The sequence below is a fragment of the Lepisma saccharinum genome, chromosome 4, assembly GCF_977018435.1.
Source record: "Lepisma saccharinum chromosome 4, izLepSacc3.1, whole genome shotgun sequence".
Classification (NCBI taxonomy): domain Eukaryota; kingdom Metazoa; phylum Arthropoda; class Insecta; order Zygentoma; family Lepismatidae; genus Lepisma; species Lepisma saccharinum.
The window spans coordinates 100,337,468-100,625,825 of NC_139232.1; the positions used below are offsets into that span (position 1 = coordinate 100,337,468).

The 288,358-nt window shown below is 37.6% G+C and overlaps 6 protein-coding genes across 10 annotated transcripts; 4 read left to right on the top strand and 2 right to left on the bottom strand.

The window, feature by feature from the left end:
* Nucleotides 1-261: 261 nt before the first annotated feature.
* Nucleotides 262-40,989, top strand: LOC145986668 (periodic tryptophan protein 1 homolog). Its single transcript, XM_083120953.1, has 12 exons — nucleotides 262-419; nucleotides 7,079-7,201; nucleotides 8,031-8,089; nucleotides 13,065-13,216; nucleotides 14,891-15,088; nucleotides 16,296-16,403; nucleotides 17,959-18,133; nucleotides 20,593-20,751; nucleotides 22,028-22,136; nucleotides 36,484-36,577; nucleotides 39,595-39,834; nucleotides 40,673-40,989. Exons 2-12 carry the CDS (start codon nucleotides 7,103-7,105, stop codon nucleotides 40,927-40,929), a joined length of 1,650 nt encoding a protein of 549 aa, XP_082977079.1. The 5' UTR covers nucleotides 262-419; nucleotides 7,079-7,102; the 3' UTR covers nucleotides 40,930-40,989.
* Nucleotides 40,990-46,848: 5,859 nt separating this feature from the next.
* Nucleotides 46,849-66,197, bottom strand: Alg11 (ALG11 alpha-1,2-mannosyltransferase). Its single transcript, XM_083120954.1, has 7 exons — nucleotides 66,044-66,197; nucleotides 61,642-61,732; nucleotides 58,923-59,053; nucleotides 56,194-56,426; nucleotides 53,720-54,418; nucleotides 50,995-51,190; nucleotides 46,849-49,083 (listed from the first exon to the last, which is right to left on the bottom strand). The coding sequence occupies exons 1-7, from the start codon at nucleotides 66,049-66,051 to the stop codon at nucleotides 49,002-49,004; spliced, it is 1,440 nt and encodes a 479-aa protein (XP_082977080.1). The 5' UTR covers nucleotides 66,052-66,197; the 3' UTR covers nucleotides 46,849-49,001.
* Nucleotides 66,198-66,556: 359 nt separating this feature from the next.
* On the top strand, nucleotides 66,557-125,245 carry LOC145987283 (copper-transporting ATPase 1-like). Of its 5 annotated transcripts, none has more exons than XM_083121798.1 (20): nucleotides 66,557-66,638; nucleotides 77,867-78,182; nucleotides 78,768-78,917; nucleotides 82,509-82,672; nucleotides 84,619-85,029; nucleotides 88,570-88,803; nucleotides 89,003-89,143; nucleotides 93,067-93,175; nucleotides 97,309-97,562; nucleotides 99,764-99,961; nucleotides 101,923-102,082; nucleotides 103,374-103,560; nucleotides 105,308-105,428; nucleotides 105,645-105,765; nucleotides 111,417-111,559; nucleotides 112,467-112,670; nucleotides 113,782-113,931; nucleotides 114,524-114,594; nucleotides 119,331-119,501; nucleotides 124,944-125,245. In XM_083121798.1, exons 2-20 carry the CDS (start codon nucleotides 77,903-77,905, stop codon nucleotides 124,963-124,965), a joined length of 3,291 nt encoding a protein of 1,096 aa, XP_082977924.1. In that variant the 5' UTR covers nucleotides 66,557-66,638; nucleotides 77,867-77,902; the 3' UTR covers nucleotides 124,966-125,245. The 5 variants fall into 5 exon arrangements, with proteins under 5 accessions (XP_082977924.1, XP_082977923.1, XP_082977926.1 ...); XM_083121797.1 differs by having other exon boundaries at nucleotides 66,625-66,807; XM_083121799.1 differs by lacking the exon at nucleotides 66,557-66,638 and adding an exon at nucleotides 66,644-66,764.
* Nucleotides 125,246-143,560: 18,315 nt separating this feature from the next.
* sff (BRSK family serine/threonine-protein kinase sugar-free frosting) lies at nucleotides 143,561-201,693 on the top strand. Its single transcript, XM_083120955.1, has 13 exons — nucleotides 143,561-143,887; nucleotides 172,232-172,326; nucleotides 172,919-173,004; nucleotides 178,258-178,398; nucleotides 178,861-179,011; nucleotides 179,988-180,203; nucleotides 181,578-181,777; nucleotides 185,280-185,498; nucleotides 189,202-189,482; nucleotides 189,924-190,090; nucleotides 192,456-192,642; nucleotides 198,498-198,670; nucleotides 199,145-201,693. The coding sequence occupies exons 1-13, from the start codon at nucleotides 143,800-143,802 to the stop codon at nucleotides 199,331-199,333; spliced, it is 2,193 nt and encodes a 730-aa protein (XP_082977081.1). The 5' UTR covers nucleotides 143,561-143,799; the 3' UTR covers nucleotides 199,334-201,693.
* A 12,213-nt stretch (nucleotides 201,694-213,906) lies between these two features.
* Nucleotides 213,907-241,594, top strand: rept (RuvB-like helicase 2 rept). The gene is made up of 11 exons (XM_083121802.1): nucleotides 213,907-213,994; nucleotides 217,586-217,699; nucleotides 219,548-219,668; nucleotides 221,592-221,742; nucleotides 224,480-224,642; nucleotides 225,007-225,235; nucleotides 228,913-229,025; nucleotides 234,778-234,998; nucleotides 235,366-235,504; nucleotides 239,363-239,468; nucleotides 241,247-241,594. The coding sequence occupies exons 1-11, from the start codon at nucleotides 213,989-213,991 to the stop codon at nucleotides 241,276-241,278; spliced, it is 1,395 nt and encodes a 464-aa protein (XP_082977928.1). The 5' UTR covers nucleotides 213,907-213,988; the 3' UTR covers nucleotides 241,279-241,594.
* Nucleotides 241,595-248,364: 6,770 nt separating this feature from the next.
* On the bottom strand, nucleotides 248,365-280,323 carry LOC145987285 (uncharacterized). The gene is made up of 3 exons (XM_083121803.1): nucleotides 280,094-280,323; nucleotides 251,168-251,284; nucleotides 248,365-248,963 (listed from the first exon to the last, which is right to left on the bottom strand). Exons 1-3 carry the CDS (start codon nucleotides 280,194-280,196, stop codon nucleotides 248,884-248,886), a joined length of 300 nt encoding a protein of 99 aa, XP_082977929.1. The 5' UTR covers nucleotides 280,197-280,323; the 3' UTR covers nucleotides 248,365-248,883.
* Between the last annotated feature and the right edge of the window lie 8,035 nt (nucleotides 280,324-288,358).

Consider the following 288,358-nt stretch of genomic DNA (forward strand, 5'->3'; position numbering starts at 1 on the left):
AACATTTGTATTACGTGGCAGCAGCAAATTTGATGCTTATTCTTACTGCTGACACGTGCGTGGCAGCAGACTCGGCCTTGTTTAAAACGATTTAAAACATGTTTTTTTAAACTCATGTTTAAAAGAAAAAAAACATGTTTTAAACAAAAAAAACAACATAAATTTTGCCAACCCTGCTGTGCGGTAACACGCGTCGCACACCCCTAACGGCGGCCCTGATATGACCCAATCCGATCCAAGCTCGAATCGAGACGAAATGACGAATATCTGAAAAGAACGAGGAAAACCTATGTCACGGATACTGGTCTATGCACGTGTTGCCAGTTTTTCATTTTTCTTCTTGTATTTACGTGTGTTACACTCTGTGGAGATGTGCAAATCGGAAGAGATGATCAGTAAATAGTAACGTTTTATAACAGGTTTGTACTGCCTCAAATAGATTTTGAGCTTCATCAAGAAATTCAAGAAGATATTTGTGGTCTTTTCTGTCCAGTTCAGGCCAGTCTAATCCAATCTGTCTGTCTCTTTCTCGCTTTTGCAAGTGCAATTCCTTACTTTTAGCATTTTGAGAGGATTTTTATGAGGTTTTATGTTACATCTACCCGTTAGCAATGAGATATTAGCTTTTATGATTTTTACATTCGCTTGTCAAATGTCTCCCGTGCCAATACACAGAGACATCGCACCTGAATGTAAACACATGCTTTTATATACTTAACACAAAATAATGAGGTATTTCGACACGAGACTAAATAAATTAACCCCGTTTTGGTAAAATTTCAGTAACCACCAAACGTCTCTAATTCCCTTATTTTTCACATTGATACTTACGTATTCTGCATTCCTAAGGATTCCTGAAGGTTTTTCCATGCAAATAATCTCAAATTTAGACATATCGAGTATTTTTTTTATGTTCGCTTTCGCTTTCGTTACACGCAATATGGTGGAGAAATATTGACTAGCGTTGTCGATGATCAGTGGTTATGCAGTGTTGCAATCTCCTTCATCGAAAAATACCTAGTTTCGTGTTACTCATTTTGTATTTTTTCCAGGTTCGAAAACCCCACGTACCATGCACAGATAGCCCCACGAATCATTCACGGATAGCCCCATGAACCATTCATAGATAGCCCCATGAACCATTTCCGGTAAGGTTAGGTTAGGTAGGGTCACGTATAGGTTACAATAGTTAATAATTTGTTTCGAAAAAAATATGCATAGCCCCACGAACCATTGACACACAGCCCCACAAACCATTTGCGGAAACGTACCTTCTTCAGCTACAAAAACACGTGTTTGGAAACACTGACCGGGATTACGTCATCACACACAGTCTACATCCACCTGGAAGTAAATGGATGCAAGAGCTTTCGTGCATCGGTCGCACATTTATATCGAAAAACAGATGATTTACTGGCAACATTCAATGAACCATGCGAGAAAACACTTCCCCGAACTTCCACAATTATAAATAAACTGCATTCGGTAAGTAATTTCTCCTGTAAAATTGAAGAAATATGTTTTGCGGATACAAAAATTTTACCGAAACAACATACGGAAATGAGTTTCTGTAGCATTTAGAAGTTCGTGGAGGTATTTTCTTCCATCGTGCAATCTATTTCACCGGGAAATCATATATTTTTGAACAGAAATATCTCTCCGACGCACAATTGTCGTTCCTTTCATTTCCTTGCACTATGTGAACCAAATGTTGCGAATGTTTGATGACGTAACTCCCTCTCTGTGTTTTCAACCACACCGTTTTTAGCAAGAAGATTACAATTTTAACTATGTTTGCCTAACGTAACCTAACCTAACCTAACCTTGCCGTCCATGTTTTGTGGGGCTATCCGTGTATGGTTTGTGGCGCTATTCATGAATTGGGGCTAAGCATGCATGGTTCGTGGGGATTTTTCGGTTTCTGGGCTATCCGTGCATGGTTCGTGGGGATTTTTCGGTTGACAAGGTTAGAAACACTGCATACCCAATGATGATGTACCACACTAGTTGAGCTGTCTCGCCATATTGTGTCTTATGCAAACTAAAAAAGGAAGAGAAATAATTACTCGTAATGTGAAAAATTCAAATTATTTTCGTGAATAAAGCAAAATACCACCTTGAAGAATCTTTCGCAACGCAGAATAGGAAAGTACGAATGTTAAAAGTGACGAAAAGAACGAGTGAGAGGCGTTGGGACTGTGTCGAAGTTTTACCCATTTAAAAATGCGAGAACCATAAATAATCGACACACAGTATTTAGTTTGGGGCCCAAGTTTCGATTGTTTTATTCCGATTTTATTGGGGTACACAACATTTTGTTCACTGTTTGATTTCTATTTATGTATGTTAACTCATACTTCGGAAGTTTAGCTATTTCTTACTGCATGTTTGAGAATTATTTTTCACTTCCGTATACTTCTATATGATTCTTCTCTTGGAAGCACCCATTCGTTTACTGTTGTCTTGGTTATGGACTGCTGCTGTCTTCTAGATTACGTGCATCCAGTGGAAGGCTCTCGTATCAGGTTTAGGGCTCTTATTACCCATGGCGTAACAACTGGTAAGGGCCAATGCCTACCTACTGACTGCTGGCCACAGTCCCACAGGAGGTGGCAGATAGATCATCAAACCAATTTGAGGGTGACATGCGGTGAGCATGACTAACCCCAGTCATTGTTATAGGTTTTCGATGACCAGCTTACATTACTCTTATCATTACAGTAATTTCCCTATATAGTTTCAACATCTTATATTGTTGGTGCTGGTGTGAAGCATGAAACCCCTTTGAGCCTCCTGTGGGCAGTAGTCTGTGGAATGCCTTGTCGATGGGAAGAGGGGATATTCGTGTAAGGTACCTTTTACATCTTTTCGGTGGTGAAGAAGACTTTTCGGAACTGCAAACAGTGCTAATTACTTTCAGATAGTTTCAAATTTACTATCACAATCATTTCCACTGTTCTGCAATACTTTGTTTCTTCTATGAATGAAAAATTCCTTGTCAATGGAAAGCGTAGATGCTTGCGTAAGGTAGATTTTACATCTTTTTAGTTGATACATTACACTGTTCCGAACTCGAACAATAGTAATTACTTTCACCAAGGTTCAAATTTACTGTAACGATCATTTCTACAATTCTGCAATACTCGTTCTTCCTCCTATGAAACTTTGAGATAATCATTAGATATTCGGAACCATTACCACCGCTTGTCCAGTTTCTTTCTTATTCTGGAGCAGTTTCACTATTTCTTTTTACAAAAATATTGTTAAAAAATAACAAATTCTGGCCTAACGCCCCAAGTTCTGATTGTTTAAATCCAATGGGATTGTGGTACACACATTTTGTGGTGAAATTTTAGTATCCGCGAAACGTATTTCTTCAATTTTCAGGAGAAAGTACTTACTGAACTGACTTTCCGTACACTTTTGAAAGGTCGTGGAAATGTTTTTTCCCATTGCTTAATTTATTTCGCCGGTAAATCATGTATTTTTGAAGATTAATGTCTCTCCAATGCAAGAAAGCTGTTGCCTTTATGTCGTTTCACTGTGTGAACCAAATGTTGCGTGCATTCGATGATGTAACCCCCGGTCAGTGTTTCCAACCACACCGTTGTTTTCCAAGAACATGACAATTTTAACTATGTTTGCCTAACCTAACCTAAACTTGCCATGCATGGTTCGTGGTGCTATCTGTGAATGGTTCATGGTGCTATCCGTGCATGGTTCATGGGGTTTTCGAACCCGGAGAAAAATACAAAATCGGTAACACGAAAGTAGGTATTTTTCAGTGAAGATGGTTGGAAACACTGCACACCCACTGATCATAGACAATGCTAGTCAAGTTTTGCCCGCCATATTGTGAGTAACTCAACCAAAAAAACGAATGAACAATAATTACTCGATATGTGAAAAAAAATGAAATGCCACCTTCAAGAATCCTTAGCAATGCAGAATACGTAAGTAGCAATGTGAAAAAGAAGAAAATAAAGGAATTTCAGATGTTTCACGGATACTAAAATTTTAATAATTTTTTAACACTAACTTATGTCTGTTAACACATACTTCAAAGGCTTAGTGAATATGAATGATTGTGAGTAGCCATTCCTTTACTGTTTTTTTGGATACGGACTTTTGCTACCATCTATTTCAAAGGGGTATTATGCTCCTAAATTTGATAACGGTTCCGAATGTTTAACAATGATTTTTCACAAGTTTTATATTAGTATTAGGAAGTACTTTTAGAATACTGGGTACTAATTTACTATCCTTCGGACACATTTATTTATTTGTAGAGAAGAAACTACTTACCGTAATAAGTTCCTGTAGCATTGTCGAACATCGGGAAGGTGTTTTGTGTGATTTGGGAATGTTTCAGAGCTGAAATTCATGTTCTTCGTTGAAAATTAATTCTCCGACGGAGATAGCGTTTGGCGCGTACATCTTCCGACACCATCGCGTTCGTACACCTTCGTACACCATCACCTTCGTACACCGTCGTGACTATCATGACGCGTCGTGATTGTGTTTTGTTGTTGTGCAGTGTTTCGAACTCCCTGCGTTTGCGACGAGAGTTAGAACTGTGGATCGAGGGTTTGGAGAATGACGTGTGGTGGGTGTGTTGTAAAGTTTGTGGCGGGTGTGGACAAACCATTGGCGCGTGGATAGGTTAGTAGGGCCACGCAAAGGTTTCAATAGTTAAAAAGATAGCTCCACGAACCATTGGCGCGTGGATAGGTTAGTAGGCCACGCAAAGGTTTCAATAGTGAAAAAGAAAGCCCCACGAACCATTGGCGCTAGCCCCACGAACCATTGGCGCTAGCCCCACGAACCATTGGCGCGTGGATAGGTTAGTAGGCCACGCAATGGTTTCAATAGTGAAAAAGAAAACCCCACGAACCATTGGCGCTAGCCTCACGAACCATTGGCGCTAGCCCCACAAACCATTGGCGCTAGCCCCACGAACCATTGGCGCGTGGTTAGGTTAGTAGGCCACGCAATGGTTTCAATAGTGAAAAAGAAAACCCCACGAACCATTGGCGCTAGCCCCACGAACCATTGGCGCTAGCCCCACAAACCATTGGCGCTAGCCCCACGAACCATTGGCGCTAGCCCCACGAACCATTGGCGCGTGGTTAGGTTAGTAGGCCACGCAATGGTTTCAATAGTGAAAAAGAAAACCCCACGAACCATTGGCGCTAGCCCCACGAACCATTGGCGCTAGCCCCACGAACCATTGGCGCTAGCCCCACGAACCATTGGCGCTAGCCCCACGAACCATTGGCGCGTGGTTAGGTTAGTAGGCCACGCAATGGTTTCAATAGTGAAAAAGAAAACCCCACGAACCATTGGCGCTAGCCCCACGAACCATTGGCGCTAGCCCCACGAACCATTGGTGCGTGGATAGGTTAGTTGAGTTAGGTTGGGATACATAGTTAAAATTTGGTGTCAGAACGCGAAAAATAAAGTTAAAGAGAAATAGATCTGATTAAGTTTGTCGACGGGCATTTCTTGGGGTCCGAAGGTTGAAACACTGCATAACAATTGAAAATCGAGAAAAAACACGGCCGATGCGTCATTCCTACGCGTTATTATTTACGAAGGTGTGCGCGCCATGTTGTGTGTGAGGCAAACGGAAAGGTAGGAGGAAGAAGTAGTCGTTAGGTGAAAAATTGCTCTTAGTTTCATCAAACCAACGTCAATACACGTTCAGGAATGTTCCGCGAAGCAGATACGTAAGTTTGAATGTCAAAAATTTGGCAAAAGAGAAGCCGGACGCGCAATTATGTAGGAAGGTGTACTCGCGATATTGTGTCTCAGGCAAGGGAAAACACCTACCAGAAAGACGTTCTGGTAATGTGAAAAATTGCAATTAATTTCATCAAAACAACGTTAATACACCTTCAGGAATGTTCCGCGAAGCAGATACGTAAGTATCAATGTCAAAAATTGACGAAACCGAAAAAATAGAGGTGTCCGAAGGATAGTAAATTTTTACCAGTGCTATTTGTCTGAGAAATTATGATCTGAATATCTTACATGCATGTCTGCACTTTGCAGCAAGCAGAATAGGTGTTGTTTTTAGTGCCATGTTGACGTGAAATTGGCATAATATTGTTATCAGGGAATCCTTTATTTTCGATTTCATATGACCATGAGATGGATGATGCTGCCGGATCTAAATGGTAAAAAATAAGAATAAATTGTCATCAACTTAGAGTTAACGGTAATAGCAGTGCCCCACCCCTTTGAGAACTAACATTACTCTAGTCTAGGATGCACTTCATAAATCTAGCTCCTTGAAAGTCAGTTTTAACTCCATTTAGCTCTTTTTTTGTGCAACAGGTTTGGCAACACTGCCAGGAGGCAAGGAGTAATGCATTGGGCATATGGGAGTATTATTTGATTTGTTATTTTGGGAATATCAAACTTCCGATAGAATGGATGATGTCAACGGGAAGAGGGCAGTTTGAAGATGTGATTTGCCAAGCAGAAAAGTCGAAACTCCCATTTGATTAGCCGTAACTTGATGTCAAAGTTGATTCCCCATAAGGATTCCGAAAATTCTTATTCTTCATCTTTTTCAAATATCGTGTCCAGCTTAATAATCAACATAAAAAACACTTCCACTTTCAACATGGAGAGAAATTCATACTCTCGATACACCCATGTTTTTTTTTGTTTTTTTTTGTAGTAGAAGTGCCCATTCGGGCGATATTGAAATAAATGCACGATTGGTGCTTAACTGTACGTCCTCCCTTTAACAAAGGTCTGGCCTAAATGAATAGGTACAGTCATGCCAAATTCATATACCAAGTCAGCATCATACATGCACATATTTAGCATTTATTATTTCATGTTCAATACAAACTTTGCATGAATCGCTGGCACTTATAGAGAGATGTATGCATTTTTTATGCATATGAGAGGGAAACATCTTTTAAATCATACTACTTTTAATTCTTAGTTGTAGTGACCTTCATGTAGAGTGAACTGTAAAACAAGCTATTTTTTAAAAAAATAAAATACTTACACAGAGTTTGTGTTTGTTTTATGATATGCGCTTACTTTTTTATATTTGCAGACTCCTTTCTTGGTGCTGTACAACATGGCGACGGATTATGCTTATGAACAAACATCTCCTGTTAGTTTCATCACATGTGTGAAATGGGTTAAGAAGGGTGTTTCAAAAGCTGTACCAGAAGTGGTGAGTATTAGAGAGAGAGTAAAGCCAGCTTTAGACGAAAGCATTTCCTTTAGCATTTTTGCTAGCATAAATACTATGTAAAAGTGTCCAAAAATCTTATAGCAGATGGTATTTTACATGCAAGCATTTCATGTAACTGTTCAGCTAGCTTTTGCGATTACAATGCATAACATATACACCATATATGGTGAGTGCGCGGCGTTTACAATTGAAAAAACTAAAATATTATTCCATACGTGCACAGTAAACGTTGTAAAGTATATATTTAATCAGTGCCATGCTTCTCTACCTAAAACCATTTAATACGAAGCGTAATTCTCTCAGTTGAATAATTATCGTGTTCCAAAAATGTGTTTACATCTCACGTGGCCGCCATTACAACTGCGCTTGTGATCTAGAGGTCGCTTCTGATTGGTTATGCTACGGAAATAGGACGGATCCTATCCTTGAGAAATGCCACAAGATTTCTCGCTTTAAACGGTAGCATTTTGTCCATGGCATAAATGTTAAGGAAAATGCTTTCGTCTACAGTGGGTGTTAAGGATGTTCAGACTACATCCTATATTGTACGTTGTTGTACATGCTACCTTGCAGTATCAATGTAAAATATTTGTAGCAATTGTCATGTTCTTAATTGTCTACTTTTTCTGAAAATTTTCAGAAATGTTTTCCAATCTTATAAATAATTCTTCAGAGACATGTTATTCAGGTCATCACTTATTGTTTGTTGTAGATTCAATTTTTCATGTGGATATACTATTTCTAGGCATTACACATGTTGAAAGGTGAAATTTAAGTGTTTTACTCAGTCTTGAAAATTGCATTTCAGGTGAAATTGTCAGCGGAGGAATTAGACGAGGTTATTCAGCAAAATAGAGAGGAACTGAAGTAAGTATTGTATTTAGATTTTTGTTTGCCTCTACTTATCCACCACTTGACTACATGGTTGAAAAAAACAAAAACAACATTGTATGCACTCACTTGGTAAAAATCTACAACAATGAAATCCACTTTGTTTTCATAAGGTGGTTCACTTGACTTTGAACATCAATCAGGCATTCTTGCTTTGTGATACTTCCCTATTTATCTGCAAGGGAAAAAGAACTGTTCTGTAAATAAATGGATGTCTGTAGTATTAGGTTACCAGAGAACCCAGTTGACTCGTTTGACTGCAGTCTGACACTACTTCTCTCAAACGTGGAAAAAAAATGCCTCCCTCATTGCATGTTGGTAAATTTGTCACCTTGTAATGAAGGAGTCCCATGTTCAATACCTGGTGGAGCCGCACAGTGTTTCAGATTCCACTTTAAACTGTAGGTCCAATCCCCATTAGCCTATCTGTGGACTTAAAAACAAATTCAAAACACAAACAGAAGTGTGAAAAGGGCATTTCCATTTTGTTTCAAACCTTATATCATGAATTAGGGCAAAAGTACCAGCGAGGAAACAGATGGACATAGTTTAACAAAATTCATTCTTAGATCTGTCAGGTTTTGGAATGCAATTACAGCAGTCTTGATAAAGCAAAATTTTCCCATCTTATACATTTTCCATCATTATAAGGTCTTTAACCAAATTATCAATGTTTAATGAGGTTCTACTGTATTTCTTGTAAATATTCTGGTCTCTGCCTTTTGTTCGAACAAATAATTTCTGTAGTTACTACTTCTTGCATTGAAACTCCCACTGCTTCAGCTCAAGTATTTGCATATAATTCTACAAACGTAAGTCATCGAAGTTAATGGTTTGAATCCTGTGTGTGGATGAATGTTTCATTGTTTCTTCCTTTATCTATGTATCATGCATAAGACAACTGTAGCCTCCCCGATGGTGCAGTGGCAGCGTTGTTGCCTTGTAATCAAGGGGTCCCGGGTTCTATACCTGGTGGAGGCACAAAGTGGTTCGGATCCCACTATAAATGTAGGTCCAGTCCCGATTAGCCTTACTGTGCACAAAGTGGACTTAAAACACTAATTCAAACCAAATAAGACAACTATACGTAGTCATAACTAAGAATCTAACAGTGCTCCTAACATTCCATAGCTTAAAGCTAATTAAAATTTGAGTGATTATAAGATCTATTGTTGTGCAAAGCTCCTGATAAAAAAGATTTATTTATTTATTATTACCTTCAACAGAGGTATATCCTCCAATTACAGAAGGCGTACATATTAATATTAATAATAATAAATAATAATTACAAAATTACAATACAACTTCAATTACGATGGATACATATGCAATCTATTCACAAATTGTATTCATTACAGAAGTATAAACATACAGAACAGTTTATAAGTAAAATAAAATAATAATAATAATAGCCTAATCATATAATCTTGAGTATATTACGTAAATTACTATGTATTAACATGTTATTATGTATTAACTATTACATATTCGTACTTTCAAAAACTGTCTTTAATGTATTCTTGTAAGTCAAGAATGGCATTGAAAAATCTATGGAATGATTATAAATCATAATTTCATTATACACGTCACAAATTCTATTAATCGGGCAGCTCTTAAATTTTTGTGTTTTTGGAATTTTTGGGATGAACATATTTCTACAACGTAAATTGGTCTTCCTTATATTAAACTGAAGTTGTCCAAGAAATAAACTATTATCTAATATGCCGTTTACCGTTTTGTACAGGAACAATTGATCTAACAATTTTCGCCTATTGCTAAGGGTTTCGAAATTAAATTCCAGAAGGAGGTCTCTGTAGGGCGTTGTCATTTGTGGTGGTCTATTATATTTTTTAAAATATAAATATCTTAGAAACTTTTTTTGAATTCTTTCGAGATTATTTTCATAAGATTTATAAAGAGGGGACCAAATAATAGACGCATACTCAAGTTTACTTCTCACTATACTTTTATATACGGTTTTAATACAGTCAATATCTCTAAAATTCTTCGTACTTCTTATAACAAAACCTAGCGTTTTGTACGCGTTTTTAATCACAAGTGAGATATGTTGTTTAAAAGTCAGGTTGGAATCTAAATGGACACCGAGGTGATAACATTAGAGCAAAGACAATACTCTTGCAGATTCCACCCATGCCAAAGTTTGAAAATTGTAACAATTAAAAATTGTTCAAAATATTGGTTAATATTAGTATGCAACTGTTCCACTCCACTCAATTTATATTGAGCCTTCCCTTAACATTTTCAAGAATTATATCAGAATTATAAAATATGTGTTACACAAAATAAAATATTTCTCTTTGATGCCTCATTTTGATACTAGGAGCCTTGAAAAGTGGGAGTTTTATCCTGACTGTACATGCAACTTCACAGCACAAGCTCATAATTGTCACTAATGGATAGGCTTTTTCTGTTACTACAAACAAAAATGTCTTACTTCCAAAGAAATAGGTAGATATTGGTATGTCGAGCATGTCCTGAAGTGAAGAAATGTTGGTTTATATAAATTTTTCAGTACCATACCGAAGTCTCGAATGAGACAAGAGTCTTTGACATGGAGGTTTCGGACTCGTTACCACAACTTCAGAAGAATCAGGTCTCTGTCTTGTCTGTGAATTCACACCTCCTAACATGTGTTTTTTCAAGTTTTTATGTATTATATGCATTTTTGGTGTGTTTGATGCATATTTATGTAGATTTTACATGTCCAATAGAAACTTTTTTTTTTGTTACATGTAAATGCCCAACTGTAGTGATTTGGTATAGTTCCATTTAAATATTATATTTCCAAATTTATAACTATTCTCAACTACTTTAAATTGTTTCTTTCCAACTTTCAGCATTGGTAAGAGTATTGGCATTGAAATCAGTATCAGGCCAAAATGGTTATTGCTCAGCCTCACTAAATAAACACAGTGAAAAAAGTTTTGCATCAGGATGGAAAATGACAAAAGATATATGAATATGTGGAATGAAAAGGGAACAAAAAACGTACAATTTTCTCAGAAATGTGTTTAAAACGAAAATGGCACAATTCATGATGGAGGCGGAAAAACAAAGAACTGTCACAAGAGGACTGTTCGTCATAGCAGATCCACCAGAAACATTGTCTACCACCGGGTGTGTCCTCCCCTGGCTGCAAGAAGGTCTTGAACACGCTGTGGCATACTGAGGATGAGACGATCAAGGTGATCTTGTGGTAAGCAATCCCATTCGTCCTGTGACGCAAGAAGAACTTCACGAAGATTGGTGGGAGCCACAGGACAGTTTGCAATGGCATTTTTTAGCATTGACCATTCATGTTCGATGCAATTCATGTTGGGACTTTGCGCTGGCCAGAGCATGCGACGGGTATTCGCCGCCTGCAGATAATCGTGCACCATCTGTATGCAGTGTGGACAGGCATTGTCATCCACCAAGACAAACTCGTCACCAATTTCCTGAAATGGTTCCAAACTCGTCTGGAGAATGTGCGTGACATAACGAACAGCTGTTTGTGTCCCTCTAATTGGAATTAGGGGCGTTCGACATCCGAGCATGATCCCTGCCCACACCATGATTCCTACTCCTTGGTATGGATGGACCCCCTAGACACCACGAAGCTGCTCCTGCAATACAGGGCCTTGCCACACCAGTCCTCTTCGTGAATCTGGCATTAGACAGAGCATACATTCATCGGTGAAGAGCACATTAGCCCAATGATCGGGTCCCCAATTTCGATGTGCACAGGCCAAAAGCACACGGTCGCGCCGATGTCGTTGCAATAGGTACAGGTGCCGGAGAGGTCTTCTGGAATGTAAACCACTTTCTCGGGAGTCTGTTACGGACAATTTGGTTAGACACACACACACCAGAGGCTGCCTGGAGGGCAAGAGTGATGTTCCTTGCCGTCATGGTATTCTGTCGCCGAGCTGAGAATCGAACATAGCGGTCTTGTGCTGGTGTTGTGACCCGTGGACGACCTGTCCGTTGACGATCTGCTACTGTTCCTGTGTCTGTATACTGCATCCAGGTCCTTCGCACCACTCCAACAGCCCTAGCTACAGCCCATTGTGTCATGCCAGTCTGCAGTAGCCTAATGATCCTGGCCTGATCAAACTATACTATCGTATGCCTAGGCATGCCTTGCACACAGCTGCACTTGCTCGCCTACGCTAACTGGACACAAGGAACACCTAACTAACCTTCGCCGACTACCGTGGTGCTACGCTTGAACACACGCATGTGCTTGCCGACTCTGGTAATTGTCTTTGGTGATTGGTATTGCACGTCGACCATGTTATTTCGGACAATGAGCTCTGCTTCATCGTTTCTTGTCCGCTTCAGCATGTTCCGGATGCTATTTTCATCACTTCTCGGGTGATGCAAAACTTTTTTGACTGTGTTTAGTTCTCTTTTCAGAACAAAAACCATTTTAGTCACCTGATGAAATGCGCTAATTATAAGTGCACTAACCATTCAGGTTATTCATGGAACATTTGTAATTTTACACCAGATCATCAGATGTCAGTAAATTTTATATTGGTCCATCTCCATGGAGGCTAAATAAATAATACTTTATTTCTTTAGTGAAGTTAGTGCAATGCATATGCTTGAATTATAATCCATACATTCAATTTTTGGATGTTTAAGTTACCCTAAATATACTGTTTCACTATAACGTATGGAAAATATTTGTAGATTCATTTATGTTGTTATTGAGTTTAATTCTGTTTGCTACAGAATTAATACATGTGAAATTGAATTTTGTGTTTAACAGTTTCACATTTTGCACTTGGTTTTGCATTATTTGATGACAAAGATAATACTATTTTTAATCTTAACATTTCATTTTTATCAAAAAAAATATAATATGGACATCCCTAGGTAATTATCCTGCAAAAAGGGAGTTTCATGTTTTCAATTCCAAAATAATTTAATATATTTTTATTAGAGATCTTGAAGATGAAGAAGAAGAAAGCACTGATGAGAGGATGCAAGATGATGGACAAGAATGCAATAAAGAAGTTGATGAGAACGAAGATGATAATATGCAAGATGATGACGTCATGAAAGAATATAAGTTCAGCAAGTATGACGATGATGGTTCGTATTTTTTGCATGTGCGTTCTTTTTTAGCTTAAGGAAATAAATAAAAATCCAAAATTATTTTTGATGGCACTACAGTTTTTCCTCTACTCTTATGCCCTTTTTATATCTAAAAAGACAGATCTGACACATTTTGGCACACCCAGGGGATACAATATGAAGAAATTCCAGAAAAGGTGCAGGCTCTGCCAGGATTGAAATTTGTGTCTGTGTAAATACCATGTCATTGCTCTACCAACTGCAACACCAAGACTGCCCTCATTTCATCTAATTTTTTGCTTTGGCTTTTTTACCTGTGTATTACCGTATTTACTCATGTATAATGCACACTTTTTTCCAAAATTTTTGCCTCCAAAGAGTGTGGTGCGTATTATACACACAATATTTTTTTAATGTTTACGAAACCCTATCATGTTATGTATCATTGTAAAGCTTGAATTCTGCAGTTTCTGAATATGGCAATAGTATTCCATTCAAGATGGCAACAGTTATTTGCAATGCGGTTGAAATAAGCTCATTACAAAATGAAGGAATGGTCTGATTTTTATGGTACTTTGTATAAAAAAAAAGATAAGGAAAAGAAAATAATTAAAATGTATTTATTACTGGCCAAACAATATGACATATATGGAGTGTGTAAATGCCTTAATGGAAGAAATCTTGTGCTCCTAACTGCTAGTTTGAGGGTCTTGAATGTGCCTCCTATAAATGTTTTGTTAGTCATAGAAAAAGTATATATTTTGAACTTTTCTTAGAAAAAGTAAAGAGGAAATGAGCAAAACCACTTATAAAAGTTTAAAGGCCATGTGCCACAATTTTTCACTTTGTAATGTAATGTTCTCCTCTTGGTGCACAGAGCAATAGATGATTCATTGAATAGAAATGATGTTATTCACTGTTGATCGGCATAGCAACAGCTTTACGACCTACAACTAAGAAAGCCATTTCTTGAACTTGGATTGTATTGCGCATTATATATGAGATATAATTGTTTGTCACTTTTCCCCATCAAAAACCAGGGTGCGTATTATACACACACGCACATTACACACATGAAAATACGGTAATTATGGCATCCATTGATAGGGATAAAAGGTGATCTGTTATCATATCGTCACTACACGTGCTCTTTCCAGTATTCTGTAGTTTGTAGTACTGTGAGATTTTGTTTATCTTAGACCTTCACCTTTCGACCAATTCTAGTTCTTCAGATTTCAATAATCGACTTCAAAGTCAAGTCAGTGTTTGTTACTTTATGCACACACAGGCTAATTGAGACTGGACCTACATTTTAAAGTTGAATCCGAACCACTATAAGCCTTTGTTGCGGATCACCACTACACCATCAGTGAGACCATCAATATTTGGCATAGATAACTCCTCTAACAAAGAGGGTATATGATTTGTTGTTGCTGGGATTTGAACGAGTGTCATTTAAGTCCAGCATAAAGTGGACTTCATAGAAATTTTGATAAACACTTTCTTGAAACACTATTAGGTTTCATGATGCAAACAAGAAGTTGCAAAACATTGCCTGTTTTAAAAACAGTCGATGCGCTCATAGATAAAAAGTGAATAATAAAAACAGTCAATGCATTCATAAATAAATAATGAATAATGATGTAGAGCCTTTATGTTTGTTCTGATTAGTTTGCAATTTGCTATTGACAGGAGAGGGAGGAGCGCTGATGGGTATTGCGGGCTTAACAGTGTTCTCGGACAACAATGAGGATCCTTACATAACAATCAAAGATGGTGAGGATGAGGAGGAGAATGAAGAAGAAAGGGAGAACTTTACAATTAAACCAAGTGATAACCTAGTACTTGCTGCCCGTGTTGAGGAAGAAACAAATGTGTTGGAAGTTTATGGTAAGTTGGCTTCTTGTTGTGAAAATATTTTTACAGATTGAAATGTGATAACACGCACACGATAAGGAAAGCACAGGCAGTCCGCATGAGAATATTGCGATAAGATGGCATCTTTTCTTTTTTAAAAAAAAGTTTTAACTTGCACGAGGGTCTTTTAGTGGAAGATTTTATAGTGATTATTTTAATAACAGTGAGTATGGGGCCAGCTAATGTTTTAGCATTTTCCAAAAATTTTACCTTTACCATATGATACCTAATCCTTTCCATGACGAGAGTAAGAATTGACGTGGCTAAGGCAATATTCAGAGAGCCGAAATATATGACCTGAAGAAGGGAACAGTGGTTCCTGAAACGTTGTTGGTGTACAAAATAAATACTCACTTTATGTAAGTAATAAATAATTTTGTATTTTTAATTTTTAGAAATACCAAAGAATATTATCAATACAATTACCGACAATTTTACCAGTCCGATATAGGTATAAATGTATTGTAATTTTTTGCAATATTCTGCCACATTGTAACAATGTTTATGGATATAAACTTATTAATCTACAATCACCAGTTTCTGTTGAAGTGAATGTCTAAATACACAGCTTTTTTTTTTTTTGCATTGCAGTCACTTGCTAACATATATTTATTAAGAAGGTAAATGGATCATACAGGTTCTTCAAGGAACATTTGGAGTTTTATTTTGGGTCGGTAGAATATCGCTTATTGATATTGGCAAATTTTATATTGATGCTTTAGCAGTTAAAATTTCATGTATGTCCATCCTTATTATAAACTAAACCTGCTGATGTGTACTGCCTTGTGGCAGAGTGGTTACCACAGCACACTACGATGCCAGAGGTGCTGGGTTTGAAACCTGGCCAGGGCATGGGCGTTCTTTGCAAGTGCCCTTTCAGTTTGATAATATCATACCACACATCCTTATTTACAGAAATATTGTATTGGTAACACTACTAGTATTACCAGTCAGTATCACACCAAGGTCCCATAGGTATGTTTTTAGTTATTTGTTACATTGAAAATTGTACCAAATAGTTATAAGTAGTAGTAGTTGTAATAAAAATAATAATTCTAAAATAATAGTAATACTGAAAATGATTGGTTTCTGCAAAATTTTAGTAATATTTGTGTCTCATGAAAGATTTTTTTTTTTTTTTTTTTTTGCTATTATGCTTTGAAAGTTTCTTGTTTTTCAGTGTTTAATAAGGATGAAGGGTCACTGTATGTTCATCATGATATTTTGCTTCCCGCGTCTCCACTTTGCCTTGAATGGCTGAACTTCGATCCTACCGAAGAAACACCAGGTTTGTTAATAATATATAATAATTTATATCTTCAGATTAAGGAGAATATTGTGCTTCGGAAATATTTCTATATTGTGTCTGTGAAATATATGATGAAAAAGAGAGTGAGTGATTTTGAAAAAAAAGTTTTGGATTGCTGAACATTGTATTTTCTTTATTTTCTTACAACATTGCTATGAAATTCTTCCTTTGCAATTAGTGTAATGGGAATATTACATGTATAACACATTGCTGTTGTATTCATTAGTAATACAGTTTTACATATTTCATAGAATCTGTGTAATTTTTGGGACTGCTTTCGTGACTGAATGCATTAAGTGCTTTTTTTCTTTTTGCCAGTATCACTGCATCAGTTTTATTTAATCATCATTCCTTCTCATTCTGATTAGCCTCCAGTCAAAAACATGATGACGCAATTGATTTACTTCATGCCCTTAAGGATCAAATACCATTTTGTTTGAATGTATAATGCAGGAAAAGATAAAACCCAGGAACGTAAAATCAAGCTTCTATGCCATTTTTGTGGACTTTACAAGACACACTGCACGGACTTTGAAAAGGTATCCTGCAGTTTTTGATGATTAAATTTCAACTGATACTTTCTGATACCGATACATCAACCTCAGTATTTGCTTAACCCTACTTTTAAGTAGAGGGATGCATATTTCGTTTTTGACGAAAACACGAAATGTGAAATAAAACATTGTAATGTTAATTTTTCATGTTTCTGAAATACCCGGTGGAGGCACAAGTGGTTCGGTTCCCACTTTAAACTGTAGGTCCAGTCCCGATTAGCCTTACTGTGCATAAAGTGGACTTAAAACACCAAATCAATCAATCAATCATGTTTCTGAAAGGTGTGAGGTGCATTTTCCTAACCTGTTTTGTCACGGAATGAACTGCAAAATGCGAAATAGACTCTTGAACACGAAATTTACCATTTATATACCAACGCGAAACTTTCTGAAGTCTGAAGTATCCTGAGAGATATGCAATTCACGAAAAATTGATTAATTCTGCTGCAAAAATTTGAAAAAACAAAAATGGACCCCTTTATACAGGAAAAAAACTTAATATTCTGGTAATGATTTAATGTGCTATTAGAAGGGATATGTTTATTTTGTGTATAGTGCAGTTTTTAAATCAAATTTGAGATTACATTCACATTTTTAAAACCAAAATGTCATTTATACGCTGATTTTTCTCCGCTATAACAGCGAAATTCATTTTATTTACCACTTTTGAACCTGAAATTGACTGTTTTTGTACCAAAATTTTGCTTTTTTATTTACTAAAACTATGTGCCTCTACTTTTAAGCCTTGTAATACTTGCAGAAATCTTGCAGCACCTTTTATCAGTTGGCTAACAAACATTACAATGATTGCACAAAATGTGTTTTAGGCCCACTTTATGCTGAGATAGACAAACTATACTGTTTGGTCCAAACCAGCAAAAGGTGAAAGGTGTCTTCCCTCAGAATAAGAAACTCCATTGTATTTTATTGTTCAGTGTAATCCCTTTTCTTTATTGGCAACTGTTCATTTCGTTCAACAGGAAACTTTGTAGCTGTTGGAAGTATGTCTCCAGTTATTGAAGTGTGGGACCTTGATATTGTAGACTCTGTGGTACCAGCTTTCAAACTTGGAAAAAAGGCCAGAAGGAAAAAGAACATTCCAGGTGTTGGTCATACAGATGCAGTATTGGCATTATCATGGAACACACATGCTGAGTAAGTTACAACTTCTAAGGTATTTCTGTATTATTTATGTCAGTCACTGCAGAAATGTCTACAAAAGAACACTTTTTATTAAAAAGACAAGATTGAACTAAACTTGATAAAGTTACTGGTTTTTTCATGGTGCAGTGTTGTAAACGCAGTGGGAATATTGTTTGCAAAATGTTTCAAGTTTATCTTAATGAAGGCAGTGAAATTAACCAGTTTGCTAACCATAATAGACACTTTTTTGATACTTGAAAACAGTGTTAAACATAGTACGGTGGAACCTCGATTCTATGTTTTTCAAGGGACCAACCTGTAAAAAACTTCAAATGCAAGAAAATGTAAAATCAGGGAAAATTTTATAATGTTTTCCTGTGTTGGGACCATCAAGATTGAATGTGTAATGCAGGAAAATGTAATATTGTGGAACTCAAAATTGGGATTCCCCTGTAGTCAGTTTCTCTTCAGTTAGAACCAAATATCATTATTTTTATGTTGTACTTTACCTTTTTTGGGGGAAGGGTTTAACTGTGTCTAAATTCAAACTCGAGTATTAGCACAGTAGCAAACTATGGTTCTATATTGAAAAGGAAATTTCAATTTACTTATGCTGATAAATAGTTTTATACTTAAACAATTATAAATATTTTGATAATTATTATGATAATAAAAACTAGAAATAACAAAAATTACAACAGAATCAAATTATACATTTATAAACAAGAACATTTATAACATATAAGTGTTATTTATAAGAAGAAAATATTTATATTATTATCTCTTTTCGAGATAAAGTAAGTCCTCGTTTTTATAATTTACCATGCATACATTCCACCACCGAGCATACTCAACATGCCAATTTCCTCATCCAGGCCTTCTACAATCCTCATCTTCAGTTTTCAAAACTCAGCATCTGGCTAAATCACATCCAAATGTTGAACGTGTGTTTGTCACTTTTTATAACTTTCCTCAAAGCATTCATTTGAGGTATTGTAGCATTTATAAGCTTGCTTGTTGAGGAAGATGAAAGCAGATACATATTCACTGCTTCAAATTCAACATGACATATTTTATACATGGGAGTGCCATTTCACAACTTTCCAATCTTTTTTAAAGATTATATCATAATCAAAGTTCACTAAAGATTCATAAAAGGCTTCTATATAGCTTAAGCATCCAAGTTATTATCAAATTGCCAAGTTTCATGTTTTAAAAGCGACAATAATTGTACAAATATGTATCAATGTCATATTGCTATATCTGTACTTATCTTTGTTCCATCATGAGATCTTTCTAAAGTCACAGACAACTAGTATCAGAGTAACTAGTTAAAGCCCGATTTTTTAGTATGTGTTATCTTCAATTGTTTTTGTTTTATATTTTTGTCAATAAGTGCTTAACAGCTTGAATGTTAGTGTAGTAAATGTACATATTTGTTCTGTTACAGCTATTTTACAATGTATATCACAATATACTTATCTAATATTTACAATTACCATTTTTTGAATGTTGATACAAAATACCAAGAATGACATCATATTCTACATTGAACAATTATAAAGAGATGACCTTTGTATATAAACCTTGATGCCAATGCAAATGTACACAATTTCAATAAATTTAATTATAAATTTTGAGTGTAACTTATCTTGCTTGTCTGAAAGAACACATATGATAGAAGATACTTGTTTTTCATTTTGTCAGTCAAAAATAACTGTTATGAATATGAATTCAAAATATTGCACAATGTGATAATTTTGTCATGATATGCAAATTGGCTTTTTTAAACATCATATTTAATAAAATTAGTTTAAATAGTAATTTCGGACATTTAATTGCATTATATGAATAAATTTTGAGCAATCATATGACTAAATTATTATAATTATTGCACATATGTGGAACTCTGAACTTAGCCTAACCATTTTCAAATGTTGTTATGACAATGTATTAATTTTATTGTCATAAGGGATATATTGGTTATTTTTTTTACTATTTTTGTAGCGTTTATATTTTATTTTGACCTCACTAATGGCATAGAGGTAACAATGAATATGTAATGTAATGTAATGAAGGGCTCCCTGGTTCAATTTCTGGTGGAGGTACATAAGTGGTTCGGATTCCACTTTAAACTATAGGTCCAGTCCCAATTACGCTATCGGGCCTCCCCGATGGCGTAGTGGTAGGGTTGCCTTGTAAGCAAGGGATCCCAGGTTCGATACCTGGTGGAGGTACATAAGTGGTTCGGATCCCACTGTAAACTGTAGGTCCAGTCCCAATTAGCCTTACTGTGCATAAAGTGGACTTAAAAACAAACTTTGGCTTTATTCATTTTACCTAGGCATGAGCAAGTACCACTTGGAAACGAGGCCAATGCTCTTACCTACCAATACAGATCCTTGAAAATTGTAACTATTAAAATGTGTGTTTTTATAGTTGTATGGCATTAATGCAAGTTTTTCTTACAGCCATGTGCTAGCAAGTGGTTCTGCGGACAAAACTGTTCGTTTGTGGGATATGACATCAGGCAGTGTTGCAAATACATACGAAGTGTTTGAAGATAGAATCAATAGCTTGGATTGGCATCCATCTGAGACACAAACTTTACTTGCAGGATCAGCTGATCGGTAGGTACTTGGAATAATATTGTTACTGTAGTGAAAAATATGTATTTGATGTACACATTAAGATTAAACTGAACTGATATCAATAACTTACTAATTCTCTTCGAAGCTTGAACATTATAACAATTAAGAACTGTTCAGAATATACTATATCACATTACACTATCCATGTTATACACAATAAGAATATTAATATAGCTCTCATTTAATTACGAAATCCATTTTTTATTGATGCAAATTAATTGAATTCAAGGATAATTAAGATTACATGAAAATGTCAAAGTTGCATTTTGTGGACCATGTGAGATACCCTCACCTTGGAAAGTATTAGTTCAAATTTAATAACTAATCAGGTCCGATGTGTCATTTTTTATGTCTAATAGAGGTATTTTGATTAAATTTGAGGCAACACTGGTTACACTTTTATTTCAGTCACACTAATGCTTTTTGTACATAGCATCTGAATTAGAATTTTCCCAAGTGACTTGTTTTCTGTTGGCAAAAAAAGTGTAACCCCATTGAACTTCATTGCCAATTGCTTAAAGTTGTATGATGACAAAACCAGGCCATCTGAAAATGGTGTGTTCAGCAAATGTCGCATGTGTATCGGTACATATCACAAAGGCCCTCCAGAAAAAAAAAATGAAAAGTATGGGAATACTCTCCTTACATCCACATTTCTATGAAACTTGGCCGTGTGAAGTGATGATATCACTCGAATGGAGAAGTGCAAATTGCAATTCGAGAATGGTTCTCTCATGTTGGAATGGAATTTTTTCAGGAAGATGTACAAAACTTGTACCATCCTATGATATAGATTTAATTGCTGATTACATAGAATAGTATAGTAGTTCTATACAAGGTTAGCTCCAAATGTTCATATGTTCCATGTGATGTTTTTTTTCCATGCTGCTGCAATGACTTATTTGACTGAGACTTGTAACTAAATTTCATTCATAAACTTTATTTTTTATTGCCACAGGAGCAGAAGTTTCCTATTTGTCACAATCCCGGCTAGTGAACCGCTCATGTTCAAGGAACATTTACAATTTTATATGAGATTGGTAGAATGTCAGTTATTGGTAAACTTTATATTAACACTATATCAGTATCAACAAAATGTTCATATTATCCATCCCAAATATATTTATTATAAATCATGTTGGCACAAAGGTATCAGGCATGCGTTAAATAAATCTTTTATATTAGTCTTGTTTCTAACATTGGCTCTCATTTTGTTAAGGCTTACATTGAAATTTTGTTTTCATTATTGTTACAGTTATGCTCGAGTACTTGATTGCAGAACTGAAGTTGATGTTCTTTCCTGTAAATTACGATGGGAAGTTGAGAAAGTGCTATGGAATATTTATGACCCTGACTACTATCTTGTAAGTGTGTTTATTTATTATACCTTCCATTTTATTTAACCCAAAAGTGGAAGAGAAAATTAGGTGCTGATATTTCATATATTCCACTTGCATTTATTTGCCAATGTTGAATTTCCTCTCTGTGCTCGATTTCCATTTGTGTTGAGTATAACACATCACTTTCAAATTAACTCTTATCCGGGCAAGCAATGTCTGTTGGACACTGCATTGTTTTAAATGGATCTTGCCCTTCTAATGCGAGATTTTTATGTTTCATCACTGTGGAAACAATCGAATAACGTAATATTTAACCTAATCATCATTGTTATGTCCATAATTCTTGTATTCATCATCATCATAATTACATGTAATTTTTGCAGAATAGTATATGAAACATATTAGGCTGGAAGGAAGTGTGAGGAAATTGTTTTATTTGCTCATATATTTTTTCTATTTTAGCGTTAATAATATTTTTATGTGATGTCTTATTAAATACTTTATTTTTTAACATTTGTTAATACATATTCAAGTAGACTTCTTTACATATCAATTGCACACTGTGTCTGACAGACACTGCTTGCCCGTTTACGTAAATGAAATGGAAAATATTTTTTTACGCCTGACATTCTTTATCAAATAAAGACAAATATTGTGAGAAAAAAAGAGAGAAACAAACAGTCAAAAAATATCATGTTCGCAGGAAATATCGGTTGGAGTATGTGACAAAAAATATAAGCAACAGTGTCTGATAGATACTGGTTGCCCGGTTAAGGGTTAAGTGTCAAGGTGTGGCTGGTCCACATTTCACTCAACAGTCAAACGAAGTAATGATGAAGAGAAGAATGCTAACAACCACTTCATCTTTCTGGGACCTCCCTGATTCGTAGTGGTTCGGATCCAACTTTAAACTGTAGGTCCAGTCCTGATTAGCCTTTCTGTGCATTAAGTGGGCTCAAAATCAATTCAACAACACCACTTCTTCATCCTGCCATGGTAGGTGTTAGCTTTGGAATTTGCAAATTTACCATATTTCTCAACACTTTTTTCCTCTGTGAGAAATTCTAACCTATACATCCTATATACAGGGAGGTTATTTCAGTCGTTCACCGCCAGCGTGGCGGCCGTTCAGCGGACTCTTCATGCAACAGGTCCCGGCAAATTGCATTACAGGAAGTCCGTAACAGAAACCGCTTGTTTTCTAATGTTTCCACTTTTCACAATTACAGTTACAATTACAATTGAAATAAGCACGTACCTTGTCGCAAGGATGCTGGAAAAGGTGTCCTCGCAATTACAAATATTTCTGGCACATTATTTCTGACATCTAATCTTAGATTAGTCATCGCTACTTATCCTCAGTTGTCGCGACAGCGCCGGCAGCTTATCGGAGGTTGGGTGAGTTTTCAGCCGCGAGAGGGCGCTTCATACTGCACGTGTCGGCAGTGATGCCAACCGTAGGGACATGTCCCTACGCATAGGGACTTTTCACTAAATTTCGCCCGCGTAGGAACGTAGGGACAGATTTTGCCAAATGAGGGAAAACGTAGGTACTTTTTTCAATCTTGGTAAATTACATTTTATGAATTTGTTTATCTGGATACTTTAGCGAGGAGGAGAAAAAAGAACTAACTAACAGATCTCCATCAGAATTTTGGAACATGTTATCGGTTACCAAAAACTTTCAAGGCAAGTTCCTTTTTGAAAACATTTCCACTCTCGCGAAAATAGTGCTAACATTGCCGCATTCTAACGCGGAAACGGAAAGAATATTTTCAATGTTAAGTGATACAAAAACAAAAAAGGGAAATAAAATGGGACCAAAATTGTTAAAGAATGCAGGAAATACAGCATCACCAACCAACATCTATCTCTTCACAGCAGCAGCATGTATGACTTCAAATAACATAATCAACAGTAAACGACTCAACATTATTCATTAGGGGTGTGCTGGATTCTTTACTTTAAAAAGTCGTTAATTCTAGACGTTTTCTGCCTTGTAAGTTTCTGGAACTTATCGAAAGTTGTAAGTTTTTATTCTAGAAATGCAAAAACAATCACTTAAAGTGAAAATGACTTGTAAAGTTCGAGATTTCCAGTGCTTCCGGAAATTTCGAACATTTCCCGTCCCGAAAATTTTCCGACTTGGTCGGGAAATTGCAAATTTTTCAGTCCCGAATGTCGGGATTTAAAAAAATTACCGTCCCGACCCAAAAAATTCTGTCCCGCACAACCCTATTATTCATTAAGGCAAGAATTTACAATACCGGACCCTTCTGTAATTTCTATGCTACGTCTTATACTCACGAAATAATTATTCGTGATGATTTATCTCAAATTAACATGTTGGGGTGAGGGGGAAAAATGTTCATTAACGTGTAGAAGTTGTAAAATAAGCTTTTCAATACTTGCAATGATTCTCCGTATACAAGTATGGTAGCCATATTTGTTGATATGAACAAATTACAATTAGTTACGCTGTCTACATCGTTGCCACACTGTTGATTTCATACTTGGAGAGCATGGATCGTGTAAGAATGGCGGAAGAGAACAGTAAAAAAGTTGTTAATGTTGTACAGATTGTTAGGTGGAGTGTGCAGGAGGATGGCTGTGGGCTAATTAATAAACTTATGGATTTCAGTATATTGCCCAAAGAACGTGCTTACATGTGACAGCGACAATCACGATGTAGAAGAACTGATTTGATTACAGGTAAATTTGGCAACAGTACATCAATCATAAAATTGCAGGATACGAAAATAGCGTCTTCGATGATGAACGTTTCCCTTTAAAGTGCTACGAAAATAATATTTTTTATCGGTTCGTAATCACAATTACCGCAAAACCATTCAGGAATAGCCCCACTGACCATTCTTGGTAAGTTTAGGTTAAGTTAGGTTAGGCAAACATAGTTAAAATTTTAGTTTTTCTTGTATGTACGCATTGCTTGCATTATAGAATTATTTTCCTGTAGTTTACGGTTATTACAAGCATAAGAAAACAGTTTTTCTTTGTGACGTTTCAGGAGAACACACGCTCCTTTCATCAGACATTTATTTTCATTTTGATTAAAGATACAGTTATAACAATGGTTAGTAATTTTTTAAACAAAAAGAATCTGTTATATAATGGATGTTGTCAATGTTACATTGTTGTAATATAGCAACTTAACTGTGAAAAAAGCAGTCTGTTTTATTTTTATTTCAGATTTAAAAAAAAAAAAAAAAAAATTATGAATCTAAAATATCATCAGGTAATTCAAATTCATCATTGTTTTCACAAAGTCTCTTGATGTTTTCTGTTACATTAAATTTTAAAGATGGTGGCTTACTCCATTTGTGAAAAAGAAAACTCCATACTGGATCTATGTTACCATTTTCATTATTTAATTTATTCCAGTGTTCTTCTGCAATGAACGAAGCTTCCCAGACATTCAACTCTGTGTTTCCCGTTAATCTTTTTAAAACCCTTCTCTTTTTAATCAAATGCCTCTCTTCGATGATATGACTTGACAAACCTGTTCTTGGGTTTAGATTTATAATGTCCAAATCGTGTTCGTGCCATCTTATTGCCATTTTCCTTGCTGTTTGTCCCACATAATCTTTTGAACATGAACAACTTATATTATATATTCCTGTGGTTTCCACATCTGGTAGAGAGTTTCTCATTTTGAATTCATTAAATGTACATTCCAAACTTCTTGGTGATTTAAAAACAATTTTGAAATTAAAACTTCTAAAAATTTTTGCAATTTTATGTGAGAATCCCTTGTGGAATGGAATGCACACAAATTTCTTTTCAACAGATTTTTCATCTTTGTCTGTATTTCTCTTTTCCTTTAGTTTTCTTGCAACTTGTTTCTTGATTTGGTTTATTCTGTTAGTGTGAAAACCATTTTCTTTTGCTATATTAAAGAGCCTTTCTTCTTCATTTTTGATATCCTCATTATTAGAACATAGTCTTTGTGCTCTCAGGAAAAAATTAAAAAATATGTTATCCATTGTTATACGCGAATGTTCTGATTTGGCATGGATGTATTTTTCCCCCGCTAATTTTTTCCTATGGACTGATGTTTGAATTGTTGAGTTAGTTGTCTTAATTTGCAGATCAAGGAAAGAAATTACATTGTTATTCATGGATTCACAAGTGAATTTTATGCGACGATGTGATTCATTTAACAATTTAAATACGTCCATGATGGTGTTCTCATTTTTAGCGATAATTAGCACATCATCCACATATCTGATGTAGAGTTTGATATCCGCACCTATGGCATTAACAATTGGAGATTCTATGTAATGAAGGAAAATGCTGGAGATGATTCCGGATACTGGGTTTCCCATTGATAGACCATTACTTTGCTGATATATTTTGCCATCAAATATAAAGTAATTGTAATTTGCACATACAGTAAACCATCGAACCATTTCCCATGATTCTACTGGGTTAACCTTCATCTCAATAAGCCATCTGTGTAATGCATCTGTGGCACCTTCTATTGGGACACTAGGATATAAATTTTCAACATCAAAACTTGAAATACGATACTCATTATTCCAAACAATATTTTTTAGTTTCTGTTTCACTTCAAATGCATTTTTAACACTGAATGGTGTTTGTTGTTTAATTATAGCAAGTCTTTCAACTAAATATTTGGATAGTTTGTATGCAGGATGTGTGAAAGTTGCAATGATGGGTCGTATTGGAGTTCCCGGTTTGTGAGTTTTTGGTAGTCCAAAGGCAATCGGCAGGGTTGAATTTTTGACAATGAGTTTTTTCTTCATTTCTCTTGGTATCGTGATACTGGTTTCAATTACTTTCTTTACCTCATTTATTATTTTAGTTATAGGGTTTCGAGAGGTTTCTGTGAAATTGTTTACTTTGAAACATTCTTCCATTTTTTCTTTATAGTCCTTAATTCGGATAAGGACAGGTTTATTTTCCTTGTCCGATTTTATTAAGAAAATGTCGTTTTCTTTCAACCAGATCTTGAAACCATGAACTTTTTTCCCCAACCTTATATGCTCTTTCTCCCGTTCCGTGTATTTTGGACCTCTGTTATTTCTTCTGTTGTATTCAAAACTTAACCGTTCATCAAGAGCATCATGTGTGAGACTTCGTAATTTTCTCTTTTTCCTCCTCATCATCTAAGAAATTCAGTGCTTTCTCTATTGAAATCACAAAATCTTCCTTGTGTATATAAGCACTACCAACTGAAAATTTCATTCCGAATTGAAAAATTTCTATATACTCATCAGGTACCTCAATATCCGTAAGATTTATAAATAATCTGTTGTCAATGTTCTTAGTTTCTATTTTACCAGTGACATTAACTGCTTCCCTTCTTTCATTGTTGTTGTATAGAACTTGTTCTTCTTGAATTAGCTGGTAGAATTTCCTATTAAGTCTCCTTTCTGAAAGCTTGATGTAGTGTTCTACAACTTGTTGTGTAGCTCTGTTTACTTTATCCCATATGAGTGGATGCAAGGAATTTGATAACGTTATGTGGAGATCATATGTCTTACGAGAAAGGCTGTCCAATTCTGAGTACGAGTCCCTGATTAGTCGTCCTATCATTAACATTTGTAGCTTTCCTTTAAATTCACTGGTGTAGGTATTACGAGTTCGAACTTTCCACTTCAAAAAATTTGGCACTATATTGTTTAACTTGCATCTTCTCAAAAATCTGATTCTCTGAAGTGTTGTTTGAATCTTGATTTTATATTGCTGGAATGTACGTACCTCTCTCCCCGTAATAGATGAATAATAAATTTTTAGAAGTTTTAATTTCAAAATTGTTTTTAAATCACCAAGAAGTTTGGAATGTACATTTAATGAATTCAAAATGAGAAACTCTCTACCAGATGTGGAAACCACAGGAATATATAATATAAGTTGTTCATGTTCAAAAGATTATGTGGGACAAACAGCAAGGAAAATGGCAATAAGATGGCACGAACACGATTTGGACATTATAAATCTAAACCCAAGAACAGGTTTGTCAAGTCATATCATCGAAGAGAGGCATTTGATTAAAAAGAGAAGGGTTTTAAAAAGATTAACGGGAAACACAGAGTTGAATGTCTGGGAAGCTTCGTTCATTGCAGAAGAACACTGGAATAAATTAAATAATGAAAATGGTAACATAGATCCAGTATGGAGTTATTTTCCTGTAGTTTACGGTTATTACAAGCATAAGAAAACAGTTTTTCTTTGTGACGTTTCAGGAGAACACACGCTCCTTTCATCAGACATTTATTTTCATTTTGATTAAAGATACAGTTATAACAATGGTTAGTAATTTTTTAAACAAAAAGAATCTGTTATATAATGGATGTTGTCAATGTTACATTGTTGTAATATAGCAACTTAACTGTGAAAAAAGCAGTCTGTTTTATTTTTATTTCAGATTTTTTAAAAAAATTATGAATCCTAAATATCATCAGGTAATTCAAATTCATCATTGATTTCACAAAGTCTCTTGATGTTTTCTGTTACATTAAATTTTAAAGATGGTGGCTTACTCCATTTGTGAAAAAGAAAACTCCATACTGGATCTATGTTACCATTTTCATTATTTAATTTATTCCAGTGTTCTTCTGCAATGAACGAAGCTTCCCAGACATTCAACTCTGTGTTTCCCGTTAATCTTTTTAAAACCCTTCTCTTTTTAATCAAATGCTTCTCTTCGATGATATGACTTGACAAACCTGTTCTTGGGTTTAGATTTATAATGTCCAAATCGTGTTCATGCCATCTTATTGCCATTTTCCTTGCTGTTTGTCCCACATAATCTTTTGAACATGAACAACTTATATTATATATTCCTGTGGTTTCCACATCTGGTAGAGTTTTTCTCATTTTGAATTCATTAAATGTACATTCCAAACATCTTGGTGATCTAAAAACAATTTTGAAATTAAAACTTCTAAAAATTTTTGCAATTTTATGTGAGAATCCCTTGTGGAATGGAATGCACACAAATTTCTTTTCAACAGATTTTTCATCTTTGTCTGTATTTCTCTTTTCCTTTAGTTTTCTATATTACTATATTATATTATATTACAACAATGTAACATTGACAACATCCATTATATAACAGATTATTTTTGTTTAAAAAATTACTAACCATTGTTATAACTGTATCTTTAATCAAAATGAAAATAAATGTCTGATGAAAGGAGCGTGTGTTCTCCTGAAACGTCACAAAGAAAAACTGTTTTCTTATGCTTGTAATAACCGTAAACTACAGGAAAATAATTCTATAATGCAAGCAATGCGTACATACAAGAAAAACCAGTATGGAGTTTTCTTTTTCACAAATGGAGTAAGCCACCATCTTTAAAATTTAATGTAACAGAAAACATCAAGAGACTTTGTGAAAACAATGATGAATTTGAATTACCTGATGATATTTTAGATTCATAATTTTTTTTTTTTTTTTTTTAAATCTGAAATAAAAATAAAACAGACTGCTTTTTTCACAGTTAAGTTGCTATATTACAACAATGTAACATTGACAACATCCATTATATAACAGATTCTTTTTGTTTAAAAAATTACTAACCATTGTTATAACTGTATCTTTAATCAAAATGAAAATAAATGTCTGATGAAAGGAGCGTGTGTTCTCCTGAAACGTCACAAAGAAAAACTGTTTTCTTATGCTTGTAATAACCGTAAACTACAGGAAAATAATTCTATAATGCAAGCAATGCGTACATACAAGAAAAACTATTATTCATCTATTACGGGGAGAGAGGTACGTACATTCCAGCAATATAAAATCAAGATTCAAACAACACTTCAGAGAATCAGATTTTTGAGAAGATGCAAGTTAAACAATATAGTGCCAAAATTTTTTGAAGTGGAAAGTTCGAACTCGTAATACCTACACCAGTGAATTTAAAGGAAAGCTACAAATGTTAATGATAGGACGACTAATCAGGGACTCGTACTCAGAATTGGACAGCCTTTCTCGTAAGACATATGATCTCCACATAACATTATCAAATTCCTTGCATCCACTCATATGAGATAAAGTAAACAGAGCTACACAACAAGTTGTAGAACACTACATCAAGCTTTCAGAAAGGAGACTTAATAGGAAATTCTACCAGCTAATTCAAGAAGAACAAGTTCTATACAACAACAATGAAAGAAGGGAAGCAGTTAATGTCACTGGTAAAATAGAAACTAAGAACATTGACAACAGATTATTTATAAATCTTACGGATATTGAGGTACCTGATGAGTATATAGAAATTTTTCAATTCGGAATGAAATTTTCAGTTGGTAGTGCTTATATACACAAGGAAGATTTTGTGATTTCAATAGAGAAAGCACTGAATTTCTTAGATGATGAGGAGGAAAAGAGAAAATTACGAAGTCTCACACATGATGCTCTTGATGAACGGTTAAGTTTTGAATACAACAGAAGAAATAACAGAGGTCCAAAATACACGGAACGGGAGAAAGAGCATATAAGGTTGGGGAAAAAAGTTCATGGTTTCAAGATCTGGTTGAAAGAAAACGACATTTTCTTAATAAAATCGGACAAGGAAAATAAACCTGTCCTTATCCGAATTAAGGACTATAAAGAAAAAATGGAAGAATGTTTCAAAGTAAACAATTTCACAGAAACCTCTCGAAACCCTATAACTAAAATAATAAATGAGGTAAAGAAAGTAATTGAAACCAGTATCACGATACCAAGAGAAATGAAGAAAAAACTCATTGTCAAAAATTCAACCCTGCCGATTGCCTTTGGACTACCAAAAACTCACAAACCGGGAACTCCAATACGACCCATCATTGCAACTTTCACACATCCTGCATACAAACTATCCAAATATTTAGTTGAAAGACTTGCTATAATTAAACAACAAACACCATTCAGTGTTAAAAATGCATTTGAAGTGAAACAGAAACTAAAAAATATTGTTTGGAATAATGAGTATCGTATTTCAAGTTTTGATGTTGAAAATTTATATCCTAGTGTCCCAATAGAAGGTGCCACAGATGCATTACACAGATGGCTTATTGAGATGAAGGTTAACCCAGTAGAATCATGGGAAATGGTTCGATGGTTTACTGTATGTGCAAATTACAATTACTTTATATTTGATGGCAAAATATATCAGCAAAGTAATGGTCTATCAATGGGAAACCCAGTATCCGGAATCATCTCCAGCATTTTCCTTCATTACATAGAATCTCCAATTGTTAATGCCATAGGTGCGGATATCAAACTCTACATCAGATATGTGGATGATGTGCTAATTATCGCTAAAAATGAGAACACCATCATGGACGTATTTAAATTGTTAAATGAATCACATCGTCGCATAAAATTCACTTGTGAATCCATGAATAACAATGTAATTTCTTTCCTTGATCTGCAAATTAAGACAACTAACTCAACAATTCAAACATCAGTCCATAGGAAAAAATTAGCGGGGGAAAAATACATCCATGCCAAATCAGAACATTCGCGTATAACAATGGATAACATATTTTTTAATTTTTTCCTGAGAGCACAAAGACTATGTTCTAATAATGAGGATATCAAAAATGAAGAAGAAAGGCTCTTTAATATAGCAAAAGAAAATGGTTTTCACACTAACAGAATAAACCAAATCAAGAAACAAGTTGCAAGAAAACTAAAGGAAAAGAGAAATACAGACAAAGATGAAAAATCTGTTGAAAAGAAATTTGTGTGCATTCCATTCCACAAGGGATTCTCACATAAAATTGCAAAAATTTTTAGAAGTTTTAATTTCAAAATTGTTTTTAAATCACCAAGAAGTTTGGAATGTACATTTAATGAATTCAAAATGAGAAACTCTCTACCAGATGTGGAAACCACAGGAATATATAATATAAGTTGTTCATGTTCAAAAGATTATGTGGGACAAACAGCAAGGAAAATGGCAATAAGATGGCACGAACACGATTTGGACATTATAAATCTAAACCCAAGAACAGGTTTGTCAAGTCATATCATCGAAGAGAGGCATTTGATTAAAAAGAGAAGGGTTTTAAAAAGATTAACGGGAAACACAGAGTTGAATGTCTGGGAAGCTTCGTTCATTGCAGAAGAACACTGGAATAAATTAAATAATGAAAATGGTAACATAGATCCAGTATGGAGTTTTCTTTTTCACAAATGGAGTAAGCCACCATCTTTAAAATTTAATGTAACAGAAAACATCAAGAGACTTGGTGAAAACAATGATGAATTTGAATTACCTGATGATATTTTAGATTCATAATTTTTTTTTTTTTTTTTTTTAAATCTGAAATAAAAATAAAACAGACTGCTTTTTTCACAGTTAAGTTGCTATATTACAACAATGTAACATTGACAACATCCATTATATAACAGATTCTTTTTGTTTAAAAAATTACTAACCATTGTTATAACTGTATCTTTAATCAAAATGAAAATAAATGTCTGATGAAAGGAGCGTGTGTTCTCCTGAAACGTCACAAAGAAAAACTGTTTTCTTATGCTTGTAATAACCGTAAACTACAGGAAAATAATAGTTAAAATTTGGGCTCGAAAAAAAACATGCACGGGTAGCCCAACAAACCATTGACGGATAGCCCTACGAACCATTCAGGTACGGTTAGGTTAGGTTAGGATAGGCAAACATAGTTAAAATTTGGGGTCGTAGTAATATCAGGAATGTATATTTCGTTTTTTAAGTATTGGAAACACAAAATCTTCCGGTAAATAATAAGCAATCGTGCCGATCGCGGACCACTCAATGTCACTTATTTTGCAATTTCTACACGTGACCCCCCAAATCTTAACTTGAAATTCGTGATTAGGAGGCCTCAATTAGTGAGTATGCAAAATATTACAAAAATCGGGGAGGGGTCATGTATTGTAAATTCGCTCCTTCATTAATTGTGGAAGCACCGAGCAGAAAGATTTGGTAAGTAAATGTGTATATTTTATCTTCTGTTTTGCATGCTAATGAGGTGTTGTTTTTTTAGTTACTTTACTTGGCGTAGGGACATTTGGTCAGTTGTAGGGACATTTTGACTACGTCTGTAGGGACATTGCTGAAAAATGGTTAGCAACACTGTCGGCTACCAGACGTCAGTGTTCGTTCATGTTCAATTCTGTTTGCGTTCAACAGTACGCGTGTTGCTTATACTGTGTTATTGTAATGTGCTACTCATGGCCAGTGCTTTATTGTGTGTTAATTGTTATTCATTCATTACTTATGTCGTTAAACAAATATAGTCTTGAACAGAGAGTTTTTATGTACGATAATTACGTGAAAACGAATTCTTGCAGAAAAGTGGTCAGGCAATTACGAGACACAGGATCTCTTGAACCTAAGAAACGTGTTGTATTGCTGTTGAAGTAGGTCATTTTCAACATCTCTTATAACACAGGAGGTTAGTGATCATCATTATTATTACTTTTAAATATCATTTTACGCTTTCGGTTTGCTTTATGCGCCGGGATGCTGTCTTCCTTTCTGTCAACTGAGGTTAAGTAGCGATGTCTAATCTAAGATTAGATGTCAGAAATAAGGTGCCAGAAATATTTGTATGTGGGAGGACACCTTTTCCAGCATCCTTGCGACAAGGTACGTGCTTATTTCAATTGTAATTGTAACTGTAATTGTGAAAAGTGGAAACATTACAAAACAAGCGGTTTCTGTTACGGACTTCCTGAACGCAATTTGCCGGGACCTGTTGCATGAAGAGTCCGCCGACCGGCCGCCACGCTGGCGGTGAACGACTGAAATAACCTCCCTGTATATACAGGATATGGCATATCTTTGCAAGCAGAAACACGTTTTTTTTTCTGCAAAGTATCTACAAACGAAGGTAGGAAACCTGCAGCAGGTTCAAGGTTTATTCATTGGACATTAAATTACACAATATTATTGGGTGCAATTATACCAAAAGTTGAATTCATATTTGCATGGAAGCATATTTGGAACAAGACATGTTCAAGATCTAGCAAAAATAAATAGATATTCTCTGGCACTAATAGATAATTCTATATTTAAAAGCAAACTCTCAAAAACAAAAAGGGAGCAAGATTTAAAAAAAAAAAAAAACTGGATCGAGTACCATTTGTAACAAGTTTATATGAGCATTAACATAACATAACCCGTGACTCTACAGTCCTGGAAGGGCCTTGCCCTATCTCCAGACTTCCAGTCTCCCACAATCCTACCTAGAGATGTGGAGATCTTCAACTGGTAATGGGGTGACTTGGGGTCAGCATATTGAACCCTCAGGAGATAGGAGATATCCGTGACCGGATTACGGTACTCACTCTTAGCTCCCCAATTTCCTCACGATTGTGGGTTGCCACTGGTTCTATACACAGGTCCAAAACCCAGAGACTAAACCTATGTGGACTCGAACCCATGCCATCCTGCAGTCAAGAGTCCAAAGCACAGCACCTAAGGGAGAATTCACACTGAAGAAACACGCGGCAAGCAACACAGGTTTTTTGTGGTCAGTTTGCATGATGGTACTGATATAATTGCATTAATCAGTTTATTAGTCACCCAAAAATAACGTAACAAGAGACATTGTTACATGTAAACTTCATTGTAAAATTTGTGCAAGTTATTGAAACTTGGGAGAGGCATGTTGTGCACGAGAAAACTTAGAAATAATATGCACTGACCTAAACTGTATACGCTAGACTTTTCAGCCTGAATAAAGCGAATACCTAAACACTAGAGAAATGGTTCTCAACCTTCGTGAAACCATGTCACGGTATTTTTTTTTTAAGTCAATGCCCTTAGCCAAAGAATTTTCCTCGTAAATCTCTTTACAGTATTGAAGATTTTATGCATTAATTAACATGTAAACCTATGAAATTAAATATTGATAAATAAATTCTAGCATAATCATAAGAGTAATAATAGTTTGATTACGTGTGTAGGATTGTTGACAAATATAAAAATATGGAAGACAAATTGGTAATGTCGTCTCCTTGTAATTAAGTGATCCCAGGTTCGATTACCGGGGAGTCACCAGGCAGATCCAGTTCTGATTAGTCTATTTGTGCATAAAATGGACTTAAAAAACGAAAATTCACAACTCAAATATGATATTGGGATTATGATAGTTGTCAACCAGTTTCAGCAGAACATTTCGGTGATCAGTATAGTTGATACGAGGGCACGGTATCGGGTTGCAGCCCGGCGGTTGAAAAACAATGCACTAGAGTACTTTACCATGTTGACTAATATATTTTGGACTAAAGTGCCTCCATAAGCTGACTTTTTCAAATAAAAGCAGTCAGGTAAATGGCCAAAACACTGCCTCTTTTCATGATGTTGAAGGCAAATTATAGCCGATAGATAACCATCAAAAAACGTATTAAGCGAAATGAACGTTGTGTTTAAATCCTAAAACATTGTTAAAACATTGTACATATCAATACTTTATTATATCAACAAATTAGAGGGTCAAACTCAATGCCGGTTGGGCTCTCTTCAGGAGTCTAAATAGAGCTCGTTGTAATGAAGCGTTCGCTGCTCATGCGTGAACAACAAACAGAAGCTACACTATGTACTGTATTGAGAAAACGGCACAGTGCGAGAAGCACATAAGCGACACGCGACATGTGCATCTTGCCGTGTCTCTTCGGTTCAAAAGGTTGCATTGATTACGGAGTGTTGGCTTCCAAGCGACACGTGTTTCGTGTCACGTGTTTCTTCGGTGTGAATTCTCCCTTAGACTGCATGGCCACGTAGCACCACATATGAACATTAGTGCTACAATAAAACAAAGACAAAAATTGATAGTGTTACGTCGAACTTAAAATAAGTCCTATAATAAGGACTTTAGCAAAAAAAAAAAAAAAAAAAGTGCACAGGGTACTAGAGCAGATACAGTATTTATTAGGGTTGAACCGATACAGATTTCCACCGATACCGATACTTGAAATTTGCAATAATTAAAATTTCTTCACAATATTGATCAATATTGGTGTGTAAATATTCTTCTCCAATTATGTGCATCAATTTGCCAAGAAATTTGCTTTAGCATATTCAAGAATTACATCAGAATACTACAATAGATGTTACGTAATCAGAAAATACAATTTGTTATGCAAAATTGGTCCAAAATGAAAATGAAGTTTGAATTTTCCATAATTCCCAGGATAATTATTAGACTCCGCAAAACTGTTGCACTGCATTTTTGTGGACTCTGTGAAAGACCAATATGACAGAAAAGTATCGGCTGGTATCAGTAGATGAATTCGAACCGATACTGATACATCGGTATCGGCTCAGCCCTAGTATTTATATTTTGGTAAAAGTTATGTGCTCCAGTTATTGTTTTTTATTTAATTTTCATTGTCATTTATTTGAAGGTAGGCACACAGCATGGAATGGTGTATTATGTTGACCGCCGCCGAACAGATGAGCCATTGTGGAAACTAAAAGTTGGAGACAAAGAAATAACAGGTACTTGTTTCTTTGTTAATCTAGACATTTAGTGTTTCGCTAATTTTTGTTAGGATATTCTTTCATTTTGAGTAGAGTTGAGCCTATACCACATCCAACAGATTTAGAATATTTATAAATTTTTAATATATAAATTTTCCATTTGAACTATTTACATCGTAGAGTTTTGCTTTAAAATAATTGCACATGAGGTAATAATGTAATCACAAAATCCAGTTCTTCCAACAATGCAGTTGAGAAAATTACTAAAAGTGATGCATTTTGCATAATTTCCAGGATATTTAGACTGCAAAAGGGTTGTGTGGCATTTTTGTAAACACTCTGAGGAAAAGTGTCAGCTGGTATTGGTGAATAATAGGGACATGCATATTTCATTTTTGATGGAAACACGAAATGTGAAATAACACGCTATTAATGTTCATTTTTAATGTTTTTAAAAAGTGTGAGGTTCCTTTTCCTACCATCTTTTGTCGTGAAATAAAATCTTAAACATGAAATTCAGAATTTATTTACAGCACTTTCTGAAGTCTGATTTATTCTGTTATGCAAGTTCCAGAAATATGATTAATTCTGCTGTAATTATTTGAGAAGAAAAAAATTGACTCCTTTACACAGGAATAAACTTAATACTCTGATTACTACATAAATGTACTACAGGGTGGCTACTCACTGGGAATTCCTTGAATTCCGTGAATTATTGTCTTCGGGAATTATCCATGGATTCTGCGTGGATTTGTCTCCGTAGATGTGAAAAATTGCAACTTTTATTAAATCAAATAAAGTTTTTCTCAGTTTAGCTTTTATTTTTATCGACGAAGAAAAAGAAAGCTCCCTGGAAAATAAAACTGAATTCTTTCAGTCTGTTTATTTTGCACTTCACAGAACAATCTATCTGCCAGACGGAAGATTATTGAAAGATTAGATATCTTGAAATTGATTAGTTAAATTCAAGTTTGAAATTCTCATACAGTTAACAATTTTTCGTAGATTAGTATATCCCGTAAAAACATTTGTGACTTGAGCTTGTAGATGATATATTTCGAGTCTGAGTAAGTGAAATGGCAAAAAACTGAATAAAAAGTGGAGAAGGCACGTTGTAGACCTCTTTGTAAAGTGATAAGAAGTTGTCGGTTGTTTGAAATAAAGAAACGAAAATTAGTGAAGTAATAATGTTATTTACCATTCTCATGATTTCAGGTTGTCAGAATTAACTGTTACAAAAACTACAAATCCTGTTCAAATTGCCTTCCCCGGTTAAGTATACAAGCACGCAGCCTGCAGCATACTTCAGACACAGTCACATGCATTGACACACTGTCTCGTATGTCTTGGGCGGCTGCCACAATTCTCTCTCTCAACTCTTCTTGGGAGTCCACTGGTGCACTGTAGACTAACTTTTCATTTGATCCCAAATGTAAAAGTCGGCATGGCATCCTTTATTTCTCTCAACAGACAACTTCTTTTCACTTCACACTTTACAAAGAGGTCTACAATGAGTCTTCTCTGCTTTTTATTCAGATTTTACCCCAACTCGTGTGCCAGTTGACAACATTTGTATCTTTTTGGAGAGCTTAGGAAACTAGGAAGTTTTTTTCCGTAATTTTTACGCTAAGTGTATGCAACGTCCTTTAGTTGGACACTGTTCGTTACAAAGTTAGTCCGCTGCCCCTTTTGTCGGGAACATGAGACACTCTTAAAATTGGAAAAACCTTCGCCGCTTCATTTCTCGTGAAATTCTAGCCTGATTTGATATATCACATCACCCCCTTTCCTTTGAAATTTTTGCATTGAATTCAATATGCCGGACCTGCACTTGACACGCACAGTTACGGATTTCCCTGTGCTTAACCTATTTCTTTCATGACCAGGATAACTCCTTTACATTTTGTTGGGGGTGTTAAGGGACATTTGACTTGACATAGTTCATGTAATGAGGCTTTTATCAGTCACATAGTTACACATATTATTTTGTACCTTCTGATCCCATTGCAGTCCCAGAATGATTTTTTGATATGTTTTAGAGTATGGCATGAGGGACCAAATATATTTTTTTCATGATTTTTGGTGATGACGTGTTTTGAGATATTCAAGGTCAAAGGTCGAGGTCACGTGACAAAATTATATTTTTATCCAAAGGTAGGCTCGTTATATATCACTGGAAAGCTTGTTCAATTCCCTGTACAATAAGCTTTATTTGAGCTTCCTAGGCGAAATAGGGGTGGAGTTACAGCACATTTAGTATAGCTAAGCGGGCTCAAAAAGGGCAATTTATGCAAACTTTGACCTTGAATAATGTAACAATTACAAGACGCACCAGACACAAAATTTTCATAGTTGCTAAGTTCCATGCATAGTTTCAACTCGCCAAATTTTATGAAAATCGGAGATGGTCAGGTTGGAAATTACACATATCTGTGTTGATTTGGCATGGAATGACTCCCAGGTAAAATCACCACTGAACTTGCAGCTTTGGATGTGAATAAGGTTGTAGGCGCAGCAGATTGTTGCCTTAGGACATTTACTGCTGATGTCTGAATCAAGGTGTAAGAGGTGATGAAAGGACAGTTTTTGTATTTTGGCGGTCATACCTAGGGTTTTTGAAAAATGACCATTAGTTTGTCTGGGAAGATGTCCCTGGTGTCAGATTTCAGTGTGGAGAATGGAGAGGATAAGAAGTTTTCTTTTGTGATGGAGGATGTTTTTGGAGATTGTTTGGTGACTGTATGTGATGTGAATAACTCCTATTAGCACTCGTCAATATTGGTCAATACAGGAAAAGTCAGTGTATCTCTAAAATTATAGATTCTGATCAGAGAAATAGTCTGCAGTTCACTGTCATTTTGTTCTTGAATATATTAAGGTATAATTAAAATCCTCCAGTCTTGTAATGTAATTGTCTAAACATGCAGTAAAATCTGTTGCAGTGACTGGTTACACATATTAATGAACAATTATATCCATCCATGTACGTTGAAATACAAGTGCTGTTCTATATAGAAATGCCATCATTTTTTCAGGTCTGTCCCTTAGCTCACAGTACAAAGGTTTGCTGGTAACCAGTTCCATGGATCGTCAGTCTAAAATATGGGATTTATCAGAGTCACCTTCAAAACCACAGTTGATTAGGTCAATGGAGCATGGCGTAGGAAATATTCTGTGCATGGACCCATGTCCTGACTACCCACTGCTTCTCTGCATGGGAGGTGATCACGTTTGCAACAATTTCAAAGTATGGAACTTGGAGAAATGCAAACAGGGTAAGTGTACTATTCTGAAAAAAATGTTGTTACTGATTTACACATAACTTTTTTGCATGTTTATAAACTTCCAATTGAGAAAAGTGAAGCATGTCTCGTAATCTCGTCAGACACCCAAAAGTCAACCTCACTTACCTTTCAAACTGCTTCTAGCAGACTGCGTCGAGGCTCTGACGCTTTGAGTTTTGTTTTCCTAAGTTTGTCCTTGTGTGTACCGAGTGCCCTCAGCTTTTAATAGGCAAGGATGTTTTAGTTCTCTGACAGTGTGGTTTGTTCTTTAAGTAATGAAAGCATGAAGAATTTTAAAACTTCAGTTAAAAAGTTTTTATCATACCTATTTTACTTACGTGAAATTTTAAACCGCATCCATCATGAATACCTATTTTATTTTCTTGTTAGGGGCATGTGCTCAATTTTGGTTTAGTCAAGGGGCTTATCTCCACTTTGTGAGATAGGCAAAAATAGCCTGTGTGCTGAAATGCCCATAATATAAACATCAACCAAATGAAACATGGTTATTCAGATTCTGCGTGAAAAGCAGTGCAGTATTGGTTGTTTAAATAGGTATGTTGGCAATTTATCAATAAAACATTTATAATTAGACGTGAGCAAGTTATCGACTTTTTCCCCGAAACTTACTTGCAGAGGCTCTTATTAATTTCGGTGACCTCTACCATCAATTTGGGAACTTGTTGCTTCACTGCTGGGCCATCCTTGATTTTTAAAAAAATGTTAAAAATTTACATAACAAGAACTTACTATAACTAGACTAGAACTAAACTGAAAGACTAGTTAATTGTATTTAGTCATATTTTCATGAATTTTATTCTTATTCCAGTTAGAGCTAGGTATGGATTGTCTCGTTCTACAAAACAGGAGGCAGAGTCATCTGATGATGGGGAAGAGGTGCTGTCGTCTGATGTCAAGCAAGAGGCGCTGTTGTCTGCCGAGGGAGAGTGTACTATGGAGACCGAGACTAAAAGCCCAATGCTTGCTTTACAGTCATTATCCCTACAAAACAATGCAGGTCCTGTGGCAGTCTCAGGAAATCAACACCGAAAGAAGAAGCACCACAAGAAAAAGAAAGAGAGCTAATAGGTGATTGGTCACGTGTAATGCTTGAAACTTCTTTTATTAAATGATTTTGTTCACTAATGGCAATTTTTTTTTGAGAAGTAAATTTGGATCCATGGCATCACATTTTTGGTTCTAGTTCACATGGAGCATGGCTGATTTACCAAGATTTGTGTGAATCAGTTTGTCTGCAACCCATAGTACTCTCATTATTCTTTTTAGAGCCTCCTTCTGGTGTTTTTTTTGTCTGATGGAGGCATTAGGGTTAGGACACGTCCATCGGTACTTTTATGACCTGCTGATATAGACATATTGGTGTATCAATAACATTACCAATAGTTTTACCAAATCATCTATTAGCCTATACTTCAGTGCATAATTCTGCTGTTTTTTTTATTTATATAATCATATGCTGTAGTTTTACAAAGCAAGTACCCAAACGCCTATCCAGTTGTTGTTTTTTAAAAAAAGTCATTGCAGTCGCTTGGTTATGTACAGTCACCAGCAATAAAAATGGGCACCTACATCCTGATATACTCACTTCCCTGCAAGGTGTTGTGTGTGTTCCCTAACTCTACGGCGATAAGTGCATTTTAATAGCAAATTTCAGTGGCAATTTCTATCACCATCGCAAAGTTAGGCAACGCACACACAGCACCTTGCAGGAAAGCGAGTATTTCAGGATCGAGGTGTTAATTTTTATTGCCGGTGACTGTACATTAGGGGTTAATGAATTTGATTGATCAAATAATCAAGTAATATCCACAATTTTATATCAAATCTGTAGAGTATTGGGTATGTATAAATGTTACCTCAATGCTTTATCGCTATTTCATGTTGGTGGATCCTGTATATAAGAGAAAGAAATACCTGTTCCAATGACTGACTGCTTATGGGGAGTAATCATTCAACCCCTTACCCCAATACCTCAGTAGGTAAAAGAAAGGAGAGTGCCATCTTGACTCATCTCCAACCCTTCATTCGCCTCACACTGGTGCCCCACCACTCGCAGTTTTTGACAAGCATGGTGAATAACCACGTTTTTCCCTACCTACTATATCTTTGTCCTGGACCTGGCACCTTTGCAGAACAAACGCCCACTTCCATTTATGGTGTCTCCTTCTGATTTGCTGTGTACTTCTTCTGGCCCTCCTTCCTTTCACTCGCTATACAAGGGTCACTATTTATATTTTGAGCCTAACAATGAAAAAACAGGAATTTGGTAGTGAAAACTGCTTTATTGTTTTTCGAAGTATTCTCCTTTATGGTCATTACACTTTTGCATTCGTTCGAACCATTTGTCAAAGCAGTTTTTCCAATCTTCTTGAGACACCTCCATAATATGGTTTTTGAACACATCAACGGTGTCTTCCGCCGACGAAAATTGTTGTCCACGCAATTTATTCTTGACATTCGGGAACAAGAAGTAGTCATTGGGTGCCAAATCAGGACTGTACGGTGGATGACCCATCAATTCGATTTTTTGACTGTTCATAAAGTCTGTTGTTAGATGAGATGTGTGACAGCTGGCATTGTCTTGATGAAAAATGATCCGACGGCGTTTGTTTGTTTTCCGTATTTGACCGAAGACCTCTGGCAAACAAATTGTTGTGTACCATTCAGAGTTGACCGTTCTACGTTCCTCTAAAGGCACAGTTGTCACATGACCAGTTTTCCCGAAAAAACAGGCGACCATTTGTTTCGATGCGCTTCGAGCGCGAACAACTTTTGTTGGATTGGGTTCATCTTGAAACACCCATACAGTCGACTGGTGTTTACGTTCCGGCTCATATGCATATATCCATGATTCGTCACCTGTTACAATCTTATATACGTCTTTTGAAGCACCACGATTGTATTTATTGAGCATTTGTTTGCACCAATTGACGCGAGCGTCTTTTTGAGTTTTTGTCAAATTGTGGGGGATCCAACGAGAACATACCTTTCTCACAGCTAAATGATCATGTAATATTTTATATATGCTGGTGGAACTAATGCCTATGGTTGCCTCAATCTCACAGTATGTCACATGACGATCTTGCATTATTAGGGTTTTCACAGCATCAATGTTTTCTTGAACAACTGATTTTGGACGACCTTCGCGAATCTCGTCGGTGAGCGAATGGCGGCCACGATTAAATTCGTTATACCAGCGTTTCACAGTGGCAAAGGATGGGGCTTCATCGCCAAATGTGGAAGTAAGTTGATCGATGCACTCTTGTCTTGATAATCCACGTCGAAAATCGTAAAAAATCATCGCACGAAAAGGTTCACGAGTTAATTCCATTTTATTATTGTCACGCAATCCCCAAGGCAACATAAACAACACAAATGAAGCTATTGACAAAACATTTGAAGTACGTTATGGTCAATAATGCCAGACGATTCCGTGCAAACGTCAAATCGCGCCTAACTTCAATCAGTGTTGCCAAGGCTCAAAATATAAATAGTGACCCTCGTATGTAATACTGTGGAACCTTCATTTTATGTTTTCCAGGTTAACAAGCTTAAAATGCAGGAAAAAGTAAAATCGAGAAAATTGTAGAACATTTTGCTATGTTGGGACCATGAATACTGAATGTATAATGCAGAAAAATGTAAAATCCAGGAACGTACAATTGGGGCTTCACTATTAGCCAAAATTGGCAGAAAAAAAGGCAAAATAAAGCAAATCAACATATATAGTTTTGAGAAATCAGTATCTCATGTTAGGAAATAACAGAACTCCTTCTAGCAGAGTTGTGATGAATACAGGAAAACCTCGTTAATACGAAGTTCAAAGGACCAAAAAATGTCAACTTCGTATTAAACGACTTTGAGTTATCCAAACTTTTCAAGATGGCACCTGTTTTCAGGTGTAAATAAAGTAGAGTATAAATTAGCCCCACAAAGGATGTTTTATACCTGGTGCCAGCTCAGAAAATGAGCTTTATATGTACTATATAATAATATTGTACGTTTTAAAGAAAGTGTAAAAAATGTTACACAAAATGAGAACACTGAGCTTAACGTGGACACAAAGATTCAAAGGAGACTGTTAACACCATTTATCCTGCCTAGTTATACAACCGGTTATGCACGGGATGCATGTTGTGGCAAAAAGCCTTATAAAAAACGGTATTTTCTTTTAATTGTGCAAAGTTGTTGCTCTTCCACAAAATTCTTACAATTTTAGTTCATAAGAAACCCGTTTGCACGGAGACCTACGGAAAGGAAAACAATCTAGTTTATTGCAAGAAGTGAAACTCAGAGACCTTGAAAGTAGTCACACTGGCGTGAGCAAGAGACGGGAGATAATCGGACAGAATGAATATTGGATTTTACGTGCGTTCACTAGAACATTGTCCGTTACAGGATTAACTGGTAAGAGAAGATTCTCTTGGGAGAGAACACAACCTTCCACTGGCAAAAAAAATAAAATTGGGGCTGTAAATTTCGTTCTGGTTCGGCTGTCTAAAACACATCGTAAAAAAGTCACATATTCTTTGCTTCAGTTAACTTCATATTAACCCCCCCCCTCCCCATTTGCAGGGATCAGTTCAAACTCTTCCTCAACTTGCATTGTAATACACTCTGAAAAAGTACACACACAACTTGTGATCTGTTTGCACCGAATGTGTATCCTAGGACACATTAAACAGTGCCGCACTCCATAATCACTCTGGTTTGGATCCCACTTTAAACTGTATATTTAGTCCCGCTTAGCTCATCAGCATAAAATGAACTAAAAACAAGCTTTACGAAACTTGCGTGTTTTCAGAATAATCGAGAATTTATTGTAGGTTTCAGGAGTATTCTGGAGGTCAAACACTCGCTCCGCCAAAACTTTTCCTCTCATATTCCTACATTGAGCATTGCCCTTTTTTTTTTTTTTTTAACAGCAGCACACTAATGGTTCTGAAGAAAAGCGGAGATTATATGGCTTTCAAAACAATTGACCCTTCACACTGGATGAGTCATTGCAGTGCAATTATCTGCAAGCGAGAACTTTCCAGACGCTAGACTAAACACTGGCGCCAGCTGCAGCGTAAACACAATGAGACCGGCTAGAAGTTAGAGCAGAAGGTGGCAGAAGGGAAATCATGGGCATTTTAAAGATAAGGCAGTTGTCGAAGACCAACTTTTATCAGCAGTGTGAAAAAAAAATGATCCTTGCATTACCTTTTACCATGCAACAGACAATAATAATATTTCCTATCCAGACAGCTGCATTCAAACAAGAAAGAGGGACCTGAATTCTGCAATCATCACATTACCATGCACATCAGTGGCAGATAATGAGCTGTTGTAGGAGAAGGAAGGGGGTCACTTTTCTTTTATTTATCATGCGGTTTTTGTTCGTTTTGAAGAAGGTATTCAGAACTGTTTGCTTTTTTTAGATGCTAAAGGAAAGGAGCCCATGTACCAATTAGCAATGCAAACCTCCCCCCCCCCCCCCCCCCCCGTTTGCTGATAGAAAAAGGGAAGAAGTCACTCGACAACAAAACACTGTTTTGGCAAATTTTATGACCTGCACAGTTGGGAAACGTATGAAGCGGGGAAACTGGAGTTGCAACATATGTAAGATCGACATCAACTTTTGCAGGAAACCTAGATGACAACGCATAGTGGTTACCGGAAGTTGTCGGCTACCAGGCCAAAAGTTGCTCGCTCACGGGAAATTGCTGTATGTCGAGCTCAGAGCTAGACAGATGGGTGAGACTTCCAGGCACCACGCCACGCATCTTGTATTTTGGAACATTCGTGCGATCTTATCTCGCATTTCTCATCTAGCACTGGTGAATATTTCCAAGGTGGTGCATTCAGCGGGGAAAGAGCTTGACCTCCCATGCACATTGACAAAGAATGTAAATGTCCAGCGTGCATTTCGGGCTGCTTCCCTCGAGTTGTCAGCAACTCTTAGGACAAGGAAACATGTCAAGGTCAAGTTAAAATAAAGTCCAAGCTCTCTCCACATTCGATCTTCTCTTGTCGACTTACGCAGGTGTCTACTTCGAATTAAGCGAAACCAGTTTTGCGGAAGGGTCTTGTAAACAACTTTCTATTAAAAATTATCCCTACTGAAATACATTATAAATCCTATCTTATCGGCTGGGGAATGGGAAGAACTTCGGATTAAAGGGTACTTCGTATTAACCAATATTGTATTAACGAGGTTTTCCTGTAGTAGTTTCATAGTGTAATCACAAAGCATATTACTCCCAAGCATTTTCTCTTGGAAGTTTTCTTTCCACTCAATGGTGTATTCCGGTCCTGTAACTTCAAGGTGCCATTGCAGCCCTCCCTATCCTTTTACAAGTGATACTAAACCAGCCATGTCTCAGTATATGGGAGACTGGTGGTTGCATATCATTGCAAATGTTATTGAGCAAGAAGCAGCAAGAGTAGGCTGAAGGGAGAGTACAGCAATTACCAACTACACCCACGGAAAACAAGCTTACTGCAATATTGTGTGGGGGAGTTATCAAGAACTTTTGGCCATGCACTTCAGTGTTAAAGAAGGAAATCTGTAGGTCAGTTTCTTACCCTGGATTTGAACTTGATGCTCAGAAAGCTAGGCTAAGGGGGCTGAAGCCTAGCATGCCATTCAAAGCTTTTTTTTAAAAAAAAAAAAAAATTTGAATATGTGAAGAAAAATGTACACTTGGCATAGGTAAGGGGAGAAAGAAAACATTAGTTGTTACTTAGCCTTGCTCCTGTTGAAGATTTTCAAGTGCATGAAATGGCCCATCCTTTGGGGAGGGGTGTTACATGACATTATTTGTAAGCTTATATTCTGGTAACACACTGCTGTTTCCCAAAGTACTAATAATAGTATGTTTTTAAATATGTTCTTAAGATACTAAAGAAACTGAAATATTCTTTAATATGTTATTGGTATGGTATGGTTATTTCTAAAGAATGTCAGCCTGAAGCCAGACACAAAACTACCAATTTGAAATGATTGACAATTCTCTTTATTGGAACACCCAGTGCCTTGCATATATACAGTAGTTGGTTTATGAGCTCAGCACACAACAACTGAAAAAAATATGTACATTATTCTGAACAAAATCAAGTTATCACATTACCAAAAATATTTACTTTTACAAAACTGTGATTTATTTTATTACATAAAATATTACATTCTGGTAACCACAAAAATTCAAATTATTGTGATTAGTAGTAATTAATGCACGTAGGCATTGAAAATGTTTACATGAATGAAAATATAGATGTATAAATCAAATTATACAGAACATTTTTTGCTTAGAACTATCGATACTTTTACCTACTGTAATATTGCAGATACTTCCCGAAACACCCTGTCTGTGTGTGTGTGTATATATATATATATATTAGGGATTGGCCGATACTGATAAATTACCGATACCCGATATTCTACCGATCCGATATAAAATTAGAAATGGTCCTTGAAGAACCTGAAAGGTTCATTGCCCTCCTTAATATAAGTGTTTCAAGGCGACTGCAGTGCAAAAGAAGTTGCATATTTAGACATTTACTTTTTTTTAGAAAATAGGGCATGGCGATTATCTATAAAAATTACAACAAAATGGCAAAATTTTGCACTAAATTATCAGATATTTATCAATATATCGGATCAGTAATTTTACCGATACACCGATATGCCTATATCGGACGATACCAATAGAGTACCGATTAATCGGTCCCATCCCTAATATATATATACACAACACACAAGATGTTCCAAGACGAATACACGTGCACAACATATTCATTTTCAAGAAATGCAGCCTGTCAAATTACAAACATACAAAGCACTTGCATACTTTTTGGAAGACGAGAAACATACAACATAATACTTCACATTGATACATTAGCACAATGTGTTAAGCAGTATAACAAACTTGTCATCTAATCATATTTATTACACAAAGGTTCAAACAAATGCTAGTACTTTTACAAGATGATGTGATAAAAGTTTTTCCTCAAAACTATCTTGTTAGCATGTATCACTAATCGGTTAAATGTTGCCAATAAAACACATTCACTTCAGTCCGTTGTATCTATGTGCAAGGTGTGGACAAAGATAGCTGCCTGAATACTATTTTGCCATATATTCATCATCACTAACTTCACAGGAGAGTTGATTAAATTTTGATTTTTGTGGATTTGGAATACACCAAGATTTGCATCAACATTTTATTATTGTTGATAATTCACGTCACCTGACAACCAGAAATGTTGCTTCAGAATGTGATGCATTAGCATATACATAACATAAAGTCTCCAATGCTTCAACAAAAATTGGAGATGCGAGATGTTTCCGATATTGGGTTGGTGATGAAAAAATATTTGTTTTTCTGGAAATAAATCCCTGGTGTCAAATCACTGTGGAGGAGGGTTTGTGTCCTGATTTTTGTTAGGGGTTGTGGGATGAATGGGAAGCAGTCTGGTTGGAGGTTGCCAATTCACTTTGTAGAGATGATTTGGCTGGTGGAATAGGTCCAGGTGAATTTGAGGGTGCTGATATGGGCAAATAAGAAATTGATAGTGAGAATTCAACTTTTTAAATTTGTTTTTATAAACAAATGTTTTCACTTTGTAGAAAGACCTCGTATATTTCTGATTATTGCATCTTCTAAACTTCATCTTTCATAAATATGGAGAAACTAGTGCTCACTTTATTGTTCCAATGAGGATGGTGGCCACTGAAATTAGTAGAACAAATAAGCAAAAACAGTTTCGCGGATAAAGTGAGTACTAGTTTCTCCGTATTTATATACTACCGCGTCCCTCTTTTCCCAATTATGAATTTATCTTTCATTTCGGTGACTGCATTGTTTTTAAATACCATATCCATTAGAATATTCATTACTGTATCATATCTTTGTTGGACACTAAGGAAAGGAGCACTTGTGTTACAAAAAGTGGCACAATGTACTTGCTATAAAAATAAAATCATAATGATGTTATGTATTGACAAATGCTATTATCAGTAACTAAGTACTCCTGGAATACACTTTAAAAAAAAAGAAACACCAGTATAAAAATTCTCCTTTCAGGGTAACTTAGAATATACCTGTACATTGCCTGAAACAAAAGTCTTATCGCGAATTCTTGAAGCACTGTCAACTTTTGCTGAAAAATGGATCCACTGCTCGTAAGAAACTTTTCTCAAATTCATGACTAGAAAATCTCTCCACAGACGACCTGCATGATATGAAATCATTATTCAAACATACAACTTATGATGTGTAATACACATATATACAGTATGTGACACAAGATGCTATATCATGCCTTATGCTGGAAACATTTTGTTCACCATTTAATACCTTATTTAAGAGCACATTCTTTCTTGCTACAAACTAACATTCACAAATTTCTCATTTGTATAAGAAACCAGTGACTAACAAAATTAAGTTACTCTGAATTTGTAACCTCTATATTTTCATATTTAAACATATGGTGGTATTTACAATTTAATGAAAATTTAATTTTAGATACTGAAAAAAATAACAGCCTACTTGCAGTTAGTTTTTGAGTGAAGAAACTGCAACTTGCATAGTTACTTGTTCCAAAGATTGGTTGGATCAGATCCAAGATTGCTGATAATCATAAGTAAAATTTATTTCTAGCACAAAGCCTAATAATATCTTGTGCCACATGTACTTATTTTACTTATGTTTCAGTACACCGGTGCACGCAGACCGGAATTTTTTTAGAAGTCTTAATTATTTAGAATAACTGAAGTTTGAAGTTAAGAACAGGAAAAAGGAAATATTCAAGGAAAATGTTTCAACAACACTAAGTGCAAATTTATTCAATATAAAGTATATCATACCTAATTTATAAACAGTGTGTATATTAAATGACAAAAATTCATACATAGATTTCACAGGGTTTACATTAACTGTAAAGTGCTTCCCTATGCTTAGCACCACGCCATGAAGGCGTATAGGGGGTGTGGGGGTGATGTGATCAGCATCATGCCCCTGACCACCTTTACCCCCCAGGGTTTCTCCCAGTTACCCATGTCATTCGACGCTGGGTGGGTGCCGGAGGCGCTTCCTTTACAAAAGTTCCTGGATTTGAACCGGTCAGGGATCGAACCCAGGACATTTAGCATGGTAGTCAGATGTTACCGACTGAGCCACCGCGTCCACTAACATTAACTGTAAGCAGGTAAAAATAGTCTGCAATTAGTCAGGTTACACTTGTCTGATGGACAATAATGTGTCAACTACCACATCCTCCCGTTTCATGCATTTGTGCCATGTTTCCATGCACCATGGGTAGCTTTTACAGTACAATTTAAAGATAATTGTTGATTGAGTTTATATTGAAGATAATTATCAGTGGCCGAGCATGTCAAGTAGTGACTTGATCTTGCCACTGAAGTCCTAAGGTTCAAGTTCCAGCTAAGGCATGGGTGTTTAATGAGTCTCGTTTCATGTAATCATCACCCCCACCCCACCCCTCCTTGTTATTGTTAGCTAAAAATGGCAACAAAAAAAACCCCACAAAATACAGATAGACATTAATGTGTGGTTAAGACAGTTTGTTTGTGGCACAGTATTTCAAGATTATATGATAAAAGAAAATGAACATCAGGCAGCCTTAATAACAAGACTTGTTCTTTTTCTTAATACTGACTGGCATTACAGGTGATGGTGCTTATAAAAGCAATCATTTGTATATCATGCAGCAGCTTACCTCAGATTTAAACTAGATGAGTAAGGAAATTGCTAAGCAGCATCATAACTGAATGATTCAGCAATGTACACTTTCATCACAGGATTGCTGCTGCATCATTAGCACCTATGGCCCAAGTCATAGGAAGGAACATAATCTGTCTTTCAGAGAGCTTTGAAACTGAAGTGACAAGCAACAAAAAGCATTTGCTGTGAATTTGTGAGCAACAGACTGAAGCACGATGCATGCTGTTGAAAAAATGGACCAGTACAAATTACATGCATGCAACAAGTGGCATGTGCAGCTTGTAATATGAAAGGTTGCATTTACTTCTGAAAGTTAATTTCCAAGTGACATGTATTGCTTTTGGCTTGTTTTTCACTTTGGTCTCAAAGCTCCCTTAGAACAATAACTTAGAACACCTACCTTGCAGCTTCCCTAATAATCTGTCTCCATTCCGGTGGCATCTTCAGTATGAGTGCAATGGTTTCGGCATATTCCACCTCATTTGAAGCCAAGAAGCCATTCCTGCTACCATCACATTCTACTATTATGTCTAATGCAGGACCCCCAGAACGATGAGCAACCATTATTAATCCTGCTGCCATGCACTCCACTACACCTGTAACAATCAATGATCAAACAAGGAATATAATTGCGGCCTCTCTCGTAAGAGGCAAATATAAAATGTGGGACTACACAATCGAGGTTCCAAGGTTTTTCTATGACAAAATTAACCCTAGACCTAGATGTAGAGCCTAGTGTGTACTTGTGGAAGGATGTGCAGAAAATGATAGGAGAAAAAGATAATTATGCCATGAATTGAATATCTTGAAAGGTGTTTTGAACAATACTGATTTAGGGTTTTTTATTTAGGGAAGTAACAAGAGTGTAATATTATGCTGGATATTGTTAAGCATGTTCATTTACTCTTGCGACTATCAGAGATAAGTTTTTCAACTACACCATAAAATTTACTACTTTAATATTTAGATAAATACAGTATGGAGTTTATTCAAGTGGTAAACTTTATGAAATAATTGACGACCTTCTGATGGCGACAAAGATAAGATGGATATGCCCATAACAAAGTTTTAAATAATGAATTGTGAATACACTTGGTAGTTATATGACAACAAATACACCCACAGGGGGTCAAAATTACTAATTTAACTGACCAAGTATTGACTAGTAATTTACCAATTTAATTACAGATTAATGATTAGGGGTTTCATTAAAAAAATCTATTATCTGGACTCCATAGATCAGCAGCCAGCCTTCACACATTTTCATTTAACAAAAAAGCTGATGTTTTTATAAAGATTAAAATGTATTTTCATTATTGTGCAAAAAATATTTTCCCCTCTTCTATTGCAATCTCCATTTCTTCTTCCTTGAGTTGTTACCCACAGTTCACTTCCATAATGTTATATACAAGGGTCGTTCAAGGTTGACCGGGATTTTCGTACGTAAAAAATCGATGAATAGCCGGATCATGATGAAACGTGCGGGTGACGTAATGTATTCCTTTGCGAGTAACTAGCACCCAGCATGACGTATTTCGCGCATGCGCAGCAGTTGCAGTGAACATGGCGGCAAGCAGTGTGTCTGTGGCTGTGGAGCAGCGGTGTGTAATCAAATTTCTCGTGAAGGAGAAAGTGAAACCAGCTGAGATTTTCAGATTGCAAGCACATTATGGTGCACAAATGATGTCGCGGACAAGAGTGTACGAATGGTGTGAGCAGTTTCGCGAAGGATGGGAGCTGGTGACAAATGAAGCGCATGGACACATTCGCCTGACTGCAGTCACACCAGTGAATATCGCACGTGTTGAGCAAATGATTCTTGAGAACCGGCGAGTAACAGTGCGGGATATTGCTGCCGAGGTGAATATCAGTGTCGGGAGTGTTGAGACAATCATTCACGACCACTTACGCTTCCGCAAAATCTGTGCAAGGTGGGTTCCCCGCCAGCTGACATTCGATCAGAAGTGGACACACAGGACGGTCTGTGAACAGCTTCTGAATCGGTTTCGAGCAGAAGGTGATGAATTGTTGCAACCCATCATCACGTGTGATGAAACATGGTTGCACAAATCGACCCCAGAGACCAAAAGACGCAGCATGGAGTGGCGGCATAAAGGTTCACCGCCCCCCAAGAAAAGCAAAACGCAGCCGTCCGCTGGAAAGATCATGGCAAGTGTCTTCTGGGGCATGAAGGGCGTTATCCATGTGGATTTTCTGGACAAAGGGAGCACACTTAATGCCCAGTATTACTCCACATTGTTGAGTGGTGCTGTACGAAAGTCCATTCGCAAGAAAAGACCTGGGATGTTGTCTGGAAATGTCATTGTTCTCCATGACAATGCCCGCCCTCACACGGCCAATGTGACAACAACAACTCTGGCCGACATGCGCTGGGAAGTTCTGCCCCATCCCCCCTACAGTCCGGATTTAGCCCCCAGTGATTATCATTTGTTTGCACCCCTTAAAGACCATATGGGAGGGAAGAAATTCATGACAGACGAAGAAGCACTGCGGAGCGATGTCCTCCAGTGGCTACGACAACAACCAAGTTCTTTCTACGCCAAAGGAATTCGGGAGCTGCCAGAATGATGGCAACGGTGCCTCGGTGCGCACGGAGAATACTTTGAAAAACACATAGTTTGGTGTTTCTTCTGCTACCTATTTCCTCTGCAGAAATAAAAGTCCCGGTCAACCTTGAACGACCCTTGTACTATGTGCAAACACAAATTGCAGTCATAGATGATGTGCCAAGAAAAAAGGCAAAAGATCAGGACAAATATGGAGAAAATAATATTTTTTTATTTGGTAGCCTTCACCATATGTTTGGTTTCTCAGAGAATGGATCTTGTGCCACAAAAACTAACTTCACTGTAACCATTTTTCAAGATATATTCTTAACAAACACAAAGCTTTTAAATACGTATTTCATTATATCCATAAGAGAATTGACTCTTCATTGTACATTATTAGAAAGAAGTGGACATTACAGCCAATTCACCTTTGTTCGAAATTGGATGTTCCCACACAATTTAAATGCATATAACACAAAATAATTTTAACAAATAATAGAATGTTTAAGTAACATGGTGTGAATAAATATAAGAGTATTTTCGAAGTGAACTCACCTATTCCAAAATGTTCATTCCACATGGAATGGAGACCTATTGTTGCATCTTGAAATTCCTTCTTTAACTCTTCATATGGGATATTTAACTTAAACTCAACATTATTTTCTAGTGATAAATGCTTGCATAAATCCTGCATGTCTTTCACTCTCACCCTGTCCTCCTCGTTACGGCAAGAACCGATTAATATTAATTTCACATTTTCCCACTCATCTTCCGACACCAACTGTCTCAGCTGGTACATGGAACGCAGCATAAGGGGATGATCTTTCTCCGGCCGGAACTGCGCTACAGAAACTATTTTCTTTACTTTCTTCTCTGAATCATCTTTCAGAGTGAGTTTCTTTAAATCTTCCACGTCACATGGAGGATATATTCGGTGAGTCTTCAGGGGACACTTCCACAATAAATTAATATGATCTTCCGTCCAACTAGAATTCACCATCGCAATATCTGCACAGCGGCCCATTGAGCTGTATAAACTGGCAAACATTTTGTAGTACAATAATTTCAAACCACTGAATAGAGGGTTCCTTGCAACAAATGAAGCATTGTTGTATCCTGTAATGCGTTTAGACACACGCCATAGCATGTCTGTACTGATGGTTGGATAGTGAACATAGCATCCCACCTTGCATTCCCCAAGATATTTAAACAGAGGTAAGGTAAATGCATAACCCATTGTGTCGATGTACACATCTGCAAGAAACAAAAATAGTGAACATTATCTAATTTATTGTGCATGAAACACTTTATATCATCTGCTGAGAATGTAATGTTCTCAGTTCAATTTGTCACTTGTTAGGGGTGGCCTTAAGTGTGATACAGAATAATTACGGCTGCTAAAGTTTGGAGTTAAAGCAAAAATACACGCAAAATTGGTGTAGATGTAAGACAATAGTGTAGATGAAAGACTTGCATCCTAAACAGGACACAGAAAAAAATCTCCATTTGGAGGTACAAGATTTGCATTCTCAGTGGATGATGTGTATATTTCAACAATTTAATATTACAATTAATTTGGGATGGGACAAATTGTTACAAATATTGGTCGAGTCCACTTTATGCACAGATAGGCTAATCAGGCCTGGAGCTACAGTTTCAAGTGAGATTCGAACTATAACGTGCCTCCATCAGGTGTTAAACCTGTGACCCCTTGATGACAAGGACATTACCACTACAACATTGGGAAGGCTTCGATATTGGCCAATTATGACATTAAAATTTGTCTAAAATTTACTGATTGATAGTTCTATATATATAAAACTTAAATTTATTAACAAGCTGAATATATCTCCCATATTGTTAGTTATTTTATATTGTGTCTCAACCTCACAGATTTTGCATTAAAATATGACCCTACATGCATATCCTTCATCTCATCTGATTGTGATGTTTCATGTGAGTTTGCCTAACGATTTTTATTATGGTTTTGGGCTTTCAAATATAGACACATTCACTATTAGTCAGTTTTTGTGTAAATAAATAAATTGTGAAACTAAAAGAGTAAGCATTACAGATAAAATTTACATTACGTGTCATAGTATCAACACGATGCAGTGTGGTCTCTGAAGGATTTGGGATCAAGTCCAGATGGGTTAACATACGTGATCATTCATCCACATTGTTACAATTAACAAAAAATGGCATACAAGTGATATTATAGTTCAAAAAAATGAGTGTAATAAAAAGATAATTCTCTCATGGTGAAATCTACCCTTTGGGGAATTCTCAAAGTATTCTAAGAACATTCTTTTGAAAACTCTTAAGGGATCTTTCAGACCAAAGAAACAAGCTACTAGTGACAAACACTATTGAGAAAATGGCCAAGTCCAAGTGGTACCCAACCGACAAGCAGCATGCGCAGCTTGTCTTGACACTCTAATACAAAAGGTTGCATTTATATCTGAAGCTTCATTTCCAAGTGACAAGTGTCGCTTTTGTCACTTCGGTTTGAAAGCTCCCTCACTGATTCACTCCTTGATTCACCTCCAGATATTTTATTTGAACATTCAGTTACTGCAGACCCGACATGACCTGGCCGAAATGAAATTGTTCTACAAAATCATCAATGTAAAATTAAGATCCGAATTTCTACTTGCATAATTCAATGTCAGAGTGCCCTCTCAATTGACCGGAAACACTCAATAGTTCCACAACCCTACCACTAGGCTTTTCTTATACAGCGTTCTCTGTACAGGCTGTTCAAGTTCTATAATAAACTGTCCGCAAATATTGAAGTTTTCTCCCCGGAAAGTACTTTCCAATCGTTTCTTACAATTCATCTGTAGATCTTTTGGTTTTTATATCATTTGTTATATCTTGTCATGTTTATGTTTAACTTCCTTGTTTTGTTTTTACCTACAATCATCCTGACTTATTTTTGTTTATCTATTACAGTTTTAGTGTAAAATGGCTATTATAAATGCTGTATGTGAAACTTTGAATAAATAAATAAATAAATACTCAGTTACCTGGTACAAACTGCTGCAATGCCTCCAGGCCTAAATACATTGATCCAAGGCTTTGCCCAAGTAATGTAAAATATGGATACATCTTGTCTTCAACCCACTTTCTTTTATGAAGATAGACAAACTGAATGGGCTCCTTCAAGATTATATTAAACCTCTGCTTAGCTCGGTTCAGAATTTCATCTGGAGAAGCATCAATGTCTCCTGTATAAACCACAAAATTAGCACCAGGGTATCTGTAAGATAAGATTAAAATATGTACTTACTAGGTTTCATACTTCATTAGTAACATTATACAATAATAATTCACAAGTTAATTTATGTTGTACATAACATAGTTAACTCCTTCATTTAATAAAGGAGGATGACAACATCCTAGACATTTCTTTTGGAAATGGATATGGGGAGAAACCTGGAATCTTTGAGATTTTGGTTGGTTGGTTGTAAGAACTGCCCACGAGGCCAAAACACGCCTGCTTAAATAAAGACCAATCTATTCTATTCTATTGTTTTATCAGGTCTTGTAAACACTATCATCTTGATCGCTACCATCTGCATAATTTCTTCTCACTTCTGCACCCAGTGGCATGCCAAAGGGCTGGTTGGTGGGGGTTATAACCCCCCCCCCCCCAGTCCTGCATTCCTAAAAAAAAGAATGTCAAAGGCAGGAAAAGATATCAAAATAAGGGCTGACTACTTAAAGTATGCGTAACCCCCCTTTCAAAAATCCTGGGCATGCCACTGTCTGCACCACCTTATTCCCTACTTCCCTTGAAGGGGGGTAATTGTAGACCTCCACTGGGGAAAAATGAAATGTGGTGAAAATTATAACCAATTACTAGCATAATTTGGCCTAAAAGTTATTCATGATTCAAATTACTACTGTGGTGCTAGTGTCTCAATTTGCATCCACATGCTGAAACAAGCATTCCCACCCAACTAATCTTTCACCAGATAGATCGAATCATGAATATGGTACTCTGTGTCTGTGTGTGTGTAGGACAATGGGGGTTGTTCGCCTCAAGTCCCCACATACAAGAGCCTGGTTCTTTATTCCTAAGTCCTATGTTTTTAGAAGACTAAGGTTATTCATTAGAATTATCCTTTACCACATCACATATATATAACTTTATAGATGAGATAAAGGTAAGATAAAGTGTAAAATATGCATTCACATTTCTTTCAGTGTACACACAGAGCTGATTTCACTTGAACCAATAGGGATACTCGTCCACATTCCTGCCCACATTTTAGAAGTATAATATTGTGGAGATAAAGAATCCCATTACAACTGGATCAATTGTTTTCCATCGGCAAGAATTTACAATACCGGACCTTTCTGTAATTTCTATGCTACTGCTTATACTCATGAAATAATTAGTCGTGATGATTTATCTGAGGTTAACATGTTGGGGTGAGGTGTAGAAATTGTTCATTAACGTGTAAAGTTGTAAAATAAGCTTTTCTATTCTCGCAATGATTCTCCATATACAAGTATGGGAACCATATTGTTGATATGAACAATTGATGTTCACAATTAGTTACGCTGTCTACAGCGTTGCCACACTGTTGGTTTCATACTTGGAGAGCATGGATCGTGTAAGAATGGCGGAAGAGAATGTGGACTGATTTGATTACAGGTAAGTTTGCCAACAATGCATCAATCGTAAAATTGCAGGATACCAAAATGGCATCTTCAATGAAGAACGTTTGCTGTTAAAGTGCTACGAAAATAAGATTTTTTATCGGTTCGTTATCACAATTAGCACAAAACAATTCACGAATAGCCCCACTGACCATCCTCGGTAAGGTTAGGTTAGGCAAACATAGTTAAAATTTGGGGTCGTAAAACCATACACGAATAGCCCCACAAACCATTCACGGTAAGGTTAGGTTAGGTTAGGCAACGATAGTTAAAATTTGGGGTCGTAGTAATGTCAGGAATATATATTTTGTTCCTTAAGTATTCGAAATGCAAAATCTTGCGATAAATAACTTCAAATTCGTGATTAGGAGGCCTCAATTAGTGAGTATGCGAAATATTACAAAAATCGGGGAGGGGTCTGGTATTGTAAATTCGCTCCATCATTGAATCCACATAAAAAGTAGATTCACACATGCATTAACCACACTATTTAAACCTTTCGAGAAATCCATTATTGCTACACAATTCAGCCTGCAATTAAAATAACCAAAACTTTCTGAAGCAGACGTTGCTAATCACAGTCAATAACATATTTATGAATTCTAGTTTTTGGACTTTTAACCACTGTTATTTTTTAAAAGAGATTTACCTACATTTCGAAGGCTGAATCTGCCTCCGTCTTCAGGGTAGCGTGTAGTCTGTTAGATCATATAAATGGTTGCCTTGGAGGATTATTCTTGGTGGCCTAGGCTCCACCGCATCTGTCAGTCACAAGGACCTCTATATACATAACATTACCAGGTAGGATTATCAGTGGCCCAGGCTCCACTTAGTCAGATGACCGCGTCAAGGTTACGATCAAGGTTTTGTGTGGAACTGTTAGGTTTCCACCTTGATCCCCGGGGACTAGACCACCCTGGATAGCATAATAACAGTGGTTAAAAGTCCAAAAACTAGAATGAATAAATCACCACTGATTAGCTACAAAGAAGAATATTTATGAATGTTACTATCAAACATATTGAAAATAGATTAAACTAATGCATTTCACAAAATTTACTATGTTATTTAACAAAACTATCATTACCTTGCTTGCATTGCTCTTATCGCACACCACAAGACCCTTTCTCCTCCCCCACCAGCATTGCAGTAAGGATGGAAGAGGCCAACAGTCAAGGTGTCTTTCTGCTTCGTCAAACTCTTCTTCTTCTTCAAGTTCTGAAACAATCCATAGATTTCACATTACACTCTTGCCAGTTCACAGAGCAGGCATGGCCAACCAACAGCACACTGATACTTTGAGACACATATATGTATTTTATAATATATAAAATAATTAATTGATACTAAAATTAAATTACAGGTAAGGCATTCAATTTCGACTTCCCAGTTCCTCTTCTAGACGACCACGGCTACTTGGCAAAACTTGACTTCCCTCCATTTTTTGAGGAACACTATTCTCACTGCTGCTTATTTCTGTTTGCCCTTGAAACACAGCTTTCAAATATAAAATTATATTTATCTTCTTCCAAACTATACACAGTGGATTCTCTTTAATTTGAAAAGAAGTTTATTCCCCTTGAAACCATCTATAATGACATGATGTTTTTGTTAAATTGAACTTTTTTCATGTCCCCCTTGGAGTTCGACTGTATATGTAAATTTCTGGCAATCATGGGGAAGGGTTACATTAAGGTTCAACTGGACCTTAGGCAGCTGTCAGCATGAATATTTTCAACTTTTCCTCTCCATTTGAAAAACCGCTTTGATATTCCAAAATATGATATGTAATCGCGAAACTATTGATAATATCTAGATAACAGTGAAAGAAAACTGCACTAAAATTCACGTCAATGCTCTAGAAGGAATTCTAAGCGTTTGTAATTTATCATATTTTGGAATATCAAAGCGGTTTTTCAAATGGAGAGGAAAAGTTGAAAATATTCACCCTGACGGCAGCCTAAGGTCCAGTCGAGCCTTAAAATGGAGTGGCACATGTTGTACTGCAAAGTCGTCACCCCTGCTCGGTGACTCAGCACTAAGGCTACATGCTCCCATCTATACGTACGGGGAAAAGCCCCTAATAAAATAAACAAGACTTCTTAATTTAAACTCACTATGGAGACACACTCCTTGACAACACTAAAAGCAACCTCATCTAAGGATGTAATGGGCATTATGAACCATATTCCAGAAGTCATTCCTCACCCAATACTTCTGAAGAAGTTTTAATTGGTTGATTCAGTTTTAAGTCCACTTTACACACAGATAAGCTTATTGGGACTGGACGTAAGTTTAAAGTGGGATCCGAACCACTACGTGCCTCCACCGGGGATCAAACCCAGGATCTCTTGATTACGAGGGTCACTATTTATATTTTGAGCCTTGGCAACACTGATTGAAGTTAGGCACGATTTGACGTTTGCACGGAATCGTCTGGCATTATTGACCATAACGTACTTCAAATGTTTTGTCAATAGCTTGATTTGTGTTGTATATGTTGCCTTGGAGATTGCGCGACAACAATAAAATGGAATTAACTCGTGAACATTTTCTTGCGATGATTTTTTACGATTTTCGACGTGGATTATCAAGACAAGAGTGCATCGATCAACTTACTTCCACATTTGGCGATGAAGCCCCATCCTTTGCCACTGTGAAACGCTGGTATAACGAATTTAATCGTGGCCGCCATTCGCTCACCGACGAGATTCGTGAAGGTCGTCCAAAATCAGTTGTTGTTCAAGAAAACATTGATGCTGTGCAAAACCTAATACTGCAAGATCGTCATGTGACATACTGCGAGATTGAGGCAACCATAGGCATTAGTTCCACCAGCATACATAAAATATTACATGATCATTTAGCTGTGAGAAAGGTATGTTCTCGTTGGATCCCACGCAATTTGACAAAAACTCAAAAAGACGCTCGCGTCAATTGGTGCAAACAAATGCTCAATAAATACAATCGTGGTGCTTCAAAAGACGTATATAAGATTGTAACAGGTGACGAATCATGGATATATGCATATGAGCCGGAACGTAAACAGCAGTCGACTGTATGGGTGTTTCAAGATGAACCCAATCCAAGAAAAGTTGTTCGCGCTCGAAGCACATCGAAACAAATGGTCGCCTGTTTTTTCGGGAAAACTGGTCATGTGGCAACTGTGCCTTTAGAGGAACGTAGAACGGCCAACTCTGAATGGTACACAACAATTTGTTTGCCAGAGGTCTTCGGTCAAATACGGAAAACAAACAAATGCCGTCGGATCATTCTTCATCAAGACAATGCCAGCTGTCACACATCTCGTCTAACAACCGACTTTATGAACAGTGAAAAAATCGAATTGATGGGTCATCCACCGTACAGTCCTGATTTGGCACCCAATGACTTCTTGTTCCCGAATGTCAAGAATAAATTGCGTGTACAACGATTTTTGTCGGCGGAAGATGCCGTTGATGCGTTCAAAAACCATATTATGGAGGTGTCTCAAGAAGATTGGAAAAACTGCTTTGACAAATGGTTCCAACAAATGCAAAAGTGTATTGACCATAAAGGAGAATACTTCGAAAACTTTTTCAATGCCAAATTCCTGTTTTTTCATTGTTAGGCTCAAAATATAAATAGTGACCCTCGTACAAGGTGACATTGGGATGTCACATCAAATGTTTTAGAATGATCAGGTACACACAATTTTATCTCATATGATCGTACCTCTAGTGTTACCATTTCTTCCATGCTCCATGAAGCACAACCTATTTATATTACTATTAGGAAAATTCAAAGTACTTGAGTAAATAGCTCACCTTCTTAAAATTAACAACTATGATAAAAAGAACAAGGGCCCCTACTATCACTGATGCAAAGCAGGCTACTGTCAGTATTTTGATTAGAGATCTGAAATACAAAATCAAACAAGGTATCATAAAATTTAATAGAATTGGCAAAAGTGAAATGCTCATTAAAACAAAACAATGTGCGGCTCCTATTTATTTACAATTCACAATTCACAAGTTACAACACAGGTTCCATTCAGTGTTTGAAATTGGATTTAACAAAGACAGGAAGAAACACTATACAGAAGACACAGGATATATATGCGCACACACACAGAGAGATTTATCCATATACCCAAAAATTCCTCAATACACCCCTAAAATGTTCCACAAAGACCCAATTTATGGCAATTTTAGCTACAAATTTACTCTTACACCTCCCCGTTGGAAAATTTTGTATGTAATAACATTTTGAGTCAATCATTATAAAATGGTTCCATATTTTGCTGTACTAAAAATATGATATCTATATATGGTATTAAAACTGAAACCTATAAAATATTTATGTGGAAGTTTCAGATCCTAGTCAATGCACTTGACATAAATACTATGTGTCTTGTTTCTACTTCTGCCAGGAACAGTTCCATATAGTTTAGTTTAGTTTATTTGCATTAAAGAACTACCGGTGTGTACAAATAACAGTACATGGTAATATAGGACATGTCGGTATTAATTTACTATAGTTCAAACACATTTAATCAATTTTACAGAAGAAACTACTTACTGTAATAAGTTCCTGTAGCATTGTCTAACATCGGGAAGGTGTTTTGTGTGATGTGGGAATGTTTCATAGCGGAAATTCATGTTCTTTGTTGAAAATTCATGCTCCGACAAAGAATAGCCTTTGGCGCGTACACCTTCGTACATTATCACGTGCAGTGATTGTGTTTTGTTCATGTTCATTGGATATCCAGTGTTTCGAACTGTCTGTGTTTGCAACGAAAGTTAGAAACATGACGTGTCTTTGATGCGTGGTGAAATTCGTACCGGGTGTGGAAGATACAGTGGATTTTTTAATTTAATTGAACACGGGATCGTGAAGAAAGGAAAGGAATGTCGAAAATGTGGCAGTGAATGTAAGCTACTCGTTAGAAGGAATGGGCTGTGGGTATATGCTAGAGATCTGCACGGGCCTAAATTGTAAGGCCCGAGGAAAAGAAACCCGAACCCGACCCGAGTCCGATAATAAGTAAACATGAGCCCAGCCCGAGCCCGAAAACATAATTAAAATTACTTTCCAATTCAGCATTTGAAAAAAAAATGGGCACTGTTGTACTTCGTTAACTAGCTGTTATAAAAAAATGTATTCTCATTCTCGAAGTAAACCATAATTTCAATAATTAAAAATTATTTTTCGATGACAATATTCGCTAACAAAATAGCCACGAGGCCCGGGCCCGACCCGAGCCCGAGAAGTTCTGGTTATTTATGGTCCGAGTCCGGCCCGCGGGCTGGGCCGGGCCTAGGCCCGAGCCCGTGCAGACCTCTAGTATATGCCTAATATGACGTGTCGTGGATGCATGGTGAAATTCAGGTAAGTTTTCCGTATCCTGGAAACTGATTTCTTCAAATTTAAAAGTTTGGGGGCAGTTGACACCGGCCAATTTCTAACACGCCTTTAACAGGGACTCTATAGAGAAAGCCGGGTAGTTGGAGCGGAGCGGAGGCGGGGCTGCGGTAGCGGTTGGGGGAGGTAGGTCAATTACCCCGGGGGCAGAGCCCGGAATCGGTGGGAAATTTGGACTCAAAAATTTGAAACTAAAATAATTTTTTACTTTAAATTTCCCACCGATTCTGGGACGGATAGCCCCAAAAATCATTCACGGATAGCGCAACAAAACATTACAATTTCCTTCGTAAAAAAATGTGAAAAAGTTTTTTTTTTCAAAAATTACATGAGATGAGCTTTGTTCACGGGTATTTCTTGAGTTCCGTAGGTTGAAACACTGCATAACGAATGAAAATCGAAAAAAGGCAAGCATGACGTGCGATTATGTAGGAAGGTGTACAATATAGTGTCTGAGGCAAGCGAAAATACTACGAGAAAGAAGTACTCGTAATGTGAAAAATTGCAATTACTTTGACCAAAAAAATGTCAATACATCTTAAGGAATGTTCCGCGAAGCAGATAGGTAAGTACGAATGTCAAAAATTGACGAAATGAAGAAATTATAGGTGTTTGAACAATAGTAAATTTTTACCGGACATGTCAATACTTACATTACAATACTACATTAATAGATTTTACACATACAAATACAAAATACAAAGCCAAAAATTGGGTCTTACTCTGGTATTTTATCAAAATCACAAAAAAATATAACATGAGAACTATTCCCGATAAGGTCAGGTTACGTTTGGTTAGGAAAGCATAGTGAAAAAAAAAAGGGATGGAAACACTGACAGGGGCATACGTCATCAAACGTACGCAGCATGCAGTTCACGTACAGAAAGCAATGGCAATTGTGCATCGGTGAGATATTTCTCTTGAACAATACATGATTTCCCGGTCAAATATATTCCACGATGGAAGAAAATGGTAACAGTATGGTATAGTGAAAACACATTTCTTCAAATTTACAGGAGAAACTACTTTCGGAACTCAGTTTCTGTAGACTTTTGGAAGCTCGTGGAAGTGTTTTCTCCCTTCGTTCAACTTATTCGGCCGGTAAATCATGTATTTTTCGACATTAATGTATCTCCGATGCACAATAGCTCTTGCCACCATTACCCCCGACTACGTGAATCGAAAGTTCCGTATGTTCGATTATGTAACCCCCTGTTAGTGTAGCAACCATGCGGAAGTTTTACAAGATGACGTGTGAGCAGATTTTTTTTTTTTTTTTAATTTAATTTTCTATGTTTGCCTAACCTAACCTTCTGTGAATGGTTTGTGGATCAATTTTTGCTTAAAAACCATCTGTGAATAGTTTGTGCGGCATTTTTTGGTTAATAAGTTTGGAAACACTGCATATCAGCTGACGATAGACAACGTGGTAAGAATTTACAATACAGAGAAAGTCTTTTCGGTATACTAACTAATTTTGGCCTCCTAATCACGAATCTGTTGTAAAAAACCGGGGGTCATGTCTGGAAATTGTACATTTTGATGAAAAATAGTTCGTTAGCACCAAAAACCATCCACGGGTAGCTCCACAAACCATTGACGTTAGCCCCAAAAACCATCCACGGGTAGCCCCACGAACCATCCATGAGTAGCCACACAAACCATTGACGTTAGCCCCAAAAACCATCCACGGGTAGCCCCACGAACCATTCACACGAGGTTAGGTTAGGCCTCTTAGGTTAGGTTCCATTAGCACTCATTTCACCCCTAAATTCATCGAAAAAAATAGGGATCGTACTAGAATTAAAAAGTAAAAAAAAAGTAAAGTGCTCCCCTGTGCATAGCACCACGCCATGAAGGCGTATAGGGGGTGTGGGGGTAACGCCCCACACTTTCTTGATCCGGTCGTGAGTGGGGGTGATGTGATCAGCATCATGCTCCTGACCGCCTTTACCCCCAAAGGTTTCTTCCAGGTACCCATGTTATTCGACGCTGGGTGGGCGCCGGGCCCGCTTCCATCATTAGAAAAGTTCCCGGATTTGAACCGGCCGGGGATCGAACCTGGGACCTCTAGTATGGTAGTCAGACGCGTTACCGACTGAGCCACCGCAGCCACTAGAATTGAACATCATAAATCATTTTCTTGTAAAATAACAGCGTGGTTGGACGCAATGACAGGAGATTACATTTTTGTTTGTAAAACTATGCACATACACCTATATATATAAAAAAATCAATCGGCTTTTTTTCACATTTTCAGACGTGACCCCCGGTTTTTTTCAACAGATTCGGTAATAGGAGGTCAAAATTAGTTATTATACCGAAAATTAACAAAATTGGAGACTTTCTCTATATTGTAAATTCGCTCTTAATGTGAAAAATTACGCTTTTTTCCGTGAAAAAAGCAAAATCTCACGTTCAAAAATGTTCCGCTATGTATAACAGGTAAGTACAAATGTAAATAATTAGGAAATAAACGAGTGAAATGTGTTTTCACTATACCACACTGGTACCAAGAAAATACCTCGACGAACGTTGGAAAGCTTGGAGAAACTTATTTCCGTAAGTAGTTTCTTCTGTAAAAATGAAGAAATGTGTCTCCGATATAACGAACTGTTAACATAAAACTGTGTAGATACTTGGGATAGAAATCGACCCTACTCAAACAGAAAAAAATAATAATAAGGATTGCATGAATATTGCAAAAAGTTTCATCACGTTCTGTTCACTTACTACTCATATTTATTTTTATATTACTCCCTATTACATCGTTAAAGTTCATACTACAAATTAGATAATACTTACAGTATCATCTTAATGTAACATGCACACCTTCCACTTAATTCATAAAATCAAATTGAATAAACAACTTTCAGCCATCGGTAAATTGGTAATGCAAATGCAGACGTATGCAATTCTTGTTCGCAACACGGGACACTTTGCTTAATCGGTGATACTGATACAAGAAGAGTCCAGACGACATGACACAGTACCCATCTCTAGGGGCACAGTAGTGGAAAGAAAGGCGAATATATTATTTTCCTTTCACGGAAAAATAAAGTACAACTAAATATGACTACGAAAAATGATACGAATATTTGTGTTATATTTCACATTTTTTGAACGATTGTTGTCAAGGATAAATGAACCATACCTAATATGTACTTTTTGTTGAATGCATATTTGTCCACGTGTAGTAGCTACAATTTTATTCTTGTAAAATGTCTGGAACTTGATGAAAAAGGTCGTCGAAATGTAGAAAAACACTTTTTTCTTATAAACATTATGACTTGAACTTTTTAATGCAAATACATAAAGTAATACCCTGAAATTGGAACGAACAAATAAGCATCGGCGGTTTCATAGCGCGCATTGCAAATGGTATTCTATGGCATAATATGTGGGTATAAATGTCATTCTGTACTTTAGTTTTTTTTCATTTAGATTCTTGGTTTGAATTGGATCTAAAATATTTATTTAGCAGAGTAACTCCAGGAATGTAAAACGAGTATCCGTGAATATTTTGGTAATGTCACATACTTAGTAGAGTTAAATGGGTATTTCAATTGGTAAGCATTGCACCAAATTACAATTCAGTGTATTTGTAGCGTGCAGTTATTCCTGTTAGGCATTTGTAGTAAAAGGTGAAAATCGAATAACTTTTCAGAAATACTATATTTCTAGCTTCTGGAAGGTTCTGCTTGTATAATATACGACCACCGCAGTACCCATTTATTATTTTTTTTTTAAAAAAATACAAATTCGGGTCCAGTGTATGAGTGTCCACGAATTTTTTAGAAATAATTAAAGCTTCTAAGGCAATATAGGAAGTTTTTAGAGTGCACATATTATGTTTGCGTTCGTTCAAGAACAAGTTTCGTAATGTGATGGTTCCCCATAAACTTTACAGTATTTACTGTAACTAACTCATTATAGTTATTCATAAGATTACTTAAGTAAAGGATTTCACATCACTTATATCAGAAATCACCATGTTACAGAACGTATTCAACCGAACGCAAATGCACGTTTCCAAACTCTTAAAAAAGTTTTGATGTTGCCTTAATTTGTTAATTTAAGGGTAAAAATCTGATAGTTCCCGGACACCTATAACTTCTTCGTTTTGTCAATTTTTGACATTTGTACTTACCTATCAGCTTCGCAGAACATTCTTTAAGGTGTATTCACGTTTTTCGTCCTGGAACCAATGGGAAATTTAAACTAAAAAATTATTTTCGTTTGAAATTTTTGAGTCCAAATTTCCCACTGATTCTGGGCCCCGCCCCTGGGGTAATTGACCTACCGCCCCCAACTGCTAACACGGCCCCGCCTCCGCTCTGCTCCGGCTCCCCAGCTTTATCTATAGAGTCCCTGTTAAAAGCATGTTAGAAATTGGCTGGAGTCACCTGCCCCCAAATGAGCTCCAAACTTTTAAATTTGAAGAAATCTGTTACATCACACAAAACACCTTCCAGATGTTACACAATACTACAGGAACTTATTACCGTAAGTAGTTTCTTCTGTAAAAATGAAGAAATCTGTCCGGGGAATATCAGATTAGTACCGTTTGTACTTATAGGTATAGATGTTAGGATATTTTCCAAAACATAATGTTACATTTTGGGATGTTTATGAAATTTTTACATTATTTCAGTCGCTCTTACTGATTCATAAGTTAAATCACTCATAGCACATTGAAACTTAAGTTAATGGAAAAATATATATATTATTTTTAAACAGAATCATTTAAGCTACCAGCCTTTTTTTTTTTTTACCAAGTAACCTAAAGTTACCTAAAAGTAGCATTTAGGTTAGGAAAAATATTCCCCACATGAAGATAAATAATGAGATCTAAAGTATAACCATATCACACACACACACACACACATACAGTAAAGTGACCTAACTTGGGACATTTTACCATGGGACAAAATTTTTACTGTCTTGTGAAGACTTGCTAACTCGGAGAGACTGTCTTTATGTGCATATCATTAGTAGTGTGGTAGGATTGTATTTTCATACAGTATGTACCAGCACACCACTAGACAAAAAAAAGAAAAGTCTTGCTCAAATGATGTTCACAAGAATGGTACATTGCTATCTTCATTCACCTTCCTCCACACCCTGTGGACACCATCTGACCCAAAAAGGTTTATTTTTGTCTCATCGAAGCTGATGACGTTTGTTGTCCCAGAACTCCTGGTCTTTATGCACATGGTTTTTTTGGCATTCTTCCATGATATCCCTAACTGTTCAATGCACGACAAACGGTTGAATTGCTCTGTCTCTCCTGTTGCATTTTCTACCCGTGATCTCAATTTCGGAATCACTTAATTTTGGATATGCCTTATTTTGTCTCACCAAGAAACACTCCTTTCTTTTGGTTAGCATTTTCTCCCTACTTCTTCTTGCCCGATTCTTTGTTGAACCCTCATATTTGAATTTATTTACTATTTACTGCACAGTAGGAGATAAGACGAAGATCCGAAGAGGTGAATGGTTTGATGAGGAATGTAGAACAGCAATAAATGAAAGAAATGAGGCACGATTTTGATTTGATTTAGTTTATTTTTCTTCGCGTTTTGTGCCTCTTGGCTAATTTGCGAAGATGGGGATGAGTGATGAAATGATGAAATTGATGAATGGACATTCACAAACAACCAAGCCCGACCGGGATTCGAACCCGGGACCCTTGGCGTCGCAGCGCGATGTGCTAACAACTCGGCCACAGGGTCGGGCGAAATGAGGCACGAAAGAGAATGCTTAATAGAAAAACCAGGTATAACACAGAACAATACAGACTAAAAGGAAAGGAAGCAGACAGAGTGTGCAGGAGAAAGAAACGGTACTTTGAGAAAGAGTGGATTAAGGAACTTGAAGAATATAATAGTAATCAGCAAGTAAGGAAAGTGTATATGAGGGTGAAGGATATCAGGAAAGCAGTGCCGGATCTACAAATCTTGCCCCCCCCCCCCCCTGCAAAGTATTACCTACCTATATATATAAAAAAGTTTTGCATATTGCAAGTTTTCATATTCTGCATCACTGACGCCATAAATCTCCATACCTTTGAAGCGCACACACCAACCAAAGGCCAATTCAACACACAAAAGAGCACGTACATGTCTGTGGCCGGGTTTTGAAGCATGTTTCATGTTTTAACCTCGTGATTCACCCACCGATTGTCTCGCAGTTCATGAGAAGCACTGGACGTCTTAAAGAAGGTTGTCATGGTGCGAGTACATTTTAGAAATGCCACGAAACACACTTTCGGCAGTGGATAGAATCAGAATAGTGACTCTACTACAGGAAGGTATGAAGCAAGTGGACATAGCACATTGGGTAGGCTGTAATCAAAGTGATTTTTCTAGAAGAAATTCCAGGAGACCCATTCAATAGCAGATAGGCCCACAGAAGGAAGACCATGCAAAACAACGGCTGCACAAGACAGGCATATCCATATTTCTGCTTGCAGACGTCCTACGTCCACAGCAACCCAACTCCAGAAGGAGCTCCATGCGGCCTCAGGGATCATGGTGTCCACCCAAACGGTGCAAAACCAACTGCACAATATAGGGATTCATGCCCGTTGACCTTTGAAGGTTCCCAGACTCGCTGCACGACATAGGGCACTACGCGTAAGATGGGCTAGACAATATGAAAACTGGACCTGGGAACAGTGGTCACAAACACTGTTTACAGATGAAGTACGGGTTAGTCTGCACCACTATGACAATACTATATGTGTCTGGAGGGCAAATGGGCAGCATTTTAATGAATCGTTCTTGGTGGAATGCTTCCAGCAACAGGGTGGTTCGGCACTGTTCTGGGCAGGAATCATGATGCCATTAGTTAACATACAGGGTACTATGCTATTCTGTGATACTATGGATGCACAGACATACGAGGACAGTGTTCTTCGACTCGTCGTTAGGGCATATGCACAGGATGTTGGTGCAGGATTCACATTGGAGGATGATAATGCCCATCCTCACCGTGCCCGTTCAGTGGACCTTTTCCTTCGAAGGCATGCAATCCGTCGGATGGACTGGCCAGCAGTCTCCCCCGATATGAATTGCACCGAACATGCCTGGCACCTTCTGAAACGTGCCTTTGCAAACTGCACTCACCCACCACAAACCCTATGTAATCTGATACACGGTGCCATTCAGGAAGGGGACAATCTTCCACAACATCCATTGGTTAACCTGGTTTTCAGCATGTCCCGTCGTGTTCGAGAATGTTTACGTGTTCGTGGAGGCCACACACGTTACTGACTGGATGGTGAGGGGTTTCTGATAGGTTTACTCACCTTGGCAATTGGTGATCTTTTTGTTGCATCTTACTTTGGTTAGGAAAACAACTTTGTTTCTTTGGTTATATCTTTCAGAATTTTATTTAACTATGCTTTGTGTTTTGTACTTTCATTGCCCTAGTCGGAGGTATCGACATGTGTGCCTTCTGTGATGCAGAAAATAAAAATTTTGTTATATGCAAAACTTTTTTTGACCAGTATATATATTACACATATATAATATCCGTGTGTGTAATTCTTGATCTCATGTTGACAAACTCGCATACGAGGGCCTACAGGGTGATTCAAAAGTCCGTTAACACCCCCTATAAAAAGTAAAGGAGTTAGGCGGGGTACAGTTGATAGAAACAGGTTAGACTTAGGGGGAACTACGTTGGTGTGTCCATATTGAATTCAACTCAATTTTTTGTAAAATGGGAAGGGGGTGATGTGCATAGGTGCTGATTTGTTAAGAGATCTGGGGGGGGGGGTGGGGTAAAGCTAAGTAAAGCATAAATACTGATTTCTTTCTGTTTGGGATAAGAGGGGCAATTTTTTCCCCTTAAGGTGGAACCTAATACACTTGAATTAACCTTTGAAAAATAGTAATTGCAATAACTGTATTTGACAACAAAACATATATATCAGGGAATATCAAACTTTATTAGCTGGACAAAAAATTCACTGCACTACTGTGATTATACAACACAATACTTTACAAGTAACTTTTGACTGAGAATTTTTATCATATTCTGTTTATAATACTTATTCTTACAATCCTTTATAGGAGTTTAATATCTTCACACATATTTACATACAAAAGAAAGGCCCAAGATAAAATTTTCATCTGGGCGAGCAATTTTTGACATTTCCGAAGGGAAACAGAGGAGCCTATTTTACAATGGACTGGCTCATTCAAGAGCATGAAGACTGCAGTATTCCCATGTTTCTTCCTCTATTCTCGCACATATTCATTCATAATATGCCATGCATTTTCCTTAATTCGTTGTCAGTTTGAAAAAGGAAATACTGAAATAGTAAACGCACAAGCACAAGAAATACACTCAAACTGAGTGATAGTCCCACATTATTGATTCTGCCCTTTCAGAGCAGAATCCTGCGTAATTTCCCACCTGTTGTGTGTGAAGTTTCTGTGTGCAAAAGTTATGTAATATGTTGGAAGATATGCATTGGGCCCCATATGAGGGGGTCAAATGAGAACTGGATGGGCCCAGGCCCCTCTGCCCCTCCCTCCCACTTTTGATGGTGATGTGATATACATATATGACACTATTTTCTCATGAAATTGTAGCCTGATTTGATCTAAGGTCGGAATTTTTCCGGCTTTGTCCCCGCAGAAAGCTGACCCAGGGTCCACCCAGCATCAAATCAAATGGTACCAGTTGGGAGGGCGGGGGTGTAAGTGGGGGAGGAGTGTGGTGCTGATCACATCACCTCCAAGATGTCCGGCATCGAAAAAAATATGTGACGCCCTGCCTCCACATATCCTAAATGTGCCTTCATGGTATGCACAGGGAACTTTAACTTTACCTGTGATATTGTATTCGTTCTGTACCTCTGAGTAACTACATTTATTTTTTATATGCGCATATACGAACCCTCTACTATGTCAATGGCTGAGGCCCCCCCTAAAGGCTTACTTGTCTCCAGGCCCCCCTGCACTGCAGGGTTTTGCGGGTTGTAGATCCGGCACTGAAGGAAAGGCTTCCAACCAAAGACAGCTTTCTGTAAAGTCCAAGTAGGAAACCTAATAGGCGGTAAAAATGAGATCTTAGAGAGATGGGCAGAATACTTCAGTAAACTACTTAATGTGGAAGATGGGTCCCAAGATCTAGAATTGAGTGATGGAGAGGAGTACCCAGAGGAGGACTATGATGATGAAACCGGAGCATCTCCAACACTAGAAGAAGTGAGAACAGCTATTAAGTCTCTTAAGAATAACAAAGTCCCAGGGATTGATAATATCACTGCTGAAATGGTTAAGAACGGAGGAAACCAACTAATAAAGTATATACACAAATTCTTATCTGATATATGGGAACATGAACAGATGCCCGATCAATGGAGTATGGCAATAATCTGCCCTATACATAAAAAGAATGATAAAACTTGCTGTGAGAACTAGAGGTATAGCCCTACTGAGCCTAATATACAAAGTGCTTGGATAGATCCTAGCAGGAAGATTGTCACCACTCACTGAAGGAATAATAGGGGATTATCAGTGTGATTTTAGACCAAACAGATCCACTACGGATCAAATCTTCATGACTAGGCAGATAATGGAGAAATGTTATGAATGTTATTTATAGACTTTAAGCAGGCATATGACAGTATCATACGAGGAAAATTGTATGAGGCAATGATGGAGCTAGGGATCCCAAGCAAGCTAATAAGATTAACCAGAATGACGCTAAGGGGTACTAAATGCAAGGTGAAGATTGAAGGAGAGCTCACAAGGGAATTTGCAGTGAACCAAGGTTTGAGACAAGGAGATGTACTATCTACGATATTATTCAATATAGCTTTAGAAAAGATCATGAGAAGAGTGGGTCAAGGGAGTAACCCAGGAAGGACTTTCTTCAACAGAGTGAGCCAAAATCTAGCATATGCTGATGACATTGATATGATGGCACGAAGATTGTAAGAACTGAAGGAAGGATTGGAAGGGATTGGAGAACACCGCTAGTGAGATGGGGCTCCAAATAAATCAAACAAAGAGTAAATACATGTTCTCAGCGCGAAATATGGAATTCAGGGAAGGCCATCATATACAATTTAATGGAGGCACTTATGAAAAATGCAAAAGTTTTAAATATCTTGGAACATTAGTTACCTGGATAATAATATTAAGGAGGAAATAAAAGCAAGAATCGCAGCTGGTAATCGAAGTTATTTCTCACTGTTAAGAGTTTTCAAATCTTGCAGCCTGAGTAGAAATTTGAAAATCAGTGGTAAAGCCAGTGGTGACATATGGAGCAGAACATGGATCTTGATCATGGCCGAAGGTGGGGGTGATGTGATCAGCACCATGCCCCTGGCCACCTTTACCCCCCAGAGTTTCCTCCAGGTACCCACTTTATACGATGCTGGGTGGGCACCAGAGCCGCTTCCACATCTGGAAAAAATCCTGGTTCTCCCCCACCGGGGATCGAACCCTGGTCTCTCGCATGGTAGTCAGATGCCCTAACGCCTGAGCTACCGTGGCTCTAGGTGTACTTTTATTGTTCCACCAGTAACAAATAGGATGCTTGCTAACAAGAAGAGCATGGTGAAAGAGAACTGAAGGTTTGGAAATACATAAGGGGATTCCAGTCCATATGACACCTCTCCGTATTCATCAATAGGTAAAATGTAAAAAAAACATATTTACAAAGGTCGTTAAAGGTTGACCAGGATTTTCGTATGTAAAAAATCGATGAATAGCCGGATCATGATGAAACGTGCGGGTGACGTAACGTATTCCTTCGCGAGTAACTAGCGCCCAGCATGACGTATTTCGCGCATGCGCAGCAGTTGCAGCGAACATGGCGGCAAGCAGTGTGTCTGTGGCTGTGGAGCAGCGGTGTGTAATCAAATTTCTCGTGAAGGAGAAAGTGAAACCAGCTGAGATTTTCAGACGATTGCAAACACAGTATGGTGAACAAACGATGTCACGGACAAGAGTGTACGAATGGTGTGAGCAGTTTTGCGAAGGACGGGAGCTGGTGACAAATGAAGCGCATGGACACATTCGCCCGACTGCAGTCACACCAGTGAATATCGCACGTGTTGAGCAAATGATTCTTGAGAACCGGCGAGTAACAGTGCGGGATATTGCTGCCGAGGTAAATATCAGTGTCGGGAGTGTTGAGACAATCATTCACGACCACTTACACTTCCGCAAAATCTGTGCAAGGTGGGTTCCCCGCCAGCTGACATTAGATCAGAAGTGGACACGCAGGACGGTCTGTGAACAGCTTCTGAATCGGTTTCGAGCAGAAGGTGATGAATTGTTGCAATCCATCATCACGTGTGATGAAACATGGTTGCACAATTCAACCCCAGAGACCAAAAGATGCAGCATGGAGTGGCGGCATAAAGGTTCCCCACCCCCCAAGAAAAGCAAAACGCAGCCGTCTGCTGGAAAGATCATGGCAAGTGTCTTCTGGGACATGAAGGGCGTTATCCATGTGGATTTTCTGGACAAAGAAAGCATGATTAATGCCCAGTATTACTCCACATTGTTGAGTGGTGCTGTACGAATGTCCATTCGCAAGAAAAGACCTGGGATGTTGTCTGGAAATGTCATTCTTCTCCATGACAATGCCCACCCTCACACGGCCAATGTGACAACAACAACCCTGGCCGACATGCGCTGGGAAGTTCTGCCCCATCCCCCCTACAGTCCGGATTTAGCCCCCAGTGATTATCATTTGTTTGCACCCCTTAAAGACCATCTGGGAGGGAAGAAATTCACGACAGACGAAGCACTGCGGAGCGATGTTCTCCAGTGGCTACGACAACAACCAAGTTCTTTCTACGCCAAAGAAATTCGGGAGCTGCCAGAACGATGGCAACGGTGCCTCGGCGCGCACGGAGAATACTTTGAAAAACTGACATAGTTTGGTGTTTCTTCTGCTACCTATTTCCTCTGCAGAAATAAAAGTCCCAGTCAACCTTGAACGACCCTTGTACAAATGGTCCCATTTCTCATTCACAGCATTTCAGTCTCATTTCATAGTCTTTTTTCAGGCTTTCCAAGAAATATGAAACATTAGTTAAAATAATAAAACAGGATGATGGAAGGATGGAGACAACTGTACTTGAAATTTCTTTAAATGTCTCTAGAAGCCCTAGAAATATCATGTCAAAGCAAAATGTTTATTGGAAGAATTGCCTTTTCTTGAATTATTTTGTGTATTATTTTATTAACCTTTTCTAACGTCCTAAGTTAAAAACAGAATGATTTACATGGAATAGCATTTCTAATACGTGAATAGTAGTTGTGTTTTCACCATTGTTTCATGTTAGTACCACTGTGTCCTTACTTGGGACATGAACAAATTTCCAGGGAATGAAAGGATATAATTGTATATACTTGGAGGTTTTGTTCTATGGTCTCAAGTTAGGTCACATGACTGTATGCATGTATTTTTCTGTGTATCTGCATTACATGTGTATGTATCTGAAAGGAAATAGGCGAGGAAGCATGCCATTTGAGAATTACATATTTCACAAGTAATGTTATTTAAATCACATCACTTTGCAGTCCTTATTATAGGGGAGTGATAATTAAAAATAAGACTCGTGCAGGTCTGTTGCAGCCAACCTTCCTGATGGAATTGTTATCACAGCATGCTGCAACACTAAGGGTCCCAGGTTCGAATCCCAGCCTGGGCATGTGTATTCTTTGTGAATGTTACTTCATCAATATCATCACTCATCCAAGAGTGGCAGGGGAGTGACACTAAATAATAATAATGAAATCAACGTACGTTGCAAGGAATACCATAATTTCAAATTTAGTTTCTATTTGGGGAGACATCACTGGTTTAGAAATAATACCACTTGCTCCTCTGTAGAAATAATTGAAGGGCGTGGGTGTAAAACATGTAAGTGACAGTTCAGTCATTTCTGAGTTCATTAACCCTTATGCACACGCGCTGGGGTGTAATCCACCCCAGACAGTCTCTCTTCTTTACTACGTTTAAAAGTGTTTTGTTTCTGTTGGTGGCCTTCCAGGTACCTTTCCGTTGTTTGCCCCTCTAGTCATTGACTCAAGGTCAATCAGTTTGCGCGCAGCTGTCGCTCAGTGAACATCGTCAAACTTTTCCAGGGGTGCTTTACACCCCACGCGTGTGCTTACGTTACACATTTCCAAAATGCTGCTTTTTTAGTTTCTGTTATTTGTTTTATCTAATTGTTACGTTTTTTTATGAACTGTAGTCTAGATGGTGTTTTAAGTTGCATATTTAAAAAAACTCCAAGAATGGATAATTTGGGTAGCAAACAAGCGAGGATTCTGTCCATGTTGGATGAGTGTGGAAGTGATAATGAATCAATTGTCGGTGAAGATAGTGATGCAGAACAAGACAGTTTTCACGAAAGTGAACATGATACAGAAACTGAACAAGACTGTGACAGTGGTAAAAGTGAAGAAAGTGACAGTGACAGCAAACTACCATTGGCTCACAGACTTAACGCTTATATAGGGAAAGATTAAACTACTGTATGGAAGAAACAAACACCACCACAAAACGCAAGGTCAAGAGCTCATAATATTGTAAGTACACATCATCCTACTGTAAAAGCCGCTGCTAAAGAAGCCAAAAACCCCACTTGATGAGTGGTTGTGTATGATAGACGAAAGCATCATAGACAGCATTGTAAAGAGCACACCTTCATCTACTGCGAAGAATGCTGCCCAGAATAAATTTGAACATTCACTCACAAAAACCTTTGTCAGTAGCTAAGTAACATGTTGTAAATTTGATTTAAATTTTATAATTTTTTATAAATGTATCTCTTTAAATAATACTCTTGTTTAGATTTTATCAAAAATTAAAAAAAGCACTAAAAATTTTGTTGGTTTGGGAAAAAGTTTTTATGATATTATAAACAGCTGGCTAAATTGACCAATACTCGATGGTGATTTACTAATAAATTTGTATAATAAACCTATGACTAAAATACCTTCAGTTGTTTCATTGCCCTGTCTTTTAACCACATGCAAGTAAAAAACTATTTTTTTTGGGTACAGTTAACATTTTTACTTCTTTTTTAATGATACTTTAAAATACAGAAGAAAAATGTAACTGTCTAATCAACAATTATTCAAACCACTATACAGTTGTTTTATATAGCTAAAATATGTTTAACTATTATGGAAAAGACTAATTGTTAACAAAAAAACAACAGAAAACCTTTTTTACTCATACATTTGTAAAAAACTGCAATATAAAGTGTGGGGTGAAAAACACCCCATGCGTGTGGTTGTGTCACAAATATTCACGCGTGTCCATAAGGGTTAAGATAGAAAGTTATTAGAAGCTATACTGTAGATAAATTGTTTTCGTGTTGTGTTTACCAATTTCAGAAGGCTTCACTGAGTCCAGTGCAAATCATATTACATGGCAATTTCACTCGAAAATTGAAGGATAGCACATTTTGATTTGTAACTCAAAAATGACCAAAATGTCACTTGCTGTGTTTTACACCTGAACACTCCAATTGTTCTTGAGCTTGTGCACTATGCTTTCCTATAAACCATATTTCCTTATCTCCCAAGCTTACCACGAAACCCAGTTTTAATTTCTTTCATTCTTGTATTTCAGAAATCCAAAACACAGAATCAGCCAGAACTCTTAGGAATGGCTGGCGTAACAAAAGACATAGCACCTGCCACAACAGAAATAATAATTCAAGGAATGAAATGTACAAGATGTGTTGACACTATTTCATCGCAAATGGACTACATTGATGGTATAATGAACATAGACATATCACTGGAAACCAGAAAAGCCACTGTGTTGTACAATCCTCAGCTGTTGGCTCCTGACAGAATCGCGGAAATAATTAGTGAAATGGGATATTCTGCTTCTGTGAAAGGAGCCCCTACAAGACATCGGACAGTAAAATTTGTTCTTCCAGGTAAATAAATCTATATGTTTTACAAGATATCAAATATTTTTTTAGTAAATTTAGATTGGTTAGAATTTTTTTAAGTCCACCTTGCGCTCAGATAGGTTAATTGGACCGAGCCTACAGTTTAAAGTGGGATCTGAACCAGTATGTATATCCACCAGGTGTCGGATAAAGCACCTCTTGAATCCAAGGTGACAACATTACGCTAAGTCATCGGGAGGTAAAAAAGTAAGATGTGAAATAAATAAACGAGGTCAGAATTTGATATTTTCATCTTAAACCACTTAATGCAAATGACACTTGTTCTGCAAGAGAGTGACTTACAGTTTTGCAAGATTTTATTCATCAGGTGTATCAACTAGAATTATCTTATTACCCATTATATTATTACTGCTAAATATATTTTATTTCAAAGTCCTGAAAATTCTTGGAAGTGCCCTTTATCGTGACTAATTGTTCATTAGATTTAAGAACTATTTCTATTCATTATGATAATTCATAAATAATGAAACAAAATCCATATCACAATTTGTTTGAACTCTATTTTATAATATTTGGTTTATCTGTGTTTGTATGATTTTCCTTTTCAAGATGATGAACCATTAAAGTCTCTCAAGACCTCACAAGAATCAGTTCTCCCTAAAGATGAACTAAATGCAGCTAAATGCTTTTTTCATATAAGGGGATTGACATGCATAACCTGTGTGGCAGCACTGGAAAACTACTGCAAGAAAATATATGGTTAGGTTTCAGTTTTAATAATAATAATAATTGTTAAATTTCTTCACATCTATTTATTTTTGTTTACTTGATATCCAGTGGTCGGAAGTAGCATGCTACTTGTAGCGGCACTACATTTTGAAAATTGTAGCTGTAGCTGTAGCGAAGCTACAAAATTCCTGTAGTTGTAGCGAAAATTTCGCTACAGCTACATTTCTTCTCAGAATTTTGAGGTAAATTTTGAATGTGGCAACAGCGTAAAAAAAAATTGACAGTAACACTTACTTTTGCTGGAGGTTCATAAAGACAAAGTCTATTACATGGAAATACATATAATCTAAATTATAAATATCTTGATATCGCGTGTTATAGGTATTCGCGTAATTTATTTCATTAGTATCTGAATAATTCTAATATCCAGATAACTAACTGACATACCTAGGTATATGAATATATTCAGGCACAGTGCAAAAGCGAGCGATCCATTCCCCACTACAATGACAAAGCAGCAATCAATGACTCTGTATGTTAACAGCATTGATCATTGTCAGTATATGGGATCTCACCAGCAAGAAATTATTGTTACAAGAACTTTCTGGAACTACAATTATTTTTGTCATATTTTTTTGACAAATTTTAAAATATGAGAGAGAGTGAGAGAGAGTGAGAGTGAGTGAGTGAGTGAGTGAGTGAGTGAGTGAGTCTGTCTGTCTGTCTGTCTGTCTGTCTGTCTGTCTTTCTTTCTTTCTTTCTTTCTTTTTTTTTTTTCTCCCTACTTTTACGTTGCTTTTCTGTAACTTTCACTAATCATGAAAATGAGGATGAATGTTACTCAGAAAAGAAAGAGGCCAGAAGTTGCAGTGCAGGTGGAGAGCTCAATGCCCCCTTATATTGTTGGATTTTACATTACAGTCATTGAGGAACGTTTGTTCCATAATGTAAAGGGTATACAAAATTACTCTTTATGCAAATTAATGTGAAATATTAGTGACACTAATCAAAGAAACCATTCAGTAATCAATGGATTCCTATTTGTCGAGTATCAAACAACTGTTTTTGACTAAAAAAAATTCAGACAGTTTAAAAAATGTACGCAGTAGTCTGCAGAATGTCCTACCTAAACAATACAATATCTATAGTGGAGCAAGAGTCTTCCTTTGTAACAAGTAGTGTCCGAGCCAAGACAGAAAATGTCGGGACATGAATTAAAAGGAATGGACTGTCTGATAGCCTTGCATCAATGGTTATAAAATTAGAATTGCCAAATATTGCAGACTGCATAGACTACTTCTTTAACCTGCCTCTTCCCAGAAACAAGCCATTAATTTGTGCAAGGACAAAATCGAAATTCTTGCAAAATTTGAAAAATCATCAGCGTTATTTTCGTATGTTCTTATTGGTTCAAATTAAAATGTTTCATAGCTCGAGGGGGTTGGGTTACTCCTCCCTTTGGTATGAGCCTGCCATATGGTTATTTCAAGTTTTTTAATGCAGAAGTACTGGAAAAGTAGCGAGCTACTTTTTGGTAAATGTAGCTGTAGCGAAGCTACATTCTTGGAAGAGTAGTCATAGCTGTAGAGCGAAGCTACTTTTAAAATGTAGCGTTCTGATCACTTTTGATATCTTTATCTTTTGTATGTCATTGTTTATAGTTATATAGTCAAACTATCTATATTCAGGGTTGCTATGTATCTGGAAAACAGGGAAATGTCAGGGACTTTGGCTTGTCAGGGAATTTTGCAGATCGTATGGAATTTACGTGCATTTTGGGGTCTGCAAGAGGAAAAGTTGCAAAATGAACAAGCAATTTACTTCCACTTCTGTATTCGGTTCTTGTGATTCCACTCCCAAAAAGGGATTTAGTTTTGAAACTTATTCCTTTTTTTTTTTTTATGATTCTCGGTCTTGTGCAAAATTATGGTTCCTTCGAATTTCTGTAATAATTTTTCACTTTTATAATACTAGATATTAGAAAGAATATCAAAGTAAAACTTGCAGTCCAGATATCTAATTGATAACTAAAGTACGTTGACAATATGATGATCATAATTATCGGAAAGGTTGGTGAAGATGTTATAGTTTATTATTTTCTAGATCTTAGTCTTGTTGGCATATCCTATAGAATTCCTAGATGCAACAAAAATTCTCCAGATGCTGTGTACTTATAAATGTAAGCAAAGAAGCAGCATTTTCTACGACACTATAAATCCTCCAGAAAATGAAAAATTGTGTATGGTTTATGACCTTTTTCTGTTGTTTTTATATTGTGGAGATCTGTTATGGTGAAATAATGTACCTCTGTTACCTTAGTTTGAAGGCTAGATGCACGTGATTGTAGCACCCAATACATTTGATGCCGATTGTAATTTTACATTTTACTCTTCGAATTTTTACGTGTTATTCTGTGTGTAGAATGAAATTTGCATAAAAAAGTTGTGAAAGTGAATATTCATAAAAATTAAGGGAATATATATTTAATTGAAAAACAAAAGGTTCAAAAGCAAAAATCATGATGAGAAACATGTTTGGAAAAAAACATTTTGGACTGGAAAACCTGGAATATCATAGTCAAAAAATCGTAGCAACCCTGTGAAGTAAAAATATCTAATGGTAACATAATTAAGCCTTGTTTCCATATTAAATACACTAAAGTTGCTGACCAAGGCAGTTTATTTAGAATGTTTGAACCTTCTGCCAGGGTCTTTCTCAGATGAAGAACTAAACTAAATTGCTTTTAATTCTTAATAAACTGCCTTGGTCAGCAACTTTAGTGTAAAAAGTATGATATGTAGAAGAAATAACCTTGATAGTCATAGACATTGATGATTATGACTTCTTCATTTAACCTCTAGAGGACTAGAGCACCTCCCAGGATGGAAAGTTTGCAGGCATGCATTTTAAAAACTTGCCACGATGTACAAAACAATTGTATTAAGAAAATCAATTTGCTGTAGATTGATAAAATCAGTTTTCTTTATTTCTTTGAAATGGTAGGACTCTTAGCAGAGGAGAAATTTGTACTTTTTACCTCCAAAACAATGAAAGTTTTAAAAGGAAGAAGAATATATATATATATTTTTTTTTTTGCAAAAATTCACGACTCCCTTATGACCACCACAATAGACCAAAGTGAATTAAAAATATATGTAGTAATGTAGCAGTGATGTATTCCTACTATCATGCAAAGTCACATTGAAAATATGTAGATACTTCTTGGGAAAAAATAACAAAATGTACATCTTAGAGAAAAAATGTGGAAAATCTCTTCTAGTGCCAGTCCTATGGATCCTGGATGGACCAAATTTGCATGTAATTTCTATCCCCCAATCTTGAAAATAATATTTTGTTTCAAAAGACTGAAAATATGGAACTAATTTTAGAAAATTCTAATTCTGAAAATTGGAGGTCTCCAGCTGGGTTGTCAGAAGAATCAACTGTATTTTTTATAAAATAGTAACAATAAATGCATGAGATATATATTATTATGTAATAAATATAAATAACTAAAAAGGAAGAAGTTTTGGTTTTTTTAAGTACCATTTTCTTCAGAAAGACAAGAGTATTTAATCATTTTAATTTAAGTTGTGTGTTGATTATCGTTTTATTTTTTAGGTGTTCAAGACATTTTAATTGCTCTATTACCAGCTACGGCTGAAGTAAAGTATGATGCACTAAAGATCACCCCTGCTGCAATAGGAAATGCGATAACCGACTTTGGATTTCCCGCTACAGAAATAGACTCATCTCCACTAGGAGAAGGTGAATTAGAATTAAAGGTACTGCATCTTTTATAAATAATGGTTGCACTATTAAGTGTTTCCAGTATTGCTTTTACATAAAATAGGATGTAAATATAGTAGGGTGTATCGGGTCAATGAATCAGGTTATTTTGCAATATGAATATCTCTAGTTTTTGCATCAGAAGTAACACAACTACTGCTATCTTGAAGCCTCTCCTTTACAATTCAGTTATAATATAGTTGTGTAACATGCCACAACTCTCATTCACTGAAAGAGCTATTAGAAAAAACCATAGATACGTGTTGGGTAGGTTACCAGGGTGCCTACCTGTCAAGAATGTCAAGAAAATCAAGGAAAAGTCAAGAAATCAACAGGTAGGTCAAGAAAGTCAAGAAATTATGCTTGTGGTCAAGAATTTTTGCTATGTTACTTGTTATATACCTGCACTTGGATTTGATAAAAGGAAATATTTGGAAATCTAAAATTCTATTGAGTTGTGGATAAGATTTGTTCACATCGTTACAAGTGAATTACATTTTTGTGTTCATGACGTTTTGTAAAAATATTAAATAAAGTAATGTGGTCATTCCCCATACAGGATGAAGTCTGAAGCATTAATTTTTACATGTGTTAATAATTAAAGCAATTCTAAATCTCTTATTAGAGTATAGCTTCAGTTTTCATCTTAACCGACCTTGTGGTAGGGTTTTTTATATTAAATAAAAATATATATTTTCTAAATTTCCAACTACACCTAAGTAGTGGACAATTAAATAAATGGTAAGAAAAAGGAAACAAAGGCCAAGAAAAAGTCATGAAAAAAGTGAAGAATTTTGTATTTGTTATTTTGGTAGACACATCACATTGCGAAGCATGGCCTCAGGAATTTGAGCCACCTCTTCTCAGATCCGATCCTCATAACCTGTTTCCTCGAAGTTCTTAACCCGTGTTTTGATGACAGTGGTCGAAAGCACTGGATCATGTTGTGGAAAATTAAAATGTTTCCGAAATGCATGCTGTGCAGACCCGTACCTATTACTGTTTTTCTAATATGGTTTTACAGCGAATGCATGCTGCGCCAGTTTTATGACTCCCATCGTAAAACAGTAAAGAAGGAACTGCAAGGTACTGATAGTAACGTCTTACTTCTGACCCAACAACTAGCTATATCAAATGTTGCAAAATTACCCAATTCATTACCACACCCTGTATTTATCTGTCACTAGAAAATAATGTAGAGAACCCATACTTACACCAACAGCAAACTTTTACATTATCTGGAGGACATCATGACAAACTTTCCTTAGTATCTGTATGATCATTAAGCCCTTGCTTCGATCTTATGAGCTCTCTCATAAAAGTGCATTTATTTTTATGTTGGAAAATATTATAAATCGATAGTGGGGTATGCAAACATCATTATGCCAACAAGAGACACTCACTAGGTAGAGTTAAACCCCTTTCCCTTAAATCATGCATGTATCACATTCCACACATGTGTTGCATATCCCGTTTTATGTTGTTCGTTTTTTTTATGTTACAGAAGACCTCTGAAGTTTTGTCCACAATCGCACTCAAGAGTATAGCTACTCCATCGATTTGTTCACAGGCTGACCGTGGTGTAATACAAAATTGTGTTATTTTTCCATCATAAAATATAACTGGTAGTGGCAAACATGAATCTATGTCACATGACTACATACATACAACGCCACTTTTTGTGGGCTCGGAAATTCGAAAAAAGGGCTTATTGAGCAAAACATTACCAAGAAATATTGTTTGTCTTGATGTCATCAGCATACTATAAAATGTTTGTTGGTCTTGTATGATAACACTCTGTTTGTATGTGTGTACACAGCTGTGGCAGTGAGCTTAATTTTAAGTTTAATGTGTCACTATTTGGTACCATGTCAGGTACATTTTGAAAAAGAAAATGCTCAATTGTAGTACTATTACATGAATTTGAACCATTTCTTTTCAGATAATTGGAATGACATGTTCTTCCTGTGTATACACCATTGAGACAAATGTGAAAAAAATGCTAGGTGTAAAGGTCGCAAACGTATCCCTTACTCTTCAGAAGGGAAAGTTCTCGTATGATTCTGAGCTAACGGGGCCAAGACATATAATCGAGAAAATAGAAAGTTTAGGTTACCAAGCTTCAATCATAGATACAAAGAACTTTGACATCAGCTACCTCTCCCACAGTGATGAAATTCGAAAGTGGAAGACAGCATTCTTTGTATCCGTAGTGTTTGGACTTCCCTGCATGGTGATCATGTTATATTTTATGCTTGTGCCATCCAATAAGATTCCTGAAGATAAGTGCTGTGTGGTTCCTGGTCTCTCGGAAGAGAATTTATGGCTCTTTCTCTTTTGTACGCCTGTTCAGGTAAAATCTTTGTATCTTACATATATTTTTCAGTTTCTATGAATGTAAAGGTATCATTCACATGTAAATATCAAAAAGAAAAAAATCCTAAAGAGAAACTAGTTTTATACCCTTAAACGCCCAGGCCATGTTTTCAGTAGTAAATTTAAAATTCTGCAAGATTTTAAATACAATTTAATATCTCTGAAACTATGAAACATATCATGCTTGTTTTGTTCACTAGACTCATCTATAAGCCTATGGTTCAAACAAATGTATTTGCTTTACCAAGTGGAAGAGATAGAAGAGGAAAGTAAAAACAAAACTTAATTTTTTATATGAAATTTGATCTTCAATGGTGCCCATGTAGGCAAGGTTGGGAAGTTTTGAAAACTGTACCTGGATATTGCCTGATGTGTGTCGCACTCTCTGTGCAAAAATTGCATGCTTGTTGCTGATACTTTTGGAGAAAATTTTCCACAATAACATACAGCATATATACCCAAGACGTAGCAGAAAAAAGGCATATTTTTAAAAATATATATGCATACGTGCCACAGAAAAACAATATAGTAACACGTCTTCATCGCCGAGGGAGAGAGAGAGAAGGCAGATAATTGGATTGATGTGGTTTATTTTGTTTCACTTTCCTAGGCATGGATGTCGCCAGGAATTTTAGTAAGGGAGTTCAGGCCACGCTGCCATTCCTCTTCTTGGTCATAATGTTGTCGCCTCCCTCTGAATCCTTATCCAATTTACACAACTCCATGTCTGTACCACTTGGTGACAAACCAGGTCTTTGGCCATCTTGAACATTGTACCCATCTTAGAGGGAAATGTCACAAGGAACAATTGTCAACACACAAACTTATGCACAAACAACTAGTGTCTCGTACATGACTGCACACTTTGCAAGGCAAATCACGAATGCCCACCTTCACAAGAAAGCTCACCAGCTTTTCCTTGTTGGATCTCTGATCTTGCACAAAGGGTGATGCATCCTTCTTTCTTCCTGTTGCCAGGTGTCAAAAATAGCACAAGTAACCCAGTTTCCACCCCTGACTCTTCCCTACCATTAATCATTCAGCTTGCTTGTCCTGGCAATCAATACCTGTGCAAAAAATTATGCTGGTTGTTGACTACTCTGTAGACAGGCCCACTCACTGTTCCATGGAAAAACCTAGCTATTGTATGTGAACAGTAAAGGACTTTTAGGTTTCAGAATTGAAGAACAGAAGCAGTGTTCTGAGATTCTATTAAGAACAACAACAACATCATCATCAAAAGAAGTGCACATTTTCTTACGACTCCCTCCCCTCCCCCCAATATAGCCAGAATCAAATTACACTTCACCAATTACTAACAACATACTTCAGGGCTCATGTATTATTCGAAACTTGCATCTCCCGACAACATCTGAGTCACAGTATGTTCTGATAGTCCCATAATATGCACAGTTGCTGTTTGGAACGTTTATGTCTCAGCTCAGCATTAGCTAAAATATCTGCTGGCCCCTGTGGTGGAGTGCTTAGCACATCGTGCCAGGTTTGAATCCTGGCCTGGGCATGGATGTTTGTGAGTGTCCATTCATCAATTTCATCATGTCATCATGCATCCCCATCTTCGCAAATTAGCCAAAAATGGCACAAAAACCGAAGTAAAATAAAGCAAATCAATCAATCAAAGGTAAAATATCTGGTGACCCTTGGCATTTAAGGGTCAATTAAGAAAGTAAATGAAATACTTCATGGAACATTTATGATTTTGCATCTAATTGGTAGAATATTGGTAATTGATATCAGTAAATTTTGTTAGTTTTTGCAAAAAATTCCATTTCAGTCTATTCCTACCTTTTCTATATGTGTAAAATAAATATAGTAGAACTTCAGTTTTACGTTTTTCAGGGAACTATGCTGAATGAACTTAAAATATGGGAAAATGTAAATTAAATTCATAACATTTTGCTGTGTTGGGACTATCAAGATTGAATGCATATTGTGGGAAAAGGCAAAATCCAGAGACATAAAATTGGGGTTGCTCTGTATATGTTAATGAAAAACTGCAATGAGGGCTAGTAGGGTAGTGCAAAAATGGAAATTGAGTTGGAAAGGCAAAAATGTAAACAACGGGAAGGAAAAATAAATGCTCTCCAGACAATACAAATCAGATATGTTACTGCATTACCACATCCTCAGTACATGTTTATAAAACACATTAGATATTTTAATACAGTTCATTCTAGGGTTGCTTGTAAGTTTGCTTGTATTCCCACTGAATCCATCTAACCAAAATTGTGTTCACTCTGATAAGTTCACTTTTCATTTTTCCACGCAAATTTTCTTCGCGATCCATTTTGCCACCCGTCTGGTGGCTCACCTTCCCCTTTCCTTAGAAAATGAATGTCAACCTGAAATTATATATCTCACACATATACTTTAATTACAGTCAGGGTGTTGTAAGAACACTATAACTTCAAACTGTATGAGTGTTTTCTGAGGGGATAATGCTATTATTAGCTGTGGCAAGGTGGCATCCACCATGTCATTACCATACACTTCCGTTATTTGCTTACGAATTTAACTGGCATGAACTTTTCTTACATTCAGAAACTTTATCACACACTGCACTTCACACTTGGCAGGTGTTTCAATTTTGTCAAATATGTTCAAGGCTCGCAGCTCAATACTGTACACGTCTGCACTGGCTTCCTGCTTCGCTCAAACTGAGTGCATGTAGGTTGGAAAGTGCTTTCTTTCCAGAAAGCACTTTGCAAAGGCTGATGAGACTCAAATATGCTGTCACTACATGGTTGAATACATTGGCGGCAACTGAGTACAATGACGTTATCAATAGAACTGGTATCATACTATGATAAATGGGTGTGGTGTATAAGTCAAAAAGTAGAGTAAGGTATGCAGTTTCTGTTAAATTTTTTGCACACATCAATTGTCGTTTGTGTTTTATACCAAAATGTTCCTTTTTTCTGTATAACCCTTGTATTATAAAATAATATTGGTTTTTAAGAAACTATGCATGTGATGTGCAGTGCTGTTAAATGTATGCTTTTCCATGCTTCAAGATCATGTAGGATTTACTGATCACCTGCCTTGTGAAGTATATCCTGCCGTCACTTCCTCTGCAGTTGCTACTTTATTTTCGTGAGGGAAGGCTACAATGTATTCAAGAATGAGAAAAACATGCAGCTTACAGTATTATTGTCAAATGGCATCTGATCAATAGTGAAATTAAACTCAGTTATTTTGGAGTTTTAAGAAACCATTTCTGTAGGCTTGGTGATGAAGTTCATTTCAAAGTTTCCGGATTCGAGTCCCAGTCTAGGTATGTCCTTCATCAATTTCAACTCATCATCACTCATCCTCATCATAACAAAAATGGAAATATTAGAAACCATTTCCACAGGAATTGCAATGCATTAATGAAGGTGTAGAGAACAGAAACTACCCACCACAACTTGCAGCATTGCACTACACGCACAAATGTTACGAGGTTGCACATAATCTGAATATTCATGCATTATTGATGGATGAAAATTATTTTCAGGTTTTTGGTGGCTGGCATTTTTATATGCAAGCATACAAGGCAATTGCGCATAAAACAACAAACATGGATGTTCTTATAGTGATGGCTACTACTATATCTTATGTTTATTCCATTATTGTGCTCATTGTGGCAATGTCTTTCAAAAGAAGAACTAGCCCTCGTACATTCTTCGATACTCCTCCAATGCTTTTAATATTTGTTACACTTGGACGCTGGATGGAAACTGTAGCTAAGGTAAGTGAAGAGAATTAAGGATATGTGTGGGATAATGTCATGATAAAGTAATGATGTGTTTTGAATAAATTTGATCATCACACAAGCAAAAATATATTAGTTAAATGTTCCTAATGAATCTAATCTATACTACAAACAAAAGATAAAACATATTTTGTAAAAGTAAAGCTGTTGGATTAAAATCTAACTTGTATTTCAGGCTAAAACATCTGAATCTTTATCTAAAGTAATATCTTCAAAACCTACTGAAGCCACACTTGTTACTACTGACAACACTGGTACAGTTATATCGGAAAGGAGCATTAATGTTGACCTTGTAGAAAGAGGGGACATATTGAAGGTTAGTTCATTGGTGCTGCTTAAAAAAATTATAGTATAGTAATTTTTATGTGCAGTAATTTAATCTAAATTATAACTGTATCCAATTCCGAAAATTATTTTGGTTACTTGTAGAAGGATTTTAGTAAATACAAAATCCCTCAAGAAAGTTACAAGGGGTGTAGGTGGTGACCTTCCACGTAGTACACCCAAATGTCAACCTCACTCCCACATAGTACACCCTGGACTGCATATTTCAGACGAACGAGGTTCTGGCGACTGGCAGTATGGCTAGTATAATTTTGTGTGTGTTGTTCTTTTTTTCTGTCCTTGTGTGTGCTGAGTGCCCCTTTACAGCCTCAGCTTTTAACGAAAGTCAGAATATTTTAAGATTTTAGTTATGCAACGTAAAAAGTAAAAAAAGTGTTCCCCTGTGCTTAGCACCACGCCATGAAGGCGTATAGGGGGTGTGGGGGTAACACCCCACACTTTCTTGATCCGGTCGTGAGGGGGGGTGATGTGATCAGCATCACGCCCCTGACCGCCTTTACCCCCCAGAGTTTCCCCCAGGTACCCATGTTATTCGACGCTGGGTGGGGCCGTAGAGTTGTTATTTGCAACTGTAAGGGGCTGGACGCGTATAATGTGACGGGTGCAAAATAGCCTAAGTGTTTAAAACTCATAAATAAATTTACAGTTTACCACCTATGATTTCAGTGTTGATGCACCCAAAATTTTAAAATCAAATTCAAATTCAAATTCAAAAGAAGGTTACAAACAGGAGCATTCGATCATAAAATACAACAGTAGTTAAAAGTGTGGTATTCACACTGGAATATCAGTTCATTATTTAATTGCTGTGAACTTCAACACACCAAGTAAAAAGATGTGAATACTGAAAGTACATTGTAATCTTTCATATATTATGTAATATTTTCTATACTACTATTTTTCATGAATTTGTTTAGAGCATAAGCTTCCCCCTCTCCCCATTGGGATTGCTTCATGTTCTTAGTCTCGGCCAAAAGTTAATCTAGGCAAATTTGTCATTCCTTAAGAGTATTTATTGTCAATTTGATTTAATTTCATCATTTGGCATTATAGCTCAAAGTAAAAGTAATATATAGCATGCAGTACCCCAACTTTTAGAATAAATATAATTCCTTGGAATACAATTTAAAATATTTAACTTACCTGTAATGGTTAGAACAGCCTCCTCATGGCTGAATGGTTAGTGCTCTCACCTTCGGTGTGAGCCATTGTCCGTTAGATCCCTGGCAGGAGCTTCAAAATTTCTCTTTTTCTAACCTTATGATTTAATTCTAAAACATGTTCAGAAAGCCCGGTCTTCGGATATTGTTCCCTAATATCCTTGTCATGCTCGTCCCAGCGAATTCCCATGCTTCTTCCTGTTTGTCCAATATATGCTTTATTACAAGAGCAAGTTATCTTATACACGCCCTTCTCATCTCTGACCTCTTTTCACCCCTTTCCATCCTTTTTGTATTCAGTAAAATATTCCTCTATATTCCGGGGAGCTCTCATTCCCCTTTTTAATCTGAAGTCTTTTAGAATCTTATCAAATTTTTCGGACACCCCTTTCACATATGGGATGCCGACGTATTTGTATTCTATTTCCCCTACCTCGTTATTCTTACTTATCCCATTCTTTCCACCTTCCTTATTCAAGACTTTAAGTGCCCCCCATCCTTATTCTCCTCTTTCCTCTACTTTATATCCATTTCTTAACCCCACCTTCATTATCCAATTTTCTTCTTTCTCTCTTTCTTCTCTACAATTACAGAGCCTCCCAGCCCGAATGTAGAAGTTCATGTATAGATTATTCTTAATTCTGTTCGCGTGTTCAGAATCTTGGTGGATGTGTCTGTCCCCTGCCATCTTCTTGTGGTAGTCATTCATTCTGTATGGTAATATGGGTACACCGTTCTTTTAGAATTATCTCGTAGCCTACATGGCATTTTTAACTTCATGTAATTTTAAATTCCATATCCCAATACCATCTTTTACCTAATCCTGGATTTATTTTTACATATATGACGAAGTATTTTATATACTGAAAAGAAATACCTGAAGAAGCGAAGCATAGCTTCGCGAAACGTCGTCTGTAAGGAGTTTTACGATTATTATACTCACTCAACGTAAGTTTTTTATACTTTTTATACTGTGAATATATTTAGTGAGTAAACGCACAAATTTTCAAAATGTAAATCACAATGATGAGGATTAATTGATGAACTATTCGCGAGAACATTCACAAATAAATATTCATGCCTTATCGATGATTAGAACCTCTAACTTCCTAGTGCATCACACTAACCACTAAGGCTGATGAATCTAATTTCTCAAATTTGATGCTAACTGTATTATTCTCCTTCTTTTGTTCATTTGTTGTATCCATTAAGTTCAAAATAATGCTCTACAGAGGAAATTAGTCCCCAGAACGTTTGAATATTTTTGTCAGTGTTTGATATAACTAGTTACTTGTGAAATAGTAAGATAAAAGTGAAGACTTATAAAACATACCAGAAATAAATAAAACACATGTGAGTCTTCATATCAGTGGCGACTTGTGGATGTTTTGGTGTGAAGGAAGTTATAGTAAACAGACAGAGGAAAGTTTTTCGATAATGCATTCAATTACGCAGTCACACGTATTACTTGTGCCGTTGTACTAGCCATTATATTTATAATGTTAGCGGCAAACCCTCCCTGCCTGTCGTATGTGGATTGAGGACAGTTTTGCCAATACCAACCTCCTGATAAGAAAAAGTGCTGTTTCAACTTTTAAATTATGCTAAATGAAATAAAATTATGCTAGGGTATGTTATTATTATTGTTATACAAATTTTTAAAATTTATCATTATCAGTTTCTGATGACTAGTTGTTTTAAGTTAAATTTTGGAGCTATTTTGGAGTTGTGAACTACGTTATTGACTATTTATTATAGTTAAGCAACATTTGGAATTTCGACCATTCAATAAAATGGGTTCAGTATAGTGCTCAAAAAAAGTTGAAGAAAATTTGAGGACTGGCTGTTTTTTTTTTTGTGACCCCCAACTTTCTACCGATTTCCTTTTATAAAATGTTCCTCACTTGTTAAATCAGGGAAGATAAAGAAAAGGTGAAAACAAGAGAATGGAGCAGGGCATGTAAAAGCTTGTCCCTTGGTCAACATACTTCCTTTTGTTTGAAACAAGTTCGCTGCAGAAGTGCAAACAAGATCTGGAGATTTTTTAAAATATTTTCATTAGAATTCAATTTATCTGTTTCCAGCATCATCTCAAAAATGCCCATTTTTTGAGATGATGCAGGATTTTACAATTATTCTAAACACAATGTGTGAGGTGCCAACGAAATTCAAATTTTGCTAGTTTTAGAACTATTATGCTAGGGTTGGCATCACTGATCGAGGAAACTACTGGAGCTTCCTTACAGAACGTATAACTCGGCAACCCCCTCCCCCACTTGCACTGGCCCTCACCCATCTGACTAGTGTGAGAGAAAGCTTCCTCACTGGCAGGCAAAGACAGCAGATCTGGAGCGAGCGAGTAATAGCAGATTGACTGTTGACAGTTGAGTAGCGAACCTACCTACATTACGCTCATAATTTTCTAATGCTCATTAAACTCTTAAAAAGTAGAGAATTGGAAATAAGTATAAATGAACTGTAGGAAGTTCCTCACTTCCTACATGAAGGAATCGCCCCTGCTTCATATATTTATTTTATCTCAATTAACGATCATCGATTGCATGTAATTTGTTTTGTAAGAACTTTTCTGCAAAAAGTAACCGTAAAAGTAACTTACGGTTACTTTTTGAACCAAGTAATTGTATTTTAATTGTAAGTTGGTTACATTTCAAAAGTAACTTTATGAACTTATTAACTTTATTGTTTGATCTTGTTGGTAAATGTTGAAACGCAGGTTCTTCCTGGTTCCAAAATTCCTGTTGATGGCAAGGCTATCTTTGGGAATTCCTCATGTGATGAATCATTGATTACTGGGGAGTCAATGCCAGTTCCAAAAGAACCAGGTGAGAGCTACAGTAAATGATAAGGTAGCAGTTTTGTAAGATTTTTGTGTGGTAATGGTGAGCAACCTTAAATATTTTTGTGCTCTGTGCAAAAGTACAAAAGAACTCTCATTTCTTTTTTCAATAATCTTAATGTATTTTTGAGCTGCTGTTAGTGTTTTGGTACTACAAGTCATCATCTGTTTCAATGGAAATGTTGGCATTTAATTCTGTGTTTGTGGATATGTGAACAACACCCTTCTTGAAAAGTGAATAGGGAAGAATGTATCACCTGACTTATCCACCCCCCCCCCCCTTTTGGATTTAAACCTGGCACCTCTTGGCCCTCATCAATGTAAGGTTAGGGCCTAATGATGGCATAGGTGTAATGATGCCACCTTGCAATCAAGAGGTTCCATACACAGTGGAAGCACATAGGGAATCACATCACACTTTGAACTGTAGGTCCAGTCCCAATTAACCTCTGTGCATAAAGTGGACTTGAGAAACACTTCCATCTATATAAGTTTCGCAGTACTACTGATGGATGGAGCATGCTTGACATGGGTGAAAGTTGTATAGTAACATTGGAATGCAGTGGATATCTTTTCAGTAATTCATAGAGATATGAGTATGTGTATACATACATATTAAATTACAAATATTTTTTTCAATTACAGTCTTCCTTCATTGAGACAGATTATGACTAGGGAACCTTATGGATTAGATTATGTTTCTCCTCTTCCATGTAGTACTTTTATTTTTAGTATATGTATGTCATAAGTAAATACAACAATGTAGCTGCTTTGTCTGTTTAGAAGAATATACAGGGTGTAACAAATATATGTCAATATTTGGGGGATATATTCCTCACATGCAGACGATGAAATAATGTTATAGGAACATGGGTCTGGAAATGCGTCATTGACACATGAGAGCTCATTTTCGAAAATGCTGCACACTGTGTATGAGGCGAAAGCGGTGTAGTGTGGAATGTCGAAAAAGCTGTCAGATGACACATACCCCACATCTGAACTGGCGGGAAACATGGGCATTGGCCCCGGGTGAAATGGGGGGGTCGAGAAACACATCATAGTCAGGAAATGCTTTATTCACACGTTACAGTTCATATGCTACACACTACACACCACCCCATACCAGAACACGCAGTCCACATGTAATATAGTAGACAGTCTAGTCACCCCCGGTTGAACGTACGGAGGAGGGGAAGGTATAACGCGTCAGTTCGGCGGTACACCACAAGTGGCATCCTGTGCAAACAGAAAGACGTAGTGAGCTTGCCATGTGAATTACGTCACTGCTTGCCGGACCAGCATCGAGGAATTACTCTCAGTTGTTATGTGTTCATCACAGATGTGGGTGCAAGTACAGTCAAATGTACAGGTATTTAAATACAGAATTGGCCGATGCCAATTTCATGCATGGGTTAGCAGACAGCAATAGTAGTCTCGCTCAGCGTTTGTACCACGAGAGATATCCAGAACAACAGTGCCCAGACAGGAGAATGTTTCAGGCAACATATAGTCGTATGAGGGAACAAGGAACATTCACGCCTGCTACACGTGATGGGGAGGCAGAGAAGGATGAGGACACAGCACAAGGCAATTAGCAGCCAGACGTAATGTGGACCACATGGATGGTTTCACCAGCAATGTGCAAACCCTGACTTTAGTGCAACTGTGCTGTTTTCCGATGAGGCCTCCTTCGAACGTGACCAGATTGTGAGTTTCCACAATCTGCACATATGGGCCGACGTGAATCAGCAGGCGATTGTGCAATCACGTCATCAACACCGGTTCGCCTTCAATGTGTGGGCTGGAATTGTGGGTGATTGCATGGGGCCCTATGTCCTATGTGCTCGCCCCCAGGTCTCCATGCACATGGCGGACATTTTGAGCATTTCTTGTGAACCTGTTTGTCTGTTACCTACAGGTCTGGTGTGCAATGTTCTGGTATGAGGTGTTGTGTAGTATATAGCATACGAACTGTAATGTGTCAATAAAGCATTTCCTGACTACGATGTGTTTCTTGAACCCTCTCCCCCCCATTTTCACCCGGGGTCAATGCCAATGTCTCCCACCATGTTTGCCACTAGTTCAGATGTGTGGTATGTGGCATCTGATAGCTTTTTCGACATTCAACACTACACTGCTTGACAGGTACCTCTCTACGAGTGTAACTTTCCTGTCATCGTCAAGTTAGGACTCTCCTATAGGAACACCACCTTATTATATTCAAGTATTCAGGATGCTCCTAAACGATGGCCTCTTTCCCAACTGGACATTTTGTGGACATAATTAGAAAGAAATGTAAATTATATTTTGCTAAATAATTAACGTTGCAAATATTAAAGAAGAATGTGATTTCAGAAGATTACTAAAAATTAAAGAATAGTTATAATATATTTTATTATGAATTATGAAAAGCCAGAAAGGCAAAAGTCTAAATTATCACCTTAGCAACCCTCAGACAGTTGAAAACTACATAGCAACCGAATCAACAAACTCCTGCTATAAAAGCACGGAAATTTGACAGAAACAACAAGACATATACGGTCTTAACCCGTGTGTATTCTGCTCCCACAGTCCCGCCAACTGGGTCTTAACCCATTGTACGAAGACTTAGCTGTCTGAGGATCACTTCGGAAACCTGGAAGGGGGAGAGGTCTTAACCTAAACCCAACCAGGACCTTTTGTTTGATAATCACCAGTAGGGTCAGCAATAAGGTGACCCAGGGTCTTACCCAGGTACCTAATTCTCACCACTAACAAGATTTTTAGTCTTTCCACAGGAATCAGCAATGCCAATTAAATTTATGCAAGCTACGTTCTTGGAATAGCGATTTTACATAAGCTGGTGATATCAAGATAACGAATTGATTAGAAAAGGCAGTGACACAATACAAAATTATCGTGAAAAATAATCTGATAATAGAATACAATCTGTTCGAGGATTGAACGGATAGTATTTCTGGCAATGGACTAGGTGTTACCTTAGCTTTAAGAAAGAGTTTGATATAAAAGGTAACGATACCTGTGGTGTCCAAAGGAGCCGGACGCGGGTACGTGACATGCTTTCGCCTCATACACAATGTGCAGCATTTTCGAAAATGAGCTCTCACACGTCAATGACACCTTTCCGGATCCATGTTCCTATAACATTTGTCCCCCAAGTATTGACATATATTTATGTTACACCCTGTATAGTATTGTGTTGTCTTACCTTATCACCACATAAGAAACGTCACACTGAATAACATAACAATAAAACACAAGAATTCCTGTGGAAATTCTCAAGATAGTAAAGAAATTTAAAACAGACCAAGATGTCCTTGCGTATATCAGCAAAGGAACTGTCATGTGGGCAAGATGGCATTAGTAATAAAAGCAGAACTATGATTTTTTACACTCTTGGATTCATGGCAATAGAAGAGATAAATAGAAAGTCAGAGTAGAAGCAGGGACCATTCTTTCAGTTGACAAACTGACAACACATAGAGAAAATCTTGTAATCTAAAATTGTAAAAAGAAAATATAAAGCATTGTAAATTAGGAAATAAGCTGGTTCAGCGACCGAACACATTAAGTATCTGGTTTTGATCATGCCACCAAAGTTCTCGCGATCGAATCCAGCCTGGGTGTTCTTTGTGAGTGTCCCTTCATCAATTTCTTAATTATCACTCATCCTCGTCATGATTAGCCAAAAATCAGAAAAGCGACACTAAATAACAATAAATACAAATTAGAAAACAAACCTCTTCTGAAGGTTCACCTCTTTCATTTTACTTCTCTACCTCAGAAGGTTCATAGCAGCCTGGTTAAGAGTGTCATTGCATACGAAGAATATGTAGTAAGGTAGTTGAAGGAACATTTCAACATTTTCCCCTACTTTCAGTTCGAATTTGTGATAACCATGTGTCTCACTTTTCCATATGATAAAATGTTTGTTCCATGTTCGAATCCTGGATATCCATTTATTCACTTGACTATTTCATCAATTTATCTTTCATCACCATCGTCACAATTTACCTAGAGAGTTGGTAATGTAAAATGACCATAAACAAATTCAAATACATACAATAAAACAATAGAAATAAGTGATATTTCTAGTACAAAATTGCTTATAACTTACAGGTTCATTATTAATTGGTGGATCCCTAAACATAACTGGGCTACTTCTTATGCAAGCAACTCACACAGGGCAGGATACCACACTAGCTCAAATAGTCCATCTTGTAGAAGATGCACAGACACATAAGGGACCAATACAGCAAATTGCTGACAAGGTAGCAGGATGCTTTGTTCCAGCAGTATTGGTTCTTTCGCTAGCAACATTAACAGGATGGATAATAGCTGGATTTTATGATTTTCGCATCCTTCCATTGAAGGTGAGTAGCACTTTCTCATGTTAAATTGGCAATGGGAAGCAAATATTTACTTTAATAATAATAATAATAAAAAAACATAACATTTTGTATGGTAAAGAACCCTGATTTAAGGTTCTTGGATTTTTCATTTTTCCCATTATACATTCACTCTTCGTGGTTCTAAGAGAGCAAAATCTTATTCAAATTTTACATTTTCCTGCATTTCATGTTTGTTTGTCATGGTTCTCTTAAAAGCATAAATCGAAGTTACACTGTGCATTTAAATGTGTGTGTGTGTGTGTGTCAGTTTAAAATTCACAGATTCATCGAAGGGGGAGAGTATTTTCCCTTCAAGCAATCTTTTTTAACCTTCTGTTTGAAAGTAGTTTCTACAAACTGTTTAGGTGCTGAAAAATTACAATTTAGATTTTATTTTGTTATTGTGATGTCATTGAAAATTTTGTATTTTCACATAACAATTTTGTATTTTCACATAACATATATTTGGGTGCATGAATTTTATTTTGAGAGGTGAGAAAAAAAGTGAGAGTGGTGGACTAATCCCTTCCCCTTAGCTTTGGCTTCCTGGGTATAAAATATTGATATTTTAACATCTACAACAGGTATTTTGTCATATTTTGTGGACTTTTTCTATGAGACTTAAGTAATAGTTTTGGGTGTAACATTTTTTAGATTGATTGATTTTTATTTAGTTTACTTTGCTTTTCTGCCACCTTTGGTTAATCGGGAAGATGATGATGAATGGTGAGAAGATGAACGTATAATCACACATGCAAATGAACAACCCCACAGGATTATACTGGCAGTGGGTCCAGACGTAATAGTCGCATTCTGCCCAGGGTGTACTATGTGGAAGAGAGTTTGCCATTTGTTTGTCTCTAGACCACAAAATTTTTTTAGAAAATTTTAATTGCATCAGCACAAAAAGTGAAAAATGAAGTATGAATTGATGCTGTCCTGATGATAAATGAAGAACAACTGAGCTTAGATTCCAAGTCTTTGAGAGCCAAGATCACGTCAATGAGAGTGATGTTAGCTCTCAAGGTTTGGATGTTACAGAAGTCACATCATCTTGAGAAAAACTGAGTCTTGGGCTGCGTCCGAATCGGCAGCAGATGTCTCCTAGAGCACTGTTCCATCCGGGGACTCGGCCTACCTCCGTTGTCCGAATTGGTGGCAGACGTGGAGTCAGAGGGGAGAGGTGCTAACGAGCGACAGGTGCACGCTTCAACTCGCTGTGACCCTGCGCTTGGCAGCCATATTGCAACTTCCGCTTCGCGGAGACAACCTTTACTGAATAGACAATGTAAAACGCAGTGATTCTTGGATATTTTATCGATAACATTGAATGTAGAAAAATGGTAAAAGAAGAAATCATATGCCACATTTTTGATATGGAAATCATTGTAATGTGTGGTTGGCATCTGCCTTCTGCTTCTGCACTGTGCGCCTGCGCCCCAGAGCACTGTGAGTGACGTTCGGGCTGACACCTGGTGAGAAAAGTAACAACCGTACTGCAAGGGAACATGTAGATTCAGACGACTTCGACGGCACACAATAGCAACGGGAGAGGACGGGACGGAGCGCTTGCCAATCCGGACACGGCCTTGCAGTTCTCATGTAAAATATGCATGTGCATACATATTTATGCTTATTTCCATACACCAAATGCTAATTCCTTCAACATGTATAGAATTTCTATGTTCTTCTTAAAGGTTCGCATAACCATTTTTTATAGATTCAAAATAATCTAACACGGTTATTTTTAGTGGTTTTTATTTTATTATATCTGCGACGTTTCGTCCTGGTTTCCCAGAACATTTTCAAGCTACACTAAGATATACATACAATAACACAATCTCACATGGCTAGTCACTCTACTAGTCCATGTGAGTATGTATATCTTAGTGAAGCTTCAAAAAGTTCTGGGAAACCAGAACGAAACGTCGCAGATAAAATAAAATAAAAACCACTAAAAATAACCGTGTTAGATTATTTTGCATGTAATTATGCTGGCGCTTGTGATGGAGTGGTTAGCAAGCATGCTATGAAGCCATGCATGTTATGTTCGAATCCTGTATAAGACAGCGATCTATTTCATTAATTCATCATTCATCCTGTCATGATTAACATGGAAATGTTAACACAAAGTATAAATTTCAGTTTTCACTGCATATTATATTTGCATTATGCACTTTTAGGAAGAAGAGAAGGAGGGCTTTGGTAGAATGGAACTTATCTTCCAGTATGCGTTTCTGTGTTCACTCAGCGTTCTTGCCATAGCTTGCCCTTGTGCTCTTGGTCTCGCAACACCTACGGCAGTTATGGTGGGTACAGGCATGGGAGCACTGAATGGAATTCTTATAAAAGGAGCTGAGCCTTTAGAAAATGCTAAGAAGGTATGTGTGTGTTTCTATCTCTCTCACTCTCACTCTCACTCTCACTCTCACTCTCATTCTCTCTCTCTCTCTCTCTCTCTCTCTCTCTCTCTCTCTCTCTCTCTCTCTCTCTCTCTCTCTCTCTCTCTCTCACTCACTCACTCACTCACTCACTCTCTCACATATACACAAACACACTTAGTTTTCTTTTACTTCATGAACTTCTTAATTTTAAAGTTTCACCTACTTTGTTGCCTTCAGATAATAGACTTGCTAAGAGAAAGGAAATCTGGAAAATGGAAATAAATGCAACCACACTTACCCACTGGAATTTTTCCTACAAGAATTCCCCCCCAACACTGCTTCAGGTAAACTCATACATCCAGCCATATTTGATTTCAGTCCTTTATAATAATTAACATAAACTACTGTAACTGAAATGAAATTATGTCTACTACTGTATAATCAAATTATATTGTACTACAAGGGGCATTCAAGTCAAACTGTGACTTACACTTAAAGAAGACTTTGATTTCTCGACATAATTCCCCTCTGTACAAATGCACTTGTCTCAGTGTTTGAGTAGTTTTTGAATATCAGCAGTGTAGAAGTATTTGTCAGTCTGCTGGAGCCGTGATCAGACTGCTGCTTCAGCTCTTTTCACTGCTAAGTGGCTGAGCTCCGAGCAAATCCTTTAAGGATCCAACGGATTAAAATCGCTTGGAGTGAGATCCGCACTGTAGGGTGGGAGATGGCTGTAACTCCCAGTCGAGTTCCTGTAATGTTCAGATCGTGTTGTGGTCAGTATACTGGCATGCATTGTCTTGCAGCCTTTAGTGATCAAACAAAGCTAGTTTTTCTTGAGAGTGTTATGATCGTCTTTGAGAACCTGACAGTAGTCAACACAGGACACAAAATCCACATGAATGATGCCACTTTGATCCCAAAAAAATCTGGCCATGACTTTGCCTGCTAATGCAATTGCTTGCTTCTTTTGGAGAGGTGGCGAGTCCACATGCTTCCACGCTTCTCAATCACAGGTGAAGATCCGAGTGATAAAAGACTGGCATCCCCTGTCAGAATGTTATTTTTACTCGTTGCAGATTCACAATCTTTGATTGATAGCAGAGGGCTGTCTTGGTACCCAACATGCACTAACTTTCTGAAACTGAAGGTATTCATGAATGGCTGTGTTCAATGTTCCCAAAAAAAAGATGCTTCTGTTCTTCAAGTTGGCAACATATTATCTGTCAATTTTCAAGGATCAGGTGTTCCATTCAGCGAATGTTCATGGGAACAGCTGCAGTGGGATCCCAGCCACATCAAGCAGTATTGTCTTTCACTGATGTATGGCCATCTGTAAACCATTTGAACCATTCAAATATTTTACTGTTGCTAAGAGTCCCATCACCATACCATACTTGAAATTTTCTGTGAATTTCACTCAGTTTTACACCTTCATTCACATTAAATTTTATCATGCTATTCCACGTTTGCACTCACGGGCTTCTCAAGCCATCTTATTTAACAAGTGACTTGCCCATGATGTTAGTGCTCCATGCAGTAATAGTTAATACTTGCCTCTTATACGTACAGTCTTTTATGTACGTCTGGGTGTGTTCCATTATTCTGAAAAATCGAAAGTCCCAGTTTGACTTGAACAACCCTCATATAACATGTACCAGTTGGAGTTGTTTTTTAAAGTCCTCTTTATGCACAGATAGGCTAATCGGGACTGAACCTACAGTTTTAAGTGGAATCCAAACCACTATGTGCCTCCATTGGGTATTGAAACCGGGACACCTTGATTACAAGGTGATGACATTATCACTATGCTGCCAGGGAGGCTCTTGTACCAGGTGGAGTTTTCTTTCAATGAAATCTTACTGATAGAAACTATTTGTCTAATAGAGAACAGTCTTTGAAAGGAATGAGTTATTTTGAAAACGAGAAACTGTAAGCAATTAACCATTTCTTTGCAGGTTAAAACTGTTGTCTTTGACAAAACGGGCACAATAACACGTGGTTTTCCAATGGTAACCCGAGTATGCATTTTCATGCATAAAGAAGCTTTGCCTTTTGCAAGAATACTCTGCATAATTGGAACAGCAGAAGCAAGCAGTGAACATCCCATTGGTGCAGGTATAGTTTTGAGCAAACCATTAAATTCTTTGCAAATAAAGCTAAACTAACTTACATATTTTGGATCATTGTTGATGGGGTGAAGGTAACTTACAGGAAATCTGTAATTCACCACTAAGTTACAAGTTACTAAATGGAAGAAATAGTGTTTTATCATGACCTACTTTATGAATTTTACTGTATGATCTGGACAACATTTTTAAGCAAAATTCTGGAAAATTGTTGCTTATAATTGGAGTTGAACGTTCACCACTAATGTTGATCAATATTTTGACAGCCCTAATAAAATTGTTATTTTATGGTTTTTGTTATTAGTTCCAACAATGTTGAGAAATGTAAGGGGTGACCTTTCCACGTAGTACACCCAAATGTTAACCTTATTTCCATGTAGTACACCCTGGACTGCATTTTGCAGTCTAACGAGGCTCTGGCATCTAAACCTACGGTCAGTATAATCTTCATAGGACTGTGTGTGTGTTGTCCTGTGTTTTGTCCTTGTGCTGAGTGCCCCTTTACAGCCTCATCTTTTAACTGAGGTCAGAATATTTTAGTTTCAGACATTACAGTTATGGTAAGGGGCTGATGGGCGCAAAACGATGTACCCAAAATTTCAAATTCAATAAATTCAATCAAACCAACAATGTTGAATAAACTCGATTCGTTTTATTAACACACAAGTTTGAAGATGTATTATTAACTTTGTATTTCTTATTAGTGTGTCAAATCATCATAGACTTGTCTCGAAAATTATTTGAAAGAACCTGTGATTGACATAGGGAGACAGAAAAGTAATTCAGAATTTCCAAAATAGAAAATAGATGTAGTCTAGATAGTAGAGTGGCCCTATAGTATTCTGATCCAAGATAAATATTGGAATCTGTCAAGAACCTGAATTACTTCATGTAAATTTGTAGAATTGCCAATAATTATACTAATTTGATGTGCAATAGAACCCTGATTATATGTTCCGACATATTTCATTTCCCACTTTATACATTGAAATCTTCATGGTAACATGAAGCGACATGTTATAAAATTCTTCTGGATATTATATATTGTCCCTTTTTTTTATGTTCCTTCACCCCAGTCCCCTGTATTTGTAAATTTACTAATTCAGTGCAAAAATGTGTGAGTTTGTTATATTTTTTATGAATATAAAGTTCTAATTTATGTATTTTTTCTTGTAAGGAAATATTACAATTTAACTTGCAGCATTGATAAGGAAGTTTTGTATTAAGATAAAGTTATATTTGACCAAAGATATCTAAAATTTGGTCTGTTTTTATTACAGCCATTGTTAAGTATGTGAGAGATGCTCTTGGAACTGATATATGTGGAAAGTGTGAAAATTTTGAAGCTGTTCCAGGGTGTGGTGTGAAATGCAGTGGTCTTAAATGCAAGGTATCTAACATCGAGAACATGATCGGATCTTGTGCTAACATAAAAAAACTGATTCCATCTGGTGATGTTGATCTCATGTGAGTTTTTTGGATTTTTATTGATAGTAAATTTTAGGAATGGGATAGATAAATCAGTACTCTATATCGACTGATATAGACATATCAGTGTATATATCTAACTTGTAATTTAGTGCAAAATTCTTCCATTTTATTATAATTGTTATGAATGTTAGGGTACAGTTCATGTACATATTTCATTTTTGTAAAGTAACATGCAGTATTTAAGGAGGCTAATGATCTTTTCATTTTCTTTGAGGAACAGTTGCAATTTTATATCTGATCTGTATTTTTTTATATATATCAGTATCAGTAAATATTATTGATGTTGGTTAAAATTACATATTGGTCACTTATCCACGATACTGGTTTTTAAGTGTACTTCAGTTTCACCCCTTTCTTTCTTTGAAACAAGAATTGTTGTTACACTGGAGCTTATAATCTGTCATTCTTTTAATTTGTAAACCTCATATTGCATAAAACGATGCAAATAAACTTGGTGAACAATTTGCCTACAGCTAACATTTGCTTCCATCTGCACAATTGCAAGAGCTAATTTATATTTTATGATTGTTGGGCAATTGTATGTATTTGAGATATGGGCAAGATTAATAGTTACCCATTATGTCAGATGTTGTAAGCATATTTTTGTGTTAGTTTAATAATAAAATTGCCTATAATTATTATTATATATACAAACATGCAATTCATTAGCCCTACTTTTGTACATTAAATGTTCAAAAATGCAATTGATTTTTCAAAGCAAAACACATTGCCAGCACCTGATAAGTAAGGCTCGGATAATTATGCATTTTGCATATTGCATATGCAAATGCATATTTAATGATTTTTAACTAAAATGCATATTTCATATGCAGGTGCATATTTGTATGAAAATAAGTTGATGATGTGTATACGCCGAGCATACACTGTATATATTTTTCTTCTCTTCGCTTCTCTTTTCTTTATCTTTTCTCTGTCTTTCTTCTTTCAACAACTTCAAACAAGCATCATAATTATAAAAGATGTTAAAGAGGTCCTCGCCCAGGTTGAAGATCCTGTGTATGTACAGAAATTGGATGCAGTATTGAAAATGAACAGTGGGTATGCAACAATGGTGAAAATTTGCAAAATTCTGCATACAAATGGACAACGTGTGGATGAACTGGAACTTGATGTATCAGACTTTGTTGCCCTATATAAAATACAGTCCACTTGTATCTTGCAAAGTGCAACGTGTGTGTTCTGAATATAAGACTATTCTAGCTGAAAACAGAAGGAGTTTCAAGTTTGAAAATTTGAGACATCATGTTGTTATAAAATGCAATCATGATCTTGATCTGTAATGTATTGTGTTTCATTTAACACAGAACATATTAATTGAAAGAAATCTGTGTAGCAAATGAGCATTCCGAGTAATGCATATTCATTGCCTGGCATGTAATCTTTCATAGTAATATACAGCATTTATAAATTAAACGGGTTTTTAAAGTGCATATTTTACACTTTTTTAGTACATATTTGCATGCATATTTTGTATTTTTTTAGTGCATAACTATCCGAGCCCTACTGATAACATACATCAATTAAGGAGGTCAAAAAAACATTCATGTTCTCAAGAAACATTTGCAATTTTATTTGCTTCGGTAGTATATCACTTATCTGTACAGGTAAATTTTTTATTGGTAATATTGGTCTCATCCATACTATGTATTTATTTACAAATAAATGAAATATATTATTTGAATGGCTCTCTTTTTATTGGTAGGAGTGGTGCTCAGATTATTCCTACTGTGTATGTCAACAATGTTCCAATCGACACCTACCTCATTCAACCTCCAGGGATGCGAAAAGAGAAACTGGGTTTTCGTGCATCAGAATCTTACGAAGTAAGTTGATTATTTTTACACTTCGGATCATATCGCTTTTAGTTCTACGGAACTCATACTAATCTGCTCGCATAACATTTAGCATCACAAATTTTTGTTCTCAGAAACCTCTGTTCTAAAGGTTATCTGCAAAAATCCTTAGTAGATTTTAGTGCTTTCATTTTTATCATTGTTCATATTTTATGATATAGAATAAGACTAGTTATTTATTTCCAGATTTTCATTGGTAATCGAACGTGGATGCATGAAAATGGCATACATATACCAGCAGATGTTGAGCTTAAAATGTCAAATGAGGAGGATAAGGGTTGTACACCAGTTCTGTGTTCCATTGATAGTAAGTCAACAAAAAATTGAATTTATTTTTTATTTATAAGTATTCACAAAATTATGTTTGTCATATTTTCTTTATGCAAGTCATTAATTGACATAAAAGCTGCCTCAGTGCTCGAACAACTCAAAATCTCACCAATGAAGGTTCTGTGGTTGGTACGTTGAATTGGTGTTTACGCACAGGCTAATTGGGACTGGATCTACAGTTGAAAGTGGGATCCGAACCACTATGTGCCTCCAGCAGGTGTTGAACCCAGGATTACAAGGTGCCGACGCTACCACTGTGCCATCGCGGAGGCTCTCAATGAAGGTTCTATGTTTGTCCTGACCTTCTAATTGGTGTTCCATTGTGATTGGTGCTTCATCCATTTGACTCAATCATCATTCATTCTTACATTGCAATTAGCTTAAAATGGTAGAACAGGGGGAGGGAAACTTTATGAAAACTACCATCACTGATGTCAGTATCAGAATGTATCAGTTGAAATCAGTGGCGGCCGGCGGCAAGTATGATGGGTAGTGCCAACGTGATCAAGAAATTGAAAAAAAAAAACCCTCCTTGCCCCACTGGCCAAGATGTTTATCCTCGTTTGGTAACGTGGAAAACAGTGTGTGTTTAAGTAATAACACACTAATACGATTCATCTTCACTCACTAACCTATCTTTATATACTACAGAACACTTCACAAAAAACACAATTACAAGAGGAAGGGAAAACAAATCTTCTCACCTTCTCCTCCCCCATGCACATGTATTCCAACTGGATGTTGAAAATATTCTAGACATTTGATGTAAAAAGAGATTGTCGAAATGCCAAAGGAAACTCGCATCACCATAGGATTTTTTACTTTTATATTTTTAAAAAGTCTGGATGGCCCTCTAGGCACATCTATCTATTATCAAAATGTTCATTTAACTTTGGAAAAATACTAGATTCGTTTCTCCAAAAGTTGGCAGAAAAGTAGGTAGTACCTTTTTACGAATTACTTCCCCAAAGGGTCTTACAAATCTGCCGTATTTAGCGACTTATCTCTGAAGATGGCAACTGTGTCAACACTGTGAAAGTTCCCTCGCTGTGCCAAGCCAAAACGGGCACGGCTGTTGTCGGATGGGCTAACAACACCCCCTGCCACCTTCTTCCCGGCTCGCTGAGACTTCTCCAACCCTCTGCATGTGTTTCAACTTGGTTAGGCCAGCTCTTGGGTGGCATGGACTGCTGCCTTGCCGAGGGTACGAAACAGCTGGCAAAGCAGTGAGGAGGTTGGGGCGGTCATCACGTCAGCTTGAACGATTGCAAGATTCAAATCTCCTTGCCTGTAAACTATCAATGTATTAATTTAACAATACTTGGTCTAGGTATGCATTTCTTCTGAGGGTAGTGCCATGGCACGGTGGTTCTCCCCCTTGAGCCGCCGCTGGTTGAAATTAATCATCAATACTTACCAGTATTTTTTTGGAATCCAAATAATTTACCAGCAAACTCCTTTCTCATACTTTTGTGGAATTTGAATACCCAAGTAATTATTTAAATTTTCCAGGTTCGATACCCAGTGGAGGTACATAGTGGTTTAGATCCCACTTTAAACTGTACGTAGCCTTCTGTGCATAAAGTGGGCTTAAAACAAAAACTCAAACTCAAAAGTGGTAATTTTATGGTTATTTGAATATTCTGATTTATCCTATGTGAATCTCTTAATAGAAAATAAATACGTTAAATAGTATTGATTAATTTAACTACTTACGTGAGTGGGCATAGGATTGTAAAAAGAAAAGTCATTAGGAAAGATAATAATAAATTAAATAGGAATGTTTATGAAGCTGCGTATATCTGCACGGGAAATAGGAATAAACTCAACAGAGACGACGGTAATTTAGAAGACGGATGGATCAGTTTTCTTAAAAAATGGGAAAAGGCAGTGAAAACTGATGCTAAAATAGGTTTCCATGTTACTTCGGAGGTCATCAAAGCAGCAGAAGAAGAACAAGAATTTCACTTTGGATTAGTGACGTGGGAGATAAAAGAGGGACGGTTTATAGGAGGGGAGGTAGCTTTTTCCTTCCAGTTGAGGTGGGTGCTGCTCACCAGTGTAGGCCTCACAACCAGCCGGGGCTCATAATGGCCACTTTAGATCCTTTTTTAGTTATTTTAACGCAAGTGTGTGGAGTATTTTTACGAAGTTTTTAACATGCTGAGATTTTTAAGTTTGAATATGGCAGAGTTTTTGTGTTTTTAACCTTAACCCTTAACCAGATCCTCATTCAACACTTCTTTTACGCGGCACTGTACTCTGTGCCTAGAAACATCCACGAATCTGATGAAGGAGGCAGTCTGACCTCCGAAACGTTGTCCTAATAAGACTCCATACTCACTCACGTAAGTAGTTAAATTAATTAATACTATTTAACGTATTTATTTCCTTTAATAGTGAGTAACACACACAAATCTACAGTATGTTATCCATCTCCGATATGAGGAGGAAAGTGCGTACCTTTGAAAGAATGAGGATTAAGCTCAATAAGGTGCTTTTTAGGATCGGTTTTCTCAATGTAAAAAGAAAGGTGTTTTACCAGGGTTTTTAAAATGGGGGTATCAACCCTTGAGTATTAATGGCAGGGAACAAAAAAAGAGAATTGCAATTTAGAATGTTAGGGAAATGTATAAGGGAATCATATGGGCAGCTGGAATGGCTTAATCGAGATTGTTATAGATCACACTTGGAGATAGGGAACGATTAGATGAAGTAACGTGGAAGCATATCGAGGAACGGCATTTTAGAACGGTAGAAAAAGCGAGGGACAAATATAGGGAAATCTTTAAGAAGAAAATTGCAAAATTAGGAATACACAAGGTGATAATTGTGAGAGGGGGAATAAACAAAAGGAAAGAAGAAAATTGGGAAAACTTGTTGAATCTAACAACACACGAATCCCAAGAATCCCAAAAGCCTTAAGGGAAATCATGAAAATGGGGTATAAGTTTGCAATCAAAGGCGAAAACATCGGGAAAGAGGAATTTATTATCGCAATGGAAAAAATGATGGGGAAGTTAGATGAAAAAGAGGACAGGCTAGAAATTAGAAAAAAGTACGTGCTGTGATTGACGAAGAAATACAAATCGAAATTAGGAATGGTTATACTGTGGAACCAATAGCAAAAGTAGGACACAAAAAGAGGAAAAAGACAAAAACTCAGGGAAAGGCTACATAAAGTGAAAAAAATGGGTTAAGGATAATAGTGTATACCTGATCAGGTGTGATAAAGAAAATAAAATGGTAATAATGGAGAGGGAGGAATATCATAATAAGTTAGAAAAAAGCTTCAAAAACAACAATTACGAAGAGGTTAAGGGAAACCCGATAAATAAAATAAGAAAGGAAGTAAGAAAAGGTATAGAAACTAGTATCACTCTAGGAAGTGGAGAAAAAAAGAAACTTATTAAAGATGTTAAAGAGGGCAACATTCCTACTGCTTTTGGTATTCCTAAGACACACAAGACTGGGGCTCCACTTAGACCCATAATCCCGACCTACGAACACCCGGGGTACGGGTTGGCTAAAGTATTGGTAAGTAGAATCAAGAAAATTAACAAGGACACACATAGTGTCAAAAACTCTGTTGAGATTAAGAAATCCATCGAAAGGTTAGAGATCGGGAATGAAGATATGATTAGTACCTTTGACGTGATAAATTTGTATCCGAGCGTACCTAGAGAAAAAGCGGGAGACTGCCTTCAGAGGTGGTTGTTGGAAAAAGGGGTCGAAATTCTCGCCACTTTATAATATGTTAGGTGTTTCTTCCTTGTAACCGGTTATAATTATTTCTATGTTAACAATAAGATTTTCAGACAGAAAGAAGGGTTGGCAATGGGCAACCTGGTATCGGGTATTGTGGCTAGCATTTTCATGCATTTTGTAGAAAAAGCTGCTTTAGAGCAAACAGGATGTAGTTTAAAATACTATGGGAAGTACGTCGACGATATTTTAATAATCGGGAAAGAAAAAGAGCTTGATATTGTTTTTGACGAATTAGAAAAGCAGGAAAAAAGGATTGGTTTTTACAAGAGAAAACCTTGTTGACGGGAAGATTAACTTTCTAGACTTAACTATCACAAAAACCGATAAAGGAATAAACCGCTAGCTGGTGACTTGTATATCAACAAAAAATCCAAACACTCTGGAAGGATTAAGACAAATGTTTTTCTTAATTTTTTATCAGGGCAGAAAGGCTATGCAAGGAAAGAATAGAAAAAGAAAAATAACCTAATGGGAATGAAAAGGAGAATGCTGGAGTAGGGAATGTGATTAATAAGGATCTTTTTGTCGGAATCCCTTATTATAAAGGGCTATCGGAAAAAATAGAAAAACTGTAAGAGAATATGGTATAAAATGTGGTATGAAGGCCCCAGGAACATTGAAAAACATTTCACGGAATTTAAAAAGAAGGGGGGAAGGAGCAGGGAACCCCGGAAGAACAAAGAGAAGTCTATAGGATCAAATGCGAATGCAGCATAGAATACATAGGACAGACCGGAAGAAGCATGCTCATAAGAGGTGGGTACTAAAAATGCTGACAGACGCTCACAAAGAGCAAAGAAGGATAGCTGCACGTGATTTTTTGGGGGGGAGGATGGGGATGACCTCTTTTTGCACAAAGTGACAGGGGATGAAACATGGATACCATACGCCATTGGGGAGTCGAAGCAGCAGTCAACGCAATGGCGGCACTCTGGTTCTCCTAAAGCGAAGAAATTCAAAGAAACACCATCAGTTCACAAAATCATGGCAACCGTGTTTTGGGACCAAAAGGGTGGGATTTTTGTGGAATTCTTGGAACCAGGACGAACAATTACAGCAGAGGTGTCTTGCGAAACACTGAATAATCTGCAACGTGCCATCCAAAATCGGCGGAGAGGAATGCTATGCTCTGGAAGTTTTCTGATCCATGACAACGCCCGCCCACACACAGCTGCTCGTACTGTTGAGACAATTCAAAGATTTTGATGGGAATTATTCAATTATCCCCCTTACAGCCCCGACATTGCCCCCAGTGATTTCTTTCTTTTTCTTCACCTGAAAAAGTGGCTTGCATTGAAGCGTTTCAACGACAGTGACGTGCACAAGACATCAGTTCTGGACTGGCTGCACTCTCAGGTGGCAGATTTTTGTGCAGAGGGTGTACGGAAGCTTGTGCCACACTATCAGAAATGTCTTGAGGTTAATGGTGACTACATCGAAAAATAGCGAAGGTATGTACTTGTTTATCAATCACAATAAATTTCTTCTATCATTTTCTTGTTTTTTAAAAAATATCGGCCCCTTTTCTTGACAACTTTAAATTGACAAAATGTTGAAGTATTGATTCATTGAATTGAATTTGTTTAAAGTCCACTTTATGCACATGTAGGCTAATCAGGACTAGACCTACAGTTTAAAGTGGGATCCAAACCACTATGTACCTCTACCAGCTATTGAACCTGGAACCCCTTGATTACAAAGCAATGGCAATTCTGCTACACCACTCACAAGTCTAAGTATGATTCACTAACAGCACAAATTGATAAAATTATCGGTATCACATTTGTTCTTGTCGTTGTTCATATCTGATTTTATTAAGCAGTTGTAATGTATGAATAAGTGTATTTGTAATCTTTCCAGAAGCATTGGTGGCAATGATTAGTGTGGCAGATACTTTGAAACCAGAAGCAGAATTAACAATATATTCATTGAAGAAGAGAGGATTTAATGTTATACTTCTTACTGGAGATAACAGGAAGACAGCCGCAACCATAGCGAAACAGGTAAGGTGTTATGCATTATATAAGGATGCAGTTTTTTAATTATTCTCATTTGCTTATATTAGAGAAACCAGTTTTGGTCTTAGTAGACTTTACACAATGCATGTATTCGTTGTAAAAAGAGAATAAGGTAGGGGCATGGTGCAAAGCATTGCAACCCTGATTTTACATGCATGGTTTTCCACATTTTCCGATTTTTCACTTTCATTCCAATTTGAAACATAAATTTGTTAAAACACTAAAATCACACACAAAACATAAAATTGAGGTTCCACTTTAATAGGTTAGCACACTGGATTTGTAGTAAAATATTATAGGTTCGATCCTCCACCATTGGCAAAAAGAAATTTGTTCACCTTAGTACAAGAGAAGAGGTGTTCCCTCAAAACGTCTTTTAAGGTAAGAAGACAGTGAATAAGTTCCAATTAAGATTGTATGATAATAACAAAGATTTTTTGTTTAAAAAATTACTAACCATTGTTATAACTGTATCTTTAATCAAAATGAAAATAAATGTCTGATGAAAGGAGCGTGTGTTCTCCTGAAACGTCACAAAGAAAAACTGTTTTCTTATGCTTGTAATAACCGTAAACTACAGGAAAATAATTCTATAATGCAAGCAATGCGTACATACAAGAAAAACTATAACAAAGATCTCTGTCATGAAAGTTGTGGTGAGGCCAGAGATTAACTTAGCAGCTCAGTGGTAGAGTATTTGCATGCCATGCCAAGAATTCAGGTTCAACAATATTTAGCAGGTTGAGAAACATTTTTCTCAATTCTTTGATAAGTTATAAATCATTATCTGTGTGCCATAAGCTATTTCAGTGTAGGCTTATTATTGTTTACATGTTACTCTATGTGTGAATAATATTTAGAAAGGACTGAGTCTCCTTTACCAATTTTACAGGTTGGGATTACCCATGTGTTTGCTGAATTGCTTCCTTCTCACAAAGTTGCAACAATACATCACCTTCAGCAACAAGGCTACCATGTGGCTATGGTAGGTGATGGGATTAATGATTCCCCCGCTCTTGCAAAAGCAGACGTAGGTATCGCTATCTGCACAGGGACAGATGTTACCATAGCAGCAGCAGATATTGTTCTCATGCGGGTAGGTAAGATGATATTAATTCAGTATATATATCATTAATTTATGTTGCCCAAGTCTCTAGTTTCCCTTGGTGTTTCGCTTTTAAGCAAAAAATGCAGGCTCGTCCAAGACTTGAATATGGGTCTCTAGCTTACTGTGCCTTTGCTGTACCAACTAAGCTTCTGAACCATCCCTGGTTTTTCCTGATTTATTACTTCTGCTGTTTTATCTGTGTGGAATTGTTTCTGTTACAAAGGTGGTGAAGAACAAGATGCCTCAACCAACCTCGAGAATGTGTAGCTGTCTAGTAGTTTAGCAGCAGCCCAACACATGTCTATCTTACATATTGTTCTTTTATCAATCATTCAAATAATACATTACAGGAGAAAATGGATGAATATACTCACTCCCATTCGGAAGTTCTGTTATTGTAAAACATTTGTTTCAAACTGCTCTGAAACACGTTTTAAATCCCAAAGATGTTAATGTAGTAAATTGTCAGTCTGCTGTGCCTGTTAATATATGGCATAAGTGCAATTGTCCTTTTGCGGTAGCGGAGATCATGACCCGACTCTCCCATAGGTGCCATTTTGAAGAAAAGGTTATCAGCCAATCACATTTAAAAGGTTAGAGCCAATCAAAAGCAGTCTGCATATTGCTTGGAAGTATTTTTGTGGTTGACCATGCAGCGCTATAGATATGATATGCTTCGATATATGGGGTATTCAATTCAATGTTTCCTCCATTGTCTTTGTTCTGTCAGTGATAGTGCAAGTTCTGTTGCCTGTGAAACACTAATGATGTCGATAGTGCCCTGTATCTTCCAGCATAGAACTGTATGATACCTTGTGATTTGGCTCACACATGCATTTTTTATTTGCATTTCTATGAAGTACATCTCTGGTGTGTGCCAATACATATGTTATGTTTAAATTACTTGCTGCAGAAAGATTATGAATAATGACTACTTTAACATTTCACTTAGTAATGGCATATCGGTCTATTCAGTAGTATCTGCTCTGTATTATGTTTTTGCATGTAAGGTCTAGAAATAATGTAATGTATTAAATAATGTAAGTGTAAGAATGTAAATATTGTAAAATTTAATGTTTATTTTTCTTTATTTTTTCAGAATGACTTGCTTGACGTGGTTGCTGCCCTTGACTTGTCGCATAAAACAGTGAGGCAAATATATATTAATTTTGTGTTCGCAAGTGCATACAATATGATTGCAATTCCTATTGCTGCTGGTGTTTTCACCCCATTGGGTTTTTTGATGCAAGTAAGTTTGACTTATAATATATTTAATTGTCTTGCTAATTGTATAATATGTTTCTTAATGAATGTACTCATTGATTGATGATCTTGCATACATGATGTTTTAAATTGCATTGTAGTATCATGAAGCTATCATTACATCTTTGAAAAGCATGTCAAATTCTATATCGTATGGGTCACCTTACAGATTACTGCATTTTGTAATTTTAATAATTTACATCAGTTTTCTGCCACTTTTGGCTGGTATGAAAACTGATGAAGGAACACTTAAGAATAACACCCATACCCTGAATGGAACTTGAACCTGGGAACTTCGATGGCAAGATCAAAAGTTGACCATTTAACCTGATTGGCCACAGGGCCAGCTCATAAATTACTGTTGTGCATTTGAAAAACGGGGTATATATTATTATTAATAATAATAATAATAAATTGTGAGTGAACTTCATGAATACAATAATGACATTATTACCAGATACATTAATTTATCACTAATGCTAACAATGTGCTATTAATATTGAATTAACGAATATGCTGTATCTACTAATTCAGTTCTTATTTCATTTCACTAATGTAGATATACTCTTCTGTTACAGCCCTGGATGGCATCTGCTGCAATGGCTCTCAGTTCTGTATCAGTGGTTGGCTCCTCACTGCTACTCAAATTGTAAGTTTACAAATTTGCATGTGATTTAGAGTTACCATTGACTTACCTAAATTTCATTCTTGTATTTGTAAGTTCAACTAGAATTTAATTCCTAGCAGATACAAAGTTCAAATTCACTTATTTCACTATCGATTTTGGTGACTCATCATGATTTGCAGAAGACTGTTGTGATTACATAGAATTATTATATATTTGTGTAAGACATGGTGATTTGATTTGGTGTTTTAAGTCCACTATGTGCCTCCAGCGGGTATCAAACCCAAGACCCCTTGATTACAAGGCGACGACACTACAACTGCACCATTGGGGAGGCTACATAGGTGCTGGAACTTGATCAGTAAAACAATAATTAGAATAATCCAACAGCAGAAATGTAACTATATGAAGCATATTCTGATTGTAATTAACAGTACTTTTTTTATCATCAAATAATGGCAAATACTTTTTCTGAAGAGAAACCATAATGAACAATGACAAAGTATAGTTATTGGTCTTCAATTCTAATTTCCAAGAGCAAAAATCACTTGTCAGGGGTTATGTTTGAACAGTTGATACATTCTTAGTGTCCACTGAGTGAGTATCCTTAAGGATGGCATTAACCTCTGTGAACTATTCGTGGACTGAATTATTTCAAAGAACTTTTAGTCATTTTTACTTAAGCTCAAAGGTTTTGATTAAATTTCTACACATGCAGTTTATTGATTGATTGATTATATTCACCTGGTTATACACATTACTAAAGTAGTGAATGTTCTATTTCAGGTCCATTGCATTCAAAATATGACCTTAATGTAATTGACCTATCCCATATCATGGTGCAATTTGTACCTGTATGATCAAGTGTATGGAAATAAATCAATCAATCAAACCAAATGTTTGGCATTTATTAATGGATTAATATAATGTTTGGTCTAACCTGTTGGTCTTTCCTCTCTTGCCAATCGTTGATCTTTCTAGTAGAAATCAGGCGGCCACATCACTAACTACCGTCAACCCCATTTTTGGGGAAAAGCACATCTGCAAATAAGCTATCAAATAATGCATGAGTACATGAGCATGTATACCTGCTGGTTCAGTGTCCAGTTGCATTAAGTGGCTGACCTTTCATCTTGGCACTGGTTCCAGTCCTGTCCTGGGAAGGACATTTTTTGTATTTCACATAATCATCACACTCATCCTTGCAGTTAGCTAATAATTGGCAAAATAGAGACGTAAAATAACTAAAAATACATAAAATATAAATGTACGTACAGCACCCCAACCACTACCACAAGATCTATGCAAAACAAGCTTATTTAATAGGACATAGAGAAACGTGAGGATTATGCTACAACATGGCAGAAACATGTACATATACAGTGCTCGCTGTCTAGCAGACAGGCGCGTCGCGTGATAATGTTCGCATGAGCACGTGAACACTCATGTATATGTTTTAAATTACGTACATATTAAATGCACACACACACATATATTTAATTGAAAAAATACTTTTTTGATGTTCGAATATATACACACAATTTACTCGGAGTTGACGTCTTTCACGTCTGATAACTTTTTTAGATAGTTGGTAACACTGACTCCTGTGTTGCACGGTTGCGATGAACACAATTGCTGTGTTGTGTGTTGTGAACTGGCAGCTAACGGGCTGTTGGCCACTATACCGCGGAAGTGTTCACTGGTCTGTGCGAACATATGGTGCTGGGAGCCCGGATTTTCAAGCGGCAATACTTCTTGCATTCGGCACCAGAGTGCAGCATATACAAGGCATGCCTAGGGGGACTCGAGACATAGTTGCAAACTTTAGTGTGAAGTCGCTAAACCTGGCGGATTTTAAATTCCAGTGGGCGCTAAAGTTCACGGAATAGTGACGAGCGACTTTTCTTTAGAAACTAGTCTGCAGGAGTTACATATCTTTCAAGGTTTATATGATTTGCGCATGTGCGGCTAAGGGCCATTCAGACTGTGCAACTTTTTTTTAGTAATCGACGTTTTTAATGCAAAAAAAAAAAAAAAAAGAACAACTCTCACCGAATTAAATTGCAAAGGAAAGTGCCGACTACATTTACATCAATTGAACGTGCATTTTTATGGTAACTATACTCAGAATAGTATGGAGTCCTAGGCCTAAATAGCTGTTACCGTAAAAATAATTAATTGATGTTAGTAAATTATTTTTACTATTCTCTACGTTATTGGAATATGCTTATTGTGAAGAACAAAATATAACTTTCAGAATACTAGAGATGCATTTTTGCTACATATAATATTTTCTTCTTTGAAGTTAGAAAGTTAAAATGAAATATGCATAAATTCTCATTTGAAATTAAGTATTTTTTTTAATGTACATATAAACGCACAAACATTGAAATTTAATTTATTGGTTGGAATAAACCTGATGTAAGTTGTTCTTTACAGCACTTTTTAAAAATATATTTTGCATTTTTCACCAGTAAATTTGATTCAGCAACTTTTAGCGCATGTTGAAGATTTAGCAACTTCTGCGTTTCAGTTGTTGGCAACACTGTTGCTGTGGGAGACCTGCAAGGGACACGTTATTTTTGGAAAGGTCAAGTTCCCTTCCTTTTGCGGGGCAATAAAAAAGCCTATGTTCTTTGGCGGCAACCGGCAAAACGCGGTTAGAGTGGTGTCGACTGTTGGAGAGCGCGATATCTATTGGCAAGCGGTTGGGTGACCTTATGTGCATTGGCTTTCAGACGTGCGTGCGTGTGTGTGTGTGTGTAGTGTAGTGTTGTGTTTTGTACACTATGAATACTGTTAGGAGTTTGAAAGAAACTCCATTTTCGCGAATGAGCGAAGCAGAACGAACTGATGTAAAAAGCCGGACCTCTACATTGTACAAGAGGTAGAATACAAGTAAAATTCACCACAGTGGTTGCAACAGAAATTACTAAAGGAACTGTATCCTCTATAAAGGTAAGTGGCAGCATAATGTAGAATTCAGTTTCTCTTGATATCATTATTAAGTGCATTGTGCGTCGGTGTGTGGCGTTCAATTACTCGACCCACAGTGAGAATTTTTTTTTTTTTTTGTGTAATATCTAGAGCTCAATTATAGGCTTCGTCCGGTTATCCTTCAGGAGGGAGTTCATGTGCAAATATATAATTGAAAGTGCATATTTAGAGTGTGTTCTTTGGCCACTTATTCGGACAAATCAGTAAGTAGTCTTGTTTGTAATAGATACATTTAAAAAATATTTTAATATATCTAAAAGAGAATTGTTATTCTTTTTTCATCGGACAGTTCTTGTAATTGAACAATTCACTCGAAGCATGGATGGGCAAAGGACACATTCTGGGCGTTTGTTACCATTTGCACATAGCTATACAAAAAGACTGCCTCTGGAACGATTAGTTTCGTGCAATGCATAAGATCAAGGATGGTAAATATGTTTGATTGATTTTTTTGGTGTTTTAAGTCCAATTTATGCTCAGTAAGACTAATCGGGACTGGACCTACAGTTTTAAGTGGGATTCGAATAACTAAGTTCCTCCACGGGTATCGAACCGAGGACCCCTCGATTAGAAGGCAACGACGGGTAAATATGTTAATAATAAGAGTGTGCCGCGGCATCCTGAGGGGCGCAGGGACGCTGCGAAATGTTCCAATATTTTCACTGAATTGTTAGTCAATGCTATGGATGTTTCAAATATGTGCTTATTTAGTACATTTTTACATATGAAATGTTTCTGAATTTGAAATACGTGTTTAATTTTTAACTTAAGGCATGCAATCTTACAAGTAACTGACTGATGCAAGTGTTAGAGAGGGCTACATTCTGGGCGCCGCGGAAAAATCTTGAAACGCTAAGGGCCCCGTGAAGCAAAGAAATTTGAGAACCCTTGCATTAAATGGTCAAAAATCAATCTCTCTGAACCATGGCAAAATGATGCTAGGAGGGAAAATACGAAACACGAGGGAAGAAGGAACGTATGGAATGTCACATTGACTGATACGTCAATCATAAGCATCCCAACCGAGTTATTGTGGGCGGGGCGAGGTCATTCTGTATAATTCCCAAATATCTTACATACAAAATATTTTTTTTCTGGACTGGACGCATCCTCCCCTCTGTCCCGCTAACGATGCACGTTCTTTGAATGCTGAATGAATGTGGTTGGTTAACATATGGTCGGTGTAATAGAAAGTATATTGCGAAGTATGGTAGTCTTGCATTGTACTTACCTGAGATTGCATGTTATACTAATTAGTTTGCACTAACCATTACTAATTGTAAATTGCGTAATTAAAAGGGTGTTAATTGAATAAAAAAAATGTATTACTTCAAATATAGCGTGATTTTTGTGGGAAATAGTTGAAAATAAGTTGAACTGTTATTCCTACTTTTTCAATTGAAGATGAAGTTACAAGGGAGAGGAGTAAATCTCCATTCAGTATAAAAAAAATATTGTGAACACCCGTATGTGAACAGCACGCGACGCCACTGCTAGCAGATAATACTTTCCTTGTTTCCAATTGGCTGCGGAACTGTTGAACTGATTCCTGGCATGGAAAGAACAACAGATTGGTTCAAACAAGGTATAATACCTGTTACTGATATACAGATTCTGTATCAATATTTTATTGAGGTTATTTCAATTAAAATTCCATATGGATCCATCCCTATAATTACTTAACAACTACGTAGTACATAATGATTACAAACTATTTCATATTCAACAGAGAATATGACATTAATTTCTTTCATGGTTTATAGTTATAAGAAGCCAACGTGGGAATCATTATTCACGTCAGAATTCAGGCTTATGCTAGACAATAAGAAATTGGGAAATGAAGAAGTAGAAGAACTTTCTATTCATTGTGGCTTTGAGAGTGGTTTTGAAATGCATCCACCAACAAGGCGTTCTTCAACATCTCTCATCACCAGGTATGGAAATACTTTCTTTGCCCTTTTACTTTTAGAAATATAGATATGGTACGAAGTCCATCAGAAGTGAATTCTTTCCACAATTCACAACAGACATCTACTAATTGATATCCACCATTCATAATATAATACCTTCCTCAGTACAATGCCATATCATTGCCATAAATTAGATGGTCATGACAAGTGGAGATATTCGAAGAGTACAGGCAAAAATAATATTTTTCTCACAATTTTAATAAAACATATGGTGAGTTGGTTATTTTACAAACTTGTTACATAGACTTCAATGTGCCTTTATGTTATAAAATATCAGTGATTTAAATCAAAACCGGTATGTTCCATTACTTGGTTTGGTTTGATTTGGTGTTTTAAGTCCACTTTATGCGCAGTAAGGCTAATCGGGACTGGACCTACAGTTTAAAGTGGAATCCGAACCACTTGTGCCTCCACCAGGTATCGAACCTGGGACCCCTTGATTACAAGGCAATGACGCTACCACTGCGCCATGGTTGAGGCCCTGGTATGTTCCATTACTGGTACTACTGATATTGACTAGGCTAAGCTGATGCACCAGTATCAGCTGACCCTAGTGGTATTGGTTCCAATTTAATACTGGTAGTAGACTATGTTTCTGCAGGCTTGCTATCTCATGGAGTCCACAAAATGTTTTACGGAGTTTTGGTATCCTGCAAATTATACAAAAAAATTTTTTTCATGAATTATATGTCTTGCTCCCATGTAGTACTTCCCGGTAACTGCAATACTTGCAGGCTAACAGTGCCAGCCTGAAATAAGTGGGGGGGGGGGGGGGCTACAGATTTCGGAGTAAAATTCTCTGAGGGCTAACTAATACCGGTTTAATACTTTAGTATGGTATAATTTTAATAGTGACATATTTTACAGTCAGATCCAAAGATAAATCACTGAGATGTTACATTTTGTTCCATCATATACAGTGATACTTTTAGGCACGAGTTTTTTATGTCAAATAAATTGCAAAAATTATATTGATTTCTTTTCCTAAGCCATTATTGAGTGGAACAATATCACAGACTTACTATTCATATGAACAGTACAAAATACACCATAAAACTACACTTATTATCAACTCGTTGGATATATATAAATATAACCCTATTTAGAGTGTGAGTACTTTTTTGCACATTTGCAAAATGAGAAAATGAATAAGCTACAATAAGATAGTCTGTTTTTATGAGCAGCTACAACCTTGTTCAAATCCAAAGATTTTGCAAGCTCTTTCTCAAAGGACAGAATACATAGAGCACTAAACCTCTCAGAGGTTGCCAATTCGATTGCAAAGGTAACACTTGATTTGCCGCAAGCACTAGTTGATGAAGGTATTCACATTTCAATAACACAAGGCATATAAAGTTTGTAAGAGGCAATTTGGAATGATTCGACCCTTGCAAGCAGCTGTTGAAGGATCTTTGAGTACCTTTCTGCTTCATAGTGTTCCATACCTCTAAACTGTCCAAATCACAACAGCAAGCAGTGGCTAAAGATTGTAGAATTTTGTGCTTCAGAAAAGCGACACTAACTTAATAAAGTAGGCATCAAATAAACAATACCACCCTTGAATAGAAAGTGTGTTCATGATACTATTTTCTCTTCCATGAAATATATTACGACTGGAATTCAGAACTTAGAGCTAAAAATGGGGAGGATGCGGAAATGCCATCCACTTAGATGTCCCAATGCCATTCTCAAGGAACGAACATATTTTCACTACAAATTCACATCCTATAGGAGACAAATACATTTGCATAGATGCAATGAATATAGTTGCAACTCTTGCACTGGGCATTTTGATAGAGAAAATAACTGCTGAAGATTTTATTTCAGAATATATTATGCATAAATACTGATCAGAATTGGATCAATAGTTTTAGATGTGCTTCAAACATTGATTATCTTGCATGGAATGAAATTTGGCCACTATGGCAATACTGCATAAATTATTTTCTAAACTCACAAATGATAATTAATTAACATATAGGACTAGGATTGTGAGCAAAAAAATTGCCAAAGCATGCTGATTTTCGCACTGTATTGCAATGATTAGTTGACTGAATTTGTATCAAGGTCCATTATATGCACAGAGGCTAATCGGGATGAGAGCTACTGCTTCCATAAGGCAGAAGGTTGAACCTGGCGCAGTTCGCACCAAACCGTAGATTTCCTTCTGCTAGCAGACTTTCCCGGGCATCATGTGAATGTTTTCAACCATTGGCATAAGCCTTGCAGACAGCACATGCTTTGTCCTCTGCCTACCAGGGATCGCCGCTTCCTTCGCGTGTCCTTTGTTGCCATGTTGTCAAGGACGTGAATGTTCTGGTGGTGGAGACATCTGTGCTTGCACCCGCAAATGACTGCTCGCAGTCTGGCCTGTCGCCATGTTTGCTCGCTTGTGCCGAAATCAGTGGCAACAACAACCTGCAGACAACGGAGAAGGTTTTGGCAGGAGCCGTGCCAGGTTAAACCTTTTGCCCTATAGTCAGTACTCGAATGAGGAACTAGCAAACAGAAAAGAAACATAATACTTATTTGGATTTTAAACGTCGTCCTACTTATAAAAAATCATTTGTCACGCCTGTTAGGCCTATTCTGAAATGTAGTGATACGATTTATAGATGCTAATAATTGTACACATTTAGCTGCCCTTCTTCTTGATCTTAGAACACATCATAATAAAATAACCTTGTGATCTAACTGAACTAGAAAATGTACTTGAACACTGTACTAGCCCAAATGGAAATTTTGTAATGGAAAACGTATACTTCTACTTTTTAAGTTTTTGATCGAAATGGGTCTACCCTACTACAAAAATCTAGGGGGCTGAGACCTGCTTTGGGGGGGGGGGGCTTCAGCCCCCTCTAGCACCCTCCCTGCTGGACTCACAGTCAGTATAATCCTCTGTGCAGCTTATTTGAATTTGAATTTAAAACTTTGGGTGCATCAGCACTTGGGCTATTTTGCACCTGTCACGTTATGCAGGGTCCAGCCCCTTACCATAACATGAAACAAAACTATAGTGTCGCATAACTAAAATCTTAAAATATTCTCACCGGTTATAAGCTGAGGCTGTAAAGGGCCACTCAGCGCACATAAGGACAACAAACAGAACAACACACACAATTGCATCGCTAGTCTGCAAAAAGCAGTCCAGAGTGTACTATGTGGAAGTGAGGTTGACAATTGGGTGTACGATATGGAAGGTCACTCCTTACATCCATCTGTGCAGCTTATGTTGTGTCATCCATATATGTTTGTGATTGGCTCTTCACCCATTTCATCTATTACCATTTATCCCCATTGTAGAGATTAGCCCAAAGTGACAGGAATGTGACATTAAATAAATTAAATCAAATCATTAACTACATGCTAATATTCTGTGGCAAAAATAATTTTTGATAATTAATGCAGATATAATATTTTGATTAACCCATATGTCAACTTATGAATATTTTAAATAAATATGATAAAGGTACAGTGGAATACTTATGTACCATATTAGCATTTACCAATATCTTTGAACAATTTAAATTGTTGCAGTGTTCAAGTATTAGCATCGATTAGAATCAGTATAAGTCCTGGAATCGTTATTGGTTCAAGAAAACATTGAAAGTGGTCTGCTTTTGTATTTTCAAGGGCATTCTGAGTCTATACTCCCTAGACATTGACTGCTATAATCTGGGTCTAATATGTTTTCAAGAGGGCTGAACTGATACCAATGCCATTACTCTAACAGATTTCCACCAATACCAAAAATACTTGAAAATTGCAATGATTCAAAGTAGTTCAGAATATTTATAAATTTTTAAATTTTAAGTTGCTATTGGAACTCTCTGCCATGGTTTTTCTTTAAAATATTCATAATTTCACATGAGATAAATATTTAATCTCAAAAACAATTTCTTCCCACAATGTGATTGCAAAAATAATGAAAATTATGCATTTTGCATATTTAGACTCCGTGAAGTGACACATTGAATTTGTGTGGATCCTGGAAAACACTAACCAATACGGAAAATGTTTGTCAGTATTGGAGATTAAATTGCAACTGATAGTTTCGGATCTGATACATTGTAATCATTTCACCCCTAATGTGGAAAACAGATGAGCTTCAGTTCACAAGTTGTTTGCAAGCTGAACTGTGCTGGTAACAGGATTTCTGCAAGGACACAGGAAACCATAGAAAATGAACAGAAGGAAAATAGAGTTCTACATCTTCTGTTCCTTGAAGTGAACATCCACGATTTGAACATTGGCTAATTTTAGTAGTTTTGCCACTTGACATGTTTTAACAAGTTTTCCACTGACTTGGAAATATTCGAAAGTCTGGAAAATTTGTGACAAAGATAGTCATAGAAAAGTCAGGAATTCCATAAAAATGTTTAGATACTTTGAAAAGTCAGGAAACATTAAAGATTGTTGTCATATTTGTAGTAAATAGGAATTTTCCACATATTTTGAAACCTTAATGTGAAGCAACAGGTTGTTGTATGCATGCAAATAAAGTTCAACAAATGAGGTTTGTTTCAACCGGAACCTTTCCATTCCTATTTACACTTTTTTTAAAAAAAGATATACTATAACCAAAATGAAAGGTAGTTAAAATAGTACTGAATGGTCTGGAAATTTATTTGAAAATACCTGAAAACAGTAGGGAGAACCCTTGGTAATGGTACTAATCTAAACTGACTAAACTCCATGGTGCAACAGCCCTCTAAGTGCCAGTGCCTGCCAAGCAGCTTTTCTTAGGGTGATGTGTGGTCAGTCACACATTTTTTTTTGCCTTTCATTTCATTTAATTTCAAGTAGCCCTCCAATTTTCCTCACGATACTGGATCAACAGAGAAATTTCTGGGGGTCCCATAACGACCGCTCGCACCAAAGGTGAGGGTGTTTACCATTTGACTATGAGTGAACCCGTAATGGTACTAACCAGCAAAATAATAATATAAAAGGAGCACCCTTATACACTGTGTCTGCCTATCCATCCATATACCCATCCATATATTCTGCATTTTCATAATTTTCAGAATATTTAGACTGTGAAAGTGCCACATGACATTTTGGCGGCTTCCACAAAATACCTGTATTCTGGAAGTTTTGTCCAGTAACAGTGATTGAATTCAAACTGATACTTTCTGTCTGATCTCTACTGTTTTGTGAAATTCATTTTATGTCTTGTAGGCTAATAAAGTCTGGACGTACATAGTTATGTGTCTCCACCAGAATCGAACCCATGATTACAAGGTAACAGCATTAGCCACTACACTATTAGAGAGGCCCTCACTAGACACTAGACATCTTTTCTCCACCTTTATGGAAAAATTAATGAAATATGCAAAATAAAGTGTAATTTATTTCATGGTACTAACCATAGTTATTATTAATATAGAGTCATATTTTTTCCAGCGAGGATCCAGTATTTTACTAGTAAAACCTTGTTGCAACTAACATCTCTTATCATTATTTGTTGAAGTAAGTGTGAAAGTTACATATTTCAACAAGTTGGAAGTGAAGGGGTACCTCACCTTGGAATACTTGGAAAACATCACTAATCTTTTTTATTTTTTAAGAAAGCTTTATTATGTATATGTCTTAAAATGTAAATACTCAGCTTCAAGGGAATGTTTATAAAGTGGTATGATATTATGTAACTATGCAAATTATTTCTTTTCTACTGAAACAGAGAATCTGCTAGTTGTTTATGTAATGAAAAGAAATAAAGGCTAAGTATGATCATTGGCAACAATGCTTTGTTAACTTCTTGCTATAAAAACAAACGTTCTATTAAAATGAAATCCGGCATTACCGAATGTTGAAAATGTGATATTTGACATTATATCTGTGGTGAACACACTTATGAAACCAGATAAAGGTCTTTTTCTTGCCTTTGGTCCTCCTTATAGTTCACTGTATCTAGACTTGCCGAATACTAGATTAAACTATAAAGTTCCCGGTTCTCACTGCACCACGTTATGAAGGCACATATTATATAATGTCACACGTATTCACGATGTTGGACATTTATGGAAGTGATGTCATCAGCACCATGCTCGAACAACGTTATCCCCTAGAGTTTTTTCCCTTCCAGGTGCCCATTTATTAGAAGCTAGGTGAATCCCATAAATGTTTATGTAGGGAGAAGGACTGAAAAATTCCCCACCTTAGATCTCGCACCCCAAGTCTCCCCATGTTGTAGTCAGATGCTCCACCGACTGGACCACTGCCACTACTTAGATTAAAACATTAATTATTATTATTATGGTAGATTGTAAAAACTCTATATTCACAGCAATTAAGGTCACAAAGTTTTGGCTGGCCTCTGTGGCAGAGCACGCTACGACAACATGGGTCCCGGGTTTGAATCCTGGCCTGGGCATGAATGTTCTTTGTGAATGTCCATTCATGATCACTCATCCTCATCTTCGTGATTAGCCAAAAGTGGTAGAACACCAAAGTAAAAATTAACCAAATAAGTCAATCAAGTCGCAAAGTTCGGTGAACTCAAAATGTTGCCACATATGAGCATAATTAATCATAAAGTATTTTGATTAATTTCCTGTTATGTGTTTTTGTTAAACAATCAGTATTCAACAGTCACAAGTACAGTGATGATTCCTGATGGGTAACAGGTATGGAGGTGATGGTTTCCAGATAGTCAGTCCTCCTCTCTAGTATTGTCCCCCTCCTCTGCCTCCACAGCAGAGGAAAACATCCTAATTAGCTTAAATTTTATCCATTTTACATTCACCATTTAGTTGTGTACGACCTATGACTGCCAATTTGTAGTGACAATCAAACATCTGTGTTTTAATTTTTTTTTGTGTGTGTTGTTATTTATGTGCGTGGATTTATACAGGTAAGGATTTTGTCACAAACAATTGATCATCTCGGATTTTGGGGAAATCATACACTTGTAAGAAGAGTGAATGTACTGTTTAAGATATTCAGTGAACAAGGTAAGGTGTTTGCATTGAACCTTTTACTTTACTTGCTTTTAAATGAAAGAGTGAGACATCTGTGGAATTTTGTAGGTTTGGTGTGTATTACTCACAATTCCAGAATATAAAATGACGTTAAAAATTTTTTTAACATTAAAAACTGTACTTACGTATGCGAGTATGTTTTTCCAGTTTTTCTTTCTTTAGAACTACGTTTCGGAGATTAACTATCCCCTTCTTCAGGTTCATATAAAAAACCTAGGTACTTAGCATAGTACCACGTCGAAATGTAATAAAAGTATTGTGGACAAGGGTTGTTGTGGATACATTTAAAATATTACATCCTCGCCCCAGACATATATAAAAAGCTTGTCGTTCACTAAAAACTTCCACAATAAACCTATTCTCATGTTAAAAACTTTAAAAAACTAAAAAACCTGTGTGTATCACTATATGCAACTTGCAGGTTCGGCCATTCCTGCTCAACTGAACGACGAGCTTTTTATATACGCCTGGGGCGAGGATGTAATATTTTAAATGTATCCACATCAACCCTTGTCCACAATCCTTTTATTACATTTCGACGTGGTACTATGCTAAGTACCTAGTTGTTTTTTTTATACGAACCTGAAGAAGGGGATAGTTAATCTCCAAAACATAGTTCTAAAGAAAGAAAAATAGGAACAACATACTCGCATACGTAAGTACAGTTTTTAACGTTAAAAAAATTTTTAACGTCATTTTATATTCTGAGACATCTTTGAAAGACATGTGATCCTTTCTTAGATAATGTTTCAAAGTTAAATTGTAAAATGCTGCTATGGGCCAAAAGGCATAACTACGGTATATAGGCTTCCTGCCAAGTCACATGGATAGTGTTGCTAATGCTCTCGCGTCATCTGCTTTGCTTCAGAAGCAATCAAGAGAGCTCTGGTGTTCCTGCAGGGGAAAACATTACATGCAGAGGCCATTGATCCTTTCAGCAGGGGTGTGGTAAGTTTTGACAACAGCTGTGGCAGATTTGCTGATGTGGTTTGCTAACAGCCCCTTACTGTGGTCTTCTCTTTTGGTGGGAAACCGTTACAGTTTTGTCTTTTGCCCTATAATAATCTTAATACACGATTTTATTTTCTATTGGGTGAATTTTTAAATGGGATATGTTATTATATTGCTTGAATCCAAATTTTCAAAACTCTTGTGGGTTGTACTTCAGGGATTGAGAAGGGAATGGTGTTGCATGATGTAAAGGCTTAGAAATAATTATTTTGAAAACTCGCTGACATAAGAGAGGAACTGGCTAGGCCCAACTTTTTTGATGTTGATGGAGTTTTTAAAGTTTTTAACCTGTTTTTAGCCATTTCATCTAACGTAACATCATCAATTCTTTCTCAATTTCTGAAGAGCCCAGGTAGGTTTCAATATTTGGTTGTTTTCTGTGCCTCGACGCTTTTGTAAGGAATGAATGGATCAATTTATTTTTAGTTCTTCAGCACAGCAATTTTGCAACCATCAATGTATACTAGGAATATCGTCTGAAACCCTTACCTTAAAATTTTAAAAAAGGGGTGTTAAGAGCCCCTTGAGAGGTTAAAAGGGCAACGTTGTAAAAAGACCTGTACAAGAGAAACAGCACATTATGAAGGTAAAGCTGGTCCTAAAACTTCCTCAGAAACAGTGTAAGAGGCCCGCTCTTCTCAAAAATCCAAGAACTTTTGTTAAAACACTGTAATCATCCTCCAGCATGTACGATAAAGAGTTGTGAAGATTAAATGTTTGTCTGAGGAATGCAAAATCAGCATATCCGATATGAATATGCTGAACACTTAAAATAACATTACAGACATGAACATATACTAATCAGGAATATTTGTTTTAAGGTTGGACCTTTGATTTCCCATTAATTTGCACCATGACCAAATGTTTTGTACATCATATTTGTCACTGAGCCAACTGTAATAATGTCACTTGATTGCAATCAGTTCTGTTAACTAAACCCACTTGCATTAAGGAGCTTTCCATGTTGATTGCAGATGAGAAATTGGAAAACTAGATATGTTTTGTAATATTCAACTGTAGGTTATTTTTGAGAAATATCAATTGAGAAATATTTTACTTATGTCTACAGGTAATTCATAATTGGGAAAAGAGAGACGCGGTAGTATATAAATACGGAGAAACTAGTACTCACTTTTATCCGCGAAGCTGTTTTTTCTTCTTTTTCGATTAATTTCAGTGGCCACTGCCACCATCCTCATTGGAACTTGCTGCACTGTTGCTTGGCGTGCGTTTTTTGTTCGTAGTTCTCTGGCTGCCGCTAGGTGCACCGTGAGTCTTGGTGTGTCGTCTGCGCACCGTGAGTCTTGGTGTGTCGTCTGCTATTTCCAGGCCTGGAAATAGCAGACGACACACCAAGACTCACGGTGCACCTAGCGGCAGCCAGAGAACTACGAACAAAAAACGCACGCCAAGCAACAGTGCAGCAAGTTCCAACGAGGATCTACAGGTAAGTTAGAATATGTTCTGATAATCAAGCAGAATTACTAGAAAGATTAACTAACCATTACTAGCATATCCTATTTCAAGGAGTATCTGTGGATTTGAGAAATATGAGGTCTCGATATTCAAGTGATACTCTGCTCTTTCAGTGTCATCATTATGCAGTCATATCACCATAATAGAACAATTGAGTAAAATACATATTTATGTTTGGGGAATAAAATATGTGCTTTTATAATAGATAACATACCTGTAAATGAATTACTAACTCTTTCTGCGAGACTTACTTTTAAAGATTGTATGAATTTTGGTGGACCCTACCACCATCTACTTGTGAACTTGTTGCTTCGCTGCTGGGCTGGCTTCATGTTCCTGTTGTTTCCCTGCGTACCACTAGGAGCACTGGTGTAGTCAGTTTGTCTGCTACGTTTGCTGCAGGCACTGGGTTTCAGTTGCTGCAGTATTTTGACACACCAGAGTAATATTGAATGTGTCAACCATGAAGTGAATATTAAAATATTTAGATTTTCTCTTATTATTAAATATTCTAGATCTACTGATATCCATTCCCTTGATGTAGTTTTGCAGTTGTTACATTGAAAACATTGAATTGATAGCACCAAAGTAAAGCTTGTACTGAAGTGTGTCGATTTCTTCCCTGGAGAATCGTATCAGTTAGCAAGTACTAGGGTGAGCAGACATCCTCTTTTATCCGGACATGTCCTCCATTTTAGGTGTCTGTCCGGCATCTGGGTGGATTTTTTAAGAATTGGTAAATGTCCTCCTTTTTTGGAAAAATGCTTCAACCCATAACGATCAACCAGGTGTTATTTTACATGTAAAGCAAATCACTTGAGGTGCGATAAGTATTCTAGCAATGCTCATTGAGCACCTGGGAGCTCAACCACTATCATTTTGTCCAAATGAGCCTTCAACGCATCCCAGACTGCAGTTCCTTTTCGAGTCATACATACGTGACACAGAAATACGTAATGAGAAATTTGATTATTAAGTAATATTTACATTTATGAAATACCAAAGTGTTAGCCTCCGTAACAGAGTGGTTAGCACACAGCGCTACGATGCAAAAGGTCCCTGGTTCAAATCCCGAAACTGGAAAACAGTGGCAGATCTAGAAGTTACAGTTGGTAGGGATGCATTTTAGTTGGGTATCTCACTCCACAGAAAATCAATTCCAACCTACGTACAGTTGCACTAAGTCTATACAAAGGAGGAGAAGTACTATAAACAGGAACAATATTGTTTGGAAAAATAGGGATCCAGGCTGGAATAGATTGTTGTTATATGTTGGAAGAAGCACATTTTATATATTTATGAAATTAATGGTCATAGCAAATGTGCTGCAATTTTTCACCATGCTTTGTCCTCCTTTTTGAATGTCTGTGTCTGGTCATCCTAGCAAGTACTAATATTCAAATAGGGGTCATTGCATGTCAGATCATCCAGAATTTTGTGAAAATGTCGCCCACCATCTCCGATTTTGATGAAATTCAGTATACTTATAGAACTTTTCATGCTGATTACAAAAATTACAATTTTGTTGAGATTGGTCAAGGGGTTCAGAAATTACGCGTTTTTAAAAATCTATGTGTACGCCACATGCGGCTCCACTTTGAATGACACGCATTAGGCTATAAATTATAGTATCTTCTCTCAGGTTTGCCGTAGACACTTCAAGTTTAATTTCTTTTGCTCAGGATAGTATAAACTTTCATTTAAATAAGGTTTCTGATCAGTGCATCAATAATCATAATCATGTATTTTATGTATAGTTTCATGTATTTTTTTAGAAAAATAAATGACTAACTTCAAGAGCAAATTTCGTGTAATGCACCCCCTTCAATTTCACCCAAATTTTATATACAGGTAGCTGAGAGTGGGTACTAATGCTTGATGGAAAATTTGGGATGGGCGGTTCAGAGACAGGGTGATAAAAAAATCATTTTCATTAAAAGTTAATCTTATTAAAAATGCTTATGTATTAGCACAAAGTCTGAAGTACAATATGTTTTGAGGTATAATATTCAAAATTTATCTTCACTATATGTGAAGGTAAGCATAGGCGTAACCTTGTGGGGGCAAAGGGAATCATTTTCCCTATCCAAAGTTTATAGATAAATTAAAACCTACAAGTTAAATATATTTTGTGAACCTCCTGGCACTTGAGGAACAAACAAAAACAGAGTAATTATTGTGATTTTTCAAATGTATTTAGTAAATAATCTTTGACACTATTTTTATGGGACTGAAAACTTTGATTCTCTCAACCAAAGATAGTTCCCAAGTTACGCCCATGAAGATAGTACCGAAAAATACTTACTCGATTGTATTCTATACATTGCCAAAATTCCATGCACTATAAATTGTGCCGTTCACATTTTCTGTTCCCAACTGTAATATGTCTGTACCTTCTCTGGATGCTACGTAAAAGGATTTTCTTGGAATTGCTGGCCTGTCAAGGATTCTATGCTTTACTTCAATTCATATCTACTTGTATGTGAAAACTTCAGTGTTTTAGGTGGACTGTCGAGCTAGGAAACAGTCATCGTTGAAGGAGTGGATCTTTGGATTTTGTTGAACTTGGAATGGAGGAGAAAGAAATAGGTGCAAGTGGAATCAATGACACCATATTCAAAATACCGTGGTCAGCATACAAATGATTTCTTAATTAAAATCGTTCAAGCAAAGTTGATTCCGTGTTTCGTCATTTATTTGCAGTAGTAATGTGGGTATATGAAGACATACGGATTATGTACTAGAAACACAATTTGTAATTTTTACACAAATCAATGATCATTAACTGTAAGTTTCTTTCACAATAACTGTAAAGTAACTCAGTTACTTTCAAAGTACCAGTAACTGTAACAGAGTTACTTTTTAAATGATTAACTGAAACTCGGTTACTTGTAAAAAGTAACTTACCGAACACTGTAAATAACCTGTAGCCTAAGTTCAAAACAGTGCATACTTAATCTTCCTGGTGCTGTTGTATAGTACTTTGCAATCGCTGACACATTGTACTGCTGGTTGTTATCATTTCACCTTACGTGATTAATAAGAAATGTATGCCTCTAATACTATTTCTATGGAATTGGTACTTCATTGCTGAACTTGTTACTTGATACTGTTGATGTCCATGCAAATCTTCTAAGTGTTCCAACCACCCCATCACAAGGAGATTTTCTCAGGTATGTGGCAAGAAAAGCTCCATTTGGAAAAACTTCAATCAGCACAAATGTGTATTATTAATTCTTACTTCATATTATGTATCTTATAGCAATTCTATGTTCCTGCATGTTGAAAATACTTTCCTTCGGAAAGTTGGGAACCAAGTTTCTTTCTGTGTAGACTCTTCTCTCCCCACCCAGGGAGGGACCAGGACAAAGGAATGCGAGAAGTGACAAATGGGCCCTGTATCCCTTCGACTGGACACGGTCCATCGCCACCGAACTAATTTAGGTAACATGTGGCAGAAACTGTAGGTCCAGAGAATGACCAGGAGATTCTGTTCTCACGGTTTGGTCAAAACAACGCCGGACAATCTCATTGGGCCAGGGGGACACGTGATCCACCAAAATCTACAGTTTTTGGGAAATAGTTTGGAAGAAAGGACAGTGTGTGACAAGGCTCGAAAAGGAGCATTACTCTCCAAGATGCGTTAAGAACACAAGAGTGCGCAAGTAACTGATACGGTACAGAAGTGTGTTAAGACTTGTGTGATAAGAGTTCGAACCCGGGATAGTAAGGTACCATGAAGTTGTACAAGTGTGTGTGGTACAAGTGCCAGTTTTATTAAAGTGTCAATTGGAGATACGTTTTGGTTTACATGTGACAAGTGTATCCTTTTTATGACAAGTGTATCCTTTTTATGACAAGTGTATCCTTTTTATGACATGTGTATCCTTTTCGTGTAAGTATGCTAGGTTTAGTTGTTCATTAATTAAATATGTTAAAAATCTCTATTTGTTTCCCTTATCTGCAAGATTAAGAAATTAAGTATCTGATCATTGGTAACTGCAACGGGTAAACAAGACCAGGTAATGTTAGGTCGAGCTCTTGGCTCATAAATTCCCCTAGCTTCCCTGGCCGAATCCTGGAACGGACCGTTACTAACCCACCAAATCTGTTGTAATCTCCGTGAAGAGTATAAAAAAAATCCATATTGAGATAAAACGCACAAAAAGAAGAATGTTCTCGAAGAAAGTTTGCTAAGCTTGGGAATGCTAATGACTATGATTATATTTTTTTTAAAAAAATTGAAGACAGTTGAAACTAACTTAGATAGAGTGGAACTTCCATTTTACGTTGTTCAGGGGACCAAGCTGAAAAAACTTAGAATGCGAGAAAATGTAAAACCGAGGAAAATTTGCTATGTTGGGACCACCAATATTGAATGTAAAATCGAGGAACTTGAAATCGGGGTTCCACTGCAATTATTATTTGTAGGTTTTAATTAATTTATAAATTTTGGATAGGGAAAATGATTCCCTTTGCCCCCACCAGGTTACGCCTATGCTTACCTTTACACATAGTGAACAGAAATTTTGAATATTATACCTCAGAACATAGTGTACTTCAGACTTTGTGCTAAATACATAAGTATTTTTAATAAGATTAACTTTTAATGCAAATGATTTTTTTATCACCCTGTTTCTGAACCGCCCATCCCAAATTTTCCATCAAGCATTAGTACCCACTCTCAGCTACATGTATATAAAATTTGGGTGAAATTGAAGGGGGGGCATTACACGAAATTCGTTCTTGAAGTTGGTTATTTATTTTTCTAAAAAAATGCATGAAACTATACATAAAATACATGATTATTGATACACTGATCAGAAACCTTATTTAAATGAAAACTTACACTATCCTGAGCAAAAGAAATGAAACTTGAAGTGACTACGGCAAACCTGAGAGAAGATACTATAATTTATAGCCTAATGCGTGTCATTCAAAGTGGAGCCATATGTGGCGTACACATAGATTTTTTAAAACGCGTAATTTCTGAACCCCTTGACCTATCTTAAAAAAGTTGTCATTTTTGTAATTAGCATCAAAAGTTCTATAAGTATACCGAATTTCATCAAAATCGGAGATGGTGGGTGACATGGCCTGGATGATTTGACGTGGAATGACCCATAGCTATTCTCTGTACATTGCACCGTGCTATGAAGGCACATAATGTTTGTGAAGTACAGTTTCACACATCTTGATCTTGACCATACTGGAGGTGATGTGATCAGCACCATGCTCTGGCCACCTACCAGGTAGGTATTCATTGAATAAAGGATGGCTGAACTGCAGAGCTGCTTTGTGAAGGAACAATGTCAGTTCGACTGGATCACTGCGGCTACTGACCATGGGCGTACCCAGAATTTTTTTTCCAGAGGGGTGAAGACAAAACCTTTCCCAGAGGGCAAGGAATATATACTTCGAAATTGTGGCAATGCTTTATTTTTAATTATTGAAAACGGAATGATACTTATTTAAACTTTCCAACTTATGCAACACTCGGGGGAAGGACCATAGCTTAGTTAGCTAAGTGTTTCAAGTCTACCCATAATGCTAACCTTTTTCTCCAGCAGTGGCATGAGAGACTATTTTACTCAGGGTTCGGGAAAAAAAAACGAGCACTTAGTGGTCTATGACCTAGTTGACCAGTTAAGTTCATTGACAACTCAAAATTAACTAAACATATAAAGGTTTATTTCATCACAAACTGAACTTAGACCCTTTTACAGTAGGTTTATACATCCAACTTATAGTTTCACAGATAAGATATATATATATATATATATATATATATATATATATATATATATATATATTTATTTGGGTCTCTCTATATAGTTACGGCCTTTTGTAGTTGAACTATAAAAACTTTTAACCCTTAAAGAAAAGGGAACAGGTAAACCCATACAACTTCATATATGATACCTAGTACTCTTGTTAGAAAACAATCACAAAGGGTTTATAAACAAAGCATCTAAAAGAGAAAGATTAGTGTAATTTTGGAAACGGCTTTTTGTTTCCATGTAGGAGTAACAGGCCAAAAACTAAGGAATAGATTCTAAGAAGCGAATTTCTAAGCATCGAGGAGACGGAGTTTCGCTGTTACCATCTCCAACGTCGAGATGACAGGGTTTTATGATAGAAAAAGGTCTGGTTACCTAAATATATCTCGCCCGAAAGCGGAGTGGGTTTCTCTTACACTAAAGTGGAGTAAATTTCTCTCGCCAGAAGGTGGAGTGGGATATCTTTTTCTCTCTCCTGTTAGGAGGAGTTTACCTCTTGCCCGTAGGCAGAGCCCTACTTTTCTCGTCCGCAGACGGAGTCAAACTGAACTGGTAGCCCCGCTCTCGCCTTTATATTGGGTCGGCGACGCTAGCGTAAGCAAGTGGAAGAAATATAAACTATTTGAAGTATATTCTTACATTAAATATTAAGTAAGTTTACCAAATTAGAGGTGTAACCTGTTTTTAAATTGATACATTTCTTATTACATATTTTTATCAGAAAGGTCGCAAAAATAGAGGTGCGACTCGTACAAGTTGTGACGAGACGGGTTCGTTACACGTATATAAGCGCAATGAGCCAAATTATATTTTTTTCACTGCTTGTTTCCCACAGGGATGTCTGTTGGATACGCCCATGCTACCGACCATACAATCGCATGAAAACTAAAAAGAAAGAAAAGCATTTAGAAATGTTTTATTTCAGGTAGTAGCACCTAAATAATATAGAGTTGTGAAAAGAGAATGTTCTCTCCTCTCTTCATGTTCTCCAGTTCCAACAGTAGTTAATAGGCTTCGATCTTTTCGTCGCCCTTAAGCCATGGACATTCTCTTCAATGGCCTCAGGTGATAAAAATAGACCCACTCACCATCCTTCATTGACACGCCATTTCCGTGCCGTTTGCAATTCCGCACGGAACAAAATAGCAGTTTTTTTTTTTAATTGTCGACCGTCTATTCTTTGGCGGCCTTCCAAAGAGAAGGGAAATATAAACAATTCGAGAGCACGTACAGAGAGAGAATAGGTCGTCCCGCTTCGTACCTAATTACACGGGTGGTGAGAAACTTTTAGCGAATTCCTACAATGCTCTTAACTTGTCAGTTTCGCACAAGCTAATTTCGCGCATCGATGACACTGGAAAATTGCGGGAAGTGGGTTCTTATCGACCAACGGAGTCTTTCGAGCCTAATCGTTTTCAATCACCTAATGAATGTTTCATCTTTGCATATAAGGGGGGCGTAAAGACATCACTGGTTCTGGGAAATAATTTGTGGGCGGGTCCTCGATTTTTATTGTTTATTGGTGTTCATACTACGTTACAACAGCAAAATGTTTATTGTTTTTGTTGTGGTTTTAATAAACTAAATTTAATCTTGGAACTCTGTTTCAACAATGCCTAATTTGCCGGTACACTCAACGGCAAAATAAATAGTAGGCGAATTGTACTTCATCTTTATTCAGTCTCATTTCCACAATGTGATGATAATGAATTGAAATAAAAACGTAAATAAGTAGGGCACAGCACCTGCTTCAAATGACAGAATTCTATTGCTTAAAACAGTACAGGATGTAAGTAAAAAGAGAAAGAATGAAGATAGCGGTGGACAATGTGCCTTAGGCTGTACCTGCAGCCATTTTTTCAATATGGCGGCCGAGTCTTTGGGACGCTATCTGTCAATTTTTATTTTATTCTGAATATTTTTCAGCACTTCGCCGATTTTGCCTGTACCGACGACCTTGTTTTAGCATGGCGGTCGAGTTCGAGATGAATTTATAGGGGAATTTAATATGTTAGATAACAATTCAATATTAAATTACAGCGGTGCCACGCACAACGAACGTGCGCACGGGCCGGAAGCGAATATCACATGATTAACCTCTCAGCAGGCGCTCGGGGTGCTGTACTTTATACGCAAGAAGCAGCCTGACTACAATTCATGTTAATAACAATTGTTATACATGCACTAAAAAAAAAGACCGACCAAAGCGTCGAAAGCCGAAATAGCAATGAACGAGAGGGTCTTTACGTACATACATACTGCAGTGTACGTACGATTTTTTATATCTGTATTTTCTATAATTTATAAATTAGAAAATTACTATCGTTTCGCGTTTTGGCCGGGTCGAGAACGGATAAAAATTATTCCTATAGTAACCTATGTCCTCGCATATGGCGACAGTAGCTTGATTTGTTCGAAGTGAATGCGTATGTGAGAATGGTATCGCCCCAGCTAGAAAAAAAAAAGTGCGCGTCAAATCTCCTGCATATGGCCGTGAACGGCTGAACAGCACCAGCGAATCACAGACGTGCGGCGTTGCCTAGTTCAGAATCTGTTTCACCTCGCCAGGTACACGATTTAGTGAGATTTCGACATGGCACCGCTGCAGTGCGCTTCTATGGGCTGTCGCCATATGCAGGAGATTTGACGCGCACTCTACAAAATTTTCGCAAAGCATCCGCCCAGCTGTCTCATCGGCACAATTGGAGCATCCTCTCGGCTAACATTTTCCACTTCAGGAGTTGCAAGGGAGTTGACGTGAATTGACAAGCTGTTAATAAATTTTCTCTGTATTTTGCTTGTACTGGCGACCATTTTCAACATGGTGACGGTAGCACACGTCGGGCTCGTGGTGACTTTTGATATGTTTAATGATAATGACATAGCTATGCTATGGAAGCTATGCTTCCCTAGACTAAATTGGAGCGAGAGGTCCCGGGTTTGATTCCCAATGGGAGCTCCAAAACTTCCAGCCTCGTGACGACAACGGGAAGCTACTTGAAAAGAAGTAGCGGACTGCGGTCTCGAAAGCCAGAAATAGCAGTGATGAGAGTCAATGCGCTGACCACGCGTCACTCAATGAAGAAGCCGCTTGGGTAGTCTTAGCCCTTAGAGGGCTGTTGAGCCATGGGGTTTTAGTTTAATCATGCAGGTCTGAAGTTATGGTTTAATGGTCGAAGAAGAAAAAAAAAACTAACTTAAGCTGGCTCACGGTTATAACTAGGGAAAGATAAATTTACGCTAAAATTGTGCAAAAATTCGTGTATATTAGTAAAACTTGTGCACAGTGGTAAAAAAACGTGGGTTACTAATGATAGAAGTATTACGACATTAAGATAGAACAATGCCTGTTATTTAATTACTGAGGCAAGGTCTCCACATGTATAAATACGTGCCTACTAGACGTAGGCCTAAATCTGGTCGTGAAAGCAACAGAGATGTTGTTTGAGTTTGTTTTGTAACTCCACTTTATGCACAGAGCGGCTAATCGGGGCACGTATTTACAAACACTGTAGTGCTGCAGAACCTCCAGCAACCTGTGGATCCTGATTTGGCTGTCATTCTAGAAGTTAATACGTTTCAGTAGGCAATGTTCCTTTAAGATGGATTTCAGCAGTGTACGGACAATTAACCTTTGCTCTTCGATGAACGAAATAAATAATTAATGTTTCATTCTTTCTAGGTTGAGATTGTTTTCTTGTGAAATTTTATATTCTAATCGCTGGGACTGTGAGATTTTAAAATGTAGGAAATAGAGTATAAAACATGAACAAACCCATATACGCGACTTAAGTAAATTCGCAGTTACGTAATAACTATACGTAGCTGTCACAAGACATTTTTTTTTAATTTGAAAAGTGTGATTTAAGTTTGTTTTTATATCCTTTTATATATTTTTCATACTTTTATAGTTTATATCCGAGTAAATACTGCTGCATGATGTTTCATTTATAAAATAATACTGTGTAAATAATATACATATATAATCATAATAATAAATATTGCAGTTTCTTACGAAGTTACACTTCAGCAATTACAAATTCGACTTACGTAAAGGTTTACGGAACGGATTACTTACATAACTGGCGGGGGGGGGGGGTTACTGTAATAAAAATTAAAGAATATTGTCTCATTTTCTCTGCTATGCAATTGGGTATGACCATGTTGGCTGGCAGATTTTTTTTTGTTAATACAATCCTTATTTCACTTTTAAAATGCTAATTTATCGATAGACTGTAATTAAATTGGTCAGTATTTGGTGGGTTTCTTTTGTATTTTGGCCAGTTAAATCTGTAATTTGAACCATTTTACTAAATAGTTTCCGCCCCCTGATATCATGTAAGTAGCAAATTTGCAACAAAAATTGAAACATGATTCCTTATCGTGTTAAGATTCTGGGCCCGATTTGCAGAAATGCCAGAACAAAATTTTACACCCGGTCCGTCCCTATGTCTGCCCAATAATTACTACCTAAATACTCCCGAGGCTGGCCATGTGGTTTGCGGGCTACGCAGAACGTCACCACCACACTTCCCGGCTTGTTGCTCTGACTGGAGAATTGCGTAACTATTTAAAAGAAAATGCAGATATCGATCGAGGCGGACGCAAAAGGGAATTAGTCCAAAAAGCAAAGAAGTCCCTCCGTTCGTGTGTCTGCGAAAAACGTCGTATGTTCGCATCACGCACGCACGTAGCCGTTCCAGTAGTGTCAGAGCAGTGTTTCCAACCTCAAAGAGAATAATTTCCCTTGGGAAGGCGGGATATTTACCGTCCCAGTTCAATTTTTTCCCCTTTCGTTGTGAGGAATTTCGAGTGTGCCCAGGAATGTTTCTTCAACAATCTTCATGTATTCGATGTTATTGACAATGTTAAATAACCAAATGGAAACAATGCTAGCAGACGATCTTAATTGTTGTAGAATGTTGGACCCAGTGGCGGAGCTGAGCCATAGTAGTTGGGGCACAAAGGGGATATATTTCCTGGTTGCAGTCACATTTAATAAATCTCTAACTACTATAAAAAGACGAATATTTGGACAAAAGGAGCATTTGTATATCTAGGTTTCTTTAACGAACTTATCGACCAAATTGTACCCCCCCCCCCTCTTTCATCTGACGCCGTTACTGGAGAGATGTGATAGAACTAGGCATTGTATCGAGACGAGATTTGGTACTGTCTCGGTTTTGACGCTACGAGGCCTCAACAGCGGGATTTTTTATCCTGAATGTCCATGCAAATTCGTAGCACAGGTGCCTCTAATAGAGCGACTTTAGAATTGCTGTAAACAAAATTATAACTTAACAGTTGGGCTGAAAAGTTCGTAGGCTGACTCATAGATGGCGTTACTAGAATTAAATCCATGTGATTTTTACTTAGTACTAACCTTCAAAAGATACGTGTATAAATTTCACAGCTGCCGGATAATTAGTTCGTGAGATATAGCATTGTGAGTGAAGCAGCTTTTGTTATTGTGAAAAAATGGATAAAAAAGAATTTCGTGTGTTAATAAAGCATTGCTTTTTGGCGAAAAAAAATACTGTTGAAGCCAAGGCTTGGCTTGATAAACATTATTCGGACTCTGCACCAGGAAAATCAACCGTTGAGAAGTGGTTTGCTAAATTTAAACGAGGCGAAATGAGCATCGAAGACGATGCACGCAGTGGACGCCCCAAAGAGGCTGTTACCGACGAAAACATAAAAAAAGTCCAGAAAATCATTTTAAATTATCGTAAAGTGAAGTTGATCGAGATAGCTGAGACTTTAAAAATATCAAAGGAACGTGTTGGACATATTGTGCATGAATATTTGAACATGCGAAAGCTGTGTGCAAAATGGGTGCCGCGCGTGCTCACAATCGACAATGCACCGTGTCACAAATCAATGAAAACGATGGCAAAATTATATGAATTAGACTACGAATTGCTTCCCCATCCACCATATTCTCCAGATCTGGCCCCCAGTGACTTTTTCCTGTTTGCAGACCTTAAAAGAATGCTATCAGGTAATCGCCGAAACTGAGGTCTATTTTGAGGCTAAAGAGAAATCGTACTATAAAAATGGCATCGAAAAATTGTATGACCGCTATAATCGTTGTATCGCCCTCGAAGGCAACTATATTGAATAATAAAATCGAATTTTGTCAAAAAAATATTTTTTACTATGTTAGCCTACGAACTTTTCAGCCCAACTGTTATCTATAAATAATCTGGCAGATCTCTTAGTATGTCAGAAGTCGCATAGTAAATTAAATTTGGTTTAGGTATTATTTTAGTATTGTAGCCAAGTCTCGAAAGAGACCGTCAGTCTCGGACACTAAGTATCTTTTCCGTCTACATTTACAGAGGTCTGTCTCGGTACCACCCCTAGATAGAACCCACATCGAAAAACTTAAGACCGTTATCGGCACATGGCATCAATTATGCTGCATCGCGAGAGGTTCCCCTGAAGTTTGCCACTTACAGCCCAAGCTGGCAACCCCTGGAAAGAAGACATTTTGTTCGGGTTTCACTGCGATAACAGGAAATGCTTTCCCGACAGTGGAAACAATCTAACCGAGGTGCGCGTTGCTTCCCCCCTCCAAATTTGGAGGTTGACGGTTGGGCCTTTCTCGAGTTAGAGCCGGAATTATTTATATCCATAATTTGTTAATATAAATTTCAAGAGTACATATTCATTAATGTATAAGGTTAAGAAAAATAAGAAACCTATTTGCGAGTAAGATTATTGGGATCTGTGTATAGGCTTTTAAAAAGCGCATTTACTGGGCACGGGCTCACGCAAGTTGAGAGCCACTGCTCTACAGTAAACGTACTTGCTTTTGATATCGGTGATTGTGATTAAGTCCAGTGGCGGCGGAAACTAAGGTATTTTATGCACTGTCAGAAATCCGGCAGTGTCTGTGCAAGGAATGGAGAACTTGCAAAGTTTAAGTCCACTTTATGCTAATGCCACGCCATTCCCACGAAGAGGAGGCCCCCTGGTTAGAAAGGGTCTTCCGTAATGTCAACATATGAAAAAGAAATGCCTGGTCTCCCCCATCTACATTTACTTGAAGTTCAAGATTTTGTTCTTGCACGTAAACGAGACTGACACCTGGAGCCACAACTAGTATAATCTTTTTTTTTTTTTGGGTGGGGGAGTGTGTTGTCTCTAGTCCGTATATGTGCTGAGCAGTGGCGGCGATTGGGTTCCAAAACCGGGAGGGGGCAAAGTATATTTCCCTTTGTTGATAAGATTTAGCATAGTGCGGGGGCAAAAGTGGCGAAAAGTGGGGGAGAAGGCAACTGCACCCCAATCGCCGCCACTGGTGCTGAGGGCCACTGTGCAGCACCAATTTTCATCAGTGTCGCAGTGATTTTGGTTTTTACAATTGTTTTATTTTGCTCTTGATAATAATACTTATTGTAGTCAAAATATTTTTCTTTTAATTCCCTGACTTTTCCGACCTCCATGACAGAGTGGTTAGCAGAGCGCACTACAACTCCAGGGGTTGTGTGTTCGAATCTCGGCCTGGGCATGGGTGTTCTTTGTGAGTGTCCCTCAATCAATTTCATTATATAATCATCACTCATCCACATCTTCACGATTAGTCAAAAGTGGCAGAATAGCGAAGTAAAATAAACCAAACAATCCCTGTCTTAAATTCTCTTTTCGTCAATAAGCTTTTGTCCCCATTGTAGGAGAAAGGTGCAAATAGCCTCAGCGCTGGTGCACCGATTGTGATTTTTAATAATCGATCAATCGAAATCACAAATGTTATACGCTCATCTAATGTCAAATAATCCAATGGTTAAAATATGCAAACAATTATGCCTGTAATTTTGTGAGGCAACGTGGTCCCTTATGGAGATTTCAGATCAATGCGACAAGCGAACCCTCAGTAATCAACGCAACCTTTCGAACCGAAGAGACACGACAAGCTGCACGTGCCGCTTGTCGGATGCCTGTCTCTCTGGCTTGTTAGTTTTATTAATAGCGTATATCGTGTCGCCTCGATTTGTTGTTCGTGCATGCGCCGTGAATGTTTTGCTTTAGTCTGGAGAGGTTCGTGTCGCTTGCTGCTTCGGTGTGAATTCTCCGTTGCGTTCAGACCCAAGCGACAGGGGACACATGTCGCTTGCGAGCGAGCCAATTAACAGCAACGTTTCACGCCGTAGCGGCATGACGTAAACCTTAAGCGACACGTGTCGCCTGCCGCCTCGGTCTGAAATCTCCCTAACACTAAAATAGAAATTAAGAATTTTTGGAAATAAATTCTTAAGAAACACAGTTGGACTTCAGAAATGATACTACACGGGAGTGGAGTGCATAATGAGTATTCACCCCCTGATATAATTAGAATGATTTAAAAGGACTTCGTTGGGCAGGTCATGTAGGAGTTTAGAGTATCCTTGTTTGGAAACCTGATCTGTAGGATGATGGAACTACGTTGCTGTGGCAATAAACCTTCGGGTGTACGAATGCCGGAGAATAGATCAATCGAACAGTGTGCACCCGAGGAGGGAGTTTTCGCCGAATTTGGAAACACTGCGGCCGAACGATACGAGGACGCCACTGGGCGATCGATACAGAGCCATCTGTAAACCCATTGCTGAAACTCGGTTCGCTGGGCGTGGAAGTGCAAGTGGGGAATCGTAAATCGACGGGGGGAGCGATAGATTTCTTTTCCCAACTCGCTCTCTTCGGCGACATGACCGCGGACGTGGGTAGCTGCGCGACGGCTCCTCGCCAACGCATTCGCTTCCGAAGCGACGCTCGCAGCGAGGATGAGTCTTGAAAGGCACAGGAAACGTGTTCGCGAGCAACCTCCGTGCACTCACCGTTTCGCAGGACCAATTCGAAGAGTACGGTACACGGTGGAAAGGCAGGCGAGCGCAGAATCGGGAAATCGTCCTGTAGCCCGTATGTTGAATGAGCCAAGATGGCAGCCGCCAACATGGTGTTGAGTTTGGTGAAGTGAGGGAACGGTGCGGTGTGGATTTTGTGGGGGAAGGTTAATGTTGACCCTAAATCATGCAAAAGGAGAACAACCCTTCTTCGGACCACCAGCAATATGTTGGTCCATACAGACTGGAGAAAACGCTTGGAAAGGGCCAGACAGGTAAAATTTATTCCATTTATCTTTTCACACCTTTCCGTATCCTTCCAGGATTTTAACGTGACAGGTTGCATGCGTTGCTTAGCTTCTCGGTGAATCTTGCACAACCTCGGTTTACGACCGTCATAAACTGATTCTGGGTCGTATTTTATTCCACGACCAGTCCCGCTACCGGTGACGGAGCGAACCTGAATAATTCTCGACCCCTGTAACTAGGCTTCTCTGTGCAGCTCGAGTGCAAAATGGGTTGCATAAGATATACACAATTTTCATTAGGAGAACGTTCGTTCCATTTCAAGACGCAGTTAAAATAACGTGTAGGGTTCCTGTGCTAGAAAACCAGTTTTCCCACCGTATTAGTAACATTAGACACTATCCTAGCTCTGTGACACATAATATTGCCATTTTTCTTCTATTCGTAGGGCTAAAATACCGATCTTGGCGAAGGAAATTTCCTTTTCTTGCTATCATGTTTTTAAAAGTTTTCCGTCTTGAATAGTGATCGTTTTCCCCTAGCGCAATTTTTCTTCCATGTTTGAAGCTGAATATTAAACTAATTTGCATTAATTTTCCTTTGCATTTACCTTTTCGGCGATATATCAATACAGGATTCGAATTGTGTTCCCAATTCGGCGATTGATATGATGACCTTGACATACTTATTTTATACCAACTTACCCTTTCGATTCCATATATATCTGTTAATCAATAATGGCCCCGTGTTTTCATTTAGCTATTGCTTTCAACGGGAGTCACATGATTGAAATATTTATACACCACAAACTCTTTAGAATTAATAATGTTTACATAGTGGCTTGTAAAATGAAGAATCATTAGCATAAAGCACCATTTTATAACCAAGGGGTTGATTTATGGCACCACCAAGTTAGAGACACTGATTTAAGTCGCGATAGATCGGTAAGTCGCGTAGCTATAGTGCGGGCAATTCGGGTTCGATCGACAGGAGAGCTGGGAACTTTTCGTTTGTTGTATGGCGCGAATGTGGAGTATTCCTGAAGGAGAAAATTCGTTCAGAGGATGGTGCTGATCACACAATCTTCGCCTTCTGTAGGGATTGCCAGTATAGAGACTACATCGCTAGTTATGGACTTTCACAAATAGTGCTGCGCACATGGAGAAGGTTTTTTAAAGCGGTTTCTCTTTAAGAACTACCCGTTCTCCTTATAGCAATTAGAGATAAGTAAAGTTATCGGTCACAGTAATAAAATGAAATTATGAAACCACACGTTCATATAATACGATAGATGAAAATTACAAAACCTCCCTAACCTAACACACATACCGTACAGGGTGTGTTTTATACAGCGTATATTGATTGATACACGTGTGTACTGAATTGTATCATCTGCAAATATGCTGTATAAAGAAACAAAGTGCCGGAGTACTTGTTGAGGCCAGTGTACGTATCCTATCCTAGTGCTCAATCTGAAGTTGGTAATTAAGGAATCTCGAATTAGAACCCCAGTGTAGACACAAAATCTTAATAAATCAATCGCATGGAGTTCTTACATAAGTTTCCTCTTCCACGTAGCACACCCTGTACTGCATTTAGCACACAGACGAGGTTCTGACGTTTGGACTCTCAACCAGTGTATTCCTCTGTGGGAGTTATGCTCTCTTGTACGATTGTGATTGTCCCTTCATTTGTTTCATCTTATCACAATTCATTCTATCGTCGCCATTAGCCAAAAGTGACAGAAAAGTCGGAGCAAAATAAGTCAATCAGTCAAACAAGCATAAATTACAAACTTTTGATAAACCTGTAAACAAAATAGTATCATGAATCACATAAAACGGAGAAGAGAACTGGAAGTTACACGTATTAAAGTATTGTAGCATACGTGGTGTGGTGGTTAGGATGATGTAGTGCGAAGCCATGGGTATCGGGTTCGAATTTTGAGTTCTGAATGGATATGTTTTGCCTTTAGTTTCCATATTTTGCGTCGCTTTTCTGCAACATTTGGCTTATCGCGACGATGATAATGAACCATCATGGGATTGGTGAAGGGACAGTCTCGAAGATACACCAAAAGCCGGATTCGAACCTGAACGTTTACTTCATCAGGAGAGAGTAAAATATGTGATATACGTAATATATGTATTTTCCATTGTAAGTAGGTATGACACCACAATTACATTACATTACTTTCCAGTTACCAATTTATCCTCATTTAAACATAAATAAGCATACATTTTGGAACAAGTAAAATCATTTTTATTCTGACATTTTAGCTTTCATACAAATGCAGTATTGTTCGTAGCAGAAGGATGCATGCACGTGAATTTTCATGGTATTTCAACACTACGCCATCATTGTTTAAGATATTGTGCTACATTTAAGTGTGGGCAGAACAGAGAGAAATGGCGATGCCGATGACGAAAGCGGAATATCCCGCAATAAAACTAGTGACACATTTCAGTTGCTGTTGGTTACGCAATAAAGATCAAATGTTTTATCCAAAGAAATTGCCTTGTGTGACTCGTCTCGCACTGCAAATCTTTCTATGTGGAAGTTCCTAGGCAGATAAACGTGCTCTACTAAATGATACGAACAAACAGAGCAATGTTTTGCGGAATTCCCATTGATAGAATCGATTTATTGTAATAGTACCTTCGCTTTCCTGCCGAAGTTGTGGGTTCGCGTGTGAAATGCCGATTCAAAACCTCAAAACAAGTCACGTGTTTAGACAAGTAGGGATTGTGTTTCCTGGTTTGGTTCTAGTGGGAGGAGCTATTTCAGTTATAACTTGCCCAGTTATTTATCCAACAACCCCAAAATGTATTTCCAGAGACCAATTTTATGGCCATTTTGGCACTATATTTGCCTTTACACCTCCCTAAAACGGCCGTACACCCACCCTTTCCCCAACATAAAAAAATCTGGATAAACTTCTGAAATTTTTACCTGCTCAACCTCTGTGCAGATTTGTTGAGAAGAAAAATAGCTTGCTTTCTTGCATTTTGAGTTGAATTAACAAAATTCACAGCATCACAATAACCAGCCTTATATTCAATTGAGAATTGACTAGTGTTTGCATTTAACTAGATACTTGTAGGAATTCTAACTGTAACTAGTTACTTTTAAAAGTAAGCAGCTGTACTTCGCAATAGAAGTAACCTTATCAACGGTTACTGTACGACACTTAATTTTTTTAACTTGAAAATTTGTAACATGGGGGAAGAGAACCTTGTTTTCAACTGTGTGTCTTCTCTAGATGCTAAGATGAAATAATTTTCGTGGAACTACCCAAGGCAAGGAAGCAAGATTTTGTTGCATGCTAAATTTGGAAAATCCGATTACGATTCGTCATTTCAAATTGTACTTGAAGACTCCAGTGTTTTGTTCCATCTTTTTATTGTTGTTATAATATAACTATATAATATATATGTTATGCACCAACACCATAAATTAAACATATGTAGGTCTTCGTATATTTATTTTATTACAATTAATGATTATTGGTTGAGTTTAATTCATGGGGGAAAAAATCCAACAGAAAGTAACTGTAATAACGACTCGCAACTTTTCAAGTAATGTAACGATGTTACTTTTGAAAAGTTACTTTCCAAACATTGGAATTGACTAAATATTATCCAAGGAGGTACGTTGCGTGTATTGAACACCTAGTCAGCGGAGTTTGGCCCACTTTCAAAATTAATACTTCTAGAAGTTGTTGTTATGGAATACAGGTATCAGTTGCCAGAGTTAAACTGCAGTATAGTTCCTTGCTACATAGAGGCCTCCCTGATGACGTAGTGGTTGCGTTGTGGCCTTGTAATCAAGGAGTCCTGGTTTCAGTATTCGGTGGAGGCATACAGTGTTTCGGATCCTACTTTTAATTGTACATCCAGTCCCGATTAGGCTGTGTGTGCAACAGGGTACGAAATTTTTGAAGACTGGTGGGAAAAGAGGGTTTATATTAATGCATGCACACACACACATGTACACATATACATAAACAAGGAAATTTCTAAATATTTAAATACGTCAGGGGCGTATATTGTAGGCTAGCTGCGCTATCTGCGAAGCCTGAAGCCTAGAGAGTATAATACAGAAGAGAAATCGATTAGAAATTATGAATAAATGTACTCATTCCAATAGGAAGACGATCGCGATTCTGGAGCTGGCAACCTCATTTCTTAGTAGTTTGCAACCTGATGCAACATGGAAACGTTACTTCCCTGAAGACGCCGAAAAGGAGCGAAATGGGAGTGTCTAACCACTTATACATAGCCTAGTCTTCTCTCTTCTTATATAGCCTAGAACCAGGTGTCGTAATGAGATAATCCAGTCACCATACGCCACTGAAATACGTATATATGTAATAAAAGAAGTTATTTCGTACCTTTATATATATATCGGATATTTATCAAGTAGCAAACTAATTAATTTATCTACTGGTTAAAAATGTCAATTATTTTTTAAGAATTGTTGAAATGGGTTATTCTTATTATGTTTAAGATTTTGTTTAGTTTCTGCTTTCTGTTAATATAAATCAACTAGAATTCGACACCTACAAACACGCATGGAGGCAGACATTATCCTTCATTCTTTTGTGTGCGATTCGATTTATCCTCATTCGGTATTTGAAGTCAAGACTAATTCCTAATCTTTGTTGTTACAACAAAAACTTTCCCCTCGGAAAATTTTGTTGTTGAAAAATCCCCCTGTATACCCAGGATTTCTCACCCTGCTGTGCATAAAGTGGATTTGAAACAAAGACCCATTGAATAGATAGGTAGAGGCTCTATGGCATACACAAACCAGAAGGTTTATCCCCGCAGCAAAATATGCTTCCATCTGCCTCAATCCTGGGTAAGGTCAGCCTACTCTTGACCATTTTTACTAATTTCCTTCAGGTCCATTTAAATGTAGGGGTCATTCCATGTCAAATCAACAAGGTCCTCAACTTTTCATTTTTTGATTCATTTGAAATTTGGCGTACTGAAAGGACCACCTGAGGTAGTACTTTCATATCCATATTTTTTTGAAATTCCAAATTTACAAGTGTGCAAAATGTGCGATTTCGACCAATATTTTTCCAATCTTGTTAATTTTAAATCGCAATATTTCGGCAGTCAGAGCACCTGTAGAAGTGATTCAGACACCGTTGGAAAGGTCTTGAAGAACTCTTTCACACGAGATATTACATGCCTATGTCAGGGTAAAAATCAATTGAAGGTGGTGAAATCAAAATTTGGGTAGCACATTTTCTAAAAAGGGGGATATTTTTTTCAGTACACAATTACTCAATAACTACAAAATTTGAAAATGGGCTGCAAATGGGTTCCAGAGTCATGTTAGGTTTAGGTTAGGTATTGCATGAAAACTTATTTTTCTTGATAAATTCTTGTAAGTCAAAGGTAAAAAAAATGGTCAAATTTTCTAGAAATACACATTTTGCACCCCTGTAATTTCGGAAATATAAGAAATATGGCTATGCAACTTTAAGTATGCCAAATTTCAAATGAATTTGAAAAGTGCCTCTTCATTGGTTGATTTCACATTGAATGACCCTATAGTCATTTGATTTTTGTCTTGGCCTTCCCACAGGTGTCTTGTCATCAGGTTTTCCAAAGAGAACCTTCTAAACTTCAATTCTCTTCCGTGCATGCTACGTGGCCTGCCCAATGAAGTCCTTGATTTCATTATTATAATAATAATATGAAGGGGCGAATATGCACAGGGTGGCCATAAAGTCTTTCCCTCATTACAAAAATGTATTTTAAAAAAACTATCACAGGTACAGTCCTATGGTTTGCTGCAAACGAAAGAGAAACTCATTAAGTTTTTTAACAATGTCAAAACACTTCCACATGGGCACCGTTTGTTGCCCGCAGAACATCTAATCGATATTCGATTTCTCGCCATGTAGCTATTGTCCAACAATTCTTGGGTGACACCAGCAACAGATTCAGTTATCCTTCTTCTAAGTGTGTTCAGATCAGGTACAGGTTTTGCGTACACTCTGTCCTTCACATAACTCCACAGAAAAAAATCCAGTGGACTTTGAAGGGCTTCGTTGATATGTTTGTTGAACAGTCTCAACACTCTCTTCACTGACGGATGGTCGCTCCGTTCGCGGACGGGATTCCACACTTCGGTTTCCTTAAATTTGGCATACCATTCAGTGATGCTTTTGTGATCAGGTGGTGGTCGTCCATATTCCCTTCTAAAATTTCGCTGCACAGTAATCGGCGATTTGGTCTCATGATACCATAAGACACTGTCTTTTCCTGCACTGAAATCACCATTTTCAGTTTCAGCGATTGCAGCGCCACTCTGTATTATAATGAGTTTTCTAGAATCGACTCAACAAATTCAAACATTAAGATACAGGCCAAAAATCTGTCCGGAGTACTTTTGTGAGAAAAACGGGACACTTTAACGAAAAAACATGTTGTCGTGTAGTTTTCTTTCGTTGTTGGGTATAGAATAGCCTTACTGTACCAGGAAACTATTCCAGCGAAATCACACGACATGAAAGTTGAAGGCTCTCTAGAAGGTATTCTAAACAGATGTAGTTTTTCAATTTGTAATTTCGTAGCAATTTCTCAAAACAGAGCAAATGTTGGAAATATTCTTCGCCGAGAGGAGGTCGCAAGATGAATGAACCATTCAAATTCTCCATGGATCGATAGAATATCGGTTTTTCGTGTCTGTATTTTTTTTTCATTGGTACTTTATTGAGAGCACGATACTTCATATCGGTCCATTCCTGCTGTTTTGTGTAAGGTGATTTCATATGACATGTATCACGACAATGATTCACGCAAAACACCCAGCACCACTGAACCATGTGTAGTTCCAGGAATTCAGTATACTTTCAGTGAGTAGTCTCTCTGTCACGATAATGGGAGAATAAATCTCACCAGGTTAATCGCTACTATGAGACTGGATGATGATTTGATAAAATATGAGGGTCATGCAGAAAGTAAGTTCCGTTTTCAAATATAGCCGCTGCAGTCACGATTTTGCGCATGCGATGTATTCTTTGGCAAGGCACGAACGCCACTTCGAACAGCGTTTACACATTCAGGAATTGAATCTAAGATCCTTGACCGCGTACACTAATTACTCCTTCGTGGACTATGTTTATTCGTTGGACATATAATTTTAGGAAAATTGTCCATCACCTTGTTCATTCATTCCGCTGCCTCGGTAGCCCGTCGCGTTGAGTGTCTCTTCATCTCTATCGCTGTTAGCCTAAAGGTGTAGAGAAACGACGTAAAATATCCCAAATACGCAATTACCACTTTCAAACATTTTGTTTTATATAAGACTAGATGCCAGCCTCTGACGAAGTGTGTGTGGTGATCCTTTGTTAAGACACCCGAATGTCAACCCCTCTTCCCAATCAGGCTCTTGCGTTGTTATCTACAGTAGGTATAATTCTCTTTGGGGCTTTGTGTTGTCCTGTGTTTTGTACTTATATATCCTGAGCACCCCTTGAGAACCTCAGCTTTTAATCTAGATAAGGCTATTTTAGTCGTCAGTACACTTATTGATTTTAGTTATGGTAACGGTTTTGGCCCTGTATATTGGGACACGTACAAATAGACTAAGTGCTGACACACCCAATATTTCTTTCACGTAGTACAAACATGGACTTCATTTTGCAGACTAACGAGGGTCTGGGGTCTGGACTCAAAGCCAGTATAATTCGCTGTAGGGCTCCTGTTGTATGCTGTCCATTTGTGTTTGTAACTGTCCTTTCATTAATTTAATCGTATCACTATTCGTCCTTTGCTATTACCCAAATGTGGCAGAAAAGCTAAATAAAATTTTAAAAAATCAATCAATCTATGGCGATGCGAATGAATATCTTTAATCTTTAAGAATGCAGAGGTCTTAGGTTCGAATTCTGGGTAAGATATCGTGTTTGTTTCTGCATGTGTTTGCTCCTCATCGTAGCGAATAACTTGTAGCAAAGCAACGCAGAGTGACCAAAATACGCCAGGTGAGGTTCCAGGAATGAAACAAAGTCGTCACTGAAAGTGGACAGGCCCACCTGGATGAGTTGTGATCGTTACAAGATCTCACCACCGAATGTTCTTGGTTCGAGTGCCGGTCTGTGTAGGGTGCTTATTTGTGATTTTTTATTTCAAATTGTTCATCCTCATCATCGCGATTCTCCAAAAGTTACAGAAAAGCGACGCAAAATAATACAGGATTTCAACTGACCTGAAAAATCTGGAAATTCCGGGAATGCAACTTACGAGTGAAAAAAATATCAGTGTTGTACATTTGGTGAATGGATAAGTTTCACGTATTTTTAAACACTGATTTGCTACAACGGGTGATTTGTATTTGAAAATAAACATTTCAAGAACTTGTAGCATGTCGTGCAGCTGGATCCAGTGGCCTGGTATTTCCTCTCTTCAAATTTCTAAGTGGTCTGGGAATATTTTAAAATGCCTGGAAAAGTGATTTGTCTAAATGAGGGGTAATCCTGTAAGAAAAATCCAGTCACGTGACAACATCTGGTCCAGCCTCAGTACAGTTGTATACCTTTAAAACGCAAACTAAAATCAGTTGAAAAATAGCAATGTATGACTTGCCTGTTGCTACCTTTGCGTGCAACTGTACACCTATTCTGAGAACAAGCAACGTTCTGTTCGACTCCGTGTAAAATATTCATGGACATCCCTCCCCCTCTTTCCAAACCGCCCGGCACTTGTTACTATTATTCAGGCACGCTGTGTCAACTTCCGCTAAAAAAAAAAAGCACCCTGTACATACGAACATGTGAATGATGTCCGTCCTACCACGAAACGTGTAGCTCTCGCGGACCACACTGTAATCGAATTATCGATTGGTGATGTTAGTATCGGTGGGGGTGAGTGAGTCAGCTCTCTATCACAATATTTTTCCACCCTCCCGCCCGCAGAAGGCTTTTGAGTCCCGGAAGCGAGAAGTCTTCGGTGGAACTACCCGTCTCGCGGTCAGGGGGCTCTGCATGTCCGTTCTTGTACGCTCTCTGTGACAGGCGTGATACATTTACACATCAGCAGAACCGTAGATCTACACTGTACTTAGTTTCGTTTCCAATTTTGAAACGAGAGCGAGATTTGACGACACGAGAACTATAATTTACTAAACAAGGTTGAACAGTTCACACGGACATTTCAATCGGATGGCTGAGTTTTCCTTATCGTAGTTGCAAACCGAAACCATTGGTGCGAACTGCGAACTTGTGTAGCGCGGTTGCATACATTCGTGATAAGTCTTTTTTTCCCCTTAGGTGACGTAACTCCGAAACGAGACGCCAAACAGAAAATGTTCGTGAGAAAAGTTGTGTTTCTTTATGGCCTGTAGGTATATGAAGGGTCAGAGGGAAAACCAGGTAAGTCAACGCTCGTCAAACTTCAGAAAAATGACATTTTAATTGCAAGACTTTGCTGGACATGTAAATAAAAAACATATGCTTTGATGAATGGAAGTGTCAAATGTGTGAAACGAAAGAAAGCATCTTGTAAAGTCCAGTACAGCATCAACAGGGCAGAAAATGACACCACTATCTCGCTTACAACAGAAAATTGACTTACCTGTTGTTTTTTTTCCCTGACCCTTCATATGCACTTATATTGTTTATTAATTAATTTATTTAACAAATGATTCCGAATACATCGTTAGCCATTTTGCATTGGATTTTAGTAACAACAGAGAGCAACATAAACTGAAATTACATGCGATAATGTAACTTACACATTTTTACACTACAGCCTTCTAAAACGTCCCTGATTTTCAAAAATGTTGAAAGGTTAGCTAAATTATTGTATTGACTGGTTAGTCTGTGGAGCAAGGAACGCTGGAATAATATTTACTTCTGGCAAGCAATAAGTTGAGTGGTGCTTGTTATGCGAGACTACACTCGAAAGTGAATATCCTGAAGAAGGCAATCACTTCTGATGTTACCATTAGCTATTTTATGCAGGAATATATGGTCTGCCAGTTTCTTCTCGTGGGGAGTGTAAGTATTTAACATTTTCAAAGGTACAGGCTTTTACAAGTGTTTTATGTATGGAATTCGGCAATGGCTAGGAAGAAATTTAGAACGGAATTTAGTCTATCTAAATTTCAAGGTCATACCAATAGACCATATCGGAAAGCAGCAGCATTCGATTTTAGGCAAACTGAAAGATTTGTAAACAAGTCCTGAGAGCAGACAGATTGTTTATTTCAGTAAAACGATAGACCCAGCAAACGCCTGGAACCCTTAGTGACTGCGGAGATGTGCTCAGAAAAGGCACATGACGCCTAGGTCCTCCTGTGCGGCAACTCTTTGAACAGTTATTTTCTAATAAATATTTTCTGTTTAATGTGTTTTTCTTAAAGGAGATGGTCATCGTAAGACAGTATTGAGGGTTGAGTTTCAAGTTCCATAATTCACACCACTATATTAGGGACTCTTTTAAGTTCTCCAGATCAGTGGTTCTCAACCTTCGTGAGCTCGAGGCCCGGTAAATTCGTTTGCTAAACGTAATGTCCCGATCCCAGTAATTTTACTCTTAAATAACTTTATTTTTTTACCCATGAAATTTAATATTAATAAATAAATTATGGCGTAACCATGGAGAGTATTGGTTCGAGTATCTCTAGGCTGTTGACAAATATAATATTTAGTTTAAATTCGTTGGTGACTGGTGAGAAACAATTTTCTGTTATTTTTTGTGAGCTCCAAACGAAAGGTCATTCTTCAAGGTGGTTGTCAGCTCGGGCTGCAAGTCGCTTTGCCCTTCAGGCCCAACTCGAGAACGGCCCCACTGTTGAAATTCAAATTTGGAGGTTTTCAATTCTTACTGGCGATAAATAATTTCATCTTATCGCTTGTTAACCCCGAACGAAACGCCATCCTTTCAGGTGGTTGCCAGCTTGGACTGCAAGTCGCAAACTTCAGGAGGACCTGTCGTGGCCCAATATAATTGACGCTAATGCCTGGTAGTGAACCGCGGCCCGGCGGTTGAGAAACTGCTCTAGATGACGAGACAGACATGTAGCACACTCGGAACGAGGCAGCGTATCTCTCCCAACCTCACTATTGTAGTCCCACCTATTTGCAAAACACTTTCCAAAATGCACCGCGGATGTTAGTAACCGTATACAGTATGACACTATAAAATATCGACAAGCTTTCACAGCGTGTATAGGACTTCAAGATCAATAATTTTTCTTGGTAATGTTTTACTCAATAAGGATAAAAAATGCTGTTTTTCGAGTGCTGGACGGGTAAAACGCGACGAACAATTTTTTTCGCCTCGATGTCCTCTACACAGTGTGAAAATTTGTCGGTGTCCTATTGCAACACCCTGTATACACATACATACATTTTTTTCATAGAACTGTGAAAGTTTGTCTTGCACTTTTTTATTGTCCATTTACGCATAATTACGGTAATTGTAATATGAATTGAGTGTAATTGAAAACTAAATGAAGGAAATGACCTAATATTACGAAGACATATTATTGTATATTTTAATATACTTACATATTTTTTTACACAGTGTTTTTCTATATTTATTTACGTCGCATATTTTAGCTACATAAAGATCCGTCATTTGCACCTGAACTGAGAAACGAAATTTTCGAAGTTCTCACCCTCATTTTAGCTCGATTTGTTCGCAAAGCCGACTCCGTGACGGAGTTGTTGGTTAGCTCAGACACCAGAGGTCCTGGATTCGAATCCCGGCATGGGTGTTCTTTGTGTGTGTCCATTCATCTTCATCTTCGCGATTAGCCAAAAGTGGCATAAAAGCGAAGTAAAATAAATCAATTGATTCGTTCGCAAATGAAGACCATGGCAATATCCTCGTACATCCATGGTCAGGAGATATCCAGAATGTTCCTTCTTATGAGTATAAATTCGTTTTGAGGGGGTATAAAGGTAAATGTTGTGCCAAAAGAACCATTGGTCCTTTTTCACCGTAATTTCATCTTGAATGCTTCATTTCGTACACTGCAGTCTGGGAAGAAATTATCCAGCAATATTCGCATGTGAAAACACTGCTGCTGATGTAATATGCGAAAAGTAAACCATTTTCATTTGCCCTTTGGGTATGCACGAAATTATTTTACAAAAAGAAAAAAGTTTCATACGAGATTGAAACCATGCCTTTTGACCTTTGTAGAATTTCTAAGCAAGATAAGATATAAGGAGATTTCTTAACGAGTCGAAGGGTTGACAGCCCCAGCACTTAGAGGCTGTCTCACACAATTACAGAATACAAGTTCCCGGAGATTTCACGAAAAATTGTGTCCAATAGGAAGTTTCTTTAACGACATAACATCCTAATTCATTGCATGCACAAAAGAATTGTCCGATTTCAAAAGCTTATAAAAAGCTCACGTTGCACGGGCATAACATACATCGTCAGCAGCGGCAACTGTCCAAGTTTCTTATGCGTTAAAAACAATCCTTCAAGGTGTGCACCCTGGGTCACATGACACACTTATAGGATAGTCAAACTCATCCCATACTTAGGTTCATGTATCCTGTAACGGCCTGCAGTGCACGTGCTGCCCGATCACGAAGCTCATGAGTGGACATGGGCAATGGTGATACATAGACGCTGCCTTTAACAACCTCGCTTAGAATGCAATCACATGGTGTAAGATCCGGCGAGCCGACTGGCCAAGGGAGAAGCTTGTTGTCTCCATTTGCAACACGTCCGATCCAACACTGTGGAAGAACACCATTGAGAAGCAAGCACTCGTACGTTCCTGTCAAAATGGGGGGACCCCGTCCAGTTGTAGAATGTAACCGTCTAATTGGTATTCAGTTGGGGCACCCTGCTTGCTGTATTCATTGACTTGGGAGGACTTCACTGAAATGTCTCACGCACTGATCCAATGCTGTGAATGTGAAACACGAGGTCGGCCAGGACTCTGCTTGCTTTTACACATGCATTCAGTTTCCACAAATTCTCGTGTGGTGCGTCATTGTTAAACCGTGTACAAAACTCATGCTGCACTGTAATCGCAGATCTGGACACCTCAGAACGAAACACACGCAAAGCCTTCTCCTGCTGCGACGCCATCTTGGAAATTCGCACCCGGCCTCCCAGTAGGCATGAGAACCGACAATGGCTGGTAGCGTATGAGAAACATGGACAGTTGCCAATGCTGACGATGTATGTTGTACCCGTGTAACGTAAGAATTATTTTTTTTATTAGTGTTTGAAACCTCACAATTCTTTTGCGTATACCCTGTATTATGGAAATACGTATAAAGGAAAAAGTAAAAGTTTAGTTTATACGATAATAGTGACGTATACTGATGGGTATCGAATCGAGCAGTGATAGGTCACTTCATCTTGCAGTTACTATACAATTTACAATATTTTGCCGTTAACATTTAACAGTTTGCTTGTTATTTTACAAAAACGGGAAGCAACCGTTTTTAGATAGCTCAGGTGCATTCATCTCTGCTCTCTGTGCTGTGGATACATTGAGAAGTCAGCATGGCGTCAGTAACTGTTTGGAATATTAAACACGGACACACACACACATACACATGTTACTTATATAATGGCATATACAATGGAAAAATGGAACGATTCACTTAAACATCCTGTAATATACAACTTTACACAATAATTTGATTAAAAACACATGCAGAATTTGCCAGTTTCTGATTTTCAAAACACCCTGTACATACTTTTACTATCACTCGGTATCTTCTATATCATATCATCACGAACATGTCGTATGTAATATCTGTTTTTAAGGAATAAGTATAAACTTTGATGTGACTCTTAAAAAATGGCCCCATCGTAAGCGTTTTAAAATTGACAATACTTTCACAGGGCTCCTCGATGTTAACATTTTTCCTGCATGCATGTTTTAGAATATGTTATGGAAATTGTAGGCCATACATGAATATTTATTTTACATATTTTGGTTATCTACACAGCTCTACTAATTATTTACAAATAGGGATTCCTATTGTATGCCATTTTTACTTTCCGCGGGGAAGAGATAGATCGAGTACTTTTTAGACAGCCCTCGTACGTGTTGGTAATTCCCAACATCGTTTCAGTAGAAGTAACAGCCATGCAGTGTGATAAAGAAACAATTGCCTGACTAAAAAGTTCTAATTGGAAGAATAATCCCTCCCTTCTCCCCCCCTTCCCCGTCAATCAGTCTCTAGTCCTCCCTTGACTTTTTTGTTTTTCGGAATAAATCAGTTCTTTTTTCAGAGGATTTAAGGAGCTTTGACGTTGCGATAAAAACCGAAAGCCCTTGTAAAATGCGAACATTTCCCTTCTATGTTAAAAGAAGACCTAATTGAAGCCCTTAAATTTCATGTCGTAAAATTTCCTTCCTTCGATTATACTTCGGTTCGGTTTTGTGCGAGTTGAAATGGAAATTAGTGCCTAAAAATCTTCTTTCCTTGGAGTAGAATGTGATGTAGACTCGCTCTTAACCTAAGAGAATATTGAAGAGTTTTATAAGAAATGTGCAGAAGTGGGTTCGTTTCAGTGACTTTTTCATAGCTTATGTCTTCAAAAGATGTTTTCAAGTGCGATCAGTTGCTAAATTTTATTGTGAAAAGGTAATAAGTTGTCGAAATTTGGTGACCCAAATTCATTTTTTTTTTTTTTAATGTTTTTGTCAGTTTTTAGTTCTAAAAAATCTCGTATGTGTGCATAGACAGAATGTTATCATTAGAGTAATTAAGAGTATATTGTCGGTTGTGACCTAAGTGGCCGCGGTGGCTCAGTCGGTAACGCGTCTGACTACCATTCTAAAGGTCCCGGGTTCGATCCCCGGCCGGTTCAAATCCGGGAACTTTTCTAACGATGGAAGCGGCCCCGGCGCCCACCCAGCGTCGAATAACATGGGTAACCGGGGGAAACCCTGGGGGGTAAAGGCGGTCAGGGGCGTGATGCTGATCACATCACCTCCACTCACGACCGGATCAAGTTACCCCCACACCTCCTATACGCCTTCATGGCGTGGTGCTATGCACAGGGGAGCACTTTACCTTTACCTTTTTACAAATTTAATACGAAATTTCAGTTGCGAATTTCCGGAGGATATCATTGTGAGTTAAAGGGTTAATCCCCTGATCCTCCACACGCCGTGACATTTATTAGGCAATAAAATCATTCTTTTCACACATACACACTACTTGTCGCCTCCCTGGCAGAGGACTTTGAATTCTGCACTCACAGACTCGCCATGTTCGAGTCCGGCGTGAGCATGTGTGTTTCCTTTCGAGTGCCCATTCGTCAATTTCCTCTAATCACCATTCATCCTCATAGTAGCGATTGGTCAAAAGTAGCAGAAAATCGACGTTAAGTAAGATAAATACTTATTCCTCGACCACGCTATCTACCGGCCCCCATTCACAGCGCACAACGGTTATTTGACAAAATCCTGTATCCCTGCTGGCTGCTTACGGGAGGAGGGATTCTAAGGTTGCCGGTTGTTGCCCAAACAGGGGTCAGCGGTAGGCCTAATTGACTATTTTATCGCAAGTTTCTTCACAGGTAGAGGGCCAGTGGTTCGGATCCTACCTTAAACTGTAGGTCCAGTCCCGATTAGCCTTACTGCGTATAAAGTGGACTTAAGACACCAAATCAATCAATCTTCGCAGGTAGACGCGGCAACAGCGGGTGACTTCAATTAACGCGGTCCACGCGCAGTTTTTTAGCGTGTCCGGACTTAATTACTGGTTTAAAAACTATAATTTAAATTGACGTAGAAACGGTGTTTTAAAAATAACATTTTTTGATCTGGATTAAAATGCATTTGAAAATCAGCTGTTTTGATAAATGACTGGAGCAGTTGCCCCCTTCCCCCAAATCCCGCCATAGATATACTTGTCCAAGTTCACATACAATTGTCCAATGCTTGTGGTATGGCCGTGACCTGGTATGCTTCGACATTCTTTTGGACGCTTTCCAGTAGTAACATGTCAAAAATGTCATCCTGTTTGCTGCGTTAAATTTTCCCCCACTAACTCTCTCGGGAAAACTGCGGCTCGAGTTTACCTTATGGAATACGATTCTGGCAACACCTACTTCTGCAAACATCCACATTTATTGAATCAGCACTGCCTCGGTGTAAATATTTACACGGGAGATTTGAAGCAAACGCTGCTCGTGGAAGCATCTGCCGTTTTAAATTTTTTACGAGTTTTTCTTTCAATTAAACACGTCAGTCATGACGTCGGAGATGTAAGTGTGAATTAAACTTTTTGCTTGGGGATAGGAAGGGGAGATGCAGTTCACCAACCCACGGGTTTCATTCAGAAATTTATCTCTTATGCACCGTAGTCTACACGCGTAATCTGAGCGATTTAGTCACAGAACCCTTCGACTCGACCTGCTTAGCTATGCAGGATGTCCCTCGACGACTGCAGGAATGATTGCTTAGAAATGGTCGTCATCTACTGGACATCATCATCAAGTCATATACCAACTCATCTCTTATGTAGTGGCATCGTCTGCACTATTCACTTCTATTTTTAAATCATTAACTATGGCCGTGTCCGAAAGGTGCGAGACCGTACTTGAAGCGAGCATACTTCGAGAATGATCTCGCAGTGCGGTCTTGAAGTTGTGAACTGGAAATGAAAATCTTTCGAACTGCACTTCGACTGCAGCGCCAAATAGGCTACGATCAGTAGATATAACCGAGGACATATTGGTTTTCCACTTTTAAAACACTCGTTTTTCACCACAGAAATCACATAGCATTTGCAAATGTACTTATACATACATTTCCAGACATTAGAAGAACTACAACAAACAACTAGCTGGCTTTCTACCTCCGCGATTTCAAACAAATGAACAACAATTCCGCTTGTCACGTGACCGAGCCTGCAATCTTGGCGTGCTCTGCACTGTGGTCTTGATACATCGTGAACTTAATTCTTTGGAACTGTACTAGGTGACGTCACATCCGCCAAGAAGACCATACTCCAAGTATGTACAGTGGGATTCATGAGTATTACCGTGCAAATTGCCCATGACTATTTTCATTAATTTACTTCTTACATCCTATGTGTTTTTAAGCGATGGATTTGTATGTATGCTGGTGCAGAAGTTATCAACATCTTGTTTTGGGTTTTCTTTTAATTCTTGAAGATCTTATTGGGTCACATAAAGTGCACGAACATGGTGAAAGACAATTTGCACAATAATACTCATGGATCCCACTGTACAATACTTTGTACCTTTCGGTCAGAGCCTTTGTATTCTCTTCTCTATACCTCCGTTTCAAAATGGCCCGTCTTTTTTAGACACCCCTTTACATTTATTATTGCCTGGTAGAGAAAGTAACGATGCAAATTTTAGAATGTTTGCAGCTGAGTCAAAGTGGGCGTTAACGAGAGGAAACAGAAAATCGAATGGGTGAAAAGTAGGCGTCCGAGCCAAGATAAATCAGTACATTATGTTACCTCTCGGAAGGCCTGCAATCGATCTTTTTCGATTCGAAAGAAAAAAAATCACTTCCAAGAAATGGGCGCGCAACTCAGACAGGAAGTTCTGACCGACGAGAGACACAAACGCTTTAAAGTAGTTCAGACAGAATCAATTAAAAGGTCACTGTCCCGACGGTATATGCAAATAACGTGGGTCAAGCTAATGCTTTTCCTAAATTCATCAACTTGGCAGACCTGGTGGGGGTACATGGTGGTTCGGATTCCACTTGAAATTGTAGGTCCAGTCCCGATTAGATCATCTGTGCATTAAGTGGGCTTAAAAAACAAAACCGAATCAAATAATTTGGCAGATATAGAAGTAAAAAAGGTTCGGAAATTACAAGGAATCACTCCAGTAAGGCGACCTTATGTATATTTTTTTTTCAAAAGTTAAAAGGTAACAATTAAGAAAGGTAAAAGTTACCCCTGTGCACATAACAACATGCCTTGAAGGCATAGGAAATTTCGAGACCCCACACACTGCGAACCTAAAACAGAGTTCCCTTCCTCCCCCTCTCTCTATTAAATACACAATTCAAGTACAATTCAAGAAGTGTAAGTCGAAATAAAACCTTAAACTGCAATTAAAGAGAAAGGTGCAACTTTTTAATTTATTTTATAATACATTAGATTATAATTAGAAACCGTCCCACGAAAATTTCCCCTCACCGTTCCCTATTTCTATAGGACATTTGTGGAGGTGACGTGATCAGCACCACGCTCCTGCCGCATTAACACTCCACCGGCGTTGCCCTCAGGTATCCATTTGTTAGCAGTTCAATGGAAAGGCAAAATGTAAATCGTAGTTATCATTACTTGACAGTTCTTTCACTTCGTTCCTACGTGAATAGGTCAAGAATTTTATTGTTATCAATTTGAATTTTCTTTGGCTAGATATTAAAATGAGCCCTACTAAATTGTACATTACTGTCAATGGCGGGTGTAAGACATGTTTTCCTGTTGTGTTTGCCAATTTCAGAAGGCTTCACTGAATACAATTCAACTTGTATAACATGGCAATTTCACTCGAAAATTAAAGGATGACCCATTTTAATTTGTAACTCAAAAATGACCGAAATGTCACTTACCATGTTTTACACCCGAGACCTTCAATTAGGAATTTCATGTCCATATTTATTACAGTAAAGACGTTGAATTCAATATATATTTCGTAAAATAGATTCCTGATGATGCCCAAGATCAGTTGTATATTTACAAGTTCATTGCGATTTTCAAAATTACTTGCCGATCTTCGTGGCGGAGTGGTTTGCACAGTGCGCTACGACGCCAGTGGTCCAGGGTTCGAATCCCGGCCCAGGCATGGGCGTTCTTTGTGAGTGTCCCTTCATCAATTTCATTACTCATCCTCGCGATTAGCCAAACGTGGCAGAATAGCGAAGTAAAATAAATCAATCAGAATTGCTTTCACTGTAATGATTCCTAATTATGAGTGCGTTTTCCGTACCTTTTGCCCCTGCTTGAATAGTGTTTATTGTTAAGTGCTTGCTGTTAATAAATATTAGCACAATCGTGCTTCATGATGGAAAATATACATGGTGTAATCCGATTTTTATCCACCCATCGCACCCCATAAAACCGCTACTGGCATTAAACTGAATGTTCCAAGCAACGAGCGATACATGAAAAGGAAGGAATTACCATACCTCTAGATGCATGCAATCATGGATGTAAATATTCTTCTACCGTAACCTCTTTTATGAATTTGAACCACTCCTCATTCTTCTCACGAATTGTGTAATACATGTAGAGTGCCTGAACGTCTCCGCTCCTCGAGCACAGAGGAAGATCTGGACTCCGTGTGGTAATAGCATTATTAATTCAACACTTTCCTGGACTACCTTGCGGTCCTTCCGGCCCCTGGGGCATCAGGAAGTTAATGAAAGATTTCTTGAGGGAAATATGCTTTAAAGCTAAGGCCGGGCGAAACTGTTTTCTTCTCTCTGACTTGGTTTCTCGGTTTTGTATGCTCGATTATTATCCTAACAGCACACGTAAGATGGGAACATGTCAATTACTTGATGGTAATGTATTGTAACTCAAGCGAGACATTGTAGCATCTCGGAATCTTTGAGTGATTCATGGGGGTATTAAGGGAATCACGGGTTATATCACCCGTATATTAAATTGGGCCCACTCGAGATATTGATCCACGAGGGTTTAGGAGACAAGGGCACCCACAAGAGGGGGAGGGTCACTTAAACCACTTGGAAATGGGGAAAATATAACTTATTAATCTATTTATTATATTTCTATTATTGTCCATACTTCTAATATTTTTCCAAATTTCTATAATTTTCCATACTTCTAACATTTTCCATATTTCCATTATTTTTCCATCTTTCCGTTTCCTGTCTTTTTCCTTTATGTTTTAGACTACCTTCCCATGTCTTAGAACAAGGCTGCCCAAATTGTGGCCCTCGGGCCACATCTGGTCCGCCGTGGCTTTTTATGTGGTCCTTGAAGTACTTGTTATATGTACCTCTAATTTTATTTTCAATCGGTATATTTAGTTCATGTAAAATACAGTATGGTCCACGACCACTCTCGCAAGTTGTATGAGAACCTATATATTAAAAAGAAAGTTTCGAGGTATTTTCTTACAACACGGGTTATTCAAACAGAACTTCCTGGTATCGTGATTTTATTGTGGGGAACTTACGGAATATATTGTCATTATATGTGCCCGATGTCCACAAGTTTTTTAAGAAATAGAATAATCTCGCATACCGCTACATCCACACTTCGCCGCTAGAAGTGTATACAATGCAGAGTCTGTGAAGAACAGCATGAAAACCGTTATTTTTTTTTAATTTTCTGGTATATGAGTTTAACGTGTTCCATAACATTTTGGCGAAAGTAGCATTTTATGAATACAGTAGTCACAATTGATATTCATCATGTCAGATTCATGGAAATTTGTTATTTCAGGACTATTTTCCCCTGATAATTTTCCTGACCCGAAACACATCCTGACAACACCTGGCTCCCTTGGGGAGCGTTCAGACCGAAGCGACTCGTGTCTCTTGAAAATCAACCTTCAGAAATAAATGCAACTTTTCGAACCGAAGCAACACGACAAGTTACACGTGTTGCTTGTAGTTTGCGTGCCGCTCTGGCTGTGTTTTACCAATATCATGCATCGTGCCATCTCGGCCAGTTGTTGGTGCATGCGCGGTGAATGTTTTGCTCTAAACTGTCTCTTCCTGCTTCGGTGAGAAATTCCCGTGCCGCTTGTCGCGTGGGCTGAAAGCTACCTGATGTAAAATTCACACTGAAGCGACACGTGTCGCTTGGAAGATAACCCTTAGTAATCAATGCAACCTTTCAAACACAAGAAACACAGTAAGCTGCACATGTCGCTTGTCGCTTACGTGTCGCTCGGACTGGATCATTTTCTCCCTACCGTGAATTTTGTATCCTCGTGCTGTTCGAGCGTGCGCGGTGAATGTTTTACTTTAGACTGAACAAATTCGGGTCGCTTGCTGCTTCGATGTGAAATCTCCATGAGGTCAAATTCACACCCCCTTGAGGATTTCACCAATGGAATGCAGGCTTGCACGGCCTTCCATGCCTCTAAGGTGTGGAACGTTGCTGCTGATTGGCTTGTTTCCAAGCGGCATGTCCTAGCTGTATAGCAGGCTGCATAATCCTGCGTTCGATTGGTGAATCCTCAGGCGACACATGTCGTCTATCGCTTGCCGCTTCGGTGTGTATACTCCCTGAGGATTCGCTTCTAAGCAACACCATGGCCGTAGGCAGGAAAAAATTTCGGGGGGGGGGGGGGTTCATTCATAATTGTTCCCAGGTCGTCGCTAGAAATTTGAATAACAGAAATAATAATAATAATTGTACAATAATAATTAAAATGTCATAATAATAAAACAATTTTATTCCATAGTAATAATACTAATAATAATTATTATTATATTATTGTTATATCCTTGAGGGGGCTTACTCAATCCAGCAGATGAGTGAATATCCAGCATAAGTTTCTTTTTTTTTTTTTTTTTTTACGTTTCATACAGTGTGTACTGAAATGCACAATTATTTTACTTCGTCATTAAACTTTAGTTACCTTCAAGAAAAAACTTTAAAAGTTAGATGGAAATTTTAGTCATAAAGTTTTTGTTGTTTGACTTTAAAATTAAATTTTTGGAATTTTGAAAAGTGTGGAACCAGTTATTCTCTTTAAAAGCTTAGCCTGGTGCATGGATTGTAACCTCAATCGCGAACGTAATGCGCTACGAAACTGGAGGTACTAAGTTTGAACTCCTATCAAGGGGGATTTATTTTTGACTTTATCGGACGGGGAATTTAAAAGCTGGAAAGGGAATTTTGGGACAATCATAAGGGAATCTTCAGTCTATATTCCTTGTGACGCAGGAACAACACTGGAAAGATGACAACAGAAGTGATAATGGAGGGGTCGCCGGTGGGATGCGATTCTGAGCAGAAGTGATAATGGAGGGGTCGCCGGTGGGATGCGATTCTGAGAATAAATCCTGTTTCACTCAAGTTTCAGAATTCCAAATGTATGAAAATTCTAGCTCGATCGTTTCAACATTGTCTCCTTGTATTTTTGTGATGCTTCGAAAAAAGAAATTGAAAATTTGTTACAGATTTTGGTTTATGAACATCCATTAATCCAACATGTCAGAAGTTTCGGGGGGGGGGGGTTGAACCCTAGAAACCCCCCCTCTAAATACGGCCATGAGCAACACGTGTCGCTTGTTGCTTCAGTCTGTCTGAAAGCTCCCTTAAGTAGGAGTGAGCTAAAAGGGAGGGCGCACCCTTTTTGACATCTAGAGCAATAGGCGTAACTTGGCGGGGGCAAGGAGGCATTTGCTCCCACAACTTATCAGGTTTGTTACTCTCCTGGAGCTGAGGAGCAAAGTAATGAATAAATTATATGTTTCGCAAATATAACAGTTATTTAACAAAATACTCCTGGTCGCTATTTTTATGGGATGGAAAACTTTTTGATTCTTTCTCCTTTCTGAAGTTAAGCCCCAAGTTAGGTCCCAATTTACGCCCGGCCCATGCAAGCTGATTGTCACCCCTGAGAGTTAAAATTAAACTATCCATCCCCCACCCCCCGAAGATGTCATATTACATTAACAATAAATCTTCAGTTAACCAAAACCAATTTCTAAACAAAAGGTCATCCGACCCCACTATAGAAAGTCGTTAATCCGCCCTTAATATAAGAAATCTCACCCCATAACTCTCTAAACCAGTGGTTCCCAAAGTGTGCGCCGCGAAATGTTCCAATATTTTCAGTGAAATTATATAAATGTTCCAAATATGTGCTTATTGAGTACTTTTTACACACAAAATGTTTCTGAATTTGAAATGTGTGTTTATTTTTTTAACTTCAGGCAAGCAACCTAACAACACTAACTGAGCGTTGTAAGTGCTAGATAGGCCTACATTCTGACTTAGGAGCCACGGAAATGTCTTGAAACACTAAGGGTGCCGTGAAACGAAAAGGTTTGGGAACCCATGCTCTAAACGAACCCTCAGTTCATAGGCGTAACTTGAAAGGGGTAAAGGGAATAATCGCCTCCCACCCTCCCAAATTTGCCAAGTTTCTTGAAATATACATGTTGTATATAGTTTTTTTTTCGTGAGAAGACTATGAAAGTGATATTTTCGTCATGAAAGTTGATTTTTCATTATGCAAAATATGAAATTTACTTATAGTTCCAAAATATATTCTTAAAGTACTTTTACCATTCTGAACGTGTTTTTCATTGTGCCAAACAATCTGTAAGTGTCCTATTTGATACTTGAAAGAAAAATCTAAAAGGGTTGTCTCATTCTTGAAAATATTCCTTTTTTCTGGAAAATTATTTCAATGGCATTTTTCCTTATGGCAATATTCTGTAATGCACTTTCTTCATTATGAAAATTTGTTCTATAAGTGCTTGTTCGTTCTCAAACATTCTGAAAAGTGCTTGCTATGTTCTTAATGAAAGTTATATGTGCAGTTGCCGAAGTGGGGGATGCCATTCCCCAGCCCTTAAAGGGAAAATGTATCTCTCAAGATACACATAATATAGGAGCCACTATACAGCCAGCATATTGAGATTTCTCGCAGGAGTGGCAATGGGTCTTACAAGTACTTGTAAAGTTTCATACTGGTGAGTGGTGCCATCTTTTGAGTTTTTGTATAACATACAAGGAAGTATGGAATACTATTTGCTGCAGGCATACAACAATAAGGCATGCTGCAGCATTCATGTAGGTTTATTTTATTTGTAATTTCCATATAATATTTTCATGTATTTTTTTGTTGAATATTTAACAGAAATGTGTTGTAAAACATAAGAGATAAAAAATATAGCTGCATCTATTATATTTGGCTAAATTTAGGGAATGAAAATTGAACATATCCGAGAAGATACATTGCCCACTTTAGCATTATTTGATTTTGGGACCAGATTGTAATGCATATATGTGATATTGTTCACATATAATATTATGTTTTCACTATCTTTCAATAATAGTTACTTCAAAACTCTATTTTATGATCCGGGACTATATTCTATACATAATTTCAATTACGTTATACAATTTATAAGCTTTTCTGTATTACTAAAAACATTAGAAATTGATGTTATTATTTCATAATTCACTCTTCTTTTATTTGTTGGAAAAGGTAAGGTAAATGAAACAATGTTGGATAATTATAGTGCCGAATGTGATTCATGATTAGATGAAATTTATAAAACGACACTCTCAAGGGATCACATGTGTCTGACTGGGATTCGAATCCAGAACCTTTGATGGCAAGATAGTGAGTTGACCCCTCAATGGACATGCTTACATAAATGGCAGATTTTATATTACAATACAGGCATACAAAAATACTTTTCAAATTCGAATTATTCATTATATTGTTTTTAGAAAATTCAACTTTGCATGTTTTATGAGACTCTTAGAAGCCAGGATTTGATTTGATTTGATTTGCTTTATTTTACTTTGCTTTTTGTGCCACTTTTGGCTAATTTGCGAAGATGGAGATGAGTGTTGACATGATGAAATTGATGAATGAACACTCACAAACATCCACGCCCAGGTGGGGATTCGAACCTGGGACCCCTATCATCGTAGCATGATGTGCTAACCACTTTGCCACGGGGGCTTGCTAGAAGCTGGGGAAAAATTCCACCGGACATAGAATTTCTAAAATGGGAAATTCTTCAAGTGAAGGTGAAGATACTGCAAATCACTGTGATCCTTTGTTAGTTGTCCCCATGTTTCACTTTTGGAAGTCGATTGCCATGATCCGCTAAAGATACTTCGACGTAAATTGAACAAAGGAAGAAAAGTGTCCACCCATCTCTTTAAAATGTTCCATCACAGCCAACTAGAATATGAACCACAACCACCTTTGTTGTGAGACCACTTACTCACTGGCTCATATCTGATAGAATGATATCTAGACCATCGGGGGGGGGGGGGGGCAAAGGATAGATATAAAAACTGCCCCAAAGAACAAACATATTGGGTGGACACCGGAGCCACTTGAACAGCTGGAAAAGATACCCGGTTCTCCCTTGCCGGGGTTCGAACCTGGGAATCTAGCATGGTAGTCAGACGCCATACTGACTGAGCTACCGCAGCTATATTTTTTATTACAATAGCATATAATAATAATAAGATAATTTCCAAATTTTCATTTTGTGAATAAATAAAAACAAATATATATTCTGTTTTTGTATCCTAAAAGATACATTGCGCTATGTTGTCAAAATTATCCACAAAGGAACTTTGTATCTCTCGGGATACAACAAAATTGGCAAAGTTTCAACAGAAATTTACAAATTTTATATAACTTTCTGTTATATTTGACTTTTAAGTAGTCTGAATGTAAAGTGTCATATTTTTTTGGCAATTGGAACATATCTTGCTCCTTTAAGGGTTAAGAAAATTTTCATAAGCATCCTCCCAGCTAAGATAATTTGCATAGGCATCCCCTCCTACTGCATTGTCTCCATGTTGGAGCATACAAGAATGCCCCCTCCACAAACTCAACCAAGCATCCCTCCCCCTTCCCTAGGAATTTCCACTTCAAGCCCTGTATATGAATTATAGTTTCTTAGATGGTAAAACAATGATAAGATGTAGAAAGGCAAAATAATCTCAGAAACTTTAACCACAGAACAATAATTAATATTCACATCTTCCTACCCTGAAACTACGTATCTGGTTCTTGAGGAAAATAATAGTAAACCTGGAATTGTACATCTATTCTCCCACGGACAACTTTAATAGAAGATTGGGATAAATAAATACCTGGGCAATGCCAGGCAATCAGCTAGTATAATATAAAAGCTATTAAACTCCCACAAACATACAGATGTAATAACTTGTCGCTAGCCTAATTCTTGTTCACATACATTCATAATGAAATGTGTCAGTTTTATATGAATCACCCTGTAGTAGTAACATTGATAATGTTTTATTAAACCAGATGGAAGAACTCTTGCCACTTCGACAAGTGGTCCCAAGTCTGATCAGTGATGGGAGCTCTAAAATGTAGATACTGACTACAGCGCCTTGAATAACGTAGTGTGGAAAACGGCACAGTTTTGCGTGCTCTGGCTGGTTCCACTCGAAAATGATCCACTAGAGGCGCTGGTGTTGAACCCGGTGCTTGGTATTCGTCTGCTTATAATGGAAGTAAATGGAGTTTTCGCTGCAACGTCTGATTCTTTTACATGAACCATTTCTATGAATGTGATAATTGCTATGATATTTGGTACAGTGGTCGCGAAGATATTAACGAACATTCTAGACAGTCGACCACGTCCTGTTATCATCATACTTTCGTTAATAATACGGGAGAAAAAATACGCGTGGAATGCTCTTGGCAACTAAATTTTTGTGTATGAATTAGGTTCATTATTATCATCATCATCATCATTTCTTTTAAAGATATACGCACTGAAGCATTTGTATTTTGGATATTTACTGTCTCTTTTCTTCCGCTTTAAACTAATCGCGGCGATGATGATAATGATGATTGCATGAAACGACAAGGGGAACCCCACAAAACTTTCTTAGTGCCATCGACATGAGTGTAAGGAAACTTTCAAACGAATGGGTCAAGCGACACGGGATGTTCACACTGTCACACTAGTGACACACACTTCCAGACTGTAAAATAGCATTCATTGCACATGAGGGTCCAAACAGCAAATGACACGTTCATATGGCGTATTCGCGTGCTACTTGTTACTTTGGTCGGAAAGCTCCTTAAAGGAAGGGTGCTCAGACCGAAGCGACGTGCTACAGGGGGAGTTCCCAACTAAGTGACAAGCGACATGGTGCCTTCAGTCTATTGGCAAGCGTTTGCTGCTAATTGTGCGAACAACAGATAGGCGACACGAAAAACCGCACATTACAACAACAGATCCAGGTGACACGATAAGTCACACGTGTCGCTTTGTCGCTTGTGCGTCCCTCAAACTGGGCCATTTCCTCAATAGCTTGCAACATGTTGCCGTGGTTTGTTGTTCGCGCATGCGCGATGCAATGAGTGTCTTGCTTTAGGGAGATTGCGCACCAAAACGACAAGGGGCACGTAACACTTGTTGCTTGAGGATTTCACCAACCGAACGTTGGCCTGTGCTTCCCGTCATGCCGCTACGATGTGAAATGTTGCTCTTCATTGGCTCGTTTCCAAGCAACATGTGTCGCTTCGGTGTGAAAGTTGCCTTGGACCGAAGGAGCCATGTCGCTTTGGTGTGAAATCTCGTATCGTTTGCCGCGTGTCGCTTTGGTGTAAAATCTCCTTCAGGAAACGGTGCAGTCAGAGCTTGTGTCCCTATGGTTCGAAAGGCTGCATTGATTACGGATTGCTCGCTTCCAAGCGACACTTGTGGTTTGTCGCCTCGGTATGAAATATCTCTCAGGATACTATTTATATTCTAATAACATAGAAAAATAAAACTCTAGTACACAAGTCAACACCTGACGTCCGGAATCACTTTGCAATGTTTCTTCTTGTGTTACGCATGCTATTTATTTATTTATTTTACTTTTCTTTCCAAATTAATGTCATTTCGTGACTGCAAATCACTCCACAAATATAACTGTTTCCATCAATTCACGTACTGCCTTTCAAGACAAACAAATCTACATAATATATTCCAAAAACTAACAAAGCCGCATTACTTTCATAAGAAAATTAGCACCGACATTGATCGCACTACCATCTATGTTTCTCATCCGTCTGGGGAACCAGTTTCTTGGGTCGTTTTCCACACTACGGAACTGCAATGAGGTTGATCACACATCATTTAATATAAAATCAGTGTAGTAAATTCTGGCCTCACAATGGGGAGTTTACTTCGAATAACGATAATAATAAATCCTTCTTTTTGAGGATTCCAGTACAGTGCTTGAAATGAAAATCCATAGCTGGGGTGTCGGGTTTGGAAAAAAATAATCAGGTTGATGCAGATTATCGTAGCTAGGAGGGATGCTTTACTCAAAATTTTCTTAATTTGAAGATTGCATCCATATTAGATTCAGTAATGTACTTATCATAATGTATAAGAAAATGCCATGTTTAAGAAACCAGTTTTGGCACGAAAGATTTTACAAATTTACAAGATAGCCAGACTTCAGTGGATGTAGGCCAATTCTTATTGGTAAAATATTATTATTATTATCATTGTTAAAGATTGTACTTTTCATTTTGAAGTCAGTATCTTGGTTTCAATTTAGAGAATCGTGGATAGGAACAGATTTTATTTTACCATGGCAGTGTATTTTTTTCTATTTTCCTTGCTCTTTAATATAAAAAAGATCTAGACATTGTTTATTCATTCTGTAATACTGTTGTATTTTCTTTCAGGGTTGGTGAAACTTGGAGTTCATTGTGTTTTGGGCAAAAAAGTAGCAATCAAAATAATTAATAGGGAAAAATTAAGTGAATCAGTCTTAATGAAGGTAAGTTTAAAACTGTTGGTTAGAAGGTTTGAGTTTGAGTTTTGTTTTAAGTCCACTTTTATGCACAGGTGGGCTAATTGGGACTGGACCTACAGTCAAAAGTGGGATCTGAACTACTATATGCCTCCAACAGGTATCAAACCCAGGGCCCCTTGATTACAAGGTGATGACATCGGGGAGTCACTTTGGATAGAAAGTGATAAATAACTTATGATTAGAATATTCTCTTTTTATCTTACTAATATCATTTTTATTTAATGCCCTTTTTTTCTCTACAATAAACATACTATACTTTGATCACTATTATTTCAAAATATATTTCAATTCTAGGTCTTGATATCAAAATGTAGAGAAATATAAAATGGTATACCATGGGAGAAATGTTAATGTATATTTAAATTATTAAAAATTGTATACACAAAACATGACATTCTCTAAATGAAAAGAATTGTGTGATTTGTGAATTTTTCATTTGCTTGCTATCATTATTTTGGGAAATAAGTTTGTGAATATGCATAAACTATCTACAAGACTACTTCATCATGACATGTTTTTATTCTTTGATTAATTTACTTAATGATTTCCTTTGCAGGTTGAACGAGAAATAGCCATAATGAAACTCATAGATCACCCACATGTATTAGGATTATCGGATGTATATGAAAATAAAAAATATCTGTAAGTAATTTTCAACTCATTGCATTAGTTCTAAAATATGTTTGACTTCTCTTTACATTTTAGCACTATCAGTGATTAACAACCTTTTAGTGGGGGAGAGGGAGGGGGTCCATTTTAAAGGTGTTTTCTACCCATGTTGTAGCAGGTCAGCAAAACACTTCTGTAAATCTGGGAACCTTTTCTTTACCTTGCATCAAAAGGACTAGAGCTCCATCACGATCTTGGGTAACCAAATTTTTGTTGTTCTTTCTTACAAATAAGTTACATGATAATTTGTGTTTTTATATATGTTTTATTTCTGCACATAACGAGTTAACTGCCGGTTTGGTTGACAAGGTCATTTAGTCCTCACCAGTGTTGTAGTCCCAGAATTTTCAGAGGATATATGCTAAGTTTCATGAAACGTTAAGGGCAGACCATGTTTCCATTAAATTTGAATTATGTTTTCATTTAATATACAGTGGGACCTCGATTTTACATTTTTCAGGTGACCAAGCTGGAAATTGTAAACTCCGGGAACATAAAATCGGGATTCCAACAAAAAATGTAATTCATAGACGATGACGATAATGATGATGATAATTAGAGCCCGGAAGTTTGGCAAAATGCCTCTTTTTATCTACTGCATATATTGATAATTTTTTCCGGATATACGTTTTTATGTTGTTTCGAATGTTTTAGAAGCCTTTTCATTTTGCCTATTTGGGACCCCACTGCCTATTTTTAATTATAATGCCTTTTTTTGCCTTTTTCAATGAAATTTGACAATTTCTTTAAAAAAATGTGTAGGATAAATTATTTTTCTCCCAAAAAACGTTGTTGGCATTTATTTTTCTTCAGTTTATTATGTGAATAATTTTTGCCTTATTAAAGTAATATTGAACTCAGGTATGTTTCAACATTGCTGAAGGAGAAAAGTGTGAGGAAAAAGTATTCCATGCTGATTTAGGATATTGCTTTTCCGTTAACATTTCCTTGTGCATGATTGACTGATGAATACCTGTTGCAGAACACCTGCACAATTACGTCATCACGTCCAGCGTCCGTGTCAGGAGGTTATTGACAAGAAACAGCACTAATGCCCAAGGGCCTTTGCATGGATTCCAAAATCAAGTTCTCTATCTTTAGTTTAGTTCTGCACTTTGGAGGGAAAGGATCGTGTAGTTGTCATCATGCCAAAATTTAGTGTGCCATTAAAAGTGGTAAGTTACATGGTTACGTGCGTGAATTTGGTGAAAGCACATTTTCGACAGACGGTAGTATTCTTCTCTGCAAGATATGTGAAAAAACAATCAACCATGAGAAAAAATACTTTATATTTGAGCATGTGTCAACAGCAAAACATAAATCTGCAGCTGCTAAAATGATCGGACAGAAGAAGATATCCCTAATTTCAACAGTGGGCACTTCATCCAACAGGAAATCTCAGTTTTCTCTTGAACTGTGCAAAGCTTTCATGGAAGCAGGAATACCTTTCTGGAAAGTGAAAAACAAATCACTGAGGAAATTCCTGGAGAAATACACTACAGAAACGGTGCCGTCGGAATCTACGCTGCGGAAAACATATTTAAGCGTCTGCTACGAAGAAGCTCTGCAAAGAATTCGTGCTGAAGTTGGTGGAAAAAAGATCTGGATTTCAATAGATGAAACTACGGACACTATGGGACGCTACATAGCCAACGTCATCATAGGAAATATGGAACCAACATGTGGAGAATCCTCGTCATATCTTCTCACGTCAGAACAACTAGAGAGAGCCAATGGTTCGTCAATAGCTCAGTTATTCTCAAATTCCCTACTTCTGCTCTGGCCAGATGGTGTACATCATGATGACGTGTTACTTTTTATCAGTAATGCAGCTCCCTATATGAAGAAGGCTGCCATAGCATTGAAAATTCTCTTCCCGAACATGCTTCATATCACATGTGTAGCCCACTCAATGCACAGAATCGCCGAAGAAGTTAGGGTGTTGCACCCAGAAGTGGACAGGTTGATTTCGAACACAAAGAAGATATTTCTGAAATCTCCCTCTCGAACCTGAAAATTTCAGCAAGTTGGGCCTGAGCTTAGTTTACCTTCGCAACCAGTCTTGACAAGATGAGGAACCTGGATATCAGCAGCTATATATTGACGAGATGGGGAACCTGGATATCAGCAGGTATATATTATGCTAACAACCTTGAAAAAAACAGTGAGGTGATTGATGCTCTTCCAGAAAATGAAGCGGCTTCAATTCGTGAAGTGAAAAAACTCCTGTGCTATTCAGAACTGAAGAATGAACTGTCGTTTATTTTTGCACATTATGGTGCATTGCCAGAGACAATTTCAAAGCTAGAGAAAAGAGGTGAGACTCTTATAGCATCCATGAAAATCTTCGAGGAATCTATGCAGCAGATGATGGAAGTGCCAGGAGAAAAGGGGTCAGCTGTTGTGGAAAAGTGCAAATGGGTAGTGAGTGCAAATGGGTAGTGAGTGCAAATGAGGACTTGAAACAATTGAAAACAATTTGTGATATTCTAAAAGGTGAAAATTCTGTTACCGAAATGAGTCCAGCTACATTAGCTTGTTTTATGTATGTTCCAATAACTTCTGTCGAAGTAGAAAGATCATTTTCTATTATGAAAAACATTCTCTCTGACAGACGACTATCAATGAATGTTGAGAACTTAAAAAACACCTTGTAGTTATGTGCAATCAAGACGGAGAAAATTGAAATGCTCTTCCCAATGTAGATTTTAACATTTTGCCAGAAATTATAGATAAAAGTAAGCGACTTCCAAATGTGTCTTTTTTCGGTTTATTTTGCCTTTTTTAATTTTTAGTGCCTATTTTCCACATTATAAATGCCTTTTTGCCTGCCTATTTTAACGAAAATAAATGCCTGAACTTCCGGGCTCTAATGATAATGATATACCCATAATTGGCATAAATGAGACATACAATAGAAAAGGCATTTCTAAAATATGAAATTCATATTTTTAATAATGTAAGGGATACAGTACAGCATGTTATTGTATTTTATTTTCCTTGTTATCAGTTTGTATACTGTTAATAACTTTAACAATACTATCAATAACACTAAAGCTTGAAAAAAATACTTTGAAGACCGCACATTGAGCAATAAAGTTTCCTTCTGGAGCTGTTTCAACCTCCTGAATGCCTCTTTTGTTATGTCACGACACTTCTCGCCAGAACATTTTGCCTGGAAACACTCCAGAATTAGTGTCATTTGCATCCATATCGTCATATATTTCTGAGGCTTAAACTGATCTTGACAGTATGTCGCCTATCACACGCAATCAGAAGTATTGAACAGTAATAAGCTCACTAGAGTAATGGCCAAGTTACATAAATAAATATAAACAAATAAAAGTTGAAGGTATACGTTAATCAGGGAGATTTACCAGAAGGTATACAGTAGAGTGCTGCAATGAGCGTTTTTCGCTCAAGCAGCAAATTGTTCAAACGGGCAACGCTAGATGGCATGCAGAATTGATAGTTCTTCCGCTCGAGGTAAAAAACAACCGAATGAGCGAAATACACTCGAACTCTCGAACCCTATTAGTAGACGTATAATCGTAATTTGTCTATGGTAGTGGGCCCTCAAATATGGATCATAGGGATGTGACGAAGCTGAAAATTTGCCGATGTACTCACCGATAATTTTTGGGACCGATACCGATGCCGATATTTAAGCGATTCCGATACATAAGATTATTAAACAGAAATGGGATGTTATTTTCAGCATGACAAAAATAAATTTGCTATGTACATTTTTTTTGCATATCATATGTATACAAATATATATTCTCAAGAGATGCGAATGTACATTTGCATCTACAAAATGTTATGTGAACCTTTGAGAAGAACATGGATTCTCAAGAGATTTAACATTAGTACACAAGCAGTTATTTCAAGCAGTTATATGAAATGCAAAATGAATTCCTATTCTGCAATATTCAACTTCAGAAACACGAGATTTGGAAGCACTTCAAACCTGCTTCTTCTCTTATCTCAAATCTGTGCAACACTGAACACTCAATCACTGAATACTGATGCAGCAGGTATGCCCAAGTATTGTTTCAGCACTTGCTTCAGGTTTGAATATTCATTTTTGAATTTCCAATACAACAGCAGATTCTGGTTCAGCAATGTACTGTTTTATTTCCGATTTATAGTTAGATTGATCCTCTGAATGAGAGTTTGCAATAATTTTATTACAAAAACTCTACAATAATGACGAATCATAATCAAATTTTCAATAAATCTTACAAAACTAGAATATAAAACTTATTAGAAGGTAAAACTCTAGTATTATCTGTACCGGTTTAAATATCGGATTTTTGCCGATGCCGATGTGTCAATTTCTGCCGATTTTCATACATCTGTAATCGGTTTCGGCACATCCCTAATGGATCATGAAGTAAAAGACGAAGTGAAATTGAAAAAATAAGTTAACATGGTCATCATCTCCATGTTAAAATTCAGTTTTGTATATCTTACCGAGATATATGAAAATGAAATAGATGGTTACGGGCTGAAACTACCTAGACTGACATTTTATGTTTCTACGATTATTTTCACACTGAAATGATGTTCGATTGAATATTATAACTGCATTTTATTATTTCGCAGAATATGATTATCTTTGTCGGTAAGTGAACAATGATGTACACATACTTCTTGCACTGTGATACGATATTTGTAATTGCTTAGGCAGGTCTGTCAGTATGTGTATCCATTTTACGTTTTGGGCTGTAGATATTGCATAGTTTCATATGTTCTGTATTTGAGTCTTACATAATATACAAAATCATTATTTAGAATTGTAATTGCATAGAGTAGTTTCCTTCCATGCATGGACTTTAGGTTGACAGTGATGCTTTTTAGGCTCTGAAATACGGGACGTTGTCAATCATTCCACTACGAGTGCGGTACGTTCGAGCATAAGTGGTCTGATGTAGTACTCTAGTATACAGCATATACTGCCACATACTCTCGCCTGCAGCCCTGGTCCTCACCTCACAAACTTTTTTCCAAAGGTTCTACATTTGAGTCCCAGCCAGGATATAGATGTTTCATTTTTTTTACCTATTTCATCAAACCATCTTTCATCCTCATTGACCCACTTAACCTAAAGAGCTAGACAATAAACATTTAATTTTTTGCGTGCAACTTACTCCTTGCTTCTGATATCATGTTATTAAAAGAACTAGAAGTATACATCTCTAATATATGTACTTTTTTTTTCAGTTATTTGGTGCTAGAACACGTATCTGGAGGAGAATTATTTGATTATCTTGTAAAAAAGGGCCGTCTTACTCCTAAGGAAGCGCGAAGATTTTTTAGGCAAATAATATCAGCATTAGATTTCTGTCATAGTCATTCCATTTGGTAAGTTCTTGCATAATATTATTATTAGTGTGAAATATGAAGTATGTAATGGTATGAGAAAATTAGAAGTTTAGGTGTTGGGACAATTGGTGTGTTGATTTCTGTTTATCTTAAATCTAAGAAATGAGAAACAACATCTATATAAATGAAACACAAAATAATATTACTGTTTCCCTGTATAAGCATATTTCACAGGCAGTAAAATCACAATATAATAAATAAATTCCTTCAATGTATATTTTTATTACTTATATAAATAGCAGTACAGCAACAAAGTAGTTTGTTATTTCAAATCATGAAGTACTTGAATTTGCATTGAAAGAAAAGTGTTTCCACATATATGCATTTGTGTGCATAAAAAAAATTGTAAATTTATCCTGGCAGTATAGCTTGTACCTTATCAAACATTAAATGTATGTATTTTATTTGTGTAGTTTATTAAACATTTTCACTTCATTTCAGCCATAGGGACCTAAAACCTGAAAATTTGTTGTTAGATGAAAAAAATAACATTAAAATAGCAGATTTTGGTATGGCATCTTTGCAACCTGAAGGCAGTATGTTAGAAACAAGTTGTGGATCTCCACACTATGCTTGTCCAGAAGTAATTAGGGTAAGCGACTTGAACTTGTATAATTGTATTATAATTCATCATATGAGAACCAGAGGGACGTAACTCAAACTTATCAAATTTACAGGAGAGAATAAAATAATGTCTTCTTAGGAATATGTCTGACTCTTAAAAAGAGTCATTGAATTGGAAATATGCGACTCTACCTCACTTCTAAGGATCGATCTGACTAATAGAGAGAGCTCTTCAGAGGAGATACATTAAACAAAACGGAAAACTGCATTTTTGGAGTTACATTCCCCTGGTTCTCATACAATGAATTATTCATTTTTTCCCTTCTAGTATGTGAACATTTTATGTTATATTTAGTAACATGTGTTCAGTAACATTCATTTAACTGAAAAAAACAATGCAAATAAATAATTTATCACAAAAATTTGTTTTATCCTTTATTTGGAGACATATTTAGTAATGTGTGTTTAGCTATATTCATTTAACTGAAAACCAGTGTCAATAAATAATTTGTCAAAATGTGTTTCAGCCTTTATTTGGAAACATTCTCATGTGTTTATGTATGCACATAAAGTGGCTAAGGAATGACTTAATTGCATTGTAAATCAGGGTTAATCAACATATGAATAATGATAAATACTGTCAGTTGCCAGAATTTATTTTTTCTTACTATCATCTTTCTCGACTTCAGTTACTTTATTATCTAATTCACTGCTAAAATTGTTCCAATGTGTATATGATTTTATTCCTATTGTATTTTATTGTACTTTCTTGATCAATTTCTTTGTAATCTGAATTTCATTATAATTTTTATCTGTTCTATTGTATGAGATTTTATTCCATTTGTATTTTATTGTACTTTCTTGTTCATTTTCTTTGTAATCTTGAATTTTATTTTATTTTTATTTTAATCTGTACTTTTTGGGGTTAGGTGGTAGACCAGTAACAGCTGAACCTCGCCCAGCAATAAAGTCAATACAATTCAATTTGTTGCATTTTGTTTCAGGGTGAAAAGTATGATGGTCGAAAAGCAGATGTGTGGTCTTGTGGAGTTATCCTTTATGCATTACTAGTAGGTGCTTTGCCTTTTGACGATGATAACTTAAGGCAGTTACTAGAAAAAGTGAAACGGGGAGTGTTCCACATTCCACATTTTGTCCCTCCAGATTGCCAGAACTTGCTAAGAGGCATGATTGAAGTAAACCCAGACAAAAGGCTGACAGTAAGTAACTGTATCACTTGGTTGAGGTTAAATTTAGCTGTGTTAAATGTAGGTATGTGTCACATGTAAAATCCAGGAGAAACACACCAGTAGCTTTCCTTATATTATTCTTATAAACACTAAAATTTAACTGGCAAAATCAATAATTTAAGTTTCAGTTTTATTTCAAGTCTTCAGTAATATAATGATGCATTTCTGTAAATAGTCTGCACAATTTTGTCATTTTGTTGTGTTCCCAGGTATATAAAATATAATGAATCTCATTATTTTCAATTTTAACACTTTCCTTTTTCTACGACAATGATCATCAGAATTTTATATAGTCATATATATTCAAGATTTACACTGAATGTTTGCCATTTTATTTTGGATTTGTAGACTATTCGTATCAGTAAATTTCATATTGGTACAAATATTATTGCCATATAGAGTCTCCTGAAAATCGTGTAAGCACAATTTGACTGCACATGCAGTGCCTATTTATTAACCCATTACATACCACTTATTAACAGATATTTTATATGTTTCTCATGTTAATATTATTGTTTGTTATATTGTTTATCATGATGATGGCTCATTACTTATGAGGTGTTCAGTTCACACACTGAGTTTGTACATTATAATTAATTTATTGTTGAAAGTTCATTGATGGTGTGTGAGATTTATTAACTTGATCCAAATGAAAACAAATATTATTTAAAATATTAAAGAAGAAAAAATAACAACCAGGTTAATAGAAACTGCTCAATTTCAACCCCTTCAAGATGGTATGCAGAGCATATGACAATATCTATCATAATTTAGATGTGCAAGTGCATTTTGAAACATCTCTCTTCATAAAACTTCTTTTCACTTTAATAGAGAATACATTATCATTTTTTTAGGTATTTAATAGGATGAAATGTTTCATTCTAATAATTATAAATGAAGGATCAACAAAACAAAACAAAATTGTTGATAATTTTACCCATCTATAAATACCCACATATCCATAAATAGCTTGTCATTTGGTGCAAAATTCTGCCAGTGTTGTCATTACCTTCATAGATGTAAACATAAAATTCATATGCTCTGGTTTTGCAAAGTACGTGTATTTTTCCAAAGTAAATCTCCATTACATAGATTAATTAAGGAGGTACATGAAGCATTCATGTTCTTCAACAAACATTTGCAATTTTATATTAATTATTGGTACGTGTACTTGAACAGTATTAGAAAAAAATTGCATTAGTTCATCCATATTATAAATGCAGTATGAACACACATAAAATGACAAATTGTCAAACAGCATTTGCATTCAGCTTCATTTCAAGGATATTTAGTATAAGCTATCATTACTCTATATTGTATAGTAAGGTACATGTTATTTTCCAGCTTGCGGACATTAACCGGCACCCATGGGTGACGGCAGGAGGGAAAGGGGAACTAGAACTGGAGCTTCCAATGATGGAAGTAGTTCAAACACACATTATTCCATCCATTGAGGCTATGGATCCCGATGTCCTCCAAGCCATTTCTAGTCTTGGATGTTTTAAAGACAGGGAGAGATTGATACAAGAATTGCTCAGTCCAAAGTAAGTTAAAATGTTTGAAAGAGAGACGGTGTTAGTAATGACTTGGTGTGCCTGTATATTTGTGTCGAGATCGAGGAATGGGCTTGATTTGTTCCTGTTCTGTCCTCGCATACATATTAATCCCTAAAATGTGATTACTTTCATCCTCAAGATAAGATTAGGACATTGTGAAATTAGGATGCAAAACTTAAGCAGAAGCATAGGTGGATGAAAGGTGATCTCCCCCTCGCCAGTGGTCAATTAATATAAGAGTAAGTACAAATTGTTGCCACCTTGTGTCTAAAAATAGTGATCCTCCTTCCAAATATCTAAAACTAAGTGTAAAACATGAAATAAAATAATAAATGATGATAGATCCTATCTGATTTCTAAAATTAATATGATGTCAAGGGGTACTGTGTTTGAATTCCAATCTGGACTTTGTGAGTGTCCCTTCATAAATTTCATCATATCATTCATCCTCATTGTCCTGATAGCCGAGAGTGGCAGAATAGCAACACAAAATAACAAAAATACACATTCAAGTTTCTAAATGTAATCCATCACCACTGCAAATGTCTAAAACTAAGGCAGAAATTTATTTCATTATAAAACATAAACTAAACGTAACATTTCAACCTTCTACCAAGGTCTTCTTCAGACTCTGCACCAAGTATAAATGTAACAAGGTACAAAACAGGACGATATATATATATATATATATATCGTCCTGTTTTGTACCTTGTTACATTTATACTTGGTGCAGAGTCTGAAGAAGACCTTGGTAGAAGCAGAGCGTATAGAAGGAATAGTGTGTGCACTCCCTGAGTTGCCGTGGTCCACCGCCTAGATGGCAGTGGTGACGTTTGAGACTGCGCGGAAGATGCTCGCGTTGCTTACATAGCTAACTACATGAGAAACAAAAATGCATGTTACTTACGTTTGGAGAAGAGCTCAGCAGCTGGATAGTTTGAAGAATTTCGGAGATGATTTTGCTGTCTTCGAGGCACTTAATTCCTTTCTTATCTCCTTGGTGCGGAAGAAAAATCGACATTTCAGATAGTGAAATACGAGTTTAGGTAGCGTACGCAGCACATGATCTTCACAGCATCGTAATTGCGAAGTTTTTACAGCAATTATATTTAAATTGTCCAAACACTCAAAAAATATATCCCCCCATAAACTATTAGCACATGATAATTTCTCTGCAACAACATCTTCCACTCGTAACAGCACATCATAAACACTTTTCGATGCATAGGTAAGGTATTTACAGCCGTCACCCGAACCATAGTCTTGGACAGGGTCGCCGACTTGTCAAAATTATTGGGGGGGGGGCTCTGGTCACTGAAATAAATTAATGAATGAATCACTCTCCCTTTTTTAAGTTTTGGCCTCAGTGTTCGGAATCTCATAAAAGCCCATGAATTTCTCAAAAATATCAATTTTAACAATACTCATAATTACATACTTAGTATATAATAATAAGTCATGTGTTTTGCTGTCTCTGGTCATAGCCCCCCCCAAAGTTGATGGTTTAGCGGTCTCAGCCCCCCAAAGTTGATGGTCTAGAACATTTCAAATGTGAATTTAAAGTTAAGTTCATGGGGCACAATTAAGCCCCATGGAGTCGGCGCCTATGGTCTTGGATTAGCGTAAGTGAGGCAGGTACGTTAGTTGGTTCCCCGTGCAGAAAAGTTGTACACAGTTTACAATGCGTCACTTTTGAAATATATCGCACTGTGTATCCTGCCAAATGATACACCAAGTATTCTTTACCAACACTTTGTTCATTTAAGTACGGTATGTTGCTTTCCCAGTCCGGTATTTGAATTTCATCTTCAACAATGGAAATTTTTTCCCTTATTTTATTTTCAGGTTGCTTCTTCACCGAAAGATTTTTATTTTCGGTTGCTCTTGCCAGAGTTTGCATTTCATTAACAAAAGACGTCAGAGGACACTGTATTCACAGTTTCCGCCCGAAAATAAAGCAAGTTTTGCTGGTACGTAAATTGATTGCACATATGTAAGTGCAGAAAATCCACAGTGGAGGGATGATCATCACAAGTGAACGACCGCAATATACCAAAATGGCGTTCTAGAGGATCTTGATTAAATTTTCCTGTCAAAACGTACTTGTAATTGTTCTTCCACAAATATTCGGACACTTCTAAAGTACTTTCTAAAGTCACTCTTAAGGACTCTAGCGTTTTTTTTCTGAAGCGAAGGAATTTCGATTATCTCTAAGGACAGCATTCCATTTTATTAAAGTTGTATGTGCTTCTGATCCTTTATATATTGCCTGTGCAGGAGTCATATCCAGATCTACAGCCGGGTACGAAACACGTAGGCATCTTGTAGTTTTCGCTCGCTGCTGTCTCAAACACAATAATAATGCGTTGAACACAACACAAACTAGTCACAACGGATCAATCACAAATCTAACGACACTAAACTGAATAACGTAACAACGTTGTCATTAATAAAAGTACACAATGTTATTCTAGCACAACAAAACACAACGCTCTACATAATGCGCGGCCGCACTGCAAGCAGAAGACGCTCGTCGCAAGCGAAGGTGCTGCCAGTGTTTCGGTGGGGCACCGCTCTATTCACTTGGCTTACGGGAAGAAACCGAAGTGCGCACACTTCCTCTTCTATACGCTCTGGTAGAAGGTTGAAACGTTACGTTTAGTTTGTTTTATAATAAAATAAATTTCTGCCTTGGTCAGCATATTGAGTTTTTCATATCATGGAAACAAGGCTTAATGGTGTTATAACTAAAACTAAGAATAACTAAATTGATTACCAAATTGTAAATGGTGATAGAGACCCTTATGATATATACTAAACTGATCAACCCTCCAAAAAGTAAGTTAACAAAATTGATGATACGAGTCCCCTTCCAGTGATGTCTAAAATAAAGCAATCACTTCTGCACTTTTCCGCTAATCATGACAATGAGGATTAGTGATGACAACTTCATCTTATCGCCATTAATCCTCATCTTCATGATCAGCCAGAAGTAGAAGAAAAATAAACTAAAAGAAAACAAATCAACACTAATTGTTAATCTGTCAGGAGGATGCAGGTACACACAATTGGAAAACCATTGTAGAATGCACAACATAATAAAACAAACATTAATATTTCATCAATAATTAACTGAATTACAAGTGTTATGATTTACCTTTTTTTACCTTTTCTGATAATGTGATAACATCAAAACATGAAAAGTGAGGCAATATATATATAATGGTACATGACATTAATAAAACTTTATGTAAGATTTTGAGCAGCAATATTTGCACAATACATGAAATAGCAATTTAATCTTGAAGATTGACAGTGATACCAGATTTAGCTATCCAATTACAATGATGTTGTAAGAGGAATACTAGGACATTACCTGATTACTTGTCATGTAATTATTGCAAGACAATGCCATAATTAATTAGTTTTAAAGGTTTGTTTTAAGTTTCTTGCATGTATATGCGAATTTATATATTTGTTTGTATTTCAGCCACAATACAGAAAAAGTAATTTACTATCTCCTACTTGAACGAAAACGAAGACGGCCGGCCTTTGAGGATGATACAGAAATCATCATCCGAAGTAGGTCAGAGTCATCTGATCCTCCTCGAAAACGCATTGATACATGCAAAGTGAATGGCACTGCAACATATCAATTTGGTCAAATTAGTGAAGGATCTCCCTTAACACCAAGAAGGCAACAGTTCAAGTGAGTTTGCATTTATTCACACATGCACACACACTTTTTTTTTTGTTTTTTTACTTCAAGTCTTTTTTTTTTAATAATTATATGGTATGTGTATCCTAGGGATGGACCAGCATGATGTTGTTAAAATTTATAAATGCTGTTAACAGATGGAAATTGTAGTTTTACAGGTGATGTAACTTCAAACAAGTGTTCTTGGGTAACTAGTTAGATTCAATCTTAACCTGGTTGGTAACCCGAGAATACTTGTTTGAACCATTAATATATATTGTACTGCTCTGATATAAATATGGAAATGTTGTGTTAAGAACCAGACTAGTTTATGTACGTACCAAGTGACTGCAATGTCTATTATTGTGAAAAAAATGAATCAATATGCTTAAATATCTGCAAAATAAGTGTATATGGATTATACCATTGTGTACATAAAAAATAAAACAAAATGACAAAAGTTTGCACTAAATTTCAAGTTATGTATACGTATTTATCAGATCTGTAAAATTATTAGTGTTTTACCGATGCTCCAATATGCTTATATATTAGCTGATCCTGATAGAATACTGATTAATTTATCCCATTACTAGAATTAAGTATGGGACAGTTTAATCAGTACCCTATGAATATCAGCCAATACAAGCAAATGATCATCAGTTTAGTGGTAAAATTACCAATACTTTTTTACGTATCCAATATATCCTCGAATAACCTATAATTTAGTGTAAATTTTTGTGCCATTTTGTTCTAATTTTTAGAGAAATATAATTCATATGTCCTAGTTTTGTAAAGTTAATGTCTAAATATGCACCTTATATTTAAAAGCAAAACACATTACAGTCACCTGTTATATACATTAATTAAGGAGGTTAAATAAACCATTCATCCTCTTCAAGAATCATTTGCAATTTTATATCAGGTCAGTGGTGAATTTTTATGTTGGTGCTTTATGGGTATCAGCCAAAATTTCACATTGGTCTGTCCCTAATACATATCACGTCATCTAGGAAAACATATGTAGTGACTTGCAATTTATGTGCACAAGCTTTATGGTGAAATTATATGTTTTAAGCTAATTTCTTTCAAGATATTTGAGTCCACCTTCATCAGGATTGGCCAGTGACGTGCGGTGACGTCGACACTTGGGGTAGCAGTCAGTGGCGTGCTCAAGGGGGGGGGGTGTGGGTCACACTCCTCCTCCCTTTAGGGCCAGTATTCCTACAAAAAAGAAGAATGTCAATAACAGGAAAAGATTGGAAAATTATGAATGAGTGCTAGAAAAAAGTACACGTAACCCCCACCCACATTCGAAAATAAGAAAACTATTTGATTTGACTCTAAGCCAGAGATCCTGGGTTCGAATCTCGGATTGGCCATTTGTGTTCTTTGTGTGTGTCCCTTCATCAATTTTGTCGTACCAAAGGTGGCGGAAAAGCGAAGTAAAATAAACCAAATTGAGCAATCAATCAATGATTTGATTTCATTTTTGTTACTTAGCGTCGCTTTTTTGTCACATTTGGTTAATTGCGAAGATACGATGAAATTGATGAAGGGACGAGCACAGGGAACGCCCATGCCTGGGTCGGGGTTCGAACCCGGAAATCCTGGTGTCGTAGCACGCTGTGATAACCACTCCCCCACGCTTGGTTGATTTGGTGACAGGTAACAAAACACAACATATTTTTTTGTAGTTTCTTCAATGATATTCATTTGACTTTTTGAGTTCTGAGATACATTTTTCATTCCAAATTATTTCATTATTCACTGCAACACATAGGACAAGAATGCGCACTCATCACGGGTTCGAATCCTGGCCTGGATTGTTCATATGAGGTCCCTTAACCAATTTCATCATATTATCACTCAATCCTCATTTTCGCGATAACCAAATGTAGCAGAAAAGCGAAGTAAAATAAACCAAACCAACAACAATATGAACACGCGTTCTCTTGCCCAAATAAATACATGCGTATTTATGACTGTTAGAGACCAAGAGTAGTATATTTAAATAAAACACTACTAAAACAAGAGTCAGAGAGAGCCTGAGCACATATTTGTAATTTAATCATTATATATTCCATATTTGAAAAAGAAAAAAAGAAAGAAAGCATAACATTATTGTCTGCACATAACACGTTCCCATTTCATAAATAATAGAACTACATCCCATATTATACATACGCACATATTGTACAACATGTAAAAGGTTGTGTAAATACAGAGAACATAAGTACTGCAGAAAATTTTACCCTGTGTTGTTTAGAGGATTTACAAAAAAATTATGAGAAACCAATCCCCTATCTGTCCTATAGGAGATAGACTGGGGGACCTGAAAGCACGGGCTTTCAACCATTGCAGCAGGGGGCGAGGGGACAAGAGAGGTAGAGGTATAAATCTTCCTTTTCCTTGGGCAGGCCGTTTGTACCTGGAAACTGGTCAGGCGGAAGAAGAGCGAGCTAGGGTATCCAGCCAGCTTTGCCCGCGGAGAACACCGATGGACAAGAAGCGCGTGGAAAAGACAGTGTTGCGTATGAGCTGTGGTGGCTTTAACAAGACAATAAATATTGTGATTTGAATATAATTCGAGATGTGAGATTGATTGATCTATCTCTGCTAGACTAGCTACTCCTCAGTGCACGTCACTGGGATTGGCATGCGAAAATTTTGAACGGGTGGGTAGAATGAATAGATAGGTTATATTTAAATCCACATTCACAAGCTTTTTGTAAATATGAAAGCCATATGAGATTAATATTATCATATAAATGCTGTGTATGTAAAAGTATGAGCTTGTTAGAGTGAAATGTCACTATATAAAATGAGTCTCTGAATATATTTCTTGGTAAAAAAATAAAAAATAAAGATCTCTCCATGCATTTCATCTTGCCATGAAGGCACATAAGGGTTGTGAAAAGTAGGACCTCACATATTCTCAATCTATAAGAGTTGAAGTTTTTTGGGGGGTGGGGTTGGGGGAGAAGATACTCTTGTGAGAAATGAAATATATTCATCCTCCTTTCCGATAAGCATAGTTAGAAGATGAAGAAGAAGAAAATGAAATTTAATCTGAACATATTTATTTGGCAAGTCAACCAAATTTAATTGCATTTGTATGAAAGCAGAGTGTCAATATACTTTCTATGAAAGTTATTCCCATTCCACCCAGAATAAATCAAACACCAAACCTCTAGATAAACTATTCTCATTCAGTGATGTTACCTTATTATATCATCATATTTGAACAGCTTGCACAATTCAAATCAGTTTGATTTTAAAAGAAATCAGTTCTTGACAAACATACATAAATTTGTATTGCATTTGAATTTTTGTATGTCGTACATCCATATGTATCAAGTGACAAAATGACAAAATGACAAAAAACAGAAATGAAATATCAAGTTGTTTTGGAGAAAGTGTGAGAATCTTAGCGTCATATGGTGTTGGTTTCAAAAGGGACCAGTTGGTATTTCAAGGCTAAATTCGAACATTGTGTACACAAGACTCCAGGGTTCAATATGTACAGTGAAACTTTGATTACTTTCAGGGGACTGACTAGATAACTTATAATGTGGGAAAATGTGAAGTCTGGAAAACATTTTACTTCACTAAGAAGTTAAAATGTAGAAAGTTGGTAGGTAATTCCAGGAACATAAAGTTGTGGGGTTCTGATGTATTTACAAATTTGATAGTAATTTGTTTTATTTTCTTCCAGAAATGTTTCCATATTGGATGGCACACGGCATCGTCGAACAGGAAGTCACTCTTCAAATCACTCCCCCCTCCACAGCAACAATACCACACCAACGGTTTCTCCTGTGCCCTCGCAGAAAGTGATCCACCGAGGACATGCTCCATCACATGTAAATAATGATGATACTCCAACACCAACGCCTCCCGGTTCTCCACATGCAGGTCATCACTGGCGAACGCGGCTCACCACCATAAAAAATAGTTTTCTTGGTTCACCGAGGTTTCACAGAAGAAAACTGCAGAGTGAGTACCATGACTATCACAGTGATGTTAGCCCCAGGCCTCTCCACATATATTCTTGAATAAATCAGAGTCTGGCAGGCTCAATCCGATGCTTTGAACGGGCTCCAGAGGGCACTAAGCAGGGCAACTTTAATTATGACCATATCGGTGTATCTGTTTAGAAGTAAAATTACCGATATTTTTACTTATTCAATGTGTCTACAAATAGTCTGTTATTTGCAAAATTCTTTTAAATTTTAGTAAGTTTTTATTAATAGAAACATATTACAATTCATATGCCCTAGTAAGCATCTAAATACACAGGCTCTATTTTTAAAGCAAAACCCATTAATGTTCCTAGGTATCAATCATCCGTACCATTATTTTATCTGTGTCTGATTTTTTTAGTTTGATTCCTTAGATTGTTTTAGTAATGAATTGAAATTATTTCATCCTTTCCAGCTTCTTCTGAAGAGGTTCACTTAACTCCCGAATCTTCTCCAGAGCTCACCAAGAAGTCATGGTTTGGCAGCCTTATGACAACAGAGAGGGATGAGACATTCACTATTCTAGTCAAAGGAAAGCCTTTAGCTAGTGTAAAGGCTGATCTCATTCATGCATTCCTGTCTGTAAGTATGAGCATTCTAAAGCTGTAATGCACATTACACACATAACTGACATTCACTTCAATCCATACACATATACTTCTGTTATATAATTTTTTTCTGATTCATATGTGTGAACAGAGAGCAAATGCAACCAGTCTGGGGCTGCTCATTGTTTTGATGTACTTTATATGCATCTTTATAAATGCAACAATTACGATTTTTCATTAATACGAGGGGATATCAGAAAGTAATTGAGTAAATTTTTTACAGCCAAACGGAAATGTATTCACAAAAACTGAAATATACATTTGGAAGTACATGTATTTCACCACCTTTCCACAAGATGGCAGGTGTATGAACCTCGTACATGCCGAGAGGCAGTTGTTTCAAAATGGCAGCTACGCTTGAGACATTCGACACAGTTGAGCTGGAGAGTATGATTCGGTTTCTGAAATCTATCATGAGTTCTGTGCAGTGTATGGTAACACGTGCATGACATTCACAAATATCTGTAACTGGTGTGCAAAGTTCAATGCAGGGCATGTAAATGTCTTCGATGAACCCCGTTCTGGACAGCCTCACATATCCCACACACAGAGCAATGTTGACACTGTGGAGGCATTGATTCAGGAGGACCGGCGGTCAACAATCCAAACAACAGCGGATGCAGTGGGCATTTCATATGGCAGGGCATACACCATCATCCATGAAGAACTTTGGTATTGCAAAGTGTCAGCGAGATGGGTCCCCATACAGCTCACACCACAGCATATGGAGGATCATATGGGATACAGTCTTGAGCATTTGCTTCGGTACCATAGGACTGGAAATGCATTCCTCGACCGCATTGTTACTGGGGACGAATTGTGAGATTTTCATTACACCCTTGAACGAAAACGACAGAGTATGGTATGGAAACACACAAACTCGCCCCCAACCAAAAAATTCAGGACAACCCCGTCTGCAGGAAAGGTTTTGCTTACTGTTTTCTGGGACAGCCAGGGTGTCATTCTTGCTGATTTTGGGGTAAAAGGAGCAACTGTAAATGCTGCTGCATATTGTGCCACACTGGATTGTCTATGAGCTGCTCTGCGCCATAAACGCCCAACAAAATCTCTGGAGGAGGTCATCATTCTCCATGACAATGCTCGTCCCCATATGGCTGCATCAGTGATGCAAAAAGTCAATTCCTGGCATTGGGAAATTTTCAAGCATCCAGCATACAGTCCAGACCTGGCCCCATCAGACTTTCACCTGTTCGGCCCACTTCAGCTGCGACACGGAAGTTGTGACAGTCGTGCATCGTTGGTTACACGTTTACTCGAACGATTTCTACCGCATGGGCATCAAAAAATTGGTGTCACAGTGGAACAAATTTATAAATGTGAATGGATGTTATGTGGAAAAGTAGAGTAATATTCAACCTTCAAAATGTATATTTCAGTTTTTGTGAATACATTTTCGTTTGGCTGTAAAAGATTTACTCAGTTACTTTTTGATATCCCCTCGTATTAAGGTCTCCCGATGGCATAGTGGTAACATGATTATCACCTTGCAATCAAAGTATTCCAGGTGGAGGCACATTGCACATTGTTCATATCCCACTTTAAACTAGATCCAGTCCCGATTAACCTATCTGTGCATACAATCGACTTGGAAACAACAATTCATTCATTAATATTAAGATACCTTTTTTAATTTCACCCCTTCTAAATCCTCCATGTCTTCCTAAATTGTCTCTCCTCTTCAAATCTTCCCACAGATCCTCCTAAATTATTTCCATACCTTACACATATATTTCTAAATTATGTTCATCCTCCCATATATTTTATAAAGCTTCTTAAATGTTATCTTTCTCCAAATCTCCACACACATTTTTTTTATTTTTAAATAGCCTTCCATATTCGCCATAGATCTTTCTAAATACCCCCAAATCATTCTTAGATCTCTGTAAATCAAAGTCCTCCATACATCTTTCTGAATACTGTTCCACTGAAGTCTTCCATATTTCAGAATTTTATATTTCATATTCCCTTTCCCAACTCTCATAGATCTTCTTTAATTCTGTCCCCTTCTCAAATCCTTGACAGGCTTTACCAAATTTTCTCAATAGTCCTTCCTATCTTCTTACTCTTTTCAAATCTTCTATATATACCTTTATACTATGCACGTACAGTCAGGAAAAATTGCCGTTGTAAGGAACTTATTGAAAACACTGGAATTCCTAAAAAGTACACCCTAACCTAAAAAGCACTGTGCATCGTGTATTGCTTCTCCAATTTGCCTTCTCTGCCAAAAACCAATATAAATTATGGTCATTTTATGGTGGAATCCAGTGATTCCATTAAAAATTCTGAAATCTAAATATCTTGTAATTCATTTGCAGATAGCTGAGCTAAGTCATAGCGTATCTAGTCCAATGTCTTTCCGTGTGGAGTACAAACGTGGTACCACAGCACCTGCCATGTTCCAACGACAAGTGCGTTTCCAAGTAGACATTTCTCCAGTTTCAAAACCTGAAGGAGACGATGGCAAGGAGTATCTGTATGCTATTACCTTCACCTTATTATCAGGTAAGATTCAGATTTCAATGAGTTTTATTTTTTTTCATGGATCTGAGCTCATAACACATTGAACTGATACCAATGCTTGAACATTGTAGCAACTTTAATTATTGAGAGTACAGTGAAACCTCATTAATCCGGATTAATGGGGGGATAAGTTGACCGGTTTAAACAAAAGTCCAGATTAACTGAAATAACCTAAAAGAACAGTAGCAGGGTGGCAACAGATCTGGAAAACCGGGAAAAGTCAGGGAATTTGAGAGATGAGAAAGAGTCAGGGAAATGTCAGAGAATTTTGTCTTTATTGATTATTATTATTATTATTATTTTTTTTTGATGCGATGCAATGAATGTGCTAGGTGTTTGCTTTGAAAGATGTCATTATGTAGCTCGTCATGGGAACAGGAAATCTTCTTGCTGAATCTCGACCTCAACTTTTAGGCCCCTTTTATGCACAACACAACCACAGCGCCAGAACAGAAACCAGTGATGAGGGGAGGGAGAGAGAGAAAAATATCCGGGGCAGAAAAATTTGATAAGCCTCTAAATATCACATGGATAATGCATTGAATTATCATTTTTGTTGTCTGTATGGAAGTAGTAAGGGAAGAGAACGGTCAACAGAAGGAGGGCAGGTGGGGGTTGGAAAGGGGCATTACCACTGTAGCACTGTCCGATAGTTGTTGGATGTCGTAGCATGGCATTTTGTCGGACATTCTGAAGGAATGTTGAAACAAAAAGGGTGCTATGCAACCCTGTAATTTGTTGAATGTTGTGGTACAGCATTTGTTGCATGAACATTTAGGCTCCATTGATGCATAAAATGTTCACTACAACGTGCGACAAAAATTGCATGCATGGCATTCTTATGGGATTGATTTTTGTTGGATGTCTTCGGACTGCAACATCTGACAAAAATTCCATGCATAAACAGAGCCTTGTACATCCGAGTTTGTCTGGTGTGATACAACATTTCATTCAACAAACTTTTTGGCTTCTTATATGCATGCAATCTTTGTCGAACATAGCATTCAATACTTGTCATTCTGCGACATCCGACAAAAATCACACGCATAGCACTCTCATGAATCTGATGTTTCTTGGATGTTCCAGTATGACATTTTTTGTTGTTTACGATGTTTGTCAGATACAAGATCCAACAAAAATGGAGCCTTCATCTGCTGCATCACTGCAAATATGCTGCTGCAATTTTATTAATCTTCTGGCTCACTTAATCTTATTCAATGTAGAAAAGCGTATGAAGATTTTCTTTCATCATCGAGGCATAATACTGGTTTTGCACAGGTTAGCATTAATTTACAATGACATGGAACTGTAATTCCATGTCAAGAATAATCCAACAAATTGGGATATATATGTTGAATAATGTCACGAAGAAGTAAAACAGAAATCTGCATTGGTAAACGTCATATAAATGCATGATGCTCCCAACCTCAAGTTTTCTGCAACACTCGTATTGCAATTCACGCCCTCCCCCCCCCCCCCCCTGTCTGTTTAAACTCGTGGAATGTCCAATGCTATGAAATAAAATTATAATATGAAATACGTAAATATTTTAATATAATTACTCGAATCATTCAATCCTAAAAGCTTTTCACTTTCTTCAGTATAATTGATGTTTCTCAGCCAGACCTACTAAATTTTCACATTTAAATCTACTGATTTATACGAGGGGCAACCAGAAAGTAAGTTCCAATTAGTAGGGACCTTGATTTTTTGCAAACGCGATAATAGTGAAAAATGTCAATTTCTGCGAAGTAGTGTTTATGAATTGCAGTGATGTGTGGACACATTTTTCACCCGTTTGAAATAGCGAAATAACGAGAACTTGGCATAAAATGTGAATTGTTTGCATTTTTCACTAATTTTAAAAATGTGCTTAAATAACATGAAATACCTCGAAATCCAACGTTCTTGTCTTTTTTAGGCTTAAGGAAACAAAATGTGCCATATTTGTGTATCTAGAACACACAAGTTTTCCAACATTTTATCCAAAGAAAACTATAATGCATGTTGTACGTGGAATAATTTAAAACTGTCACATAATACTGCTCAGTAACCATGGTATGCAGGGGCACTTCATGTTGGTAGACCATTCTACGGATGTCGAAGAAAGAAATCACCATTACCTTATTCACCGACGGAAGAGCTTTGGCTTTCTTTGGCGTCTGAGAACTGGGTGATTTCGAGACTGTGCTCGCCTGTTTGCTTTCGGGATTGTAGTGGTGAAGCCAACTCTCGTCACCAGTTATGATGGAATTCAGGTAGGCCTTGCCATGCTCTGCTACCAGACGCTGAAGCTCCTGATACACCTCCACTCTCACCTGCTTCTGTTCAGGCTTTAGCAATCTCGGCACCCATCTTGCACATATGCGTCTCATGTGCAAGCAATCATGCAGAATGGTGAACGCACTACCATCCGAAATGTGTAACACATCCGCCAGTTCATCTGTTGTTATTCGGCGATCTTCCCGAACAATGACGGCAGCTGTATTAACCTTGATCTCGTTCACTGCGGTGGCCAGAGCGCCCGGACCGTCCTGCTTTGTGGTCGAAACACGACCCTCCTTAAACTGTTTGAACCTTCGAAATGTGGTTGATTGTGGAAGGACATCTTCACCGTATGCCTGCTGCAACATTTCGTAAGCTTCCGTGGCCGATTTCTGCATACGGAAGCAAAATTTCAAAGCCGCGTACTGCTCCTCACGAACAGACTCCATTTTCGGTATGCGACGTCTGACCATTTGTGTTTTGTTTGCACAGTGTTGCCAGATGCATGCGCATACACACTTGCAATTTTATCTGCTGATTCCATGAGACACGTTCTTCTCGCGCAAATTTGTTTCACCGCTGCATGTTCATTGTGTGATATCAAACAAATCATTCTCACTCTTTTTAGACTAGCCCTCGTATAATAACGAGAAAGGCTAAAGAGATTGAAAAAATACAAAATTCCTTTTTGCTTCAATTGCTTCACTCTAATCTCATTTAGTCATAACTTTAAAAATAATAAAATATATTACTGAAAAAGCTGCATTTGAAAAAATCCCGTAATTCCTCCCTAGCTTGTGAATAGTAATATTTTTTTCCAAATTCACTATTTTGCAGTTTGAATGCAAATTGGAAAGAAATGAAGTCAATTTCGTGGAAACTAATATAGGTACTTAATACACCTGGATCTGTATGACATCCTTATTTCCATTTGCAAAAACATGAATTTTGTTTATAATTGTCAGGGAAAAATCTAAATTTTGTCCTGGAAAACCTGGAAAAGTCAGGGAATTTCATTTCTGCTTGTCTGTAGCCACCCTGAGTAGAAAGTGCATTAAAACTCCATTTATAGCAACAAAACACGTTTATGATGGTGTATTTAAAGGGCATAGGCCTAAATACACTATACAGTACAAAGTCTGCAGGAAACTGAATTTCATCAGTGGTTGACTGCCTTTTCTTTGGGAAGTTCTCTTGTTGACTTCAAGCCAAATTTGAAACCTTGCATTTTTCTTTTTTTTGCCTGTCCGGATTAAGCGAAGTCTGGGTTATCGGGGTTCAGATTAACGAGGTTTTACTGTAATTGTAAATTAAGGCTGTCAGTACCAATGCTGATGTATCGCTATTGTTCGACATTAGTGTATTGGTATCAGAAAGTATCGATTTGAATATAATCACCAATACTGGCTGATAATTTTCTGTAGTCTAGATAATTTTATTATGTTGTAAATCATGCAAAAATTTTCAGCAATATTTTGTAGCAAAAATTAATTACATACAGTAATTAGATAATTGTAAAACATAATTTTAAATGTCCAAACTTCAGTATCTGAATTGTTGGGAATTGGTGAGAGTATCAACATTGGTTCAGAGTTGTATCAGTTGAGTCCTGTTGTACATGTTAGCAAATAAACATTTTATTTCAACTATCGGCCAATACAGGCACATCAGTGTATCAGTTTATTGGTGGTTATTTATCAATGTAATATTGTTACATTAGACAATAGGTGATAGACACGGCCTTGGAATGCAACAACACATGGCATCTGTCTGGTTGACATTCTCGTCTTTTCACTGACATATTCCACCATACCTATCACCTATTGCCTAATATAACAATATTCCAAACTTTGGTAAATTTCTCGTATCAGACAAACGGCTGAAATTTGCTAGTTCATTTAATTTGAATATTGGTACCTACGTATTCTGCATTGAGAATTATTGCTGAATGTGGCATTTCGCTTATTTCACGGAAATAAGCTCTATTTGCGACATATCGAGTAAGTTTTCTTCGTTTATTTTTGCCTTCGGTAACACGCAAAATGGCGGTCACAGTTTCACTACCGTACTCGGCATGCAGTGTTTCCACCCCACTGCACCCAAAAATATCTATGTAGCCCCACAAACCATTGACGCATAGCCCCACGAACCATTTCCGGTAAGGTTAGGTTAGGTAGGGTCACTATAGGTTACAATAGTTAAAAAATGGTTTCGAAAAAAATATGCGTAGCCCCACACACCATTCTCGCATAGCCCCACAAACCATTAACGCATAGCCCCACGAACCATTGACACATAGCCCCACGAAAAATTGACACATAGCCCCACAAACCATTTGCGGAAACGTACCTTCTTCAGTTACAAAAACGCGTGTTTGGAAACACTGACCGGGATTACGTCATCACACACAGGCTACATCCACCTGGAAGAAATGGATGCAAGAGCTTTCGTGCATCGGTCACACATTTATTTTGAAAAATAGATGATTTACCGGCAAAATTCAATGAACGATGCGAGAAAACACTTCCCCAAACTTCCACAAGTATAAAGAAACTGCTTTCGGTAAGTTATTTCTCCTGTAAATTTGAAGAAATCCGTTTGTCCGATACGAGAAATTTACCCAAACTTTTTGTGAGGAGTGTATTATTGGTTATAGTTATATACCTGGTTATGCACATTAATTAGCGAGGTAAAAGAACCATTCAGGTTCTTTGTGTATGGATCGGTAGATTATGAATTATTCATAACATGAATACAGAAAACTAAAATGTCTGCCATCTAATCACAAAATTCACTTTTGGCGCAAAATGAACGAAACTTGAGCATTTTGCATAATTTACAGGATATTTCTTCCACCTCTAAAGTATTAATTAGCATTCTGGAGAACTCATGGAATTCAGTGTTTCAGTTTGATTCAATATTTTCTGATAACAACCAAATAGCCATATCTACTAGAGTATTGCATGGGACCACTTTTGCTCTAATTGTTTGAGTCTCCTGCTCTTGCGGGAATACAATTGAATATCATTTTAATGTGATCATAATTTTAGAAACATATATTGTAAAATCTGCTGGTGGTTTCAGCCCACAATCATCTACTTCATTTTCATATATCACTGTGCATTGCTAAGATAGACTAAACTACATTTTAACATGAAAGTGATGACTGTTCACTAAAGTTTCGATTTCACTGTGTCTTTCCCTTCATGGTCCATATTTGATGGCCCACTTCAACAGAAAATTGACGGTTATACTTGTGCTACCAGGCTTCAAGTGTATACGGCTCGTTTTGCCCAGTCCTTGTTCAAAATCAGTTTTCAAACAGTAGTGATGTTCTTTAAAGTGAAACCATGTGTATGACAAACAATATGAGTAAGTTTGGTTAAAATATCTATGGTAATATGTAGAAAATTGAATTGTTAGAAAAATATTGCTTAGTATTCTTCCTTGATTGGTTCTGTTAATCTAAATTAATGATAATTATGTTAATATACTATTGAGAGCACAGATGTAAAACTTGTACAGTTTTATTGTAGTCATTTAATAAATACTCTTATCGATTATTTCTCCAGGAAATATACGACGGTTCAGGCGAGTATGTGAACATATACAGTCTCAAGTGTGTAGCCGTCGACCCCCAGCCTCACCTCGTGCCGCCCGAAAGTTTACCACAGAACTCAGCGAGAGCTCAAGTTGTGGATCCGATACCTCAGACCGGCTCTCTCCATATCCAGGGACAAGACAGGTTTGTCGTTATTCTGTATTAGGAATATTTTTTTTGTGATTGTTTTGAGAGAAATGTACCTCTAGTGTCTGAAAATTGTAGACATACAAGATCTATGGCTCGTAGACATACAAGATCTATGGCTCATTGTACAATTTCAGAAATCCCTAGTGCATTCCAGAAGGCATAAATTGCATCACATTTCTTTGAAAATCTTATGTAATGCTACACTGAAAGTTGTGATAACAATTGAAATTTAAAAATTTATCCGATATATTTGTTGTTCATGTATTTACTATCATTAGTGGTATGCAGGATCTAGAAAAGTTAGTACCAGGATTGGGAAAATAATTTCCCATCCTGATTCCAACTTCGGAAAATTATTTCCCAACTTTTTGGGATCCCGAACTATTGGGAAATTGGAAATTATCATGTTTAAAAGTGGTTAATTCTTGATATATTGTATAATAATGAAATTTCAAATACCTTTTTCAGGTGGAATCAGACATCGAGAGTGACACGTCAGTGTTTGATGTAAAGTCGCCAACGAGAGATACTCGTGAAACTACTACCGAGTGCAATGCAAGTCCTGCGGCACCCTCTTGTACTCAAGCAGAGACAGTGAACACTAGTGAAAAAATTTCATCTGAAAACTGTACTTCTACATCAAGTTCAGTGGCATGAAATTGATCTTGTTGTACAGTAACTGTTAAGTATATTGTACATTGTGTTAAATTTTACCTCTATCTCTCTACAAGTCTTTTTTACACTGTTGGAAACAGTACTGAAAAGAAATGTTATTAATACAGTTACCGTGACGTAACTGTTCAACGTTATGCATAGCAAGTTTTTGGTTTGAGTATTTTTGTTTACTGACTCTTGACTACATTTTATGCCGTTCGTAGCAGTTTTTTGTGGCATGTTTGGAACCAAGAAAACCAAAGATGTGATCTGTGTATGTGTGGAACTGAGACTTGTTTCTAGTATGAATCAAGTGAAGAGTTTGTTACTAGATATATATCACTACCCTTCCAGTGTATGAAGTGAAAAGACAATTTGCTTGTGTAGATGAACATAAATGCAGTGGGTTGAAACCATTTTTTTTTAATGAGTTCATTCAAAATAAGATCTCCTCGCTTAGATCATTCTTCTGATCCATATGAGATTATTTTACAATATTATATACTCATTTTCAGGAAGTGGATGACAACTGAATCAACAACAAATGTAATTTAAGTCTGATGAATATTTACAAAGGGAAAAAACTAACTTACAAGTATGTCATCTGTTGCTGATAGGAAATTAACTGCCTGTTTAAACAACACTCTGCCATAGCCATGGGAGATTTGATCAATTAAGCTCCTGCATTGCTAGAGTACCTGCTTTTATTAGTGCCGTTAGAAGAAGTAGAGCTACTCTTAGAAATCAAGCACTGGTTCTGCATAAACCGTGATTCTCAACCTACAGGCAGTGAATAGGCCAATTCGTAATGTGCAATTTTTGTACTAGTCATTCCGACATAAATCATTATAACCTGTTATAGCCTGTACTGTACTTACATCCAATCGGATATGAGATGTACATTTTATGGGCATTTTTTTGTATGTATGATAATTTTAATCATTCCTGTTAAGTTGAAAAGAAAAGCATTTCTAGCGTGAAATGTAGTGGATGTTAATGGTATTATTGTGTAAAGAACAAAACAAACAACAAAAAAAGAACTTTGTTTCATCAAATGAGTTGTACAATGGTGTAAAAAAAACAGCGCGAAGTGCCGAGGATCCATATTGAAGTGATGTATTTTTTGCTCTGTGATATTAGTTATTTTTGCCTAATTAACTGAACATATATGGTGTTGTTTTGTGATAAGGAATATGTACAGCCAGAAAAAGACCTTTTTTGCTCCAGACTCCTGGGAGCCAAGTACCCTCAGGTAGAAAACCCACATGTGCAAGATAATTGCACCCATGTAATGTGCATAACATCTGATGTGTAATTAATTCAAATCATTCCATTCAGCCTTTTATTTGCAATAAAGCTTTTTTTACATAAACAAATAAATGATTGATGGCAACACTTTTAAAATATCATTCCATATATATATATATATCAGTATATATACACACACACTAATATGCTATTTTGCACAAGTTTCTTTCATAAACGTGAAATGCAGCATATAATTAAATTTTTCAGGTATAATGTTTTGTTCCAAATTACAAAAGAAATTAATGATATCTGATAACAATGTTGGTTTTATAGCAAATGTATATGACATGGTAAAACTAACAGAATCATTAGTTTATAAACAGTATATAGTGTATATCTGGATATATAAATCATAAATAATCAAAACGAATGTGAACAAGAAAATTGTGGTTTTTCATGAGTGGTGCCATCTATGAATTGTAGCTGCCTTAGAAGGTATCATTCATTTACTATACCACTGGGTGAGCAGAAACTTAAATATTTAGCAAGTGTATTTCTGAATTGTAACACAGGAAGATCATTTTTTTAAAAAGAAAGTAATATTTAAAAAAGCAACATCAGCAACATGTTAAAATGTTAACAGATGTCATTATCCTTGTACTTAAAGACTTGTAGAATTGTGAAGAAGAAAGAAAAAAGATTGTAATTATGCAAATGTGATCACTTAGTAATGTGTCCTTGTGTACATAAATATGAACAGCTGCTCTTTTTTATTGTGATAAATCTATTTTCAAGCTTCAGAATTGCAAGATCTGATCACATGCTTAATTACATCAGAGCTTTGGTTGCCATTTAATTTGGGCTATGTTCAAAAATGAGACTAATTTAATGCTAAGCAACGTATGTAATAGTTGTTTAGATCTTCTGCGAAACCTCTGGCAACTAAATTTTCAAGACACGTCCACAGAACATTGATGTTGTAGGAGTTACCTCATAATAATCCTAACAATCACTTTTTTTGTTATATTTTACATAAGGCTTTCACTTTGAAACATGTGCATATAGGATTATAGAAGTGCCAATGTTTTCAAATGTACATATATAAAGAAGTGATTGTCAAATTGTAGTTCTTTATTCAGTATGCACCATGATTTTTTTTCTATTGTATCATATGCAGAAATAGTGACTGTGAAGAGGTAGCAGCGTAAAGAGTGTCAAGTCGAATTCATTTAGATTATACATAAGGCTTGGCATAAGAATTACAACGAACATGGGCATTCATGCAACTGGATTTTGTTTTGTTGTCCCTAATTGTTTTTTTTAAACAAAATTCCATCTTCCCTCAACATCTTTGCTCCCCCATGATCTTAAAGCTGAAGAGCACCCAGCAGAACATAAGCCTACGACAATCTCAAATATATATATTTTACAGAAATCTATTTCAAGCAGATATAGATTTTCAGAATTTGAAAGCCTAGACGTTAAGGATATGGAAATGTGTGTTCAAGTTCTGCATTGTAGGAATCCCACAGAACCACAGTCTACCTGACCCCCTTTTTTTTTTTCTTTTTGGAGGAAATTTGGAATATGTGCAGTGCTTGAAGTGGAACGAATGTGGGGGGGATGCTATCCGCCAGGTAAGAAATTTTCATGAAGCATCCCCCCAGCTAGGACAATTTCCATAGGCATCCCCCACCTACTGCATTGTTTCCATGTTGAATCATACAAGTATCCCCCTCAACTAGTAATTTCCAGTTCGAGCACTGAATGTCAGATCTAGATTTTGGGGTTGGGGGGGGCACACAATATGTTGTAAGCATATAAGAGGTAAGACGGAATATAAATGTGCAGATTTTTTGACATATTAAAAACAACGTAAAATGATATAGTCACATCCAGGCAATTACAAGGGTTCATTTTAGATCCAATTTGAGGTCAGATAAGTTAATTGGGACTGGACCTTAGAAGTGTCAGGCGAAACGAACCCCTGACACTTTGATTATAAAGTGATAGCATTAGTAGAATTTTGCGAAATTGGAGTAGTTCTAGGTTATCAATGATTATAGAAAGGGATAAGCTTGAGAATTCATTTCCTCAGGCAAAACTGTTGCAAACATAGGAAATATTTGTCCCGAATTCGATTTCCAGTGTCAACTTATTTAAGTGTTTAGTAAATCTAGTCATGATTAATGTATTTGTGTTAAGCTTTGAATTATTATTTCACTATTTGGCAGTGGCGATGCTACATAAAGGGCAACTAGGGCACTGCCCCACAACAATTTTAACATAAAACGTTCATCTGAAGAGACGATCGGTATATACGCGTAAATATTTTTTTGTTTTTTCCCTCAACCCCTACGTTGCTGCAACCAGACTTACAGGTCGCACCCTGTGCGAGGTTAATATATTTCTCCATCCTGTTGGAGAGAGTCCAATCTCAGCTCTGCCCGGACACGTGACGTCACTGACTGATCCAAACATTTACAGCATAGGCAAGGGATGGTTCCCTCACAATGGAAAAGCGCAAAATTCGTAGCCGTCTCCGGGCAGTGAATGAGGTGCCCTGCCCATTCATGTTTGCCTCATTCACCGTTCAGTGTTTCCAACGCTTGGCAGGCAGTTCATTCGTTCTTCCAGCCTGCAGCAATAAGATAGAAAAAAATCCCTCGAATGCTTTTCTTCGCGCTTGTTCCGGCGACCTGAAAAGTTGACAACACTTTTTATTGCACAAACTAGTCCCTCGTATTTTCAAAAAGATCCTCCTTTCTTCCCATTGTAATGCAGATTTGGATTTGGATTTGAGTTAGTGTGTGAGTTTGCGTTGCGTTCCGTCTGTGCGTATTGGTCACTTATGAAATAATTAGTTTTTCGCGAGTCTATAGTTACTGTACGTGTTTATTTATTTGGGTAATTGTGTCTGTGTTCCAGCAACTTGACATCAGAATATCTTCGTAAGTATAAACGAACTTTTTGGGGGTACATGGCCAATGTAAAGTGTTGTAACTGAACTTAACGCTGCATCATCTTCCTAGTTAGTCATTGATATTAGTGGATAATTGGTGAATATGACATTGGATCATGTAGAAACTTTAATATCTACGCCTTTCAATTCATTGACAATGGAAGAGAAACTGCAGTGTAACATTTTCCTAATCATTCCAGTATCTACCCAAAGTTTAGTTACTGCAAGCGTATAGGATTCCGACGTCAGTATTCGAGTTTTTTTTTATTCATGTAATTTGTTCCATATGTTGCTGATTTTTCGTATTCCTACGTAGTGAGTATTTAATGCTCTTTGGAGAGATATCTTGATCAGAATGTTAATTTTATTCCAAATTGTTTGAACATTTACTTACTCCATATCAAGGAACTCCCCTCAAAAACCTTAAAGAGGAATATAGAGGTTAACTGCCCCCCTCCCCACCCAAAAGAAAAATGTGCCCTGCCTGACTGAAAAGGCCCCTGCTATTTGGAAAATCATGTCTTGAAACATTTTTTGTTCATTATAATATAATGCTATCAATACTTTTTATAATACTTAGTCATCCCTTTTGGGAGGGGCATGTGACCCCGTGCCCTCCCACTAAATCTGCCAGTGAATATTATGCATCAATCAGATACAATACATGCTTTAGCAGTAATATTTTGTTAGTGCAAAAATTGTCTTCACAAGAAATTCTTGCATGCTCAGAAATAACAATATATTTTGAAAGTGGTGGGCTGTATTTATATTTATTATTAATTAGTTATTAATTATTAATTACCACCTTATTCCATTAAGGCATGTTTGGATACAGTTTTGTGCATTACAAAATGTTTGCTTGTTTCAGAATGTCATTTCTAGTGGCATGCCGAGTGGAGGGAATTGGTTCATATTTTCTCCCTTAAAAATTGGAGATGCTATGATCATATACTCAGTACTGAATACATAGTCATTTATATACTTATTGTTATATGCTGTTGACAAGCATTGGTGGATCCAGAAATTACAGTTGGGACCTCACCTCACCGAGAAGCTTTCCTAACCTACGTTCTAGAGATTAGAGTTTTGTTTCACAAAAATAGGTGTCCAGGGCTGGAATAGATGGTTATTATTGTGTGAAGAGAAAGAAAGTGTTAGTAAAAACAAGGTTAGGTCTATACTGATTTATTGAACATGTGTATTTTTCTGGAGCATAAATATTTACATCTTGAATTTGTTTGTATGGGCAATCAGGGGGATAGAGCTATTCTCTCAAGGAGTCTTGGGTTTGATCCCAGTTTGAGGCATATTGCACCGTTGTTAAGATCCAAATTTAAACTGTAGATCCTCTTGCGATTAACCTATCTGAGGATAACGATGATTTAAATCAAACTTTGAAAAATATTCTCGTGGTGATAAAATAACACTTTCAAAGCACTTCGAAAGCATAGTAAAGACCTTATGAAACAGAAATACACCGAATATGTCAACACAGTCACAAACGAACTCCTTACTAATTCAAAGTGTTTCTGGACATTAATAAATTCACGGAGACAAGCGAAGCGCATCCCTTTTGAAGTAACACACAATGACATTTCAGCTGTTGGTAATGATAGAGCTGAACTATTCAATCTAACATTTCAAACTAATTTTGTTTCAAATGATGTTTTAGATCATCCGCCTATCAAATCTATCTGCTCTCACTCTCTTTCTACTGTCTTTACAGAACCAGGTGAAGTCTTGCACTTCCTTACATCCTTCTCTTCTCACCGAGCATCTGGACCAGACAATATTCCTACTATTTTCCTTCAAAAAGCAGCTCGCTCACTAGCTACTCCTTTTGCAATGTTATACAATAGGTGCTTCTCTGATGGCTGCTTTCCAACTCAATGGAAGAAAGCAAATATCATTCCTATTTTTAAATCTGGAAATGATAACAATGTTATAGGCCCATTTCTCTCCTTTCCACACTTGCTATTGTCTGTGAAAAAATTCTGAAAAAAAAAAAGACTTCTGAAATTCACATCCCCTTACATTAACCCAGCACAACACGGCTTTCTTACAAATTCTTCATGCCTTACCAATCTGTCTTCTATGCAATCCTGTGCCATAAACGCAATTACTAATCGTAATCAGTTAGATGTTGTTTACTTTGATCTGTCCAAAGCTTTTGATTCAGTGGATCACTGTCTGTCTGTTAATGTCATTTTGGAGAATTTGCATGTCTGATGGCTGTTTTATTTCTATCATAATCTTGCAATCATCGGCAAACATTATAATTGTGCTTGAGATGGGGGGATTAAAGAGGTCTGTGAGATCATCCAGATATATATCTGGTTGCAAGATTATGAGAGAAATAAAACAACCATCAGACATGCAATTCTCCAAAATGACATTAACAGATTCTCTGAATAGTGTAAGCGATGGAAACTGTCCACAAACCCTTGTAAATGCTCTTACATGACAATTTCATTGAAACAAAACATTCTTGAAGGCAATTATACACTCACCGACCTCCCTCTAGCAAAAGAAGCACAACACCGAGATCTAGGTACTCTCATAGATTCAAAACTAAATTTCGATAATCACATACCAACCATCACAAAAAAGGCAATGCGTATGCTAGGCCTACTTTACAGATTCACCGAAATCAATAACCCGAAAGCACTTTCCATTTACTTCAAGACATTTGTGTCCCCCATTCTAGAATATTGTTCACCAATCTGGAACATGGCTGCCCATTCTCATTCCTCTAAGATCGACAGTGTTCTCAGCTTTTTCCTCTCCATCCTTCAATATAGAGTGCCTGCCCTGAGACACCTGCCTAAGAGAGATCTGCATATTAATACTCCAGAAACTCGTAGATACATTGCAGATATGAAATTGTTATATAAGATCATAAATGGAAACTTAAGATGCAGCATCCCACTCCACGAACTCTCACTGAGAGTGCCTAGACATAAAACATGGAGCAAGGAAACTTTCCACTACAACTCCCAGGCTCTCACTCATAAAACGTTCACTACTCCATAGGCTACCGAATCAGTTCAATATAATCTCAAACCAAATAGATATATTCACCTCATATTCATTTTTTATCAGCAACATAGAAAGAATTGTACATAAGTAATGCTTTTGTGAAACTGATCTATTTACCTTGGTACTATTTTTAGCTTGTATTTTTTGTTTATTTTATGTTATACTTTCTTTTGTGTTTTTAATCTTAATCTATTGTTTTACTGTTGTTTCTTTCTGGTTTAAAATGGCTTCTGCTGTACTGGAAATTTCTATAAATAAATAAATATCCAAAAACCTGGTGCCCCATGGATCTGCGCCTGTTGACAAGAGGTTGAAGAAAATTGAGAGAGCAAATTATTAACAATTGTGTATTCTGTGACACCTCATTTCCTTACATATTGTTCCGCAACACTCTGCCCTTACCAGGTTGCTTCTGGCAGGAAAAAACCCAAATAAACAACTAAATTAGCTCGTAGTCCTGGGTTCCTATCCCGTTTCTCAACAGAGGCTTGGAACGAAAGAATCAATTCACAGGCAAGAACTTACTGAATTAATGTTGCTACGTGATTTCTGAAACTCCCAGAAATGGACTTTATACATTTATTTAGAAATCAACAAACAAGACCTGGATTCTTCCATTAATTCTCTAATTTACATTATTTACATTTTTCTAATTTGAGCCCCATGGCAGAACCGCCTCAGGATGCTTTTTCTGATAGGAGGCTGCCGAAAACCAAAAGATCACTCGCTCCCTTCTACTATCCATTTCACACACACTGTCCAGTCCTCTGTCAGAGGCCATATTTATACTTCCTCCCTCATCGCATGGGGGAGGGCTGAAAGTTCAAATCTTATTGGCTCTTTTAAACTATACTGAACCATGGAAGAAACCCAAGCATACAGAATGATACACAAAACACACACACAAAATAGTGTTTGTAACAATATGTCTGAAGTTATGCAAGAATCTCAGTAATGGTACTGTAAAGGTGGGATTTTGGGCCCATATACCCAGCAGATATTGCATGGGAGTGGTGGCAGATTACCATAATTTGACATGACATGAATGCTGCTTTCCATATCAGGGTGAACAGAAACTATAAGGACAAACTTCAGGAGGTGATTCCTGACAGGTAAAGGAAGAAAAAGTTCATATCAACATATGTCCGGAAATGGACGGTGAGTCTGTAATAAAGCAATTAGTACCGGTACACATTACATGGCATGACTTTCATCCGTGTTACAACAGGTGCTCAAAGTGGGCTCCATGGGATGCAATGCAAGTGTCCACACGTTGCATCATGGATTGCCTCACTCGTTCGAATGTTGCAGCCTGTACCCGAATAGTGTCACAGGCTACACGAACATGCTGTTCAAGGGTCCGCAAATGAGAAAGTGGCTCAGCATACACAACACTTTTTAGATGCCCCCACAAGTAAAAATCAAAGTGGTTTAAGTCCGGTGATCGAGCAAGCCATGCCACAGGGCCTCCTCGTCCGATCCATCTTCTGGGGAAGATGATGTTGAGGTGTTGACGAACAATAATGTGAAAGTGGGCTGGCGCTTCATCATGCATCAGCCACATTACTTATCGTATTGCCAGAGGCCAATTCTGAAGCAAATGAGGCAGAGTTTTCTGCAGGAAATCCAGATATGTCCGTCCGTTAAGGCGTTGTGGAAGAACAAATGGTCAAAGTAGGTGGTCGCCAATAATCCCTGCCCATACATTGATGCTGAACCGTTGCTGATGAGAAGATTCAACCATTTCCCGAGGATTGGCTGTAGCCCACAGATGACGATTGTGTAGGTTGACGATGCCATCTCTACCAATGGTCGCTTCATCATTGAAGAGGACTGACACAGAAATCCCAATATGGTGGTCGCCTGTTGCGAAAGCCGGCGACAAAACCGTTCCCTTGGAGGAAAATCTGCTGGATAATCCCTGCACACATTGCAGGTGATAGGGATAGTAGCAATTTTCATACAGGATACACAACCCCGTTGCTTAACTTACATCATGCTGGCGGGCCTCTCGACCGTTTCCATCTGCTTGACCATATACGAAGACCATCTCGGTTGTTCCTGGTATGAATAACGGACCATGGTGCTTCGACGTAGCTCCAATCACATAATCTCCAACACAATAAAGCACTCTGTGAGTGTTGTTTTGAGAGGATGATGTCATTCTTCAGTGCCATCTACCTTGGCAAATAGGCGTTTTCGGACATATGTTGATATGAACTTTTTTGTTCCTTTACCTGTCAGAAATCACCTCCTGAAGTTTGTCCCTATAGTTTCTGTTCACCCTGTATATATATATATATATATCAACCATCAGTAAACTTGTCTTCTCTCTGCAGAAATACCTTCTGCTACTGAAGGAATGAACGAAATGCATGAAAGGTTCTCATGGAAGTTGGAAATAGCTCTGTAGGAGGAGCAGACATATGTGCAGGCAGATACTTTGAAATTATACTAAGCCTGCACATCCATTGATGAGACCACAATCAACCCATGAAACAAATTATACAATCTAGTTCAAGGTTGCCTAATGCAAGTAAACCAGCTGAAGGGGAAGGGGAGGCTGATTTGACTGGTGGGTAGTGCATCAGGTACTTCTGTGGAAACCCCTTGGGAAGAGACAAGTGCAAACGGAAAATGGGGAGAGGGGACAAAAGGGAAGGTATCAGCATTATTCTTGCCTGTCGATCAACGAGGTTATTGAGACCAACACTGATGCAGACACCTTCTACTCTGACAAAGACGTCTTTTCAAACAAACTATACATCATATTAATAATTCACTCTTTAAATAACATATTTTAAGTTGGTAACCTCCACTTGAAACTACACTGCACATCTGCTAACATACCATTAGACTAGTTCTTCTGTATGAACCCAATAGTTTAAATTTTATTTTAGTTAAATTTAAAACTTATTCTTAATGCCACCTCCAATAACACAAAGTAAACAATACAATAATTAAATATAACTTAAACCAAGCAACCTTGATTTGCCACACACTTAACTGTTCTTCCTTATCTTTCTTCAATGAGATTCCTCGAAAGGTGCCATTAGCATCAACATACACTGGGTGTGCTGTCTTGTAGTTTACATTCTAACTACATTAAGCATGTTATGCAACTACGAGTGCTCGCTGTGGCTTGCCTTATCGTTCACTGTTGGTCAGACTCAAAGGAGGCTGCTATTACCTCGTTGAACTGAGCTTGACCCTACTCATTACAGCCATGAGCTTTGGAAACTATATATTATCCTTGTCACTGCAAACTTTGAATGCTGACTGTGAGCAGCTTGAGGAGACATGGTCTAACACACCTCTCTTATATCAAGCTGCAAGTATTGCTTTGTTTCATGCCATTATAATACTACGTATATCATGATAGTTAAGAGTAAACAGTGGATAGGTTATATATTTAATTTATGGTTCTTTATAGTGATTTTTTTCTTTAGGTTAATTGCAATTACAAAATAGGTGTTAGAGGTGAAACTTAAATAACATAGAAAAATGAAATTTGATTTTGAATGAACTTCTGAATCCTGATAGGCTTTAATCCCCCACACTCGAAAAGAAAGCAAATAAAATAAAAAAAACAATAAAATAAATGTATACTTGAAAGAGGAATATATAAGTTTGTGTTCATGACATAAAGATCATTTTTGGTGTATTCATGTACTATGAAACACAGGTAGTATCAACGGGAGAACAGGATGTGAATCAGAGCAATTTTGAGAAAATATTGTGAGATGTACACTGGGAAAGTGATGATGGGACATGTACTGAAAGCAATTTATTAAAAATGATAAAAGAATTATTGACTGACCGAGACACCATAAGAGGGAGTCGACCCAACCAATTATCCCACCTGAAAATAGGCATCGTTCATTTCAAATTATAAAAGAAGCTTATTATTTTTATGGTCGATAACAAAAGTTAATTAAAATATTGCAAGAAAATAATCAAAGAACAAAATGAATCGGCTCGAAAAATTGAATGTAAAATGCAGGAACCAGGCCAAAACGTTTTGTTTTCAATCTTAAGCATTAATGGTCCAAGATTTTTGTGAAAGAGATTACACAACAAAAATTTCATGACTGAAATTTTAACCTAAGATCCAAAGATTTTTCTTGAATGAGGTGTGTAAAAATTCATAATAAAATTAAATAAGCAAATAACCTTGCATATCAGAAAACTAACTGTATGAAATGTAAGAAGTAACAAAAATATTGTGCCAGAAAATTACTCATTTGATGGGTGGAGTGGAAGACTTTCTCCAGTGATTATGCTACTATTACATAATAATATAACAGTTGTCAATAAAATAGTTTATTATTATCATTAGTTTATAATCATTTTTATGACATTAGTTGTACTATTCAATTTTATATCAATAGCCTGATTTCCCCTAAAGAAATTTGTGACAATGTCCATGATGGGTAATTTTAGCCCCACCCTTCCTCCTCATTAGGTTCAGCCTGATAAGAGGAAAACAAAGGTATGCTTGCATGCATGCATGCACCCGCACCCCCCCCCCCCCCACACACACACACAACAACAATATGCATTTCATGTTTCTCACTTGCAGAAATGTAACATAAAATGACATAATGCAATCAAGATTTTAGAATAACAGTCATAAGTTAGAAAGACAGCTGGCAACCAGAAGATGCTTGGTTCCAAGGAACTGTTTCCACATCAACATTGCTGAAGGAGGTGCATCGTGGAAGGTGACAACCGATAGACGACTCTTTAAAGTGAAGGTAGGTGCATGGATACCCTGCAGTGCTGTACCAAGAGTACAGCTCCAACTCAGATAGATATGTTTCTTGTGTATCCAGCATTGACAAGAAGGTCTCTGAAGTTCCCATCTGCAAGGAGGAAAAACAGGGAGTGAGTAGTTCTCCTGACCGACCAATCCATCATGCTCAGAGTACACTTTGATTCCACGTCTCTCCCTGATGGTCTTGTGATAACGCAATCACCTTCTAATCTAGGGGTCACAGGTTCAAAGCACGGTGGAGGCGCATAATTGTTCAGATCCCACTTGAAATTGTAGGTCCAGTATCGGTGCCTATTTGTGTGTTAAGTGCCTTTCAATGGAACTGTTATAATAATAATAATAATAATAATATATCTTTATTGAGCGGGCGAGGTTCAGCGTACGCTGTTCTCCCACCTAACCCTTGTCAGAATACAGTCTACAGTTACAAACGGTATATATATCCCATAAGAAAAAAAGAAAGAAAAACAAAAATAATAATAATAATAATACAAACAATAGTAAATAAGTAAGAAAAAAATGCAAGGATAATTTGAAATCAAATAAGAACTGTAAAGATACAATTAATGAGTATATGTATACACAAAAAGAAAAAATACATAAAACTAAATTCTAAATACAATTTTAAGTATATATATATATATATATATATATATATATATATATATATATATATATATATATATATATATATATATATATATATATATATATATATATATATATATATATATATATATATATATAGGCACACACACATGCATATTTGTTAATGTTTGAAGGCTGCAAGAATAGAAATATTTGACATGAAGTAATATCAAATTCTTACATTGACATTAATACATTGTGGGATGTATTTTTATTCGTGTGTGCTTCTAGATTCAAACTGTTTACATAGTAGATAGTCCTTTGCTGTGGATTTAAGAGCATGCAGTGTTGATTGGTTAGTTATTGTTATGGGCAATTTATTCCAGGTTGAAACTGCATTTACCGAGAATGATGATTTGAAGCAGGCGGTACTGTGATGACATGTAAAAAGTTTGTTATGCCCTCGCGTGAAGTGTGAGTGTATTTGAGTGCCTACTTTAAGTTTTCTAAATAGATAATCTGGTTTACTTACTTTCAAAATTTTGTTTATGAAGGTGATATAGTGCAGATGCCTTCTTCTGTCCATTGTTAACAACTGTTGTGTTGGCCCTTCCAAGAACCATCAGTGGAATCGACGCTGGAGGCTCCAAGTTACACCAAATGCAGAACACTTCTGAACACTTCAGATATGAGCAGGGTAAAGTCGATCAGGAGGATTGGGCCAATGCCTAAAATATAATAATAATATCTTTATTGATATGACTGACTATACCATTTCCACCAAAATGCTCCATAGTACAGGGAATAATGGAATGATGGGAGCCATACAAAGGGTAGGGTAATAATCTCACCAGTTCACAGAAGAAGCGTGGATGTGGTGATCTGGATATAACTCCTCCTCTAGTCTGCATATGGCAGCAGGAGTTTAGACTACAAACAGTGCCGTCAGGACTTTCGAAAAAGGAGTTATGTAGTTGTTTTTTTAATACTCAGCCCTCATTTTGCCATTCCTTTTTTTTTTTTTTTTTAGGAATACTGGCCCAAAGGGGGATTATGTCCCCAACCAACCCCTCCTTGGCCACACCACTGACTACAAAAATCTATCTAACTGAGGCCCAATGTTGATGGCCATTTCAAGGGCAGATTAATCTTATTCCTCCAAGGACCCTTGGAAAGGGTTCATAAGCTTCAAGAAAGGCAAACAGAGGTTTATCCAGAATTTTGCATCTTGGGGAGTTTAGGTAAATTTAGAGTAAATGACCAAGAATTCGGATTTGTGCAAAAGTTTAGGGGGCTGTTAGGATAAATCACTGGTCAAGAATCCACTGCAATGCCATAGTAGGCACGTGCTGGTCCCCCTCCCCATTATGATGTGGAGGGTCTTTGTAGGTCTTTTAATTATAATTCTTTCTGCTCAAAAAGAAAGGACAAGAAATGAGGGCATGAAGTTGGTGACTGGGTGTGTACAGTCAACGGCAAAGATAATAGCAGACAAATTGTCCACCACTATTTTCATTACTTTTTTTTATTCTACATTCTGTGTTGTTTTATGGAATGAAGATGAAACTATGTTGGTTCGAAGCAGGCATTCTACTCTCCTTATTGACGTCATTATGTCAATTCATTTTCATCATATTGTGTAATACAGGCCAAAATAGTGGTGGACAATTCGTCTACTGTTTCTTTCGCCGTTGGGTGTACATGATCCTGAAAACTTGGTACTACCCAGAAGCGGAAAAAGAAAATCCCGTTCCAAAACAGTTCTGTGTCCGAAACTCCTTTGAAGGAAATGAAAAAACAATCGATTGAGGAGGAAATATTGTGTAGAATTCGAGCTCTCCATAATGTTCGGAAATTTCGAACATTTCCAAGCTCGAACGTGGGAATTTGAAAAAAATTCCGTTCCCATCGAAAAATTTCTGACCGCACACCGCTGGTTCATGGAGTTACAAACGCGCTGTACAAATAACAAGCACACTTGAAGATTCCGTCCGCACGTGGGGAAGACAATACACTGTCGATAAACAAGCTACAATTCCGAACCATGGCGGTATGTATTTTAATGTTTTATACATTAAAATTTGAGGAAAAATGAACGCCTTCAGTTACATTTACGTAATATTTAGAAAGATAACAAAATTGCAGTTGTTTCATGCTATAATTTTAATCTTTGTCACAGTGCTATATCTACAGGAACAGATTCCCTTCTTTTCTTGGAACGCATACTTTTGCATTTTTATCCAATGTAGTTCGTTTTTACCACGAGGTTAACATGATGAGACAGAGTATAATGATAAGGATCATTTTAGTTTCAGGGTGGCTACTCACCGGGAATTCCAGGAATTGTACGTGAATTTTTGGCTCCGGGAATTATGCTTGAATTTTTCTCCGTAGACGAGAAAAATTGCAACTTTTGTTAATACAAATCCAATTGAGTTTATACATAGCCTATTTATAAATGTCCTGTGGCAACTATTTCACAGTTTAACTTCCGTGGTAAAACTTCGATAGCGTCCCAACGGATTTCTTCATTTTTACACAAGAAACTACTTCCCGAAATGAGTTTCTGTAGCATTTAGAAGTTCTTGTTGGTATTTTCTTTCATCGAGAAAACCCGATGGATGTTGTCCGTATATGCTAAATTGAACGAAATGATTGCTAGTGGAACCTAACCTAACAGGCCTAACATAACCTCGTAGGCATACCTCGTCCCCGTGATGGTTCGTGGAGCTATCGTGAATTTTTGGGGATAACGTCAATGGTTTAATAATTACTCTTTGTCAAAAATTGTTTTTTCCCATTGCTTAATTTATTTTGCCGGTAAATCATGTATTTTTTGAAGAGTAAAGTCTCTCCAATGCGCGAAAGCTGTTGCCTCCATGTCCTTCTACTACATGAACCAAATGTTGCGTGCATTCCATGATGTAACCCCTGGTCATTGTTTCCAACCACGCTGTTGTTTTGCAAGAACATGACAATTTTAACTGTTTGCCTAACCTAACCTTGCCGTGCAAGGTTCGTGGGGTTTTCGAACCTGGAAAAAAATACAAACTCAGTAACACGAAAGTAGGTATTTTTTGGAGAAGAAGTTTGGAAACACTCCACACCACTAATCATAGACAACACTAGTCAAAGATTTGCCTGCCATATTGTGTGTAACACAACCGAAAAACCAATGAACAATAATTGCTTGATATGTGAAAAATTGAAATTACTGTCGTGAAAAAAATTAAATCCCATCTTCAACAATCCTTACCAATGCAGAATGCGTAAGTACCAATGTGAGAAACAAGAAAGGAATTTCAGACGTTTGGCGGATACTGAAATTTTAATATTAATTATATTTATAAAGTTCATGAACACTTAGTTATATAATTGTTCGATCTTAACCATTGAAGATGTCACTTTTTGGCCAAAATTCCTTTTGTTTTATTGCGGTTTCATCATACTACGAATGCAATTTTTACATGGTTCTATATTGATGTACGTCTGTTAACACATACTGCAGAGTTTTAGCGATGTCTTAAGGTTTTGTTCAATATATGCTTTCGTGGTTAGGTTAGGCAGGTTAGGTTTGGTTCCCTTAGCATTAAAATAAAGTCCCTAAATGCATTCTACTAAGGTTCCGATTTACTTCTACATTCATTCCCATGCTTCTACGATATTTACTATCACTTGTCGACTGAGAATATCTTGTCCATGAGAAGTGCGTCAGGTAATTTTCAAGTTGTTTTTTCAACATAAATAACTTTTTTTCGGGTCCAAACAGTGTTCATTACTTTAAGCAAGGTTCAGTTTTCGTGTGACAATGATTTCCAAAATTCTACGATAATTAGTCTTTGTGCTAGGAGAAATCATAAAACAATCGGAACCGTTGCCAAAATTTTCGTCAGGGTTCTGATTGCATAACTATTTTTACATACGAGGGTCACTATTTATATTTTGAGCCTAACAATAAAAAAACAGGAATTTGGCATTGAAAACTGCTTTATTGTTTTTCGAAGTATTCTCCTTTATGGTCAATACACTTTTGCATTCGTTCGAACCATTTGTCAAAGCAGTTTTTCCAATCTTCTTGAGACACCTCCATAATATGGTTTTTAAATGCATCAACGGCGTCTTCCTCCAACGAAAATCGTTGTCCACGCAATTTATTCTTGACATTTGGGAACAAGAAGAAGTCATTAGGTGCCAAATCAGGACTGTACGGCGGATGACCCATCAATTCGATTTTTTGACTGTTCATAAAGTCGGTTGTTAGACGAGATGTGTGACAGCTGGCATTGTCTTGATGAAGAATGATCAGACGGCGTTTGTTTGTTTTCCGTATTTGACCGAAGACCTCTGGCAAACAAATTGTTGTGTACCATTCAGAGATGACCGTTCTACGTTCCTCTAAAGGCACAGTTGCCACATGACCAGTTTTCCCGAAAAAACAGGCGACCATTTGTTTCGATGTGCTTCGAGCGCGAACAACTTTTGTTGGATTGGGTTCATCTTGAAACACCCATACAGTCGACTGCTGTTTACGTTCCGGCTCATATGCATATATCCATGATTCGTCACCTGTTACAATCTTATATACGTCTTTTGAAGCACCACGATTGTATTTATTGAGCATTTGTTTTCGCCAATTGACGCGAGCGTCTTTTTGAGTTTTTGTCAAATTGTGTGGGATCCAACGAGAACATACCTTTCTCACAGCTAAATGATCATGTAATATTTTATATATGCTGGTGGAACTAATGCCTATGGTTGCCTCAATCTCACAGTATGTCACATGACGATCTTGCAGTATTAGGTTTTGCACAGCATCAATGTTTTCTTGAACAACAACTGATTTTGGACGACCTTCGCGAATCTCGTCGGTGAGCGAATGGCAGCCACGATTAAATTCGTTATAAATGCGTTTCACAGTGGCAAAGGGGGGCTTCTTCACCAAATGTGGAAGTAAGTTGATCTATGCACTCTTGTCTTGATAATCCATGTCGAAAATCGTACAAAATCATCGCACGAAAATGTTCACGAGTTAATTCCATTTTATTGTCGTCGCGCAATCTCCAAGGCAACATAAACAACACAACTCAAGCTATTGACAAAACATTTGAAGTACGTTATGGTCAATAATGCCAGACGATTCCGTGCAAACGTCAAATCGCGCCTAACTTCAATCAGTGTTGCCAAGGCTCAAAATATAAATAGTGGCCCTCGTATTTGTAAGGTTAGGATGTCTTGCAGAATGCTTGGAATGAGTGTAAAAGTAAATTTAAAGAAAGGGATTAGCGCTGTTTAAGTTGCAAAGTACAATTTCCTGATAAATTATATTGTGGAAGTAGGTTATGCAAGAACCCACACTCATAAAGTACCACCTTCTAAAGCTTTATTTTCAGATGGAAAATAGAATCCCAGAGTAAAGCCATGCAAATGTTTTCTTTTGTTGGCAAGAAAGGTTAGACACTAAGTGCGGTTGAAGGTGGAGCAGTTTTAAATTTTAAAAACAACTAAATATACAAGAGAACTTTCATAACATCTCCTTTGTTTATTTTTCAGCATTTTAAAAATGCTTTTAATATACCTGTGTTTGCTTAGTAATGGCATTTGCATTTTTTTCTTGATAATATTCCATTTTTGTTCATTTTAGGCCACTGCAGCAGCAAAGGTTCAAGAAATACGAGAAATAACACGGATTGAGAGGATTGGTGCACACTCTCATATTCGAGGATTGGGATTAGATGATTGCCTTGAACCAAGACCGGTAGATATCACAAAATTTATGTTTGTTATATGCATAATTTTCTTGTATTATCAATAGGCCTAATTGTATTGGAATTTATAGGAATTTAACATGTTTAAGAGTATTGGTTAAATTACTTATTGTACACTAACATCATTGGGAGGTGCGGCGATGACAAAGGAAAATAAAAAAATATTGCTTTTTAAATATTTTAGAGAAGAGGGAAAAAATAAGCCAGATTATTCGCATATTTGCATGAAATTAGTCATGTGATACCATGAAACAGCTAGAAATACACAAGGGATTCGCAAAGTATAGCGCATCGAAAGGAGAGCCCAGTCCTCCCCCCCGTGCCCAACCATTCTGCTACATTTCTTGTTGAGTGCAATGGTGTCAGGCTGCCCAGGTCATCCCAAGGTTCTTCGACCGCTTGTCCCCCGCTCGTGAAGTTCTGGTCAGAAGATACCTTTTTTTTCAGCCCCCTTGTTTATAAACACAGCAGGGTTTCTGTGACGTCATCAAGACGAAACTTCCCAGAATGTCCAGCACTGTAAAGCATGCAACACATATTGAAGAGCATCACAGCACAAGTTACACAGAATACATGAAAGTAATGGTGCATAAGAAAATATATAAGTAAGCAAAAGCACATATTTCCTCACGGTTAGTGCTGAAAGAACTGAAAAAAGGAGCAGTTCTGGATCCATTGTATTTCCTTCATAGTATTTCTCCTTTTATTTTTTGGGCCCTGCGGTTCAAATATTACAAAATACGAAGTACTTCCTGTTGTTTTGTGTTTACTATGCTTACAAATGAAAGACTCATCAAAATTATCGTTCTCGAGGTGAGAGACATACTCAGACAGAACTTTTTTTCCTAACATATCTTACCATCACACAAGGGATGGCCAAAAATATCAGGTTTCTGGAAAATTTTAAAATCTCGATTCACAAATTTTCGGAGGCAATCCGAATTTCGGAGAGAGAGGTTTAACAATTTTTCCATTTTTTCGGGTTGAATTTATTACGATAGTTTTGTCTTCCTTATTTTACGATCATATACTCTGTAGAAAAAAAATGATTTGGCTATCTCTACTTCACACGTGATGTACAAACACTGTTATCATCATTACCAATGTATGAATACCCCTCCCCCTGCTCGGTTGAGAGATTGACCCTGACGTTTGGCTAGTCTTGCGATGACTACGTTAAAAATTTCACGCTCGCCACTGACCAACATGAGTATTTGAGATTTTGATACAAGATTGAAGTGGGAAAGAAATATGCAAACCTAGTTTTCTATTCAGTACAATATAAAGTGGATTTGCAAGGTGTCACTAGAATTAAGTGTGAACTTATTTGTGCATTTTAGTCACAGAAATGCTTACTTCGTGAGACATTATGTTGTGAAAATTGGGTTGTGTAAGTGACTGTGTTGTGAAAATTGGGTTGTGTAAGTGACTGCATTCGTTATTACAGTATTTTTTTCACATCAAAATCATGAGTGTAGAGAAAGGCAATTCAAGCTACTTGAAACATATACTAACACTAAGAAACTCTAACATGTAGAGTTGTAGTTATAGAGCTAAGAACACCTAACCAGATCCCACCTAACTGACCTACTCATTTAAACATATATAAGTACCTTGGAAAAATTATTCGTCACAAAAGACGTAGTAATATGTTATCTTGGGCCGTGAAGACAATTCAGGATAATGTTAAAGTGAACTTACAAGGAATTAAGGAGAATGGTGTGAGTGATTCCTGTATGCATGAGATAAAGTTGTATGATTCTGACTTGATTGTGCTATAGAGTTAATTTTATTGATCATAAGATAATGACAAGATTTTTTTTCTTTTTCTTTTCTAGGTGTCCCAGGGCATGGTGGGGCAGCTCACAGCCCGCCGTGCTGCTGGAGTGGTTCTGGAAATGATCAAAGAAGGGAAAATAGCTGGAAGAGCCATACTATTAGCTGGACAACCTGGAACAGGTTAATATTCATTGCTTGTTACTTCATTTACTCACTCTAATTACTCAGGACTGAAATGAGTGTTTCTGTATGTCTCTTGAACATGCCAGACAGTTTAATTGATGCCTGTATCAGTTGGTAGAACACATCAAAATCACAGGTTCAAATCCTGACTGCATTTACATTTTTGCCAAGTTTCTCTGAAATCTTTCATTCATTTATTTGTTCACCACAAGACCAAAGTCCCACTTATGTTCAACATATGCATACAAAATAATACAAGGTTAAGATAATTTATTTAAAATATGGGAATTATAGTACTAAGAACAGAGTTGAAGCCATAAGCATAACTTGGCTGGGCTGCCCCCACTCCTAAAAAATATTAAGGTTTGTGAAAATTTACAAGTTAATGGCACATTTGTTAACCTTATGGAACCTGAGGAGCAAATTAATGGGTAATTTTTATGATTTGCAAATGTATCAGTTATTTATCAATCATCCACGTGATATTTTTGTGCGCTTGAAAACATTTTGATTCTGCCCCCCACAAGTTAAGTTTCAAGTTCGATTATGCCCCCACCAAGTTACTCCTCTGGTTGAAGCATATTTTGCAGTTTAATTCATCAAAAGTGGCAATTTTAGAAATGTTTGCATCCAAGTGCACCTTATGTAAACACATAATAACAACAGTTCATTAAAGCATTCATATATGAAGACCCAGGGGGAAAAACGATGAATGTCGATTTTTCGCCCATTTTGAGATCGCAGCGCCATCTGATAGCTCAGAAGCTGTACTATAAGAATGAGAACGGTCTTGGTTGGGAAACGATGAGAAGTGCCTGAAAAACACATTATTATTTTGGCATATATTGACGTATTTATGAATAGAAAAATCTTGTTTTTCATTTCCTGGCAAATCGTCTCGAATGAACATTCATCGTTTTTCCCCCTGGCCCTTCATATGCATATCACCCATACTCATCACCTCCCCCACCCTCCTGATCCCCACCACTACAGGTGAGTTCACCCTTCACCCCAAGGCACCTGCCACTCATCCAACCTGATTTACACCCTCATCTGCCAAATCTGTGGCATTTTCTACCTGGGTGAAACCCCCATCCCCTTGAACCTTAGGATAAATGACGACCGTTCCTCCAACCAAAACTCTGATTTCGCAATTGCCATCCATACCAACAGCCATAATGCCACCTTTAACAACTGTTTCCATGTAGCCATCATCCATCTTTTACCCCCCTCACTTAGACATGTCTTTCCGCAGGCGATAGGAAGGAGCCTATATATCAGGCATGGATGCCACTATACTTCCGGGACTCAACCTAGCCAACCAATAACCCTTTCTCCTCCTCCCTGAAACCAACCACCCACCATGCAGTAAACACTGGTGAAAGTACATTTGTTAACTATCAACTCTTTCTGGCAACACTGAGTGTACAGATACTACCGTCAGTATTGTGTGCCCCTGCACTACGTGACACAGTGATACTTTTTGCTTCTCCGATGAGACCTCATGTGGGGCCTCCCCGATGGCATAGTGGTAACGTTGTTGCCTTGTAATCAAGGGGTCGCAGGTTCGATACTCAGTGGAGGCACAAGTGGTTCGGATCCCACTTTAAACTGTAGGTCCAGTCCCAATTAGCCTTCCTGTGCATAAAGTAGACTTAAAAGCAAAACTCAACTCCACTTTAAACTGTAGGTCCAGTCCCGATTTGCTTTTCTATGCATAAAATGGACTTAAAACAGCAAATTCAGTCAATCAATCTGTATGTATATATGAGTGGAGAGTTTTTGTGCACTCTCATGGAGAGAACAGCATGTAAAACAATTGTTCTATTCATTGATATTAAATGTGTTATGTTAAACTTTTATTTATTTAATGTTGGAGATGATCTGCCAAACCACAATGGTGTTCTTTTATTTTTGCAGGTAAAACAGCAATTGCAATGGGCATGGCACAAGCATTAGGGCAAGACACACCATTCACCAGCATGGCAGGTTCAGAAATCTACAGTCTTGAGATGGGCAAAACTGAAGCTCTGACGCAGGCAATTAGGAAATCTATTGGTGTCAGAATCAAGTATGTGTCATTTCAGTGCTACAATTTTAAGTCTTGAATTTTATCTCGTAATATGTGCATGGATATTTTAGTAGGCATAATTGAAATATGCTCAAGAAGTATATTTAACCATTCAGTACTTCTCTTTTTTCCACAATGATGTTCATTGCAGCACAATTCTAAATTGTAAAACTACATCTGATTATGTCAGACTCACACACAGTGGAACTTGATTATAAGTCCCCACATTTTCCTGCTTGATACATTCAGTGCTGTAGGTCCTGGCTAAAACCCATGTTAAATAATAGGACTTCGATCTTACATGTGCATTTTCCATTACTTTAATTTCTAACAAACCTTTTTCCAATGTCATAAGACTTGTCAAAGCTGTTCTGTTAGCCACAGGACTTCTCCCTCATTTTCCCTTACCTTCACGGCAGTTACATGCAAGAGAAGACAGTATGGTCATTGTTTGTCTGGGAGGGCAAGTCCACAAGTTTCATTCATCACTTCCACCCTGAAGAAGACATTGAGAAAATAAAGAACCTTTTTAGATCCACTTCAAGTAGAAGCGGTCAAGCATTCTGCTTACAATCAAAGAACAAGTGCACTGTTGCCAACTTTGAACACAAGCTAAGAATGTGACAAAAGGGTCTGTTCACTTTCCTTCTTCTTCACTAAATTGCACAAGAGGAAATGGTAGCTGACTCATCACTATTCACTTTTTCTGCTGCACTTTTATGCAAACCTTTCTAGTTTATAGGAGGGTGAGGGGGTGGGCATCTGAAGTGAAAAGTTTTCACTTTCTCCTTGCTGACAAAGTAGGAACAAGTGTTTCTGAAGAGTTAGGCAACCTTGATTATGCAGTATTGGATAAGAGCTACACTTTTTCTTCCAATGGGAAATTGAATAAATGAATAAAATGTAATGTACAGGGTGTACACGATAAACCTCCAGGGTTTAGACGTAATGTTCAAAATCAGAAAATAGGGTTACAACAATCCAGTCTTTTATATTTTGTATATACGCTCAAGTTTGTGTATACGCCATTGTATGGTTTGCGGAGTCAAAATCAATTGTTACGGTGCAGCGTAAGTTTCGGCGTGTCTAACAAGATGCCGCCAATCGAAAAGAGCATCAGGGCATGGTACTGAAGTTTTCTGGAAACTGGGAGTGTGTTGAAGAAGCCAGGGGAAGGAACGCCATCTCAGACGAGACAGTTGAGCAAGTTCATGATATTTTCGTCCACAGCCGGTGGAAGTTGATTGGCAAGTTGCAAGACAACTGCAAATGCCTCCTTCAACAGTTCATAAAGTGCTACAAAAACGGCTGCGTCTGTACGCGTACAAAGTTCAGATTTGTCAAGAAATTAAAGTGGACGATAAGCCCAATAGAACTGACTTTGCAAACCATGTTCTTTCTCACATTGATGATAAACCCGAGTTTCTGAACATGGTAATCTCCTGTGGGGATATGTTCAGGATGCAGTTTACTCATTGAAGGTGCCAAACGTGAATGCTTTGCATGACCGAATTGTTGCTGCCATTGATACCATCCCTGACGACGTGCTGCAGCACACGTGGCGCAAAGTGGAATACCGGCTGGACATTCTTTGTATCACTAGAGGTGCTCACATAGAAGTGGGGTAATTTTGTGTAAGGAAGTTTTTGAGTTGCTCTTTGCAATAAAATTACCAAAAAATGTGCAGGTGTGTTCGTTTTAATTTCCCATCACTTCAAATTCCTGGAGGTTCAGTCATCGTGTACACCCTTTAGAATGTATTTGTTGCGAATTTTTTAATCCAATTTTTTTCCTATAAAAATATAATGTGGCCGCGGTGGCTCAGTCGGTAACGCGTCTGACTTCCATGCTCAAGGTCCCGGGTTCGATCCCCGGCCGGTTCAAATCCAGGAACTTTTCTAACGATGGAAGCGGCCCCGGCGCCCACCCAGCGTCGAATAACATGGGTACCTGGGGGAAACCCTGGGGGGGGGGGGGTAAAGGCGGTCAGGGGCGTGATGCTGATCACATCACCCCCCCTCACGACCGGATCAAGAAAGTGTGGGGCGTTACCCCCACACCCTCTATACGCCTTCATGGCATGGTGCTATGCACAGGGGAGGACTTTACCTTTTTTAATTAAATTGAATCTGAAAGTGCACAAGTACATGTATTTTTTTTTTGATACCATGTGGGTGATATGTTACTGACCCAAAAAATGCAACATATCATACTCTTGTTACGACAAAATAAAGAAATAGTAGGGAGGCAGATTGGGAATATATTCTGGGAGGTAGTCACATTTAGTATGCATTTAAATACCATTTGAAAATTCATATGTGGGCTAAGAGAGCATTTAAGCAATTCCAGCAAAAGTCAATCTTGATAAGCAATGTGTTGTATATTGTTTTGAAGGAGAATATCTTTAGATTCTAATATACAGGAAATTTGTTCCTCTGGAATTGCTAATTTATTTACCTAGTTTTCTCCTCCCACTGCCATAAGAGGTAATGATTCTGCCACTTGTGTGTATTCCTATTGGATAATTTTATAATGAAGCTATCTGCTTAGGAAATATCACTAGTGTTCCCACGAAATGTTACTGTCGATTGGTTCGTTCCCAGGTGACAATGTGTTGCGTGTCAGTCCAGTATGAAATCTCCCTTAGACACACCAAGTACAAATTGTTGGAAATTACTATTAATTTTACAATAATATTAATTTATTACTTTCTACCATTATCTTTTTACTATTTTAGGGAGGAGACTGAAATTATAGAAGGTGAAGTGGTAGAAATTCAAGTTGACAGGCCTGCAACAGGGGTTGGTGCGAAGGTTGGAAAGTTGACATTGAAAACAACAGAAATGGAGACAATATATGATCTTGGCAATAAAATGATAGAATCTTTAACAAAGGAGAAGGTAAGTCCTTATTATTGTAGATTACATGTCTATCATGGCATGAAATGTTGGAAATGTTTAAGTTTTATGAAAGCAGGATTAAAAATGAACTTTTTAGAATTTCTGTATATATTTTAAATTCAGTCAAATAAATGTAAGAATATTTTGGTTTGGTATGTTATTGACAAGGAACCCCCTTCCCCCAGAGTGATGCTATTATTGTGTAATTGGAAATACCCTTGTTACCTTTTTGGTTAGGTCATATTTCAGTGTATATGACACTTGAAACTCTCTCTTTAGGTCCAGTCCTGAATTAACCTCTTTGTGACGTAATTTTTCTGTAATTTGTTGAAAATTCTTTTGTTTTTTATTATTTTATTTATAGGTGTTAGCAGGTGATGTTATAACAATAGACAAAGCTACTGGGAAAATTACAAGGCTTGGAAGATCATTCACACGAGCTCGTGATTACGATGCCACAGGTCCCCAGACAAGATTCGTGCAGTGCCCAGAGGGAGAGTTGCAGAAGAGAAAGGAAGTGGTTCACACTGTCACATTACACGAAGTGGATGTCATCAATAGCAGAACGCATGGCTTTTTAGCTCTGTTTTCAGGTAGGGTTTTTTTAACGGTTTTTATTTTTCTCTGAATATCAACCAGTGAACAGGTTTCTGAGCTTTCGGGAGCCAATGTTACTTCAATCCTGAGTAATTGAAGCCATATTAGCATAAAGCATTTTGTGCAGCACATGAAAAGTGAAGGAATAGTAATTGAATTCTGTTGTCAAGTGTTGAAAGTAGAGTTGCAAAAAACAGCTTTTTTCTAATTGTGGCTAACCAGTTTCACTTGTGTCAATTAAGGGTTTAGAGGTTTGAAATGTCATATGTTTGAACTAGCTAAACAATTTTACATCATGTAACAGCTAGAAGACACATATTAGTCAATTCTTCTGCAGGGTATTCGAAAAGTCACATAACCGAGACTTCGAACATGCGTAACTTTTGTACAAAAAGTGATAAGAGACTGAACCTTTTTTGGATGTTAACTTTGTCTATGTGGATATTTTTAAAACATTAAAAAAAGAAAATGATTATCTGCATGAACATTCAGTGTGCAGAAAATGTTACTAAGTTGAAAAAAGTTTTTGTATAAAACAGAGAAAATGGATAAAAGACAGATATGAAGTTGCTTGCAAAAATTGTCAACGTGTGTCAATGGTCTCTGTGGGAATTTATGCAATTGGCAAAATTACAATAGATTTTTATGCATTTTATGCATTACAGACGATTTAAAGGGTTAATTATGGCATATTCGTAAAAAGTATGTTTTTTTTTTCGAAATTTCGAAGTGTACTGGCAACATTAGTCATGTCGGAGGGCAGTGCCAGGTGTGACCAACATCTGGCTATGTTATGCCATCAATGTCCAGATGATAGAAAAGATTTGAAATTTATCATACAAAAACTAACCTACCTATATATTTGTTTGTGAAAACTCAATTTTTTTCTTTCATTTGAAGATTGATTGCATAACAGTCAGATTTCAGGCACACCTGTCACTGGCCATCTTGTAATCACGGTGTACCAGGTTTGATCCTCAGTGGAGACATATGGCATATTAATTCGGATTCCATTTTGAAACTGTAGGACCAGTCCTGATTAGCCTATCAAAGTATAAAATGAACTTAAAACAACTTTCACGTGTTTGTGCCATTGATGCCATAAAAAGTTAAGTAAATGTTAATATTAAACTATTAGATGTTTCAGGACAATTAAAAATCTTACTATTCATAATTCGTATGCAGAACTGCATGTGCATATACTCTAGGGATGTGCCGAAGCTGATTACAAATGTATGAATATTGGCAGAAATTGACATATCGGCATCGGCAAAAATCCGATATTTAAACCGGTACAGATAATACTCGAGTTTTTACCTTCTAATAAGTTTTATATTCTAGTTTTGGAAGATTTATTGAAAACTAGGTTCTGATTCTTCGTCATTGTAGAGTTTTTGTAATAAAATTATTGCAAACTCTCATTCAGAGGATCAACCTAACTCAAAATAAGAAATATAACAGTACATTGCTGAACCAACTAGTCCACGTGAACAGGATCAGCTGTTGTATTGGAAATTCAAAAATGACTATTCAAACCTGAAGCAAGTTCTGAGAAAATACTTGGGCATACCTGCTGCATCAGTATTCAGTGAATGAGTGTGCGATGTTGCTGGACAGATTTGCGATAAGGGAAGAAGTAGGCTACTTCCAGAAGTGCTTCCAAAATTCGTGATTCTGAAGTTGAATCTGGCAGCAGTAAATTTCCAACATGAAGAACAGTAATTCATTTTGCATTTCAAAGAACTGGTTGTGTACTAATGTTAAATCTCTTGAGAATCTATGTTCTTTAAAGTTCACATAACCACTTTTTGTAGATGCAAATGTACATAGCAAATTTATTTTTGTCATGCTGAAAATAACATTCCATTTCTGTTTAATAATCTTATGTATCGGAACCGGTTAAATATCGGTATCGGTTCCAAAAATTATCGCTGAGTACATCGGCATCGGTAAATTTTCAGCTTCGTCACATCCCTAATACAAATTAAGATCAGTATGCTACTACAAGGGAGATGTAGAGCTCAATTGTGAATACTGTTGTTGGAAAAGGCTGGAATTTTTTATTGACTGTTACAGGCTGTTCAGTCCAAAGTGTCAAAGTGTGCTCCACGGTGCCGTGGCTGGCTTACACGAGCGCTGCAAAATGTTCCAACATTTTCACTGAAACTCAGTCAATGATATGATTGTTCCAAATATGGGCTTATTTAGTATTTTTTACACACAAAATGTTTCTGAATTTAAAAAATATGTGGCTTGTCCCTGCAATGGAGTGTTAGCACATCACACTACGATGCCAGGGGTTCTGGGTTCGAATCCCGGCCTGGGCATGAACATTTGTGAGTATCCATTCATCAATTTCATCACTCATCCCCATCTTTACAACTTAGCCAAAAGTGGCAATAAAGTGAAGAAAAATAAAGCAAATCGATCATTAAAATATATGTTTATTTTTTTTAAAAATTAAGGCAAGTAACCTAACCACACTAACAGAGCGTTGCAAGTGTTTGATAGGCCTACATTCTGACTTGGGTGCCATGGAAAAATCTTGAAACACTAAGGGTGCCGTGAAATGAAAAGGTTTGGGAAGTGAGGCCAATGGCATCCCTGATGGCATAGTGGTGACATCATTGTTTTGTAATTCTGGATTCGATCCCCAATGGAGACATGTAGTTGTTCAGATCTCACTTTAAACTGTAAGGCTATTCCCAATTAGTGTATCTGTGTAAAGTGAACTGAAATCCCCAATTATAAATAGGCTCAAGGGAAGAAGAAAACCCCACACTTTTTGATGTACCTCTATTCAGTTTACGAAGTACTCCTTGCTCCTCCTGCAGTAAACAAAACTCAGCAGGGCTACACAGAGCCTTCCGAGGTAGTGTAACAATGAAAAAGCTTATATGTCTTAACCAGAGACAATCAATCAATATTCACTTCACAGACGATATTACAACTTTTTATCTTTCTTTTGAATTAAGTCTGTTAATGCCGGAGGTGAAATGTCATTTCTTCTGTATCTGTGTCGGTATTTATGTAGTTTCACTCATGACACCTGTTGCCTCATTGGCTTTGAGATCACAGGGATGTGGACATGTTGATTTTCAATGTGCAGCATTAGGCTAATACTTAGAGGTTGCTCATCTACAATGCATAATACATTGCAGGTATGATGTCATGAGAGGAAGGTTAAAGTAATGTGCATGTAGCAGCTTTTGTGGCACCAAGCGCACAACATGCTCGTGCTCCTCCTTTTTTTTACATTATATTTGAAGCCCCACATTCTCTTTGTGTATTTAAAAACCGGATGTATAGAAATTGCGCTTATAAAAATACAAAGCTGTATTATAAGATAGAATGGTTATATAATGGACGTAGAACATTATATGTATACATATATTTTTTTAAAAAATTACGTCTCTTTCCTGCCACTTTAAGACTATGCAAGAACAATATGACAAGTCTGAAAGTAACTGACTGTGTGACCAAACACGTTAAGTGACAGACCCAAAATCCTGATATCAAAGGTTCTGAGTTTGAATCCTGACTTGGGCATGGATGTTTGCATGTATCTCTTTACCAGTTTCATGTAATCATTCATCTTCATTGTCTTGAATTAGCTAGTGACAAAAAGTAATTGTAAAGAGAAAATGCAGAGTCGTTATTACTGTTTTTTTAGGTGACACTGGAGAAATCAAAGGGGAAATACGCGAACAAATTAATGCCAAGGTAGCGGAATGGAGGGAAGAAGGAAAAGCTGAGATAGTTCCCGGAGTCCTCTTCATTGATGAAGTAAGCTATTTCTTCTATATCTTGTGTGAAGAAACACTATATGTATTTTACAAAATAATATTTGGACTAAGCCTAGTAATTTGTATAAGTATTATCTGTAAGGTTAAGGTGGGGTAGATTAATCTGTACTATGTTGCTGGTAATTTACTGACCCAACATTTTTATTGTAGAAAGAGACTGGTGCACAGTTCTGAAATTTTGTCATTGTTCTTTGAGTTTTCAGGCCCAAGTGGCAAGCCAGATGTGTGACTTGGTAACAAACATTCACAAATTAATGCTAGTTCATACTGATGCAATGCAATTAACTGCACATCTCACTTGTGTGTTGCTCAATCTTGGTAACTTGGTATCGTGCATTATATGACAGTAGAAAACTTCTTACGTCACGTGCTGGGCAACATATTTGTTAAAACACTAAAATAACACACAAACAGGATGATGAAAAAAAAAATCGAACCACTCATCAGAGAGGATTTCCTGGAAGCCCTGAAAATATGCCTCAACAATGAATTCTTCACTTTTGAAAAGAAAATTTTCCACCAAGCAGAAGGGTTAGCCATGGGAATCCCACTTTCCCTGTGGCTAGCAAATTTAGTTCTTGAATCCTACGAAAATAAAATCCGGTAAAAACAACCTTCCCACACATCATTTCACACCGGTATCTAGATGACTTCCTCATTATATATCAAGATGAAGAAAAGTTCGAAGATTACATCAACAGCTGGAACCGGGTATGTGACTCCATTCAAGTTACACAGAGAAAGAAAAGAACGGTACCTTAAATTTCCTCGACATCACCATATTCAGAAAACAGTCGTTTCGCAACCAAAATCTACCGCAAACCCACGGCAGGATCCCGATTCATACATAAACATTCCAACTACCCACCAGGCCAAAAAGACAATATCTGGAAGAACTTCGTCAGAAGAGCCTTGCACTTAAGTTCCAACAACCAAGTGCTACAAGAAGAATTGGACATTCTAAGACAACAGGCCTCCATCAACGGCTACAGCCCCATTGTAATAGACCAGAACCTGCTAAAAGTGAAAGAAAAGAAAAAAAGCCAGAAACCACCATCCCACAAACGAAGAGGATCCCTGATTATGGCTAGGGATACCATTTGTACCAGGCCTATCCACCAAACTCCGACACATCCTGGAAAAACTGAATTACAGAATCGCATATAAACCCAGCAAATCCATAGGACAAAACCTAGCACGCTTCAAAACTTACGACAAAGATCCCTTAAAAAACTGGCATCTACAGCATCAAATGCAAATGCAACCGAAAATACATAGGACAGTGCAAAAGAACCATCAAAGATCGATTTGCAGACCACATAGGATACATATGCAGGAAAGAAAGTTCTTCTGGTTTATCCAAACATATTATACATACCACCCACCAACTTCCACAGGATTGCGTTTCCGTCCTTGCACAGGTGAAAGGAAAAATAAAACGGGATGTTAAGGAAGGAGTACACATGATCAAAAACACAAATAACCTATAAATACGGAGAAACTAGTACTCACTTTTATCCGCGAAGCTGTTTTTTTCTTCTTTTTCGATTAATTTCAGTGGCCACTGCCACCATCCTCGTTGGAACTTGCTGCGCTGTTGCTTGACGCACGCCAAGCAACAGCGCAGCAAGTTCCAACGAGGATGGTGGCAGTGGCCACTGAAATTAATCGAAAAAGAAGAAAAAAACAGCTTCGCGGATAAAAGTGAGTACTAGTTTCTCCGTATTTATATACTACCGCGTCTCTCTTTTCCCAATCATGAACAAATAACCTAAATGACAATTTATGTAGAAATCTTTATTCATCTTGGTACAACACAGTAAAACTTAAAAATTCATCTCCCCCAACCAACAATCTAAACATACAATGACTTACCAACACTGCAAGACCGCAACGACATCTGCCGGCAGACACATCAAGTAACGCCAGTGGAACTACAACCGCATCCACTCCGTCTTCCCTCGACCAACCCTGAAGATGACTCCGTGAAGGGGTCGAAAGCTCAGAAGAACTCCTAAGTGTTTTTCATCGTGCTGTTTGTGTGTTATTTTAGTGTTTTAACAAATCGTGCATTATGTTGCTTAGTATAGGCATGCATATTTCATTTTTGACGAAAACACGAAATGTGAAATAACGCATTGTAATGTTAATTTTTCATGTTTCTGAAAGTTGTGAGGTGCTTTTCATACCCTGTTTTGTCAAGAAATATGCGAAATGAACTGCAAAATGCGAAATAGACTCTTAAACACGAAATTTACAGTTTATATACCGACGGGACACTTTCTGAAGTCTGAAGTATCCTGTGAGTTATGCAATGCATGGACAATTGATTAATTCTTCTGTAAATATTTGAGAAGCAAAAATGGACCCCGTTATACAGGAATAAACTTGATATTCTGGAAATGATTTAATGTGCTATTAGAAGGGATATATTTATTTTGTGTGATAGTGCAGTTTTTAAATCAAATTTGGGATTATATTCACATTTTTAAAACCAAAATGTCATTTTATATGCTCCTTTTTCACAGCTATAACAGCGAAATTTTATTTTATTTACCGCTTTAGAATGCAAAATTGACTGCTTTTGTACCATAATTTTGCTTTTCTATTTACCAAAAATATGTGCCTCTAGGTATCATGAATACTTTTTCACAGGCTGGATGGGGCCCATGTGGCTTCTTTGTTTGTTCTGAGGGCTCCCTATGAATCGTAAACATCATTCCATTGCTGGATCAACATAGAAGTCAAGCCTCTCCATCTTCCTTGTTTTCCATTATCCTTTTTTTTACCATACTTCTATGGGCCATTTCTTCTCACACACTACCTGATCTTTCCGTTGATATCTTAGTCTTCTTTTTGTATTTTTGCCGACTCCTGTACTGTATATCCTTTATGGTCTGCTCTATCCCTATACCTCAACCATTACTAGTCTTTTCTGTACTATTTAGTTCTCTCTAGGATGACCTTTAATTTGTTCTGTACCAGTACACACTGTAAAACCTAGTTTGTAATTTACACATCATATTCACTGTAATTTCAAATACATATTTCCATGAGATATCATCTAATGCATGAATTGGTTGCTTGACCAGGTTATGATTTTATATACTAGAATGTTATTTCAGGTACAAAAGTATTAAATAAAATACAGTAGTGGAATAAGCCCATTTTAAGTGTTTCACCACATACGTTTTTGCAGTGCTGTTTTTTTAAAGTAATTTGAATGCATGTGAATTGTGCATACATTAGTGAGAACCAAAAGTGAAACTTGCAGGATTTACTAAATACTAGTAGGAGTATCCATTGCAAAAAATTCAAATTTATAACTGCTGTATTTACTCATGTATAATGCGCACTTTTTTCCAAAATTTTTGCACCCAAAACCTGTGGTGCATATTATGCCCGGAATAATATTTTCATGTTTACGGAACCCTGTCATGTTATATATCGTTCTAAAGCTTGAATTATGTAGTTTCTGAATATGGCAACAGTATTCCATTCAAGATGGTGACACTAATGTGCAATCGAGTTGAAATAAGCTCATCACAAAATGAAGGAACCTTCTGATTTTTGTGGTACTTTGAATGAAAGAAAATAATAATTAAAATGTATTACTGGCCAAATAATATGACCTGTATGGAGTGTGAAAATGGCTTAATGAAAGAAATCTTGTTCTACTAACTGCTAGTTTGAGGGTCCTGAATGGGCCTCTTATAAATGTTACATTAGTCATGGAAAAAGTATATATATATTGAAGTGTTTTTTTTTTTAGAAAAAGTAAAGAGGAAATGAGCAAAACCATGCATAAAAGTTTAAAGGCCATTTTCCACGATTCTTCACTTTGTAATGTAATGTTCTGCGACACAAGAAAAGCAGTGCTGTTCTGGCAGAATTTGAGCATGCACCTCCGATCACATGATGTGTATCAGCAGTATTTGTTGGCTGAGAAATAACAGAAAATAACTTCCTGGGCACTGCAAATCCATAATGTAATTTTTATGTCCCTTTCTACTATTACAGAATAAATATAATGGTTAAAGAGTGAAAGCTTTAGAATGCTAAACACAGTGGAGGGAGAGGGGGGAAGTGGCTTGGGTTGGTGACTTACTGTATACACAAAATGATATTCTCCTCTTGGTCTACATAGCAACAAGTGACTCATTGAATAGGTGTGATGTCACTAGCTCTTGATTGGCATAGCAACAGCTATACAACCTACAACTAACAAAGCAATTTCTTGAACCTAGATTATACTGTGCATTATACACGAGATAAAATTTTAGTCACTTTTTTCCATCAAATACTAGGGTGCGTATTATACATGCATGCATATTATACATGCGTAAATATGGTATTCCTTGCAGAAGAAATTTGACATTGGCATTTGTATATTTTTTACATTTTCAAAATTCTATGAAAAATTGGGATAAATGGCTTTCAACCTCAACTCCTTTGCATCATTCTAAAAATCTTTTTGTTCATAGTTCACCAGATGATGACATTCACTACCTCTCCACTGCTCAGTGTGACACTATTATGAATGAATAGTATAATAATAGCATGAGATTTGTATCCAAGTAAACCGTATTTGCTCCAACACATTGCCCTTTCCATGCTTGCAATGGCACAAGTGTTTTTGTGTCAATTGGAAATGAGAAAGGAAGTTCTCTCCCAGATTAGTAATGCTTTTGCAGAAGCTCATTTTGTGAAGGTAGTGGTTAGTGTCCTGCATGTTATTTACATATTCCTGTGTGTAACTTATTCACAGCCTGCGATGTGGGGTGACTGAGTCTATAATACAGTTTTCGGGATTTTGCATTTTCCCACATTATATGTTCAATTGTCATGGTCCAAATAGAGAAAAATGTCATAAAATTCTCTTGGATTTACGTTTTCCACCATTTTTTTTGCCTTAGTTCCCCGAGAAACATAAATTGAGATTTCACTGTGATCATAAATCAAAATACTACATGATTTCTACTCCAAACAGACCCATACCGGGGGGCAAGGGGGCCGGCCATAGCCTGATTTTGCACATGTGAACAATAAACACACACCGCTTCAATGAAGATGGTGTGCGATGCACAACCGACTGTCCTTTTATTAGCCACATTTCTTGAATGCTAAATTTTCTTTTAATCAGATTCAGCAGAGAAGAGTAAGTACATAAAATTTCTAGAATGTCTAAGTATGCCAGCTACATCTAGGTAGTGGGGTGCAAAAATCATTCTCGTCCTGCGTGCTAAAATCTCTAGCTGCAGCTCTGATAAGGAAATATTTCCTTTCAAGAGACCATTAATAGATTTACAATATCATAAAATCATAATACAAGAAAAGTATGAAAATTTAATTATCATTTTTAATAAAAAGCAATAATTAAATAATATCTAGCACTTATTAAAATACATTTCACCTGTCTTCTAATTTCTTGACATTTTGAACCAGTCGTTAAAGGAATTAACTTGCTGGTTTATAAATGTAGCAAATTAATTTGTTTATATATGTTTATAAATATATAAATAAATAAATTAATATTAATTATTTAATAATTTATATATATATATAACCAAGGTTTCGGGCTTTACCCCCCTCCCCCCCTAAAAAAAAAACCTGGGTACGGGCCTGACTCCAAATATTAACAGTCAAGTGCAAAAGAAATATTTTATGTACTCACTGAAGAGAACGTTTTTGTCTAAAAAATTACATATATATATATATTTTTCTTTTCACAGGTACACATGCTGGATATTGAGTGCTTTTCATTCCTGAACAGGGCACTGGAGAATGAGATGGCACCTGTTGTAATAATGGCGACAAATCGTGGAATTACGAGAATACGTGGCACAAATTACCAATCTCCACATGGCATTCCCATAGATCTGCTGGATAGGATGATCATCGTAAGCACATCACCATACCAAGAGAAGGAGTTAAAGGAAATTTTGAAAATAAGGTAAAATTGATTAATGCATTTGTCAGCCAGTAATGACACAGTTAATTACTAAATATGCTGACATGCTTTTTCCCCCAAAAAAATTACTGAATGCGTATCAAGTTACTGAAATATGAATGCTCTGTAGTACTATAAACCTTATCTATACCGAAGAAAACTGGATGTCATAGGTGACTTTCGGAGGAACTATCTTTGACATTGAGACTAATACTGCATGTTAACAGTGTCATCCAAGGGGGTTATTGTATTATTTAAAATTACGTGAATAACCTGGGGAAGTCAGCAAATGTACTTTCGCAAAATGAGTGGAACCATGTTGAAGAGTTCAAGTTCTTAACAATATTTTTTTTTTTTTTTTGTCTTTCAGGTGTGAAGAAGAAGATTGTGAAATGTCAGATGATGCCTTAACAGTATTAACACGAATAGCTCTTGAGACCTCATTACGTTATGCTATCCAGCTGATCACAACAGCAGGGTTAGTGAGCAGAAAGAGAAAAAGCACTGAGGTTAGTATACATTATTTTTTTTCCCCCTAATTTGGTGAATTAGCAAAATACAACTCTTATCTGTCTTTGGCAAATCAGAGGAACAGACAAATTGATTTGAATTATCTCAAATTTAATAAGAAACAATTCACAGCAGGTATTAGATTCAGAAGCCTTCAAATGTGCATATTTATTTATTTAATAGAAGATTCCAAATACAGCGTTAGCCATTTTACATTGGAACGATTTTATAGAATATAAGGACAAAAAAAATAATAACATAATACAACAAAAAAATAACAGAAAAATTACATGTGGTTAAGAGACTTACATACTTTTAGCTAACTTTCTTCTAAATTTGTCCAGATTTTCAAAAATGTCTATTTCGCTTCCTAGATTATTGTAATCACTGGGCAGTCTATGAAACAGAGAGCGCTGGATGAGGCACAATCTCGGCTTCTGAGAAGCAAAAAGTAGAGTGCTTCTTGTTGAGCGGGCAGGCACACGAAAGTGAATTTCCTGAAGAAGACGGCCACTTCTGATGTTGCCATTCACTATTTTGTGTAGAAATATATGGTCAGCCAGTCTATGTCTCTCTTGAGGAGTTTGGATATTTAACATTTGCAGGAGGATGGACTTTTGCAAGTGTTTTGTGGACGGAATTCGGTGTCGAACAATGGCCAGGAAGAAATTTAGGACGGAATTTAGTCTATCTGAATTTGAGGGGCATGCCATAGACCAGATCGGAGAACAGTATTCAATTTTAGGTGACACAAAAGATTTGTAAAAGGTGCTGAGGGCAGTCAAGTTGTTTATTTCCGTGAAACGATAGAGAAGACCCAGCATACGCATTGAACCCCTTGTGACTGTAGAGATGTGCTCAGAAAAGGAAAGTTTCTCGTCAAATATGACGCCCAGGTCCTTTTGTGCGGCAACTCTTTGAACACAATTATTTTTTATGAAATATTTAGTATTAAATGTGTTTTTCTTCAAGGAGAAGGTCATGATGGTACATTTTTGAGGGTTGAGTTTTAAGTTCCATAATTCACACCACTTTATTAGAGAATCTAAATTCTTTTGCAGAAGTGTCATGTCACTGAAATTGGAGATTTTACTATATATTTTGCAATCGTCAGCGAACAAGAGAAGGTTTTTGCATGAATCGGAAAGATATTCTGGAAGATCATCAAGGTACAGGATGAAGAGAAGAGGTCCAAGAACACTGCCTTGAGGTACACCAGAAGATACAGCTTGATAAGAAGAAGACATTCCGGAAATAACAACTTTTTGTTGTCTGTTTTGGAGGTAGTGCTTGAGCAGAGAGAGAAAGTTTCCATGAATATTGAAACGGTGGGATAATTTATGAAGCAGGAAATTGTGGTTTATAGAGTCAAAAGCTTTCGAAAAATCCAGATATATTACATCCAGTTGAGAGTTTTCAGATATAGAGTTGACAGCGTCAGATAATAAAATGCTTAAGTTGGTTAAGCAGGAGCTGCCTGGTAGGAAGCCGTGCTGTGCTGTATTTATATATGGAGAGGTAAATTTGTAGAGTCGGTCCTTTATTATTTTTTCACAGGCGATAGAAAGTGGTGAAAGAAGGGAAATAGGCCTATAAGAAGAAACGGCACACTTGTCTCCAGATTTATATAATGGCACCACGTTAGCATTTTTCCATGAATCTGGAAATGTACCCTCATTGAAGCATCTGTTTAATAAAATAGAGAAGGGAATAGCGAGAGAAGAAGCAGCGTTTTTTAGGAAAATAGAAGGGATTTCATCAGGACCATTGGCGCGATTTTGAGGCATTGAAGATAGGATGTATTGCACTTCTTCTGGAGACGTGGAGAGAGATGTTAGAGAGTGACAGCAAACTGGATGGAGGTTGGGAAGGAATGAAGTCGGTGAATTCGAGGTTGTATTTATGGAGAAAAAAGAGTTAAAAAGATTAGCTTTGTCAGGGCCCTCTGCGCATACTGAGTCATGTTTTACTTTCAAAGGTATTCGGGAATTTTGCCTCCTTGAGTTGATTAGTGACCAAAAACGTTTGGGATTTGATTTGATATTGTTCGTGATAGCACTGATGTGTTCCCTGTATTTGGTCTTCTGCAATTGTTTAGAGTGACGTCGTAAGTCGGTGAAAGTTTTCCGTGTGTATTCATTAGGAAAATGTTTCCAGAGATCCCAGGCCTTTTTTCGGTTTCCAAGGGCAAGCAAGAGCTCAGAGTCGAACCAGGAAGGGTATTTGCTTGATTTCGTTTTTTTGAGTGGCACGTAATCCTTCATCACTGCATGAATCACATCAGTCAGCACGTCACACGCTTCGTCGACACTTCCACTCTCCAGGATTGTCCAGGGAATGGAATCCAGCGCCGAACGGATGTCACCCCAGGGTGCTTTGCTCCAAACAAGGTATTGGCGTCGAGGGGTGGGAGGTCGTTGACTCTTCAGGTGGTCCGGGAGCCAGAATACAGCGTCCAGCGATTCGTGGTCCGAAGGGATGAGGTTTCTCGAAGGGGTGATGTGCGCTGAAGGGAGTGACGAGAGAATGTAGTCCAGGTTATTGTCTTTTCGTGTATTGAACATATTGTGCTGTTGAAGTCTGAGGCCATGTATGAAATGATCCATGAAGTACGTGTCGTTCTTGTCTTTTGTAAAGCCACGCGTGGGGTCTGTCCATGAAATTGAGAGATTGAAGTCTCCGAAAAGAATTACGTCGCCCATAGAGGATGCCGACAGCACAGAATCATAGCAAGCCTCCAGAACTGCTACGGGGCAAGTTTTGTGTGGCCTGTAAAAACAACCGATGAAAAGTTTGTTTTTCTTGCCGAGAAGCACCTCAACCCACAGAATTTCACAGTCACGATCCAGGTCACTTCGCAACACACTATTCCATTTGTTATTTATGCAAGGCATCACTCCCCCTCCCCTTGAGCCTCGGTCTTTCCTGTACATACTTCTGAAAATTAAGAATTTGTTTACATGCTTCCATTGTTCGTTGTGAACCTCTTTTGTTTTTGGGGTGTGTTTACAGTGTTTTTTGTTTTTTTTAAAGATTTTGTACTGGATTACAAGGTTCCAAATTAAAAATTATTTTTAGTTTTTTCAATATAAAGAGCAAAAGAAATGCTATTGTGTTAAATGGTCGTTATAGAATGCAGAAATAATACTTCTGTTCAAAAAGTATAAGACTGGTAGTGGCATCAACAACAACAAACAAACAAGCTGGCCCCGAGGCAGAGTGGTTAGCACATCACACTACGACGTCAGGGGTCCTGGGTTCGAATCCCGGCCTGGGCATGGATGTTTGTGAGTGTCGATTCATCAATTTCATCACTCGCCTCCATCTTCGCAAATTAGCCAAAAGTGGCACAAAAAGCAAAGTAAAATAAAGCAAATCAATCAATGAAACAGACAGATTTTCTTCCTTCTAAATCCCAACGTACTTGAGTAAAGACATTATATGGATACATAATATCTAAAAATTCCATTTCTGTTGAAATTAAAATAACATTGTGCCATATGAGGATCGTGCGGATTGAATGTGTAATGCAGGAAAATGTAAAATTTAGGAACAAAGTCAGGGTTCCACTGTATTAGGATGTATCTAAATAAACTCTGTAAGGGTGGTCAGGAATGGATGTTTCTTACAATATGGGGAGATGGAAAATTTATGTTGCTGTGGCAATGAACCTTTGGGTATAGAATTGCCAGAAAATTAGTTATTAAAACTGATTTACAATTATTTCTAGTAATATTCATAACATTTAAGGTAAATTAACAGTAAGCTTTTATGCAGCACATCATTGATAGTGATGTTTTCTACTTGTGCATTCAGTGATTGTCTTTCATACAATTTGCACTTTTTTCTCTCTGTAGGTGAGCATTGATGATGTGAAGAGAGTATATTCCTTGTTCTTGGATGAAAGCCGGTCAACTCAGTTCTTGAAAGAATACCAAGACGAATTCATGTTTAATGAAATGGGTAAGTTATGTTATTTGACTTCTTAAAGTGTTCAGGTGTAAAATACTCTGTTAAATGCTGAAGGCCAACTACACTACCTTAAGTATTCATGCAAGCTTCCCACCAATTTTAGAAATCCTCGAAAACTAAGAAATTTGACCCATGTAGAAAAATCAGGGGATATTAAATGAAGGCCTCGGGTGTAAATCATGGTCATTTCTGAGTTCATTAAGAAAAGAGGTTATTAGAAGCTATGCTGTAGATAAATTGTTTTCATGTTGTGTTTACTAATTTCAGAAGGCTTCACTGAGTGCAATGCAAATTGTATGGCATGGCAACTTCACTCGAAAATTGAAGGATGGTGCATTTTACTTTGTAACTCGAAAATTACCAAAATGTCGCTTAACATGTTGTACACCCAAGCCCTTCAAATATGGTTGTTGTTCTTGTTCATGTTTTTGTTAGGGAAAAAGAAACCGCTGATTTAGACATTTATTTTACAGAACCACAGAGTATAACATATGAATTATATATACGTACACATAAAATTAATAGCAAAATGCTAGAATTTTGCATTACATTACGGGCTGTTTATTGATATATTGGAGTGGTATTTTTTACTGATAAAACAAATATGCCTATTCATGATGGATGCGGTAAACATGGTTTAAGTATTATGTTAAATTACGTATTTCCACGTTGCACGATTGGATACTTATTTCAGATTAATTTCAAAGGCTCACTGCCTTCATTCACTAAGGGTACGGCATGAATGAAGGCAGTGAGCCTTCGAAATTAATCTGAAATAAGGATCCAATCGTACAACGTGGAAATACGAAATTTAACGTAAGTAAATATGCCTATATCGGCCAATACCGAGAGTAGCGATTATTCTATCTCATCCCTAATTTGATAAAATGTGTTTGTAAGTAAAAAGAGGGCAGTACTTTAGAATATTTATTTCTTTCAATTTGAGCTATGATTATCATATCTCCACTTGAGCAATATGCTATGAAGATAATGGTGTAATTTATTTTAAAATACATGGATAAAGTGCAGAAATTTGGTTTGTCAAAATGAGTAAGAACCCTTTCATAGTACAGGGAACAGTTAATAGTCTTTATCTTTAAAACTTGAAATAGTTGGGATGTGAATATCAGTTGTATGTGTATTGTTTGAATTTTTATGTTTTACAGATAAAAATATATAGTTGTAAATTTGGCAGGTAATGTCATTTACTTAAGTGACACCTTACAAAATTTAGTTCTGCTTTTATTGTACAATAAATTTATCACCCCGATGGCACAGTGGTATCGTCGTCGCCTTGTAATCAAGGGGTCCCAGGTTCGATTCCTGGTGGAGGCAGGCACATAGTGGTTCGAATCCCACTTTAAACTGTAGGTCCAGTCCCGATTAGCCTTACTGTGCAGAAAGTGGACTTAAAACAACAAATCAATCCAATCCAATAAATTTATCAGGAGATCTATATGGCTAGGAATTCATAGAATATGTAATCATGGAAAATTTTGTTCACAAACATGACAATATTAGTTACAAGACTGCATTCCATCAAGCAAAAAGACATATTCAAAGCCATTGTAATACATATTAACCACAATAACCAGGAATGTAGTGGAAAATATTTATTCCTGATATACCCTTTTAATTTTCAGTAACCAAAAAAGTAGTCTCACACATTTTCTATTTTGAGTTTGTCTTTAATTTCAGTTTCCATTGCTGTTAAGTTTTTGTATACTATTCAGAATTAAGTAACTCTGTTATCTTTATTTTTATTTTAGATGAAGAACCAATGGAGGTCCCAGTTAATTAATGAAATGGAATGTTATAGTTCATCGTGGAGCAAGGCGTGAATGTGCAGAAAGTTTTCATTCAGCTTTTTTACTATATTATTGCTGTTTTGTGAACTTCTAAAATATTGTTCTCTTCTTCGTGATTTAGCACAACATGTGGTAAGTTATATTTCATGATGTGAGTTATGTGTGTTGTACACAATTCCAAGATGCACTGCAAAGAGTGAGTGCACCTTTCTTTCACACCCTACAAGTCATTCCTTCATAGGATTTTGTCCAGTTGTTGAGACAACAATACTGCTTTCAAGAAAGATGTAATAAAACATTCTATGTGTATATTTTTTTTATTGAATCAGTAAAGGATATTATCTTAATATTGAAATTTTATACTTGCGGCATTGGAAATTCTATGAAGAATTTCAAGAATGAAATGTGAATTCTGCATGAAAATTGAGATAATTTGAAATACTCGTGATTAGGACCACGTATTTATGGTGAATGAAAGATCAAGACTTCGGTTGATGTGCAGTGGCACATTTTGGGATCAAAAGAAGAACAGTGGAACCGCAATTTTACGTTTTTTGGGGGACCCAGCTGGAAAAACTTATAATGCAGGAAACTAAAATCTAGGAAAATTTTATACAGTATTTTGCTATGTTGGGACCATCAAGATTTAATGTATAATGTGGGAAAACGTAAAATCCGAGAATGCAAAATTGGGGTTTCACTGTGTATAAAATGTCAGTTTGATATTAAAATGGTGAATATAATTCTAAATTTGATTCAAAGACTATATTTATTGCACAAAATAAAATTTCATTTCTAATAGCAGACACTTATTAGAGTATTAAGGTTTATTTCTGTGCAAAGGAATCCATTTTTTGCTTCTCAAATATTTGGAGCAGATTTATTCAATTTTCCATGTTTTTGCATAACACTCAGAATGTGTTGTGTCTGCAAATAAGCTATAAATTCGTTTACGAGTTTATTGTGCATCATTTCATGACAAAACATGATAGGATAATGTACACTGGTCGACAATTGCTAAGGAACAAACACATATTGACCCATATCTTTTTCATACACAACTTCGTGTCAGTTTGTTGCCAGAAAGAGCCAGTAGAGGGCATCAAGGAATCGTTGCACCCATTCAGAAAGGAACGTGTGCGCTTGGAGCATCGTTATCAGGAAAAGACTGCAGTGCTTTGGCAGGAGGTGGTACCCACAGAGACAGTCAAACACGGTAGAGGCTGTTGGCAGTGCAATACTGGTGTGCAACAGAAGAAGCATGTAGGAAGATGGCGAGAAGAGTACATTTAAGTGATTACGAACGGGGCAGAGTGGTTGGTCAGTTGGAGTCAGGGCAAAGTGGCACTGAAGTGGCACGTGTTATGGGGGTATCGAAAAGTGTCATTTCCCGACTTCAGAAAGCTACTTGTACCAGAGGAACAACTTTGCGTATGCATGGTGGAGGTCGTGGAAGGTGTACAACTGCTTGCCAGGATCGGTACATCGTCCAGGTGGCAAAAAGGAATCGATCTGACACTCCAGCCCAAATTGATCAAGACCTTGTCAGTACTTCAGGTGTCCGTGTATCCCCAAAAACCATTACATGACGACTGAATAGTGGTGGGTTGTATGCCCGAAGGCCAGTTAAGTGTGTGCATTAAAACCAGCTGACCGTCGTGCCAGATTACACTGGTGTGAGCAGCATCGTAACTGGGACCAAGACAGATGGGCAAATGTGATGTTCTCCGATGAATCGCGGTACTGTGTGACAAGTGATTCTGGACATCAAATGGTGTGGAGAGAACGTGGAACACGATATAATGCAACACATCTGTGAACGTGACAGGTATGGGGGACCCGGAGTCATGGTTTGGGGGACATAATGAAACATGGGAAAACACCACTGCACATCTTTGCCGAAGGATCCGTTACTGGAGCACGGTATTCTACCGAGATCCTGGAAGGTTATGTTCGTTTTTTTCGGGGTGCAGTGGGCCCTGACTTTCTTTTCATGGATGCTAATGCGCGTCCACACAGAACTATCCAAGTGACAGAGACACTGGAAAGAGAAACATCACCTGCATGAACTGGCCTGCATATTCACCGGATCTCAATCCCATCGAACATGCGTAGGATGCTCTCGGAAGGCAGGTTGCACAAAGGAATCCCCACCTCGGACCCTCCAGGAGCTGAAGACTGCACTTCAGGAAGATTGGGACAATATACCCCTCGCGCTCATGAACGCTCTCATTGACAGCATGCCAAACAGGTGTACAGCTTGCTGTGCAGTCCGCGGTTGCCACACGCCAAACTGATTTCCTCTGGAGTCACTGTACACATGCCAAATTGTGATTCATTTGCTTTCCTCACTTTGTTTTGCTTATGCTGGTTTTGCTTTATGACGTCCTGTTTCTTTGGTTGATGGGGAATCCCCGTCATCTTTTTTCAATAAACATTAACTGATATCTATACTTATATATTGTTCACTTGTTGCACCCTGATCATGTAGTCACTTGTTCACCCTGATCATGTAGTCAAAAGTTATTGGTCAAAACGTGTTTGTTCCTTAGCAATTGTCGACCAGTGTAGTTCACACCAGTATGGATGTTTGAAAATTTAACAATTAAAAGTATTCAAAATATTGATAAAATTAGTCTAAGAGTATTCAACTCCAGAATTTCCAGGGTGTTGCTTCAAAATATTCAAGAATTACACTGGAATATTAAAAAACCTGTTATGTAATCACAAAATTCAGCTTTTCATTCAATATTGGTGCAAAATAAGTGGAAATTTGGAATTTTGCATAATTTACAAGATAATTATAGACTCTGTGAACATGGTGTGTGACATTAAGTGAACCCCACGAGAGACAAAAATGCCAGGAAAGTATTTCGCTGTTATTGGTACTGCCCTATTTGAACATTCCATTGCATGTGAGAGCAAAACAGACAGCTTTGTAAGACAGGAGTTACTAGAAAGAAAAGCATGTTAATTTGAGCTTATGTACCATGAAACAAATTTCTGTAGCCTGTTTCTGATTTTCACAAATGATGGGCAGAGGAGAGTATAAATTAGTCTGTAGGAATAAATAGGTCTTTGTGACCACTCGTGAAAGTGAATGTGATGTTTGTTTCAAGTGTGAGGAACAAGCGTTCCGAGACACAACTGTTCAGAAGAATGCAGAGGGTGTAAGGCAGAGATTTCACAATTGTACCTTAGGAACATTGTTTTTATATTGCCTGGCCCTAGGGCATGCTGAGTGGAAGAGACCATCGTGTACTTTTGTAGTGTCTTAATAGACTGTTGCATTGTACCAAGGACAACCGATTTTTACGGGACTTGCAACTTTGTTTCAGTGCATTGCAGCCACAAAGTGGAAACAATGTGCTTTTGTTTGAAGCCACGCATAGCCAGGGGGATAGAAATATGGGGGAGCTGCACGTTATAGCTTGTTATTGTTTTCATATTTATAAAGAAATTATTTATTCTCACTTGTGGAATGGAATATGTAGTTATATCATTCTTATTAAACATAAAAATTGCAATCTTGTGTAGTGCAATGACTTGCAGCTGCAGCCATGATAGTATCCCCCAGCTTTGAAATTTTTGGCTTCAAGTTGACCCATGTTTCCAGTCTCGTATCTAGAGGCCTGTGATTGCATCTGTGTGTTTACGGTATGTCTGGAGAATCAATTAGTAGGAAGATTTCATATGGATTTCATGGTGGATGTAGTAGTGAAAACAATCTAAATTCAAGGTAAGTTTCGTTGAATAAGCTCGTTTATTGTAACAAATTAAGTTGTGTTTGTATATTTTTCAAATACCATGAGCGTTTTCGAGTGTAGTAAAATCATCTTTGTTCGACATTATGTCGATGTTGATTCATAAAATATACAGGGGTTGGACAAAATATTATGAACACGTGATTAGATGATCCCCATTTTCGGAGTTGTGTGCTGACTGAACTGGCATGCACAGAATGCGTCTTTTGTTTTATCCGTGTCCTATGGTCCCTCTGCTGGAGGTATGAGCCACCAGTAAGCCTGTGGACGGCTTCGTGTTGTGTTGCGCTACCATTATGTCTGACCTTACAGACGTCCAACGAGGGCAAATTTTTGGTGCCCGATTAGTTGGTGCATCCGTAACAACGGTCGCAAAGTTAGTAGGGGTATCACGAGCTACTGTATCTACCGTCATGACAGCATACAAAGTGCATGAAAAAACGACATCTGCGAACCAGAATAGTGGCAGAAAGACGAAACTGACAGAGACAGGAGGGCATTAAGGAAGATGGTTGGCTCTTAGAGGAAGACCACCGCAACCAAAGTGACTGCTGAGCTGAATATGCATGTCGAGAATGCACTGTCAACGGAAACAGTGCACCGAGAACTGCATTAGCAGAATATCCATGGCAGAGCCGCTATTGCCAAACCTCTTGTAATGCAGGACAATGCCAAATGGAGACATCAGTGGTGTTGGGAGCACAAAACCTGGACTAACGACGAATGGAAACATGTCATGTTGTACGACGAATCAACCTTCACAATATTCCCCACCACAAGACGTGTTTACGTATGGCGAACACCGGCCGAAGCATACAATCCAGACTGTCTGGTGTCAACAGTGAAGCATGGTGGCGGTAGTGTAATGATGTGGGTGGTCATTTCATGCATTCACTGGGACCTATTGTCACACTGAAAGGAAGGGTAACTGCCAAGGTGTACGAAGGCATTTTAGGTGACCATGTCCATCCAATGGCACGGGCATTGTTCTCAGCAGGGGATACCATCTTCCAGGATGATATTGCCCCCATTCATACCACTGGCACTGTCCAAGATTGGTTTGACGAGCACGGTGATGCACTTACACATCTTCCCTGGCCTGCACAATCGCCTGATCTGTATATTATTGAGCCATTTTGGTCAGTATTGGAAACCAAAGTACAGGCCTGTTTCCCTCCGCCAGCCAATCTCAAGAAATTGGAGCAGTTTCTTGTTGAATGATATAGCATCCCACTGACTACCATCCAGAATTTGTATGCATCCATTCGCAGGAGGATTGAGGCTGTTCTCAAAGCCAAAGGTGGTCCCACACCATATTAGGTGGGTGTTCATATTATTTTGTCCAACCCCTGTACTATTGTGAAGGCTTGCGTGCCAGAAATAGCGAAATAATGTAAAAACACAGTTCCTTATATTTTGTAAAGGAGTTTTAGTAAGACTAGGTGGAGTGTAAGTTAGTGGTTACTTTGGCTTGCAAAATATGTCAGTGTAGAGAGATACCAATAATCATTTACAGTCCCGTATTTAAGAAATTCGGAAACAACTCTAAAGCTGAAAACGTATGGTTTAATGTGAAATGCTGAAATGATATTTTCGTTGTAGGAGACAAAATTATAAAAAAAACTAAGCCCCTTTAAATGTTTTTAAGAGCAAGTAGTGTGTGCTTTTATCGGATATGTCAAAAAAGTGAGCATAAATATTGCATCTCCCACAGACATAATTTTTCCTGTAAACGCAGTCCAGCCGATTGTGATTTGAGTGTAGTTGTTAATAGTGGTTTTTCGCATATGTTTATGAAACTCTCGGAAAGATCACTTAGTATACTTTCTCTTTCACAAGAAGTGTTTACTGTTTCAAAAGCTGCCTCAAACCATTCTCAGAAGGTATATTCATTTTCCTGCCGTGCAACATTACAAATGGTCTCAAAAGGGGTGGGGGGGGGGAGTTTTATCACGTGTTCTTGACGTCATCTTGTACATAGCGATGTGATCGAAAATGCGATATGTGGCATTCTTTGATACACATTGAATACAAATTCAAGTGAGTTTCTAGTCCCGAAGAATCTCTCGTCCCTGATTGTACACTCACCTCACTTTGTACTCCTGCAATTTGTTTCTTTATACAGCTTATTTGCAGAAGATCCAATTAAACCTACAAGTGTATCAATATACGCTGTATAAAACACACCTTATTACTAACTTCGTTGTCCATACATGCAAAATAGTATCATGAATGATTATTAAGAACCATCATATACTGTGAAAAATATATTGTAGTGAAACAAGCATATTTCAGGAAATTTTAACACAATCACCATATGCATTAAGGTGATGCAATAGTTTCCTGGAAGAAGTTTTACTCTACAAATGCAATCAGTCTATAACAGCTGCTTGCATCTCTTCATCTGATGCAAAGTAGTGGCCCTTGAGGTGTGGGTGGGGAAGCTGAAAATGGGGAGGGGATGAAAGTCACTTCCTCAGCAAACCTGAAGGATTATTTTCGACATGGAGGAAAGGAATTGTCCCTGTCGTACAAATGAATGATGCTTGTACCACCTTGTATGATTTATTTCGCAAAATCTTGGTATTTACTGCTGCTGAAATCTTGTTAGTATTACACAAAACCCAACTTAACTAGATTTGCTTGGTTAGTCCTTTTTTGTGTTCAATTGGATAATCTTAGTAAGTAAGAAAAATAGTGTAAAGAAAAAATACTGTGATGATTACATCATGCCATGAAGGCACATAGGGAAATATGCAGATAGGGTCCCACACATGAACGATTTTGCTCGTTTTGGAGGTGATGTGAACAGCACTATACTCCACCCACTTTTATCCCTTAGGTACAGATTTATTAATTTGTTATGAGGGTGGGTGAACTCCCAGAGCTTCTTTATTAGGGTTAGGTGGCATAACAATCGCAAGCTGAACCTCGCCATTTAATAAAGGAAAATTGAAATTGAAAAAAAAATAATCCTACATTAGATAACCCACTGCAGGAATCAAATTTCAGTCTCCTGTCTGGCAGGCAGACAGTCTGCTGATTGGGCCGCCACTGCCCCAGGTGAGTAAAAGGAATACACTACTCAAAATCATAGTGGAGTTGTCATACAACAAATTATAGTGAATGTTTTTTTTCTTGTTTAGAACCATTAACATACCCAGGAATCTCAGATGTGAAAGTGGACATCAATTTGTTCTGTACTTTACTAATTTTTTTCACATCAGACATACATTTTTAAATATAGTGGAAGGTGATATAACCCTATGAAAAAGTAGACAAAGAGGAGACACAAAAGTTAATAAAATAAAATTTTATTGTACAAAAGGGAATACAAAATTTGCATAGGTTAATTTTAATTTAATCTACTTTTATAAATTTATAACAACTCGCTACACATTAAATGTAATACATTTAAAAGTTTCCTTTAATTTGGCATGTAGACAGTGTATCGTATAGATACTACCCATAATTTGTGTAAAAAATATGAAATATTTTATGGACATTTTTGATACCAATTCTATTTTTGCAAGACGTGCATGTTATTTAAAGTAATTCATGTGAAATTGTAAGTTATATTGGAGAACGGAAGTTCTGTAGCAATATTAGGGTGACTTTTATTTCAGTAAACATCTGAAAAACAAATAATGAGTACTTGTTGACAAATCTTCAGCGATAACATTTGTGTCAAACTTCGTGTAATTTTAAACTATCCTGATTCTCAGTACTATTTGCTGTGAAGCGTACATATTATTAAACACATGGCAATTTTACATGAGTTAGATTTGTTTCAGTTTAGCTGTTAAAATTTTGAAGTGCTGGCAGAATAACTACTCAAGGTTTTGTGAATTCATCTTTGGAAACTTGTTTTATTGTTACTTCATCATCATCTTTCGGCAGCTTCTTCTTAGGAGCTACAGAAGGAAATAAAACATTGTTATTAGAAAATAAAAATTATACAAACAATATGCAGCAAATGACACAGTCACTATTCGAAAAAAACAACAAAAAAAAACAAAAAACAACTACTATAGTTTGTTTCTATTGTACAAAACTAAATAAATATGAAATTTGTAATGCATTTACACACACACACACACACACATGAGCAAAGAAAAGGAAGGAGCCTGAAGCACAGATAAATAAAAGTGGAAAGAAACAGCACATACTTAACACACAGAATTAAAGTTTCTCTATTTTGTGGCTTGGTTGTGTCGAGTGTTTACAGTTCCGTCCACAAAGGTGAAAGGGTGGGCCATTTGAAATACATTACTCGCATTGGAGATGAAATTTTTAAGAAGTATATTGGGGAAGACTAAAGGAATCAGGAGATCCGACAGACAGTGGGTGTGGTGAAGCATCAGGACAGGATAGTTCAGGCACAGACGAGATGGTTCGGGCACATGAGGAGGATGGATGCAGAAAGACTACCAGTAAGGGCTTGCAATGCACAAGGAGTGGGAATAAGTACAAGGGAAAGATCAAGATGTCGGTGGAAAGAGCAGATAGCGGAGAGTGTTAGGAGAAGAGGACAAGATTGGAACACAGTAGAAAGGGAGGAGTGGTGGAAGACCAGGAAAAAAATGGAGAGGTTTGACTTCTATGCTAACCCTGCCAGAAGCAGGAATGGCAAAGGATGATTATGATGACTCCCATTGTCATATATCTGGAAGGAAACATGGAAGTTTGAAGACTATTTGAGTATGTACATATATATTTTAAAAATTATTTTATATGTAATTAAGTGTTTCCTCCATATTCAAAAGTGGAAGGGTGGGTCATTTTATTACCCCCATGGCCATTCAACTAATTTAGGGTAAATTTTTGTACTAATGAACATATTTATTTTTAAATCTGTATATCATTAAAACTTTGAGCTGTCTCATTGTCTAAACAGTTCAGTGCTCAACCCAGAATCTCGTTACATTTGAGTCCTAGCTTCTTTGTCACTTCATCTGTTTCGTGTATTCACATTCATTCTTATCATGACAATTATCTGAATGATGAACAAAGGTAACCAAAATAAGCAAGAGAGACAAAATAAATTGCAAGGAATGTTGAGTAGAATATTTTAATGTTGTTCAAGTAAAGTCCACCATCCCTACCAATTGTAAATGTTATTGGATTGAAATGGGGGAAAAGATCATAAAAGATTTTTGACTGTGTGGAATTTACAGTTGCCACTGAGGGTACTCTGCTTGCTTGCCAATACTCTAAAGTATCATCATAATAACTGAAAATTTTAGCGAGACCCACTGCATGAGGAACTGTAAATTCAGGTATGTTCAACGTATGGAGAACTGATGACATCGTGTGGAATCTGAGTTACGAGAGGAAGAATGAATGGTCCTTGTATACTGCAAGAAGCCATAATTTGTGTTTGGATTACAAACCATCAGTTGATTGTCTTGAGAAACTAGTCTTGCAAATGTGTAATGCTATCATTAGTCAAGGGGTGTATCAGTATATTACTTTCTACTTTGTGTGCTTTTTAGGCTGTTTCCCCACTTCGAATACTGTATTACATGTTTAATAACACCATAAAAGGTAAAGGTAAAGTGTTCCCCTGTGCATAGCACCACGCCATGAAGGCATATAGGGGGTGTGGGGGTAACGCCCCACACTTTCTTGATCCGGTCGTGAGTGGGGGTGATGTGATCAGCATCACGCCCCTGACCGCCTTTACCCCCCAGGGTTTCCCCCAGGTACCCATGTTATTCGACGCTGGGTGGGCGCCGGGGCCGCTTCCACCGTTAGAAAAGTTCCCGGATTTGAACCGGCCGGGGATCGAACCCGGGACCTTGAGCACGGTAGTCAGACGCGTTACCGACTGAGCCACCGCGGCCACCTTTAATAACACCATAACTGTTGTATTTAACAAAGTTTTTTGCATAGATTGCAACTACCCATTTTGGGCTATTTTGAGAACACAGATATTAGCTTTGTCTGAACTATTAATAAATGAATGTAGATAAATATATATATATATTTATTTGTGCTGCAATATTCCAATGAAAAGGGTTGGAGACCTTATGTGGCTTATATGGTTGATTCATGCATTTCCCTGAGAGAGAGAGAAAAAGGTTTTATAACTATTATTAACAAAATAAATATATACCTGTTATAAGTTTGGTTGGGCTGTCTGGCTTTTTAAGTTTAGTATCTGTTACTCCCACACTAAAGCCAACCTTGTATACAGGTAAAGGAATCACTGTTGATGATACTGCTACAAGAACTGTAAAAAGCAGAAAATAGCATTTTGTTACATTCAGAAATTGCTACTGTTTAAGATATATTTTTTAAAATTTTTACATCATGGACTCCAGAAATGAAAATTTGGATCGTAAAACATGGCATCGGTAAAATTATCAGAAATTGTGCATGTTTCGCCATGTAGTTGTTGAGCTTCATCTAAGTTGCTCTATTTCTTTCTATGCCTACTCCGACATTGAGTATAACTTCTCACGTTTAATCAGGTTTTTTTTATCCCATTTGTATTTATTTGTGCATTGAATTTCGATTTTGCATTTTCATTCTTGGTGCCATATTTAAGAAAGGTTTAATGGGCTTGAACCACCCCCAAAATAGCTTTAGCGCATATATTTCAAAAATGGTTATAAAGTACTAGTCACAGACCTCAAGGTACCAGACCAGAAATGTGGGCCTTTTAACATGGGTCAACTTGAAGCCAGGGGTTGGTATCATGGCAGCGAGCATGCCCCATATTTCCATTTCTAACTATTTTGCAATTGTCATTGCAATTTTTCAAGTTTAGTAAGAAGGATATAACCTTACATATTCTTCTCCACAAGTGAGTACAAACAATTTATTCAAAAAAGCGAAAAGAATAATATCCATATTTCACCCCTTCCTTGACTGACGAAACAAGCGTAACTGTACTTTATGATTTTGATTCTAATTGTGCAAATGAATGTTCATGCTGCTACACGAGTGTAATACGTATAATAACGATTGCCATGAGGACAAATAATATTTAAACTGAATCGAGAGAAAAGTTTTATTACTCAGTTCAAAATAAATATCTGGTTACAGAAATTCCCAAGTAGATAAACAACATATTATATGGTAGTTACACTTAACTCTTCATAGCTATTTTAAAGTGTTTTTCTTTTCTTTTTGGAATTAACTTGTATTTCTAAAAGGACAAAGTAAATTGATTATTATGTAAATTATTTGCTATGATTTGCCGAATCTTGAAATATTTCAACCACTCCATCACAGAGGTCTGCAATATACTGTCTGAATAATTTGAATGTTACAGATTCGAGTATACTACTTTTTTATGTATCATGTATAAATGGTTGCGGTGGCTCAGTCGGTAATGCATCTGACTACCATGCTAAAGGTCCCGGGTTCGATCCCCGACCGGTTCAAATCCGGGAACTTTTCTAACTATGGAAGCGTCGAATAACATGGGTACCTGGGGGAAACCCTGGGGGGTAAAGGCAGTCAGGGGCATGATGCTGATCACATCACCCCCCACTCACGACCGGATCAAGAAAGTGTGGGGCGTTACCCCCACACCCCCTATACGCCTTCATGGCATGGTGCTATGCACAGGGGAGCACTTTACTTTACATGTATAAATGCTCTGAAGCTCTGATAGCACTGTAATGAGCAGTGGATGCAAATACAACAAATTAAAAAGTAATATACTTTTATTCTACATCCTGTGTTGTTTTAAGGAACGAAACTTTTTTGGTTCGAAGCAGGCATTGTTCTCTGCATATGGACATCTTTTTTTCAATTCATTGCCATCACATTGTGTAATTCAGACCGAATAAAAATGGTGGTGGACAGTTCGCCTACTGTTTCTTTTGCCGTTGGGTGTACTAGCACTACCTATATACTATTATGAAGGCAATGTGATTGTTGAGTTGATGGGGCTTATCATTCCCAAAATAAAATTTTAAATATACCTCTTAATTCTCTACTTGATTACATGCTTATATTAGTATTGAGTTTTGATGCCAGTGATTTCTTAGTTGAAGATGAGATATGACTACAAGCAATGTGTGCGTAGGAGGGATTGTCATGACTTCTGTTATAATGTTCTATGGAGTGATGATGCTAGAAGAGGGACAGATAGACGAATGCCCGTCCAGTTGACAAGTACACTGCATCTAGCAAACAAGTTAAAGTACAAGTATATAATCTTTCAGTTCAAATATACATTCTTGTATGGTATAAAGTTCACTACCTTCTTATGCTTCCAACATATCAATCGTTCCGTGCAATGTAGGAAGTCACAAAACTTTTCTCTGTCTGCTTTGAATTTGAAACTATTGGGTTGGTGCGAATGAAATGTCCGCTTTGACGTCTGGTGGGAAACTCACCTCAACAACACAACACAGGGATTGACTGAGGTCACAGGTCTAACGTTTAAACTCTGTATACGTCCAGCAAACAGGCTGGAACACCCAGACAGTCAGGAGGCAGTGTGTTGCTGAACAGGGTCGTCTGAAAGTGCACTATGGAGAACACACAATTGCGAGTGATTTGTCTTTACAAATTCAAACTGGGACATTCTGCTCAGCAAGCCGCCAAAAACACTAACAGTGCATTTGGGCCAGGAATGGTAAATGAACGCACCATTCGCCGCTGGTTTGTCAAATTTCGTTCCGGTGACACAGCATTGCAAAATGAACCCAGTGGCCATCGACCAACATCATGTTCGGATGAGCTCCTCAGGAACCCCGTGTGGTGTGCAGTTCTCTGACTGTAAGGAATAACTGGGATGGTTTGCTGCATCGGATTGTCACTTCAGATGAAAAATGGATCTGCTATGACAATCATAAACGATCAGGACAATGGTTGGATCGTGATCAACGTCCAGGGCGGTTTCCGAAACCACCTCTCCACCCACGGAAGGTGTTGTTGCTGGTATGGTGGTCTATGGTGGGTGTGATCCATCATGTCTTTCTCAGGCGAGGTGAAACCATCAATGCAAATTGTTACAGTGCTGAACTCCACAAGCATCCAGCAATGGTCCACAGGCATGGTGTCCTTGTGTTGCACGACAATGCTCGCACACGTGTCGCACAAAGGACGGTGCAGGCTCTCCATGAGTTGGAATATGAAACCTTTCCTCATCCAGCATATTCTCCCGACCTCTCTTCCATTGACTACCATCACTTCCGGCATTTTGATCACTTATTGACATGGAAGACCTTCGCTGATGATCGGGCAGTGCAACATGCCGGTGAGGAGATCTTTGAGTCGCAGACTCCAGACTTCTTTCGCCATGGAATCCAATTGTTGGCTGAGTGATGACAAAAGTGTGTGGCTGCAGACGGCGACTATTTTGATTAACCAGGTATTGTAGTTTTGATTTTTTTGGCCTTTGGCAATGACGCACCTGGGCCGGACATTTCATTTGCACCAACCCAATAGACTATCATTGTTTTTTATTGCTATGTGAATACTTATAATTTGTTGCAGGGGGAGGGGGGGGGGTTATTGTCTACAGCCCCAGATGGTTCCATCACTTGTGAATTGTGATTGACCTGCCCCTATCTAAAATTAAGACAGCTTTTCCAGAGTTGTCTAAAAATCAATGCTTGAAGTGGAAATTGCAAAGTGGCGGGACTCGAGTCTATGATAGATGGGGTTGCTTTGCTTGAAGTATCCTAGCCAACGTTCCCTGCAACTTCAAGGTGCGTAAACTGTGACCTTTTCGGAAGACACTCAAATGCCTACCTCACTTCCATATAGAACACCTTAGACTTCTTCTTTACAGGCTAAGGAGGCTCTTCCGCCTGGACCAACAGCTGGTATACCTCTTTTGTCCTGACCATGTGTGCTTGTGATTGTCCTTCCATCTCATCCCCATTGATCCACATCTTCGTGATTAGCCAAAAAGTGGCAGAAAGTGAGTAAAACAATAGTCCACCACTTCGAGCACTGTTGAAAGCAACGATAAATCTTTACTGAACGCATTTGGAGAGAGAAGTATCTTGTCCGCTGGTAGAGAAATTCGTTAATTCACCACATTTTACCCCACCCTGATATGCCACTATCAGCTGAAAATTTGTCGATTTTCAATAATTGCCTTATATATCTGCATGATACCATAATTAAAACTTGTTGTATTCATGAAGACTTGGTTTTACATTAAACAACAAGATCTTTGAAGTGCTTGAACATAAGTGTCATTACAGGGGTCGGAGGGGTAATATGCTGTACAACTACAGTCATATATTTCCCCAGAGTGCGAAATCATTGAAAACTGGTGGGGGAGAAATTTGTTTCATCTACAAACCCCCTCCCCCACAAACATATATGTAAATTATATGATATACATATTTGTAATGTTATTAAAAGTACAAATATATTACTCAATTAAAAATATATTATTATTAATTACAACGTAACCAAAAAGGTTCTTGCCGTTTTTGACGTCCCATTAATCATGTGCTCACAGAGAGGAAACGAAATGACGCACATGCCTGCCAAGCGATTGGGAGTTAGTCTGACCATCGACTGTCAGTAATACAGGCATGTTGCGCACACACAGCAACCATAGCTGCGGCACAAGTTGCCGCATTTGCCAGGCATTTGAGGAAAATGCTGTGAACGAACGCACTGCCAGGCATTGGTTCCAGAAGTTCCGTTCGGGAGATGTGAGCCTTTTGGATGAACCTCGCAGTGGACGACAACATGTGTTGGATGACGAGGCCCTGAAAGCAGCCATCGAGGAGGACAGTGGTCTAACGTGTGATGAACTTGCAGAAAGGTTCCATGTTTCCGCTGAAACAGTCAGATTGCACCTGCATGGGATAGGGAAGTCATACAAGTTAAGCAAGTGGGTACCCCCATACATTGTCCGCAGCCAACAAGGAACGAGTGAAAGCCTGTTCATCCTTGCTCACTCGGCACCTGAACACACCCATATTTGATCGCTTGCTCACTGGTGACGAAAAGTGTATCCTCTGTGACACTCCCAAGCGTACCAGACATTGGTTGTCGTCACATGACCCTGTTCCTCACACCTCAAGACCACCTCTGCACCCACGAAATGTTATGCTCTCTGTATGGTGGAATTGTCAGCAAGTGGTGCATTACGAGCTCCTTCCACCTGGTCAGACCATCACTGCTGACCTCTACTCTCAGCAGTTGCAAAGGGTGCACCATGCATTGCGGCAGAAGGAGCCACATTTGTGAATCGCAAGGGTGTGCTGTTCCTGCCCGACAATGCCAAGCCACATGTGGCAAAGAGGACCCGGGAGACCCTTCAGCAACTTGGCTGGGAGACACTGTGTCATCCACCATATTCACTGGACCTTGCACCAACAGATTACCACCTGTTTCATTCTCTCGAAAACCACCTCCGTGGGAGATCCTTTGCAAATGAAGGAGACCTGCGGAATGCACTCACGGACTTCTTTGCATCCAAGCCCGCCGAGTTTTATCACCAGGGTATTGTGCAGCTGCAGGAACATTGGAAAAGGTGTTGGATGCTGATGGAGATTACTTCGAAACCTAAAGGTACGTACCATCTACTGTATTGCTCTTTGTTTAGCACTGCTCTAGAACGGCAACTTTTTTGGTTACCTTGTACATAAAAAAAAAAAAAATTGTTACTGTTATACATATCAGATATTGCAAAGCAGCTAACTAATTCCTTTGCTAACTGGTTACAGATGTTAATAAATTATGAAATAGTTCAACTGGTTTTATTATGTGTACGTTTCTGTTTAGTTTATGCTTTATGTTAATATAAGGGGTGTTCAATAAAAATCCGCACAAAGTCGTAGAGGGCAGCACCAGATGCCCGAAGACAGACACAGCTTGAAGACCAGACAGAAAGATGCATCAGTAGTGCATCAACAGGCACAGAAACGAGTGGTGTTATTGTGACCCTGTTTGACGGTGAAGATTTCCTCGAAGGAAGACGTGTCGCTGGAACGCGTGTACAAGTTCTACGTGACACATGAGAGTAAGGGGAAAATGTATACAGTAAGGCATTTTGCAGCTGAGGGAGTGCCGCGAAGAACTATCTACGACATCATTAAAATATGTGAGAGTGGGACTGAGTGGAAACGGTAGTCGGGATCAGGGCGACCAGCACGTATTTTCCCGAATAGGAAGGTGCAGTAGCTGAAGAAGACACTTCAGAACAATGATGGTGTTTCAATGCATATGGCAGCGCGAAAATTCAAGTCTTCTGCATCCATGGTACACTATGTAGTGCATAAGAAGACGGACATACAATACAGGAAGAAACAAACCATCCCCAAGCGCACAGAACAACAAATAAGCATGGCTCAAACCAAGTGTGGCCGCCTGTTGCAGAAATTTGGTGGTCGTGCTTTCATCTTGGATGATAAGGGACAGCCACACTAGGTTGATCAGTTTGGGGGGGGCCCCAAAACCAAAATGTAAGATTTTTTTCTATCAAACCATTATCAATTAACAAGCTATTAATATAATGTACCATTTTTCTACCTCTTGGGTTAAATGCGATGATGAAATTGAATAATGACACGATGAAATGGTGATGGGACAGACATGATGCAACCATAACTGTCCAAGGTCCGAACCTGGGACCTCTGGTTTCGTAGCGGTTTATGATCACGCCAGGGGTGCGGTTCGAATCCCGGCCTGGACATGGGTATTTGTAAGTGTCCCTTCATCAATTTAACCATTAAACACGGTGAAGCACAAGGACCCTTGCTCATCGACACGGAGACAGGTCAGGTCATAAACATTTTTGGGATCCAATGAACAGATGGTCACACTTTGAGGCATCTCCTCCCCCCCCCCCCACAAACTGCTCTGTCCGCCAATTGTTTCAGTTGAGCGGCAATAGTGACCTTATGCAATTTTCTTTTAGATATAATGTCCAGTGATATTGGTAGTGAAGATTAAGATTAGCTTGCCATTAGTTTCGAATATTTGTGTAACATCGTGTGAATAAACTTTCAAGAAAAAATAAAATATGCAGAATGAAAGTCTTGAAACCCCCTTACTCCTTCTCTGCATTTGCATAAATTCGACACTGTTTCCCAAGATGCCTAAAACCAAAAGTAAATTATCAATTACGAAGCTTAGGAGTAAAATGTTAGACGACTCTTTCCCATGCAAAATTAAACAACACACAATCGCTCACCGTGACACACCTGTCACTCTAATTAAACCATTACCTGAATTATAAAACGGTCAGGATAAGTGCCTACAGTCGGAGCTACTAATAATAAACCTAGGAGCACAGATTTCAACCTGAAATGACGTGACATAGTACTATGGTGATTCAGAATTTACGCATATATTAAAACACAGATAAATAAACAGTACATCATGCCCTCTTTCATTCTATCGTTCGTTCATACACACATTCCATGGCATATTGGGACAATATTACAATTACAAATGTTAATTAATACTTTGACGATACTCATGTGATTTATTGGCTACATTGCCTTTTACAATTTACTGTTTAGGGTTTTAAGCGTAATGCGATTAATTGTTTTTTGTCTGAACCCTTTTAACGTTTCTGGAGGTACAAATATATTTCAATGAACTATTGTTTGGCTATTAACATATTCTTTGTTCTATAACGTTGGTTTTGTCCGCCAGAATAAGGATGTCTAGTTATGCCATAGCACTGAGTTAAGTTATGCAATGATTTACGCAGAAAGTGGTGACGCTCTAGCCTCTGTGTTTAGGTGTCTATCTATTGTTTTTGGTGCTTTGACCGTTGTCCTCCTATCCTGGTCTGTGCCAATGCCGTTCCATGACCTCTGGTAGCAGCCCCTCGTGCAGAGATTAGGCTAACTCCTCCGCTATTGTGGCTCGCACGTCCAGCGAGGCCCCTCTCAACGGGATGCCCTATTGCATTGTATACAGTGTTGGATCTTTAATAATTTATTACTCCCGTAGTTCGGTTCTGATTATGCTGAAATTCTGGAATCTGTACTTTCATGATGTGGTCTTCCGCTGGTTAAAAGCTCATCCAATTCGGTCCAGTAGTAGATATAGAAGTTCCTCTTTTCCTGTTATTCTCCATATGAATGCATGTAAAATCAGGATTCGGGTGAAAAATGGTGGTTGAGCAAGCTCGCTTTGGGTAAAGCATTTGCTAGACATCTTTATTCGCGACTGATTTTAATATTACCTATTGTAATTAAATCTTAATAACGGGCAATTAGATCAATGACTTTTACTAAAGATTTGACCGTTATAATGTGATCGCCCGACTCCGCTCCCCCACCCACTAAAATGTAAGCAGCCTCCTATTTGAGAGTCCTGTTATAATCCCACCTATCGCATTGTAGAAAGTAAAATTGTTCACGTAAAAATACATAGCACAATATATTGAATGTGGCGCGAGCGAATCGAGTAATAATAGTGGTTGAATGATTTGGTTTCTTTTACTTCGTTTTTCTATCACCTTCGGCTAATCGCGAAGATTGATGATACGAAATTGATGGAGGGCAATAAAAACATTCATGCCCGGATTCGAACCCGGAATCCCTGACGTTGTGGTGCTCTGCGCTAACCACTACGCCACGAAGGTTGAAACGAGACATAAAAATGTAACAAATAAAATAATTACTGTAAATAATTATATTTGGATGGAATAACAATGGGTCTACAAATACATACAGTGTTGCTAATACGAGCAGTATTGGAATTATATTTATTATTAATATTTTTACTCTTAATTTAAATATTTCATGTGGTTGTAAGGCGTGATGTGTAAATAAATAAAACTAGTATTCCAGCTGAGAATACCACAAATTGATTTAAAAGTTACACATTCTTCTGTGACACATATGGGTCTTATACTATTGGAGGCATTATGGTGGTGATTACGAGAGTAATGTATATTTCCGTGACAGAGTGGTTAGCACGCGCTACGATGCCACGGGTTCAAGTATTCTTTGTGAGTGCCCCTTCATCAATTACATCTAATCATCACTCAACCTGTTCGTCGCCATTAGCCAAAGTGGCAGGAAAGGGACGTCGAATAACTAAAAGTAGAGATACAGTTAAAATGATTAATTATTAATATTGTTGGGATATATCGGTCTCTATGAATCTTTCTATATATCCGTAAAAAAGGGCACTTAAACATTTTCTTCGCCGATCTATGGAGCAACGTGCTTCCAGCATTTGCAAGATGGTATTTAATGCAATTTGCCGGTCCCCGTGGCGGAGTGGTTAACATATCGCGCTACGACGGCAGGGGTCCCGGATTCGAATACCGGCCTGGGCATGGATGTTCGTGAGTGTCCATTCATCAATTTCATGCTATCATCACTCATCCCTATCTTCGCAAATTAGCCAAAAGTAGCACAAAAAGCAAAGTAAAATAAAGCGAATCATTCAATCAAAATTTCATGCAATTTATTTTCGTTTCATTCATATTAAAACATTTTCAGTCCCTATTTATGTCACAATAGCACGTGAAAAGGACAGGAGAGGGTTACTTCGAGGGAGGGGGAGTAACCTTGAGTGGGCCTATCACAGAGCTGCCACTTGCAAAAAGGGACCCAAGATCAAACCTTGTTTGTTCTTGGGAACCTCTCTCCAGGAGCGGGGCTCCACTATGCTGTTCTCCATTTAACTCCATGGGTTTGAATTGCCTGAAACTTCTCCTCTCGAGTTTCTGGCAATGTGAGACTTGTTCTGTGCTTCACTGTATTTTTACCCTTAGGCTTCGCCGCGCTTGGCCTTGTTGAGGGTGCCACCTATTTCGGAAACGACTCGAAACTAAAAATTTGGCAACGCAGAGTACCACGAGAATTTCCCCTCACCACGGCAACTGAGTCAAGCCGATTGGATCAGCTGTTCGTGTGACCCTCCTTGGCTTTCGACGGAAAAGATAAAAATATAATTTCCAAGTCCATTCTTTGGCCGGAACCACTGTAGCAGTCAAATGGGAAAGAAAGGTATATTGCTTGGGGGTTCGTGAAACTCAAATTGAAGAACAGTGTTTCAAACTGAAAGCAAAATTTATTAAGATCCTATTTTGCAATATTTGTCATCAAAGTAAAATTTTCAGCAATTGTAGAACAGTTTGCCGGGGCCACATGAACGTTTCGGGGGGGCCGGTGCCCCCGCAGGCCCCCGCTAACGACGTCCCTGTGGATGATGAAACCTATCTGACATTAACCCATTCCTCCATCAATGGAAATGATGGATACTACACTTCGGACCCTTCTGAAGCTCCAGCTAGTGTTAAATTTGCCACCAAGAAGAAATTTGAAGAGAAAGTGCTGGTGTGGATTGCCATGGGTCCAAAAGGTCTCAGCCAACCGTTGGTGCGGAAATCTGGATTCTCTATCAACGCCCAAACGTACCTGGAGGAATGTGTTCAGAAGAGACTGATACCTTACAGACGTGACAGCTATGAGCCAGAGTTCTATGTGTTCTGGCCTGATCTAGCATCATCGCCTTATGCTAAACTCGTTTGTGCACATCTCCAGCAGGAAAATATTGAATTTGTACCGAAAGAAGATAACCCCGCTAATGTTCCGGAACTTCAACCTATCGAAAATTTCTGGGCAATTTTGAAGGCTGCTGTTTATGCTAAGCAATGGCACGCAACAAATACAGATCAGCTTATTCGACGGATCCGGTACTGTCTCCGGAACATTGATCTGTCTGTTGTACGAAACCTTGCAAGATCCACCAGACGTCGTATCGAGAAGGTGCGTCGTGACGGATTGATTGAAAGCCGTTCGTGATGCCACAATATTCTCTGTGCTGTGCCTTCCTATATTTCCCACCTTCTTACCTTTTTCTGTATGTCTTGTTCAAATATATTTCTCACTGAACCTTGTGCGGATTTTTATTGAACACCCCTTAAATCAATTAGATTTCATGTCTTGCATTCTTGTTTTTCTTTTATTGTCCATATGGATGTAGATTTATTAATGATCTCAAGAGAGAGGAAAAGCATTCAGAACTCACAACTACACTAATTTATGTGTCTTTTGGATATTATTCTTAGTAAAGTATAGTTGAAATTAAAAGTAATTGCATATCTTTTGTTTGTTATAACAAAAACTCTTCCCCCCGGAAATTTTTGGTGGGGGGATTTTTGAGGCCAAGATTGTTGGTGGGGGGAAACTCCCCCGTCCCTCACAGGATTTCGCACCCTGTATTTCCCTACATTACTGGATTACGTTCATCGTTCCACCCCGCTACAGGCGCTCTGTGCTTGATTATCAGCAAGGGAATATTTATACATTTATAAACTCAACAAATCATTGCCGAAAGCTTTACAAAAAGTTAGGGAGACCACATGCGAAGAAAATTAAAAATGTGTTCCTTACATTCAAAATGTAATTAATGGATAGGAAAACAAAACAAAAAAAACTGGTTTAAACCAGAACCATGTAATTAATTGCTAGTGAAGGTTGAAATAGAAGACGATCATAAAATTGACAAAGAAAGGGCCTTTGAAATAACTGCAATTCCGTGTACAGCTTCCCACAAGAACGAAGGTGAAGAAAAGCTGTTCACAATCCACTCTGAAACTTCTACACATGCCCACGTACCTGGACAGACGTAGGAGGAAATCCAAATTAGGTAAGAGTGCAAGGTGTCTTGCCTAAACCTTCGGGCAAGCACCTTATCGCCTCACACAACTTTTTTTCCTTCCGTAACGTCCCACACCGACTTGTAGCTGTGAGTCAACGTCGTGAAGTCTTGAGCAAGATTCACAATAACAAGAAAAGTACATGTCATAAATGGATGGCGGAAAGAATATTCCCTCGAGTCTTCTAAAAGTAACACCAATATGTCATCAATTAACTAAGACTAAAATAGTGATTACCCTGCTTCACCCCAGAGCTAAAACTAACTGTGCACCGTCAATTAGTGCAAGATTATCACCCCCCCCCCCCCCACACACACACACACATCGCTTGACGTCAAAGGGGAGACATAATGGTATCCACTGCTAATTGTACATTTCAGTTTAGGGAGAGAATGGAGATAGGACCCCAGGCATTCTCGATCTTGGCCACGTTGGAAATTATGAGATCAGGACCACGTTCCGAATTCCAGGTACCGATCGATTACGTGATCGCCTAATTATAAATCTCTAATGAACACAAACGTAAAACGTGATCGCCCCTTTGGACTTCTAGAGAGGGAGTAGGCCCATGAACGTCCGCACGGTTTTTTCCAGGAAGGGGCAAGGAAGGTATTGTTTGCCCCCCCCCCCTGGGAAAAAGTCTCATTTTCCCCCAAAAGAGTGTAGTTCCCTAAAAAAACATTGCTTAAACTTGAATTTATGGTGTTAATGCAATAATTAACACGTATTGTTGTGGCTAAAATGATGTGAACTACATAATTTTTGGTTCACTTTCATTTTTCAGGGGGGCGGCCACGGCACCCCCTTCCCCCCCTTCCGGACGCCCATGGGTAGGCCCACTGTGGTGTCTAAAATGGCCACCCATCTCCTTCCTTTTACTTTAAAAACTATCATCTACTTCGACCCCTAAAATCAAAGAACAGCTAGCTCCCTCACAGAGACGTCTCAGGGCGTCAAGCCATTATTTGTATTACTATTGTTTTAAATATTTTAAAGCTTAATTGTAATCCTATTAAGATGATAAATAATAATAATAAATTTAAGTGATCACAGAAAGCCCCAAAATTAAGGATAAACCTTGAATGAACCTGGTGGAGACAGATATAATAATAATAATAATAACCATTCGGAGAAGAACGTGGGAAAATTTATTGCAGGAAACGTTGCTATGTCCCTTTTCTTTCTTTGCAGGGCGATGAAAACGAAGGTATACCCAATAAAAGTGCATGCTTTACCGAAACACGCTGCAACCACTTCATCACGGAAGCTGGTTCATGAGAATCCAATCCATACACATTGACAACTCGTATTTGAAGTGTCTGTGCATACAGGTATTATCTTTTCGCGAGTAGGATGTCGGCTCGAAGAGTTGCGCTATTAAGCTAAATATTTCGTTCCACATGACTGCACTTACTTCAAAATAAGGCTATGCGCGTACGGAAGGCATATTTTACTCAGGTGTGTTCTTCCGCACTGAATATACCCCTTGTGTCCTTGCTAGAAGCCTTGGTTGATTCGCTGGCAGCCATCCATGCAAGACCTGACCTCCTTCACAATTCACATGTTCAGTTCACGCATGTAAGACCGCAGAGAGAGAAAGTGACTGGGCTGAAAGGAAATCTTGTCTCCTTTTCACATCGTCATGATTCAACATGTACCGTAACGAACTGTACTCTAAAGATTCGTGAAAGTACTTCTCGTCCTCTGCATTTATTGGTTGTTACTTTTATGATCGTGTGTGTGTTTCAATAAATTTGTTATATTAATGTCTCGTTATGAATTGCAATATTGGGAAATTATTCTGATATAAAATTATAGCTATTACCAATTAATAATGTAATAAATTTTGGGGATATGACACTGCTCTCCATAAATTAAGCAACAAATGGTGATCATCCAATAGAATCAAACACAATCGAATACCTGGTACGCCAGAAATCCGTGCGAGGGCACGATGATCGCACTTTATGACTCACCTGTTTTCCCTAAAGCATTCGTTGCTTTCTTTCAGCGTGCCCACCACTCTTCTTCTCTTTTCTCCAACTGTTTTCTCTTTTACCTCACATTTTCTTGTTGTTGCTTAATTTCTGGAGGGCAGTGTATAATAAATTATCGACATGAACCTATTATTATTATACATTTTGTTTGCTTGTTGGTATTTTTTTCAGTATTTTTGCATTTTACTCCTGCATTTGGTGCATTTCTTCCAAAATAGTGCAACAGAAAATATTTTTTCTTTGCCTAAGTTCAAAGAGAGAGAGAGAGATTGATTGATTTGATTTGATTTATTTTACTTAGATTTTCTGCCATTTTGGCATATCGCGAAGATTAGGATGAGGGACGGTATGATAAAATTGATGAAGAAAGAACGCCCATCCCCAGGCCAGGATTCAAACCCGGAACCCGCGGCGTCGTAGCGCACTGTGATAAAAAAGGGACAGAGAGAGAGCATAGAACCTTAAGTTGTGTTCTACTACACGTATGTAACCTTTAAATTCAAGCATTTTAATATTTAAAAGGAACTGTATAAGTACTTTTTATAAGTATTTTTTTAAAAAAAATGTTTATTTTAAAATCGTCTTTTGATCATTTTTGAGAATTTTGCAGTCAGCAAAGCAACTTCCGAGCCTACATATGATTGTAATATTGGAAATCGAAGGAGGAGGAATTTCCCCTCTTTGCTCAATCCCTGCAGATGCCATTGCCATGAACACTTCCAGTTCTATCCAGTTCCTTGTCCATTCTTAATTCGATTTTGAAATAGCAACAGTACTTGAATCTCCTAATGTGCTCCTAGGAGTGGAGACTGAAGAAGCACGAGTTCGACGTTAATGCGAACAATGCATGTAGGAAAATTATATTTAAAATGTCATTACGTATTGACAGCAGAATTAATTTGTTTCTGAGGGTAAATCCTGGAGTGCGCGAGGGCAGTTGTATTGTCATTTACATGCAGTGACGTGTCCAAGATTTTCGAAAGGGGGTTCGTATACTTCTTTTATCAGTCAGCCCTTATTTTGCCAACTGTTCCTGCTTTTAACGTTATTTTTTTTAGAAATTTGAGCCCAAGTGGGGAGGGTTATGACCACCACCATCCTCCCTTGGGAGCGCCACTGTTTACATACCATTTTCCTAACAGAGGGGTAACCGTCGCCCAGCAACTTCGAAAGACGGATTATGCAGCTTATTTCAGCAATAATGTGTCTCGTCCACTTTTTTATGCATTAGTTATGCTTTATTTCTCCTAGGATACTAGGGCCACCATGGGGTTATGACCCACTGAAATAAATATGGCCTCTCTAATCTCCATGCTGTAACTGTAAGGTTAAGGGAGAGGGCATTTTGTTTTCTGGGCCTAGGAAATATTTACAACCCTTTCTTCAGAGTTCTTGCTCATTCCATAATTTCAATTTTCCAAAATGAAAAGTTTAAAAGTTAAGGCTTCGTCAAGTGGAGATATGAAATTATCGATTCCAATGATGATACAAAACATATACTAAACGTGTTATGCATATCCTTTATCATCTTGTATTGTTGACTTTCCTTTTTTTTTAAAGAAAAATAGAATTCTATTTATCATACTTGAGAAGACTGGGTGTAGTGGTCATTTTTACTATTGGTCATTATTCGACACTAGAATAAGAGCAATAGCATTAATTGCAAAAGGAACAGCACGAAAAGAATGGCCTTGGAACAGAATAAACACGAAAACAAGATTCAATAAGAAATTTGTGGGAAGCAGATGGAAAGAGAACAACATTCGGATTCGTTATTGTGGGAACGCGGAGTTATATGTTCGAAAAGAGACCGTGAAATTAGATTTAAAAAATCTAGTAGTAAATGGAATAACAAAGACAAGGAGAAACAGCGAATCATTAAGAACAAACGAAATAAAGAGAACTGAAGAAAATAGAATAAAATAAAGAAAAAGGGTAAGGAATAGGAAATATAGAGGGTAAAAGACGAGAGAAATGCACAGATAAACTATTTGATATTGAATCAGGGGTAAATAAAGGAAACGAAAAACAGTTTAAGACATGTAAGACAAATATGAAAGATAGGGGAAAACAATGGAAATATAGGAAGCGAGAAATAGGGAAGGATGTTAAAGAAAAAGTGAAGGTAAAAGTCAGTGGCGTGGCCAGAATTTTCGAAAGGGAGGGGTTATGTATATTTTTTCTTGGTAGTCAGCCCTCATTTTGCCATATTTTCTTACCTTTGATGTTATTTTTTGTAGGAACACTGGGCGAAAGGGGGGTTTATAACCCCCATCACCCCCCCCCCTTGGGCACGCCACTGGTAAAAGTATGTGAAACCAGAGAGAACAAGCGCTAAATTTTACTTACGCATGTGCCGGAACCTGTCACTGTCAGTGTTAGTTATAAGGTGAGCAAATTCATAATTTTTAAAAATGTCCTCCTCCTATGATGTGAAAGTTTGTATCCAAACACCACGAAATTATTTACCATAAAGAATAGTTATTATAGAACATTGGGCCAATTCGGGATTAAAGTAAAACTCCGAACAGAAGAATATTTATATTTTATTGCAGTCTTTTCCCCCAGGGGTATAGCAGGCTTGACCAGACTGGTTTCAATATTGATTGTTTTCGTTGTTTTTCATGTTCGTGCTTTCATGTTCTTTTTCCGAATAAAGACAAACGCGCCATTGTTAAGAGCTAGTATAGTCGATCCCGCAGCTTGTAAAATCGTTGACATCGCATTTACTTGTGAAATAAATAAAAAAATATTGTGTTTAATTTATGAGGTTGAACAAGATGATGGATAGCTTATCTTTTTTTGCAAGAAAGTGAGACATGTCTGGAAAAAAAAAATGTCGCATGACCACAAAAGCCCAACATTATCGCTGATGGAATGAGAAACCGGTTGTCCTAAGTAGCCACAGAGTATTGTCTTAAGACGTGCACAGTTTACATGCGCTGGTTACCAAAAAAAACTAACATTTCCGTCCGGCTAAATGTTAAAGTGCAGAAATGTGAAGCATTCTTTACCTTAAAAAATAGAAAAAGTGTGCCCAAGGGATTTAGTGAGGGATTAAGCTTGTTGTTGTTGCTTTATATTGGCTCAGACCGCCTGTCCTTTGCGGTTTCTAGCCATCGGTACTGGAGGGATATAGCACTCCTTTCACCCTGAAGAAAGGAAGTGGAATGCAAGAGAAGATTGCTACGAATTTCTGGACATGCCACTGTCTACGAAATCGCGTCATAAATATTTGAATATTAAAAAAAAAAAAAATCGTTTTGACTGCTATGCATTTTCCAAAACCTGTTTAGAAGATATTTTTGTAAAATTGGAAAATAATTATAAGATATAATACATGTAGACGAAATGCTGTATTTACTTACTTTTGACTGTATAGAATTTAAAAATGAATTATTACTTGATGACCTAAAAATTCCCGTTTTATAAAGTATTTCCGTTGGCCTGTTTGCCCTTATCTGAAGTAAAAAATACAGCATTTACAGTAGCCTTTCAGGAAACAAAAAACAAAACGGCGTCAGAATTTCGCCTATTTGGAAAGGCATTTCTTGCAGATTGTACTGTATGTCTGTAAAACTACGATCCTATATTATTTGACTCTCTTTCTCCAGAATGGACTAGCATGGCTCACCCGTTTGATATCTTCTCTAAATTCCCATGCTTCATGAATTGTGCAAACAGAAATAATTTGAAATTAAATTTGTTTTACACAATGAGTGATTCAAGAATTAAATCAAAACGTCAAGCAAGTTGCTGGTAAACTCTGCACCAGGATACGTAAAAATACAATCCTTGAAATAACGTAGCATGCATGAGAAAAAAATTGATGAAAATAGTCGTGGACAATTTGACGAGCAATACTTGTGCACCCCACTGTACGTAGAGATAGTATCGAAACAAGGCGAAACCAGACTTGGCAGTGTCTCGAGTCTGTCACTTCACAAACTTTCACAGTGTATACAGGCCATGAAGGCAAACAAATTTTCTTCATAACGTTTCTCTGTTTGACGTCTCGTTCCGACGCACGAGCCCTCGAAGTACGAGAATTTATCCCGAAGATGTATGTAACCACGAAGCACGAGTTCATAATTTCCGCTAATTAGCTGACTATGCTATTTATATGAAGAGAATATATGACGTAATAAGGGAGAGATCCGCTTGGTATATCTGAAAAAGTCACAAAGTGAAGTAAATTTGGTTTAGGTTGTTTTTCCGTGCTACCAAAGTTCCGAACGAGACCGAAAGTCTGGTCTCGTTCTTGTCTCGATTTTTACAACGCCTTCTCTTTACCATCTTTAAAAGGTAACTTGTTCCATTGTTTTCCGTTGCGAGGAAAATTGGAATGACTTCCAGGTAAAGTTCGGAAGTTATTCATTCAAAAATAGGTGGCGTTGGAGGTTTTATTCCAGTTCTCTCACTCATTTGTACACACATACATACCTGAGCGTCGGGAGGAGGGGGTCGAACCCACCTTGAAATTGACATAGTTTATTTTAAGTTACAAGAAGGCAGAAAGCTTGTTATTTTTATTGTTAATAACTTAAATAAAGTTCAATTAGTTACTATTCTAACAGATCGAAAACATCGAGTGCTAAAATACAGTAAAATAAAGTTTCTACCATTTAATTCAAGGAGTAAATACGTAGTTCCGCTTCCGCAGGTTTCAAAATTCTCGTGGGGTGTGACTTTTTCCTACCTGTCACCTTCTACTCGATTCACCAGATGAGTGAACAGAACTGATTTTCATTGTCTACATTTCATATAGTACTGTTGCTAAGTTATTCTATTTTGTTATTAACTTCTATTTCATTCAGAGCCTTCCCGATGGCGCAGTGGTAGCGTCGTTGCCTTGTAACCAAGGGGTCCCGGGTTCGATACCCGGTGGAGGCACATAGTGGTTCGGATCCCACTTTAAACTGTAGGTCCAGTCCCAATTAGCCTTACTGTGCATAAAGTGGACTTAAAACACCAAATCAATCCAATTTCATTCAGAGTTTACTGTTAGTATAATATATCTCGAAAGCCTGGATCAGTGTTTTTTTTTAAACGTTGGGGTGGACAATCTTATTTACTCTAATATGAATTCGCGATTTATTGTTACCATCTAAAGGTGTGTGTGTGGTGGGGGGCGTAATGTTAGACCGACGGGAGCAGCTGCATTTTCGTTCGTGCAGGACGGGCAAACCCCCTTTATTATTGTGTAAAACTATTGATTTATTATTAGTTTTATATGTCTTGGGGAAAATCACCATTTATGCTAATTCACAATTTATTTTTGGATATCTCTGGCCGATCGCTTAATTTTAGGCGTCGGGGAGGAAGCTATTGTCTTTTGTTTGTGATGGAACACTGAAGGCGATCGTCATGTAGGCCTACTCTTATGTTAATTCAGGTGGGGTAATCAGGTCCGTACTCAAGGGAGGGGCCATGCCCTCTCTCGCGAACTATGAAGTATGTTAATGTAAACCTGTAAAACCTTTCGATTTTTCATATTTTGTAAGAATTTCGATTTTGTCCTTGCATAAATAAATGGCTTGTTTGTGGAGAGAGGCAAGTTCCCAGTGACGTGCACTGAGGAGTAGCTAGTCTAGCAGAGATAGATCAATTAATCTCAAATCTCTAATTATTTTCAAATCACAATATTTATTGTTTTGTTGAAGCCACAGTTCATATGCAACACTTTTTTTTCACGCGCTTCTCGTCCCTCGGTGCGTTCAGCGGCCTAGCTCGCTCTTTCTCCGCCTCACAGTTCCAGGTAGAAACGGGTTTTCGAAGGGAAAGGGAAGATTTCTGCCTCTACCCCCTTTGCCCCCTCGCCCCCGCTCCAATGGTTGAAAGCCCGTGCTTTCAGGTCCTCCAGTCTATCTCCTATAGGACAGATAGGGGATTGGTTTCCCTTCGATTTCTTTGTAAATCCTCTAAAGAACTAAGGGGAAATTTTTCTGCAGTACTTCTGTTCTCTGTATTTACACTACTTTTTACACGTTGTACAATATGTATGTATAATATGGGATGTACTTTTATTATTTATGCATTTGGAACGTCTTATGTGCAGACAAAAATGTTAGGCTATGCTTTTTTTTTTAAAAAATATGGAATATATAATGATTAATTAACAAATATTTGCTCACGCTCTCTCTTGTTCTCGTTTTAGTAGCGTTCAATTTAAATATACTAATCTCTTGGCCTCCAATAAAAAAAGTGGATAAGCTAAACAATCATAAATACGGATGTACTTATTTTGGCAAGTGAACGCGCGTACTAATTTCTTGTTGTTGGTTTGGTTTATTTTGCTTCGCTTTTCTGCCACATTTGGTTATCGCGAAAATGAGGATGAGTGATGATATGATGAAAGTGATGAACGGACCTCACAAAGAACAATTCAGGCCGGAATTCGTGACGAGCGTGCATTCTTGTTCTTATGTGTTGTACTCTGCCTGCAGTGAATATTGAAAAAAATAGAAATGAAAAATGTATCCCAGAACTCAAAAAGCCAAATGAATATCATTGAAGAAAGTAGAAAAAAAGGTTTGTTTAAAGGTGTGTTTTGTTACTCATCCCTTTTTTTTGGCTGTATAGATTTAATCGGAATAAGTAGCTAAGAGCTTGGAAAGCCGTGAGGGACAATCATGAACAGAGAATTCTAGGCTCCTGATTTCACAGTGTCCTGCAGATGCACTGGGAAGAAATTATTTGTATTTTCTTCTCTCATCCATCGCTTTACCTAATTTCTGCCATGACGATGAACGTTGATTAAATTAAACTGGTGAAGATTGGTTGCAAAGAAACACTCATGCACAGGCCAGGGCTTGAGGCCGGATCCTTCAGTAACGAGATCGTGAGATGGGGAAATTAGGGAAATCAAGCAATGCAAAATTTTTGAAAAAAAAAAACGTTAATCATATATAAAGATGGTATTTCAAAAATTCAATTGAAAATTACTACTCAGTAAAAATGCAGTTTGCTTTACCGATATCCACGTATCCGAATGGTTAGCGCCTTCCTCACATGTTTGTTGTCGGCCGACCTCCGTGGGGGAGTGCAAGTGGTCCCGGATCTGTACCCGATGGAGGTATATAGTGGTTCGGATCCCACATTAAACTATAGGTCTAGTCCCAATTAGTCTTTCTGTGTATAAAATGGACTTAAAACGTCAAATCAACCATCAAATCAACCAATCGGGGGGGGGGGGTGAGTGATTAACACAACGCGCTACAACACCAGGAGTTCCGGGTTCGAACCCCTACCTGGACATGGGTGTTCTTTGTGTTTGTCTCTTCATTAATTTTGTCGTATCATCTTCGCGATTAACCAAAGGTGTCAAAAAAGCGAATCAAATCAAATCATTCATTGATTGATTGTTTGATTTGGTTTATTTTACTTCGCTTTCCGCCATTTTTGGCTAATCGCGAAGACGATACGATAGAATTGATGAAGGGACACAGAAAGATCACCCATTGCCAAGCCGAGATTCAAATCCGGCATCTCACCGCACGTCACTGCAAGTTCCAGAGGTCTGCAATCTACAGTATTTGATCATTTTAATTTCATAACCATTGATGCAAGGCTACCAACCGGATGTCTAGATCTAGTATATCTAGCTGCAATATTACCATAACATTGATGACCATATCTAATACTCCCAACAGTTTTTTCCCCACATTTTCGGATCCCCCCCCCCCATAAAAATCCTGGGTACGGGCCTAAGAGCAATGCAACGCAAAAAACACCATGCCTTAATTGTTATTCACCCTCAGTTCCTGATTTATAGTGCTAAGCACTAGTTCACGAAGGCAGTCGTTTACTTTATACTACACTTTAATCAATTTGAGAATAATACTCTATTTTGAAATTTTTTTGTCGTACTGGGACAATTTTTTCTCGATGAATCCCTTGTGAAGACACATTTCTTGAACAGTTGTATAGTGGGAGGGTTTATCCGGACACCCTCCTAACAATCCAAAAAATCGCACCAATGGGCCTCTAAAATTTATTCCAAAGGTCCAATTTGTGGTCATTTTGGCTCTAAATGTACAGTTATACCCCATAAATACGAACTTGCACCTCCCTTTCCACAGGGAAAATAATTCTTTATAAACCCCTGGCTAGTGGTATGCCTAGGAGTATTGTATCCCTCATAGCATGAGATATCAAAAATAGAAAAGAACGTTAGGTACAAGGTGGAAAATAAAGCAGTAACAAGCAAAGAAAAATAAAACCATCATCTTTTTAGGAAACTGCGTCTCCGAGACAGTAAGTTTCATTTTGTTAGGCATGTATTTATTAGAGCCGGTACTCAGTGGCATATTTCAGGACAGATTACCGGCGGGAACCAATCAAATTATCCTCGAACCAAAAAACAACACCATTTATTAAGTTAAAAATTCTAATTTGTTAGAGGAATATCTTAAGGAACCACCAAGTTTTTATGTGGGCGAATGTTTAGAGCTCTTGCCGTCAGGCGCGGAATCACGCGGATGGATATCGCCCCTACCAAATGCCTCAGCCTAGACTAGGTTTTTGCACACATTATATTTGATCTATACTTTCTTAGTATCTCCTCAGTATTATATAATGTAAGCTATCCTTTATTTCATTCGTGTAAAAACATCATAGATGGTCATTATAAATATTTTGTAACTATTGTTATATCGAATGCCAATTATAATAATAATAATTACTATTATTTGTTTCTAATTCTGTATTGAAGTATTCTGGTAAAAATGCACAATTCAAATCAAAATTAAATAAATAAATAACGATTTTATTTTTATATTTTCCTACCTCAGTAAAGATTATAGAGAAATGTCATTGTTTCTTCTTTTCCCCACTATTCCTCATGTCTTTATAACATTATCATGACAATGGAAAAATATAATAATGATGGAAGAAGTTCCATTCCTGGATCCGACACTTATTGCCTGAGTTCTTTCTCAATGGAAGGTTCTAAGTTTCGGTGTTGATCCAGCTTCGTGAGAAAAATTGAGTGCTCTAGAACGCTAGATGATTTAGCGCGATGAGATTCAATGCACTGACCACTCGTAATTAGTGTTGCCCACGAGACGAGACGAGACGAGACTTTGGTCTGTCCCGTCCCGTCTCGTGAAAATGCTGTCTCGTCTCGTGTCTCGTCTCGAAAATATTCGTTTGTCCCGTCTCGTGTCCCGTCTCGAAGGGTTCTGTCTCGTCTCGTCTCGTCCCGTCTCGTTTTGTCCCGTCTCGTCTCGTAAAAGTGATCCGGGATATAATGCCAACAAAAGTCAAAAGTAGCAGAAACACAATATTTTTGCGGAAAGTGGGATAAAGCTCCAAATATTTTACCCATTGCGTGGTGAGAATAAATAAGGTTCGTTAATCATGAGGATATTAATATTAAAAATGCAGTTTGTTGGTTACTGATTGCTAGGTATCTTATGAAATCTACCTTGCGGTTTTCTCGCTTCATACAACTGTCTATCCATAGTACATTTATACCAAGTTTGTTAGAACCTGTCCCGTTTCCCGCGCTAGCGATCGCTCGACAGTTTTGGTGCCAATGAGAAACGAGAAAAAAGTCGTCAGCTGGGCAGCGAGAAGCGAATGGAAGCCAGAAGAGAGGAGCTTACGTAGACGTTGTTGCCACGTTGCGTATTTTAATTTGCTGCCTGGCTTTGGCTTTCCCCAGCACGGAGTTCAGGCGGTCTTCAGCAGCAACACCGCTTGGTTTATGCTAGAAAAGCCAGCGATCAGCTACCGCGGGAAGCCGGACAGGTTGTAACAAACACGGTATAAGTGAGTGCTCTTTTTCATTACTGCTAAACCTTTTGGAAGTCTTGAAATGTTTTCCAATAGACCTTCTTTCTTTCTGAATGTCGAACTTCCGTGCACTATGAAAACTGTACATTTTTCCTTTAAATTCTAAGCTTGGCGCTGGGGAGCAACAAAAAATTTCTAAATGTGTAGTATATTACAAATAGAAAGCATTTATTGTTCTTAATATTGTTAAACATCTTCTATGACATAAGTTTCAAAAAGTGTTTCTTTGTGATATTGTGCTGTTTCTTATGCTCAGCTTATGACGCACATACTTCTTTGTTTTCCCTTTAGCCTCTAAGTCCGGTACCACCACCGCTTGATCTAATTTATCCTTCGTCAGGCACGCATCTAGAAATATATGTCGGGGGAGGGTGTCTGAGCCAAGTGTTTCAGAAAAAATGATAATAATAACATTAACGATAACAATTAAGCAAATGTTTAAATTAATGCATTAATATACTTCATAGGTCTATTCACTTGAATATGTAAATTAATCAATTATATTATTGTTATTGCATGACATGTTACAAAGATGGTAGAAGAATAGTAATATAACAGCACAAATATTAGCTAATATCTAGCTTACGTGTAGTTAAGATCGTCAAAATATGCATAAAAACAGCTGTCCTGGCAAGAAAATTAATGTCAAAAAAGGTGATGAATTGAATATTTGCTGAATAACAAAAAAAGATGTTACATCCAGTTGACGAAAAATAAAGTTCCTGATTAATATTTTATGCTCATTATTATAAGTAGTAGCGTACATAAAACTTCATTGATACTGTCATTCAAAGCAGTATGATCCCAATAGAATCCTTGTTTTCTAGTAAGTTCGGCAGGAATATGTAACCCTCGATTATGCTAAACAAATATATTTTTTGTTTAGCTAAACAAATATATTTTTTGTTTAGCTAGAGCAAGGCCCCAGGAGGATGCAAGAAGCCTTTCCTGCAAAAGTGTATCTTTTACGAAGCGAAGAAACGTGACAAAACTACCACGTATGGAAGGCAAACCTGCATTAATTTTATATCGCACGTTTACAGAGCAGTGCCTCCTGAAGTTATAAAAATCGCAACTTCAATGATTCTTTCAGACATGCTATAGTTGAAAAAAATATGTTTAGATCCACCCAAAGTGCATCATTATCATAATATGCATATAACGTGTTATTGGAATCAACATATTTGTGTAAATTGGGTGCCTCCCCGATGGCGTAGTAATAACGTCGATGTCTTGTAATGAAGGGTCCTCGCGTCGATACTCAATGGAGGCACAAAGTGGATCGGATCGCACTTTAAACTGTAGGTCGGTTCGCGATTTAGTCTATTTGCGAATCAAGTGGACTTAAAAAACAAAACAAAAAGAAACAATATCAACCTTAAGAATATTAGAATAAACTAATTCACCCGCAGGTAAGTCAAATTTCACATATCCTTCTTCATCCTCGTTCATAGACTTCCTGCAATACTCTTGTGTTGCATCCCACCAGGTGCGAAAAATGTGAAGTTATTATTTCCCTGTACTGCGTTATTTCTTTTCATAACAGTAAGGCTAAATTCTCGTTTTCTCTGAACTTTTAAAAAATGTGCAAAATACGTCTCTATCTTTAAACAAAGACCCTTTCCCATGTATGTGTAAAATAATCCCACTCTGTCTCAGAGAACCTCTTCCTACGATCAAATGAAGGAAACAACTCTCAAGTCTTAACAATTATAAATTTTTGCTTAAATTTCCTATCATTTATACAAACAGTAGCACATATCACGTCCTTTGGTGCAACATTGTCAACAGCTAATGTTACTTTCCTCGTCCTAATAAATTTACTTCCAACCAGTGACGGCGCCAGGGAAATTTGACTGGGGAGGGGGGGAAGGCTGGCAACAAAATATTGTAAGGGGGCAGTCACATTAAAACGCCCGAAAACACTACACATATATATACTTATATAATAATAATTATTATTATTATATTCATGTATGGTGTTTTGTGTGTGTCTTCTATTTAGAGTGGACGTTTACTGCCTAAATTTACTTCTTGATTACGAGTTTATCTCCACATGATTCGTTTTAATAAAGACATTAATTCTTTTTTATTGGTAAGTTGCGTTGTCTCTAGTGGCCTATTTCAGTATTGAAAGACATTCATAATTTTATAATTCATCGTCTTTCTTGAGATGAAACTACTGATATAAATATTTAAGTTATAAGATAATAATATAAATGATGAAAATAATGCTTCTAAGAGTTTAATTTTCTTGCAAAATAAACGTGACGTTGGAAGAAATGAATCTTCTTAAGTATTAGAAACAATGAAAGTCACTTAGTGAAGTGCAATTCTCCTGTAGGAGAATTCTGCTGTATGTGCTTTGGAGAACACATTGCCCACCTTTGGTACGTCCAGGACTTGACATTTCTTCTCAATGGCAAGAACAGCCAAATGAGGCAGTTTGCATCCAGCATGCTATATCGAGCAAGCCTTTTCAAAGATTTTAAGGACAACCATCTTCGTAACGCTGAAGAGTTTTGGGCAAAATTTGTGTTTCACCTTTCAGGGAAACATTATCACAGGATAAAAAATCAGACAAAGGTTACAGTTATCTCATAATTCAAGAAATATTCTGACCCTGGCAATACTTACTCTTACTCTACCACTCCAACGTATGTCTGTGCTACCCAATTACAGGCACCTATGGAGTTCGTGGGAAGAAGTTCTTCGATTTTGATATGTACGAGAAAGAGCAAACCTGCCCGCGATATGTTTTGAATCGAATTTTAAGTGTAATTTGCATTTTAAGGTTCACGTTCAATACATTTCCAAATAATATCCCCTCATTAGCTTCAAGAGTATCGAAGAAATCCCCTTTGTTAAGGTTTCCTCAGACTCATCATCTCGAAATTCAAGTCCCTGAATAGTAAGAAACCGCGATGAATTCACAACAACTGACATGTAGTGTCGGTTTTTCTCCGATCATCTTTGGTCCTGGGTTCGATACCCAGTGGAGGCACTTTAAACTATAAGTCCAGTCCCGATTAGCATTACTGTGCATAAAGTGGACTTCAAACGCCAAATCAACCAACCAACCAAATCTTGAATCAACTTTGAATGTCTTTTAATAATTCGCGTTGTCACTAACGACCACGATTAGATTAATTGCCCGTACTACAGATGATGTCATGTGGTCCTGAAAATATTCGTGATGTTTTAAAATCATCCACATTCAACACTTTTTCCCAGTTCTTAAGACTGGTTAAAACTTAGGTTAATCTCGGCTATTACAGGACATAAATGAATAAGAAATCACCTATGCCCAGGTCGGCGCTCGAATCTTGGACGAAACAAATTAATATTTGTTAATCAAGTTGGTATTATAAGCAGGAAAGTGATATCATGCAGAATACACCACTTTGAAAAGGTGAAAATCGTCATACTCTTATAAATGAACTCTCTTATTATTCGATATTTAATTAACTTCAGTTCGGGGGCCCGGGTGGGGGGGCGAAGTGTCTGACATGGGGCGTCCCCCTGCCCCCTCTGGCGTCGTTACTGCTTCCGACCCTCTAATAACTTCGCTGCTGATAACCTCACCTTCGAAATGGAAGGTTGTGTGTCGGCGAATAATACAAAGAACTTGTGTTCACTGTCCCTCTTTCATTCAAAGTTTGCCGTTTTCTTTTTCAGATTTTCCTGCAAAACTTCCTGTCAGCAAGCAAACCAATTTACAGAATTTTTATTGCCCCTCCCTTGCATCAACTTTCATTCCTACTTTTGGCCTGGATTTATGGCACGTACCCGCTACTGCAGGTCAACCTCGTCCTATGTTTGGTGTTTGCCCCCTGAAGCAACGGTGTCCATTGTTCAAAGCGAAACCTTTGTCAGTGGGGAACGGCGAAAAATAGTCTCGGAATATATCCTGGTCGTAAACAAGCTCCCGCCACCCTGACATTGCTGTCAGCTTCCCTCTGAAGTTCGATAAAACTACTTTGTGAAATGTGTTTAATACCGAGTGAAAATGTAGACAGTAGATACTACATGTATTTTGCTCATAAACTTGAAGGCTAAATTTACAGAATAAAAAGAACAGCTACAACATTCCTTCATCTGATTTACAGAAAGGCTAATCGGGACTGGACCCACAGTTTAAAGTGGGGTTCAAATCACAATGTGCCTTCACCGGGTATCGAACACTGTACCATCGGGGAGTCCCCTCATAGAACAAAGTTTCCTTCTACGACGATTATACAGAACTTAGTACACTTCCTTCATTTGAAATCAATTCTATATCAGTCTCAGTATTTCGTTATTACAATCCAAGGAATAGTATTCTCCTTAAATAAGAAATAAAGAAATTAAAAAAAAAACATTGGAAATAATCTTCAAACGGACGTAAAAAAATCGAATCCAACCACCTGCAAAATGCCTGAGGGAAACAACAAGAATTTTCTCAACAAAGACATATCCGACATTTCCATAACATTCTAATAATTTCGCAACCCGTGCAAATAATCATGTGGTAAAATCTTGTCGTGGTTCCCTGTAAACACTAAAATCACCAAATTACTTATTTCCATATTTCCCGTATTTTCTCCTCCTCTTTAGCTCTAGCTGTTCGGAGTGGGATAATGCAAGATTATTTGTCCCTAATTATCTCCTTCTCTTAGTCTTGCTTATAACTTGGACTCCTTAATAACTTTCCCAACAACTCCTTATCAATTTGTACTGCCATGTTTCCTACAATGCTTTTCCTACTTCCTAATAACAATCATTTCTGTACACCCTTCGATGTAAAAATTAAATAATAAAAATAAACCATATCCGTCGGTCCGTTTATCTTTCCAACCTATAGAGCTGAGACTATTTTTACAAGATAAACCTCGGACGCAGACATTCCACGATCTTTTGGCCCCTCCTTCCACCTTCTCTACCTGCCCTTTTACTTGATGTTATTCAGAATTGTATTAGTATCTGGAGTACTATCGTAACATAAAGTTAATAACCTGGAATAATTTTCTTAAAAAAATGGGGAGTAATGCTGTGTTTCGAAAGAGTATAGGAAATAAGTTTAGGTATTCATTCATGCCTCTCTCTAGAATAGTCTTCTTATTTTTACTTAATACACGCTTATCAACGTTTCTAATTGAAATTCTTTATTCCAAGCAAACAAATATTTGCAACTGATTAAAAATTTTGCTTTTATTTTTTCGAGACATTCGAGACGACACGAGACTTTTCAAAAGCCGTCCCGTCCCGTGAGCAACACTACTCGTAATCCATTCAAATGCAATGCCTTGGCCCTCACAGGGCTGTTGCGCCCAACTGTGGAGTGTACGGACTTTTAACAAGTGCAAATTTGCACTTCTTTCAAAATTATAAAACCAGCTGAAATAAAGTCGTTAATACGCAGTTGCCACTACCCATAACACCTTTTTATTATTATAATAATAATTTTTGGCGCTTTTCTACCACTTTTTGCTAATTGCGATGTTAAAAGGCGACCTTCGAAGGCGCGCAAACGTAAAATAAAACAAGTTCCTTTTTCAGCCGGGTGTATTTCCACACAGAATATATATGTTAGTAATAATAACGAATCGAATACTGCCGTGAAACCGCACACACATATATTTTAAAATCTATTTCACGCATTGCCGCACGCGTTACCCATATGTTTAGCTTCACTTACCTGGTTCCAGCTTGTCGTTGTTATTCTTCTTATAAATAGTGGGTTTGCTTTGTGCAAGTGCAATAACAAACACAAGAAACACAACGCACGTCAGTCGCTTCATTTCATTCGAAAGTAGGTCTGCCTTTGCACGAACTAGCAAACAGCACTGCTGAAAACCTACTGGCAAAGCCGCACCTCTATGTGGGTCATTCCAAAACACCTCCGCAAGAAATTGTCTTCAGTGTTGCAGCATTGGAGGAACTTCGGAGAAAGCTAAGGGATTTCTTAGCCGTGCTGGAGCGCCTACGTATGTCTCACGTGACGATGACGATACAAGACAAAAACTGGCAGTCAGTATAGCGAAGCCAGAACAATTTTAGAAAGGTTAGGTGGAAAGTAGTAGATGGGGTGTAGGCTACATAAGAATTTTCGTAAGTGCTAATAGTAATCTTACTGATAGTTTTTTTTCTAAAAATGAACTACATTTCTGATTCTGAGAATTCGTGCTCTCTGTTCAGTGGCGGCGATTGGGTTCCAAAACTGAAAGGGGGGGGGGGGCAAGGTGTCAGGGCAAGACAGGTTACTTTCCCTTTATACATAAGGTTTAGCATTATGCGGAAGCAAGAAGTGGGGGGAACTGCCCCCTCGCTCCCCCTAATCGCCGCCACTTTGTGTGTGTATATAGCCTAACACACACACACACACACACACACACACACACACACCATCACACCCCCCCCCCCCACACACACACACACGGGCCTCCCCGATGGCGCAGTGGTAGCGTCGTCGCCTTGCAATCAACGATGAACACAGTAAATCAACTCAATCATAATAACGCACCAAATAACTTGAAAAGTACCGAAACATTTCTTCTGAGAAAAAAAACCACTGATTATAATCCATATAATTTCCATAGCTTATTGCGTTAAGAAATAAGAATATAAAATAGAAAGTAAGCTGTGCCCAAGAATGGTCTGAAAAAGTGAACTAATAGCAAGTTATTTCCCGTGGTTTTATGTAAGGGGAAATACAAAAATGCAATATCTCCTTACCGCTTTTCATGTCTGTGATGCGCCAGTTGTCTCAGAACTGCAAAGAGGAATCATATTTGATTTTTCATGTTATTCGAGCAGGCACGTAGCTAGTATTGATCTCCAGGAGGGGCTAACGGGTAATCAGGGGGGCTTTGTAAACCAAGTCCATTTTTTTAAAAAAATAACTATTAAATTAAAGTAAGTTATGTGTGTGTATGGGGGGGGGGTCATTAAGGTAAAAAAAAAATATAAATATCATACAAATACTACATTTTTCTACATCTTTTAAAATAATTCTTGAAGTGATAATTGACTGATACTGAAATCATCCCTTACCAACTCCATTCTACTTTAGATTATTCAGATATTTTAATGCACAATATTCAATCACAGTGCCTGCAGTATACCCCCCCCCCCCCCCGGCCCCTGCCTGATTCGTAGATGCCGAAAATCGGCAAACCATGACACGGAAAGTTCTCCGGGAGGACAGATCTAGTACAGGTGCCACAATCATCCTCATCTTCGTGATTAGCCAAAGTAGCAGAAGAGCAAAGTAAAAACAAATAAATAAATTGAACGTCATCATCTTGCGTCTCTGAAATTATTTGAAGGAGGGTATAAGTTCGAATTCGAAGGATTTAGGGAGTTACTGTACCTCCTCCCAAAAATATGGGGCACAATGAAGTTATTCCTGTACCCCTCCCCATCCCCTCCTTTTCTTCCGCCTCCGTTCCTGCGCCATTGAAACCGCCCACTTCCACTTTAAACATTCGCTGATGATTGCAGTGCTCAAATACTTCTATTTTAGCAGGTGCTGAGAATGATTTTCTCACGAAACAAAAATCTGCCTTCATGTCACATTTTATGTGATAAATAGTAGATAACTACAGTAAGAATCACGAACCTTCCGACCCTCTGTAAACAACCGTATCACTTCGAGTAAAGTATCACTCCGCGCCAGCTGTTCGTGAATGGTGCGGCCATCATATGCTGCTCACTCGCAACCTTTAATTTTAGGTAACATGGAAAAACGTAATCTTATTTTTTTAACTGATAATGTACACATTGAAGTATAATAAATTGTCTACAAGTGATTAAATACGTGTTCTTGTTCAAGAATGAACATATTTTTCTACGCCAAAAGTCTCATTTATCTGACACTGGGTTAACATATCCCCCCTTCCCCCTCCTCTCTCAGTATGACAGAGCCAAAGTTATACAAGAGAGTGAGAGATTAGTTTCAGTAAATTCAAGCCTTTATTGCCCAACATTGTTGACATGTAGAGTATTGTTTTCTCCGTTGTGCACCAAATATACCGCCAGTTTTAGCAGAAGCTAAACAAAGATAAGCCGGGGAATAAAAAGAGATTGTTTATCTTTCTCTCGGTTTCTCGTGCACAAGAAGGCGATAATAAGCGCATTATTTACGCACGTCTCATGCAAGTAATGTATTTTCTTACCTTGATTCAGCAGTTCCTTTTTTAACTTGAGGCATTTTCGGCGCTAGACATCATCCTGTCAGAGTATGGTCTGTCAAATTTGCTTCCCAAAAAGGAACTCAACGTGGCACAAGAGGCGATTTAACGCCGACTGCTAAAATTGGGAAGATCGTCATCAATCATCACTATCAACATCTTCCCCACAGTGCACAAGACGGCTCTTTGATTGAAAGAATACGAAAGCACCTCGCGTTGTATTGCGCTTATCTCAAAATCGGTGCACTTGTTTATACGAGCAACAACGTGTTTTTTTCGCGGGACTCGCAACTTGACCGGTCGTTTTCCTTTGTTTCACCGCACCGAAAACACAAAGACGCAGACACACAATTACACTTGGACAACAACTTCACTGCTTGCTCAGGATAGCCCCGACACAACGTCACATAAACGTTAAGAACAACCTGCTTCTTGCCACTTTTCAAACGGCTGTATTTCCGAATGACTACTCTGAAAACACGGGAGACCTTCCTGCACGCATGGAAGTCGCCATGTTCGAAACTGGCGCTATTTTCTTGCTGTTCACGTGATCGATTGTAATTTATACAATAATCACGTATTATTATTATAAATAGAAACCTTTAATGAAAATATATTTTAAAATGTATAATCCAATGTAATTTACACGTTTCTCTTCCATTAGCGTACTTTCATAGAACGGACTACATGATGCGGAAGAAATCCGTTATTAGGCTGTTGCCAACCTCAATACTTCTCACTAAGTCAAGTGCAGAAAACGGAAGTGGTATGTCGAATGTCGGCATATGATAGTGCGATTTCACATTGTCAGTGACGATCCTCCGGGAAGGGGGAGGGGGTGGCACGCAGGAGTCTATCTATGATTCAGAGGTGTTCACCATCCGGATGGTGACATCCTCACACTCCGGAATACTTTTGTGGGTGAAGGAGGGCAGGCCGTAGGGTGAGGGAGGTTGATTTAAAATAAACACCTCTCAACAAGAGAGAAGAAAAATGTGACAACATTTAAAAATTCACCCGCAAATATGCATTTTATTTTATATGTAGCGTACAATAAAATGTGACTGCCTCAAAATATTTCTGTATTCTACAGTCTTCTTTCCCCACTTTTATGCTTCTCTAAGTTGCCGTTTTAGGACAAACGAGTGTGTTTTTGGATGAAGTAACTTTAGATATGTTGAAGTACACTCTGGAGGATACTGGAATGTGTGACATTGAGGTGTAGATCGACCACGCTGTGACACGCACATTTGTCATTAGTTACGAGATGATGAGGGATAGGTGATATTTGAATTCCAAATTAATTAGCAGTCCCCGTGACGGAGTGGTTAGCACATCGGGCTACGACGCCAGGGGTCCCGGGTTCGAATCGTGGCCTGGGCATGAATGTTTGTGAATGTCCATTCATCGATTTCATTATATAATCATTCATCTCCATCTTCGCAAATTAGCCATAAGAGGCACAAGAGGGGAAGTAAAGCAAATCAATCAAATCAAATGAGTTAGTTTCATTATTTTATCTAATTAATAATTATTAATTTAGTTAATCAAATCATATGTATTAGCTTACTTTCATTATATATAATAATAAATCATAACACTTTCAAACATCAAATAAATTTAATGAAGAAACCCCGGTTTCAAAACGTCATTTATCTCAATGTGTCACATTCTTCTAGCAAGGTTTTTTTTAGTAAAATATGAGAGAAAATTAATCCTTACCGTCTTACTCCTGGGGGATAAGATGTCAATTTTGTATTTGATTTTTTTAAATTTAGCATTGCTTTTCTTCCACTTTTGGCTAATCCCGACGATGAGAATGAGTGATCGTCAGATGAAATTGATGAAGGGACACTCACCAATAACACCCATGCCGGGATTCGAGCCAGGGAACTTCGGTGATGAGTCTTAAAGTCGGCCACCAGGCAAGATGTATTTTTTAAAAAAATTTTTTAATTTTTTACATACATTCAATAACTTTCAACAGGTCATCAGTGATACACTGCTTATTCCGCATCTGTTGACAAATGGAAATGTTTTTACACCTTGTAGGCTATGTGGATTATTTTTTTTTCATAAGTTTGCAACACTGTTAGGGTACACGTGCTTTTGTTTACAGAAGGTCTGAAGTTCTATGATTCTCACTTTAAGGTTTGGTAAAAAGCACTTCAAACATGTGATTTATTTTAATATATTACGGAACTTCACACTTTAGCTATCAGATGTCAGCACGCTCACATTTATGAACTACGAGTGAATGTATAAATTCGTAAAACGGCCAACAGATGGCAACAAAATGCAACCTATCAAAACTGTGGAAGGGAGGCAAGGAAAGTTTACTTTCCCTTTGTAGATAAGGTTTAGCATAGTACGGGGGCAAAAATAGCAAAAAGCAGGAGCAACTACACCCCTAATCACCGACTCTGATTAACATAAATTTCTGACTGAAATGAAATTATATGTGTGAAGTATATAACCTTAGATTGACATCCATTTTCCAGGGAGACTGTGCCCCCTTGCCCTCCCCCTGGACGTCTATGATGATATGTATTAAGTCTCATACTCCAAGATAGTGGTCATCAGGGGCGGCGCCAGGATTAATCATCAAGGGGTGCTGAGGGGGTGCGGAAAGAAATTTAGGGGGTGCGATGCTGAAAATAAGGAAAACCATGAAACACACATGCAACCTTTCAAAACTGCGGAGCAGCAGCCAAATCGGAGGGGGGGGGGCAAGGACAGTTTACTTTCCCTTAGTAGATAAGGTTTAGCATAGTGCGGGGGCAAAAATAGCAAAAAGCGGGGGTAACTGCACCCCTAATCGCCGCCACTGGTTAATATAGATTACTCACTCAAATGAAATTATATGTGTAAAATATACAGGGTGTTTCGTAAGTTCGTTTACAACGCTTGGGAGGTGATTGTACGAGTGAAAATAAGGTGGAAAGTTCATGTAACGAAATTCCGGAAACGGCTTTGTTGCCGAGTTATTGACGTTTGAAAACGTGGGAAAATGATTTTCCGAAGTGAATAATGGCAAAACGGGTGGAGAGAAGTCGTCGGTGTTGGGCGGTCCACTAAGAAATTGGGTACGCTCTTGTCAAAAAATCACGCTGCAATGTTGTGCAATGTCGGCGCAAGGGATTTCCCAAAGGACGCGAACGAAGATGTTGACGGGAGTGGGGTGGGTGTGCGTTCTGCGTGAGCTGGTATCGACGAAAATTGGCATGTGTTGAATGGCACCAAAAAACAAAGAAAATTTCCTGAGCGAAGGGCACCATGACGTAAAAACGAAAAAAATGAACTGTCATAGGTTGCATACCCTGAAGGGCAGATGGGTGTCCGTGTGATCTGACGTTAAGTACAACACTTCCCGCTAGGGGCGCCAGCAGTGTAGGTTTCCTCATGAAGGAGCGCGCGTGTCTGTGCCATTCGTGCTTCAGGTGCTGTGCCAGCAGCAGGTTGTTATACATTCACGGTTGAATGGAAAGACGTGAGGTTCTTGGACAGTAGTGTTGGGCAAACATTTGACCTAGCAGTGTTACGTATTAATTCTTAGCCACAGCCCATCGTGTTCTGTGAAGTGTACTAGTGTTAACGGCCATAAACACTTGTAGCCCGGTGTAAGGAATGGCTGCATACACGTCCCAAGAGCTGGCGGACATGCATCTGATTTATGAGGAGGCTGGAGGTAATAGTCGTGCTGTAAGGCGTCTGTATGGGGCACGTTTTCCAAATAGGGTGTTACCATCGCACACCTTATTTCAAACTGTAGATACTCGACTTCGGGAAACAGGATCAGTGTTGCCACCTCGTCGAGAAGTTGGACGACCGTGAAATGTGCGAACACGACGGTTTGTGGAAGATGGACTAACTGCAGTGATAGATCATCCAGGCACCAGTACGCGCGCACTATCCCACAAACGAAACACCTCCGATGTGAATGTGTGGTGAGTCCTGGCAGAAGAGGGGATGCACTCGTACAAATTGAAGAAAGTGCAAGACCTTTTACCTCGGGACTTTGGCCCACGTGAGGACTTTTGCCAATGGTTTGTTCATCAAATTGAAACTATCCCCAATTTTCAGAATACTGTAGTATGGACTGATGAGGCCATCTTCACGAAAACTGGTGTGTTCAGTAGTAAAAACAGTCATGTGTGGGAACATGAAAATCCACATGAACTGCTAGTGGCACATCATCAGCACAGATTTGCAGTGAATGTGTGGTGCGGGATACTGCATGACCATTTGATTGGATCGTACATTCTCCCTGTTCGCCTATGTGGACCCACTTATCAAGCATTTCTCAGTGAGGTTTTGCCTGAATTACTAGAGGACGTGCCCTCGGCACTGAAAGACTGTGGTTTCAACATGACGGTGCACCCCCACATTTCGATCGGAATGTGCGCCATTTCCTCAATACCGTATTCCACAACCAATGCATTGGCAGGGGAGGGCCTGTGCCATGGCCACCTCGAATTGCCTGATATTACGCCCCTGGATTTCTTCCTCTGGGGAGAGATGAAACGCCTCTTTTACGAAACACCTGTCGTGTCAGCCTAGGACCTCGTTGCCCGTATCAACGTAGCTGCAGCATCGATAGCAGAAACGCCGGGGTTGTTGGGTCGCACTACACAATCCTTGATTCGCCGTTGTCGCCTCTGCTTGGAAGTACATGGTGGACACTTTGAAAACCGTCTGTGATGAGGTTCCCTTCACATCTCCATTAAGCATACTGTGTGCCCTTCAGGGTATGCAACCTATGACAGTTCATTTTTTTCGTTTTTACGTCATGGTGCCCTTCGCTCAGGAAATTTTCTTTGTTTTTTGGTGCCATTCAACACATGCCAATTTTCGTCGATACCAGCTCACGCAGAACGCACACCCACCCCACTCCCGTCAACATCTTCGTTCGCGTCCTTTGGGAAATCCCTTACGTCGACATTGCACAACATTGCAGCGTGATTTTTTGACAAGAGCGTACCCAATTTCTTAGTGGACCGCCCAAAACCGACGACTTCTCTCCACCCGTTTTGCCATTATTCACTTCGGAAAATCATTTTCCCACGTTTTCAAACGTCAATAACTCGGCAACAAAGCTGTTTCCGGAATTTCTTTACATGAACTTTCCACCTTATTTTCACTCGTACAATCACCTCCCAAGCGTTGTAAACGAACTTACGAAACACCCTGTATAACTTTTGATTCACATTCATTTTCCAGGGAGGCTGTGTCCCCCTTGCCCTCCACCCTGGACGTCCATGATGATGTGCAATAAGTCTTATAATCCAAAAAAGTGGTCGTACAGTGTAAACATTCAGATACACGTTGCAGTCTTATTGAACTATGTAGTGAAATAAAAAATGAAATTAACCTTGTCTTTAAAAACACAATTTTTGAACCTTTTCAATGTAACCAATGGAGGTACCAAATACATAGTACATTGTACATTCCGTCTGCCACTTCAGGACAAAACGCGATGTACACAGCAACTTCGTCCTCGTTACAATCCCTTCTGCTAGGGATGGCCAAACAAATCCGGATCCGGATCCGGATCCGAAATTTCCAGATCTGGATCCGGAACCGGGTCCGAAAGTTCCGGATCTGGTTCCGAATCCGAAAGTCCCGGATCCGGATCCGAGAGTTTCGTATCTCAATCCCATTGTAATATTACCACATCTTAAAAGGTATTATGATCTTCGATTACAAAGAAATTTTTCATTACTTAGTCCTACAAGATTTTTTAAAGTGTTGTTCCTAAAATACTTTGCTAA

What these genes read in the sequence shown, in the direction of transcription:
- sff (XM_083120955.1), top strand. Translation starts at nt 143,800, where the DNA reads ATGCAAAAGGAGAACAACCCTTCTTCGGACCACCAGCAATATGTTGGT. An exon ending in TATGAAAATAAAAAATATCT is followed by an intron (nt 173,005 to 178,257) that starts GTAAGTAATTTT and finishes TTTTTTTTTCAG; the next exon opens with TTATTTGGTGCTAGAACACG. An exon ending in CAAGAATTGCTCAGTCCAAA is followed by an intron (nt 181,778 to 185,279) that starts GTAAGTTAAAAT and finishes TTTGTATTTCAG; the next exon opens with CCACAATACAGAAAAAGTAA.
- LOC145987283 (XM_083121798.1), top strand. Translation starts at nt 77,903, where the DNA reads ATGGCTGGCGTAACAAAAGACATAGCACCTGCCACAACAGAAATAATA. An exon ending in CCGCAACCATAGCGAAACAG is followed by an intron (nt 111,560 to 112,466) that starts GTAAGGTGTTAT and finishes CCAATTTTACAG; the next exon opens with GTTGGGATTACCCATGTGTT. An exon ending in TCAACATCTCTCATCACCAG is followed by an intron (nt 119,502 to 124,943) that starts GTATGGAAATAC and finishes TATTTTTTCCAG; the next exon opens with CGAGGATCCAGTATTTTACT.
- LOC145986668 (XM_083120953.1), top strand. Translation starts at nt 7,103, where the DNA reads ATGGCGACGGATTATGCTTATGAACAAACATCTCCTGTTAGTTTCATC. An exon ending in ATGACCCTGACTACTATCTT is followed by an intron (nt 22,137 to 36,483) that starts GTAAGTGTGTTT and finishes ATTTATTTGAAG; the next exon opens with GTAGGCACACAGCATGGAAT. An exon ending in CTTGGAGAAATGCAAACAGG is followed by an intron (nt 39,835 to 40,672) that starts GTAAGTGTACTA and finishes TTCTTATTCCAG; the next exon opens with TTAGAGCTAGGTATGGATTG.
- Alg11 (XM_083120954.1), bottom strand. An exon ending in ATTGCAGCAGTTTGTACCAG is followed by an intron (nt 54,419 to 56,193) that starts GTAACTGAGTAT and finishes TGTTTCTTGCAG; the next exon opens with ATGTGTACATCGACACAATG. An exon ending in GAATGAACATTTTGGAATAG is followed by an intron (nt 51,191 to 53,719) that starts GTGAGTTCACTT and finishes TGATTGTTACAG; the next exon opens with GTGTAGTGGAGTGCATGGCA.
- LOC145987285 (XM_083121803.1), bottom strand. Translation starts at nt 280,196, where the DNA reads ATGAAGCGACTGACGTGCGTTGTGTTTCTTGTGTTTGTTATTGCACTT. An exon ending in CAACGACAAGCTGGAACCAG is followed by an intron (nt 251,285 to 280,093) that starts GTAAGTGAAGCT and finishes TGCTTTTTACAG; the next exon opens with TTCTTGTAGCAGTATCATCA. An exon ending in CCCAACCAAACTTATAACAG is followed by an intron (nt 248,964 to 251,167) that starts GTATATATTTAT and finishes TTCCTTCTGTAG; the next exon opens with CTCCTAAGAAGAAGCTGCCG.
- rept (XM_083121802.1), top strand. An exon ending in AAGGAAATTTTGAAAATAAG is followed by an intron (nt 234,999 to 235,365) that starts GTAAAATTGATT and finishes TTTGTCTTTCAG; the next exon opens with GTGTGAAGAAGAAGATTGTG. An exon ending in GAAAGAGAAAAAGCACTGAG is followed by an intron (nt 235,505 to 239,362) that starts GTTAGTATACAT and finishes TTCTCTCTGTAG; the next exon opens with GTGAGCATTGATGATGTGAA.